Source organism: Scleropages formosus, chromosome 1, assembly GCF_900964775.1.
Source record: "Scleropages formosus chromosome 1, fSclFor1.1, whole genome shotgun sequence".
In the NCBI taxonomy this organism is placed as follows: domain Eukaryota; kingdom Metazoa; phylum Chordata; class Actinopteri; order Osteoglossiformes; family Osteoglossidae; genus Scleropages; species Scleropages formosus.
In genome coordinates, this window is record NC_041806.1 from 41,982,864 (window position 1) to 42,271,221 (window position 288,358).

A 288,358-nucleotide genomic window follows, 5' to 3' on the forward strand; every position below is an offset into this window, starting at 1 on the left:
ACATTTGTTACATCAGTAGTAAGTGTCGTGATTTTAAAAATTGAACAGCTTTTAGGCTACTGGGAGAAATTTTGAGAGAAGGAGATTTTAGACCTGGCTGAAATAAACATCCGTAAAAGAACAACAAAGGTCTACAAAATCCAGCCCAGTCTTTTCTACATATTAAGAAAAGATAGGGTGACTATCAAAAATAAATACTAAGAAAAACATATAAATCCAATAAAAGTCTTTGCATTAATGTTGGTGCAATTTTGAGCACCAATTTTCTTTTAACCTCCTGCAAAGTTACACAGTATCAGTTTGAGAGGCAGAAAATATTTCTGTAACATCTAATATGCAGGCTGTAATGAACTGAAACACTTTGCATGTAAACATTTAGCATATTCACTGTGTACTGGGTGATGTTAAAATGCTCCGCTGTAAAGAGCTTACATTTACACTTATTCGTTTAGCTGATGCATTTCTAGAAACCGACTTAGAATTTTAAGCTACCTACAATTATTTACCCATTTTAACAGCGTGGTATTTTTATACTGGAGCAATGCGGCATATGTACCCTACTTAAACTACAGCAGGAGCTAAGATTTGAAATTATAACCTCCGAGTCCAATGGCAGCAGCTCTAAAATGCACTGAAATTTGAGTTGTTTCATGAAAGCGACAGACAGACATCACCGATACGCCATTCTTTCCCAAACCATTTTCCTTTCATTTTCAAATGATGTCAGCACCTAAAAAGTACACCCACAATCATATAAATTTGTAAAGGCTGATAGACCAAACTGACTGCTAAATACACATATACCTGTAACCTGCAAAGTGTCCAGCTGAGCTATGACAAAACCGCAAGAACTCCAGTGAAATTGGACTCTGCTCATAGAAAAAGAGGTCTGTTGCACAGCCCTTCGAACGGCTACACTTGAAACTGTCCGGCTTATGCACAATGACAGCGACAGTAATATATTCCGCAGAAGGTATAACCAGCAGTCGTTATTTAATGTCTGTGGTTGTCTGTACATAATGAAAATGATAAACACCCGTCCATGACGATGTCCAGTGAATCCCTTTCGAGTCCACTGGAAGGCCCCGTAAATTGCAGGGCCTCACACTGCAGACCACAGTGTTCTACCATGTTCTTCACTGCACATGATCGCGCTAAATCCACGCTGCCAGCTGAAATGTCACGTCATTATCCTTGTTTCTCAATCATCTCAGTGACTAAGGATGTCCAGGGCTCAGCAGTAAACAGACCAGTAGATGAGGTTGAAGATGATGTAGGCCCCAGGGAAGATCATGCGAGAGTACGTGTCGATGGCGTGTGTGCTGTGGATGATGCTGAAGCCTCGGAGGCCCTTCTTCTTGGTCCCGGTGGACTCGCTGTCCAGAGACAGGTGCACTACCATGCGCTCTTGCTTCTCGGGTTCCTCAGGTACCATGGGCGCCTGCGTGTATCCTGCTAGGCTGTTGGTGTCCGCCTCACTGTATGTCCCATCCAGCATCATGGTGCGGGTGTGGGACATGCCACAGGTGCAGGGCAAAGACTGCAGGAAACAGATCGCAAACATTGTGGCCTTAGCAGCTGAACTGTTAAATTGTTCTGTTCTGTTTTTCTTTTTTCCTGTTTCTGTTAATATAATTATTATTATTACTTGTCCAAGGTGACAAAAACCTTTTTTTTTACTTCCCTACAAGGAAAAAACTTTTTGCAAGATTATCTTTACCTGTTCTCTTGCCTTCTCTCTGAGCTTCCGGTCTTTTCCATCCTTTACAGTGGTCAGGTAGTTGACTGCAGCATACTCAAGTACAGACAGGAAGACAAACACAAAGCTGACCCAGAGGTAGATGTCCACAGCTTTGATGTAGGAGACTCTGGGCATGGAGGCATTGACCCCAGTGATGATGGTGGACATGGTGAGCACCGTGGTAATGCCTAAAATAGAATTAATCAGTCAGGAAGTCCAACACTGATACTGCAAAGGTCTGAAGTTGTCCCAGACACAATGAGCAAAACAGGCCAGGTGACTTACCTAGGGACACTCTGGCAGGTACGGCTCGGCGGTCAATCCAGAAGGACACCCAGGACAACATGACCATCAGCGTGGCCGGAAAGTAGGTTTGCAGCAGGAAGAAGAAGATGTGTCGCCGCAGGGTGAAGTTGATGTACAGACGATTGTACCATCCTGAGGGGAGAAGGACACGAGTGAACAACTACAGTAATGTTGTACTAATGATGTCCATCATCTACTATATACATAGACACATTGGAGGATGCCTTTGAGAGGAAGAAACTGAAGTACACCGAGTTGGCTGGTAAGGTAAGGGAACGAGGCTGGCAGTGCGCTATCAGACCGGTGGAGATTGGTGCAAGAGGGTTTGTTGCAAAATCAACCACGTCGCTGCTGTTGGATTTTGGTTTTAGGGGTCAGTCGTTAAGAGCAGTGGTTAAAAGCTCGTCGGAGGTAGCGGAAAGATCCAGTCAGTGGTTGTGGATAAGGAGGCAGCAGAATGTTTGGGGGAAGCAGACTTGAGCGGGGGGTTACTTGTTTATGTGAAATCAGATGGTGAGTCTTGTTGTCGCCTCCATATGCTGATGTGGTGTGTTGATCGGTTTGTTGGTGGTTAACTTATGGCTGGGGCTGGAGGTTCTTTGGTGGGTGGAGTCGCCAGGATGGCACCACGGGCATGGAGGGGAGTGGGTCTGGGATGCCAGATCTCGCCGTTGAGCCTTCTGGAGGTGTTGTGGGCTCAATTCAATGAACCATCAACGAAGGAAGGTGCCCAGTTGACAACCCCAGTGAAGTGCTCGCTGTGGCTCCTGGCGAGGAGGGTGGTGCTTGCCCATGATGTGGGCTGATTTTTAAGTGGAGGGAGCTGTTTTGGGATGGGTTGAGGTGCATGTGGGGTTTTGGGAGGGATGGAGTACTGATGGCATGGTTGGTTTGTGTCCAGCTCCCTTGATTTTGGCACGAGGGGTTGAACATCTTTCCCATTGTATTATTGTACACCTTGCTGTTCTTTATTATAAATGGACAATGGTGCAGTCCATCCTCTTCTGTTGTTTGTTTGACCTTTTAACAAGGTTAAATTGTATATACTATCTCATACAATTAATTCATTACGACACTGCGTAATTATGACCCTTTTTCTCAGTGTCCATGACTGTGAAGAAAGTTAATACTGTGAGCTGAAAGATTTTAGTTTGAATTCCTGTTTAAAGAGTGTGACTCAATCTGCCTGTGTATAACAACCATGTGAAGAGTGTATATGTACAGTATGTTGTGTGTATGGGTGTGAGCATTCTTTACTGGATCCACCTGTGCTGCTGTAGAAGGCAAGTCTGGAGGTAGTGTGAAACTTCTGAATGAGGAACTGGGACAGGGATATTCTGTCATCAGTGCTCAGCGACTCATCCCCGCTCTTCCAGTACAGCATGAGGTCTTCGTCGGTGTAGGCATCTGCAGAGCATCAACACTGGTTATGAGTAGGACATGCAAATCATACTCTCTTGGCACATTTATCTGTCCGAATGACAGTCAGTACTCACAGCTTTCCAGCTCCAGGGTGCAAGTCTGAGAATCCAGGGGGAAGCGGCTAAAGTCCATGTTACAGGCAGCGGTTACAGTAACCCTGGTTGAGAAATCACAATATATGCTGCTTTTTCCCGCGGAAAAAAACTGCATGTGCCGGTCAGAGGTTCGCAGTGACAATCATAGGAAAAGTGTAAGTACACCTGGGCAACCTGGGCAATACTTGGATGGGACGAACAACAAGAGAGTGAAAGCAAAGCAACCCACAAGTGTCCTACATCTCTGGGAACTGCTGCGGAGCTGGGAAGACATGGTGGCTGATTTCCTGTAGAAATGTGTTAACCAAATACCTTATGGAAAAAAAAGTAGTTTCCAACAAATGTAGTCAAACTTCTGAGTGGTACTCGCTTAAGTGAATGTTTGAAAAACACCAGTATTTTCTAAACTGTCTACCTTACCTCTTCATCAAATGTATTCTGTTATGGTGTATTTTTACTTGCTTCATTACCACATTCAAAAACGCAAGACAATGCATCTACTTCATTCATCAGAACAAGGTAATTCACCAGAACTGTAACACAACATCATAGAAACGGTATGCTTACCTCAGACTGTAAAGCACGTGGCCGTCAGGGAACACCCGGAGCATGATGTTGTCTGTAGTGGTGTCATGAATGAAAGACCTCTTGGAGTGTACGAAGAAGACATCAGGAACCCAGATCTTCTTCACGAGGCGTCCATCAAACGTCATGCTCTTATTAGTGGAGCTGGGGAAGGACAGGCGCTCATCTTTCCAGTAGTGTCTCAGGTACAGTGTCATGGTGAAGTCCTGTGTTTCAGAGTAGAGGGGAGAAAAGGTGTTAATGTTTTTTTTGATGTTTTATACAGTATTGTTGCACACTTTAACAAATGAACGCTCAATCTGCACCTGGGCACCTCTTAAAGGTAACTCCATAAAAAGTGTAACGCAATACTCATTAGCACTTAGTGTTACAAATGGTTAACGTCAGTGATTATTTTTAAATTTATTTATATTTAAGTGGGGGACATGGTGGTGCAGCGGGTTTGACCGGGTCCTGCTCTCCTGTGGGTCTGGGGTTCGAGCCCTGCTTGGGGTGCCTTGCGATGGATTGGCGTCCTGTCCTGGGTATGTCCCCTCCCCCTCCAGCCTTACGCCCTGTGTTGCCGGGTTAGGCTCTGGTTCGCTGCGACCCCACTTGGGATAAGTGGTTTCAGTGTGTGTGTGTGTGTGTGTGTGTGGGGTATATTTAAGTGCATTTCCTTCACAGCTCCACTCACCTGTTCCTTCATCCCTCATCTATTTTCTAATGTATGTATCTCTAGCAGACTTGTGTTTTTGTTCCCATCCAATAGGTGTAAAATGCACCCAAACGGAACAGGAGGAATCACAATAATTCAGTCATTTTAAAGTTTTAATCTGAATTCTTTTCATTTTAATTTAGGTCAGTTTTAAAAATAAAATTGTCTTTTATTTTAGCTACTTCCAAAATCGTCACAGAACCTCCTTCACGGGGTTAGCCACACACACACAATGGGCATTTGGAGTCATCAGTCCATCTGAAACATACATCACTGGACTGTGGGAGGAAACTGAAGCATGCAGAGAAAACCCACGCAAACGTGCTGAGAACATGCAAACTGCACACTGACTTGAGCTGAATTTGAACCTATAGCCAAAAAGCCCAGGCGGTGTGAGGCTGCTGCTCCATAGTGCCACCTTAGGGCTTAAAGCGAATTTGAATTTAAAATGAAGTTAGAAATGGATTTATGATCCCAGTTGTGTTTGTAAGATTGGGAGCAAGGGAACACATTGAAAATTACAGAGAACTCAGTTAAAATTATTTGTAAAGATCTAAACCAGACGTAGATTCCTAGATTCTTTTTTCCATATTGGGCACATGTAACTTTCTCTCCAAATGAATTGTTTTATTAATATATACAGTCTGTTTTGAGGGGTATTTTTAAATTCTTACTTATGTTCTAAAAATGGATTTTAGAATATATATCCTCCATATGAGATTGCATGCTGGGATTAAGGGGGTATCACCATTTGTAGGATTACGCTACGAGTGTAAGGTCAAACCTGTTCTCCCAGCTGAGGTGTGGAACATATGTTCCAAGGTGTTATTTGCCCAAAGTATTTTTATGTTTGATGAACAATGGATCTTGACCTGAGAGCAACAGAGATCAGAACAATATAATCTATTTTATTTCTGTCCTTGAGCTGTCCTAGACATCACCAGCCACGTGAGTCCCCTCTCCTCTAACAACACTTGACATCACTAAAGATGAAGATCCCTCTGTCCTCATACTCACAAACTAACACAGTAATAAGCAGGATTGATTTGGAAATATACAGTAGCAAATGCATTGCCACAGAAATTGTCAGACATACCTGTGTAGACACAGAAATATGTTTATCTCAACTCTGTTGAAATGTTACAAAATGCAGTGTTAATTTCATTAAAATTAACAACATCATACACCCTCTTCACCCCAAAAAAAGCTTGTGTGACATCATTAACGTTTCAAGATTTATTTACTAAGAAACTGCAAAGTAAACCCTTAGTTTAAATAGCCACAGCCATCAATTTAGTAAATATTCCAGAAATTTCTTCACAATAGATCATCGATGGGGGCGCGGTGGGTTTGACCACAGTCCTGCTCTCCGGTGGGTCTGGGGTTCGAGTCCCACTTGGGGTGCCTTGCGACGGACTGGCGTCCCGTCCTGGGTGTGTCCTCTCCCCCTCCGGCCTTACGCCCTGTGTTACCGGGTTGGCTCCGGTTCCCCGCGACCCCATATGGGACAAGTGGTTCTGAAAATGTGTGTGTATGTGTATGTGTGTAGATCATCGAAATTATCTGTCTATACATTATGAGACATGTGGGCCAAAATTCACAAAAAGCCTTTTTTTAAAGGTGTGTTTTGTATAAGAAGGGGGTGCGGTGGCATGGTGGGTTTGGCCAGGGCCTGCTCTCTGCTCTCTGGTGGGTCTGGGGTTCAAGCCCCCCTTGGGGTGCTTTGTGATGGACTGGCGTCCTGTCCAGGGTGTGTCCCCTCCCCCTCCAGCCTTGCACCCTGTGTTGCCGGGTTAGGCTCCTGTTCACCGCGACCCCACTCGAGACAAGCGGTTCAGACTCTGTGTGTGTGTGTGTGTGTGTGTGTGTGTGTGTGTGTGTGTGTGTGTGTGTGTGTGTGTGTGTGTGTGTGTGTGTGTTTCATTGTCGTTCCATAATGTTTCACTGATGAAATTAGTAATCTATTATTATTATTACTACTTAATTTACTGGTGGTTTCCATATGTGATCATTGGACTCCAGCTTAAAGATACAAAAGAAATATGGATTAGAATATGAATTGCTTTACGAAGTGGAGCTCTTACCATGTCCACCTCAGAAATGCTGTCCAAGCTTTCCACCTGTACGTCCACACCCACAGGGACAGCAGGACCTGGGACACAGAAGAGCAGCTCAAATCAGAGCCCTGCTAAGAGCACACGAGGTGTTGCTCACCCACTCTGTGTCACATTTTCCACACTTAAACAAGTACAGTGTGTTCAGTTGACACAACCGCAGAGTGAGTTGAACCACATGTTGAGTTGAACCCCACACTGACTTCATCTCCTCGGGTCCACACTCTGCTCTAGAAACATTATGCGGTGATGTCCTTCAATATCTGGAAAAAAAAATTGCTGTGAAAAACATCACAGTCAGAGTTTTACTCATTTCGATCACGTATCTATATAGTGTGTAATCCAGAGAGGTTACTGGTGACGCTAAATGACAAATGAAGTGTATCCCAGCTAAATGGGCCATCGAGACTGGCGAGAATGTTAAACTTCTGTTGCCAGGAATATCAGTGGTGCAGCGCTGCGTTCAGAGAGTCTTGTAAAATTTCCTCTATTTGAATAATTTATCCTACAAAAACATATGATTTCTCAGATTAACATTTGTTTGTGAATTGTGTTTCAAATTCTCATTTGAAACAAAACCCTCGTTTCTCTGCATTGGCTTCCTACAGCTGCACGGATCAAATTTAAGACCCTGGTTATTGTCTGCAAATGCATCAACAGAACTACTCCCAGCTATTTACAGGTCTTGATCAACTGCTACACCCCAACCAGACCCCTTTGCTCATCTACTTCTCCTCGCTTGGTGGTCCCATGCACAAAAGGTAACGCACCGAGGTTCTCAGTTCTGGCTCCATTGTGGAGAAGCGACCTCCCCCTCTCACTCAGAACTGCTGAAACTCCGTCTACATTCAAGAAGGGTGTGAAAACTCACCTCTTCCGGACTCAGTTCACCCATGATCTCTTCAGCTCATGTATGGTGTAAATGTTCATGCATTGTGACTTTATGATCATGCTCAGATAAGCCTTTACACAGCCACTACTCCTGTATTGTATGTAAATATTTATGTACCTTATAAAAAAATAGTAATAATAAAAAAATTGTAGGAAGGTCATCAGGATTCATCTATCCTGCATTTTATGCACCTACTCGAGCGATGAACATCAGTGCATCAAGTAGACGGTAACAAACTAGGTGTACTTAAGAATCACGTATCTGCAACTATGTCTCTTTATCCTAATGTAATGCACAAATTGTATTTTCTATGAGATGTACGTCGCTTTGGAGAAAAGCGTCTGCTAAATGAATAAACGTACATGTAAATTTTCTCAGCAAAAAATCATCGCAGAGAATCCAGCATCTACTTTTACGCTTTGACAGCTGACATGAAGCTCTTCACAGAGAAGTGTGAACTATGAACGGCTTTGTTTTTGATATCAGAAGGTGACTTGGAAAAAAATGCTGTAAAATCATAAAGTTGTTTGTAAATCCAACAATAAAATGCAGAGGATAATAACTGCATCAACACCAGTAACAATCTGCAGCAAAGGCCAGCGCACATGCAGGTTCTGCACCATGCTTACACAGCAAAAAAGAGGGTAAGGATTAATGAATTATAAATGGCATATGATTAATTATACAGCAGCTGCAAAACAAAGCCATCTATGAAGTCCCCCGCCATACTCTTTCAAAAGCTATAGTCTCATTTCTTGCACAAGTATTGTCTTCTAAGCAGCCAGGCTTAAATCATGCTTATGTAATCAGGGCTGAGATTTCTGTCCTGTTCCCCTGCTACCTGGAAGAGTGAGTATTAACTTCCAGCTGTGTCTGCTCTCTCTGTCGCAGGGACCATATGCCATGGGTCGTGACCCTGACCAGGCACCCAGAGCTCCAGCCCCTCCACATGGTGCATCGCACCCATCAGGCAGGCCCACTCACCTGCCCTTTCCCTATGAGCCTGTTCTGAGTAAGAATCTCAGTTTAAACTTCCAAGGTTTTCCTTGTCTTTACATTTCTTAAAGATCACAGTTTTATGTTCTCAGATGTGAGATTATTATACTACAGTATTTAGACAATAATCCAGGCAGCCACCTGTGAAAACTGGCCATAGATCCACATCCAACGCACACATTGTCTGAAGCCGCTTGTCCCGAGTGGGGTCACAGCAAGCTGGAGCCTAACCCGGCAACACAGGGCGTAAGGCTGGAGGGGGAGGGGACATACCCAGGACGGGACGCCAATCCATCACAAGGCACCCGAAGCAGGACTCGAACCCCTACCCGCCAAAGAGCAGGCACAGGCCAAATCCACTGCACCACTGCACCACCGCACCCCCCTCACATGCCTCACCTTATTCAAAACCCAGATAGATCCTGAAATTTCAGGTATAAACAGTGTAAAAGACAGCCAGCCATTTTTTCAACAAGATATCAAGTGTAAAATAGAATTCCAGAGGATCATTAAAAGCTCTGACAAATGTTTCAGTTGAAAAGGAGTCATTATTATGCAAGGCGGCACATACAAAAAATCCCATTCCTTGACACACCTATTTAGATTCTGAGACATCTTCCATGTCACTGAAGAAACAGTGTGTAACACAGGGTCCAAAGTCAGGCGTTAGTAATGTGGGTGTACTCCGTGGGCCTCCCTAAATGTGACTGACCTTCCAGGATCTCCTGACAGTACTGTAGATGTGAAGCAGCTCCACAGTCAGCCCAGTGAGCTATTATTCATATGTCTTAGTCATCACTGAAATTCCCTTCCATGGCTGTGCCTTCAGGGGTGCGGTGGCGCAGTGGGTTGGACCACAGTCCTGCTCTCGGGTGGGTCTGGGGTTCGAGTCCTGCTGGGGGTGCCTTGCGATGGACTGGCGTCCCGTCCTGGGTGTGTCCCCTCCCCCTCCGGCCTTACGCCCTGTGTTACCGGATTGGCTCCGGTTCCCTGTGACCCTGTATGGGACAAGCGGTTCTGAAAACGTGTGTGTGCTATGCCTTCCCTCTCCCGTTAACATCGATGTCAGCTGAAGCCCAAGGAAAAACACTTCACAACTAGACTAGGACGCTTCTGCATTTTAGCCCCCCACGACAGAGCTGCCATGCTGACGTCGTGAGGACTTCCATCGCGTCGCTACGCTTTAGAATTACCAGGACAAGGGCTAGTTCAGGCGGACTTTTATAAACTGGTACGGTTTTAAAAGATCAAGTCCAAAAAGGGCGGATGGACCGCTGATGGAGCCCCGCGTGGGCGAGGATGTCACGTCCTCCCCTAGACAGCTGTCCGAGGGGGCACACGAGTCAGGAGATTGCTGCATGCCGTAATCCACGCGGTAGTAGGGAGCGGCTGCCCGCTTAATCTGCCTCCCGGGGCGATTTCGGCCACGAGGCAGCCCACGCTTTAGATGGCTTCACGAGCACCCTTGCGAGGACTGCTCAGGGCTTATGAATGCAAATAAATACCCTGCACTGAAAAATGTGAATCTCTGTTAATTGCAAGCTGCATGAGGACAGATCTTCAGGCGTGGGTAGAATGGATGTTCTGAAGTATTCCTGACTCAGGTAAAGTGTATTTCACATCTCTTAGGAGTATTTATTAGGTTGCTCCTTAAAGTTTCGGGTGTTACAGCATCCGGTGCCAGATACAGATATTATCATACACCAAACACACCCATCGTGTCATGAATTACACGGGGGAAACTGCTTCGATCATAAGACGACAAGGACAAGCTGGTGCCGAAACCCTGCAAACCTCTCAAATCCTGCAAACCTACCATTACACCAAGTGACACATTTTTACATTCAAAACGTTTAAATAAGTAAATAATTAATGACTCGGCGGCACTTTCCTTCCCAGGGATTCGAGGCAGATTAAACGTGTGGTTAGTTGACAGTGCTGCCATTAAGGCCACACATGTGCTGTACACGTTCCAACCTACAGTGATGGGGGTGCTTCTGGAAAACAAAGCAAAACAAAGGTTTCTCGTTCGTTGTTTCCAGCTGCACATTTAAATCCCTCTGGGTAAAAAAGACAAAAATCAACAACTACAGATATTATTAATAAAGTAATTGAAAAGCTGTTGCAAAGGGACTACATTTCAGACACATAAGACTAAGACTGAACTAACATGGGTTTGATCTTCCACTCACATTCTTACGGCAAGGTGGGACAGAGCATAAGACATGGGGACAGAACACCCCGAGCACTGAAACCAGCAGTATTGCCCCCCATCACCCACCCTCCACAAACACAGCCAGTGACAGACCCCAAGCACCAGTCCCCCCAAGGATGAGTCCTCAACCATCCATAGCCTGTGAATAACAGGCTTTCCTTCATTCCGCTCCATGTGGAATGGGCCGGCAGAAAAGCTCAGGGACACGAAATGTCAGCTGTTGACGTCCCCAGCAAATTCAGATCCCCCAGCCCTGTGTGTGCAGTGCAGAGTTTCAGTTCAGAATGTTGTACAATTTTACTTAGTTATTGGTTCAAGGAGGGGGGCGCGGTGGCATAGTGGGTTGGACCAGGTCCTGCTCTCCAGTGGGTCTGGGGTTCGAGTCCCGCTTGGGGTGCCTTGCGACGGACTGGCGTCCCGTCCTGGGTGCGTCCCGTCCTGGGTGCGTCCCCTCCCCCTTCGGCCTTATGCCCTGTGTTGCCGGGTAGGCTTCAGTTCCCCGCGATCCCGTATGGGACAAGCAGTTTTGAAAATGTGTGTGTGTATTTGTTCAAGGATTCTGTGCACCATGCTTAACAGGATTCTAAGAAGAGGAAACCCAGTTCACAACTGTAGTTCCTGCACTGATTTATTACAAACGGAAGTTTATTGTCTTTTTGTGATGGAGAGATACAATTCAAGGGATTTCAATACGTGTTGCTGGAATAATGTTTCTTAGAGGAACATGTAAAGGACTTAAATAGGAACAGCAGTTCAAGAAAACTAAATAAAAGTATAGAGAATATAAACTTTCTCTTCAGATACAATTCCCACGGTATTTCAGCTTCGAATTCTGATTTATTTTTGACAGATAAGTGATCTGAGGATGGCTGAGGAAGGTAAATGACAATTCTCTGAACAGTCATTATTTTTGTTAATAACAGAGAATTGTCAGTCTTCAAATCATTTCCTACACATGTGTCACATGAAGTGTCCTCCAGTAACACAAGGAGAACGAGGTAATGTCAATAAATGCACTCTAAAGGACAGCTGATGTGTTTTTATTAGGCTGAAGGTAAAGATACCATTTTAATAGGCTGACACTGGATGTTATGTAAAAAATAAGAAAATAACTGAGATCTAGGAAATGTTCATATGACTATTCGGTATGTTATACCTCTTGGGAAAGATTCTGCAACAAATCTCAGAAATGCATTCCTAATGCAAATTATCTGAAGAATGAAATGCACAATATAAAGTAGGAAATCACACTGAAATAATGAAGTAATGGCAAAAAAAAAAAATAATCCTTTTACACATGTGAAATGCAATAATCCCAGCACACAAAAAAACTGAGTTTGCTCACCTGCAAATGCTGGTCTCATGGTAAAATCATGGTCATCGACCCTGAGAAGTTGTTCTGTCTTTAGCTTCCGTGTCTTGGTACCATCTATGGACTTTGACAGCTGCCTGTTAGGAAGACGCCATCCCTTTAATGTGAGTCACAGCAAAAGGTACAAATGTCTGAAGAGAGCTGAATTATTTCAAGGATTTCTATGGAGTCAGAGACCTGCTTCATTTCAAAGGCAAACCAAACAAGTGTTAACAAAGTCTGATCCGTGGCACCATTATGGTTTTTGCAGGAACTGTAACCTCACGTTACACTACCTAGAAAGGGTCAGCCATTGCCTAAAAGAATAAACTGCTAAAAATATTTTTTATGAGCTTGATTTGTCGTTTCCACATTAAGTTTTTTATTTAACCCAAACTTCCAGATATGGATGTCTGGGTGTAATATACTAATTTGAAAATTTTTTCCAAAAAAAAAAAAAAACCTGTATAAATTATTCCATTGTTGGCATTTTCTTTACATATCTTCAGTCCTTCATTTTTGAAAAGGAAAAGTAAAATTCCAGGTAAACAGTGAAAGTCTGTTGGGAGCTTTGATTGGAACACTGCAGCGTTCCATCTTAACATAACTTTCAAGCCACATTCACGATTAAACACAGTGAACATAAAGCGTATTTTACAGTTTGCATTAGCAGAGGATATGAAACATGCAAAATGAACTGAAACATACCCAAATATAACACTATAACATTTCAGCTGTGCAGACTCTGTGAAATTTCCATGAGACCACTATACAGCGGACTACAGCTTGCATGTTGGCTAAGGACTCCTGAGGCTTCCCTGTGTGTGTGTGTGTGTGTGTGTGTGTGTGTGTGTGTGTGGAGGGGGGAATTACACACACACACACACATTTTCAGAGCCGCTTGTCCCATACAGGGTTGCAGGAAACCGGAGCCTACCCGGAAACACAGGGCGGAAGGCTAGAGGGGGAGGGGACACACCCAGGACGGGACGCCAGTCTATCACAAGGCACCTCAAGCGGGACTCGAACCCCAGACCCACTGGAGAGCAGGACCCGGTCCAACCCACTGCACCACTGCACTACTGCACCCCCGGGGGGGAATTACATGCTTCTGAAATCTGTTACACCCTCAGTTTTAATAATTTCCTCAGCAAGCTGAAGACAGGAAGGGACTTCAAGAGACTTCAAGAAACTTCAAGACTCAAGACTCAAGACTTCATTCTCTGGAAGAATGAAGAGAGGAGAGTCTGGAAGGTGCAGCTGATCTGAAGGAGGGAAATCTGATCGCCCAGAAAACCGACAACCTGATGAAACACACCAGTCTACACACTGGTCAACACATCCATCTAGAGACTGGTTCACATATTGATCTGCGCATCCATACACACACCTTTTTACAGGCTACCGAGTGCCCACATTTCAGCTCAGCTGGGACGGGCATGCAGGAGGGCATTCATCTGGACAACTGCTGGACCACTAATAAAAAGCGATGGAAGGGTGAAATGAGGATTTGTTTGTGCCGGTTTCGTGAACCGTATACCAACTACCAAAGGGCATTCACCTTACTTTGTGACCGCTAAGGGTCAAGCAGCTCACCGGAGATCCTCAAATAAACGAGAGTGACACAGGAGCCAATGGTTCCCTGGGGTCTCTTTGGAGTGCATTTCATTCCCTGCGGGGTCATGCACCATGTCCATAGTAACTAGCAGCTAATTTTTAACATTTACGTAAAGCTAAATTCTAATCTGACATCCTTTTCAAATTAGTGAAGGCAACCTAAAGGTGCGGGGTTCCCTACATCCGTTCAATGAGCGGCGATGGAGCTGATGACGTACGGAAACGCGGATCGTTTCAAACAGGACGTCCATCTCCGCCCGATGGAGAGATGCTTTAACTTCTCCCGAGCGATTTGTTTTCAGTTTTTATACACAAACCTCTGTATGAAAAGCTGGAAAAAACAACCCCCGCAAGTACAAGACGTTGATGTAGCACATTTACCACATGCTGACTTTACACGGATGCTCATTTCATTTGAGTAGTTTAAAGGCATGTACAGTATATATCACATGTATGCAACTACCCTAGTGCAGAAGAGTAATATTTTTAGTCTTTATGAAGCAGGTCATCTGAGGTTGCAGAACAAGGAAAATGCTGTACAATAATGATACATGCTGCAAAACACAGACTAAAGCCACAAACTGGAATATCTCTCTCAGACTCTTAAGTAGGATGCATAGTAAAAACAGCACAGAGAGACTGAATGATGGTGATGTGTGGAAAAAAGGGAGGGAAAGAGGAGCGATGAAGAAGTGACAAGGGAGGAATTAGAGGAGTGAAAAGCAGTGATACAGGAGGGATCGATAAGTGATACCCGAGTCCTACAGCAGTGATGAAGCAGGGTGAAAACTAGGACTGATGAATGGTACATGAATCATATAGATGAGTGATGATGAAGGAGTGACACGAATGATGGAGTCAGAGATGAATGAGTGGAAAGGGAGTGACAGAGGAGTGATGCAGCAGTGATGGAGCAACAGGGAAGTGTGATGAAGGAACGATGATGATGATGATGATGAGCAAGTACTCACGTGCCGTGCTTGTGCACCTCCACGGGTCCGGTCCACCTCCTCCTCCTGCCTAGTTTGTGCTTCCGACACTCGCCGACGAGGACGAGTAAAAACAGCAGAAACACCAGCTTTGTAAAACATGTCATTTCTGTGCGCGAAGCTTACAAACTCAAGTAAGCAGGAGTCCGCAGATGCGCCTGCCTGGGTCTGAGTCGGGGGCGCCGGATCATCTTAACATGACGTGCGGGAGAGCGGGGGGTCGCGACGCGCATCTGTGTCCGTTGACTGCGCGGTCAGCGCTCATATGTGCGACCGCGTGTGGAGATGCGCGCGCCGCCGCGCGCTCTGATTGGCTCGCGGGACGTCGGACCCGCGGGCTCGCCGACTCGTGTGACTCTCCCGGTTTGTTGGCCTTTTCTCCGGGTCGCCTGGGGGCGCGGGAGGCGGTGACGCCGATGTCGCCGCCACTTTCGGTGAAAAATGACGATGAGAACATAAGTTGTGGACTCTAGGAATCGAGAACTCACGAGGAAAGAGTGTTGTTTTAAATAATTAAACCCGATAGGTAGGGCAAGCTAGCTTTTGGACGCCCTTACTTAGGTAATAGAAACACACGTAGAGTAACGCCCCGCGTGACCGTGAGTTTGGGCGGGAAAACGGGTCTATTGTAAATTGTTGTGTTGTAGGGAAATTGGAATAAAATTGTTCAACCGCTGACGGGAAAATTCAAGGCACTATAGCCTTTGACCCCAAAGTATAGTATAGGCTAGGTGAGAGTCGAACCTGTAACCTGCTTTGGGGCCATAAAGGCAGAGTGGTGGCGCTAACCGCTACACGTTTGTTTTACAGTTTTTCTGTTCCAATAAAGCAAGTGAGGACAACCAAAGAATGTAGAGTTTGTGACATTCTGGTCACTTTAAGTTTAAAACTGATCTAGCATTAGCCTTGCCGTTACCGTCTCCGAGAGACCCCCCCCCCCATGTTAGATATGTAAATTGAATTCTTATGTTTTTCAGTGGTATAATAAAGGCACGTTATATAGCAGAACTGAGTGCCTGGAACGCAAAAGTCTCGGATATTTCCAAACGAACACCTCATACGATGTACTATAAATAATGAAAGGATTGAAAAGCATTCCGATCTGTTCACTAATCTTTTTTCTGATTATCAAGATCTTATACTCACCATGGCATAAAGATATCTGAGATGAAGAAACGGTGGGGGGGGGGGGGGGGGGGGGAGCTGGGTCACACTGAATTAATACACACGTTGTGGCACCAACTGATGCTCTGAAACACTTCTCTAAATCATTAGTACACTTTATAACTTTTCCATGCATATTCTTATTTTACTGATGTAATAATGAGTTACTGCATCGTGGCTATTTATTCAGGATGCTGTAAGCTCATGGTAGCAGCAGAGTAAGCCTATAGCAGGAGTGAAAACTTGTCTTCTCGTGACAGTTTCTCTGCAGAAAACTGACTGTACTGTAACAGAAATGTACTAATACAGCAATGTCTTCTGGAAGAAAAACCCATAAAACATTTTTATTAAAAACATTTTTATTTTTCTGCCCTTTCGATTTTGAGTTCAGATGTGACCACCCCACGGGCCTAGACAGGTGTTTTACAGCAAAACTTGGCTGTAGAGTAAGGACGTGTCAGTAAATCAATGTATAGTGCCAGTTATCCGTACAAGGTAGCGTGTCAGGTACGGAAAAAGATGGGCAGCTCAGTTATTGATTAAAGGGTAATTGTTCTATAACTTAAAACGAGAAAAGAACTGGTTTCATGTTGGCAGCCTTATACCTGCCAGAAAAACCAAAAACGTGGAATGTTATCGCCAGTTCACACAAGAGCGCTTGGCAATCGGGTGAGGAACCTTAGGGTATTAGTCCTATTAAAAGATACCATAGTAAAATTTACACATCTATGGGATATACCACATTTCTGATTTTCAAAAAAAAGAAAAAGAAAAAAAATCTACTATATCTTCACATTTGTGCAGATTTTGTGTGCGCACATGCAGATGGTGTTCCAGGGTGGTGTGTGAGCACACTGTAACTAGTTTTTAAACGTGTGTGTGTCCGTGTCTGTCTGCACGCCCACAGCTGTGGAGATGAGTTCATTCCTGTCGGAGGATCACTTACCCTCTCACACAGAGAAGCCGTGAGTGTAACAAGCAAGGTTAAACACAACAACACATACTATATAACCCTGCATCCTACTTTGTCCTGCACATTGATTCAGGGCCTCCAAGGACAGATGGCGGTACAGTGACAGCCATGGAATGACATTTACACCAGTAATATATTCTTGAATTTAATAAAATTTTAGTTTAATTTGTCTAAAACTGATATGTCCTGTTTGAACCTTCTTCTGGTGTCAGTTATCGTTAATTTCAGTGACAGCAATCGGTTCCCTTTGTCATATAGGTTTGTGCGTGAGACCATTTAAACATCAGCCATGCTGCATTTCAAACAATCAAAAACCTACAAACCATTCTTAATGATACAGTCGGTGGACACTGCTAGTAACCCACATTTATACAGTATTTGTAAAGCACTCTCCTCAGCTTTCCCTTTCATTTTAGGTTTGGAAATTTAATTAACATTCACCCTATGAATTTCCAACAACTCGTCATCTTTAAACTTGATGAAGTGAGACCATTTAATCTTTGGGTTACAAAAGTGATTTACATCCCTACAATATAAAAACACAAGACTGACTGGCAACTGGACTCCTGTTAAAGATCACCTAAGCAATAAAAGTACGGTAGATACTTACATATTACAGAGCACACAATTAAATACAGTAATTTCTTAATCATTTATAGGTTAAGAACCTTCATTGTTCACTTTTTATGCTATAAGTATACCTTTCTAAAATGTTGCACGCACACAGCTCATATGGTTTAAAGATACAGAATAAATTTTTAAAGCAGCAAAGCATGTTTCTGAGTTTGGGTACTCGTTTTTTAATATAATACTCTAGAAATACATGCAAAGAAATTAATTTAAAAAGAAAAAAGTCACACTGCAGGTTATCTCCTTATGCAGCTTTGACCTGCGTTTGAACTCTAGGCCGTCACTGCAAACTGGCGCCAACCAAGTCCTCTCTACTTACAGTGGGAACATCTTTTTATGGAGAGATGGCAGTCTACAGTTTCCAGGTCTATAAGACCAGTTGAGTCTAGAGTGTCCCCCTGTGGGCCAGAGGACTTGTCATGGTGTGTGATTTGAGGGGGTGGGTCGTCATCACAGCTCATAGTCGAACTTGTATTCGCTGGCCAGGTAGATCCGACGGAAGATCAGTGCAGCCAGGGCCAGTGTGAGCACCACGATGAGGACAGCCGAGCCTGTGTGCCCGGCCTCTGGGGGTGGTCTCGTGGCTGCAGGGAAGGTGTGGAAGGCGGCGCGCCTGGGCTGCTGGTTCTGTTGAGCACGGCGCTGCCGGGGGCTCAGAGGTCGATTGCTGGGAGCCATCAGGGTCACCTGCTCGCCAGGGGGCTGGTCTGCTTCCGCCTAGGAAAGACACATTTCCTTTGAATCAGCCACCAGTGATGGGATGTGGACTCGAAAACACCACTATGCAATGCTCTACACATCATCCTGGGTTTTTATCTGATTGGTCCAAAACCAAGGAAATTTACTTTTAAGATCTAACATAACCAGATAAATCGAATGCTGAACTTCTGCATGTCCCAAACAGTCTAATCTCTTAGTCTAATTTACATATAAATGAAAATCCTGAAGAAATTCTAGTACCGAGAGGAGATCCCTTTACTACTAATTGTGAAATATTTCTTCAAACAGATGGTCACATCACTGATACCACTTTGTGTTTGTGTTCCTGAAATTATTTTGGAACAATTACAGAAATTGCATCACAAAACTTGTATAAAAACACAAAGATAGCAGGCAGTGAAAAATCAAATTCCAATGAAACAAGTACAATCAGGTAATTTTACTATGGGCCACTGTAAAGGGACACTGCAATGTAAACTAGTCTGATACAACCCGTCACATTTGTGACCTTATAAACAAGTCACATAGCCTTAACCCTAAAATACACACACCTCATACACCTTTAGTTCACACGGCTGGCAGTAGGTTGCCCAGAGGTCTTGCGCATACCTAAACAGTTTTGACCTACAGATCCTTATACAGGTAATAGACAGGTTCTCCCTAGATGACCGCTTAAGTGGTCATTAAACCCCTTTTTCACAGTTTGACAGGAGTCTGTACCCTGAACAACAATTATTTTACATAATGCGCTACCATAAAATTAGAGATAAATTATGGAGAAAGATGCACTGCTATATTCTCAGTTCTGTCCTTTATTTTGTAGCCAAGGAAAAGATCTGTTGAGCAGATCTTATCGACAATGAGTTTTTCTTTTAACATAATAGAATACTATCTGTTGGGCAAACTGTACGAATATTGGATTAGAGCAGCCCTGGGTGTTTAGGACAAACACAGGTAAACGGGTAAATACAAACCATCTGGCAACTCATGGCAGGAATGGATCTGCTATAATCATTGCAGCAGTATGAATGACATCTAGCAGCTATTGTACTGATGAAAACTCAACAATCATGATCCATGAGTGAGCTTAGTAAAGAATGCCATTCATTCAATCTGTGATATAAATATTAAAAAAAAGTAAATATACAAAGAAAACTCATGAAATAGAACCGCTGGTTCACTATAACAGAAGTAAGATTCCCCCCCCCCCCCCCCCCCCCCTTACAGTAATTCTCTATTTTTCAATTTTTACTTTCATCTTTCCCCACTGATAAATATTTTCCCTTAAATTATGATGAAATTGAAATTATTTAGTGTTGGCATTCTGTAGGCTTGCTGCCAGTGTGGACTCTGGAAGGAGCGTAGAGCCTGAATGAAAGCAACTCTCCGTCTTGTGAGCAGTCACTGCCCCAAGCGTTTTTCAGCAGAAAGGGAAAGCCTCCTGCCCCTCACCTGCCCCGTCTGCACCTCTGATGGTTCTTCCTGATTGCTAAAGGTGGAGGCCGCCTCGTCCTGGGTGCTGGCGGGGGTCTCACTCGCTGCTGCTACTACTGCTGCTGCTGCTACTGCAGGCTGGCTCAGACTAGCTTTACTGGCTGTGCTGGACTCCGCCTGCAGGGACACGAGAGATTCCCCTTCATTGTGACTGTGTCCCATACATCCTCCATTAAAAAGCCCCCCTTTTCTTAAGTTCACTAAAACAAAGGCACTGTCAGCTCAACAAGTATTCTTCAGGAGTTTCAAGAAGAGAGAAAAAGGAGAAAAAAAAAAAATCAATCAACGTGAATAAAGGCATGAAAATGACGTACATTCAGATTTCAATCAAGAGCAGATAATCAAACCCATATCCTAGTTTCAATAAGTATGTGTTTCTGCGTTGTGCTTTCGTGCTTCCACTCAGGCACTGGCGCAGAAGCAGCATGGTTGCTATTCTTTGTGGCAAAGTACCTTGAAATTGATCTGTCGTGCCAGTTCCTTGGCCTCGCGGTCCTCCTGGCTTGGCTTGCTGTCGGAGGTGGGAGTGAGCAGGGCTGTCCGCATGGAGCACCCGCAGGTCTCACAGCAGAAGTCCTGGGACCTGGTGGAGGATGGATGTGTACAAAGGGACCTGATGAGGGGGGGGCATTTTCATAGCTAGATATACTCTAACATCTTCTTTCCTGCCTTCACCTTCCAACCAGCCCTTCCATAGTCCTTCTGCCTCCTGTAACCTCTACTGTGGCTTGGGCAAGGAGGGTTCAGACAAGGTTTACACACGAGAATATCTTCTAGCGTTCATTCCAAGTGTCCATTGGCCTAAAGGGTCTAAAATTGAAAATATATGTAGTGTTCCCCACAAATTTGATTTTTACCTCACAAACTTTGGCTGGGCTTACTTGGGTTTCATGAAGATCAGCTGCTTTATTTTTGCCACAGGAACAGCTGTGTGTCACCATGTCCAACCATCAGTAGAAAATCACTCAACTTTCAGGACATTGCGGTAATCATTTAATTAAAAAAAAAAAAAAAACTGGTTTTCTTGATCTTCCCAATTATAAAAATCCTAGACGTAAATATGCATAGTTCTTAATTTAGAAAGTAAACAGGGAAAACAACACAATATCTTCATCAGACACACTGGAATAAAAGCAGTAGCATTCAGTGCGGGATAATCTCTGTGACGAGATCCATATGGCTACAAACAAAAACGGAAATAGACACGAGGAGTGAGTGCTTTGCGGAGATGTTGCTCAGGGCCCCGCGAGGAGCGATAACTGCAACGATTAACAGGAGATCAAAAATCAGGAGATCAAAAACAAAGCGCGTGGCAGTCTTCATTAAAAAAAAGTAGGAAAAAAAGGAATCAGTGAGATAAGTGGAGTCATTTCTTGGAGGAAATGCTCTCCTCCTGTTACATCTAATCTTGAGGAGGTAATGAAATGGGCAGTCCTATCTTCATGCATTAATGGAAGAGTCAATCAAATGGCTTTAATGTAGTGTTTATGCAGTTTTTAATACGTTTAAAAATTTCACAATACTTAATTAAAATTTTATTCAAAAGCACCTGCAAACCATTTATGTGCAGATGACCCAGTCAGCTTTCAAGCGCTTATGGAGCTGCCTTGCCAACGAGACCTTACAGAAACCATGCATATTTACATTTTTTATAAAACCTTTTTTTTTTTTTTTTTTAATACATTCCAGCCCAACCCATAGCAAATGTGGATATTGAAAATCTCAAATCCTTCACACATATGCTGGGTTTCTTGAAGGCGATGTTTCAATTACCCATAACAGACAATTAAAGCAAAAGTGTTCCCACCATGCACATCGCACTCATAAAAATGCATAAATCAGTGAAGTAATTTACACTGGCATTACTTATGTTAAAAAAGAGAAAATCATCTTCAGTGCTGGTTCCTGCTTGCTTTCCCCACACATGTCTAAGCTTATCCCACCCAAAGGACCACATTCAACAGAGAATCCCCTCGAGTAAGAGTAACTGTGGAGGGCTATAATTGGATAAATCTTACTTTTTGGCAAGGGCTCTCCTCTCCTCCGGAGTGTAATCAAGGGACCCGATCGCCCCCTCCCCTTTTGTTGGCATGAATCCTATTATGGCTATTAACGCAGTTCTTACTGGAGGAAAAGAAATAAAACAAAAAATAAAACACGAGGAAAAAAGACTTTATAAAGAAAATGCATCCTGTTTTGCAGCATTAAACAAAGGGGTTGGAAAATCATGTAAGACAATAGGGTCAAGTTCAACACTTGTTATGTAACGGGGGTAATGCTTCCTTTTTCTGACCCTAAGCCTGGATTTGGGGAAGAGCTCACTGAAGCTCCTGCCAAAAAAAAAATTCTCTCCATGACAAAGACGCCATTTTCCGCCATCTGCTCATCATGTATAACTTTTGTGTCGTGAATGACTGACTTCCCAGCATGCCTGATGCTTGAAATTTCACAGCCAGCAGCATCTCCAACAGGCCATGGCTAGTGACCAAGAAAAGGAGGTACTAAAAAGATGGCTGCAGCATTTAACACTTTTCATTTCCTATCATTTATACACCCAAGACTGAAAAACTCAGACTTAAAACAACAGAGGGGGGCCATGTCTAACACAGTGATGGGTTGAATGATGTTCATGGTTCAAAGATATACTCTGGAGGACAAAGCCTTTGTCCTCATTCCAGGGGTACGTACTGCTCCAGGATGGCTGCCATGTTTCAGGGTGGTGGCCTGATATGCTCAGACAGATCTTCTTCCCAACTTCAAACCTCCCATTGGGCTGGAAAAGGAATCCAAGAGTTAAGCGTGAAAATAACTAATTCACAGTAATGTGCAGTAGGCTGGAGAATCAAGGGAAGGATGCATAGAGAGGAAGAAAGATGGAGAAAGAGGATGCAAAGGGGAGAGATGACAACAGAACTGCAGAATACTGGGTGATCAAGTCTGACAGTAAAAAGAAGCGAGCATAATACAATTAATAATTCAGCACAATATTTACTATTTGGGGCATAAGACTCTGAATAGTTTCCAGAAAAAAAAGCAAAATGAAACTGTGATCTTTTGGTCTACAGAGAATACATAAACACTTTTAACTTTTATTATGCCTGCAGCACTGAGATGGCTGTGAAAGTCAGGACTGATATAAGCACGGGAAAACATTTTTCCCCTCCGACAGACTTCACAGAACATTTCCCTTTGCTCTCAGAGAGAGTGACATTTCCACCTCATGTTTCCATGTTTAACTCCCAAAGACTACTGGCAAAGTTTGAGACATTCATCCCCAGAGTTACAGCGAGGTAAAGACCATTTATGTCACGTTCCGAATTTGCTGGGACATCACAGGAGGAGTGGGAGCGATGAGTCACGGACTCCAAATATAAGATTGCAGAAGCACATCACCGATTGAAATCTTCCAGTTTAATTCTTTTTCTTTTTGCAACATATAAAACACAAACTTGACAACCGCACATTTCTTTAGTATGAACCTAACAATGTAGCTGCTATCAGAAAACCAGCTGACATACTAAACATCAGCCTACCGTAATTCTCCATAATCCAGTAAAAAAAAAAGGGGGTTTTGACTAACAGTATTAAAATCTAAATCTAATATGATAACATTTCTGCAACACACGCTAACCATATTCGGGGTGGGGCCTGTAGTTGTTGGAAAAGAGGAATCAGAGAAAGGCTAAGAAGTGTAGAAGGGTCCAGAGATCTTACAGTGAGAAGAATAATACTGGGGGGCTTCATGGGGTACTCTGGTGGGAGAATGATCCTGCCGTGGTACACTCCTCCATCAAAGTCAGAGTCCGGAGGTCCTCGGACGGAAAAGTGCCACTCAAAGAGATTGTCCTAAAGGAGCAAAAGTTATGTTGGATTTACAGGATTCTTAGTCAAGAGATTATGTTGCTAAAACAAGCAAGTATTATGGTGGAAGAGAAAAATAAATCAAATTAACAAAACGATTAATTAGTCACAAATTAAATGCATTTTGTGTGGTGCCTTGGATGCATTCAACACAACTAAGGCTTGAGAAATGTTTTCCAAAAACCTATCTCACGTTTCAAAGTCTTTGCAACTACACTTGAGACACCCTAAAATCCTCCCCGTTCCTAAAACCCCCACCCCTTGGCATGTGCTTTCTGACCTCCAGCGGCTGGGCGTGGTAGTGCTCTGTGGGGTCACGGAGTTCTGCAGCCTCCTTCATCAGTCTCTTCACGGCTACAGGGTGGGGGAGCACACAGAAAGGAGAGTCGAACAACACCATTAGTCCTCCGGGGGGGGGGGGACCGCATTATTCTTACTTATACTGACATCTCGGAAGGCTTACACTAGGTGGCCGTGTATGAACCCTTGCTCCCTCCCACACGTGTTGCCGATGTGTCAATGCTCGTGTGAAGCAAGATGCAGTACGAGGGTAAAAAGAAGTAGATGTTCCCTGGAGCAGCAGAACCGCTGTCTTGGTTATCCCAGAACATCTCAGTCCCTCGTAAGAAGCGCAGCGTCATCCACCCGACACAAAATTCTAACACCAGTTACCTTCCTTTATTCTCGTATTTAGTGTTCCAATCATGGGTACAAACTACATTCTCCTCAAAAATTTATCTCGTCGAGTTCCAGCTGCACACCACATCAGTGAGTGACCAAGACATACATTTCAAATGTGTCATCTCAAGTAAGCCAGACTCACGGGGGTAAAGTTATTAGGGTCACTTAATTACTACAGGAGTGTTCATTTCAGGACACGTCATGCCATTTCATGTCAAGCCAAAACATCGGCTTCCCTGACCCCTTGACTGAGTGGTGTAACACATCCAGAAGGCTGGTTTTAATCAGAGAGAAACTGTAGTCGTTTCTCTCATTTAAGGTGACATAAGGCCAAGCCGAGAATCACTGTCCAGCAAATAATTAGGAGATCTGAAGTTTTAACTGCAGTTTTCATGCAAGAAAATTCATTTAGATGGTTGACAGTCCTGGACAATACTGGTATTCTGCCATCACTAGGATGTAGTGATGATTTCTAGCTTGGCAGATAGCTAAAGAGGTTCCTGAATAAACATCCAAGAGACAGCAAGTACGTTGAAGATGTTTACTGTCAGAAGCACTGACTGTAAAACTACAATACAGAAACAAAAATAAAATGTTACAATGGTCTACAACATAGACAGGCTAGCGCCGCCATTAGCCTCACCCGTTTTCTTTTTTAAGTTTACACGTAAATGTAACTTTAAGAGTGAGTATTACTTACAGAGGTTCAACAGGGAAAGAAAAGGTGAACGAGGAGTGGAAAACAACAGCTCTGCTTCTAAACTTTCTTCAGCGCACAACTACGGCAAGTCTACGTGAACAAACAGCGCAACACAATTAACTCTAAACGACTCTCTTAAAGAGACAGCACAACTGGTAATGTACACTTCATGGATCTAGAGAACACAGTTTTTTATTCATGTGGTGACACACTTATTTCTCCAAAGCAACTTGTTCAGCTACTACAAATGACCCGATGCAGCAAAGTATTTTTTTCCGCTGGAGCAATTCAACGTTAAGTGCCTTGATCAAAAAGGTATTAAAGTGGGAGTGCTGTACACTCAGCTGTTGTTATATAACAGGGTCCGGTGCGACAAAATGTAGAACAGCTTATGAAAATACATACCCTTCTTTCACCCAAGTCTTTATACTCAGTACAGCAGTATTTTTGTCTACTGTGGCTCATTTTACTCCTACACTACACAATTCAGTCTGTACAACAGCTTGTATCACGTGGTTATTTCAAGCATTTTTGGAGAGAGACATTCATTTGGACATTAAACCCAACAAATGGGTTCTGCCTCTCAGTAGCGTAAAGCTAACAATTTTCCTTTGGTTCATTACCATGTTCAAACTTGTACCATACAAAACCAACTACATATGTCCTACAGAATGCTGCTGCACAAGTTGTGTTTGATTTGCCAAAGCGCTCCCATGTATCTCCTCTACTCATTTCTCTGCATTGGCTTCCTATAGCTGCCCGAATCAAATTCAAAACCCTGGTTACTGTGTACAAATGCATCAATAGAACTGCTCCCGGCTATTTACAGGACTTGATCAACCGGTACACCCCAGCCCCAGGCCCCTTCGCTCATCTACTTCTGCTTGCTTGGTGGTCCCGCGCATGAAAGGCAAAGCTTGGAGGTTCCCGGTTCTGGGTCCGCTGTGGTGGAATGACCTTCCCGTCACTCAGAACTGCAGAAACTCTGTTTTCAAGAAGGGTCTGAAAACCCACCTTTTCCAGATCCACTTCACCCAAGATCTCTCCAGCTCATCTATGGTGTAACTGTTCACACATCGTAACTCCAGAAGCATCTCCAGATACAACCTTTATTCAGCCATTACTCTGGTATTGAACTGCTCATTTGTGTATCTTATAATATCAAAAAAAAAAAAAAAAAAAAAACATTGGTGGGAGGATATCGGGATTTGTCTATCCTGTGTCTTGTACACCTACTCGAACGATGAACCTCGGTGCAGCAAGTGGTAGGGAACAAACTAGGTTTGCTTGAGACTCATGTCTGCAGCTATGTCTCCTTCTCTTAATGTAATTCATAAATTGTACTTTTGCTGAGATGTACGTCGCTTTGGACAAAAGCGTCTGCTAAATGAATAAATGTAAATGTACGTCCTATGACACTGACAATCTCGACCAGTTACAATAATCAAGGTAATAATTAAGGAAAATCCAACATCAGAGCTGAAACAGCAGTTTAAATAATCATAACGAAAAATTTATTTAGCTGACACTTCTCCAAAACAACTTAAAATTATTCAGGCATTGACACGGGAAGGTCGTTTTTACTGGCGCAATTCCGGATAAGTACCTTAGTAGCTTGCAGAAGAGTAATACAAGAGGAGTTGGGATCAAACATTTGTTAGTAAAGTCACACAGCACTTCTAACAGTATAGTGCACAGTGCTTTACAGAGTGAAAGATATAGGCAGCAATTTGTTAACTTTTTATCATATAAACATCTGTGAGCTAAATTATCAAAATTCCTCCATCCTCGGTGTACCCTGTCTCATGCCCCATGCCCCATGCTTCCAGGACAGCCTTCAGACCTCCCCCAGCCTACACCGGACAAGCAGCTGTTGATACGAATAAAAGAAAGAAAACACACAATTAAAAGGTAAGCTACAAATATCAATACAATCGTTTTTGATGCAAATAGTATTGATAAAAGATGTTGGTATTATGATTTGCATGCATAAAAACACCTTTTATTTTGCTATTTTAATTAATATAAGGTGACATCATTCATCCAGGAACCAAATCACATTTTTCCATAAGAAATAACTAATTTGACCCCTTAAGAATGAGAATTTGTCTAGCAGGGTGATTTGATTGAAAAAATTAACCGTTATGTCAGGAACGAGTGCAATCAGGTTAGGATAAAAGTGTGTCGGCCTTTTTAGCACCAAGTCCACATAGTGGGGGGGGGGGTGAACGAAAGGATCCCGTGCACTTCGGACCACGTACCTCAAGTTTTTGGCTACATACACTTTCAGAAGTTCAACCCACCTGCCTGAGAACAAGATCTCAAATACACAAAAAAAAAAAAAAAAAAAAACACAATGAAACTGAAAATGAGTGAGGATGAGTGATTATGAAGGGGGGGGCGGGGGGGGAGAACTTGCACAACAAGCAGCTGCAGGACCTTTATAGCCTCAGACGGACACAACATACACAATCGCACCTTCCTCGTGCGCAGAGGCCAAAAAGTATGACACGAGCTCTTTCCACCACATACAAATTGTCCCAGCTGGGCTGCAGCATAAAGCCCTGGATCTGAGGTGAGAAGAGTTAGGTCCCCTCTCTGGAACCTTGGGGGGACTGCTGCTTTCCAGGCAGCACAAAGAACGCTTCACTGTGCATCTCTCTTGCTACTCTGAAACTGAAAACTTAATTTGCGTTGGGGAGGGGGGTTTGCTGCCTGCCTCACATACACTAAAAAAAAAAAAGGCAATGTTTTCTCTCATGAAAATAGCAAGAACAACACTGCAAGGAAAACCTTTCCAAATAAAGGGTTTTGTAACCAAGAGCAATCATCACTAATTTCCTGTTCTCTTTGTTTGCAGATATACTCACACACACCCAGGACGGGACGCCAGTCCATCGCAAGGCACCCCAAGCGGGACTCGAAAGCCAGACTCACCGGAGAGCACGACCCGGTCAAACCCGCCGCTCCGGCGCATCCCCCTGCAGATACCCAAGAGGGGACCCAACTCTTCTAACCTCAGTAACCCTTTGAGTAATCATAGCAATTTACAACATTTTAAAGCATTTCAAAATATTTAGAAATAAACTAATGATATTTCATACTGCAGTTTCATTTAGTGCCCTGTTTCTCAAGAACACATCTAGAGCACTAATTGAGGTATTACTGCACTAATATTAAATAATAATGGGTGGTACAGTTGTAGAGTGAGTAGTGCTGGTGCCTTATAGCTCCTGGGCGGCAGGGTAGAACTGGCACTCAGTCCGTGCGAAGCTGCGCCTGGCTTCACCTGGGTTCCCTCCAGGTGCCCTAGTTTCCTCCCACAGCCCGAAGATGATCTTTCAGATGAAGTGTGAACTATAAACCGCTCTTAATGTGGAAATGTGTGATTAAATGAAGAGTGTGTGATTGCCCCATGTTGCACTATTGTCTCGTCCAGGACGTACACTGCTTCACATCCTACGCTTCCAGGACACCCTCGAGACCAATGACACTGCACTGGACAAGTAGCTAGCAATAATGGAAATAAGTAAGTAAGTAAGTAAATAAAATACACACAAACATTATATAGTATATATAAAGTGGGAATGTTTTATTGTCACTGATTACAACATCTATATGTCCTTCATCAACCCCAGGAATTACGAGCGTTTTATCGCTCGATGAACTGCACTGCTGGCATTTTACACACAACTCCTGGGATTTGGAACCAGCAACCATCTGTTCACAACTCCAGTTCCACACGGATTGACAGTTTGTTTACACTCAAATTCTTCCCGTTTCAGCTGGCTCTCCACCACACGGTCCGCGTTCTCACCAGGTGGCCCGCTGCTTTTGGATGGAGTCTGGCAGCACCTCAGTTAAGAAGCGATCCCATGGATAAGAGCTAAATCCCACATAAACTGTCGATTTTCCCAGCAATTTGGTCAACTTTAACCTTCCTCAAAAAGGAGTGAGTTGCATAAGTTAAATAGGGAATGCACAGCCCACACTGTAACAGACACAGGCAAACCGTTATTGCTATAGTTTGTCCTTCACACACCTTGGCTTCCCTTTAAATTTAACACACTAAACAGCCACCCTCATGCCCATGGGCAGCATACACTACATGCTTGTTTAATATCCCAAAACACTAGTTACATAACCTGCTGGTATCATACTGTTCGTACCAAAACATATCAAAAGCTATGTTAGTTTACAATTTATCCACCTAGGCACATAAACGAACCTAATTTCCAAAATCACGCATTTGTTCAACAAATCGGTGTCCTGCTATAACTTCTACTGCAACATAAATAAAATATAACACTTTATTACTGTAGAGAATATTCTCACTCCAGGAGTTTTGATATGTTTCAACTTGACAGGTTTTTCTGCAACTCTGAAGTTACGCTCCACGCCAAGACAGATGGCAGGGATGCTTTACAATGGGAACCCCCCCCCCCCCCCCCCCCGCACTAATGGTCTCCTTTACATGTGTGTAACGCCCATCTCCTCTTGAAAATTAACCCTGCTGGGGGTCCACTTCAAGAAGAGGAGAGAAAGTGGCGGGATTGCTGGCTGAAATGCCTGTATCCCAATTACTCAAGTGCCCCCCGCTGACTATCTACAGAGCCCTGTGCCTTATTTCCATGGCACTCCTCTGCCCACACATTTCCTCACTCATGCGCCCCATCTGTGATGACAGTGAGTAGTAACCACAGGGAAAAGCCTTCCCTCTAGTCTCCCAGGCTGCAGAGAGTTTTGGTCAGCGACCCCCGGGGGCGGGGAGGGGGGGGGATTAGAACTCTGGACATGGAATCATCTTACATAATGTGTTTCGGAGCTTGCCGGGCAGTGTTGCCAGCTTGTCCGGCGAGAGAAGAGATGTGTTGCATAATGGACAGCGACTTTCACGCCGTACACGTGGCCTCGCTCTCGGGGGAGCGATGACGGCACCCGTGGGACTTACACAGGGGAGACCTCGATGCTTCCCAAGCTGATCCCACATTGGCGGTGACACAAAGTGTGACCACGTTGAGCAGCATAGGGTCTAGAGCAGAACGGTGTGTTCTCTCATTGCCGGCAGGTCAAATGAGGCCCACGCTGAGCCTCTGCATCAGACCGTAAGCTGACCCGACATAGCTGCCCGGCCACAATTCATCAAATTATACAGCTCCTGCGGTTGTTCCTTGGAAAACGCGAAACATGGCACAATGCCTGGGGCTGGATGATCCAGGCATCGGATCGATTGTCCGCAGGCCATCTAAACTGGAGCGTGCCCGTGTAAGGAAATTTTTTTCCAGGGAACTTAATTTCCTTCAGGGCTCTAAGTGCTTATAGGAAATCCTGCACTGAGCAAAAAGTAAGCAACACTGTGTGTTCTGGAGAATTCAGGACAACTGCGAGAACAACAAGCCTGAAGTAACAGAAAATTCATGCCGTTCTTGGTTCACTTTGAACATTTATAGTACAGTAGGTGTATAACTGGGGTCAAGTTCTTCAGAAAATCCCCAGCAAGCATCGAATTCTCTTAGTCTATTAGGGCAGTTGTGGGTGCTGCGAGATTTAAATTTTTATGTCTACCTGGAAAAAGACTGCTTATTAAAACTGTTTTAGTTGACCTTAAAATTTCTTCAGTGCAATCAAAAAAAACAATATCAAAGTGAATGTAGAAATATGAAATATGATTGAAAAAAGAAAAATGAATGAGTTTTGCAAGAAAAAGGATTTAAATTAAAAGACTCACAGATCACTACAAGCATCTTAAAATGATAAGTGGAGCAGTATGAAAGTAAAACGGCAGACGCGACGGAGGGGCTGAAAGTGACTCGTTCCACTGGGTAAACCTGCCAAGGACACATCCTGTGATAAAAGGCTCTGGGGACTTCTGCACCTGTGTGATACACAATGATGTGCTTCAGCAGGTCAGCCAGTTTGAAAACAAAAAAAAAAAAAAGGTCCGTTCATGAAATTACATGTAATTAGTGTGTTACGCACCGTACTGAGAACTAACTAAACTCTAAGATTTTCTATAATTAAGTACTTATTACACATACTTTTAATTAATAGTGACGTCTCTAAAACATGTCACTTACATTTACGTTTATTCATGTAGCAGATGCTTTTGTCCAAAGCGATGTACAGCTCAGATCACTTAAAATACATTGTGGAATATATTTTTATTTAATAAATAAATTTTCATGTTTATTATTAATTAATGTTATGAATCTTATGCTTATTAAATATATGTACCTGTGTATTATTTTAGCTATTTGAATAAAACTCCTCAACTGTGCAACCTCTTTATTCTTCAGGTTTCCAACCAACCAATGTCAACAACCGCTTGTCCTGAGCGGGGTGGCCGCGAGCCGGAGCCTATCCCGGAAACATGGGGCTCGAGGCTGGAGGGGGAGGGGACACACCCTGGACGGGACGCCAGTCCATCACAAGGCACTCCAAACAGGACTCGAACCCCAGACCCACCACACAGCGGGCACCAGCCAAACCCACTGCACCGCCACACCCCCCAGCCACAGATTTCAACCAATTAAAAACTATTCAAATGTCAAACTCCACTAAATTGAAAAGAAGAAACCGACATCCTTTTAAGAAACTATTATAAAGCGCTATACACCATTCTTTTTCACTGTAACATTAAGTGTCACTATGTCAGAGGTCATACCTTTTACATTTATTTAGCAGACACTTTTCTCCAAAGCAACTTCCAACGAACTCTCTGTAGTGTTATCAGCCCACACACTTTATTCACCATGGTGACTTACACTGCTAGATACACTACGCACACTGGGTCACTCATCCATACATCAGTGGAACACACTCTCTCTGTGTCACTCACACACTATGGGGGAGCCTGAAGAGCACATCTTTGGACTGTGGGAGGAAACCAGAGCACCCAGAGGAAACCCACACAGACCGAGAGTGAATCGAACCCACATTCTCTCGCACCACCCAGGCGCTGTGAGACAGCAGCACGACTGGCTGTGCCACCACCATGCCGCCCATGATCTACCATCTAAATATGTTCCCACTTAAAGAAACGTTTATGCTTCTCCTCTGTTCCCATTACTTATTTCTCTGTACCTAGTTTAAGGCTTTATACTCCTTTAGATCCTATTTACGTGCTACTATGTATCAATATGTTCCACTGTGTTCCTCATCATACGTAGCGTAATATATCACATCAGTGCACCGCCGTCTCTCAAAAAGCAGTCATACTTCTTGCCACGTGAATTCTTTTGAAGCAGTAAAGTATAATTAAGAACATGTTGCCTGGTGTCGCAAGGTGACAACAAGCCCAGCATCATCGCAAAAAAGGCCACTTGCTGCACTTCGACGATCGTCACTCTGCTGACTGAGCTGGTCGAGCCCACGAAGCTCCATCACGCTAAGCGTCCGCTGACTGTAAATAAAAACACTTATGCGGCCTGTAGTGACAAACCAGGAGAGACTAGTATTTGAAAAGTGCATTTTAAAAAGAGACAAGGAGCCGGAAAGCCGGGAAGGAACACGGAAGTGATGCGTCGGAACGCGGCGCGCCGCGGTGCTGAGAACCGAACAGTAAAAGACTAGGCGTCACTTGGACCCCGAAGGACTCACCGGGGCTGCGGAGGTTGTACTTGTTCTCCATGTTGCTGCAGGCTGAGGCTGTACAGTCAGATGCGCCGCGGACACTCAGCGCTACTAGACGACCAGTAGTTCTGGGATGCCGCTCGCCTTGGTTCTTCTCAGCGGATCTAGCCGTCAACCTCACTCGTCCCGCTACAAGGACCGCATGACTCGCGGCGCGCGCTCGCACCACCTGGGCAGCTGTCGCTTCGCTTTCGATGCCTTGACGTGGCACAAACTTTCCGGGTCCTCCTAGTTTCGATTCGCGGCGCCCGGTGGCCCGTGCGAGCAGAGGCGCTCCGGACACGTCACGTGAGAAACGAAAACAGGAAGTGGAGGCGCAGCGCTTTGAATCCGGAAACTTTATTCGCGCCAATAATCAGAACAAAAGACACAGAGGCTCGAGCGTGTGGGTTTAAGATGTGCGTGGAAAGGAAAAGTAAACGGGAAAAACAAAAAAAAATATCCAACCGCTGCGCGGGAAACATGCGAATGGATTTGCAGAACAAACATCTTGAGGAGCAAGATGAGACGGTTATTATTTATTTTTAAAAGAAACTGAAGCGATGTAAATCCAAAATTACGTTGAATGAATGTACTTTTTTCTAAGTTACTATTAGTGGCTATTGAATAATTGAATATAGAATAGAATAAATTATTCTATTGTCTTAATTTATATGCAGATATGATACTTGCAAAATAACTATTTACAGACACACTGTGTCGGTTTGTGAAATTTCTGAATAGAAATTAATAATCATGATGATAGTTTAGATCAACTCCACTTTTCATGTCAAATTATTTGTATAAATTATCAGAAAATTACTCTGTAAAATGAAAAACAGCTTCTCAAACCTTTGCCAGATGGGGATTTTTTTTCATATAAGCACATTTAATGGAATTGGTTGTGTTTTTATGCTGCCTACAGCTGCATGCCTGAGACCAGGTTAAATGAAAGGCCTTGAGATTGTATTTAATGTACAGGAAATATGAGGAAGGTCACATTTCTTTGCTTTTATTGCTGGCTGAGAGCACAAAGCCTGCTGTCACGGAGCGACACTGGATCAGAGAGGTTTTCTGCTTTGTTCGGTGAAATTAGCTTCTAATATTTTTCCTGGAATTGCAGATTGGAATTTTCATCGGGTCCGAAGCACGTCCTTCGCGATGGCGGTTTCCGCACAGCTGCTGACGTGTTGTGCCCTGGGTCAGGAGGGGATTGTCTTGTATGTTTGCTGCACTTGGATGCGAATGTGACACTGCCACCTAGTGAAGTGCTCTCTGCCACGAAGAGAGGACAGCACGGGACAGAGACAGGTCGTTCTGACGTCGCAATCACGTGCCGGAGATTTTATGTTGCCTCCTGAATTCTGTGGTCCATCACAAACATCCATCGTCATCAACCGCTTGTCCCGAATAGGGTCGCGGCGAGCCGGAGCCTAACCCGGCAACGCGGGGAGCAAGGCCGAAGGGGGAGGGGACACACCCAGGACGGGATGCCAGTCTGCCGCAAGGCACTCCGAGCGGGGCTCGAACCCCAGACCCGCTACGCAGCGGGCACCGGCTGAACGTGCCACGCCATGCCACGCCCCACCCGCCATCGCAAATATTCCTCTGAAAAACTAGCTGGCCATTTTACTATAATCAGGCCTTACAATCACTTTTTGTTTTGCTCTACTTACTTTTAAGATGATCTCCAAATCTTATTTAACAGTTTTTTTCCCTTTTCTACTTCAAATTTTGAGTGTTTGCTAGGTATTTGTGCCTTGCATTTCACTCTGATCGTGACCTAATCTGGAACATTGTTGCTATCCTCACCTGAGACAAGACCTGTTGTTTTGTGGAAAAAAATCATATTATCTAAGTCATTCTTTTAATTTGGTAAATAATACAACACATTATATAGATCGGTTAACATCAATATGCACTCTTACCAACAATATAGTGAATGCAAATTTACTTCACTTTACTATGAAGGTCATTTTACCACATGACTGTGGCCAATTCAAACTGGAATCACACTATGTTTGAGCAACCCCCCACGTATTGTATTGTTTTATTGTTTTACTATATATAGAGATTGCATAAAGTGTATACTTATGTTGTATAGCGTAACTTATGTTATACTCTTAACACTGCATTTTCTGGAGCTGCACTAAAGATTTTCACTCTTCTCTACATGTTATGTTGACGGTGATGTGACAATAAAGCTTGATTTGATTTGATTTGATGTTCAGATCTGGTTCAATTTTTCAGGTCCTGGGCCAGACACGTCAACAATATCCACCGAGTTCAAATCAGCATCCTCTGCATGTACTGTGTTTTATCATTTATTACACATGGATTTGTGCATTTCTTACTTCATGAGAAGTCAACAGGTTCCTACATTAGACATTGTTATGAAAACCTAAGTTTATTATTTTTGCTTTACCTTTTACACACTGTCACAGTAACAGCTAATACTAAGAGGACAGTAGGTGGCGTGGCATGGCGTGTTTGCCCGATGTGTGGCAGGTCTGGGGTTCAAGCCCTGCTTGGGATGACTTATGGCAGACTAGCATCCCCTCCATGGTGTGTCTTCCTTCGGCCTTGCGCCCTGTGCTGCCGGGTTAGGCTCCGGCTCTCTGCAACCCCTGCTTGGGACAAATGGTTGCAGAGGCTGGGCTGGTTAGATGGTGTAGTAGTTAAAACTGCTGCTTTGAGACACAAAGGTTGTAGGTTCAAGCTCTCTTGAGCAAGGGAGTTACCCTGGATTGCCCTAGTAAAACCACCTTGCTGTAAAAAATGGGTGAAGCAGTGTAAGTAGTCAGACAGTGTTAATTGTGTTAGTGAAAAGCATAAGCTGCAGTTACATATTTAGCAGACACTTTTCTCCAAAGTGACTTCCAATGAACTCTATATAGTGTTATCAGCCGACACACCTTATTCACCAAGGTGTCTTACAGTGCTAGATACACTACTTGCACTGGGTCACTCATCCATACATCAGTGGAACGCACACTCCGAGGAACCCGAACAGCATGTTTTTGGACTGTGTGAGGAAACCAGAGCACCCAGAGGAAACCCACACAGACACGGGGAGAACACGCAAACTCCACACAGACGGAGCGGAGATCGAACCCACATCCTCTCGCACTACTGTGAGGCAGCAGCGCCACTCGCTGTGCCACCTTGTATTATTTACCTTCATTTAGCAGACGTTTTTCTCCAAATCGACTTCCAGTGAACACTATGTAGTGTTGTCAGCCCACGCCTTATTCACCCAGGTGACTTACACTGCTAGATACACCACTTACAACTTATTACCTGCCCTTCAGTTTAATTCGATAATAGGTTAAAAATGAGCTTTGACGCATTGGTACCACCAGATGGCGCTGTATAACAGGAGCGAGCGGCAGCGAACGAGCGCTTCTGGACGCCCGTCGAACTCGCGCTGTTGTTCGGGCTGAAAGGCGAGCGCGTTTCTTTCTGTCCGCGGTGCCTCATCGCATCTCCTGTCATGTCATGGCACAGCTCTGCTCCTCAAGGTAAGTCTTTCGGCTTTCTCCACCCTTCTGAGGCGGAATTACTCGGGCTTTATGTGTACTTACACTCGGTGAAAATAATTTGGCTTTTCACATACCTACGTAGTTTTATTAAAATTTAATTTGCATGACTGACACCCGCCGATTATTTATTAGTCTGGATTTATTTATTCGTTTATCGGACGCTTTTCTCCCAACAAGCGACTTATAATACAGAGCTACCTGCAATTATTTTCCCATTTTAAATATATAGCTGGGTAATTTTACTGGAACGATAGGGTAAAAATTCGTTGCTAAAGGGTGGTACGCGGTAGATGAGATTAAAACCAGCAACCTTCGGATTCAAAGGAAGCATCGCTAAGCACTGCTCTATGAGTTATGGCTTTTTCTTTCTTTCAGTAGGATGAGCTGATCTTAGGAACACACATTTCATCTGTTGCGTACAGACACGGTGTCGTGAGAAAACTGCCCAGATGAGGGTCTTTTAGTTTACATTGTAACCACAACTGGGTTCATTTCATTCTCAGTTCTTTGGAGATACGGAGCACGTGGGTTTGAAAAGTTCACGATTCTGTCAAAAATATAAAATTGCATTTATTTATTTAGCAGACACAGTTTTCTCCAAAGCCACCTCCAATGAACTCTATGTAGTGTCATGAGCCCACACACCTTATTCACCGTGGTGACTTACACTGCTAGATACACTACTTACACTGGGTCACTCATCCATACACCAGTGGAACACACACACACTCTCTCTCTCTCTCTCTCTGTCACTCACACACTAGGGGTGAACCTCAACTGCATGTCTTTGGAGTGTGGGTGGAAACCAGAGCACCCAGAGGGGATCCACAGCGACAGAACATGCAAACTCCACCCAGACTGAGCAGGGCTCGAACCCATGTCCTCTCACACCACACAGGCATTGTAAGACAGCAGCGCTCCTCGCTGTGCCGCCCATGAAATATATTGATTTAAAATAAAATCAGTAAGTTCTGTACTACATTCACTTACATACTTGGGGACTCGTTTGTCACTATAAAAATCTACCCGGAATTCATCCTCTTAATGCTGTGATTAGGCTCATCTGCTAAATTACATGATACACAGTCTGTGATTGAAGCCCCCAGTAGGGATGCTTCCATACAGATACATTGTTATGTTTACATATTTGCCTGTAGTTGATGCTAAAGGAGAATGAAAAAGATATTTTTCCTGGGCTTTTTTCATTGGACATTTTGCAGTTAATTTAATAATAAATTTTAATCAATTTAATACTGCAGTGACCACGTTTAGGGAGAAATGTTGTGAAATGTGGGATAAAATCTGTACAGGAGTGAAAATTTACTGCTTGCTGCAAATATTTTCTGATATGGTAGAATTCTATTGTGCAAACCTACAAGAACACTGAGAAATACACATCTCTAACATTGTGGGCATAAATATATGTTTTCTGTCTTTCGCTGATCTCCTTGTTCTGTACTCAAAATGCATGTGATTTTTTTCGTATATTTTTGTTTGTAGACTTGGAGAACATTTAAACTCTCAGAACCTTAACTCTGATAAGTTTTGGTTATAACATTTGAAAACTCAACTTTGGTTCAATTATTGCATCCACCACTCATTGAAAATCTAAAGCTGGTTATATTTTAGTTAAAGAAAGAAAGTTACATACATTTTTCCTGGCTTTTTTTTTTCCACATTTTTCATTTGGCACCTGGCCGTTGCAGCAATTATGCACAAAAGTGATTTAAAAATGCGACTTTACACAATGTTGTTTTGTATATAGCTTGTGAAGTGTGTGAGATGCTGTGAGAAACAACACTTAAGTGCAATGAAATGTTATTATGTGAATATAAAGTGTTTTGTTTTTACTCCAGTGGCAAGTTGTGCTCTTTTATGCAGCGTGTCTATAAACCTGTCAGATTTATAGACAGTTTACCGCGGAGATCATCTTTAAAACCAAGGCACTTGAGGGTACACAAAAGAGCCTTTTATCACAGTATCTGTCATTCGTTGAAGGAATTTCTATTAAGATTTTAATCTGCTATATGCAAAAAATGCCATTGTTAGCTGCCAGAGTTTGGACTGCTGCATTTCACATTTATGTCACTTGTGTTACTGGTCTTTTCTGAAAACTTTCCAGATCTGTCTACTTCTTCAGACTACATCAGTATCTCTAGTTTTGCTGCATGTTCGACACGTGAACAGTAAATCCAGCCCTTCGACACGACAATATATTATGAAAAGAACGGCCTATTTAGAATAGCCTAAGCAGATTTATAACCATTTAACGAAAAATATTTAGAACAACAGGATAGACAGTGTTTTGTGGTATCATTTTCCATGCCATGTGTCAGTTTTCAAATACTGTTTTTGTCAGTTCTGAGGGAGAAAACACCTAGTCTGGCAGGAAATATAATTCATAATATCTTCAGTATTGAAGTGATTTATTTCTAGTGGCATACCACACTTTATGAAACAGAGATAAGAAGTTAAAGTAACTTTCCACAGGCAAACAACAGAGATTTGGCATCACACTGAATGAATTCTGAGTGATCCTTGTAGGATTAGGAGGTGTAAATTGTTTTTAGATTGAACCCCTGAATCCTGGCCTGTTTCATGTCTTACATCTTTGTGTGCCCTGAGCTCTTGTGGAAATGTTGTTGTTTATATAATCTGCCCTTAAAATCCTTTTTCAATATTAATGCAAATAAAGTGAGTTCTCTGTGCAAGCAAATTAGATTGACATTTATTGAATAGGAATATTTTTTAAAAGGTTTTTGTAATGCCTTGTGTGTTTTATTTTTGGGGAAAGTAAAATGGCACATTATAGTTCATCATCTCCATCAGAAGAATCAACCCTGAGAACATTATTACAATCTGTGGCTTTCAATAATTTCACTAATACTGTGAATCTTAGCTTTTATTCTCATTAAATAATATTTCTCATGTGTTTTTGGCTTCCCACAAAATAATTTGGACTTAATGTAATGTATTGTCAAGTATAAGTTGAGCTGAATGAATGGCAGAGTATACACACACACACATTTTCAGAACCGCTTGTCCCATACAGGGTCACGGGGAACCGGAGCCTACCCGGTAACACAGGGCGTAAGGCCGGAGGGGGAGGGGACACACCCAGGACGGGACGCCAGTCCGTCGCAAGGCACCCCAAGCGGGACTCGAACCCCAGACCCACCGGACAGCAGGACCGTGGTCCAACCCACTGCGCCACCGCACCCCGCTGCAGAGTATACATTTGATCAGAAATACAACTGTTATAAGATGCCAAGATGCCAACTGCAATATCTTGACTTCTAAAAAGTGTTCCCAGTTGAGAGTTTGAATAGGACAATTGCTGATTTATACACATAAGGCGTAAAAAAAACACTTCTGACTTGCAAAGGGTATTCAGAGCTGTCTGGGCACTTGCACCCTGATTATTTTCATCTATACAGAATTTGCGCTGTAGTGTTCTGAGCCGTGGATCGGGAAGTGTTGATTTCAACTGGAGAACAGGAGACATTGCAGGTGATGTCACCTTCTGAGCATCTCACACTGCAATGGGAACTTTTGCCTCTGAGCTATACTTCGAAGAGCAGGTCTTAAGGCAGTCCCGCCCAAAAGGTTTTTCATTTCTCAGGATACTGGCAAGATATTACATCTGTTTTTACTTCCAGCTGTCCATGTTCACATACTGAAGACGTGTGTATTCACAGAAAGGTTAAGCCTTGATAGCAACATCCAACAACCCTTGAGGGGGGTACATATCATTGAGTATTCATATTTTCTGAATTAAGTGCATGCCTTTATTTTTCTCTAAACAGACCTGCAGCCCAGGGTAAACAGAAGTGCATGTCACAACAGACAAAGAGCTTTAGATAGAGGCACTGGAGCACACTTTTTGTCTGATACTATCATTTAGCTGGTACACATTACACAGGTAGTGGCTTGTAGAACTGAATCATATAGGGAGTATGATGTTGGTCCTGGGAGATGGTTTGATGCAAATTTATGTCGCTGTTATGTTATCAGGGGGTTTGAAAGAGATTTTTTTTTGACACCCTTCTTGGATTCTGACAGGTGTTCAGCAGTTCTGAGGGAGAGAGGGAGCTCATTCCATCTGAGTGAAGCCAAAACTGAGAAGCGACGGACTTTTTGTTTTGGGGCTCTTGTAAGTGGGTGGTATGGTGGCACAGCGAGCAGCACTGCTGTCTCACAGTGCCTGGGTGGTGTGAGAGGATGTGGGTTCAATCCCCACTCAGTCTGTGTGGAGTTTGCATGTTCTCCCATGTCTGGGTGGGTTTCCTGTGGGTGCTCTGGTTTCCTCCCACAATCTAAAGACATGCTGTTCAGGTTCCCCCATAGTGTGTGAGTGACAGAGTGTGTTCCACTGATGTATGAATGAGTGACCCAGTGTAAGTCACCATGGTGAATAAGGTGTGTGGGCTGGTAACACTACATAGAGTTCATTGGAAGCTGCTTTGGAGAAAAGTGTCTGTTAAATAAATAAATGTAAGTGGAACCACCAATGGGCCAGAGATGAAGAATTGCAGAAGTCTTGCCGGAAAGTAGGAAACAATCAGGTCCTCTCGGTATTAGAGCGCTGACCTTTGTGTGTCTTGTAAACTGTAATCAAGAATCTTGAGGCACAAATAATGCTACATGTCCTAAAGTGTGTGTGAGGTGAGGATATGACCTTTCTGTGATCCCCATTCTCCTCATGGGACAAATTTAAAATCTGCCACCTTCTGGTGTGGTGATGCTCTGCAGGGTTTGCAGAATTCTGCTCATCAACCTTGGTGTCAAGTTCCCAGCCAAGGGAAGCTCCAAGGGCGTGGGTTGAGCAGACACATTCCCCGGCTCTCATCCCGCTACACTTTAAAAATGTTTTGACATCTGTCGGGGATAAATGTACTGAAATGCGTTTGTCATATCCACTGTGAAAGAAACCGCTTCCGTGTCATCACATTCATTTTCAAGAAAGACATATGATCAGAGGTCGAAGTTCAGCAACCTCAGGTAGTCTGTTTGTTTAAAGAATATAGGGCGAAAAGCAAGCTGTTCACTTACTACAGTATTTTCAACCAGTCTTAATCGTGGGTAGAAGATATCCACAACTACCCAACAGCAGCAGGAGACTTGTATGAAACTGCCAGACTGAACTCCCTGTGCTTGACTCAAGTGTTGATGCTGACATGGAGTGTGGTTTTTCTTTTGAATGGAGGGTGGCTTCCAAAAAAATATTAAACTCAACCCAAAACACTACAGGTGGCAAAGTACACTGGTTTTCTGTGGTTGTTTTTGCGATACCTGTTGTTGAGAATGCCCTGGGCAATACGTTGGTCAATATTTCCGAAATGCAGATGCAAATAGGGTCATTACAGTCACGCTCGGGCCACCACCACCGACACAAAAGCGCCGTTTTTTCTTTACGCGCTCCCTTGGTGTGAAACGCTACCCTCCTGCTATGGCCTCCTGGGTAATCAGTGTTTTCCTCCCTTTCCCCCCATATCAAGTGGCATGTGTAGACGTCCGCCTCACCAAGAGGGCACATTTGTTTTCCTCTGCTTTGCACAGAAGCCCCACATTACAGGTTCCTGTAACACGACACGCTTGGCATCTCCTTTCATAATACTCACTGTGTCCTGCAACGATGTGGGACGTTTCCTGGATTTGGGTAAGGCAGCCATTTGCATTAGTCATCTTTTAACTGGAAAGCGCTGCCCCGCAGGTGGAAGTCATCTGACAAGGCGGGCCGAAACAAAGAACATGTCCTCACCGTTCTGATATGTCCATTGCAGTGAAGAATCAGCCCTTAGATCTCAGTGACTTTGCCTACTGGGCGACACGGGGGCACAGTGCGAGAGGACGTGGGTTCGATTCCCACTCAGCCTGTGTGGAGTTTGCTTGTTCTCCCCGTGTCTGTGTGGGTTTCCTCCGGGTGCTCTGGTTTCCTCTCACAGTCCAAAGATATGCTGTTCACGTTCCCCCTAGTGTGTGAGTGACAGAGAGTGTGTTCCACTGATGTATGGATGAGTAATCCAGTGTAAGTAGTGTATCTAGCAGTGTAAGACACCTTGGTGAATAAGGTGTGTGGGCTGATAACACTACATAGAGTTCATTGGATGCTGCTTTGGAGAAAAGCATCTGTTAAATAAACATGGATAGGTGGTGTGAGTGACGTCAGCAGTGCTGTACGTAACAAGTTTTGCAGACCTTGCAGAATAAAGCCAACCTAATATCCATTTATTTGACCCTTTACATTTATTCACTGAACAGATGTTTTTCTCCAAAACCCATAGCCCGGGGTGCAGCCCAGGGTAAACAGAAGTACACATATTCACACAAAAGGCATCATTTTTGAAACATTGTTTCATGATCTGAGACAACTGTTTTTTTCCTGGCTCACATTACTTGAGTTGCTGCCTACGGAATGGAGAGTCAGATAGGAAATACGAAGACGATGGTGACAGATGGTGTGATGCAAATTTATGGAGCAGTTTGGAGATGAGGAGAGAAGTGGTTCTGAGAGATGTGTTTTTATGTTCATAAATTTGATCACAGTTATTGTTTCCAGTTGCACGGCGTAAGAACACAACGGATGCTCCGGCTATAACATAGGAGTATATTGCGTACGTGTTTTCATTCCACCTGAGCATAACTTCGACTAAATCAGCTAACTGCAGTCTTTCTCACTTCTGAGGGCACTTGAACACACTCCGGATTTCAAAGAGTACGAATGTGGAGCTCCAACGGGGAGCGTTCACATGTGTGAAATGCAGTGATTTCGTTTGATTCAGAGCTACGCAGGCCGCTGACAAGCATAATTTCTCCTGGCACAAAATCCTCTTAAAGAGATGTTTATTTTAAGAAGTAGTGTGCCCCAATTGGAGCTATATATTATCCCAGCACATCAGCACTGCTGCATCTGTTCAGCTAACATGGGTAAATCTAGCGATTAGGTGAATGCTATAACAGACTTCTTTTTCCTTTATGTGCAGGCACGTGATGTAGGCATTTACACAAGGCACACAACATGAGTTCCCTTTCGATGATGACAGCAACATCAAGGCACAACCTTGGCTGAGCCCAACGCCCACATTGAACGGGGTTGACTTAATGCCGAGGATGCGAACACAGAAACACGTGGAAAAAAAAAATGGAATGGAAGGGAATGGTATTTTTAAAGGTGCCATGAAATTGGTTTAAGTAAATGATACTTGAAGGCATTTATAAACATAAGTTTATAAGTTAAGGCCCTTGTTTCTAAAATTTCTTATACTGCAGGTGGGTAGAGGGGGGGCATGGTGGCGTGGCAGGTTTGGCCGGTGCCCCCCGAGTGGCGGGTCTGGGGTTCGAGCCCTGCTTGGGGTGCCTTGCGATGGACTGGCATCCTGCCCTGGGTGTGTCCTCTCACCCTTTGGCCCTGCACGATGTGTTCCTGAGCCTTACCCAGGGTGGTACTTTACAGAATGCAAAGTTCATTTCATTATAAAATATATAATTCTGCACGGCACCAGTTTCCCCAGATGTTGAAAAAGGTACTTGGTTTGTAGCAGAGCATTGGTTTCCACTATGTATTAACCATTTACAGCCAACACATGAAAGCCCTCTCATTTTCTAAAGAATCTGCAAACATCTACATTCCCTGAATGAAAGCCTCGAGATACTATAGTTAAGGTTTGTAAAAGCGTAAGGTCAGTATTGAGGCTGAGGGTATAACAGATTTGTATCAGATCTCAGAACAATTTCTCAGCGCCAGGGAATGTAAAATAAAGTATTGAAAACGAGACAACTTGTGCTGAATTTTTGCACAAACCCTCAGAAAATGAGTTAGATATGTTGGCGAGGGCTCCCGCTAAGTGGAGTGTGGAAAAGTTGGATGAGTTGTGCAGTTGCCATGGCGACGCAGTTTCAGTTGTGCTGGGAATTACAACCCAGCCGACTTGCTTGTTTCTGCACAAATCTGGCACTTTCTTTTTGCTCGAATATAGTATTTCTCTCCCCAGAGATCCGCGCTTGTTTAATGCTGTAAAGCATCATTTTTAATGAGATGTTAAAGGCTTAAAATCCGTGTAATTTTGTTGAGTAAAAGATAAAATCCAGCCACACAAGGGTACTGTCAAAAACCCTCACTGACTGAGTGATATACTTTGTGATTTTTACTGAAGTTTTATTTGTGCGTTTGCATCTGCTTTGTTTGACGCAGCAGCCCAGCACCTAGAAAGCGTTTCACAAGCCCTCGGTGAGATAAAAAGCGGATTAAGCCCTCGACTATTGAGGGAGCGCTGAATGGGTAAAACAGCAGCTACTACAGGGGAGAATGCTTCCGTCACACCGATAAAGCGCAGGAACATGTAAACATTCCCAAGGCGAGGAGCGCAGCCAGAGCTCCTGTCCCCTCCCACCCGGGCTCCTCGAGGTTCTCCATTGAGAAGCCGACTCAAACCCGGGACACGCTGCCCCACCTCCTGCACAAGTTCTAATCGCTTCACTACCAGCAAAGTCACTCAAGACTAACGCATCGTTTTAGTTTATTGCCGCCTTTTCTGTCCTGTTGTACTAACCTAAGATTGTAAGTTGTCTTGGAAAAACGGAATCAGGAAAATAAAGAGTACTACCGCGACAAGTACTACTAGTACTGTTTTAATAATAATAATAATAATAATAATAATAATAATAAATATATGCAAATTTTGACCAGAACATATCCCCGATGCAGTGGATTACTGGGACCGAAACATCTCTTTAAGTTTAAGTGACAAAACATGTTTCAGGTGAGCTGGTGACCGTGAACTGTCCGTAGTGAGTGAGTGAGTGAGTGTGTGTGTGTGTGTGAGATGCGTCGCGCCCTATGCTTCCATACCATGGTAGATTTCGTGAACCTGTCAAGAGAAAAATATTAAATAGTAATATTTTACTTCCACATACCATTTTTTCACCATAAACAAGCGGTTTCATTTTTTTTTTTTTACCATAAACAAGCGGTTATTGATGGCCGATGGATAAAAATGGTTGTCATTCATTGACGCGAAGTGATTATTAGAGTTCACGCACAGCTGATGATGGCGTAGAATGATTTAAAAAAAGGACCTGATCGCTTTGCAGTGTACAAGCTAAAGTGGCGCAGAAATGGCGCGAAAGCATTTCACGTAACTCACAGTTTTGACAGTGCTGGGACACCAGCTTGTGGCTTAGAACTAGTTTGTCGCAGCGCACCAGAAAGCAGCATTATTATGGTGGCGAACCCAAATCACCGGAGGGGGGGCAAATCACCCCCCCTCCCCCCAACCCGCGGTCCGCGTCCCGCGTCCCCTCCTCCCTGCTCCGCTAAAACTAACTGCGTGTCTCGAAGGAGCCCCCGGGCCGGAGCGGATAACCCGCAGTCTCGTCACCACGAGCTGCTGGCCCTTTGCTGGTGCGCGCGCGCTTCGGGCTCTCGGCTTTTCCCGCGGATTCGGGGTAACTGCTCCTAACCGAGGGCTCTACATCTACAGAGGGTCATAACAGATCATCATCTGGCGACACGGTCGACGACGCTGTTCTGCCGCTCCACCGCGCCCACACACACACACACACTCAGACAGGCGGGACCGCGCGCTCCAGCTCCTGACGTCGCGCGGCACTTTTTTCTCTCGCGACCGTAAACACGTAAACCCGAAGAAACCACACGACTGGCGAATTTGCCCAGCAGTATTCCACATCCGTAAGTACAAAGTTTAACATGATGATTCTTTACCTCGACTTTTGCGCTTTATTTATGTTGGATATTTCAGCTCTTGTTGGAGCGACTCAGTCGGACGGGTGAAATCGGTGTTTTTAACGGTGTTTCTGCCAGGGAAGAACCAGGGGATCCAAAAATAAATCATTGATACCAGGGGAGTTTGCTGGTCAGGTTTGCCATTTCGAGATAATTATAAACGCACTGATAGACTCAAATTCAAAACAACAATTCCTCCGTTTTTAGGTGTGGTGGATTTACAAACGTAAATTTACCTTGAAAACAAAACAGAAAGGTTTGGCTGACTTGGCTTGGAAAGTAAACTCAAGGTGAGAGTGAAACTAAAGCAACTTCAGCTGTACTGCTTTACCAGCTTACTAACTGTGTGGTGATGAGGGACTCTGAGGTAGGTGAGCTGGAAATACCACAGAGCCTGTGAGCCATAGAGGAACTCAGCCTCCAGGAGGACACAGTCCCCTCTGGGTTCTAGGATGAAAGCCTCAATGTCCTGAAGGCTTAAGAACTTGAAAACTGTGAAGACCTTAAGTTCTGAAGACCTGTGAGTCTGAAAACTGTGAAGACCTCAAAGTCCTGGAGACCTGACAGTCTGAAAACTCTGAAGACCTCAAAGTCCTGAAGACCTGTGAGTCTGAAAACTGTGAAGACATCAAAGTCCTGAAGACCTGTGAGTCTGAAAACTGTGAAGACCTCAAAGTCCTGAAGACCTGTGAGTCTGAAAACTGTGAAGACCTCAAAGTCCTGAAGACCTAAGAGCTTGAAAACTGTGAAGACCTCAAAGTCCTGAAGACCTGTGAGTCTGAAAACTGTGAAGACCTCAGAGTCCTGAAGACTTTAGAGCCTGAAAACTGTGAAGACCTCAAAGTCCTGAAGACCTGTGAGTCTGAAAACTGTGAAGACCTCAAAGTCCTGAAGACCTTAGAGCCTGAAAACTGTGAAGACCTCAAAGTCCAGCTCCAGGGAGACCAACTCGCAAAGTGTACCATCAAAGGGTTAGGAGTAATGTAGCCTTGGTGGACTGTGAAAGAAATTTGCAAGGACCTTTTTGTCAAAGTCAATTACAGGTTGAGTGTAGTTATTATGGTAAGAAGAAATAATGAGACACAAATCCTCTCTGTGCTTTTAACACTAAGTCCGATGAAAAACTTATACGTATATCTATGCATGAATGCTGCAGCATTAAAATACACACATAATGCAGCTGCATTCTTGTGTATTTTTTTGACAGCATGCATTCTGACATGACAACACTCCTGTTTTTAATTTATGCAGTTAATTTACTGCATGCTCACTTTTTTGTAGGGACCTAAATGATTTTTAAAAATCAAAGCATGTTTGATTAAGTTTTTCCTTCTAATTAATGTTTCTTTTTGATGTTGATTTAGAAAATTTGAAACTGGTTTTTTAGGTCACAGCATTCCCAGTGGACAGTTGCTAGGATAAAGGCATGGACAGGCAGACATGCAGCCCCGAGTCAACTCATGATTGTGAGGGTTCAAAGGTTTAAATGAGATTTTTTTTCCCTTTATGATAAGATGTGAACCGACCTAGTTTTCCTCCACACATCACAGCACTAACCTCAGGAGGCAGGGAAGCTACAGAAGGCAAAAAGAAGCTGATGTTCTCTTTTTGTTTGGCCAGCTGGATAGAGGATCTGTGGCCCAGTGGGCTCTAAAATGCCACAGGAAAGAGATATTTGCCAGGGCGACAAGGTCACAGTGTATTTGGACACTTTTGCTCTTGGGTGTCTGCAGTGTGCGTGTCATGATCACAATCACCACAGATGTATTGTACGCATAAGGGTGTATCAAAAGTGTCATCTGCATGCTCACCGTGGACATAGCTTTTGTGCTCTGGGCCGAGCTCTTGGCATACTGCAACATAGGCTCTGTGTTCTGCATGCGTGACAGACTCCTTGTTCTGAAAAATCAGCAAACTTCCCTTGGGAACAGACTGGCAGAGCAGTCAGACAAACAGCAGTATGGGCACCAGGTGTTTCATGGGCCATTATGGCCCTTAATGGAGGTCTAGTGAAAGCCCTATTAGACATGTCCTCCAGACTCCCAGGAGCCCCTAACAATCGGTAATAAGAGCTATTAATATTGATTGCTGCTTTGTTTCTCTGATGGGGTTTGTACCAAAGACTTTGTTCATTTGTATTTTCAAACAGTAGCAGTAGCAGCAGGAGCTGGTTTGTCAATTCCATCAATCTCGTACTGCTTTGAAGTGAACTTTTGTGGCTGTCTCTTTTAAAGTAGATCACTGTCAATAGGAGCTGTATTTGGAAAAAGTGACAGGTTTTTAACTTGGCCTTTAGTCATTATTCATATCTATTGAGCACGAGGGTAAATAGCCTGATGGTACCATCAGTTACCTCATGGGAGCTGTAAATCCAGTTTATCTGTACCTTGAAACAAACTCTTAGTTATAGACAACTCTCTCTATTCAGTGGGCACATCTACCATTATTATGTGTTGCGCAGAATGTTCAAGAATAAGATTTATTTATTTTTTTTTTCTTTCCAGTGCTTTTTGAAACACTGGCAGAACAAAGTCTTGGAGTCTTGTTTTCAGAGGACCAGTACAAGCTACCCTCAGCAGCCAGAGTTCATTAAATATGCCATTAAGGCTTAAGACTTGGAAACAAGACCTGCCTTAAGCAATTCCTTACTTAAAGTGAATGTGTCTGTGAGCAAAAAACATAATGTCTAACAGTCTGTGCTGTGCCAAGGCAGGAGGAATTCCTAGTGGGACCTCTCGAGAACATCAATAGCAGGAACCCCTTTTTCTGAGAAACATAAGTAGCCTTTTTGTTCACAGAGCGAAGACAATGCCTACAAAGAATTTATAGTTACTGGAATGAGCAGAACCCTGAGCTATGTGATGGAGTGGCTCACGAAACAGCTGGAAATTCAGAAATTAGGAGGCAATTTACTCTGCATTAACATTGTAGTTGCAGGACTGTTGCAGGGCAATGAAGAGAGATCATCTTCAGTGAATTTTTAACAGCTGATCTAAAAATGTTTTATGCACTTGAATATATTCTTTACTATAGATCTGGACAGTGTAGATTCACAAATGTGTTAGCAAATTATGTGATTTGTCTCATAGATTATATAGGGACTTAGTGATTGACTGAATGCTCACAAATCAGTCACCCCACATACTTGCTGAAGCAGAAAGCAGGGTGGGTCCAGCCTGAAGCCACCCAGCTATGTAATCATATGACCCAACAGCACTTGCAGATGGTGGGTTCATTCAGACTACAGGAACCAGCCTCTGCATCATGGCTGGTTGCAGTCTTACAGTGTAAGATGGCAGCTTTCTGCTTTACCTCCCCAGGTAGACTCATTAAGGCATAAGCAGAGGAAGCCATATAAAGATGATAAATGTAACCAAAATTACTTATGTTCTAAGTCTGACCACTGGTTTATCATAATCTTTATTTTGAAGTCTTTTAATTACTAATAGTAAATATGTGGAGGTGAGAATGTTTTTTTTTAAAGAATGACTAAAATGTAAATTTTTCTTGGTGTGTTTGGCCTTGGTTAGCTTGTTAAGGAATGCAATTACAGCAAGGCCTATGTGATAACCCTGAAGCTTGTGGAGAAATCATTAGAACTGGGATGAAACCGACCAACCTGCATATGTATCAAAGAGTCGTGGGTTTCACCCCCCAGAGAGAACAAGCAACAACCTCTGAATGAGATCTTGAGATTAGTGAGAGGGTCAAAGTTTTTGTTTAATCTGGTTTTGGCCATTCCTCGACAGGGAGCTGTGTGCAGAAAGGCAGATGGTTGGGTTTGAGTAATCCATGAGGGGCGACAATCTCTCACTGCGCTAAAATCTTTTCCCAGCCGTGCCAACTCTGATTGCAACATCTGCATCGTTTCTGAAAAATACAAGCATGCTCCTTCAGTGCTGGCGGCCAGCATTGGATTACCAAATTGGTCTTTTTTCCACAGAATATTTCACATTACAGCTCCTTGTATTACAGTGAAATCACTGACGTGCTAGCATGGCTGTTAAATCTTTTTTCAGTGACAGCATTTGTAGTGGCAAAGCTGCTTGTCTGAATGCATGTTTGATCCTTCTGGATACCGGGCCATCGTACAAGTGTCACAAGTACAAATATTTACATAATTTATAATCCTTGAGGGGTGTTTTACACAAGAGAACACTTTGCCAGTGTAACACTAGGTCCTTTTCCTTTTCACATTCATTCCATTTAAGGCCCCATGAGTCTCTTAAGGGACAGTGTTGTGATTGTGATGAGTGTTAATGATGAGAGAGAAAATGAAATACAGTGAATTAAGACCTAGTAGAGTCTACATAATGTTAGTTATACAGTTGTACATCTTATTTTTCCTTTAAGAATTCAGGTTAAGTATCTCTTAGACTGAGAATTTCATATGAAATCAAACTTCAGATCTCAAACTAGCTGCTTTTCAAACATTTCTAATGTAGATTTTTATGATTTTGTTTATTAACAGTTTTTCTTTTGAGTTGGGGGGGTAAAGCATCGTTGCCGCTCGAACACAGGCTGTGTGTTTCTTTCTGTTACTAAACCATGGAGATTCACATCCATGGACACACGTGCAACCTCAGGCAGTCTTCCTGTCAGCATGCCATTACTCGTTTAGTATTTGCCTCTAAATCTGCTCATCAGTTGTTAACCCTTGTTGGACAGATATCCAGACCTGTGGTAGGCAGTTTTCCTAACTGACATCACAGAGCTCAAACTACCATCAGCAAACAACTAACAGCAAAACTGGAACTGTACATGAATGACCTGTTCTAGTTTAATTTCTATCCAAAGCAACTTACTATCTCAAAACCTTATGTTCAGTAGTTGGAAACCCTTTGGTTACAAGCCTACATTCTTAACCACTGTTATCTTTATTGCTGCTTCTAGACAACTGATGCCAGAAACTGTCTAGTCGGCTTGAAAATAAATGTTAAATCACACAGGCACTGTAGAATGGAACATTACAGTCTCCGCAAACCTGAATTTTAGTACATCTTACAGCACTGAATTTACTCTCAACTGCCATAGGAAAGGCCCTTTTTGTGTTAATTTTGTGCTATTAATTCTGACTTGGTAAATCATGTGCTGGTCATTTCAGGCAGAGCAAAGAATTTAAGCACAGTGTCATATGAGTTGTGCACTTGTTTAGTTTGTCCCCTTGCATAGCAGATAACCTGTAAGTTAAGTTAATATGTTATGTTGATGTAATCTACTCACAAATGAGTTTTTTTGGGAAACATAGGGTCATGGAAAAATGTCATATGTTGCAGTGTATTAGAATGTACAACTGTATGAATCCACCACCAGGCATTATTTGTAAGGGTCATTTTTAAAAATTTTGGAGAAAATTACATTTATGCCTTAAGTCACTCGTGAGCTAGAATACAAAAGCGCACTTAAAATGCCATGTTCAAGTCTGGCAGTAGTATGTATATTTTATCAAATTTTTACAAGGCACCACATTTTTATTTGTGTGATGATACAAAACATTGCCCTAAAACAATTAAATTCTTAATTAATTTAAATAAGGCTGTTCTAAATTGGTGGTCTGATATTTTGGCCCCAAAAATTCCATTCCCTGCCCCAGCAGTACTACATAGGGGATGACGGAGACGTAAAGGTCAGGGAGATAGCGCAGAGCCTCAAAAAGACAGAACAAGGAGCAGGATGACCGCTGGGACACCCAGCATTACCACTGTGACTGTCTGGTCTCTAGACCCCCTACTTCGAGTCATAAATCCACCCCTATGCAGGCCTGGTCAGTCCTACAATGTCATCTCTGTAAGCTTGGGTATTTTACTCTTGAAAAGGCCCTCGGCTGGACAGGAACAGTGTTATTGTGCCTTTCAGTTTTTCTGAAATAACAGCTTCAGCTGGAATCCACTGAGCATGGGGGCCTATGCCATTCCTGTCTTTGAGTCCTCAGTTCTGGAAACAGCCTAACAAAAGACCAGTTGCCTAGCTGCACTGAAGAAGCCCAAGCCTGCCTGCCTTTGTGTCTGTATGTCTCTGAATAGGACACTAATGGGCATTCTGTAAAAAACCAAAAATTTCAAACAAGAAGGAATTTCCCCCACTTAATCTCATTCATAACCATCGTGCTTTGACCACAATTTGTGTATTATAGGTTAACTACAATGTCACTTATTTTAGCAGAAACTCCGAGTAGCCATGTACTGTTGGTGAACTCTTTTTCTGTGAAATGTACTAAAATATATTTTAAAAAGTCTTCCAACCTGCTTTCGTTCTTGGCTGTCCTTTCGTACTCACTATGTAAATTCTGTAATTCTTCAGTGGAAGTTTTTTTAGAATGGGGACCACTCAAGAAACCATTGTGACTAGGGGTGTGATCTACATACAAGCACGTACAAACATACCGCCAATGTAAGGACTTACAGTATATCTTACACTGTTGTTTCCCCTTTCTACAGAGTGAAGCAGACACAGGGTTTAATTATGAGCTTTATCCCACGCGTTACACTCTTCCACCTTTTTCTCTTCCCCTTTTCCTAATAGAATCCTTCTCTCCATTTCTCACTGTGCAGCAAGATTCATTCTCAGAGAAAAGCATATAAGCTGAGGATAGAAACAGAACCTGCTATCTGAAAGGTGGTCTTGACGTTTTATCTGCTTGCACATCCTAAATGTGGCCACAGCTAATTTACAGAAGCACAAATGCAGAAAAGTAAAAAAACAAGGGTAAGAGTAACAGAGGAATAGGCAATGAATAAATAGTAGCAACTATGAATGAGCACATTTGTGTGCTGGTAGCACATAAGCAACTAATACATGTAAGGAAAAATAATATTAATCCCACAATTGCTATGGGATAAATAGGTGGCATTTTCAAATTGTAGGTGGTAAAGACTTTAGCTAATGTTGTACTTGTGTTTTACTATCTCAGGATTTGATTATTACCACCTTTTTTTAAAAAAAAGATGCTTCTGGGAAGAAATAACTAGAAAGCTATATCTGCATGATAACTGGGTGGTACAATTGCAAAGAGTCATTTGTGTTTTTGGTACATTTCGAGATGAGGGGTTTTGATGTGTGTTGTGCATTCAGTTTCCTCTGCATTCAGCCCGAAGGATATGTATATTTTCCAGGAATTATAAATAAGCTTTAAATACTTAATTTGCCAGTAGTGTTCTTTTATGTCTACTTGGTGGAAATTTTACTCTCTGGATTGATAGTGGTATGATCCTGAAAGCTTGTTTTTAACAAAATAAACAGATCCATCTTGAGTCAGAGGGGAAAATTGCTATGACACTGACTGAAATATCCAGTTCTGACCCTAACCCCAACCCAAGAAACTGAATTTATTTAGTCTGAACGGCCTCCAAATGTATTTTCATACTTCTGCAGTATTCCAGCTGGTGTGTGTCTAATGAAAAGCTAAGCTCTGTTATTAGGATAGCTCTTCCTGTGGATCAGACTCCAAAGGTCGTTTAGAGCACACCTTCTACTTTCCGGCTCTGTGCCGCACAATGGTGGGTAACAGGAAATTGCTTCAGGGGATGAGTTTGGTACGACTTTCACTTCCCGTAAAAACAGTATGCTCTGAAGTTGCTCCTGCGTCCGGATGTGGAGATAAGTGCTCATGGTGATATAGTTTATCATGTGTGAGAGGAAAGCCTGGAAATGTGGAACCACTAAAATTGATTTTTATACCCATGGATTTGCTGTTCCTTTCTCTGGTTTTCCTGGTGTTGGATGCCAAAGCTCATGGTATTTTTCATGGAACTGTATTAACTGAAAGTATGTGCAGTGTCTTGGTGTGATTAACATTTAGCCTGCTTTAACCTGTGTTTAATGGATGGTGCAAGGATTAGGAAGTATCCCTGGGATCTGAGTATTTATGTCTATTTCTGTTATTATTGAAGATCAACTTTTTATGGATTATTCCTGTTAGCTGAAATCACACGCATTGCACCTTCAGCCGTCTAATGAAAAGACAGAGAAAACAGCAATGTGGGCTACAGAAGAACCTTGCCGCACCCCCCTGGCCTAGCTTGGCCTGGCAACCTTCATGCTTTTTATGGCAACCCTGCCCTTCCCATTCGCCCTCCTTTTCAACATGGAAATGTAAATTATGTCAGCAAGAAATTCCACTTGTGACAAGATGTGGTGTTTCAAGTTGTTGGGGGTTTGCTGTAGGATTTATGGAGAGCTCTTGGGAAAAGATTAGTCTCTAAACCTTATCTTGCAGAGGTTCTTTTCAACACTTTTTGACCTTTTAGAGGTGAGCATTGGTACTACTAGTGTTTATAATTTATTCTTTTCTTTAAAGCACTTTACCCACTTTTGGAATGAACTGGATCTCTTTAGTCCCAGCTGCTTTTAATGCTCCTGTACCCTTGTTAGGGGTCTAGTGTTTTCTTTACTCATCTCCTTCAGGTAATTGGCACCTGTGAAAAAAGTACAAGGAAGCATTATAGTACTGAGGTGCATTAAGTCAAATAGCATGTTTATCTTAGTAATTGCTTTGTAATTATACCACAGCCGGGATCTTTTTGGACAGGGGTTCTCGGCTTGAGAAAATACGTTTGTTAGCCATGAACATTAACTGTCAGTGTATAACATTAGGGGGGTGCGGTGGCGCAGCAGGTTTGGCCAGGTCCTGCTCTCTGGTAGGTCTGGGGTTTGAGTCCTGCTTGGGGTGCCTTGCAACGGACTGGCGTCCTGTCCTGGGTGTATGTCCCCCCTCCTCAAGCCTTGTGCCCTGTGTTGCCGGGTTGGGCTCCGGTTTGCCACGACCCTGCTTGGGACAAACAGTTTGAGCCTGTGTGTGTCTGTATAACATTAACTTCCAGGATTACTGCAGGTTTTGGAAACCGTATAATGGTGACACTGACTTGTATTTACTTCATGTTTCCGTGTCCTTAATTTATGTCAGTTGCCTAAAATGAACAGTTGCCTCCAGAGATTTTGGGGAATTTTCATTGTCACTCCACTAACTTTGTAGAAGTGAGTATAATTATGTAGTACTTTGTGTGTGAACGGTTTATAGTATCATTCCTTTCCTTTCCTATTGTCAATTAACTGGGCTTTCTTAAAACCTCAACTGACATTTGAAAAGATAAGTTGTTTCTGAAATCTGACACTGTGACAGAACATAAACCGGAGTGCAATTACGGCACCAGCAGTCACTTTAACAACTTAATTTGTAGACTCATAACTGTGAAGTGTACATGTAAGATTTCCTTTTAAAGGATTCAGTTTGTTTCAACATGTCACTTTGAATGCATCCCAGTTCCAGCCTTTCCAGCCTTGCTGACATAAGTGCAGAACTACTCTGAGACTACTTGTAGATCTAGTGTGTGAGGTTCTCGGGGGCTGGTGGTCTGAGACGGATGATGGGCAACTAAGTAGGATGTGCTGCACCACAGGCCGTGAACCTCTCAGGAAAGACAACCTTTTCCCTCTGAGTCATATGGCCTGTGGTCGTAGGGGTTAGTGAGTAAACCGCAGCAATCTGTTTCTGTGGCTCACCTTCCCTTGCCTGCGGTCATGTGAACATGTTTGGAAAAGTTTTTAGTATTTATGTGCACCACAGGGCACCATCTTTTCAGCAGATCCCTTCAGCCTCTCCTTCCTGGTATGTCTGCAGTTCATTGGCTGTTTTTGCTGGCAAATTTTGACTAATTCAGTTGCACCATCTGAAATGGTAACATTTGCTGTAATAACCAGTTTTGCTGTGATTACTAAATGTTCCCCACTGTATGTCAATAACTTGCACATTTTTTTCAGGGACTTGAGGTGTAGTATCTAAGTATCTGAATATCGTCATTTATTTTTGATTTACCTTCATGCATTCATTTATTTTTCTGTGTGCTTTGTTATGGCACGTTGTTAACACCACATGTGTTTCCTGTTCTCTCAGGGCTGTAGGATGACATGAATGTGGGAGACCTGGGACCTGCTGCTGCCTGACCAATCCCTTACTGTCTGCTCGTCCTTCACTGTAATGGACGTGAGCTAGCCAGTGCAGTGGGCCTCCACCCAGTGGTGCAACACGCCTCGACACACCCACCTCCAAAACCTCCTTTTGATTCATGAGCCAGCAGGATGCTGCGGCGGTGCACGCACTCTCAGAACGTCTCCTTATAGCGTCCCACAAGGGTCAGGCCGACAATGTGGTGCAGCTCATCAACAAGGGTGCCAAAGTAGCTGTCACAAAGGTAATTGGGGGACCTTGAGTTTTTTTTTACATTGAATAAAAAGCACATTGAATTACTGTGGACTATTGTTCCTTTTCCAGCAGGTGTCCTTGAGATAGGGCCAGGCTGGTGGATGTTTGTATTTAAAAGAAAGCTTTAGCCTTCAGCTGTACTTTTTTGTATAATAAACAGGTGGTGAGTGTGTGAGCATTTCATGTTAAAACCAGCTAAATGCCACTAAAACACAAATATTCAATGTGCTGATTTATTAATTTAAAACAAAAATACAGCCTTAATTTAGTGTTTTTTCCCCAAATATTCAGGGTAAAAGAACTGACTCAGGGGCTAACTCAGCATTGTCTTCTAAGTTCGTATGTTTCTGTTTGCATAGCTATGTATGAATTACAAAAGCCATTTATATACAGATCCTAGCTCAAAGATGCAGCTAAGCCTGGTTCTAGGAATGGTATCAACTTTATGCCTTATGTCCAGCTATTTAACCACTATGCCACCTTTGTCATATCAATAGGAGTGCAGGAGATAAAACTTAGTTTTTATATTACTAACAAACCTGTGGGCTAATCTCTGTGACAGCTTACAGTAATGGTCCAATAGTAATAGACATGTTTGATATAAACAAAAATGATTGAAAGGAAATAATTGATTTCTGGAAGGCTTCCTCGGATGATTTACTGTTAACTCATAGAAATAAAATGAGGCTTTCTACATCACATTATATTATTATGTACTGACTTATGGCAAAAAGCTTACACAATAAAGTCCCGAAGATAAATATGCACTTCAACTGCTTGTCTTTGGGTTGTCAAACTAAGAGCCTTAATAAAGATAAAACTTCAGAGCTTTAAAGCAGACCTTGAAGTCAGATCACTTACATTTTGGCATTTTTTTAACTCCAGACTTGCATGGTTTACATCTGTGACGTGAAAAATTACATGCACAGTTAAGACACTGATTATTTTTCTTGAGCATCATAAAATAAATTTCTTAACACTTTTAAAAGATAGCACTGCCTCAACTTGGAGTGTTTACCTTATACTCTGTGCAATATAACTCAAAATTACGTGGTGAAACTCTACTTCTCCATCTGCACTGTGGTCTCTGAAGAGCTATACATAACTAAAGCTTTTTCAGGTCATCCAAAAAATTCTTCTCTCTAGCTTCAAGGAAAAGATTTTGTGCTGGCCTGCTTCAAGCCAGGATATTCAGGCATATTTCATGCATTATGTTTTGGCTTCAATCTCCAATAAATACATAATCCAGGAACATGAGGATTGAGATTTGGTTTGAAAATTCCAATTGCTAAGGCTGAAACAGAAAGGAGGGAAAGGAAAAGTGAAAACAGGTACAAAGGTTATAAGGGGTCAGACAGAGACAAAAAATGAGGGGGTTGTAGATAGAGAGAAACTGGTGTAGGTAGAGTTGGTTAGAGAGAAGGTGAAAGAAATGGGGAAGGGTGGAATGGGAGAGGACAAGGGCCAGAACCTCAAGTGCTCTCTCTGGTTGCCTGGGAGACAGTAGCTTCTTGAATGAGTTCACCTGAAATGTGTCGATGGCATCTCTCCAAGCAGGGCTGCGGGAAATACAACTCCAGGTTTTGGCCCAGACCAGGCCAGGCTCTTGGTGGCATGCCCTTGAATGCCGTAGAATCCCTCATTGTGGTTCAACAATGGAATGGAGCAGAGCACAGTAATTAAAGGTTTAACACAACACACTGTCTCAGGAAGAATATCAGCCCTTAATTATGCTGTATTAAACTCACAGGTGATTAAATAGTTTTGGCTGTGGTGTGTCAGGAAACAGTATGGATTTTTTTTTTTTTTTTTACCTGAGACACTGTTTCTCAAAATATCAGGGATACATTCTATGGGCATTATAGCTTCCCAATTCTCCTTGTAGTCAGGAAACAAAGTATCAATATTTTCCAAGTAAGGGCAGAGACAAGCCTTATTATATCCTCTGGTACTGGAAATTCTGATAAATACTTTATTATGCTTCTGTAGCTAAATACCCCTGACCAACAATAGCTTTTCAGTAGTTATGTATGTGGAGGGCCCAGTGAGAGTATTCTAGCTGTTTCCGCTTTGGAGTGTGTTTTGAGCCATTCCCTTGGGCTGCGTTTCCAACACGCTTCCTCCATTAACAGTTACGTGCACTGGTGCAGGATCAGAATTGCAGTTCTACAGCAGAGCACCAATTGGGAGAATGAAAATGAGGTCGAAACACTTCAGTAACTCATGAGCAAACCTCATCTGTATGGTTCAACCGGTTTCCGTAACAAGGCCTGCTGCTTACGCAACACAAACACCAACACACCAATTTATCTAATGCAGATCACTGTTGAGAGTCTGACTATGAAGAAAGCAGATACTCCTGTGATTTGAGCTTTAGTTCCATAGTGTCAGGTTACCAGAAGAAGATGATGCGCAAACACAAGGCGATGCAAAACTCAGCCAAAGAACGCAAAAAAAATCCAAAAGACGTTGAAAAAGTTGGATGTTAAAAAGCCTGTATTGTGCTGGCTTTTGACCCACTGGATAAATATTTTGACAGTGATTTTTAACGTAAGAGCTTGCTGGATTTGTATTATCAGTCCAATGACTCATGGCCTGGGTTTTTTTCTACTTGTTTTTAACCACGGATTAAGTGTTCCTCCCCCCCCCATTAGCAGTTCATTATGCAAATTGAATCTGCAGAGACAGATTGCACCCTGCTGCTTTAATGACCCCTTGTGTCACTGTCATGCTGATGTCCTGAATGTAACAGTACGCTATATGTTTGTATGTTCTGCATCCTCAGTACGGCCGTACTGCCCTGCACCTGGCCGCCTACAAAGGCCACCTTGAGGTCGTGCGCATCCTGCTGAAGGCTGGCTGTGACCTGGACATCCAGGATGATGTAAGTTTAGATAGATGACATCTCCCAAAGGTGCTCGTTCCTCTCTCCATTTCAAGTTCTACACTGTCTGCATTCTGCTGCAGTATGGTTTTGCTTGTTAAAAGTCCACTTTTCACAGACATTTTAAACTTGAGACTGCAAATGCAATACATATCTGACTACTCTAGTAAAAGCACTTTTTCTGACACTACTAAATTTCGCTCATTTTTTTATTTGAGGAGATTTACTTCAGGAACAAAGAAAAATAGCTTGCAGGGCATGAATATAACCAGATCTTTTTGAATGTCTGCATCTCCCCATAGACACCCTTTTGTTCAGTTTTGTGGAGGACTACTGCAATCATTACGATGACCTCCAGTGGCCTGGAGTGGGATTATTACGACTGCCATCTTTACGGAGCCAGTTCTCCACAATTTACGAGTTCAGATCTCAGGTGTCCCCTCCTGACCCTCTTCACCTCCCAGGCTGTCTCTGACTGGTCACTAAGTTCCCAAACAGCCCCCGCCAGGTCGCCCGGTGTGACTGAAGAGTCACTGGCCAGAATCAGGGAGGGGGGAGTGGAGAAAAAGCAGAGGAGAGTGACTAGGAGAAGGCCTAGAAGATCAGAGGGAATGAAGGAGGTTAGAGAGCCCACACCGAGCGGCATGGTCCCCAGTGCTTAGCTGTCCTGTTCTCTCACCTGGAACGCCAACCCAACTGGCTTGCGGCTTTTTCCTGCCACTGTCTTTACCTGGTCTGCTAAATGTCTCCTTCCCAGAAAATGATTCTTTGTGTGGGCAGGAATGTTGCTTTGCGGTGGTCTTTAAGGCATCAGAGCTCATCTGTACCCTTTCACTTTCTTTGTAGCCTTGCATTGTTGAAACTCTCTAAAAAACCAAAGATGAATGTAATTTGTGCTGTGCAGCTGTGGAAAGCGAGATGGCTTTATAACAGCTGTTATTTGTCTAACATTCTTGTTTTTTGGGTCAATAATCTGTGTTTAGCAGTTGAAGCACTCCCACCGTGCTGTAATTTAAGTGAACTTGGCCATAAAAATTAGGATTGATTCTACTGTTTCACAGTGTTCTTTTCCTATGTCACATCTGACTAAGATTATGGAGGGCTGATTTTAATAAAGTATTCATCCATAATTTGAGCAAGCATATTAAATAAAATGTCATATTGGCACCTCTCAAGCTAAAGTAGAGTGTTTATCACAGTCATGTCATTATTGCCAAGTTAACTTGAATTAGAGCAGAAACTCTTGATAACGATAACTTGACTGAGCTGCGCTGTCTATGACTGTGTTGCCAGGGTGACCAGACAGCTCTACATCGGGCAGCTGTGGTGGGAAACAATGACATCATCTCAGCTCTTATCCAGGAAGGGTGTGCTCTGGACAGACAAGACAAGGTACACACCAAACACACTGACCATCTGCAAAAATGACAGAGTACATAGCATCTTAATGATTTGGTGCTTACTGTAAGTCACTTCAAACAGTGTCAGTATCGGTGTTAATTCTTATCTTTTATTGTATTGTTACTACTATTATATTTGTGTAATTATTAAATATATATATTATTAGTATATTTGTTGAGGGCAACAGATGGTGTTGACAAGGACTGAAATCAGCTGTTCCTCACATTATAATAGCAAATACAGAAAAGAGACAGCTGATGGACAACAGCTTGCAAGCTAGATATTCAGAATGGTTGTTGCACATGCTCCCATGACTCTTGTTTACTCGCAGGATGGCAATACAGCCCTGCACGAGGTTTCTTGGCATGGATTCAGTCAATCTGTCAAACTGCTTGTCAAGGCTGGAGCTAACGTGCACGCAAAAAACAAGGTGAAGCGGTTGAATGTGAATAGGGAACAATGACCCGAAGGGCTCCAAAATGTGAAAGCATCCTGGCCTCCTTTCACTGGCACAGAAGAGGACTTGGGGGGCAGGAGTGATTAGGGCAGTTTGCCACGGGTACAGGGCAATGCAGTATGGAATAGTGAAATGATGACCGTGTCTCCCTTTGCTGACCCCAGAGTTGGGTTTGGATTTTGAGCACAAATTAACTGCCCTTGGGTGGGTTTACATTTTGAATACCCTTTCATCCATTCTCCCTGTTCAGGCTGGCAACACAGCCCTCCACCTTTCGTGCCAGAACGGCCATACTCAGAGCTCCCGAATCCTCCTACTTGGAGGCTCAAGGCCCGACAGCAAGAACAATGTGAGTTGTACCTATGACTGTAGAGCCAGTTGTGCAGAGAAAACAGCTCTGCACTCTTCTCAGCAGTTTGTATTATGTGCCTTACTATGAAATGCCAGCAGCATGTAATATAGAGAACTTGGGAATTGTAAACCTGACTAAATAATTACATTTTACTAAATTGAAAAAGAGTTTAACTATGCAGCGCATTAATCCTTTATGTACTGAGCTCAGATATATTAAAATGTATTTAATAGATGGCTAGTGAGCTCTTGTTTCATAACATTTCTACTTGGTTTGGGGCTGGCTTATGGTGGAACTGAGTGTTGCACATAAAGAAAATATTTTCTCACACAGCCAAAGCATCCCAGATGAATCCCTGTTGCACCAGGACAGTGTTTTTACCACCAGTCACCACCAATCTTGGCTCATCCAGCTCTATCGAACATGAACCCTCTTTTTTTTGTTTCAGCTCGGTGATACGTGCTTGCATGTTGCAGCACGTTATAATCATGTGACTGTGATTCGGATTCTCCTAGGCACATTCTGCTCTGTGACTGAGAAGAATCAGGTCAGTGCGTGTGGTGAGCACACAGCATGCCCCCCCGTCAATGACATTTCAGGAGGTTTTTAAGATGGAATTTAAACAAATGACTACTGCTTATTTGACAGTAGTGTTAAGTGAACAATATACATTGTCTTTACATAAATCGGTAATATTACAATTAATGCATGCACAGAATTACATTTAGATTTCTTAAGGTTCTTTTTTTTTAAGGAGCTTTGCTTTTCCTTGGCATGAGTAATTTGAGGTGGCCCTGCTTTGAGTAAACTTACACATGATGGTGGTAATCATGAAAGCACATCTTTGAAATAGAATGGAGACACCTCCCTCCATGTGGCTGCTGCTCTGAACCACAAGAAGACAGCACGGCTGCTGCTAGAGGCAGGCGCAGACAGTTTGGTGCACAACGGCGTGAGTGCTGCCGGGAGCTACTTCCTACTGTAAATTACCCTCTGTGGGGAACTGTAATTCTCTCTGCTTGGGATCAATTGACAGGAGTGTAGAAGCAGTGTTATCAAAACAATCTAGGGCTGGCAGGAGTTCTACTACTGTCCTGACTTTACACCATTTATGTGAACTTCATATTATCTGAGACTAGTGTGTGGTCCTTGTCACTTTTTTTGATCTATGTCCTAATTAGAAATATAGATTAAAAAAAAAAGTGACAACTGCTGAAGTCATTTTTCTTTGAGAAATTCTGTGGACAGGTAGCATGTCACGTTTTCTGTACGGGTGTTCAGATGCAGGATTAACACAGCTTGTTTGTGCAACCGCACTGTTTCGTTTATGACCTCACCGCTGCCTAATGTATGTTACAGTAGGAAGAGAGAATTGTAGCACCACAATTTCACAGTTTTCCTCAAATACGCGTGATAGTACAATCTGAAACTTAAACTTGAGTGTGTAAGCGTGTTCAAATGTTGGCTAGTCTCTCCCTAGCTGACCCTCTGCTCTCTGCGTGTAGGCTGGCAAGACACCATTGGATTTAGCCCGGGAGCACAATAACCCTGATGTGGCCCTGCTTCTCACCAAGGCTCCTCAGGTCAGTTATTGTGAGATACTCGTTCACTCACAGCACCCTAACCCTGTAACCACTTCCACTGCATGCTAGCTGTAGTGCGGCTGAGGTGTCCTGTCATATCATTCTCAACTCTGGGCCAAGCTGGATTTTGGTTCTTTCTTCTGTGGTTGGACTGGTAGACTTTGCAAATATTGCCACTGTGTGTTGATCTCACTGTGCACATTGTGCCTACAGATTAAATCACAATTCTCTAAGTTTTCTCCTTAGCCCATGAACAAGTCAGTTGCTAAGCAGCTGGATTCTCAGTCTGTACTTGAAGAACATATTCTGGATACATTTTAGAATCAGATGAACATACAAGTCAATCCAGATCCCTTACGCCTTTGATGGTTGTCTCTCCCTGCTGACCAGGTGCAGAGCTTCACACGGGGCAGGAGTGTGAGAAAACAAAGGGACAAGCTGAAAGCAGAGAGGCGAGCACAGTCAGTTCCCAGGGATGAGATGCTGCCCAGCAAGGTAATGGACTGGTTTAGGACTGAGTAAGACAAATGGACAAACCCTCTCTTGTGGGGAACATGATTCATAAAAACAACACTGATGCAACTGGTTGCAACCAGTGGGTCTCCAATGACTTATGTCACTCGTTCAAAATACCTGAAATATTAATAAATGAATCACATCGGTCCTTTGTGTTACAAACATTTAAGATATGAATTTTCAAAGATACAAATATGTTCTTGCAGAGAAAAAATTGTTTCCAGTTCCTGCCTTCCAACAAAATGCCCTCAAAAGGTATATAAACACTTTAGAGGTGAGGCAGCACCTTCAGTCCACACACTTCTACAATGTTTACAGCTCCTGTCTGGTGTTCCTAATTTCAGCGATCAGTAACAAGCTGAGGAGAGTTGTACATGTTGATGGGATGAAAGAGTAGTCAATCTGCATTAAGCAGTGGTTTCTGTAGACAATACATCTATTTTTCATCATTTCTAGTTTTCATTTTAACATAGCTTATAGTATTTTAAATAGCTATACCCAAGATATTTCCAAAAGTTTACTTGCAAATTAAGGAACATCTGTTTTATTAGGCTTTTATTCATTTTGTAAATGTTTAAATAGAAAGTAGCCTGTAGCTGACAAACACTGGAACTGTTTATAAAATTAATCTGTCAACAGCATTGAATGGGAGGCTGTGGATATTACATTTTTGTTTTCAGCAATTTTTCACCAGGTTTTAATGTTTAGAAATGAATGAAATGTGTTACTGTGCAATGTATTGACATCATGGCAGGGGGTATATCCTGTCTTGTGCCCTTTCCAGGACAGACTGCAGAGACTGCAACACTGCACAGGACAAGCAGTTTCTAAGAATGGATGGAAGTGCTACAGAGTATTTATAATAGCTTTGTTGGAGGTCTGAGGTTTTTACAGAATCTAAACCTTTAAAAGTGGATGAACATATGTGTTATTCATCTTTTATTCATTGTGACACAGAAGAATGTGCTTTTTAAATCTATGTTTCAACCTAAGCCTTACAATAGCAGGAACATTCACTGGAGAGCAAGGACACACTTCATCTGACTATAACAAGGTCACTGAAAATGCTTGGTACGAACTAGGACCTTTCTGAGTACAACACTGGGTGCTCTTCTACCACAGCTGGCAGTGTGCAGAACCAGCTGAACAATGTACCTGCTGCAGCTAACAGTTTGACATACTCCCCTTGCAACAGGAAAGTGCATCTGCAGCTGATGATACCCACAGCAGTGATCTTGTAAGTCCCAGGAGGGGGGAGAGCAGGAACGAACCAGGTGACAGTACGGTGGAGGCTTCTGCCAAGAGGAACCGTCAAACACTGAAGGAGAAGGTGTGTGACAGAGCAGTAGGCTACTATGAACCTTTTCCGAGGATCAAGTTGCAGTCCAGCAAACCTGATATTTCAAACGTTCTATAGCTCTATAAGAGAAAAAAAGAAAAACTAAACAGCTTATGCAAAACAAGATTTACTGTCTTAATATTCACCGATGGATTTATATTTATCAATTTGCGAAATGCTTTGATCCAGATGAATGTACAGCTCAGAATAAACAGAAATGCATCCCATAACAGATGGACAACTTAGATGGCTGTGTCAAACTGTACTTCAGCAATTTTCATACCACGTTTATTCCAGGGGTGACCTATTCCAGTGATATTTAAGCAGGAAAAAGGTAAGTAAAAACCAGCAGGTGGTGACAGACTAACTTACAAAAGTTTCAAGAGCTCAAGATAGAAAGGGGTGAAAGTTAAGTTTTAAGACTTCTTGCATGCTCAAGGAGAATCAGCGATGCTGAGGGACAGAGCGGGTTTATTCCATCACATTGGGCTGAGACTGAGAACGGAAAGGCTTTAGATGCAGAACCCTTTGTGACATGGATGAGCAGATGGTCAGAGATCCCAGCATTCCTACGGGGATGTAAGTAGAAGGGTGCTTGTAATTTGAGTTTTGTAGGCTGTAACCAGAGCCTTAAACTTGATGTGTGCAAACACAGGAAGCCAATGGAAATGCAGAGAGGCAATGTGTTGTACCAGTGTCCTGTATCATTTTGTAAAAAGACTTGATGGCAGACCAGACAGGGTGGAACTGCAGTAGTCTAGGCACAGTGAATATTGGTGTTATCCCACAGCATCTGGATAGTGTCAGAGGATATGGGTTCAATCCCCACTCAGTCTGTATGGAGTTTGCAAGTTCTCCCCTTGCTCATGTGGGTTTCCTCTCGGTGCTCCCGTTTCCTCCCACAGTCCAAAGTCCTGTGTTTCAGGTGAACTGGTGGCTGAAATGGCCCACAGCGAGTGTTACATTCCTGTGGTGTACTGATGGGTAAATGATTATAGGGAGTTGAGTTCAGAGTGTCAAACACTGCAAGTTCTTGGACAAAGCTGTTTGCTAAATACATAATATTAATCATACTTGGATTTGGAGAAAAATGTCTGCAAAATAAATAAATGTATAGCAACAGAGGCTGAACCAGGAGCTATATGGAATACGGTGAGGTACTAGTGGATTTTATGGATGTGGAAAAGATTACGGCTGCAGGAGGACTTCTCATATCGGAGAAGTACTCTTAATACAAAACAGTAGTATCTTCCCTAAGATAAATAGTCCCTTTGAGATCTTCCATTACTACAAGATCAGTCTGTTTTCTCCTTCTGAGGTTTGCAGTAAAGGCAACATCTGCTCGGTGTTGTTGCAGCCTTCGCTGTCTGACCCCCTTTCACGGCGAGAGAACAAACATATTGAAACAGCACACCGGAAGAGGAGTAAAGTACCTGGCTCCTCCCCACCCCTCCCACAGCCGTTGCCTCCTCACAGCTACAAGGCCTATCAGTTGTACACACTCTACCGTGACAAGGATGGAAAGATCATGCAGGTGAGCCTTCAGCTGCAATGTTGTCATTTTCATCTGTCTTGCGTAGTTTTGTAACTAAGAACTTCACGTGTAGCTATTTTTCCCCACTTTCAAAGGCTCCACTGAATGGCTGCCGCTGTGAGCCTCTCATCAACAAACTAGAGAACCAGCTGGAAGCAACGAAAGAGGAAATGAAGTCTGAGATTCAAATAGTCCAAGAACAAATTAACTCCAAACTGGGGCAGCTTGACCGCAAGAACAAACACCAGGTATGGCTTCACCATGGATGTGCGCAGTACAACCTTTTACTTGGCATGGCGGTCCTTGATTGTTCAGACCATGCTTTCTACTAAAGGACAAACAAAAGACTGTATTTGCATTTAGAGAAAAAAGATTTTGCTGTTATATCTGCAAGTGAAGGTTCCATTTTTTATGTAAAAAGATAAAAGCGCTTGACAAGATAACCCTGGAGCGTGTGTCAGCGGAGCGGATGGAGTGCATTCAGCGCATTGAGCAGAGAGCCAACATGGATCGGCAGGAGACTGAGAAAAGACAGGTGAAGCATGCCTTGGTCACTCGCTCCCACAGAGTCTTACTGATGTCACCCAGTTGACGAATGCAAGAAATATAATAGGCCATCTGAGTCACATCTGCATTCACAGCAATGTGACATAGTGCGTGAGTTCTGGCCTTTTACTAATTGCTGTGGCCACATTCCTTGTTCACACAGCTCAGCCACCCATTTCCCCCGCTCCTTTACACAGGCGTCAGCGGTCAACGAGCTCAAGAACTGGTGCAGGTCTAAGATCCACAACATTGAGGCGCGCTTTGCTGGGGACTCCCGAAGTGCCAAGCTGCGTCAGTCCCCGTCCCTTCCGGAGAATTTTCTAGAGGCAGATTCCGAGGGCCTCGCCGTGCTATCTCCTCTCCCAGCGGGAAGTGCCAAATCGCTGGCCTCAGACGCCAGCGTTCTGCCAGGTCCACGTGAGGAAACTGGGGCCACTGCTGCCGCCCCTGAGGAGGCCCCAAGCAATCATTACTTTGTGGTTCAGGTGGACAGCTCCCCAGGTAGTTTCAGTGTGTGACGGGTGCCTGGATCACTTCACACATCCCAACAGCTGGGGTTCAGCTTCTGTACATGCAACTCTGCAGTTATGTAACCATTATATAATCAGCATCAGTTATTCTCAGCCTTTGTTTCGTTGTTGCACACAAGAAAATCAGACAAATAGGACTTCACATATTTGATTTGCATACTTGTATATTTTTTCTCATTTCATAATATGACAATACCACAGTAACCAATTGAACACATCAGTAATAATGTTCTATGTTTTGTTTTCTTCCTTGTAGATGACAGACAGAATATGGCAGAGGTTTGCAGCCCCACCCCAGTCAAGTCCCTGCCGTCTTCTCCTCAAGTAGTCCGACCAAAAGAGCGGTCGCGACCCACTGCTGACACCCGCAGGCCACATCGAGAACTGCAGGAACCGGACACGCCGGACCTCGGGCCACGGCACTCTCGGGCCAGCAGGGCCAGCAGTCTCTCTCCCGCCATAGAGCGGCGCAGCGGCGACAAGCACAACCGAGACCGGAGTCGGCACCATAAGAAGCACTCCCAGGGTAGGACCAAGGCCCGGGCAGCCGCCGTGCAGACACTGGAGGTCTTTGATCGTCCATCGGAGCCCTCCTTTGCGCAGGAGCGGGACAAAATGCATGCACTGGAGGTGACTCAGTACTTCTTTGAGGCTGTCTCTACACAAATGGAGCGATGGTATGAGAGAAAGATCCAAGAGGCTCGGTGGCAGGCGGACCAGCGCGCTCAACAGGACCGGGCAGCCCTGCTTGAACGAATCGGCTACCTAGAAGAAGAGCTGCGGCTGCTCAGGACTAAAGCACACGAGGACAGCTAGCAAAAAGCCAGTAGCCAGAATGGACTTCACATTATAGGGGGGGGGAAGAAAAACACACTTCTATTTCTTTTGTTTTTTTCCCCACTGAAGCTGAATTCACGGTAAAAGTCCCATGTGCACACAGTACAATAGTGGTCATATGGACACACGTAGTTCATAAGCTGAGCCATTACACTGCCAGCAGAAAACACCAGCTCAGCCTGTGCTTTGCATCATATCGTTGCCTGTAATGCAAACCTGCTGATGACCTGTGTGTGTGTGTTTGGTCTTTTCACCACAATCTTGCAGTTTTGCCACAAGGGTCCCAAATCCAACAGTATTTATAAGACGACCTGAAAGAATCACACCGAAAGATCGTGCCTAAACACAGTAGTCCTTCAGTTTTGTGGTGCTGTACCATCCACAGTCAGTGCTGTACACTTCACTTTTGTAAGCCTTCTCTCTCTCTCTCACACACACACAAAACTTGAATCTGGTGACCTCCTCACTGACCTTTAAGCTAGTCTGAGCTGCTGTATGTATTATATGTGCTGTAGTGAGAATAAATAAATATTTACAGTGGAGAAGGGATTCCAAAAAGCAGCTCTCTGAAAGGAGTACTGGAGATGAAACAGGTTACCTTAACCTTGCAAGCTACTAACCTGAGCCTTGGGACAACCTGTGAAGTTAAAATTCAACCACCTTCAGTTTCCCTTTGTTACTTTAAAGGAAAAACTACTTTTAATAAGACTTGTACAATTTTCTTGTTTTATAAGAATTACCTTTCTTGGTATTAAACTCCAAGATTTCTAAAACCATGTGACACTGCCACGACAAACTTAATTCAAGGAGGCAAAGCATTTACATTCTCGTGTTTTAAGTGTGCTGATTTTCATTAACTTTATGAAAGAACTGACCAAACTTTTTGTGATTGTGCCTTTTGTATGTCTTGCTGCATGCTTGTGTACACTTACACTGGAAACACCGTATGCTATCATCCATTTTTTTTAGTGTGTCAAAAAGGAAGACAGGTCATTCATGTTTAAATGTTCTTTTGTTAATAAAACTGGTTTACATGGACGCTGAAATTAAAGCGCAACTATACTCTTATTTAGAAAGCCACGTGCTTTAGTTTTCAAACCACTTCACAAATCTGAGTTCATAGTGTGGGTTTTTTTTGGTCAGATTTCAGCTGTATGAACAAGATTGTAGGTCATCTTCACATGTTTGTTTCTGAATGTATGCAGATCGTGTGAAATATAGTAAGTTAGAACTTATAAGACATACAAATATTTAACTAAAAGCTTGTTTTCAATGCACCACTTTTTATACCCCTAGCAAATGTGCACTGATACTAAGAAAAAACAAAACCTATGTAAAACACTAGAAATCACATCATTTTAGATTTTGATTTAAATGAACATTTTCCAGCATCATCAAGTAATGCATGTACAGTAAGCGTGTTGTACAGTAACTGGTCAGAATATTACATCATTCTGAGTATTAGCTACACAAAACCAAGCGTCTCCTCAAAAGTCATATTCGGCAGTTCAACATCATTCACCTTGACCAGGTTACAGATGAACTGACCGTGAAACGGTGCGAGTCCAGAGCCTCAAATCCAACGACAGGACAGTTACGCATGTTGCAGTGCTATGCGGACATGGGATCTGCGGCACACTCGCGGGCCGCGCTGTTAGCTTCCAGCCAGCGCCAGGGACTTCTGCAGCTCCTCGAGGTGCATGTTGGCCTGAGTGATCATCATGCGAATGGCATCCTGCCCAAAACAGCAAGAAATAAGCAAAAAACCAGTATTAAGGTAAGCAGAAAGTAACACTGGTGAACAGCTTATAACCTGAAGGTTGCTGATTTCAGCCCCATGCCCTGCACCTGGGGGGTGCGGCGGCACAGCGGGTTGGACCGGGTCCTGCTTTCCGGTGGGTCTGGGGTTTGAGCCCCGCTTGGGTTGCCTTGCGATGGACTGGCGTCCCGCCCTGGGTGTGTCCCCTCCCCCTCCAGCCTTGTGTCCTGTGTTGCCGAGTTAGGCTACGGTTCACGCGACCCCGAATGGGACAAGCGGTTCAGAAAGTCAGTGTGTGTGTGTGTCCCCTGCACCTGATGCAGTGTTCTTGACCGCGGTAAGATCATACCCTGGCCTGTGAGGCTAATGTGACCTAAAAAGGTGTCCAATAACAAAACAGTACACCTGCACAACAATCTCCCCCATGTGGACCCACGTGACATAACAGAAGCACGCAGAGCGATTGCGATGACAGCAAGTGAGAGACAGTAACAACATGATAGTTACACTTTTGTTTTCTGCCTTTGTTCAGTGTTTTCTCTGCGCTTCACGCGTCCCCGAAGACCACCCACGGAGCCCAGGATAAGGCGGCGTGCAGGGAAGTTACACTGAATTACCGTGGTAAACAGCCAGCTGTGTGCATCAATCAGATGTGGTAAGCAGGTTACAGCAATAATAATAATAATTATTATATTAACAACACTATTATACTGCCGAACCACTGAAGAAGAATGACTACCGCTAGGGGGTCGGCGGGGAATAAAACCAGTGTTTTAAACTAAAGGTCAGTCGCAACGGGTGGATCTGTGTCACACGCTCTGTCTGTCTTTCTCTCTCTCTGTGTGTTTTCAAGCACGATCATGGAAACGGACCGGGTTCGAGGCCTCCTTGTTCCTGCGGAACTCGTCGCGCGCCCACTCGCGCAGGTAGCGCCGGTCCGCCTCGTCCGGCACCTGGCGGATGGTTCTCAGGATGCGCCGGTACACAGCGAGCACGCGCTGCCGCTGCAGGAACTGGGCGGCGGGAAAGCGAGAGAGAGGTTAGCGCCCGCCGTTCACGTCTGAGCTGAGCTCTCTCTCTCTCTCTCTCTCTGAGACGCACACACACAGAGACACAGAGCCGGGTGCCACACAGCTCCGTTACCTGTTTGAGGCTAAGCGCTGCAGGAGGTAACCTTGAGGCTGACATGGCATCTTAAATGAACGTACTTTTAATAGAAAACTTTCACAAAGCGGACCCTCCACAACGCTCCAATCGCACACGCTCAGACGACCTTTAGAAAACTGCACGCACTACACACAGCGCCCTCTGTCGGCGCTGAGAAATTACACGCACTGTGGCCCCCATTGGACGCACAGCGCCCTCTGTCGGCGCGGAGGAAGTACACTTAGACGTAACGCGGCGCCGCCGCCGCCTGTCTGGCAACGATATACACGAACACACAAGCGCCCTCTGTTGGACCGAAGGTTGAAACAGCACCTGATATAAAAATAATGCTGTTTTCCCTAATCGACTCGCAGACTTTACCTTTATTCAGCAGGGTTTTTAACCAGAGGAACAAAGGTACTATAGCAGTAGCAAGGAGCGAGGCTTGAACCAACAAAATACCTGATTACAAGTCTACATCCTTAAGAGCTACACAACTGGCTGCCCCATTATTATTATTATTAACAAATCCAACCAACCATAAATAGTAATCATAATAAATTTGATATTTTCATCCTAACCAGGTTACATTAGTTTACCCTTTTATACACCAGGGTATTTCTTCTGGAGTAACTCAAGATAAGTAGCAAGAGTATCAGAGGTACTGTATGTTATTACAGCAATAGCAGGGAATGGGAGCTGAAGTTGCAAACTAAGAGCCAAGCTCACTACCACCTTGAACAGAAACTACTGGCAGAAAAAAAAATTTACAGGGAGCAACAGTTCCAACATTTTATTTATACCATACTTTCCAACGTTAAATTTTAAAGGTACCTGGATTGTTTTTTTCATGAAGGTGCATAGGGAGAAATAGTGGTGAACCATCTTTGATCCTTACAGACTGACAGCTGTCACTATACAAAAGGTTTACATAGATAATCGTCATCTAAAAATACTGATGTACAATTGAAGCCTAAACCTCTACAAGTATGAGCTCACATACAGCTGCTACGTGGGGCAGGAATATTCATTCTCAGTGGAGCTCCATGAAAAGTTAATCTACATTAATTTTGTGGGCACTGGCATTGTATCAAAGGGTGAGTCATAACTGTGTAAAAGGCACATTTTCAGTTAATCTGTTTAAATGGCTCAAACAAACATGCATTTTCGCCACACATCTGTGGCAGAGGTTTTATCAACAAAGAAACTATTAGTAGAAAACACACTGTCCTCCATCATCTTCATTAACTCTTCAAATATGCGTGTGCTTCACATTGTTAACTGACAAACCAGAGCACGCACACTGCAGAGAAACTCAGGGGCTCCCCACATTCACAGTGAGCTCATTGCATTTTCACATCGCACTAGGTTCAGTCATGCAGTGTCCAAAAGTTGGTAGACACCTTTTTTTCCCTGTATATATAAAAAAAAAAAAAAAAGAGGCTCTCAATGTAACACAAGTCTCTCATTTAAAGAAAGGAGAAGTGAAGATCAGGTGGCCATGAAACACTTAAAATCTAATAAAAGAGTCCAGGGGAAAAGGCACATATACACAGCATCAGTTGGGTTGTCTCGTCTCTCCGTGTCGGAGGGATAGCAGCAGTGCGGCGCGGTGCAGTCCTCTGGGCTGTGCGGCGGCCCCTTGCGGGGACCCTCGGAGCCCTACTGGTCGGATGCTGTAACAAGTTCGAACCACTGCCTCAGCGCGTCGCTCAGGGTCTCGGGGAGGGCGTTGATGTCGCGGAGGATGATGTAGAAGGGGAAGGGGAACTCCTCCATGTAGGAGCGGATCTCTGGCATCTCTCCTGGTCCTTTGAAGATGGGCACCTTGATGTCAAGGATGGAGTCCTGAGGAAGGGTAACGCACAGTTTCAAGGTTATGACTCCCCATATTTTTTTCCACATTCGGAAGGTTGGCTAACTAAAGTATATTATATAAAACATCTGCCTTTTTTCAATGAAAAATACTGGCTCCTCAGACACACCTGGCGGGCTGTTCCTAACACTTCTTCTTTGTAACTCCAGGGTCACTTTTACTACTAAATCTGCTGGTAGCATACTGGTTAGACCTACTGCCTTTGGACCCAAAGGTCACAGGTTCAAACCCCACCTCTGGCTGCAGTACCCCTGAGTAAGGTACTTACCCTCAGTTGCTCCAGTAACATTACCCAGCTGAACAAATGAGCAAATAACTAGATAGGCTAACACTAAGTTGCTTCGGAGAAAAATTTCAGCTAAAAGGATAAATGTAATGTAAATCACAATCGACAGAAGCTTAATACAAATGTTCCTTTATTTATGGATTATGGTCTGTAAAAATCTTGGATATAGCTAAAATAAAAAAATACAACTTATTTTAATATTCTCATTACCTTTCAGCATCGTTAATATATAACTAATTGGAAACTTAATAAAAACATGTTACCCCAAAAGCTCCTGTTCAGCTCTGATTACTTACCATCTCATCCCATGTATCTGTGCAACATACACATATGCACCACATTTTGTTGCAACATGCGTCTTTGAACATTTGTTCTGCTCTGCATGACGAGGAGCCAGTGTAACTGCATAGGTTAATGTCAAGAAGATCTTACAAGTTTACCTATTGCAAAAACAGTTATAAAACGTGAAGCACAACACTGGTCAAATCAGTACAACGCCCCTTAGGGCATGAGAGCTATAAGGACTGGAAAACAACTGTGATGTTACCCTGGAATTGGGGTTGTCCAGCACCACAAAGATAACGAAGATGCCGCTGCTGCGTGCAGCCTGCACAGCCGCTGTGACCCGCTCCTTCCCCTCCAGGAACAGCCCCCTGCCATCGGACATGATCAGCAGCAACTGCGCGGTCTCTGTGGATAAAAAGGGCCCGGTCAGATTTCAGGGAGCCAGAGTTGCTCCCGGGCGCCCCTCCGTCTCCCATTTCAAGCTCCTCGTCAGCAGGGCAGCTATGCTGAGAGGAAGCTGCTGAAACCTGAAGCCCCTAGCTGTGAACTGAGAGATCCAGTGTGGTGCAAAAGTGTCAAGTTCATTTCATCTGGATCAGCATTCTCAGAACCAGGCGCTGAATGGGAGGCTGTGACCAGCTGTACATTTCGCAGGGACTCCGAAGGCTCGTTTGTCGAGTTTTGGGAACATCGAGGCTTGAGGCCCCAAAGTAAAGACCCTATATAGCAGAACAGTCACTGCGCCTTCAGTTCTCTCTCTTACTGTACACGAAGGACATGGGACACAACAGGGCAGCAGGTGGCGCAGTGGTTAAAGCACTCGCCTTGGGCCTTGGAGTTTGAAACCCCACTCCCACTGTAGTACTCTTGATCAAGGTACTTACCCCAAAGCAGTTGTTAAAATTACCCAGCTGTATAAATACGTAAATCATTTTAAGCATCTCGGTATACCAATATCAAATTGTAAGTAACTTTGGACAAGGATTTCAGTTAAATAAACAGGCGATATAGTAAACTGTGACAGACGTTACAAATCCTACATCACGACTTGCAAATGATCAGTGTTCTGTCCCAGCTTTGAAACTAACAGACTGGTGGACACTGCCAAGGACCCAGAGACCAGAATGGAGATTCATCTTCGAACCCCTCCTTTCTGCTCAGACTCGCAACTCACCTGTGGTACTGAGGCCGCTGGCCTGCTGCCGTGCAGAGAAAAACATGCTGGCAGAGGCCTCCAAAAACTGCAAGGAAAGGAGAATATCATGAACAGGAATATCAGTGTAATTCAAATCTGAATCATTCGGTCAAGTAAGATCAGTAAAGTCACATGAGGTGGTCCATTAACAGGTGGAATGAGAAAATATGTCATCAGCATGTGAAACATATTGTGAAAGAAATCATGTTCTTACTTGTGCTATTCTGGTTTTCTTCTGCTGGAACTGGCAGAGCCTCAGGATTCGAGCACCCGACTGGTCACTGAACTGCTGGTGGAAGGGGTGCAGCAACTGGACTGTTTCTCCAAAGCTTTAAAAAAATTAAAAAAAAAAAATTTAAAAAAAAATTGAGGCCCGTGACCATGGTCAGCATATCTGATTTACCTGCCAGAGTCCACACAGCTGTGTTCAAAACCTCACCTGCACACAGACACCTGTCCCACCTCCAGGAGAGTGAGAGCGTTGACGATGACAGACAGAGACTCGAAGGCTAACTGCTCGACAGGGTGGGTGAGAGAGAGAGAGAGAGAGAGAGAGAGAGAGAGAGAGAGAGAGAGAGAGAGAGAGAAGTCAAACTGTGGGGTCTGTGCATTAGCTGCCAATTACACATGCACTTCAAGAGATCTCAGATAGTTCATTTAAAACAGCGCATTTCAGAGGTTATGTGCCAGAGTATATTGAATTTTCCCTGCTGTGCGAAGAAGTAAAACCTCCAAGTGGGACAGCTGGTGGCGTAATGTAACTTTGCTCCAGTAAAGAATTACCAAGCTGTATAAATGGGTAAATAAATTGTTAGAAGCTTAACGTTGTAAGTTGCTTTGGAGAAAAGTGTCTGCTACATGAATAAATGCAAGTTTCTTTAGCTGAAACATTGTTCAAATAATATCTTTCACCCCCCCCACTCCAACAGAGGGTGCTTTTCATTGTATACAAACTATGGGCAGAAACTCTATTTAGCATCAACCACCTTGTCATTCAATCCCGAAAAGCGTACCTGTTTAGAATGGTTGTCAATCATACTGGATGAGTCGTCCACAGCCAGGCATATCTGATACTCTCTCTTGCTGGGCTTCGTCCTTCTCAGCCAGATCTTATCCTTGCGGAACTGGCTGGCGATGTAGGGGATGACCTTGCGCATGTTCAGCCGCTTGCCTGTGCGGTAGTCGCCCCTGTTGGAAGACGAGAGCACGCCACCGACACGCTTAGAGCTCAGCCTCAGAGAGCCATATTCTCAATGACATGTGCCCTCGAGGGGGCGTGGCCTCGGAGAGATTCACTTACTTGAGCTTGGCCGCCTGTGTGGGCTCCAGGATGAGCCGCAGCTGCTCGCACAGCTGCTGGGACAGCGGGGAGGTCAGCAGCTGGTACTGGTGCCACATGGCAGTGGCGGTGCTCTCCTGATGCAAGGCCAGTGGGGGAGGGAAGTCATGGCTACTGGTAATCTCACAGATGACACCGTACAAGTAAAGTTTCACACTGACTGAGAAGGGACTGGAATTACAATGAAAAAATTACTACTGGACTTGTGGTCACATTTCTGCAGTGAGGTGACAACCTGGGTCATGACATTACCTCATCCTGTGTGCCAGGAGGCTGCTTCTGCCAGGCCTCCAGCTGTTGTTCTAGCTCCTTCCTCAGCTCCTCTGGGTCCCTGAATGGGGTCTGTGACACACACACACACACACACACACACACAAAATATCAAAACATCATATGACCAAAACTGCCAGCACAGACTCTTCAGTGGTCACAATTACGTTAACATTCCAAACAGAAAGCGCAGTGGAACCTCCTAGTTTCTCTGACCAATCTGTCTCCAGCTGTTGTAGGTGCAGTTGTTCTGCTAAGTTACCTTGTGGAGGTCCATCAGCAGCAGCTCAGGCACAGTGTGTATGCTGGACTCCCAGCTTCTCTCTGGATGCTCTTCATCTCCCTCTTCCTCTTCATGTTCTGACCTCTTATCCTCCTCGTCATCATTCTGCTGCCTCTGAGCCTCCAGTTCACTGCTCTCCAGTCCTGAAACACACAGTATACCCAAAATTCCCGTCTCTCCTTCTCTCTCTCAGAGGTGCCCACGCCCACACACACACACACACACACACACACACACACACACACACACACACACACACACACAGAGAGAGAGAGAAACCCCCTGCTGCTCTAGTACCTTTCTGTGAAGCCTTGGTAGTATCTAGCTTCTCTGGCTTCAGCTCTTGGGTATCGACCATCTGCAGATCTTCTTCGGGTTCCTCCGTGTCCATGGAAACATCCTCCTCTTCATCTTTCTCAGTTTGCTGCTGAGCTCCATTTGGTTTCTGCTGGTCAGCACTGGCAACATCTGTCAACGGCAGAAACACGGGTTCCAAGAACAGTTTCGGGCAGGAAGGAAGTTGACCCTGGAGGCTCTGCCACCGAGACTGCGCTGCTGAGTCTCCGCAGTGTACCATAGGTCTGGGCATCGTGGTCCTGCTCGCCCTCCTTCATGTGCTCATACAGGTCTGACTCCCGCTGGTCACGGGTGCAGTCTTGCTGCCTCTCCTCCCCGCTCTCCACCATGCGCAGCCGCTTGTTGACCCGGTCACTGTCGTCACCAGTGGACCTCTCGTTATCCGCCCGACCCGGCTTTCTCTTGAAGCTCTGAAACAGATTGGTAGGACACACACAGAGTTGTAATGCCTAGGGTGGACCAGACTGAAAGTATGAGGACATTCTGATGATCAAGACTGATGCGAACCTGCGTCTTGCTCTGGCTCTGTTTCAGAGAGGAGATCCGTGCCATCAGCTTGGACTCGTGACCCTCGGACTGACTGGCATCAGCTGCCCCTGTCCCGTGTTCCTGTGGACGGAAGTTGTAAGTTGCAGTGTGGGGTGTTACTGAGGGAATGACCAGATGTACACAAATGGGGGTTTCCTATGGGTGCCGCCGTTTCCTCCCACAGTGAATTGGTACCTCTAAACTGCCCTCAGTGTGTGTGTGTGTGTCACATTATTCCATTGTACAGATGATTGAATAAATGTTGGCATTTTAGTGCAGCGTATCTAGTCACTGTGGACAAAGTTGTCATCTTAGTATTCACTGTGCAAAAGTATTTGCAAAATCACTCACCGGAAATGTAAATGTAGATGGTGTCTGTAATCTAAGTGTAGTCAAAGTATAAGATTGCCACCCCAGTGTTGGGTACCTCCTTAGCTTGGTCCCGCTCTGATGCATCTCCAGCCAGTTCCACCGCGGTATCGCTCTGCACGTTCTCCTCTCCTGTCTGCCCATCGGTATCGTGCTCCTTCCTCTCCACTGACTCTGGCTGTTCCTCATCTTCCTTTGTTTCCTGCTCTTCCTCCTGTGGATGAAATGACCACATTCAATTCCCACATGAAGAACATGAACTTCTAACCCAGACTTGTTGAAGTCCAAGAATGGAGCTATTCATGCTTCTGGCTCATAGATATGCACAAGTGTGATAAAGACAAACAGACAAACCTTGAGTTGTTGGCCTTGGTCAGTCGGAATGGCCTTGTCTTCCTCTTTTCCTTTCTCGTTCCCCTTGTCTTTCTCATCCTCACTGGATGTCTCCTCCTCTTTCTCAGCACTCTCGCTACTCTCTGGTTCTTTGTCACCTTCTGTTTCTCCAGTCTCCTCCTCAGGTTTGTCCCCCTCCTGGCTCATCTCTTTACCCTGGTCATCCTGCTGCTCATCGGACATCCCCTCTGGCCCCTCCTCCTTACCCTCGCCCTCCGACCCTTCCTTCTCGTCCACCTCCATGGACATCTCGTCTATGTCAAATGGATTGTCTTCTGCAATGGTAAACAAATATTTCCTCAGTATGATTCCTAATTATCTATTCAGCAGAATCTTACCCAAGTGCTCATACCCTGTAATTTCATTCATCTCGTTTGCAGTCCAAGGACCAAAATGTCCATCCTTCTTTCCTTTCCATCCACCTCTCCCTCTCCTCACCTTCTCCTTCCTGCTCTTCCCCAGCCTGCTCATCACCCTCATCCAGGTTGACATCATCTGGCAAGTCCATGGCCTCAGAGTCTGGTTTCTTCTCCTGCTTGCCATGGTACGGGTCTACCTCATTCTCGTCAAACTCTCGCTGGAACACCAACACCAAACAGTCAATGTGATGTACCACAGTAAAGTGGAAGAAAGTCTCAGTTTGTATGTCTGATTGGTGCCCTTCAGCATTAATATCTGCTTACACCAGGCATGTGAAAATTCTAATAAAAACCAAAACACATTACCTCATCAGTTTGCTCATGAATCTTATCTTGCCCTTCCTCTGTGTCCTCCTCATTTTTGTTTTTGTCCTGTTTCTTCTTGTCATTTTTGTTGGCATCTCCAGCATCCAGGTTGTCATCCTTTGCTACCAGCTCTGACTCGCCCTGTAACATCAACCATCATCAACAGCAGAAGCTTTCTCCTTCACTTGGTGGAAATACAGGAATGTTGGCACTAATTTGCAGAGAATATCTTTTTTCTCCAGATGACTCATGTAAGGTAGGGTGTGCTGAAATGCTGAAGTGTGCCAATACCTCATCCATTCCTGCGCCGAATTCCTCCTCTTTGTCACTGGACTCAGGGTCGTCCTCGTCTTCATCACCCCACATCCTCTCGTCCAGCGTTTCTGTCTGGCCTTCTCCCAGGTCTCCCATTTTCTTGTCCAGCTCTTTGTCATCCTCTTTTTCAGAGTCCTCCTCATTGTCCTCGCCTGCAACGATGTGTTGACACTGATCATGTATACACACTAGATATGCATACCGGAGATGCGCAGGTTGTCTGCTTCTGCACTATGAAAGCTTTTTCCAGCTCCAAAAAAATGTACCAACCAAGTTCTCCGTCATGCATTTTGCCGTCAAAGTCCTCTGACATCTCTATGGCATTGTCTTCTTCTTTAACGTCTCTCTTGGCCTGTTCTTCGTCCTCTTTCTCTTGCCCCTCCTGGAAACTGTCCTCAATCTACAACAGACAACACAAGGAAAACATCAGATGGCTGTTGTCAGATTGTGGAAAAGTTCATGGGGTTACATGCCAACTTCCAACAGCCTGTACCTGCTCTTCGTTTTCGATCTTGTCGCTGACGTCTTTGCTGCCTTCACCCTCGCCAATGCCACCTCCTTCATAATCGTGGAACTGTGTAGCGCCCTCACCATCGCCACTGCTTGTGAAGTCTTGGGGTAAGCAGAAGCCCTAGAAGACACAATGGGGAGAGATCACTAAAATGTGCTTATTTGGAAACTGATCATTCTTTTCCTCCATAAAGCATATAAAACACATAAATGCAACACTGGTTGATCTTTTTAGGATTCCTACTACAAACTGCATTTCCTCATCTGGCCCAATCAGAGGAGAGCTGTGACGGAGTACCTTCTGGGCCAGCTCTGTGAAGATGCTGGCCAGGACGGAGAGCAGCTTGCCCGTGCTTCTGTGGGCTCCTAGGGAAATAGCCAGGTAATGGCGCACCAGTTCTGAATACACGCTCATCATGGGCAGCAGTCGAACCAGCAGCCTGCAGGCATCACTCAGCTCCTGTAACCAATACATGTACAGGAACATGCCACAAACAACCACAGAAAACAGGCTTTTGAGACACCAGCATGTTTGCAGCTTCATGGAGATGTATTTGTGGACTGGTTTGCACCGCACCAGGAGATATTGAGGAGAGCAGGCATCCCTGTGGGATCCAAGTCCTCCCAGCAGCTTCTCCATTGATGTGTTAATCTCTTGCAGTGAGAGGAAAGAGATTTCTTCACTTAAATTCTCCTCCAGAAGTTTGGTTAGGTGTCCAGTCTTTAGCAGGTCCTCTGCTGACTCCTCCGTGCCATCTAAAATAATGGCATATTTGGCACCATATTATACTTCATGCTCTAAAGGTGTAAAAAAAAAATTGTTTAAAAAATTCCCAGCGGCATTTACAGTTAATTAGGGTGTACTGAGTTTCTCGTGAAAGAACCGGAGGCATTCTGCCCCTTGATGCAAAGAAAAGGTTCACAGTTTAAGGACAGATTTCCTCACCTTTGCTGGTTTTTCTGAGGTGCTGCTCTTGTTCCTTATTGCCATTCCTACTCTTGACCAGGTTCTGCACTGCACATAACACCTTGTTGACGGCCTTCTCCAGCTGCTCAGAGAATCTGGAATAGAACGTCTCTGGGAGCTCTGGAGGAGAGGTTGTAAATAAAGAAGCAGAGATGTGAAGTTGCTGTTCAAATACAGGACTGGTTTTTGTTAATGAGTCGTCTTCCTGAGCCTCCATGTGTCACAGCCACATCTGTGTGACATTCTAGTGTCCTCTGGAAGAACACGGTAAAATCAATAACCTTGGTGAATGCTGCCAATGGACAGCAGCTGCGTCTTCCACGAGGCGAATTCCACGAGGCTAGCCTGCACCTCTCCCCGCACATGCTGTAGGCTGCGTTTCAGGGCAGGCTGACCACGGCTCCCTGCAGCTCCCTCGAGCAGGACAGGGGTGAAGAGTTCCTCCACCGCAGTCATCTGAGCCACCACAGTGCTGAGACAGTCCAGCCCCAAGGAGCACGCTGTGAAGTGGGTCCTGAGAGCCAAACAGAGTGGCTTGGTCAAAACTGAGAAATGAACCTGGCCCTCACATGTATTATTTATTTATTCCTTTGTTCGTATATATGATGCTTTTCTCCAAACTATTTATGATGGAAGGTCTGTATAATAAGCTTCTTATAATTATGTACCCATTTATGCAGCTGGGCAATTTTTATTGGAGCCATTCAAGTAAGTATTAATCACCTGTAAATGACATTGCTGTTATGTTTTTACCCAAAATTAGGTCACATATGCATATATAGGAAGAATTTGTCAATATATTCATTTATTGTTACCTATTTGGTTATCTGACCCTTATTTTCAAGATGACGTACATCATCTGTTAGAGAAGACAGAGGAGCTCTGCGCTGAGAGGAACGGTTAAAACTCAGCAGGTGTTTAAGTTGAAACAGATGTTTATTCTTGGTCATATTCACTCACCAGGTGTGCAGGGTCTCTGCAGCAGACTGCTGCATCAACTCATCCAGCTCAGCCTTCAGCGCTTTGGTCTTAGCCAACATCCCAGACACCTTCTGCATTGCCTGCACCCAGGATGGGTCTCCCCTCCTCATCTGGCATCCCAGGGGCTGGCAGTGCTTGTCCAGGGGAGACAGGTACCTCAGAGTGGGCCCCTGGGGACCATCGGCCGGGTCTGTTCCTTCAGGGCAGCAGCGGAGCACCATGGAGAGCTGTTCCAAGACCAGGGTGCATAGCGTGGCCAGGGACTGAGCCCGACATGTCCACCCCTTCAGGGACTCCTGTGGAGGCAGGGCACCTTCTCTGTCCCCAGTGGCACCCAAGTGGGACTGCACCCCCTGCAGGCATCCAATGAGCTGCCTGTATTTCAGAGTGAAAAAGCACACATGTCCAGCGATGGAGTGCTGTGTGAGGGCAAATGGAGCTCAGGGGTTCAGATTAATGAAGGGGTGGGACCAGGTGTGCTGGATGTGGTACCTGAATCGGACCCACTGTTCCGTAAGCCCAGTGAGACGGCGCCTCTGTCTGAGTAACAGCTTCAGCAAATGGGAGGAGAATCCTCTACAGCGCTCCACATTGCCCAAGCCCAGCTCCTGCAAAACACACATGGAGATATACACAGAGACTTAATCTCCTGAATCACACACAGTCACATACACTCCTTGCTGTGCCAGTCACCTTGGCCGCACTCTGGAGTGCAGTCTGCAGTGCGTTCCTCCGGGCCCATGAGCGATAGAAGTACTTCTCACAGCCCTCCCATGCCATCATCATCTCCTCGAAGAGCCTGAAAGCATTAGCACACACAGGCTCCTTAGCGCAATCCTGAACACATTTAAAACATGTCCATGGCAAAGTCACAGCACTGAGTGTAAACGCTGCACGCTGGAAAAGGACGATGAGTGTGAAATTGGAATTATCTGTCACGTTCCTCACTTTTTCTCAGTCTCCTCAGTTGTCCTGACGGTGGACAGGGCAGTGGCCACATCCAGGGGCGGTAGACACAGCGTCTCCTCTTGGCTGGCACTGCGTGCCCACGTTAAGCCTTTGCGGTATGACAGGCCTGCCAAAGAGAAAAGGAGGATTCTCTTGTGATCCCTTGATGACTTTCATATTTACAGCTGAATGGGACCAACTAGCTTCCAACAGAAGTGGAAACCCCTTTTTCAGCAGCTTCAAAGCGTACCAATCTGTGCTAGCATCTTGAAGAGATCGGAAAGCGCTCTCTGCTTCTGCTGCAGGATGTGCTTGGCCTCAGATTTCTGCTTCTCCTTCTCTGCAGATGGGTTCACAGCCAGACTCTGGAGCTCGCGCATGTTCCTGATCACTTCGGCTGGGGAGGTAGTGATGCATCACATCATATGGCAAGGGTGTGAGGTCACAAAAGGACACGGTGCCGAAGCGCGAGCTCCAAATGCTGCCATGAAGTTCACGGAAAATGTGATGAAGTCTCACCGGTGAACTGATCCAGGTCTTCCGATAGCTCAGACAGAGAGCTCTTCTTTGCGAGCTGCACGCACATCTTCCTCATCTTCTTGGTGAGGGAGGGCAGACGGCTCTGCAGCAATGAGGGATCGAGGCTGGGTGCACCTTCCTCGGACACATCAACCTGTCACATGAACACATCACTGTAACCTCACTGCACACAGCTATAGCACTAGTTACTAGTTGCTCTTGCTTTACATGAGTGTTCACAACAGGACAACACAAAAGCAAGACCCATATGTGACATACAGTATGCTGTACCTGCAGTTCTTGACTCTTCCCTGGGAGGGCTCTCTTCAGCACTTGGTGCAGCCTGTGGAGTGGAGTCTCCTCAGTGTTGGAGTCAATGCTGTCCAGGTTGGCGCTGTTGCCCTGCTCTACCAACTCCAGGGCACATGGAGTGCTAAGTGCTGCTTCAAACTTCTTCACAAACTTGAACAGGGTCCTGAGTGTGTGGGAACACACACACACAGGTCATAGTCTCTGCATGTGAGATAAGGCGCTAAATTTTCTCTATGTGATCATATACCATGATTATACTAAATTCAAAACTAACCGATGGGTTTTCTCGACAGACTGCTTTATGGACCAGAAGTTGACATCATTCCACTTGGAAATCTTGACAAAGTCCTGTAGATGACAAGATGTGTAGTTAGTTGGGAAGGGTGAAGCTTTCATTTAAAGAAATTTTTAAAAAAAAGTCAGCTAGCCATACCTTGAGCTCTTTCTCGATCGGCTGCCGCAGTTGGGTGATTTTGGCATGTATGCTCTCTGAGAACTGACTGTAGTACTTGTACAGATTCCAGAAGAGCCCACTCAGAGAAGCTGGAAAGGCAGTAATATACTGCAGTCAGATTAACATATAATAAAATGTTCATAAATACGATAATTGTTGAGTGCAGCTAAAACTGTCATGACCATCAAGTGGGACAAGTTGTACAGGTCACAGATGGGATATCACATGGGTAGGATGTGATGAGACCTCACCCTGGGCTTCCTGTGAAGAAGCCAGCAGCAGGTGGCAGTGGAAGGTGAGAAGCATTTCCAGGCGGGTATGGAACTCCCCCAGCGAGGAGCCCTCTATGAAGGCCTGCAAAGTGGAGGACACCGAGGAGATGGACAGGCTATCCACACTATCTCCTGCTGAAGGAAAGAAAGGGTGGAGAGAGAGAGAGGGGGAAAAAAAAAAAAACAAAACCTTAACATAGGGATAACCAAGGAGGGGGAAAGGAGGTCAACCACTGTTTTTTTTTTGTGCCCTACTGCCTGACAAGTTATACCTTTCCATGTTCCTATGAGACTCCATGTATCACAAAATTTTCCAACCCCCCCCAAGACTCTACTTTCTATCAACATATAATGGGTTACTAGATCAGTTAGAGGGTAAGATAACAGGCATTGTGATGGTTAGAGGTGCTGCCTCGCATTTGAAGGTATCAGTCCCACTTCTAGTTATAGTGCTCTTGAGTAAAAGTTACCCTGCTGTATACAGAGTAAATACAGGTGGTTCTTGAGTTACAACATATGCAACTCACAACCACCCAAACTTAAGATGACCGTCCCCATTAACTTGATTATCTTATTTCTGAGTCCTAACACGTGGTTGTAATGCCAAAGACGGCTTCAACTTCAGTCTGTCAGTGTTTGAGTGTCTAGCAGTGATTGCATTTTGTTTGTAAAACATCTTGCTTGTGATTCCCTTCAAATTAGCCACTATTTAAAATGGCTATCAATGAATAAAGTGGGCATCCTTTCTTCTTTAATGAATAGTGCACAGGCTTAACTACAGTTTTATAATTACCTGTACTGCATTTAATTTTATAAATACTGCGTTTATATTATTTTTCTATATTTGTGATATTTTAACATGAATAGCATGTGAAATTAGTGAATTAAAGCCCTACTGTAAAACATAACATTCATACATGTTGTTTATATACCCTTATAATACAATTTGCACACCATAAAGTTGACAAATGACAGGATACAGAACCCTATCGTAAGTGGACGACTACTCATAATTCTAAGTACTTAATCCTGCAAGCTGCTTTGGAGAAGAGCATCAGCTAAAGGAATAAATGTAAATGTAGGATGTTCAGAGACAAAGCAGAAAAGGGACCTCACCTGTGGCAGCGTCTGCTCCGTGTTCCTGGAGGTACCTCTCTGTGAGCTGGTAGATGGAGAACCAGTGCTTTGTTGACCTCTCGGTGTGGCGCTGCAGGGCGTTGTCCAGACTGCTGGACCAGCAGCTGCAGGAAAGAGTAAAATGAGCCATTTATAAATGGAGAAAACTCCTGAAGTTGAGCTCTTAGAAGAATGAACATGATTATTAAAACTTAATTAAGGGTGCAACAGAATTGCTTGTGTTTGTTGAGAAAATGAAGAGAAGACAAAAGGGAACTGCCAGAAGGCCTGGGCCTTACTTGAGCTCCAGCTTGCGCCACTCAATGATAAGCTGTGTGACGGCCTCCAGCTCCTTCCTTAGGGACACTGCTCGGCTAGCGTTGTTCTCCCAGTCCTAGGGGGCACAACAAGGGCTGGTGTAGATATGGCAGTGTGGAAGTGTGGACAAAAAGGCTACGAAGATAGCAACAGAACTGAGGAAAAGGAAGAATGGCCTAATGTGGGGGGGGGGGGGGGGGGGGGGGGGGGAGCAGAAGGTGACAGGTGCCTCGACCAGCTGAGCGAGTGGGCTGTGGGGAGGCGTGCCAGGACAGCATTAAGGACAGTGTATGAGGTGATAATGTGGGCAGACACCGGGTCCCAAAGGAGAAGCAAGCTTCACCTGGGCTTTGTTGAGCAAGATCTCCAGGCCATTTAGGAACTTGGCCAATGGACTGGACAGACTGAAGCCCATGATTCGCTCAATCACCACCATCAGCTGGAAGAAAGAACAGAGATCACTGAAACACACACTGATCAGTCATCTGATACCATTTGTTACCCAGGCCTGTATATCCCCAGCATGCCCTTTGCTGAGCCTCTTAAATCTAAAGCATTTTTCCCCATTACAGCCCGCTATCCCACCTGCATGAGGGCTGGGTGCTCCGGCCATTCCTCCAGCCGTTGTTCAACAGCAGCAGCCATCTGCTCCAGGACTGGAAGGCAGCGGCAAGCCTCCCTCATGTTGGAGTGCTGGTAGAAATCGTAGGGCCCTTCAGACTGGAGGTGCAGGTCGCTCTCCCTGCCAGTGCCCCGCACTGTGTTCTGAAGAAGGGTGCTGAGTACAAGCTGAGACCCAACCAGCTGCTGGTTCATCTCAGAGTCTGAGGGGAGAGACAAGGACTCCTTCAGTGTGCCATTATCCATAAACAAACTTGAAAGATCTATGCTGATACCATAGCATCATTTCACAACATTTACATTATCATTGTTTACCGTTTTCACAAGTAAATTTCACTTTGGGCTGTATTTATAAAATTATGAGAATTGTCATGTTAACCATGCACCCTTAAGGATGTGAGAAGCGTAGCATACCCAACAGGTAATAGAAGCGTGACATCACAGGGGCCGCTAGCTGATAGGAGGACACCAGAGGACCGATGTGATCTCTGCTTTGACTGACTGGGGGACTCTTCCGGTACCAGAGTGATGAAGCAAACCCAAGACACAACCTCTGATGGACCTGCACCAACGTGTACAAGCAAGCTGCCGAGAGGGAGGTGTTGTCACCAGGCTCTGCCTCCAGGCCCTCCACCTCCGCCATAGACTCTGCTGGCTGCTCCAGACTGGGCTGGGAAGTGATGTCGGCAAAGTCCTGCAAAACAAGGGGAGGAGAGCAAGTTGAATCCATAAGCCAGCATAGTCCAGAATGTGCAGGAGTGTGAGGATGACATCAAGAAAGTGATTTCAATCCTGAGCAGAGAAGCAGCTATTTCACACCCAAGATACTGATGTAAACTACCACTATAAAATGAGTGTAGTAAACAGTTAACCAATAATCAGGCAGCACAGAGGTCAAGTTACAAGGTCAAGGCTCAGCAAGGTTCCTGGCACAGCACCTTTAAGAAATTACTAAGTCCTTTTGAATAAAAGTGCCTTAAGCAAATTAGTATAATACATACTCTCTTCATAATAGGAATGGTCAAGCCACAGATGTTTGAACGTAGTTTATTTTAATTGTATTTTCTCCACCTATCCGTCTAAAATTTCTGTTGCGGAGCAAATGTGTTGTATGTTTATGCACCCAGTGGCTAACTGGCAGTAAAATGCACCCAGACAGAATAGGGTAGGCCTGCCTTAATTCAACTCACTTCCACTGTGTCTACAATGTGATGAACATCAGGATCAAATGCTACACATGTTTACGTGATGAATTATTCAACAATGGGTGCAGAACAGGAGTTTGTGGACATGACATTCTCATTTTTATTAAGTTTTAAATTTTAGAATAGCTCAAAGTTAATCATTTTTAAAAAGTTGTAAGGTTATTTTTTGTTATAATTCTAACCAAAAATTTTACAAAACCTAACTGGTAAACAAATTAAAGGATGTCTGCATTATTAAGCTTTTACTTAACTGATTTAGTGTTGAAGTGACTTTGTAGTTACGAACAAAATGAGCTATAGACCTTTGTGCCAGCTGTGTTTGTACAATAAGCAACCAGTTTAGTTTAATAAAACAAAAATCAACATGTCCCCCTTAATAGATGTCTGAGTGTCAGTGTCAGCAGTGCTGTAGCTGAATAGGGATGGATTCTTGAGGGCAGAGCATTAACATGAGTGGGCACCTTGTCAAACTGGGGAAAGCTGTGTCTGAAATCCCTCTCCTCCTGCTCCTCCTCGCTTAGTCCAGTCCCGTGCAGCTGGCTGCGGGTGCGATTGCGGTACAAACTAGCCTCCAGCTGCTCCTTCTCCCTAGCACGTTGTTCCTGTTCATCCCATGTGTTCACCAGAGCCTGGCAGGGAATGAAACAACACAAAGCGCTGAAATGTAGCTGAAATTAATGTGAAACATGGAGCATCCTGTACATATTAACGTTAAGCTAGCACTGGACCACGCAGAGCACTCCTAAAAGCACAGGAGATTCTGGTATTTGCCTGCTATAAAATATTCATCACGATCAAGCATTTGCATGTGAATGGATCTATATGGAAGGTATCAGATGTCAATGTCCACTGTATTAAAGCACAAACACCTCCAGGCAGCATGGAAGGGGAATGATCAGGATGACACCAAACCCAGTGCACTTACCTGACAGATATGTCTGAAGAGGCTGAGGGCATCCTGACCTAGACTTCTTGTGGAGAGGACATGGTACTGCACATATAGGAGTGCATTCATCAGCATGGTGGAAGGCTCTGGAAGCACCTGTCCTGGTTCTGACTCCGGAAGATGCTTCTTCAGATCCTGCAGGACGTCCAGGCAGGCCCGGGAGCAGAGGTAGTCAGCACGAGCCAGGTAAGAGGGCGGGCCAGACGAGGCTAGGGGGAAGGCCAGCAGGCAGGAGACTAGTCCCTGCAAGCCTGGCGGAGAGGCCAGAGAGGAGGACAGCTGTGATGCCACCAACCGCATGCCATGCTGCATCTGCAGAAATGCGGCCCGCAGGGGTCCCACTACATCTGGGTACAGAGGGTACTCCTCCAGCAGGCGGCCCAGGAAACGCCACTGTGAGGCCTGCCACACCTCCTCCTCCTTCAGTAGAGCGCGAATCCTTGGCTTTGCTTGGGGCCTGGCCACTGGGAGTGCCTCCAGCAGCTGGGAGAGCAGGCCCTGGATGGCAGCAGGCTGCCCTATGCTTCCCAGGTAGTGCTGTAGCTCTTGGTAGAGCTGGCTGTACTGGGCCTCTTTGGGGCGGCACGCCTGCTTCCTGGACAACTCGTCGATCTGCTCTTTCACCTGCTGCATCCTGATCCACAAGTACCTGTAACCATGGCAACCAGTCAACCACTGTTCATGAAGCTCACCTCAACCATCTTGGCAGCACTGGCTCTCAGGAAGGCCAGGAGTTTGATGCCTGAAGTGTGAGCAGGGCGACACACACCTGATGCGAGGATGCTGGAAGCAGTCGGTGGCACTGCTCTCCTCCAGCTCCGCGCCCGTGAGTAGCTGAGAGGACAGGCTGCGACCCCTCCATTCCTCCTCCAGCAAGGCCAGCTGAAACCCCGAAAGGTGTACGGCAGAGACAGAGCTAGCGATTACAGTTCATCCCAGAGGTGTCAGTGAGGCAGAAAGAGGAGGATGTTCTCATATTTAAAATGAAATCAAGGTTTCTTTTATTACCACTAACTATTATTTAGCTGACACCTTTGCCCAAGGCAACTTGAGTTTGGGGTTTCCTCACTAAGCTACTTAAAATGATTTACCCAGTCATACAGGAAAGCAATTCTAACTTCAATTCCAAGAAGCAGCTTGCACAAAAGTACTACAGGACAAGTGAGATTCCAACCCGAGTCTCCAGACTGTAAGGCAACAACCCTAACCATTATGCCACCTACTGGTGACTTGCGAAGTGTAATGGGGACCAATTCAAACACTGATCACTTAACATAAAAACACATCCACACCAAAACATGTGTGTGAATACTCAAGGGAGCACTTCCTGCAGTTGGACAACACCCACCTCTTCTTTGGCATAGTTGAGTTTGTAGGCCCGTTTCACTGCTGGGTCAAAGATGGTATGAGGTGTCCACACTTGGATTTGTAGCAGGCCCATGTTGACCCAGAACACGCCGGAACAAACCAGCTGTGCCGGCTCCTCACCCCAGTTCTGGACGTACTGCTCCAGGCAGATAGTCGCCGTGGTGATAAAACCTTTGGGCAGCGCACTGGCGGGCAAACCTTTGCCGAGCACAGCGAGCACTTGTTGCGCAGCCACCACAGGCTCCACCCCCTCAGTAAGGCTCTCGCAGTTCTGTGTGTAGACCTCCTGGAGGCTCAGGGGCAGCAGCTCAGTCAGGGACTGGAGCAACATGCGCAGCACAAGGCCCTGCAGCCGATAGTCAGTGGTCCTATAAGACAGGGATGTAAATCTCTCATTTAAGAAAAAGAAAAAAGTTATTACCATTCCACTGCTAAATGTTTTTGCTTTGGAGGCAAACAAAATATTAAACAGACCAAATGAAGAAAACACTATTTAAAATAAAAAATACATGGGGATATGATCCTATTTATCCTACCCTAAGTATCCTTGCTTCATAATGCTAGAAACCAATGTGTTTGAAATATGAAATTTTTACTAAAACACTTGAATTTTTAATGAAAGTTTCTCATATCACAAGTTTAGGTCATTTATTTTTTCTTGAAAGCCTTATTTCATTTACACTGTGATACTTTGCCTATATTATGCCAAGCTTGCAGTGTGACTGCAGACACATCATAATGGTTCTGACTGCGGGCGATGGGCTCACCGGAGGTCAGCCAGGGTGGACAGGGCCATGTTGTCCCAGAGTGCAGCACTGAGGTCCTGTAGCTGACCTGTTCTCTCTTGCCACTCACCCAGGGTCACATTAGAAGAGGCCAGCAGCCCGCTGCCTGTGGGGTCCCAGCTGGCCCCTACCTCCCTGCTACTCAGGATTCCCTGCACGCAGCGGGACCGTACCGCACCAGTCAACATTGCAGGGCCCTGAGGTGGATGCACACACACACTGCAGTGAACACCTCACACTCCAACACAGGTTATACAATTAATCCATTTGCTTTAACTCAGATCTGAGGCTTACATATAACACTGCTAAATTTTCCAAAAGCAGATCATCATCATCCTGTGACTGGGCCAGGTCACCTCTGGTTCACAAGCCCATTTCCTTAACCACCACATTCCTTTCATGGCCTTGATAAAAAGAAAACAACCACAGAAACAAACAGGCACACACCCTGTCTGCAGGACTCAGTAGCGATTGTGAGGCCTTCTCCTCTGGACACTGAGGACTCCACTTCAGCCAGCGCTCGGGGTCAGAGGTCACACTACAGCTCCAACAAGCACCCAGGACCTCGGACAGCATCTCACAGCTAATAAACTGCAGCTCTTCTGCAGGCTGAGAGGGTTCATTGTGACAAAATTATACATCTCTGAGAAACCTGCTTCCAGGGTCCATGACAACACAGTATACATGGTAAACCAGCACAGAAGGTCCAGGAGTTGAACTACTGACCCTTTTGCTGCTCTGAAGGAGCCAAAGTGGCACAAGCTGTTTCACATTCACTGGGGTGGACTGCAGGCAGAACTGAAGGTGCTGAGAGATGCGCTGTCTTAAGTCGGCCTCTATATCTGTTGATCTGTGACAAACAAGAAGGTTGAACCACTTGAACCTTTTCAAGATGACTGGTTAGGAACACCAAGAATTAATTTAACTAGATGAAGTTAAACATGTTCTGATATGCTAAGGCTAAAATTATTTCAGTCCTGACTGCAAAACAAATCTATCTCTATCTTCCACTTGGGCACTGGTCTCACCACAGACCCCCAGTCCTTCATACCCTTGCTGGAGTGGAAGCTGTAGTAGGTCAACAGTTAGCTTCAGCTGGTTCAGCAGGGCCAGCTCCTCCATCAAGGGCCACAGCTGTACCCTGCGAGAAAGCCTTTGCTGGGCCCTCCGGCTGAGCATGGCACTGGCCCCAGGCTCACCGTCCTCACTTGGCCCGGCAGGAGGGGCTACCAGTAGGCCAGACGAGGACAGGTGACTGCGCTGCTGCTCTACACAGGACCCCAGCCTCTCGAAAACACCTGGAACAACAACGGAAGACCATCACAGGGAGAAATTGACTAAATAGCAGTGATCCGTAAACGTGTCCTTGGAGACCCCCAGCCACTCCATCTATCTTTCCCATTCCAAAAAAGTACACCTCACTCGGCTGATCATTCAGGTTCCAAACTGATACATTACAGTAAATTTGAATTATTTAGCTGACGCTTTTCTCCAAAGGGACTTACAACAATAATTTTCTTTACTAAGCAATTTGCAATAATATATGCATTTATACAGAAAGGTAATTAATTCTGTAGCAATTCAGATTATGAACCTGTAGGTACAATTCAAGCCTTGGTCCTATTGCAAAGCACTGGCTCTAAACTCTGTGCTACCGGCTGGAGGAGCTGGATGACCCCAAGTGATTTGGACGTGACTTTTCTCATGAACCATTATTCACATTTATGTTGGATTCTCCTCTAGATTCATTACTTACCAGAAATGTGTGGCTCCAGTTGATGATTGGCCTGTAGGACCAGGCTCCAGGCTTCTAGCAGTCCTTTCTTGGTGTCTACCCCGAAGGCTGCAACTTCAAGCCGAAGGATTTCCCGTCTCATTAGGGCTTCAGTGCGATCCATCCGTAGGCTGCCCACATCCAGCACTTTGTTCAGAGCGTTCAGCTGACTCATGCATTCAGCCACAGTCTCCAGCTGCCACAGGCAGAGAGGAGAGATGCCCGCTAGACTTCCACAAACACCAGCTTAAACAACAGTGATAGAAATGCAGGATTCATGTAGAAGAGGATCTTTTCGTCACCTTGTACGGTAGTGGCTTTCCCAGCATCTTCTGGATCCTCTTCAAAGCAGGAGCTATGAAACCTGAGCTGGACAGACAGTTCTGGATGCTGGTAGATACTGCCTCCAGCTCCTGTTGACAGCTGTCACCAGTGAAGAAACAAATTCAAATTCTCCCCAAGGACTGAGTTCATAGGACTATGTAACCTACATGAACTTAAGGGTGAAAACATGGTATTACATTTGTTTATTTAACAAACACTAGATCTTCAGCTCAGTCAGTCAAACAGTTGACGTGAGAAACAGGAACAATGCTCAGGTGATGCAATACTCACTCGTGGCTGCTGTCTCCCAGCAGCAGCTGGGGTATCCTGTAGATGAGGTGCTTCTGGACCCAATGCCAATGCAGGGAGAGGAGAGACACACCTCTGGCATCAGCAGCCAGTGAGCTGCATATGTTCCAGAACCGGTCACGCCATCGCAGCAGCTGCAGCACCTGGGGTCACAGATGGAGGCTCTCAGTCCTGGCTTAGTCAAACCTTGGGGGAGAAATCTGGTCTTTAAATCAGATGCTTCCTTGCTAACCTCGAACATGAGGTGGTCCGAGACATAGGGTTGTCCTGTCTCCACGGCCTGCAGCACAAAGGAGTCCCACAGCTCAAAGAAGGGACGCAGGTGGGCCACGACTGGGTGGGGCAGGCGACCAAAGTCCACAGTCCCTTTCACAAGAAAAATAAATGTAAATGAATTCTATATTTGTCTATTTAGCTGATGTTTTTCTCCAAAGCGACTTACAATGTTAAGGTATTTACACTTATTTACCCATTTATACAGCTGGGTAATTTTTCCTGGAGCAATTTAGGGTAAGTACCTTTCTCAAGGGTACTACAGCTCAAAGTGGGAATCAAACCTGCAACCTTTCGGTCCCAAAGGCAGCAGTTCTAAACACGATACTACCAGATGTCCCCCCGGCAGGAAAATTCCTGCAATAGAATTCCCCATCTTATCGACACCACAACCAGTTAGCATGGTGAAAATGGTTACTAACTCTCATACTGGACACGTGTAACATCCAATTAAGTCTGAAAATAAGAAATGCAATAAAAGCAGTGTGGTGTTGTGTACCTTTGGAAAAAGCCGTAGCCAGTCGCAGGGCACTGTTGTGAGGGGAAGTCTTCATAGCAGCAGAACCAACAGCAGCTTGTTCCTCTCTGTCCATCAGCAGTATTATCCTGCAATATGAGGATTGTAAATGTATTTATTCAAGGCTGGATTCTTCTCTGAATGCATCCCCACTCACTCTCAACTAGAGGACCTCATCTTGGTACGTACCGGTTGGCTACGGCATTCAATGCATCCATGAACTCCATGTATCGCTCTTCGTCCTCAAAATTACAAGTGTTGGCTAAAATGTCCAGGTACTGTTTGTTCCAGCGCATATCCACCAGGATCCTGTAATCATCTGTCAGAGGGACATATGGCCAAGATCAGCTAAGAACCCAGGGCATGTTTTCAGCGCTGAAGACAGAAGCCCCAGCAGCTTCAGTAACCTGTTCCAAAGGTTGTGATGTTACATGTGAGGGTGGGGCTACCTGTGCTGTGGGGCTGCAGGAGTTCCGTAAGGTTCTTGCCCTTGACTGCCAGCTTGCTACAGAACACTGCCTTTAAGGCTCGAGTTCCAGCTTCCAGATGGACAAGAGCCTCCTCTAAAAAAAAAAAAATAAAATAAAAAGAACAGCATAAGTTCAGGAGTGCCTAGTGCTTTTTCAACAACACCACCAAGCAGCTCTCTGTAGGGACAGGCTGGCACCATGTATCAAAGGGTTAGTCCACAAAGGAGATTCGTAGAAAGTATAGGCTTGTAACATAGCCTTTTTGCGCTGTGAGTGGAACCCACCCAGAACCTGTTCATAGGTCCTGGCCAGGTGGGAGAGCCAGCTGGTTCTGAGGACCCAGTCACTGTGGGATGCCTTCTCTGTCACCAGCCGTACCGCTGTGGGCAGCAGGCAGAGCATGGAGCTCGCTCCTTCCACCTCCCTGATGCCGGCAAACAGCTGACCTTCCAGTGAAGGTCCGCCTTGCAGGACCATCTGGAGGTCACTCAGGATCAGCGGCTGACTCCTGCATAAACAAACAGGTACCCACACACAAAGAGGCTGGTCAACAACACTGCTCAACACATTGTCAGTGACAGTGCTTTCTTGATCAATACCCAAAATAAAGGCACAAGCAGTAGAAGCCTGTCCTAAGACCGTTTCAGAGCTCCATCCTCCTTCTTTTCCTTGGTTTATTCAACTGATGGAAAGCCTTGGAGCTTCAGACTTACCTTTTGCCTTGTAGGCTGAGGGTGTTGAGGCAAAATGACAGCACCTGTCCATCCCTCAGGACAGTGGAGAAGCAGGAATCTTCTGCAGAGAGCAGAGCAGAGGGGAGGGAATGTGGCCAGACCCCCGCACACAGCAGGCCACTCCCCCAGTCTTCTGCATTTAGTGTGGAGAGATGCTTGTCGATGATCTCAAGGGCTTGCTGAAGGAAAAGATTTCAGATGAAGTTTGAAGATGTAGCTCAGAGATTCTAACAATATATAATTTTTTCACAACTACAGACAATGGTACTACAATCAATATGCTCACAAGCAGTGTGCCATTGGCACTGCTGATACAGCACCTTCTGACTAGCAACTGTGCGCTGGCACAGAGAGTAGACTTCGGCACAGGCGTGGTGGACAGCGCTGGAAAGTTCCACACCTCTCTGCAGCTGACTGGACAGCAGGGTGGCAACATGGAGCACAGACAGGACTGAAGAGGCTGGGGAATCTGTGCAGAGTAAAGACCTCATTTTAAAGAGACCAGTTAAAGGCAGATTCCCCCCTCCCCCCCCCCAAATCTTCTTGTATTGTGGTCTCCTGTGTGAGAGATCTCACTCCTCCTCTGCTCACCCCAGATGGTATCCTTGACGTCCGTGTGAATGGCAATCAGCAGATCGCACACACAGTCTCCGGTCACACCAGCTGCATGCAGCACCGTCTTTAGGTCCAGTGAGTCCCAGCATGTGCCCTCTTGCTCCCCAGAGATGTAGATCTCCACTCCCCTGTTCCGCATGGCTCTGGAGATCTCTCCACGAGAAGGATCCATGCTCAGAAACAGCCTGGACGGGGGAGTCAAGGGAGAAGAGAACAGATTGGGGAAAAGCACATTTGCACTAAGAGAAAAGTTGGGTTACAGTCTAGAGAGGCCACAGGGCAAACCTGAAGTTGGGATGTGGAGTGATGCTGGGGGTTGTGCCATCAATGACCCCTCGCTCACTGATGGTCAGGGTCCCTCCAGGCTCTAAGAGAGCATTCAGACGGTCTAACACAGAGGGACTTCACAAAGGAACAAAGCAGAACACAAGATCACACACGAACACGGACAATGCAAAACCAGGTGGTGTACAGGGCATGCTTAAACAAGTAACAAAAACTAAACTTCTAATTCTGCATTTCAAATTAAATGGCAAAAAAATTGCAAAATCCATTTCCAAGTGTTCCCCACACACAGACAAACACCTGCAGAAGTTGACATTGTCCATGAGCAGCCAGTCACCAGCCTGTAGGGCCTGGACTAGCATCCCGTCCAGCCATTCGAATCCACCCTGGCTCCGGCCGTCCTGCACCTGGGCAAGCCTTTCCCTGAGGAGTGTGAACTCCAGCAGTAGCTTGGACATGTCTGCGAGAAACCACAGAGCACATCACTAATGGACTTGAGCATATACAAAATGCATAACAGGTTCTTGCCTTTTGATACACTCATCGCCTTAAAGACTCATACTACGTCTTTAGACTGTACCTGCAAAAACTCTGAGCTTGGTGTTAAGTTTCTGCAGGAGCGAAATGATGACCTCCAGTTTGTTGACTGCCTCAAAGGTGACTCCTCCATCTGGGCCCACCAACTTTTCCTCTTTCAACCACCTGCGGAACACGCTCCAATTCCTCAGCAGGAACTCTGTGTCCTGAACCGCCCCATCCAAAGTCATGAGGCCACGCCGCGTCACCATGGCCACCACATAGTCCACGCTCTCCAGAACCCGCTGCCACGGTTGCATGATATCCACCTGGGAGGAAGAAGCAGCATAAATTACTGAACTGTGTACAACATCAGGTACCAATAACTTACTCTGAAAGAAAGGGTTTTTGAAAATGAAAACAGGTAGAGTGGCTCCAAGACAGAGAAGAAGCAACATAAGAGTGCATGAACATGAACCTCTCAACATAGTAAGAGAAGGAAGATCTCAATGACTTAGATGATCTGACCTGTTCAAAACCTCCAAGCAGCTCAGTGGTATCCATGGAGCTGTTCATGGCCATCACTCTGAGGCGGTGCCCAGACAGCAAGGCCAGCAAACGAACCAGGCTGGTCTTCCCACTGGCTGTGGGGCCCACCAGTATTGCCATCCAGCCCATCTCCACACACTTCATCAGGGACTCCAGGGGCCTGAGAGCCTGGTGCATCATGAAGAGTGGGGGGTCCAGAGAAACAAGGGGCCCGCCACTGCGGGACAGGACTGAGTATCCAACCTGAGAAAATCAAGGATGGAGAAAGTTCTAGAACCACATTCAGTAGTAGATTTTCTGTGGCTTCCAGTAGTGATGACAATAAACCAAACGCAGTACTCCAATTAGCCACAGCGTTGTGATCTCCAGTCATGGAGAGTGGCAGAGAATACTGATTTTATCCTGCCTCACCTATTAACTGCTTAATTAAAGTAATTAGTTGGAAACTAATGGGAACTAACCTCCCCTGGTGTTCCCTCTATTCACCAGTTTGTAACTGAAAATTGTGGTAACACAGAAGTTCTAGGAAACCAGTCAGACTAATTTGCAAACCTTGATGCATCATTTATCCTTTGACGCATCCTAACCCATAGTCATTCTTCATTTGTAGAATCACTTGCATCTCATATCACACACACTATATGGCTCCTGATTCAAGCTACAGTGATAACAACAACTTTCCTCTCCCTCAGAACTGCTGAATCTATTCCGAAAATGTCTCTTTTGGGTCAATTCTCTCCCAGTTATATGAAAGCTACAAAACTACACGGCCTGACCAAAAAAAAAAAAAAGGTCACACACACTAATATTTTGTTGGACTGCCTTTTGCTTTGATTACAGCACGCATTCGCCATGGCATCGTTTCCATAAGCTTATGCAATGTCACAACATTTATTTCCATCCAGAGTTGCATTAATTTCTCGTCAAGATCTTGTATTGATGATGGGAGAGTCAGACCGATGCGTAAAGTCTTCTCCAGCACATCCCAAAGATTCTCAATGGGATTTAGGTCTGGACTCTGTGGTGGCCAATCCACGTGTGAAAATGATGTCTCATGCTCCCTGACCACTCTTTCAGAATTTGAGCCTGATGAATCCTGGCATTGTCATCTTGGAATATGCCCGTGCCATAAGGGAAGGAAAAATCCATTGATGGAAAAACCTGGTCATTCAGTATATTCAGGTAGTCAGCTGACCTCATTTTTTGGGCACATAACAGTGCTGAGCCTAGACCTGACCAACTAAAGCAACCCCAGATCATAACACTGCCCCCAAGGGCTTGTACGGTAGGCACTAGGCATGATGGGTGCATCACTTCATCCGTCTCTCTTCTTACTCTGATGCGCCAATCACTCTGGAACAGGGTAAATCTGGACTCATCAGACCACATGACCTTTTTCCATTGCTCCAGAGTTAAATCTTTATGCTCCCTAGCAAATTGAAGCCTTTTTTTCCGATTAGCCTCACTGATAAGTAGTTTTCTTAAGGCTACCCAACTGTTTAGTCCCAATCCCTTGAGTTCTCTTCGCATTGTGCACGTGCAAATGCTCTTACTTTCACTATTAAACATAGCCGTTAGTTCTACTGTTGTTCTTTTATGATTTGATTTCACCAAACATTTAAGTGATCTCCGATCACGATCATTCAAGATTTTTTTCTGACCACATTTCTTCCTCGAAGATGAAGGTTCACCACTATCCTTCCAGGTTTTAATAATGCGTTGGACAGTTCTTAACCCAATTTTAGTAGTTTCAGCAATCTCCTTAGTTGTTTTCTTTGCTTGATACAGGCCAATACTTTGACCCTTCTGAAACAGAGTAACATCTTTTCCATGACCACAGGATATGTCTTCCGACATGGCTGTTTAAGAAATGAGAAGCTACTCACTACAGCAGTTAGGGTTAAATAACTTGTTGCCATCTGAAACATATTATTCAATAATATTCAATTATTCACTGGTAGGCTCTTACCTATTTGCTTAGTTAAATCCAGGTGGTGACATTTTTTTGGCCAGGCAGTGTATTTACCACCATCTGACATGACTATGTTTGTGTTTCAATGTCACTTATACAGGCAGCTGCTCTAATAATGTGAACCAGCAAAATTATGGAATCAGAGAAACAACTTATGCTTTACTAATTGCTTGTCCATCTAAAGTTGTCTATTAAAGAATTGTCCATTGCTTTAGAAAAAAGCAAAATGAATAAAAGAGAAAGGTGATGCACTCCTGACCGACCTGAAGATTAAGAGGTGTGATGTGGAACTGCCGAGAGCCAGTATAAGGTTCAAAGTCTTCACCAAAAACCTTTCTGAACACAGAGAGCACCTGGAAAAAAAATGAAAATGGATAGGAAATTTATGCAGATCAAGAGCAAAGAAAAACAATATATAACTTCACTTTTGAAGACACGCTGAAATGTAAGAGCGACACAAGACCACTACCTGTGCCTTGTCGCCCTCTGTCCGCATTCGATCAGCATACACAAGACCCACATGCTGGCCAGGGTTGTAGAAGCCTGGGGACTGGTCAGCTTGCATCAGCTGACACCAGCGGAACATGTCACGCAGATTGAACTCCCAGGGGCCTCCTTTCTGGCCCCACCGCCGCTCAATAGCTACTTCTTGAACAAGCTGGAAATGGGAAATAGTCATGCGCTGCTTAACAACATTTTGCTTAATGACTGACCGCATATATGACGGTGGTCCCATGAGATTATAATGGAGCTGAAAAATGCTTATTGATTAGCAATGTTGTAGCTGTGATAACTTCGTAGCACAGCGTGTTAACGTGTTCGTGGCGGGTCTGATGTAAACAAACCTATTGCGCTGCTAGTAGTATAAAAGGTTATTTTAGTGTACTCTTTCTACTTATAAAAAAAAGTTTACTGTAAAACAGTATGCTGTGTTAAGCTGGCAGCAGTGTCATAAATGTCGTGTTTACCACGTCTCTTGACTGCATCGAGGCTATACCATCTGGGTTTGTAGAAATACACTCCATGATGTTCGCACAACAACAAAATCACCCGACGACGCATTTCTCAGGACGTATCCTCGTCGTTAAGCGACACATGTCTGTACAACCAGAGAAGGTTGAGTTATGAATTTTCAAAGAAAAGGACCTTTTCCCAGTTTGTTTGTTTTTGATTAGATTTTCTTCACTTGTCTACTTTCTAAAACTTATTCTTCGGTGGAATGAAAGCAACTTGTGTTTATGAACCCAGGGGACAGATGGCAGTAAAGGCCACCTAAACAGAACAGCAGTGGGAGACAGGCTCAATTCAGCTCTTTTTCACAGAACGTTCCTGAGCTCCAGTGGTCAGTAACAAGATGATGAATGCTACACATGCTTATGACATGAATCAGTAAAGAGTTTGGGTTTGGAGAGAAGCTATTTTTATTTTAAATCTTTTTGAATTAGTTTTCAATTAATGTAAGAAAAAGATAATTAAAATGTTCTGATAAAAAGTATTACCCTGCATTTGTAAGAAGCTAACTATTAAATAAACCAGGGAACATCTATATTTTACTTTTATTGATTTTGACTTAGAGGGTGTAGGTGACTTCAGACATACAAACAAAATGAATTAGACTTGTGATGCCCATTGTGTTGCTAGGATGAGGAAACAGAGTGCAACTAATTTCACCTTCAGACAGATCATGATGAAAACAGGTTCAGAATTCTCACACACACACACACACACACACACACACACACACACACACACACACAGTCTGAGACCTTTTGTCCCGAGTGGGGTCGTGGCAAACCGGAGCCTAACCTGGCAACACAGGGCGCAAGGCTGGAAGGGGAGGAGACACACCCGGGATGGGACGCTAGTCCGTTGTAAGACACCCCAAGTAGAACTCGAACCCCAGACCCACCAAAGAGCAGGATCCAGCCAAGCCCACCGCACCACTGCGGCCCCCTAGGCTCACAATTCAGTAATGCATGCCAGGAATCCAAAGACTATTATTGTATAATGCAAAAGAAGTGTCTGGAAATTTCCCTAGATGCATATATGACCTTATTTGCTTCCTCCAATGGGCTGCTCTCAGTATGTCAGGACGCATCATCCACTGGAGATGCTGACAAACATGTCCTTGCTTAACACAGCATCGCTGATTGGGTGTGAAATTACTACCCACCACTACAAGGCTAGGTTCTCCCAATGCACTTTTGAACTGGCTGACGGAGAGCTCTACATACCTGGTTGTTGAATTGCACCATTTTAGAGATGATGTGGTCGTCTATGGACGGAAAGATGGAGCTGCCGATGAACTCCATGTCTTCGCTGGAGAGCTGGTCTACGTACACCTGCACACACAAGCGCAGAGTACTCAAACCAATGCAAGTGAACAAATGCGACCACAACTCAAATATGACCGTGAAACAGGAAAGACTCACCTGAGTGAATCTGTTGAGGAAGGACTTTGGGAGTCCCTTGCGACCCCCGCCCTGGGTGAAGGGATTCTGGCACCCAAAGATCTTGGTCTTCTCATGCTGTACTTGGAAAGTCATGCCCAGCTCGGGTATGTAGATCTCGGCACGATGGTCAAAGCATGCATTCAGCCCTTCCAGAACTGACTGTGAGGCCAGATTCAGCTGGGAGAACACAAAAAAAAAAAAAAAAAACACAACAAATTCATTTAATCAAACCTTTAAACACAGAGTGAGGGACCAAATTTAGTTACACAATTACATTTTAAAATTTATTTAGATTTATATCAATGAGTGGCAGAGCACCTCATCCAGGACAATCCAGTGACCAGCTTTCAATCCAGCCAGGAGGGGTCCATCCCTCCACGCAAACTCTCCTCCTTTTCCACCCTCTACTGGCAGGTCTGTCCCAAACAGGTCAGTCACATCCTGCTCATAAAGAAAGGGGAACACTTTAAAGAAAAAGCCTTGAGTATGGAAAGTCAATACAGGATGATTGTATTTGCTGCTCACAACATTCTAGAATAAAACAATTCAGTCGACAGTCTGACCACAGTCCATGACAACGCAGTCTTACAGTTTGTTCTGAGAGGTTGATCCTGACAAGATGGTGACCCGATGCTTTGGCCAATGCTGCCACCAGGCTAGTTTTGCCAACACCAGGTGATCCCTCCAAGAGCACCGGTCGCTGGAGCTTCAGTGCCCGTAGAAGTCGCTGTGCATTCATGGCTGTGGTGCCAGCTGCCAGGGCATAGTCGGCCAGATTCCGAGACTCGCTCTCTGGCCCTGACAGAGTAGACTTGCATGCTGAATTCAACCTTTTGGCTGCACAGTTCTTGAGGAATTCAAATACACTTTCACGTAGCTCAAGCAGACACATGTAGGGGTTGGAAAATTATTAAAACAAGACAATGTGACAGTGCTCTTACAAAGTCTGCATTGCAAAGGATTTGCTTTCTGGAAGGTGTTGTCCCACCTGTTGAGATGTAGAATGGGTTGATGCCAAAGTAGTCTTCCCCCCAGCATGGCTCCCTGGGCAGGCTTATGTCGTACATTAGAAGAGAGTTGGCCACATCCTCGTTCTCTTCTAGGCATGTCACACCTTGCAGAGCTTTCCGGAGGAACCCAAGACAAGCCCTGCGAGCCACCAGGGCATTTTCTGCTGCAGCCGCAGTTGTGCCTGGGGAGAGAAGATTGGCTCAGGGCTGAAACAATAGCAAGCCAGCACAGGACCCAGAATCCAGCTGTTCTGCTCTGTTTCAGCTGTGACATCTCTTGGTCTCAGGTTGGGGATTACACCCTCTTATTAGACACGTGTCTTATTTAATGTATGCTAAGTATTTCTTTTGCTCATTAAAATGAATAGCAAGTATCCTCATGGGACTTCATGAGATCAAGAGAACTATGCAGCCCAGGTTCTGAGAAAAATCTAAAAATTCTTTAAAATGTACCATGAATACTCCTCATTCAGAATTTTTTTAAAAGAAATATTATTGTTTTCCATGGTGTTTAGAAAAACCAGTTCTGGACCACTTGCTCACCTGAACCAATGCCATCAATGTATATGAGACAGGCTGCATGCACGAACACTGTGACCGTGTCTAGCCGGCAATCCCATTTGTTTCGCTCCTCTACCATGAGCGTGGGCAACCCAGAGTGCCGGTTACACACTGTGTTCATAAAGTGCACCCAGGACAGGATGTCCCGCACGCTCAAGATACACCGACGTCCAAACTCTTGGCTGGTCAACCAGTCGATGAAGTCCAGCATAAGCTCCGCAATGTCTTTTCCTGCACCCAGATTTAAAGGGGAAAAAAATGATCATCCTAACCATACTTACCAAGTTGCTTGTAATCTTCACAAACAAAAATATAATTATGAATAACCGAAAAGTTCACATAAAAACATGGTATGTAGCTGATTATAGAGACAACTCAAATATGAATGTGGTATACAACGGTTAAGACCTTTGTGGTCCTGGGGACCCAGGGAGAGTCCAGGCTGTAGATTGTGCTGGATGATATGGATCAGGTCACTCCTGCTGTTACTCTGAGGGCACCAGATCTCAGTGAACCGATTCCTCAAGGCCGGTGAGAGCTGGGGGGACATAGCATGCGTTATGGAAACAGAGCACACACCTCAAGAATCAGATCCTGATAAGTACTTTGGAGGAATGACCTACAGGCTCTCAGAACTTGCTCAAGTTCAGTCCAAGATAAAGTGTTGACCACAGCTCTGTCTCAGCTTACCTCCTTTTTCCCAAAATCCCCACCAGGGTTCATAGTGGCTAGGAGGCGGAAATCAGGCTTTGCTGTGATAAGCTCCACATCATCATTGTCACCGCTGCCCTTCTCAGCCAGCACCAGAGTTTTCTCGGTCTCCAGGACACTTAGGGTACAAACAGTTAGGTCACAGCTCATGGACATGTGTGTGTATTTACATTAATTCATTTAGCAGATGCTTTTCTCCAAAGCGAAGACATGTATGTCGCTTTGGAGAAAAGTATATGCTAAATGAATAAATGTAAATGTATTTACAGATGTGATAACACTGAAAAGTGAGAGTACACCTGAACAAACTGGGCAATACTTTTATGGGGTGATTTGGCCAGACGGGTGAAAGCAAAGCAACCCTCAAATGTCTTACATCCTTGGGAACTGCTGCAGAACAGCTGGGAGGACATGTCAATTGAGTTCCTGTTCAAACATTCACTGAATGCCTCTGGGAAAAACAAAACTGGTTTCCAGCAAGTGGCCTCAAACTACTGACTGGTACTATAGGTGCCAGTGCTGACACAAGTGCGTGTATGTGTCTACCTGTTGAGTCTCTCCAGTACAGAATCATCAGCTAGCGAGATCTCATCCATCAGGAAGACACCCCCCTCCTTCATGGCCAGGACCAGAAGACCGTCATGCCACTCGAAGAGTCTGCCATCTTCGGCATCCATCTGCAGAAGAGAAACCGTGCTTCAGAGTCAGACACAGGCGCACAAGTTGCAGTAAGCGTGGATAAAAAAACATTTTAAAAAAATCACAGCGACACATGGTACCTCCTCCATCCCAGTGTGTCTGACTGGACGTAGCCCTCCTAGGAAGTCAGACGTCTCCATGTGGAGATGACAGTTCAGGGAGAAGAACTTCTGTCCTGCCAGGGCGGCAAATAGCTGGCAAATTGTGGTTTTTCCACAGCTGCAAAAAATAACACCCAAAGATAAGCCCTGTTGCATTCAACACTGATAATATGACGAACGATGATGAATGATGAGGTAAAGTCTGGGGAATATCTGTGTTGAGAGCTTACCCAGTGTCTCCCACCAGAAGGACAGACTCCCCAAAATGCAAGGCCCGTCCTACCAGTACCGCTAGCCTCCTCATGCCATCCGTCCAAACCACGTGTCGGAATTCCTCCGGCACATCTGCCATGTTTGCCACAAAGGGACCTGCAGTCACACAGCCCCGGTGACGTGAGCACACGCAAACTGGAGCAGACAAGCCAATTCACAATTCCCCACATACACCTGAAATCAACATTCTTGACATTCTCTGCCACAGAGTGAAAAGTCAGAGATCCTCACACAACCTCATGATGCATGCAGTTAACACTCAATACCCATGTTGTGTAAGCCTGACCTAATGAGCAGCCAGCAAAATCATGTTCCACATGAGCAGCTCGTGTGGAGCTGAACTCTCTGTGAGGTGAAAAGATACAGCCTCATCTTAAAGCGCTCCTGTGTTTCAGTGAAGGAATTAAATTCAAAACAACATTTCCTTTCATCAATTATTTTGCCTCTCGTTATTTTACTTATGCATATTACCACTGAAATGAATATCTACATTTATTCATTTAGTACTGGAGGAGTACTCCAGGTAAGGGGAGAGAATTTGCCCCAGGTGGAAGAGTTTAAGTATCTTGGGGTCTTATTCACGAGTGAGGGGAAAAGGGAGCGCGAGATCTGCTGCAGATTGGGAGCAGCAGCAGCAGTAATGCGGTCGCTGTACTGGACTGTAGTGTTGAAGGGGGAGCTGAGCCATAAGGGGAAGCTCTCATCTACTGGTCGATCTACGTCCCCACCCTCACCTATGGTCATGAACTCTGGGTAATGACCGAAAGAATAAGTTCTCTCCGCAGGGTGTTGGGACTCACTCTCTGGGAGGAACTCAGAGTACAGCCGCTACTCCTCCACATTGAGGGGAGCCAGTTGAGGTGTTTCGGGCATCTGATAAGGATGCCCCCTAGGCGCCTCCCTTTGGAGGTATACCAGGCATGGCCAACTGGGCCGAGGTCCCGAGGTCGGCCCAGGACCCGCTGGAGGGATTATATCTCACAGTTGGCCTGGGAATGGCTGGGGATCCCCGAGGCTGAGCTGAAGGAAGTTGCGGGGGGACAGGGGCAGCTGGGCCTCTCTGCTCTCCCTACTATCACTGTGACCCTACTAGGACAAGTGGGATAGAAAATGGATGGATGGATGGATGGATGGATGGATGGAGTACTGGAGGACACTTTTCTCCAATGTGACGTACAATTCAAGGTAAATAAAAGCGATTTCAACAACGGTTTTAAAGCTTTAGATGCAGACAATTGCCTAAGCACACTTTGTCTGACACTCTTATTCTGCTGGAGCAGATGCCTATAGAAGTGAGACCTAAATAGCAAAAAGACAGATAGTAACAGTACATGGAGTTTGGAAAACATGCCACTGTTTTGGGAGACTGGGACAGAAATAGGCCTGGAAAATAACTGTTGGCCCTTTGATTTTACAGCTCTTGTGAGTGATAATACCAAGGAGAAAAGAAAAAAAAACCTCAGGAAATGACTATGTTCGGTGGATAGCGTCCCTCAGTCCATGGCACAGAGCTTTACAGGTGAGCAAAAATTACATCTTTCAGTTTCACTCACTGAACTGCAAGGCGACCCTGCGCTCTGAGAAAAGTTCGACAGGGTCAACCTTCCTCTTAAAGTGCTTCTCCAAGATCCTCTGAATGGTTTCCGCCTCGTCCGTCTTCCTCACCCGGCCTGTCAGCAGCATGTACCCTGGATAAGAAAAAAGCAAATTCTAAGTCTTCCCTTTGTCTCCAAACCAGGAAGATAAACTAAAGTGAGAAGGTAAACAAGTTCCAGCAGCACTGTGAGGAAACAAAACTACAGGACAAATCCCAAAAGACCCTAGTACAGTTTGGCCTTACCGTCATCTGCTAAATGCTGCAGCCAGTCACGGGAGGTATTGGTCTCCTCCTCCAGCCGATATCGTTCAGCCCAGCGAAACAGATCCCTCAGAGTGATAAATCCGTGCTTTCCGGCAAACACTGTGGATCCCCTACGCAGGGACTGGAGGAAGACAGACAATCACCAGTGTGGCTGCAGTCGATAAGTACTCAGAAGAATTATAGTGCAGCATGATGTGATGGAGATGGGAATGAATTTTACCTGCAGATCCTGCATGACTTTGACAAGTTTGGTGCAATAAGAAGGGGGGAGGTTGCACCTCTTGTGAAGGATCGTCTCCAGCTCTGCAGGGGGCAACTCATCAAAGTGCAGCTCCACAAAACGATTCCTGAAGGCCCTCGATAACACCTGCATATGAGAGACGAAACCTTCTGAACTCATCTGAAATGCATTTGGCTACTTGACCGACCATAAAATCTGATCAAGAGAAAGGGATACCTTTCTGCCACCGTAGAGGCCAGGAGGATTCTGAGTGGCAAACAGCATGAACCTTGGATGAGCTTTCACTACTTCCTGGGTCTCGGCGATGAAGAGTTCTCGGTTGTCGTCCAGGAGACGGTTTAGGGCCTCCAGAACGTCCGTGGGTGCCAGATTCAACTCATCCAGGATGATCCAGTAGCCTTTCCTCATGGCGTCGATGAGCACCCCTGTGGATAGGACTCTGTTACATTCAAACCGTTTCCAGACAACACAAAAAGTATGGTGTGACGGTCATCTTCTTGTGGTTACCTTCTTTGAAGACCAGCTTTCCTCTGCTGTCAGAGGAGTAGCAGCCAATGTACTCCTGGATGTCAGTATGCTCGTGATTATTGATCCTCACACACTGGTTCCCTGTGGCCGCTGCCAGCCATTTGATTAGGCTGGTCTTTCCCACTGAAGTCTCTCCTTGGATGAGGACTGGGTGGGTTCTAAACCACAGGGAGACAATAACAAAACAAATTACGATCAAAGTTTTCTACAAGACTGAAAGGCACTGAAAATTTAATATACCTATTTTTGCCCTTTATTTCTGTTTCATGTTTTATTCTGAAGTACTCTCTTTGTAGGAACCAATATATTCAGATTTACAGCTATTACCTTTTGGATTAAAGAAGTTATACTCCTGGTCGATTTTCAGCTCTTAGTGGACAGTGCATTAAACATGTACAGCGCCTGCTGTTTTAAATACCCGCAGCTAAACCAGAAGCATCACTAAAGCACTTGCATACTGGGCAAACCTATCATAAGTGGTTTGGCAAAAAGCACCACATAAATAAAAATAATCCCACACACACATTGTCTGAAACCGCTTGTCCCAAGTGGGGTCGCGGTGAACTGGAGCCTAACCCGGCAACACAGGGTGCAAGGCTGGAGGGGGAGGGGACACACCCTGGACGGGATGCCAGTCCGTTGCTAGGCACCCCAAGTGGGACTCTAACCCCACACCTGCCAGAGGGCAGGCCCTGGCCAAACCCGCTGCGCGGCCTGTCCTACTACCCGCGCCCCGCTAATAAGAATAATATTGTTTACAAATATGTTTCCTACCCAGCCGACACCACTCTGGCCAGGTCCCGCAGGTTGAGCTTCACTGATGCAGTAAGGATGTAACTTTGATCTACTGCCAGCTCCATGTCCCCCTGGGTCACCCAGTATCCCTCCACCTCCACACACTGCCTGTCGGCGGGCACTGGAATTGGCTGCAATTGAACAGACAAACCTCGCATTCATCAGTTTGTATTTTAAAGACTCTAGAAAAATGCTCTCAGTCAGACAGCATCACTGCTGAATACCTGTTTGAGACATTTGATGTTTCCACCAAGGATGTGCTGACACACCAGTTTCTGTACCACTGGGTGAGAGCTTCTATCCAACTGGGTGAGGAAACTCAAGCAAAAGCCCTAAAAAGTGGAAAAACAAACATTATCTAATTCATTCACACAGATCCCTATCTCGTATAATACTAACCTGTGAGGAGGTCTTTTGATGGCCTCCTCTAGCACCTACCTCATACAGTGAGCGTTGAGCGCTGTGACAGGGGTTGGAGGCGGCATACTTCAATGCCCTGCACAGCGTCCTTAGGCTGTAGTGTGGTCGGTGACCTGTTCCGTCCTCCAGCCGTGAGAGTGCCTCACGTCGCACCGCCAGGTAGAAGCTGGATGATGGGAGAGCAGGCTATAGGAGTCAGCATTGGAAAGCATAAAGACATCCGAAGATGAGCAGAAACACCCTCACCTTATGATCCCAGAAACAACACTCTTGTTGAGGCTCAAGCCTTTCAAATAGTCTGAGACAAGTGTCCTCAAATCCCTTTCGTTTTCCAGCTCTTCCACATAGAGTTCAGTGAACCTGTAGACCACAACATACCATGTATTTAAGGACACTGAAGAAAGTTCTACATGAACATTAATAATGGGCTCTGCTTGGACTCTGCATTAACCAATCAGTGTTCCGCAAGTGAAGAGCATCTCTCTGTGTTCTCCTAAGTCTGGCCTCACCTGTTTCTGATGCCCGGGGGCAGATTGCGTTTCCCCACGTCTGTGGCTGGATTCATGCAGGCAAACAGGCGGAAGTCCGGGTGACGAACAAGGGCTTCTGTGCACAAAAACAAGAACAAAGAGTCAACAAAATGCAAAAAAAAAAAAAAAAACACACCACCACTCAAAAGCGTGAGTAGATCTCAGCAACCTGGCCATTACTAAGAAATCCACAAGTACTTTGCATCTCTGGAAACTGCTGCACTAAAGCAGGGAAGAGGTGTCAGCTAACTGTCTGATCAAACTTGTTCATCAAAGGCCTTGAGGAGAAAAAACTAGTTTCCAGCAAGTGTACTTTTCACTGGTACTGGTTATACATATTTAATGCACATGCTAAACAATACTGTCAATACACTGGAGGTCTGATGCTCCCAGTTTGCCCAGTATGACAGCACACCTGTGTCACCCCTGTCCAGAAGAACAAGTGATCCCCCGGTCCCTTCCAGCAGGCCGCTCAGGCACTCCAGGGTTTCAGCAGCCGCCAGGTTGATCTCATCCAGCAGGATCCACTCACCCTTCTTCACTGCCTGGGCCAAAGTTCCCTGTTCAAGACACAAACAACCAAACCACATTCATGCTCACTGAAATGTGCATTATTTTTGTTTTCAATATCTGACAAATTAATATAACATGCCAGAAATGATCAGCTTGGGTTATGGCTGAAAATAGCACTGGGATTTCAAGAACTATAGCTTGACATTCATGAAAAGATAAGCATGAAGAAAATCATTGCTACCAAGAGTTCTTACCTCTACAAAAGCAAAGACCAGTGCTGACTCACAGGCTCTGATCTGCTGTTGGGTTTGGCTCAGTCTCAGGGCCAGAGCTTCCCACTGCTCCTTCAACAAGGTTACTGGACGGACACATTAACGGGTGCTTAGAGGACCAACCATTGCCCCCACCACCATCAGAAACAATAATCCCTTAAACTGCATGAGTACCATTGGGCTTTTCGTGCAGCTCCTTGGTGAGGGCTGACTTGCAGACGTGGTCCATAAGCTTCAGTAGGTCCTGCCAACGCTTGTTCCTGAAGCAAGTCTGCACATGCCCCAAGAAGGTGAGGTTCTGCTTGCGGGAATACGTCTGGGAAAAGAGGTCCTCGAAGGCCTCACGCAGCGGCAGCAAGATCAGCTTATGATCCACTGGTTTGTAGCTGCAGGATGATAAACAGAGATTGTTAGCATTGTCGTTTTCTGCGTCTTAGCAGACAGTGAGCAAACGAGCATCACCATTTCATCTGAGGTCTGGTACCCATCGAAGTAAATATCACAATTTTCTTCTAACTCTTTAATAATACCCTTGAAGATGGAGAAAAAGTGTCTCTGAATTAACTTGACCGTAGTAAAGTGGGTAGCTGCATATAGTATCAGGAAAAAGATTGAGTGCACTGGTCAGACACTAGTTTTTCAAAAAGTCATTTGCTTAACAAGCTGGACAAAGCTCTTCTCTCCAGTTGCTCACATCCAACTATTGCCCAAGTTGCTGAGATTTACTTTTCACTGGTACTGCATCCCAGTGATGTCCAGAAGCAGAACCCAGACCCAGCCCATCTTTTCTCCTGTACCTTACTGACTTACCCTCCAAGGAGATCAGCCGTGTCACTCTGTTGGTTCATGTTGACTACCCTCAGTTTGTGTTCTGTGTGAAGAGCAGAAGATGGTCAGGTTTTGATCCATGATAAAGCCTTGAGTCAGGCTTCTGTAGATGATGGTTGCGGGGCTCACCTGTGAGGGACGCCAGGTGCTGCACAGTGGACGTCTTACCCGTACCTGTCTCCCCCACCAGAAGGACAGGCTCGCCCTTGTTCACGCACACTGCCAATTCCTCAAGGAGAACAGAGGAGGGCCGCGTGGCAGCAAAAGTCTGCTTCTCTCTGGACAGACACGTCATCATTAAGTCACACACAGTTCAACATGTCTTTCCTGCAGTCCTTTCGCTCAGCACTGTATACTAGAAGAAATGGGGCTCAAGATTGTCCCCAATTCCAATATTTCATTTATTCATTCATTACCTGCTGTTTGTCTAGTGCAAAGTTACAGTAATCCCTGTGTTTAGCAGACAAATATAACTAAAAATGTTTGGGCTGAATTTTAAATTAACAATAAATGAAAGAATGAATCAAACTTTGTAATTTATTAATTAATAATCCCAGAGGGAAATTCACTTTGGTTGCAGCACCATACAATGTACAATGAGGGCAGCATAGTGCTATGCTAGGAAATACTGGCACCTCACAGCTCCTGGGCTTTGGGTTTGAATCAAGCTCAATTTGAGCAGAGTTTGTATGTTCTCCATGTGTGCATGTACGTTCTGCTCCACAGTCCAAACACAGATGTTTCAGGTGAATAAGTGACACTGAATTTCACTTAGAATGTACATGCATGTGTGTATTATAGCCCTGTGATGGATAGAAACCTGGTCCACGGTGTACTCTGCCTCATACCCTGTATTTCTGGAATAGACTCTGGACCAGTGAAAGCCTGCAGTAGGCAAGTAGTTTTGACAGTGAATGGATGGATTCTAAATGACATTTTCGTCCAAAGGAGTGTTGACATGGGTTGCTCCAAAAGCCTCTTCAATCTTTCACCTCAGGGAAAATTGCACAAACTGTTCAGACACTCCCAGGAGAAATGACAGTCGACGTAACCGTTTCTGCGCTGAAGGGTTCGCAGTTTGTTGCCGTACAGTGATTTGGTCAATACGATGTTTACTTAACACCCAGCAGGGGGTCGCTACTGATGCTGTAAAGCAGGGATAATAGCTTACATGCGGAGTCGGACCGCTTCACCCTGTCTCCGTGGCACAGCAGCTCGCCCAACTATGACTTCCAGCTCCATGACGCTAATCCCTGGCTGGTACGAGCGGCAGAAATGATGGGCCTGGAAGATAGATTCCACTGAACTGCCAATTTCATTCTGTCACATCACCACTACACACAACATGGAAAAAAAAAAAAACAATTAATGCCTTGGTTTAAACATATGGAGGTCAGATGTTGCAAATCTGTCCCACCTAAATTAAACCTCATCTGATCCACAGGGACTACGGAACTCTGAGCACTACCTTTTCTTTGGAGATATTGAGCTTGCTTCCAATAACCTCGGCCATCCGCAGCCTGCTCTCTGGACTGGGCAGCATGGCAGTGAAGCAGTCAAGGGCCTGGAGAAGAGCACAGTTAGTCTACAGTGTCTGAAATCAAACATGAACCCCATTTTTTGCAGTTATTATAAGTATATATCAATGTATCATGGCACTGGGCCAAATCACCAGTTAAAAACAAAAGAAGCAGCATCCTTTGCGTTTATCACTGGAGCTCAGTGATTTCAAGCTGATTGTGACTCAGCCATTCACTGGGTCTCTAGTTCGATCGAAATGGGGGTACGCTGGTGAAGAGAGGCCTACCTCAAGAAAGACCCTCTGTGCTGTGTCTGAAGAGGTGCCATCAAAGTTGTGTGCAATCCTTTCACACCACTTCAGCAGATCCCTGTCAGGAGTGAGGACAACGAATGTTTGGCAGATACACTAAAAATTATCATTTTTAATAAACTATCTATCTAACATGGTTCTCTGTGGATGAACATTGGATCCTAGAGTTACAAAAGCTGGGTTAAAAAAAAATAATTTGTTTTTTTTTTAAATATGAACACTTTTTAGTTTATTTTTAAATGTACTTTCCTCACATAACTATTTTCAAAAATGTGCTGCAGAGAAAAATCGCCCACGTTCTCACAGAGACACTAGTTGGCAGTATATGGCAAACACACACAATAGGAATGTAGGAACAAACTTCTTTGCAATATGAAACAACTCATGTCTGGTGATTGAGCGCAAACGATCAATAACAAAATAAGCATTGCACACGTTTCTGTACAACTATCTGCACTGAACAAGAGTTTGTGGAAACAATGTATTTTTTAATTTTCGTCAAATTAGTTCTAATTGTAATGTGGCTTAAACTCATTCAAAAATTAAGTTTTACAATATTTTTAATTTTAGCTGCAGGCCTATCTAAGACTTATAGAACCTTTGCAGCAAATAAATCAAGCTATGTGTCTATTGTTACACTTTTTATTGTGTAGATAATAAAGCAAACAGATGGTAACAAATGTTGTACATGTTTATGTGATGAATGGGTCAGGACTGGATAGGAGGTTGCAGAGATTAAAGTTACTGAAAATGAAAGATGTGTGAAATGGATTGAATTTTAATGCTGCTTCAGGCTAATACAAAACAGAAGATAAATTTTGTCCTGTTCAAGGTGTGCCCTGCCTTGTGCACAGTGACTCCAAATAAAATGAGTTACAAATTGAGATAGACTTTCAGTTCGACCTGTATTTGAAAATGTGTGATTCGGCACATCCATCAAGGTAAAACAGAGAGCTGAGATTATACATACAAAAATTACAGTAGTGAATCTATTGAAGCATGAAGCAGAAGCATGATGGACACTGTAGTTAAGGAAGAAACTGGCAAATATTAAAGTTTCAAATATGATGTTGCCACCTATTTTAATGTACATGTCATTCCAGGACAAGACCCATGTAAGGTGTGGGGGCCCAGCAACGTACACAGGACAAGCTTCCTGTGGATTGACGGGTGAGCTCATTATCTAATATGCCATGTCCCTGCTTGACACCTAGCACACACGAGGGTGGGGCTGTCTCCAGAGGACAATCGAATCAATTGCCCATCGACTGGCTCAGAGTCTAGCGGAAACCTAATTAATCAGCTAGGGGTCAGTTGGTTGTCCATCAGGGCATTGCACATGATGGACATCTGCTTGTCCAGATGAGTCCTGCTTGTGTCTTTTTGTGAAACCTGACCAGGGCGTGACTACACTGAAGTCATTAAACAACCCATGGTAATATTAATATAAATGCTGTCATCAATTCATTGAAAAAACTGGGATAAGCATCAAGAATCAGTACTAAAGAACTAGATTAGAAACTTCTATTTGTCTGTTATGTCTTTTTAAGATCTATATTTGTTTTAGATTATTTTGTAAAGACTTAATTTTCTCTTAGAACAGTTCCTTACTGGGTCAATTGCCAACTCATTACACCTTGTGTATTATCAACAAATGCACTGAAATGTTTTATTTATGAAGTCATAATTTGTCAATAATTTAAGTAAAAAACAGTGTTTATTTTGAAACACAACTTTTTCTAAAACAAATTTGGGTTTTAAATAAGTTTATATATTACATTTTCTGTACCAGCCCACCATCTAAAACAGTTGGGCGATGAATAAAATTTAAAAAAAAAAAAAAAAAAAAAATCATTAAGAACAGGGCACACAAGCTCCTACCTGAGGGACAGGCCTCTGACCTCCAGACCTGCCACCCTGTCGTCCACACTCTGTGGGCTGTCATGCTGAGAGGTTCCGGTTGATTCAGTGCCCTGATGCTTGTCCCCTGTCAGCTGACAGTAGATGTCCAACAGACGTTCCACAACCATGTTCAGAACCGGGTATCGTTCCAGCAGCACCTTCACAGAAAGAACACTGGGATGTTCAAAGGCCGAAGAAGAGAAAACGCAGGTTGAGCACTCCTCAAAGGCATCTGCCTGCCTTATGGGCTTCATTATGTCACCTGCTTCAGTTCCTCTCTTGTCATGTTTCCCATTAGCAGTTTGGTCCAGTACTTGTCCAAAAGTGCAGCGTGAGTGTTCTGTGGGCGGTACCACCCTCCACCACTGGAAAACATCCTAGGACCAGAGAGAGGAAATTCAAATGCGAATAACTTGTAGATCTACCTTTAACACAAGTTAATGAACTTTCATAAAATAATACACCGTTTCAAATGGGCATCAGAGACTTCAAGATTCACTATTTCAAACCTTCTTGTGGCAAAGAACTGAAATCCTGGTGCCACTTCGATGCAGTCATCCCGCCCTGGGATCATCATCTTACGGTTCTCCATGAGGGGTAGCAGCACAGAGATCTGGAAGATAGTTACCGCTCAGTTTATGACTCTGCACATTATTGCAGTCAGATGTGTATCAGTGTGAGTGATATAGTTACAGCCAAAGATGTAGGAGAGCAACATCCCCTGCAGCAGTTCTATTAGCAAGCAAAGGCATTTCACAGCAGCATGAGAACTTCGCAGCATCATTCAAACCGGGTGATGGCACCCACCACATCCAAGGGCGCATGGTCGATGTCCTCCAGGAGGATCCAGTGCCCCTTGGACACAGCCTGTGTCAGAGTGCCAGGCTGCCACACAAACTTCCCAGGAATGTCAGTGCACCGATACATTCCCAGCAGCATCTGTAGTGATAAATACAGGGTGTAACAAGTAGCGTAGTGCTTAGAGCTGCCTAGGTTCAATTCATTGCTCTTACTGTACTACCCTTGATCAAGATATTTACTGTGCTTTCACTCGGTCACTCACTCACTTTTGCTAACCACTAGCTCTGGTCATGGGGGTCAGGAGCATACCACAGAATCACCAGGCTAAGACTGGTGCAGCACACACTGGATAGGATGTCAGTTCCATCGCAGGGTAACCCCACACACACCAACACGAGCACACACTAAGGGCAATTTGGTGTCGCCAATTCACCTAAACTGCGTGTTTGGACTGTGGGAGGAAACCACGACACCCGAAGGAAACTTACGCAGATATGGGGAAACAATAAAAACTCAACACAGATGGTCCAGGAGCTGTTATTAAGGTGTATATACAGGTAAATCACTGTAAAGAACTTAGTGTCAGTCTCGGAAGAAAAGCATCAGCTAAATAAATGTCACAGAGATGTAGAGCACAGTTCCATATCTGAACGCCTTTTAAAAAATAAAAAAAATAAAAAATCAAACATACAGAGGCATACTATTGGTAGCAGCTGTTCAAATGTAAATATATTTATAATAACATAACATCTAAAAACAAAACTGTTCATTAAAAACACTTCAATAGAAAATTGACTTATTAGGCTGTTAAGTTTCCTGAATGCATACAAATTCCAAGCAGAATAACTTGAAAAAGAAAAAAAAAAAAAGTCACTGTAAAAGCACAAACATGGTCCATACCTTGCTGTCAGTCTGATCTCCCAGTTGCACCTTTAAAATTTCTGGAGACTTGACATGTCCCGTAACTGCAGCGAGGTACTCCACGAGAGCCGTTTTACCGCATCCAATGGGGCCCTCCAGCAGAACGGCCTTCTGAGACGCCACAGCCAGGGCAAGCCTACGCAGGTTCTTGGCAGTCGAATCCACGAGCACCAGCGGCTTTGTGTAACCCTACGAGTGCGGAGAGTGAGACTCAATGAACGAATTAACACAAAACATTCCCAATTAAGTATGTTTTTTTTCATTCACGGTCCAGGACTCTCTCGTAAAAATTCCAGCACAGGTTGGATCGAAAAAATATTCGCCTGAGGGGTAAAAGTCTTACAGGCTCTTGCAGCTTGTGCGTCTTCCTAGGCAAAACCACGCCACAGACAGCAACAACGTTCTGGGACAGGTCGTGCGAAACCACCCGGCCCCTCGTGAACTTGTTCACTTTCTCCTTGCGCCAAGTCACAGAGGCCTGATTAGCCAACACCAGGGCTTTCTCCACCTCTAGCTGCTGCACTTCTTCCAGTGACCTAAGTGCCAACAACGCATCACACACTGTGAACACCTGTAGGGGCGGTTTCATTCAAATGCAACTCAAAAAAGAGCGCCATTACAAAGGGATCCTGAACGTACTTTATTTTGAGATGCAGGATCTCTTCACTCGACAGGACTTTCCTCAGAAAGATTGTTTTCTGATTATCGGTCATGTGCGACACCAAGGCCAGGCAATGAGCTGTGTACCTGAAAGGCATCGATCCAGGATTATGGCGATTGTTCAAGACGGAGGGACTAATGAGCACAAACATTTACAAAATGTGTTGCTCTGGTACTGTTCACTAAGATTCTTACCCTGAACTGACAAAGTAAAATTATCCAGGTGTAAGTAAGGAGCTTGACAATATTTAAAAGGGCTAATCGGGTGGAAAGAAGCGCTAAAACTTTAAGGCAAAGGAGGAAGAGGAGCACAAACCATCGAACCACAACATCGCTGGTGAGCAGCTGGGAGACGCAGGCACTCCAGTCCCACAGCTCTCTGTATTTTGCACAGTCGCTCTGCAGGAAGCGCAGTGTGGCGCCCATCAGGTCACGAAGCTTCATGCGCCTGGGGCCATACTGGACAGAAGACGACTCGGTACTGGTGAAAAAGAGCCTCTGAAAGACCGGAGGGGTGTCCTGAAAGTACCTAGAAGCAAATCTGCAAGGACAGCATAAGAAATCAGCGCGAGTCTCACCCGACGGATGCCAAGCCATAATCACCGATCAAGAGGGCATCGCCGAAACAGGCGCGGAGGCTCTTCGTGTCGAACGAAAGCCGTCAACGGCGGCGCACTCACAGCTGCGCATCTGGGCTGATGCTCAGGAGCTTGCTGAGAGCCACACACAGTCGCTCGTGTTGGTCGTGGTTTATCCTGCCGTCCACTTTAATTCTCTCCGCGTTCCTCTCCAGCAGGTCCAGGACAAGGGGCCGAAAATGGCGGGCGATCAGCAGCGTGTAGTCCTTCTCCAGCAGGAGCTTAGCCAGGCATGTCAGGATGGCCTGTCGGTCCTGCTGATTCCATATCTACACACACACACACACACACACACACACACACACACAAAAAAGACAGAGACAGCTTTGGAGCGCAAAGTAACTTAGGCCCTGTCCTTCCATATTTTATTTAAATAAGTTATTTACATAATTTTTTCATGAATTACAGTGGAGATAAGGCTGGTTAGTGGAAACAAATACTAAAAAAAAAATCCAGCATGAACGTTTGGTTTGGTTCATCACCGTCCAGGACCAGAACTGGGACCTGCGTCCACTGCACTGCCACTGGAACACGCGCGTAGAGACAGTTGGAGACATTATGGAGGGACTCGGAAGCCGAGGACACATGAAACTTGCCGGGACCCCTACCTACCTGCTTCGCCAAGTACTTCCCCAGCTCGCTGCGGCTCTTCTCCGTGTGCTTCGAGACGATGCTCAGCGCTGACACGTTCAGCTCCAAATGCTCCATTGTTTCATCAATTCATGTGCTTTTTTTCCTTTCTTCTTCTCTTTTTTTTTTTTTTCTTTTTAAATAAAATATCGTCGCTCTCGCGGCAATGCTCAGCGTGTAATCCGCCTCAGCGGCTCATGCTCTCGCGGCGCAAGCTGTCTTTCCGGGAGCCCAACACGAACACGCTCCCCGTCCGTACCACAACCCCGGAGTCCACATGTGGGAACGGCGAAAACACTTCCGGGTCAGTGCTAAAAACACCCCCCCCACCGCGCGCTTCAGTCCACACGTATACGGGCAAAACACGTCCGGGTCAGTGTCACACACTCAGTTTGTGGGTAGCGTTAAAGAAAGAGTTGCACTTCGCTCAGGCCGTCCCGCGCAGCATCATCCCAGGGATCTGTAGAGCCCAGAGTACATCGGACTGGTTGTGCTCTGGATGCTAAACCATCCAATAGCGTTTTCACTTAGTTTCAGGTCGTTATCCATCTTCAGCTTTTTGAAAAGAGTTAAAATAGCTGTTTTACTCGCATTTGTGTATTTCTAAGTACGAATATTATTGTAGCCCAGGGAATCATGGAACACTGTAGGTAACACCAACGGCCTTCTTCTTGCTGTGGAGAACACATCCAGTACTGTACTGTAAAAAACATACAAAAGTGACCATCACCAAACTGACCTATTTTAGAAAGCCGAATCTTATATATTAATAATAGGGCTTCTTTTAAGTTATTGCTTTCTTTTTTGTTTATATTCTTTATGTACTGTCCCTTTAAGCAGTGTCTGAATTTATAACCGCACTTTTTCTGCAAAAAACACATTACCCCCTTGTTACGTATAAGTAGCCAGATATGGCATAAAATAAATAAATATCGACGTATTGCTAAAAGCACTACAGCGTTTTAAACCTGCCTGGAGTATCTTATCTTTCGCAGGCTACAACACGGGAAAAGTGTCGTCACTTCCAGTTGGTAACCGGTACCTTCAGCGCCTTTGGCCGGAGAGACCGCGGGAAAATGTCGTAATTTCCTGTGGCGTAGTGAGGGTGTCCCGGTTGGCGCGCCCGTGTCCAGCTAGCTGTGTGAGAGTGATGAGTATGCGAGGACGGCGAGCTCGCCTCCTTCCAACGGTAAACACCAGTTATATTTATTGTTTTATACTTCAGGCGCAAAACGAAGGCCGCGGAGTGCGGCGCAGGAGCGTGAAGCGACGCTACAGGACTGACCATCGCATCGCCGAGGGATGCTTTGTGTGTGTAAAGTAGTGTAGAGTAGATTAATACAACACATAGTAACTAGTATGTTGTCAGCTTTGAGTTTGATTTGAACACTCACTGTCCTCTTGTTTTTATTTGTAATCTGGAAGAGATACATTTATCAACGATTTTTTTAAGCATCAATAATGCTTCAGACATCACCTGCGAGTCTTGCACAGGGGACTCTTCACATGGCTCACTGAGAAACATTTAACTCTTGTATTGTTATTTTCATTCTTTAAAGTTTTTTTTTTTTAAATTAATGTCACATCATTCCTTTACTAGTTTATCCATCCTCATGCTTTCAATGTATCGGAGCATTTCTGCAAGAAGTCTGGCTTCCTGATCAACTTCCTTATGAAATGAGCAATTATTGTTTTACTATATGTCAATTTTAGAAGCGATGTAGGCTTCACACCCTTTCTATTTGTTTGTCTATGTGAACCGAGCGTGTGTCTCCCTGACCAGAGCTTCTTGATGTTCAGTTCGTTTTCAGGTAACTTCTGCAGCAGCAGTTGTGAACAACATGGAGATGAGTTTCTCAGACGAGATGTATAGGGGCCTCGGAGGAAGTCACTGTGGTGAGTCCCCTTGTCTGTAAATTAGACGAACTGTGTTCGGATTTCCCTTCTGATGTCAACGCCGCATACTCTTCGTGTTGTTCCGAGACATCTTTTAATGATCCGATGTTGAGGGGGGGAAAAAAAAAACATGGTTAAAAAAAAAAAAATCCAGAGTGGTATTTAAAAGACCAGACGGTACAGGTTGTCCTCAACTTACGATGTATACGACTTCCAACGGCCATTCCAAAAACATTATTATATTATTTTCCAGTTCCAGTGTTTGGTCGTAGCGTTTCATAACGACCGCTCCGTCTTCCGTACTGTAGTATTGACTGGCTGCGCTGCTGCAAGAAATATTTCTTTTTGACTCAGTCGATATGTCTGTTAGTGATTTGTGTTTTATTTACAGAAGTACTTTGTCATTCCATTTGCTTTTCTACAATGGCTAGAAAGAAAAACCTAAATAAAACAGATTTACCTCTGAATGTGAAAATAATAAGGCAGGATGAAAATGTCATTTTATTACTTTATATTATACTTTATATCAGAGTTCTGTGCGCAGATAATTCATGTTAATTGTTTATGCATCTTTGTGATTTCTTACACACTTTAAGGGTGTTTACGACTTGTGATTAAATCAACTTATGACAAGTTCATCAGAATGAAACCCCGTTGTAAGTCAGGGTCATGAGTTGCATAGAGCTAATGCTACAACTGCATAATGCCCTCAGAAGTTATACTGAATTAAACTTTAAATGGTTTTTTTAAGAAGCATAAACAAAAAAAATTAATCTAGAGATGTCATATTTCAGACTCTCCTGTTGTTCATGATGAGAACTCAGTGGATATTTACTCCGGATTAGACTCTAGTCCTGGAAATGGTGAACATACAGGTAAAGTTTTTTTGTTTGTTTGTTTCTTTTTTTTTTTTAAATATTTAAAAAAACACATGTGGACTTCAAGATGCCAGTAGTTAAAGAACTAGACTTTGATTGATCACTGGTTCAAAGCACATGACAGAAATCCTTCATCACAGCTTGCTTGATCATAGAGATGGAAAATGCGTTATATTCAAATTTGTTATATTGTCACTACATGATTGCGAGGCATTACATTGAAATTCAGAATGAAATTCTCTGGGCCCTTGAAAATTGCCTGTGATTTAGGACTATATTCAATTTATTCACAGACAAAGTGAATACCCACATCTCTCCTGGGAAGCTAAAGGATTCAATGGATTTATATGAAGAAATCATCAAAGAAGAGCAACAGGAAAGAGAAGCTTCGTACAATGAGGTTTGAGGCCCTTAAACACTATTTTTCATTACCCTGTTTTCACTTAATCTTGAATGTCGACAGCATTTTTTTTTTACTTAGCCTTTTAACCAAAGTGACTTAATTCAAACGGTGTGTATTGCTGCCTTTTCAACTTATTAACCACTGTGCCACCAACTAGCACACAAATTTGCTATGCCGATTGCTTACCGTTTTTTTATTTTTTTTATTTTTAAATCATAGCTCAAGACCAAGTTGGATGCAGCAGAAAATAAGGTTAAGGAATTGTTGTGTAAGCTACAGCAAGTACAAGAAAAGGTTAGTCCTTATGTTCTTGTTCTAGAGTTTTGTGCCTCTTAAGGCCAACTTGTTTATGACCACTCATCTGATTTGTATCCTGACCTGCACAGCCACTGAACTTAAGTTAATGGCGCTAATGTAAATGAATGGTTTTGAATACCCTCCTGGCAGTGCGCAGCAATTTAACAGTGCATTACTGGGCTTTCCCCATTGTGCACTGAATTTCTGAGTGGATAAACATGATTTGTATCTTCTTGTGGGTCTGTCAAACTCTGGAAATAGACACCCTCATCTGAGCAGATGTTGTTCTCCCAAAGTGTACAAATTTGATACTGGCACATAAGCAGACTTAGAGGAGGTGTCAATGCATGTGTCACTTTCCAGGCATAAACTCTTTCCTTGTCTATTATGTTGTTTTAATTTTGCCCTCATTTGTTTTAAGAACACCACCTTGCACACGGAGAATATACGTCTCAAGAAAAACATATGTGCACTTATTAAAACGGCCAAAATGGAAATACTGCGTAAGGACGAGGAGATCAGCAGGCTGAATCAAAGGCAAGTTCCTGTTTTCAATCTTCACACTGAGTTCAATTAAAAGACATTTTGAAGGACATTTCTTTAAATTCAACTGCAGATAAGATTTGCAGTATTGATTTGATTATTAATTATTTTCAATTACCCATTCACAGGTTTGGTTGTGGCCCTCCTCGAACACAGCACTATGCTCAGAGACGTCAGAGTACCAGACTGGATCCTTCAGGGACCTGCGCTTCATCGGCAGTGGTACAAATGCAGGAACCAAAAGTTACCTTTCCCTCAAAGGAGCTACATGAACACCACTCCGAGGACAGAAATAGTTTTGTTCAGCACCCTAGCCTTTCATGTATAGACAGCTCACCTGTAACTGCTACACCACTTCATAAAGGCAGGTGCATTAGAACTCACCCTGAAACAAGAATGTTGCTCCCTGTTTCCAGGGAGGAACCAGCACAGTCTGGCAAAGTATGCACAGGAAGCACTGACAGACAGCAGAATAGTACTGTAATGCAAGAAGAGGTTTCCCAAAACGTCAAAGATGGGAAACAGCAGGCTACGACTAGAAAAGACCAACTTAATCATATTGAATTTGGTGGAAACGAGCAAAAACAAAAGGATCAAGAGGAACTGAACAGAGACCATAAGGAGCTGGCTAAGGATTGTACTGAACCTAACAGAAGTAATCGCCAGCATCCTGCAAGTAACTTACCTGGAAAGCTAGAGAGGAGTAACAGTCCATCTCATCAGAAAAAATGGAGCCCAACGTCAGATGCTTTGCATCGCACAAGTTGTGGTTCTCATTCGACAAATGAACGGCACAAGGACTCAAGAGAAAAAAGACAGAGAAGCAGCAGTCAGGAGAGACGGTATGGCAAAGATCGGCACATGGGCGACAGAAGTGTTCCAGGACCAAAGTGCAAGGATGGGAAGCGGTCTAGCTCTAACCATGGTAGTTGCGAGAGTGGGGCACGACACTCATCCAGCCACAGGGGGCAAAGAAGTCCTACGTGGGACCTGCAAAAGAAGGAGAGGTGGCGCAGGGAGGAGGAAAACAGGAGTAGATTGGAAAGAAGCAGTAAGGCAGAGAAGCGTGATGAATATGAGAGAAGAAAATGGAAGGAGAGTAGCAAGAGTGGAAAGGACAGGCATGGAAAGACTGACGGCGATAAAAAGGTCAGAGAGTCAGCGAGTCGGGGCAGTTTGAGGGATGAAAAGCGAAACACTCCTTGCAATGAGCACAGCACCGGGACTGAGAGCTTCAGCAGCTCCAGGAAAGATTCAGCAGAAGGCTTAACGTCACTCAATGAGAAGGACCATGGGAAGAGGAGCGGGACTCTGGAGGCGGATGTTGTTGAACATGAAACTGACAAAGAAAAAGTTTCTGAAGTAAACTGCCAGAATAAAAAGCTGAGTTTCATGGAAACGCTGAATCTCACTCTTTCTCCAGTTAAAAAGCCAAGGTTATGCTCTGAAGGCAAGGAGGCAGAGGACAGAACCCCTAGAGACCTCCAAGAGGGTCAAGAAGAATATGATCAGTATGACTTTGGGGAGGATTACTGTGTCATAGATGAGGTTAACAGCAGTCATGAGTTTTTGCAAGAGGAACACAAAATCAATAAAATATCAGCAGTATCTCACCCGGTGAACCACGTGTCAGGAAACGCTAAGGAGCCAAAACAGCAGTGTGATGTCAAAAAGTGTGGAAAAGAAGGTGAACAGGACAGAGTCAGCTCAAATGGGACAAGCATAGCAGAAAAACCCATGTCTGAGTCAGTAATACTAAACCACAGTGAAGACACAGTTGTCCAAAGCAGAGAATGCAAACAGTCCAATGTGTTGGAAAGTCAAGGCTCCAAACCAGCTGCCGCGGCGCAAACGGCACACCAGACAGATTGTTCTTCAGTTGCTGAGATAAGGGATGCTGATAGTGCTCTAAAAATCATACCCTCCATCGTAATGGTAGAAAATGGAGCCAGAGAGCACCTTCTGAATTCTGTAGTTCAGGTGAACGAAGTTAGAAATGGTAACGATGTGAGTGGGTTGGAAAGTGACACTGGTCTTTCTGTGTGCGAGACCCCGCATGCTGAATCTTCTCTGACTGTGACCGAAGATGATGCGGGATGTGTGGGGGTTTCTGTTGATAATACTAGTGATAACTGTGGTAAACAGAATAATCCACTTCCTGTCCAGTCTGAAGAGTCCCATGGTGTGTGTGCTTCTGTTGCTGTGGAAAGAAGCACCGATCACAGGGTCTCGAGGAAAGAGACTTGTGATACTTCTGCAGATGACGTGTCCAGCACTGTCAACATAGAGATGCTGTCGGAGTGCTGCGATAAGCCCATAAATACTTCTGAGGCCGCAGAAACCGTTGTAATTTCGACTACAGAGTCTGAAAGTAATGCTGAAAAGACGGACCTGTGCGACAGCCAGCTGAAGGAAAGCCCTATGGAGGTTCCCGAATCAGCTAGTAGTTCCGTCCTTTCGCCTAAGAACTGCTCCGAACCAGATTCCACCAAAGATGAGGAGCGAAACCCTGTTCCTTCAAGTTCTGTACTGCTGTACCAGGATGAAGACTCCATGATGCTTACTCTGAAGAACATCCGTCTCATCCCAAACGCCATTAGTCCTCTCACCAGCCCTGTCCGCCCTGTGAAAAGTCAGCCCCTCTCTTCAGGCAAGGCTCCACATGTCAAAAGTCTTAGTAAAGGTGTGTATAAGAAATTAAGTTTGTTGTTTCAGCTTCTTAATATGTTCTGGTGCCACTGTGGGAGAATGAGCTCCCTCTCTCCCTCAGAGCTGCTTTTCAAAACTTTTCAGCAGTCAAATAGGATCTCAGAACAAATCTTTTAGACCTTCTTCTCCTGATCGCTCCATCACATCATCTCATAATCTTCTTTGTGTTTCCTGTCAATTCTATAGGCAGCTGTTTCAGTAATGCGTATCGCCAAAACTGAGGTGCAGATAATCATGTGTTTATCTAAAGCTCTTTGCGATTAAATGCACTTTTGCTTATTCTGACTGGCGCATCACTTCAGAAAAAAGCAGCTGCTAAATGCATAAATGTAATTAGTAGAATCATAACATTCTTACATTGTGATTCATATTGTCTTTAAATCAGCTATTTTAAATAATATTTCCTTTGTACAGATTTTTCCAATGTGGCTGTAAGGATGGATGTAAATAAGGAGAATGAGAAGCCCGACTGCAGCGCCACACAAAGGCCACAGAAGGACCAGGCTCCCTCTGTTGCTTTGTCATCCTCCAGCTCATCGGAGGATGAAAATGAACTGGAGGAGGGAGAGATTGTGAGCGACAGTGAAGATGACAGCAACCCGGCTCCTCTTAGTCCTCCACAAAATAGGGGTAGTTTGTCAATGGCCGGAAAACATCAGTCCCGTCCAAGGTCCCCAGCTAAGAGACAAGTCCAGAAGATGCCAGTGGTTTCTCAGGGAAACTCTGGAACAGGAACTAAAAGTGCAGGCACACCTACTAAGAGCCCCCTCTCAAAAAAAAGACGTTTTAAAACCATTATGCCCCTTCTGCCCAAAGCCAGTCCTTCCACAGTCCATGAAGCCATGGAAATGTTCAAGGTGATTCGCAGTCTGATGAGGAAAAAGTACATGAAACTCCACAAAACCTTTCCAAAAAAGTCTTTCTACAATATAATTGACATGTCTCTGTTTTCCTTTACGGACTTTGTGAATAATGCCAACTTCAGTAAATTGTGCGGCAGGGAGAACAATCCAAAACCGAAGCTGAATAATATCATTTCGGTATGGATGAAGAAGATTTCCAATAATGGCATTGTCAAGCGCATCTTTGAACAGCAGGCACCTAGTTTGAAAAAGAAACTGTGGACTTTTGTAGAAGGTCAGTTTGACTTCTTGTTCAAGGAAATCAAGATGGCCTTCACAAATCTGTGCAAACCTGCGGAGGCGAGACCCTCATCCAAAACTGAAAGCAAATTTGGGCGATCAAGGGAGAAGAAAGAGGTGAGCCCAGCTAAGTCTTCAGTAACTTTGGTCCCAGAGCCTAATAAGAAAGCAGAACAGGCACCTTCCAAAGCTCAAGGGAAGACTGTGGTACCCAGTGTTGTCCCTTACAGGACAGGTTTGGGTAGCAGGGGTAAAAATCTAAGAATTGCTATGGAACAGAATGACAAGGTACCAGAAGACAAAAAGCAAGACTTACCTCTGGCCTGTTCCCAATCTGGTGTCACACCAACAAAAAGTGACAGTATTACAGAAAAGTCTTGTCTTCGACCGTTCCATAACACTTCTCTCCCAGATAAATCTGATTTTGAAATCCTCACTGAGCAGCAGGCATCCAGCTTGACCTTTAACTTGGTCACAGACTCCCAGATGGGGGAGATCTTCAAGTGTCTGTTGCAAGGGTCAGATCTGCTGGAAAACAGTGTGTCTATGGGAGATGTTGCCAACTGGCCTGTCAGTACACCTCGAAAAGACGTTCAGTTTGGGGAGAGCTATGTGGGCGTGACATCTCCAAATAAGATCATGACGACACCTTCAAAGCTTGTTACGGCATGGTCAGCTATCTCACCGTGCAAGTTTACCTCTCCAAACTCAAAAATCAGGATACCTCTGAGCCCAGCAGTGTTTGATGAAAGCTGCATGTTGGAGGTTCCCTCAAGCCTATCTGTCGGTAGAAATACATCGTCATCTGCTACAGTTTCACAAAGGTCCTACTCCATTTTGGCAGAGGATCTGGCAGTCTCCCTCACAATCCCTTCGCCGCTGAAGTCGGACAACCACCTCAGCTTCTTGAACCCGGTGGGTGAAGAATACATCTCAGCCCCAGAAAGCATAATCAGTGCCCACTTCAGTGAGGATGCCCTGCTGGATGGAGAAGACGCTACAGAGCAGGACATCCATTTGGCTCTGGACTCTGATAATTCCAGCAGTGAGTCTACCGGTGGAGACTCCAGGGAGGCGGATGCTGTGCCTCAAACATTTCAGTTCAAACCACATGTACCCATGCAGGCAGTGGTGATGGAGAAGTCAAATGACCACTTCATCGTCAGAATTAGACACACATCCCCCAGCGCTGCTTCTAGTCCCACTTCCACGGATGGAACTCGAGGACCATCAACACCGAAGGCAGCCCAAGATGTGGTGTCTAATGATGATAATCGTAAGGAGTCCCAGACTCAAACTGTATGCAGTTCCATTGATGTGGAACGGTTTGACCAAGACAACCTTTGTGATACCAGTGGTGAACATTTATCCCAGGTGGCTGAGAAGGACCCAAAAGGCAACTCCATGGAAGAACTGATGGTGTCACAAGACAAAACCACTCCCAAAACTAACCAAAGCACCCTCACAGAATTCAAGGCCAAGGATGGTAGTGTCAAAAAAAAAAGGAAGAAACGCCACCCTGAGCAGACAACAAAGAAAGCAAGAACTGAAGTGCTACACGAGCAAACTAAGAAAAAATCAAAGAAAAAAATTGAAACGATATTTTCACCAAAGGAGATGTATAACTCTGTATCTTCTCCTGAGTCAGCCAACAGTCTGTCTGCTGAGAATGTTGTTAGAAGAAAAGGAGAGGTGGTGGTGACATGGACCAGGTGAGTTGTGTACACATTTTGATCATGGATTTAGTTGAACGTCCATCATAAAATCTCACACACTTTAATCACCGCATGTTTTGTAATCAGTTATTTTTTTTTTTTCCTGAAGGGAGGAGGACAGACACATTCTTATTGAACTGAAGACAAGCGGTGCCTCTCCAGAGACCTTTTCAAATCTGTCTGCAAAGTTAAAAAAGTCACCGTCGCAGGTAGCTTCTTGAATACATCGTGTCTGAGCATGTGAAAGTAATGTTTTCATTTCTCTATGACATATATAAGCGGAGCGTGATTTAGTATGAAGATGAATGGTGTCCTTTCTCTCTACAGATTGCTGACAGGTTCTCGCAGCTGATGAAGTTATTCAAGAAGAAGGAAAGAATGAATTGCTGAGATGACAAGAGCAGGTCCCATGTCACAGAAGGGCTGAAGAGCCTGGGATGTTGCAGTATTGCAGATGTAGCCCACTGAAAATACAGCAGAGGTTTTATGGAGCAGTTGGGGAACAGAACTGTAGGACAGATGACCAGCAGAGTCAGCCTGGATATCAGTTGAGCCGACTGTTGGCACAGTAAGAAGCGAAGGTAAAATGCACTTATACCCTTTGTGGGAGTTTGGCAGTAGGTGGAATTTCTTCATCTCACGAAGACCGTTGACCCTTCTCCAGGATGCAGGTTTGAATTTCCAGTGGATGAAAATATATGTAAATACCAGAATTCCAGGTTTTTAGGACATTTTGGAGGTTTTCATCTAAGTGCATTTAAAAAGTGTTAATGTAAGTTATCACTTTGAAGTCCAACAACCACATCTACGCTGGTTTCCTGGCCTGAGTATTTGAGTCTCTCAATTTTTGTAAAACAAAACTACTAATATAAGAAAATTTGTGTTCAGAGTTCACTTATAACAGTTAGAGGTACTGACCTTGTATGGGACTGATATTAATGTTTAAAAAATGGTTTTTGGATTACCCTGTTCAGTTGCAGGTGATGATTCCAGTCTACCTCATTATGTTTGGAAAAAATTACAGGCAATTACACTTTGCCTCTAAAATTACTAATCTCTAAGCCATGACACATTACAGTATAGGAACATTAAAAAGGTAAACATGGTAAACAACTGTTTTCAAGTGATATGAGTACATTGTGATTTTGTTGATGACCCTAGTTGTTTGTATTATACGAGAGGCCATAACAAGTACTTCAGAAGAGCAGCTTGCCAGCAGAGATGCATCTTTGACATGAAACATGCAGAAGTTTGCTTGGAGTGCATTAAAAACATTAAGTGCACATACCGGGATCTTCTTGTGGACATCTGACACAAAGCTACTGTGAGAGCAACCATATTGTTGCAGTTACATTCAGTTTGGTTAAAATTTTCATTCATTTCACAATACTTGATTTGCACAATGCAAATGTGTCCAATGTGTACATTTGTACAGAATTCAAGGATTATATTTTTATGGATGAGTTTGTTTTTCTAAATTTTTGGTAATGGAGAAGATTGGTGGAGGCACATGCTGTGGTTTTAAAATAATGTAATGTGAAAACTTTTTATTAAAGTTAATTTATTTACTCTTGTCCGTGATCATTTCTGGGAGGGGGGATGAATTATATTTCTGAATATTAAAATTAGTATACAGATTTAAGTTGCGCTGAGAGCAGAACAAATGCACAGCTCTTAATCACATAGCTCTACAACAAGGACATTCAGGTCATTAATACAAGTTCTCGAAACGACAACGTTACACGTACATTTAATTAATTTACCGGGCTTGGTGGCACAGCGTGTAGCTCTGGAGCCTCGTTTCTCCCGGGCTCTGGGTTCTGATGGTACGTGTTCTCCCTGTGATCGTGTACATTTCCACTGGGTGCTGTTTTTCTCCCGCAGTCCAGATATGTATTTCAGGTAAATTGTTCACTAATTGCCTGCAGTGTGTGAATGTTAGACTGAGTGCATTAAATCGCTCTGCTGTATAAATAGCTCAATGTACATAGGAAGTTCAGCATACCTAGCATTGTAAGTGGCCTGGACTGAAGGTTTGACCCCGGTACACAGTTCCTCCCGAACAGACGAAAGGTTGCGGACTCTGGACGCCAACGTACACATAGGGGTGGGTTAAAAATCCTCAGATGGCTGCTCTTCGCAGGGATCCTCTTCAGCTGGCAGGCAGACAGACAAACATCTCGCCTAAAATAGCATATCGCCCACTTGACTATGAAATCGGACATGACTCATTGATCATTCTGTCTGGCTCTACAGTTTAGTCAGATCTCTTTGTTATGCTTTATAAAACCTATCATTTGCGTCCTATATTATTACAAAATCGGAGAGAAAAAAAACGGAAGTCGTTTTACCAACATCTTTCGAGTAAATGCAATACCACGGTGGTTTAAACGGTTTTGACAGCCGATAAAGGAGTTTTCACACGTGTCATATTGACGAGTGCTAGAAGGGCCCGAGGCCGGGAGGCACTGTGGGTAACTCGTCGGGTGCGCTGCACTCAACAGTTGTGTTATAAAATCAGCCCCGGGACATTGTCCGCTTGGTTTTAGGTCGATCTCGCCTAAGCGCTGGGTGCAGAGTGTCGCTGATGCATTTGCAGCAACGATGCTCAGAGAGGAGGTGTCTCTTCCTAACTCGGTGGGTAAAATATGCCAACGTTATCCTCATGTCTGAAAAGAAAGCTTTCAAAAAGTTGGGCTATGTTTAATTTTTTGCAGGAAACTTCTTAATGATAGATGTTTCCTGTTCCAGAGTTGTTATACTTTGACAGTTCAGGATTATGGTGGAGAATCTTAACAGACGTAGGCTACTCCACCTTGCTTCCCATGTGAGATGTTGAATTTAAATTTATCGAGAACTGTGTCTTGAGCTCTGCTTTTCTTCTGTTTGCTTGTCACGAATCCCCGACTTTACAGTGTTGAAAATATGCGGTGCTGAAGATGGGAGACTGGAACCTGTTGGGCAGCATCTTGGAAGAAGTGCACATTCACTCCACCATCGTGGGGAAGATCTGGCTGACCATCCTCTTTATATTCCGGATGCTCGTCCTCGGCGTGGCGGCGGAGGATGTCTGGGACGACGAGCAGAGCGAGTTTGTCTGCAACACGGAGCAGCCTGGCTGCAGGAACGTGTGCTACGATAAGGCATTCCCCATATCCCTCATACGTTACTGGGTGCTGCAGATCATCTTCGTGTCCTCGCCGTCTCTGGTGTACATGGGCCACGCGCTGTACCGCCTGCGCGCGCTGGAAAAGGAGCGGCACCGGAAGAAAGCGCAGCTGAAGGCAGAGCTGGAGGACAAGGAGCCCGTTTTGGAGGAGCACAAACGAATCGAGAGGGAGCTGAGAAAGTTGGAGGAGCAGAAGAAAGTGAGCAAAGCCCCTCTGCGGGGGTCGCTGCTCCGCACGTACGTTTTCCATATCTTAACGAGGTCTGTTGTAGAGGTCGGATTTATAGTGGGCCAGTATGTCCTGTATGGAATCGGGCTGGATCCCCTGTATAAATGCAAAAGGATGCCATGTCCAAATAGCGTGGACTGTTTTGTTTCCAGGCCGACGGAAAAAACGATATTCATGGTCTTCATGCTGGTGATCGCCGGGGTTTCGCTCTTTCTCAATCTCCTTGAAATATCGCATTTAGGACTCAAGAAGATCAAGGAGAGTTTGTACGGCAGCAGCGGCGCAGACGATGACAGCATCTGCAAATCCAAGAAAAACTCCATGGTGCACCAAGTGTGTATTCTTACTAACTCATCGCCGCAGAAAACGATACAGCTCACGCATGCGGCCTGCACAGGTGTGCCAGACGGACAAATGGAGCCTCTTCCTGTGTACATGCCTTCAGCGGGTCCCGCGGCTGTCGACGAGGCGCTGAGACGCGACAGCGCTGTGGGCGGCCGGGACCGTGCGAGCGGCTCTGATCAGCGCCCCAGACACCAGCGGCAGTCAGTTCAAGGTGAGCGCCGTGATACCCCGGAGAACCGGGAACGTTCGTGCAGCAGCGATGACTCTAACGGGGGGAACGGGCCCAAGGGCGCCGGATATCCGGGTCACTGTGGAGCCCAGCCTAAAGGGCCTACTCAGAGCAGCCACATGGAGATACCCGCAGCCGTGCGCAACGCCCTCCGCAAGCAGAGTCGAGTCAGCTGCTACAAGGACTTCGGAGAGGACCGCAGCGACTCCCCAGACAGCGGACACTACCCTTCGACCAGAAAGGCCAGCTTCATGTCCCGCGGGCTCTCCGAAAGCAAGTTAGCCAGTCCACCTGGAAGTCCGGCTTCTGAAAGCGGTTCCGACTCGGACTCAAAGCGCATGACGCAGGGAGAGAGCCCGCCAATGACCCCACCCCCGGCGACCGGGAGAAGAATGTCTATGGCAAGTAGAGACAGTAGGGATGGTCTTGTGTAAGATGGTCTTATCAGAAAGTATACATTTAGATGTACTGATTTAGGCCAAATCTAAGGTGTTCTTGTGTGGGACAGACCACACAAGGAAGTGAAAAATTCTGATTTTTTTCACTTATTGCGGAAAACGTATCATATGAAAGCCTGAATGATCTATTCAGATTATAAAGATTTATAAATGTTTCTGGGTATTTAAAGCTATTCACGATGGATGAACCTTGATGAACACTTCATAGCTGTGTTTTTAACCTTAGAATTACGGTAATATATTATCCCTTGCACTCTCTTTCAGAGTATGATCCTTGAGCTATCCTCGATTATGAAAAAATGAAGCCAGCAGCTGGCAAATGTGGGAAGAGGAGCAGGATTACAAGCCGGGACAAATGGAGCAGGATCCTTCTGCATACCTTACGCTACGCTGCATTTCCATTTTCCATATTACAAACACGTATAGTGCTAATGACTCATGGGTTTTTGCTCTAGGTTTTATTTGGAGACAGCATTTGCAGTTACTACTCTTTCGGAAGTTATAATCTTTTTTTTTTTTTTTCTTTTTTTTGCTTTTTGCTGTATGTTTCGGGTTCTGCGCTCAAAGACCTCCAGCAGGTCAGAATGCAGCTCAGAGTGAGGGGAGCAACTGGGTGTCTATAAAGTGAGACGAGTTACTGCTAACAGAAAAATACGGGACATATGGGATTTACCGGAAATATACCGCGTACCTATTTTGTACAGTATTACCTGAAAAGGCATGCTTTCTGCGCAATCTCGTATCAATATTTAGCAACACGCGGTCACAACAGACAGAAGAGCTCCTCGGTTCAGCAGAATATTCTCAAATGGTTAAGGATAAAGAACAATAAATATTGTAAAATCTTTCAGAACAGACTAGATTTCAGTTTTCTGAACCTCTGTCGTTCCTTTCCAACCTGGTGGAGAAGCGCGATGCTTTTTCCGCGAAAGGCAGACGATCGTGCGGACGGTCATACGAGGCCAGAGGCGTCACTGCCACAGCTTGCTGGAGCAAGACACGTGCAAAGAATATTAGTGCTTTAAGATAGTTCTGAAATTGGCAGTGTCAGCGTGGTTTTACTACACTTCACTGCACCTGGTTTTACTATGATTTAAAAGACCTGGTCAATCAGAGACAGTTATCTGTAAATCTGTACAGGGAGCCACACAACCAAAACTTTCCTGCGCTCCCTGATTCCGCAGCCGTAACGGAAATGTAGATGAGAGGTGTAAGAGACGAGGCAGGAGGCAAGAGGTGCAGTTGCCCGTTGGTGAGGACCAGGGATCAGGTAGGATGAGGTTTCGTGCGGGTTGGGGGGGGGCTGGGAGAGTCGGGTCGGTCGGGACGCGGGCGTCATCTCTGGGATTGGGTTCGTCTCTGTCTCGTTCTCCTCCTCGGTGTCTTCTCTCTACTGCTGGCACCAGGGGAGAAATAGGGAGTGTGATCAGCCCCATCTGTGGCTGCTCTGCCCCCGTCGCCGCCCCCTACACGAGGATTTTCAGCAGGTGCGACCACAGAGCAGGTAAACAAAACCATGAAGTTGTCGTTTCCAGGTTACTCACTCGACTAGGTCCTCGTTTCACTCGGTCGCCTCTTTCGGCTGGTGGGACGACGCAACGCAGGAGACTCATCAGCATCCCCCTACAGTTTGAGTTTCAGGAGGATAAACACAATCCACAGCAACCCAGAAATGGTAGAGCACTGGAATGCTTTTTTAAATGAAGGAACCGCAGGTGAAAAACAAATTGTTGAGAATACACGATCGTTTTGTCTTCCAAACAGCTGGCACTGGGGGGAAATTTGACCTTTATGTGGAAATATCGTTTTTTGTGAAATACATTATCTTGCTGCACGTGACCAGTGCAGCTTGTTTTACTAATTGCCCTTTCATTACGCATTTACTGATGTACTGAGATTTCATGAAAAAATTCATATTTGAAGTAAATGTCAACTCTCTTACTTTGTGTTAAGTTGGAAGTAGGCGATCACCCACGCAACACCCATATGTAATACCACATCGGGTGCATTTTTGGAATTTTGTGCTTGTGAGAAATAAAGGAGGGGTTATAGTTTCACTCCGTAAATCGAGCCAAAAATTACACATTCGAAGCAAAAACAGGAGAAGAAAAAGCACCTAATTCAACAGAAACGGAATCAGGGTTTTATACATGATATGTTCTTTATTTCATTAACAGAAATGGTGTCTAGACAAAAAAATTTCATTCATATAACACTAGCATTTGAAATGAATGGAAATGGGTTCGCACAATACTGTATTTACAACTGGCGTAAGTAAATTTAATTAGGGTTTTTTAGCAAAATAAAAACAATGGTAAAAAGTCTAGGTAGGAGACTAGGCAAAAAAAAAAAAAAAAAAACCCAACTATTTCAAACTGACAATATTAACACAAAACAGTCATCTAAAAAAAAAAAAAAAAAAAAAAACAAGGGGAAAAAAAAAACTGACTACAAGCTTAAGAACTGTTACAGTAAAAATGATGCACCAAAACCTACCAAATACAATAACTCCATAGAATCTGTGTAAAAAGCATATAGAAAAAACACCTGATGCAGTTTTGTTGATACAGTCATTGACCAGTTATGAGAGGTATGAAGATTTCACAGGTAGATAAGTGTGAGAAAGTCTATACTGTTGACACGGCGATGGGGCCTTTAGCCCTTGCATACACTCACTTCACTTCAATGTGAATTATGGCCTCTGTAAAGTGTAAGGCAAAAAACCGGGGGTGCGCTTGTATCCACCGATGTCGGCAGCACCCCCACCTTGGGAGCAGTAAGTCGCGGAGAAAAGACGCATAGTAAATGGCGGGCATTTTTCAGTTTTAAATGTACGTCAAGACACTAACCTATATCGATCCAATTAAATCTAACCACTCCTATTTACATGACAAAAATTAACCGACTGCACGAAACACTCAACAGCTTTTGCTTTGTAAACATACATTGTTTTTTCGTCCTCTTTTTAAAATGATCTCAGTATGTGCATTCAATCAGGTCACCGACAATTATAAAGTGAAGCAAATGACACGAAAAACACTCTTCCGAGAAAAGAGCAACCGTTGGAAAGCCAGTGTTACTTTTCAGAAGAGAAGCAGCCAAAAAATTTAAACAATAAATAATAATTAAAAAAAAAAAAAAAAAAAAGAAAAAAACATAGCAAAGTTGAGAGAATTCTTTGTATTGAGCCAATTGGCATTGCAGCTTTCAAAATAAAAAATTAAAATTAAAAAAAAAGAAAAAAAAAAAAAAAACATATCACACGTGACGTGAAATATCTCTGTCAATCAACCCACGTATACAGCACAGCCAGTCAACAGGTCAGGATTAACTGCACTTATCTCGAGAACACGTGGCTCATCGCCACGGCGAAGACACCGAACCCGACGCGGTTCACTCATTTCAAATTAGGTAGCTTAGAACGAGGTCAACTGCACGTATTGCGCTCGTCTAGTTTGCACTGGTGACAAGTGGTCTGAATAACTACAGGGATACGAGTACTATCGGTAGGTTAGAACTCAACAACCCCGAACGACAAATAAAAAAATAGATACCTGTTCAACATAAAAAGTAATCAGTTTAACATCTGTTATTTGGAAACAGTAACTGATCAAAAAAAAGAAAATCTTGAACACGTTGCTGGCACCCTGAGGCAATATCAAAGAAAACCAGGAAAAAAAAAAAAAACTTTGCGTTATGACCGTTGAATGAGTGAATTTATCACTGAAATGACAGTGCACAAAAGCTTATTGGACTTCAGCATGATGTAAGGTTCAGTGGAAGGGGCAACAGGGAGGTTGCCAAGGAAACGTGGAACGGAAGCAGGCATTGGATATACATTTCAAAGCAGTCCGCAGCCATTGGCTGGCGGTCTCCGCCGGACTGTGCTCATTGGTTGGCAGTCCCGTGAAAAGTAACAAGCTCCGCCCTTAATCTTTGCGCTTTGTCTTACACCGACCACCTAAAACACGGATTTAGGTGCACTTTTGGTGCAGTAACACAACAGAAAGGAATTAAAGAGGTCACCAAAAAGCTATACCCTCATAGTAGCGCTAGAAGTAGAAATAAATGAAAAAGCCTACGTCTACAGGTAAAGCCTCGAAGCGGGACAAAAACAACAAACTGCATTCTAAATATGACAGCCGACTTTAAGTCGGACCTACATATCTAATGTCATTTTTAGAGTGTGTGCTTTTCTAGAGGAAGAATCTTAATTTTTTCCACATACAAAAAAAATGTAAACTTTTAGGGGCACCTGCATGTGTGTGCATGGTCTTTCTATGACCCCTTATCATTTATTCATCAGAATCCCTTTTTAATTTTTACCAAATCACTGCTTTTTAAATAGCAATTTCTAGTAAATCTTGACAAGGCCATAACGTATGAACAAAAGAGTAGGCAAATAAGAACAATCACAGCTTCCCTGACACACTCACACACAGACAAGAAAAAGTAAGCCAAACCTAGAAATTGCTATTATTGTAGCTGATATACAGTATACATTTTTTTGTTTTACCAGGGTATCTGTACTTCTGGACAACATTAGTCAATGAATACTATTTTTTCTCCCCGTACAGGTACGGTTGCAACAACTTTCTATAATCCAGAACTGCATTTCAGTCCGGCCAAAGTCTTGCTTAAAATTTGTACGATTTTGTGTAATTTTGGGAATTCTAAGAAATATACATTAAATATTTTATCTGCGGATGACAGAGATAGGTAACATGAAAGACGAGAAATTATACAAGCAACATGCATTCTCGTTATAGAAATATGTTTTTAACAAAATGTACAGTTAGGGCAAATATCTCACTATTTGACTACTCCACATGATTGTTCCAATCTTTTTTAAACAACATGTACCTCATCACATGGCTATCCAACTGAATAGTTAATTAGCTTATTCTAACCCTCAAAACAATTACGAACACAAGTACGGAACATCTCCACAGACCGCAATAGCTGTACTCCTGTCCTGGAACCGAAATGACCCCTTGCTTAATTTTAGACGAAAAATAGAAGATAAAAAAAGAAAGAAACATTACGTTGATATTTTAGAGGTGCACTTTTGAGTGCCAATTTAAGTGCTTTCTTTTCAGAATTTTTAAAAATTTTTTTCTTTTTCTTTTTTTTTTTTTTTTCCTTAAGGTTTCCAAATCTAGAACATACCCTCCATGAAGTGCTTACTGGCGTTGTGAGCGCCTAGTGCGAGGAACAAAGTGCCTGAACTCAGAGCGAAATCTATGGAGATATAGATACATATATACTGTATATATGACATATGTACATGTATATACTGTATATCTATACCCCGACATCACACCCAAATCAAGAGCCGCATCCTCCGTAAACGGCGTCAGACTGGGTCCCGAGGCTCCCGGTGGCGGCGCTCATCCTTGACGAAACCAGGACATCTTTCCAAAGTCCAAGCGGCAAGACTCTCCCCCATACAGACATCCTCTCGAAATACTGATGAGAACGACAGACTTCCAGACACGTATTCCGGACTACGCGGTCGCCACCTCAAGCTCCGACTTACGTTACATGAGGTTTCGCACGAATCTGGACCGAATGCACCCTGAACCGATGCTCGTAACACACTTCGTAAGATCCAATTCGAACCGCCAGTAACACGCGAGGGCCACCGCGAGTCCGCGTGCGTCCGTGCGTGAGCCGCCTTCCTGAGTTTAACGATAGCCAACTTTTACTCTTGACAGGAAACAGCTAAATAATATTTTCCAACAGCAAAATTACGCCCGATGCAAACCAAAGCAAGCCAAAGTAAACCTTCACCTGTACAATTTCACTGCGACGGGAGTCACCAAGTCCCACATTATATACACTACACTTTCCAACAAACGAGCACTCTTAATATTCACCATGAAACACTACCATTCACTATGGTATTGCTGATGTGTGGGAACCTAGCTATGTGACCAAATACCGAGTTTGTTTCTTTCCTTTTCTCCATTTCGGCGCTGCAGAAGGCAAAAGAGGAATGTTTACATACAAACGTCTGTACAATGTTAAGGGCTCCAGTATCGAAATGCTAAAAATGAGCTATACAGAAGACATTTTTGCATATGAACTCCTACAGTCTTGCTGCTGTATAAATCTGTAAATGTACAGAAGCTGTATTCTTATTTCCACGAACAATATTGAACATTCAGAAAATTTCCTGAGATTTCATTGCTGTGACAAGCGCCACTGAAAATGAGAGAGAACGAGTGTGAGAGAGAGAGAGAGAGAGAGAGAGAGAGAGAGAGAGAGAGAGAGAGAGAGAGAGAGAGAGAGAGCGAGAGCTGCTGTTAGGTCCATAGAGGTTTTTCGATTTGAGATCTGTGGTCTGTCCATCCCTGGTGCAAACGGCCTGCTGTCACAGGTCAGGTCAGCGCTCGCACCGCGGTGGACTCTGCTCTGGGCGAGGTGAGGCGAGGGGTAGCACCATTACGACAGTCCAGTGAGAAGACCTCACAAAGTCATGGTTTGGAGAAAATACCTGGAGAAGAGTATTGCTGTTGTTAAGACAATTGTAGTGTTGACCTTCAAAAATACGACCGATAAACAAAAGTACAAAACAACTTTTTTTTTTTTCTTTTTTTTTTTTTTTTTTAAAAAAAAAAAAATGAACACTGGCAGAGCTTGACCAAAAACAACTCCTAGGCAGAAGTCTGTCATATAATTAAGTCTGAAAGTTAAAAAAAAAAAAAAAAAAAAAACAAATGAATGTCCACGGTTACTAGGAATACTCCTTCCTGGGCTGTTCGTCAGTGGTACACTTATCAGTCATTTCCTGGCAGAAGTCCACCGTGACCGTCTGGCTGCCCTGTTCAAACTTCAGCCCGGACTCCATGAATACGCCCGGGTCCCGGCCCTCGGCAGCCGGCGCCGCGCCTCCCGGGGCGTCGGCCCCGTTGCCCGCCAGCCACCGGGCGGAGCCAGGCTCGCCGTCAGAGGGGCGGGGGGAGTTGAGGAAACGGGGCTCTGGGGTGGGCGAATCGGAGGTCGAGGTGAGGTCGATGCTGGCGGAGGGGGCGGGCACGGGTGCGGTCTCGGCGGGCCGCAGCACCGGGCAGTAGCGATGCAGCGACTGCACCTGTTCCGGGCTCAGCTGTACCTCCCGGCACACCTCCTGGGACAGGCAGGAGAAGTTCTCCCACAGCTCGCCCATGCAGGCCTCTAACTTGCTCCTCTCCGTCAAAAGCTTCTCTTTCTCACACACCTGGGGGGGGGGGGGGGGGGGGGGGGCACATCATTATTATAGCGAGGTGGCACAGTTAGTTACAGCTGCTCCCTTGCAATCTGAAAGACCTGGGTTTGAACCCCACCTCCTGCTTTACTACCTAGTATTACGGCACTCTGGATTGCTCGCGTGCGCTCCCTCAGAGCTGCTGAATCCCTGTTTGGACACTGTGCTGCAGAAATTGCAATTAACTTCATAAAGGACCCTATACAAGTCGGTAGCCTTAAGCACCGTGTCACGTCCTGCCCACAGTGCTGCAGAATGAAGTCCAGGCTGCCCACGTGTTCATGTCTGCGCAAAGTACTTAGGGCTATTTAGGGCCAAGGTGCAGGGCTGCTGCCGGTGACCTTTCAGACAGTTTCCACTGCCCGCGCCTCGCAACCCGGGGGCGCTCTCAGATAAAGGACTGCGAGATCATAATCAGGGATTCTGAGTGACATCAAACGCACGCACGTCTGCGCTGCGGTTGCATGCTATGCAGTGATGATTTGCATCAAAGGCCCCGGGGAACAGGGGGAGCCACGCCTCCCGGTGGAAACAGCGTGGGGTCCCACGCAGAGCCGTTGCCATGGCTGGAAACAGAGGGGGCCACACCATGTATATGTGGTTTCATATGGGCCTGATCCCTGTGCACACCTTCGCCGTGGTTACACAGTGGTTAAAGCCTTGGCTTCCGGGGCACGACTCCAGCACTTCGCTGTACTGGATGATCCATAAGCTCTGATGATTGAGACTCTCACCTCATGACCCTTGGTACAACACTTACACAACCTAAGGAGATAATTCACTCACCATTTTCTCTTTTCTCTAAAGGCGAATACATTGTTTTGTCAATATTGAGTTACCATCACAAAGGAGGGTGCAGTGGCGTAGTGGGTTGGACTGGGTCCTGCTCCCCGGTGGGTCTGGGGTTCGAATCCCGCTTGGGGTGCCTTGTGATGGACTGGCGTCCCGTCCTGGGTGTGTCCCCTCCCCCTCTACCCTTACGCCCTGTTATTGCCGGGTAGGCTCCGGCCCCCCGCGACCCCCGTATGGGACAAGTGGTTCAGATGATGTGTGTGTCTGAGTTACCATTGCACCATCTCCTCTTTGCCCAACTTTCCATGCTCATGCAGCCTTATGAATGTGTGTGAGACAGAGAAAATGAGAGTCTGTGTGAACGGGAGGGACAGTGCGTGCTGGAAAGTGTGACAGAGAGACCAAATGATGACACTCGAGGGAATGTGTGCATGCATGGCTCCGTGAGGGGGGTATGTCTTTGTACAGTTTTATTATTTTATTGTTAACAGCATTTTAACTGTCCAGGGTGGCTGACAATGTGAACTTTGTACACTAAGCTACCGGCTATTCTTTATCCATTTACAGGGCTGGGTAATGTTACTGAAGCAATTCAGGGTAAATAACCTGATCAAGGGTGCTACAGGGGGACTGCAATGTTCCTGTGAGTTTGTGCGCGAGTGTGTGACGTACCAGCTTGCGTATCTCGCACTCCAGGTTGAGGATGCAGTCCAGCTTGCGTTTGCGGCAGCGCTGCGCGGCGATGCGGTTCTTGCTCCGGCGCCGCACGTCGTGGATGAACTCGAGCTGCTCCGAGGTCAGCTTGTGCATCTTCACCATCATTTGGAAGTCGTTACGTGGAAGATTTGTGATTTGATCGACAGGGAAGGGAAGTTTCACCTGTTCGGAAAGACGCACTTTGAGAAACGGCCTCTTTCGGACACCTCCGATCGCACGCTCCCGTCCCGATCGCCCATCTGCTCCATAAACGTGCAGGAGAAAAAGAGACAGCTGGTAGCGTAGGAGTTGGAGCTGCTGCCTTAGGGCTCAAAGGTTGCGGGTTCAAATCCCCCCTCCAGCTGTAGTAGCTTTGAGCAACATACTTACCCTAAACTACTCCAGTAAAATTAGCCAGTTGTATAAATAGTTGTAAGTAGCTTTATGTTATAAGCTGATTTGGTGAAAACCGGCGTCAGCTAAATCAATGAACGTAAATAAGAATCAGGTTACGGAGACTTTTTAACCCACGCACAAGCTGAAATACTAGATTTGGAAAATGATACATTGACTAAAAGTGAGAAAGCTGAAAAAATCTTTAAAAACATACATTTGAGACACAAGCACATGTGGATCTACAAGAAACACCACCAGAGCAGAAGAAAACAAGCTCTGTGCGAGAAGTACCACTGAGGGCCACAAGGTGGCGCCCCTGCACAGCTCACCAGAGGCCCTGAATGTGCTGCAAGGTGAGCTGATGACTCACACTTTGAGAAGGGCTTTGCTCTCCAGCTACCAGACCTCTGTGCGCACAGAGCAGCAGCGTGGGCTTAAGGTGACAGAGCAGATCCGAAAGAAGAGCTCAGCGTCTCCCCACCTCCCCTCAGCGCTTGGGAACCGATGGACGCGAGAGGCCGAGGGGCGATTCTTAATTCCCGTCACAGGACCACCCGTGGCGCGCGACTCGGCGTGAACCTGCTGGGGAGTTCGCCGTGCGTTCGCGCGTGTGCGCATGCATGCGTGTGTGTGCACGTACAAAAAAGCGGTTTAATATCACAGCCCAAGGAGAGGTGCAAGAAACAAGAATAAACAACTGACTAGAAGATCATAAGATTAATTATGAGTAAATAAACAAAAGGGGCCTTAAAAGAGCAATTAAAAGCGTTCTAATTGTTGCATGCGCACAAACAGGCCAAATGTGAAAAATGCGCGGTGATTTTCTTATCTCCATCTCGCACTTTCCACTTGTCCCTCCAGGTGGTTACTCACACACACACACACACACACACACACACACACACCCTGGTGATTCCCGCATTCATCAGGGGACCAGACCTTTGTCGGCTGGGCTGACACGGAAGAGGAACAACAAAGAGCAGAGGAAGGCAGCCCAGAGACCACACGGCTGAGTCCCGCGGCCGTCTCCGCGTAGCAGGAACAAAGAGGAGCAGCGGTGGGAGGAGATGGGGATGTTCTCCCTCCCCCAGCCATGCGTTCCTCCTGCTGATCTGGGACCGAGTTGGCCCCCCGCCGGAGGAGCCGTCATCGCCTCGGTGAGAAACCCAGCAGAAGGCCGTCCTTTCGGCGCTAACACCCAGAGAGCCCCATTAGCCGGCGCAGCGGAACAGGGAGGATCCGTTGCCATCCTCAGCACGCAGCGCTGATCTGGAGAAGGATGTTTAACGGTGTGAAGAAGTGCCACAGCACATATCTCACACAGGACACGCACCACGCCCCAAATGATCCGGAATAATCAGAGGTGAAAACGTAGCGAGGGGGACGAAGGGGAACTGGGTTTGGAGGTTGCGCTGGCCTGCTGCGGATGCCATGCGGTCGTTGGAGGTCAGGTTCGCTGAGGTTCCTTCGCTTTGCCGGGCAGACGGCTGCCCCGGAGTCACGGCTCCATCCTTCAATCGGCACTACGCTGCGACCCCTCGGGATTTACGGCTACGGCCAGCGGGATAAAGCGTCCCGAAGGAGCGGTAGACATTGGGTGAGGAGTGAGACGGGAGCCCAGAACCCGGCGTGCTTCGATACCGTGTGACCGGCTGTGGCGAGAGGCATCGGAGCAGCAGTCTGAAGCCAGGGTACACGCTCACATCACCCCCTCCTCAGAGAGTCCGTGGCTCTTGTATGACCCAAGCGCATGCAAATGCGCACATTGAACCCGCAGCCAGCCATGTACTCGGTGTCTGGCCTGAGGTAGCGAGGATCGCTACAGCGACCAGCTCTCCAGAGCGTGAAGGTGTCAGGAGAGATAAGGCGGGTCGCACCCTGTCTGCTGTGACCTCGCCAGTTTCCCTTTCCGGAGAAGAGTCTATATTTAGCACCTCCGCCAGGAGACCCCGTGCTGCAGGGGGTCACGGTGACAAAGAGCGGTAAACTCACACTTTCTTCTGGATTCCTGCATTTGGCTGCCCCTCCCTTGCTCGTGCCCTTTATTTAGATCCAGAAAGAAAAGTGGGGCTCGTCAGGAGCTTCCGTCTAAGCGGTGTCTACCACCTGACCAAGGGTTTGAGAAGCTGGGGCAGCTGGGTAATTGGGACAGATAGAGTACACACCTGCGTGGACCCCTGGGGCAACCGTCTACGCACTCAAAACCGCAGAGGGGGGGTCTTCATCACGGCCAACCCATCCGCAGTTCCCCAAACTGAAGCCCACCACACACACTGTTGGCATCTGCAAGATGCATCATGGGACGGCCGACCCGTTTTAACAATGTACTTGCCCTCAAGGGACTTCTTTACACTACAGCAGTGACCACGACCACTACTTCAATTGCGATTTTTTTTTATTTATCTCACGCCTTTCTGCGAGGTGATTTACAATGCTACATTTGTGCACTTCGATGTATTTAGTCTTCACCCATTCATATATCAGATTGTTCTTATCGTGCCAATTCAGGCAAGTCCCTTAATCAAGGGTACAAGAGCAGGAGCAGGGATTTGCACCCGGGTCTTTCGACCGCAAAGCAACAGCTCTAACCACTACGCCGCCTACCATCTGCTGAACTAGTTCATCGTCTCCTGCCCTAACAACTATTGCGCTTAGTACTTGAACTACTACCGCTGCTATGACAACCGTGGCACGGTGCTAAATAAAGCTCTCCCGGAGTGGAAGCCGCGTCCTCCTCCACAGCGGGCACCGGTGTCCGTGCTTATGCGGTGCGGTGCGGTGCGGTCCTGCCGCGCGCGCAGCAGAAACGGCTGAGGCTCCTGCGAGGAATGACGGCGTGGGCACGGTTGCTCCGCCACGCCGGATCCCAACGCCCTTAGCTCCACGGTGAACCCTGCTTCATAAATTCACTCTAATTCGCAGCGTAGATGAAACAGAGCACAAAGCACATTTAACCGCAAGGCAAAGAGCCTCATGTGCTATGACATAACATTGATAGCGTTCCCAAGCACAGAGGTAGCTTCTCCACAGCGCGCACACACACAGGATGTGTATTTCATAAAAATATTGGGGGTTGTGATTGAAAGTGCCCATCTCTGACCAGGGTGACAATGTTGGAAGTGTCCTCCACTTCTGGACCATAAAGTTCACCTTGGATCCAGGATGTGAGCATTGAGGGGGCCCCACAGGTTCCATGCTGGCCAACTGATCAGACAAACATGTTTACATTTAGCAGATGCTTTTCTCCAAAGTGACTTCCAATGAACTCTATGTAGCATCATCAGTCCACATACCTTATTCACCAGGGTAACTTACACTGCTAGATACACTACTTACACTGGGTCACTCATCCATACATCAGTGGAACACACACACTCTCTGTCACACACACACTATGGGGGAACCTAAACAGCATGTCTTAGACTGTGGGAGGAAACCAGAGCACCTGGGGGAAACCCATGCAGACACGGGGAGACCGTGCAAACTCCACACAGACTGAGGAGGGATCAAACCCACGTCCTCTTGCACCACACAGGCGCTGTGAGACAGCAGTGCTACTTTCTGTGCCACCATGCCGCCCCAAATTAAAGCAGCCTGCACCATTACGAAGCTGAAGCAAGGTGCTGGTTTGGGCGTGGGAGCGTCAAGCGGTGCTCGGGCGATGCCTGCGATGAAGAGGAGCCCTCGCTCATTATCTTTCCTAGAAAGAGGCCCTTCCGCTATAATCCCGTCTCTATTGCAGCAAGAATGAGAAGCCGAGCAAGTGCGGTTTTACTTGCCATTCATCAATAGAGCTCCTGCCAATACCATCGAGACCACAAACCGTTCATAGCGAGAACGAGCGGCGCGTAGCGTAGGACACCAGCAGGGAAACGCAACTGGCGCTGGTGGCTGCGCGCTTCCTGCGTGAGCGGCGCGCTCACGAAGAGGTTAACGTTTCGTACGCACCGAGGAACGGCCCGCTGCAAAAAAACTGCTGCGTAAGGCAACCAGGGCAGGAGCAGATGTGTGTGGCGGTTCTTCAGATGGGCCTCACACCAGATATAGCTGGTGTAACACGACCACACAGTGGTCCTCTTCCCCCTTTTCTCAGCTGCTGGATCGCGAGATGGGGCTCGCTTTCGTAGCGGTCTCGGCCAAGGCCTGCAGACGGTTGTGGCTTTGAAATGTGGGATAACCACGATCGCCTAACCCTCGGAAGCGCACGTTTCGACTGGAAACCGAGCGCAGGGTTCAAAGCCCATTTTACACTGCATCACAACGCAAACTGCGTTCGCTCTCGGTTGTGGAACGGCGAATATAAAGGGATGCGCTCAAACAAGCGTACCCTACTTAACCAACGTACAACACACAGGAAGGGCACAGTTAAACGGGTAGCGGTGGTGCTTCACGATTCCTGGGCTCTGGGTTCAGGTGGGAGTAACTTATGACGTACTCTCGATACTGCATTTTCTGGAGCTGCGCTAAAGATTTTCACTCTTCTCTACATGTTATGTTGACGATGATGTGACAATAAAGCTTGATTTGATTCGATTTGAGTTTGAATCTGGCTCATTCCGTGTGGACTCCGTGTGCATGGTCTGTAGCTGGTAGCGTAGTGGTTAGAGCTACTGCCGTTGGCCCCAAAGGTCGCAGGTTTGATCTCCACCTCTGGTTGTAGTACCCTTGAACAAGATCCTTACCCTAAATTGCTCCAGTAAAAGTTACCCAGGTGTGTAAATGGTTATAAGCATGTAATAATTGTGACCTTAAAATTGTGAGTCACTTTGGAGAAAAGCATGAGCTAAATGAATAAATGTCTTTCAACTGTTGACTCTAAGTGGCCTTGAGTGTGCGTTGCTCTGCAGAATAGACGAGTTGCACAGTTTAGCATAGTACAGCTAGTGCTGTCAACCCCCTTGCCGATAACATGAGCGAACAATAAATGTATGTTGGCTAACTGAATAAATCAACGTACACGGCTGCAGTACTCAAAGCGTAAACGCGCAGGAGCTTGCGGACCCGGCCTGACTCCGCGAACCCCGAACGGCTCCCACCAGTGCCGTTTCAGCCTACAGCTTTACAACTTCCTTCCACACCAGAATTCATTGTTTCCACTTCTGCGCTGCTGCTATTTTTACCAGGAGGCTTTATGAGCTCAGCTTGACGCTCTCTCTGCGAGCACAGAGGCCCTATAAACACTACTCCCCAGCACTGTTTATTTGCACAAGTCACTGGCGGGAGAGGGCAGTGGTGGATGGGATGGGATGGGGTGGGATGGGGTGGGGTGGGGCTTGCGAACCTGGGGCCCTGGGAATGGCAGGACGGAACCAAACGGACTTCGGACCCGGTTTCCATGCCTTGCGAGAAGTCAGGATGATAGACCGGGACTCTGGGAGGAACAGTAAGACAACGTTGTTCATAGTATGTCTCATCGCAGCTGCCGCTGGGTGTAAAATAAACGGAGGGGCACGCTTGGGCCGGGTCAGCACGAGATATAGCCGTCGACTCGGCCGAAAGGAGCAGTTCCGGCGCTCGCGTTAACGCGACGCGCACGTGAAAGATAAAGGGAATGGTGGAACAACTAGGTTTCCAGGGCTGCCGATCAAATCCACATCATTCACAGCCAGTGATCTCAGCAGTCATTCGAAAGGCCCATAAATCAGGAGGCGAGGCAGATGCGACAGAGGCAGTAATTACACATTATATCGTGGCGCTGTTTATCCGGCTGCTCTGATCGCGTGGAACGACGAGACGCCGCTGCGAAAGGCTCCGTTCCGACACGCCGTTCGTACCAGCTACTGGGGGCCGCCTGTTCCGAGAACACGATCGCCATGGCAACACACCGGTCTCCCTCACTCTCGCTTCGTTCTCCCAGGCCTACCCACCACCTCACCCCCCCCCCCCACCAGAAACAGACCGCTTTACCTCCCTTGCAAATTAATGCCCTTAATTGGAAGCTGGGAATTATTCTCTCCCTCTTGTTAAAAAGCTAATTCCATCAGAGCAGTGGCATGATATGGAAATTGAGAGCTGCACCTGGGCCTCAATGAAATATGTACAGGGAACACATAAGAAACGGACTCCAGCAGAGTGCTTAAGGCCTGCGTCCGGCCAGTCCAGAGCATCTCTATCCTTCTCTCTCCACTCATCGCAGTGAAGTAAACAAAGGATTTGAGTGACGGGGAGCAGAGCAGGTGGGTACCAGAGAAGCTGCTGGATCGCACATCCCAGCCGAGTGAGCGCGCTGCACCGTTTTTACCACGATCACCGGGAAGGCTGCACAGGGTCACTGGTAATACCGGAAGCCAGTGTGACGCGCTGCATCATGTTAAACATCCGTTTATCAAACATATTACTCGCACATGCCTGCGCACATACCCCGGTGAAATGAAATTTTCAGCTTATGTGCATGGGAAACGGGCCCCGTTTTGCGCAAGTCGCCGCGGTGGCGGCCGCCGGCGGATCCTCTGGGAAGCCGGCAGTGAGTGAGAAGCTTAGCCTTGTGTTGCCCTCCCATTAGGAGAGACAGGCAGTCCTCCGGGGCAAGGCGGTGTACTGGCACAAGGACCTCAACAACACGCACCCTTCACTCTGCTGCAGTGTCTGCACGCTGAGCGTACAGCCAACACGAGCACAAGCGTAGCTCATTAATTTCATTAAAGGCAGATAATGTTACAGTGGTACTTGCATGCTGTCGACATGTTGTAAATTGTTATGCTAGTATGGTATTTTAAATTCTATTCTAACCGGTGGCCGCAATGAAGACCCCCAGGTTAAAGCATTTTATAGGAGCTCACCTCTGCCCCCTGGTCTTGGACATGGCAGGACTCGCTGTCTCCTTCCGACAGAGACCCAGACTCGTCGCTGGAGTTTGTGCCGTATGGCTGCTCGCACTTGATCTTGGGCCTCACCCGGCCGAGCACGGCGTCCGCCCCCATGGCACCCGGCTCTTGCTGATCCGTCGCCAGGCAGCGCGTCGCACCCGAGCAGGGTGAAGAGGACAACTCAAACTGGGGAAGGCTGCAAGGGGAGCCACCGCTCCCATCTTCGGCATAGGAGTACGAGGAGCAGGAGCTAGAGGTGCGGGTACGGGTCTCTGAAGGTGGGGAGCGGGGGCACACCTTGATTGGCACGGGGCAGCTTGTGTTGGGGCGCGAGCGGCAGTGCGACGCAGCATCCGGGGCCCCAGCACTGGGGGAGTACGTCTGGGGGGTGGGAAGGGACTGGCTGGCGCCAGCACACAGGCTCTTTGGCTGGTGCTCGGGCAGCTCCTTCTCCATGGAGTTACCCCTGGGGTAGGAGTGAGCAGGGGCTCCCAAGCGATCGCATGCCCCGGAGGAAAAAATTACGCTCCGTCGGTCCAGCTCCTCCGGCCTGCAAACCCCATCGCAGGGGGTTGACTTCCAGGAGAGGCTGGCTGAGAAGCCATCGACTTCCTGGGGGGAGGCTGCCGTGGGCAGCCCTAGCTCTGCGCCAAAGTGCCCGTAGTCCTTCTTGTGGTCACCCTGAGTGCTTCCTTTGTCAAGGGGGCAGCCAAGGCTGCTGCCATACTCGGGGACACCGAGCTGCCCTGCCAAGCCAGCGCCCTTCCTGATGGAGGACTGCAGGCAGGGCAGTGATCTGAGGGCGTCGTCCCCGTCCAGCTCCATCTCAGCCACGCCATCCCGGCCAGAGGCATCTTGGTCTTCCTCCTCCTCTGTGCACGGCTCGTCTTTGATGTGGACCACTGCCGGTCGAGGCGCTCCCAGGACAGCACTGCAGCTGCCGCTGCCGCCACCACCGCTCTCCTTGAATGTGCTTGGAAAACCTGAGGTACTGCTGTGTGAGGAGTTGTTGTTATTGTGCTTGTTGTAGCTCTGATACTTCCTGTACTTGGGAAAGCGAGGCATGTCCGAGGCGACCTGCTTGTCAAAGCCCAGCCGGCCGTCAGAGTAGTCGCCGGGCATAGGCATGGCGAGCCTCTCCTCGTCCAGCCGCCGGGTGGAGTTAAGGCTCGCGCTGTGTGGCCTGGTCACCACCCTGTTGGCCTCAAACTGAACCATCTCTTCTGGAGTGGCCTCTCCTTCAGAGTGGTCACCGTCCTGCGGTGGGGGCGGCGCTCCCTTGTGACGGAGCAGCAGGCCGTCCTCCTCGCTGCGCAGTTGCGCCTCCAGGAAGCGGAAGCACGAGTCCTCAAGGTTGTGCATGCGCAGGAATTCGGCACAACGGATGACCTCCTGGATGTTTTCTCTGCTGAGCAGCAGCTTAGCCGTGTAGGCAAACTGCAACAATGGGGCGAATCCCCTGGCAGTGACCTGCAAAAAAAAAACGGGGAAATTGACAGCATTACCATCAGCACTGCTTTTGTTTGCGACTCTTGGGCTGTGCTTAGACAATCTGACAGCTCTAATGGCCATGGACAAACACTGTAAAGTACCAGTTAATCTTTCATTGGGTCAGCACTGGATGTCCCGCACAGCGGCACATGAGGCCAGCGGTGTTTTCTGGTGCCGGGCTTGTATCCAGCCCTCTCCCAGGCACGATAAACACCCCAATGTGCTGCGTAGCTGCCCGAGTTGGACGCTCTCTAAATAGTGCACCTCGCTGTCGAGGATGTTCTGGGTCACCTGAAGCCACCTGTCTAAGGTGAGGTGCTTCTCCAGTCCACCGGTTAACAGGACCCCAGACGATCCTCACCGCGGAACCGTGACAATAGAGGGAAGCCTTCCGTTTACAGGATAATGCTGGATAACTGTGTAAACTCTTGAGGCTGCAACCATAACCAGCTGTCTAAAGGCGTCATGTTTGGCTGCAGAGATGAGTACGAAAAAGGCTTGTCAATGTCCCGCCCTGGAGACCCATGCTCAAGGCCCGTGCGGACGAGCCGCTCCTCGGCTCTGCTCCACTGCAATTAGTACGACTGGTTTTCCCGCAGGAGCCTTGCCGGTAAAAGGAAGTAAGAGAGGTGACGGAATGAAGAGCGTCAAGAAAAGTGCAACGTGCACCTGAGACGCCAACCCTTTATTAGCGTGTCAGAGATAAGGCGGGGAGGCGGCGTTCCTTTGACGAAAAGAGCGCCGTGCATGACTCGGTGAGGTAGCCTTTGCTTTTTAGACTTATAGAACACGAGTAATGATGTCTTTCTAATGAGCTGGGACAGTGCGGCGCTGCCTGCTGCGTGTATCTTGCGCTGGAAGCAACAGCACACAGGGGATTTTGCTCATTGTGATACTGTCTTCTTCAAGGCCTCCACACCAGGCTACCTGCTAGTAGAAAAGGATTTTTCCTTCCGCCAAAAGAAGGGGGAAAAAAAAAAAAAACGCACAATTTTCTGTAGAGTTTTTACGTAGAAATAATAACTGGCAAGTGCGTACATCCAGATGCAACCAAAAAGGCCAGACCTGACCTGTTTTTTAGAAAATGAACCAAATAAATAGGGCATGTGAGGACAGCGGGATATATTAAGCACTCATAGTTAGTAAACATGCGTGTTGTATTTACAATTGAAAATTTGCTGATCGACTTTCTACTCTTCATCGCATGGATAAGGATCCTACTGAGTTTTTTCAATCCAATTTCAACAGTGTGCCATAAAGCAGCGTTTTATCGAGTAGAAACGAGCAATTCACTGCGGAATAAAAGAGTGCAAGAGAAAAGTGCTACCTTCTCTCTACACTGTGTGGACTGAGAAACCGTAAGGCTTAGTGTCTTGCTTGCACCCAACACTTGCGTAGATGGTAGACACACAAACATGCAGGATCAAGTCGCCTTTCTCCAGCTCACAAGCAAGGAAGCATTCGGAGCGAGAGCACCTGGTACGACGACATTCCGCTCGCTGCCTCCAGATGTCGAGATCCCCCCCTGCGGTACGGAGGCAACACGGTCCCCAGGTGAGCAGCGGACCCTCTTTTCACCCCTCCCCCAGACCTGCTCGCTCAAGTGCTGCTCTGAAGATATCGCGCCAGTGCCAGGACCTTGTTGCTGTGGAGAAGCATCTCATTCTTTGTGTGGGGGATGGGAGGTGTGTGTGTGTGTGTGTGCGCGTGCAGGGGAGGCTCTGAGAGAGCACTGCGCAGCTTATAAGCTCTTCTGTCACTTCCCAATCCCTCTGCTTACTTGGCTGCTGCGGACGGGTGGCCATTGTCCTCGGCACCGCGCAGCGCATCGGGGATGCGGACCCGATTCTGACCGAACGAGACTCCGCCGAGAGCCACAGGCAGCGAGGCGAACCACGCTCCGCGGTGTAGCTGGAACGAAGCTCCATGGCCAACAAACAGAGAAGGTGGCGTAGGGGGTGTGGGGTGGGGGGAAAAGTGCTGAGCGCACGCTGGATCTATTTTCAGCTTGCATCAGCAGCCGCCGCCTGCAGGGGCACGTCTCCATGTGTACCCTGCACCATATGTGATTACTCTACTGTTACAACTGGGAGCCCTAATGAAGGCTGGAAGCAGGGAAATGGAGGCGAAACACACAGAGAAACACACACACCCACGCGCACGCGCGCACACACACAAAAATCCATACCAGAGCAGTGTATCAAATGAAAGGAGCACAGCGGGAAAAAGAAAAAAAGAAAAAAAGAAAAAAAGAGAAGCGAGGTAGAATATCAAGCTTCAATTCAAGTCATTAGCCGATGGGCTGCAGCACATGAGAGGATTCTGCTGTTAATGGCACTTACTATATGAAGTGAGGACAAAGAGACAAATTAATCAAAGTGACAGATCTGGGCCATTTTATGCTAATGCGCAGCTTCTGGACTTAGGCTGGCGCTGTTCCGTATCTGGAGCGCCGATACTGTTACGGCGCAGGAAACTGTACGAATAACACATTGCAGATCCTGACAATTCGCACCGCGCTGCCGGGAATCCTGCCAAGTCCCCGGGCAACCGTGCGCTCCAATGCTATCTCCCCCCCCCCCCGTCCGCAAAGACCCTCTGCTCTTACAGTGGCCTCTTGCCTCCTTGTGGCAGGAACGGCTAATTAATTCAAATATGCTGCAGGAAATTCCTGCATGTCATGCATTTCAATGAGGGCGGCAGCGTGTGTGACAATGCCGTTTTTTTTTTTTTTTTTTTTTTTGTTCCCCCGCGCATGAAAGATACGGTGCCGCTGCGCTGCGGTGCTGACTAACATGCACTCTCAAATTCGGGGAGTGACACGCCACTGATGCAACGTTCAGCACTTTTGAGGACATTTTAACTGAGCAGAGGCAGCTGGCACTCAGCACACATTTACATTTATTTAAACTGACGCTTTTCTCCAAGGCGACGGCCGATGTTGAGCTGCTTGCACTGATTTACCCATTTACACAAGTGGACAATTTTTACTGGAGCAATTTAAGCTACCGGTGAATTTAAGCACTTTGCTCGAGGGTACTGCAGCAGGAGGTTGGATCTGAACCTGGCTCCTCCGAGAGTGACTCCAGCCACCTGCCGCCCACAAAGCGGTGACGCGGCCAAACTTGCACGTAAATTACAGCCGTTTTGAATTCTGTTTCACCATGTCGCATAGCACTAAAAAGCATACGCACAAAAGTATAGCAGCCAATTTTTACAAAAAATTTTAGTAGCCAACCTCAACAACACCCTCGCATGGCTTGACGTTTATTTCTATTTTACTTCCCATAACCACATGCCAAGCAGTAAAAAAGTCCGGTACTGCCGAGCTGAGATAGAGATGATGGTATTCCATGTTGATTCACTCTTTCTTCCCTACAGTGCCTTGTTTGAGATCCCACCCCTTTCTGCTGGGGAGGGTTTAGAGCAGGTGCCTTTACAGTGCTGGTCAGGTGATGCACACTATGGGATCACACTGGATTTGTGGGATACGTGTACTAGAAAGAGCTGCTCTTAACGCAAAGGTCCGTAAGAGGACTGTCAAAGCTTGAGGAATTGATTCACCTCCTGCTGCTGGCAGATGAGAGCCGAGGAGCTGTAAGGGTATCTTTACGATGAACTGCTTCCGTACCACCACCGGGTGCAATAAGAGCGTGTGACCGGCTGCGACCATTTGCCTAACAAGCTGTAAACGTGTAACAGTCTGATACTTTTGTCTGGCATTGGTGCCGTGTCCAAGTACTGCCTCCAACACGTGCAGGCGGCTGCCCAATGTCTGCAACCTCATCTCCCCTGCAACCTGAGGCCCTGCGACCAATCTGACCTCCCAGGGAAAACACGTGGACTGTGGAGGAAACGTGTGCAGTTATGAACAATGAGATCCTGCGAAACCCTTCGCTTTCCCACGGTTTTCTCTTCTGCAAATTTTGTGACCGAGGGGGCGACGTGACAAATGGAAGACAGCTCATCAGTTTCGTGTCACAAAGGATGTGAGGTAAGGCCTTCCGCGCCTCTGAAGTTACTTTCGACAAGCAGAGGTGGTCCGAGGTCCGCCTGCCGGCCAGTAGCTCTGCATCAAAAGCATGGCTCCTCCTGCTTCGCAAAGAGAACCAGGGACCAGCAGTGAACAGGAAAGCTCTTCTGGTTCCTCCACAGCAGTTACTGCGTACGTAGGGTGAGCCAGGGAAACGTGCTTGCCTGGACAGAGCCGTCGCCCGGTGAGTACAAACGCATGCCCGTGACCCGTCGCCGAGGAGGAGAGTGGCACAAGTAGGTCACCGGCATCCCTCCGGCATGCAGCCGCGCTCTGAGTCAGTGAGATGGAGTGCTTGCACGCGGTTTCATCATCATGGTGAGAGCAGCTCGCAGCATCCCTCTGTCAGCGACGCAGCAAAGGCTCCTCGCTCGGAGCAGGAGGCGCCGTTTCAACTGGCACCCGTCAGAAATCTCAGTAATAAAACATGCTTCCTTGTTGAGCAGGAACACAACAGCTCCACGGCACCCTTTGAATCATTGGACCCCATGCGCCTTCAAAAAGAGCTGCGCTGCAATTCCGTGTGGGTGTATTTTAAACGTAAAGGAATTGTTCTCCCACTTGCTCTTTGGAGCAGAAATGCATTTTTTAAGGAATGTGAGAAACTAGAAAACAAGCACCGCTTTGCTCGTTTTTACACGATGCGATCAGCAAAGCCGTCGCGGATAACCTGCTCCCTCACAGAACCGGCAGGCACGATGTCATCACCCCGATTCTAAAGGCTTGAGAGCGTCCGGGTCGCCTGATTGGATGGCACTTCAAGGAAAGGGCACGGTCCGATTCACGAGCTGGAAAAAACACTGAAATGACCCGTTCGGTCCAACTTCTCATTCCAGCCCAACTGTTCCTCAAGGGTCCGGAGAGAAGAGGCAGCGCAAAAAGACAAGTGTGACCCCCGCATTGTTTAGTAACAATGGCGTTCCCGCTTTTTAGGAGCAACCGTAAACCAACAGAGCGGGCATCACAGCGAGCCTCACGGTACAACAGCCAGCAACATAGCAACACAGCGCCGGCGCAAGCCCCATCCTGGCTTATTTACAACCACTAAAAAGCAAAAAGTGACAAGGCACCTAACCACTTGAGTGATGACATCATTAAATTATGTCCCTCTCTGCTGGGAGACAACACCTCACGGCACCCAGTGAGTAATTTCAGCTCCACACCGGCAGACAGAAAGCACTACCCCCTCCCCGCTGCAAACCTCCGGCTCAGTACCAGAGATATCCGCTCTTGGCCTGTATTGATACGCTCGTTATTCTTTCACAAGTCCACCTGCTTCCTTCTGCCAGCTTTTTAACTACTCTGTACTCATACTCGTTGCTCTACTAAATAAAAAAAAAAATAACCCCTCCACTCACACCTGAAATATTTCAGTATTTGTAAATAACTGATGAGGAAAACGGAACCAAACTGATTCTTCTGCGTACGGCTAGCCTATCCCTTGGGTAACCGTCTGTGTGCGAGAAGAACGATCGTCGAATGCGTCATTTTGCTAAGGGAGCAAATGCAAGCGTCTTCAAAGGAGGCTTTTTACGCAGATTAGGAAGAGTGGTGTCCTTCGAAGAAGAAAACGTCTACAGCAACAGTTCTTGCAACGATGTTCCTGTTACGCTCCACCGCGCTCCAGTTTTGTAGCTTTCTTCGGGACACCATAAACATCAAACGCCTTCAGAAAAAGTACCTGCGATCACATCGGGACACAAAGACAGGCAGGCGCGCGTACGCGGTAAGCGCGGCAGGAAATCGAGAGCTTTTCGAGTGGGTGATGACTGGGATGGCGTCAATCACGGAGGCAAACGCTACTTAGCGCTGTTGCGCGAGAGGTGCTAATTGGCGACTGCGAGCGTGCCAGGTTTCACTGGTGAGTTTCGCAACTCTCCGCTTTCCGCTCCGTGAACGAAACACAATTACGTTCCCCCCACTGGAAGCACGAAAATCACGGCCCGCCGTGAACCATGGCGCTTACGGTAGGAGGAAAACATTACACGGGTAGGCCATGAGACACTTAATGCTTACATTAGCGACAAACGGCAACTTTTGCATAAACTGTGACGTGAAGAACTCCAGCATAAGTCTGGAGAAATTATAAAATTATTTTTCTTACATTTGACGTCACAGACTTGTAGTAAGCGAATCAATATACTGCTTGTACCGTTTACTAAAACTGGATAATTAGAGCATACTGCTAGTCTGCATTACTGCAATAACAGGCACTTTGCTAATTTCTGACATAAAGCATACTTTGCAAATTTTATGTTTAATTTTTTTTAAACCTGCAAGGGGTCCAGAATCAAAAGCATGCTCTCCTGAGCTCCGAACAGCTTCTTGAGTTAGTCTTTTGCCGTCTGTTACGTGCAGTCACTTGGGCCATAACATGATTGCTGCGTTCCTATTAATCATTATTTATGCTACTTTGTGTAGAAAAAACAATTGTTTACGCTGGAAAAACGGTTCTGGGACAGAGCACTAAAAATACAGCAATCATCACTTACACCCAAAATAGTGCAAACCCTACCATAAAGATCATCTTGCAAAGAAATTTAAATGGAAGTGAAACGTAAATCCCAAGGGAAACTGCATGAGACTTCAGCAGGTACTGTATATACAACAATGAAATAAACAAACATCACACAAACAAGTGTAAATGTGTGCAAATAAATACATAAGTATTAAGTACTGACAGCTCAGTCCCACTCGGAAAATAAGAAGTCGGTACCACCGTGACAAGAGGACTTTTTATAGAGCAAAACGGCTGTTGGCAAAAATGACCTGAGGTAGAGCTCCTGGGAACAGTAAAATGGAACCAGTCAACTAGAGCGCATGAAAATAATGCAAGAATATACAGTTTCAGACTGTTTCCCTTTGAGGAAAAGCGAAGGTTGGAATTTGCTGTTATGTACACTGGGCATCACGCTATTTCCAAACCGCACTCGTGAAAATCTATTAAATAAACCGTGTTCCTGTATTTACTCATCATGTTACATCGATATTGTGTAATTAAAAGAAGCGTTATACTAGAACCGACTGTTTTTTGCTACTCATTCCACTTCTGTAGGTACTGTGGAATTTATTACGTATGAGGAGAAGGGCAGTACGAAAGAGTTATGCTTTAACAATCGTGTGTTTGCCCTGTCTGTTGATGAAATTCACTTTTATTTACTCTGAGCTGTATGACACTTCGGAGAAAAGCATCTGCCACATGGACAAATGCTCATGAAAACATTTATCTGCTAATGCTTTTGGCCAAAGCCACCTACACAAAGCTACTTAGAATGATTTACTAATTTATACAGCAGGGTATTCCTACTGCATCCACTCAGGATAAGTACCCTGATCAGCGTACTATTGCAGGAGCTGAGATTTGAACCCTAGACCTCCTGGTTGCAAAATGACAGCTCTAATTACAACACTACCTGCTGTCCTAGCAAACATTTAAATAATGTATTCAATCCATGGGTGTCTATGCCTCTCGTGAGCAGCCCCCTCATCTGTGACCAAGTTTGCCGAAATGTGGCCATGGGCTTCTCCATATGTCTTCCCACCCACCTCCTCCGGCTGTGTCTACATCTTTATGCTCACGCTCTTTGCAGCGCTTGTAACTTCTATTGCTCTCCGCATATGTAAGTCTTACATGACAAGTGGAAACATTTCCTGCAGCTCATTTTGCTTGTCATTTGATACGGACTGTTTGTTCAGCAGACTTCAGCGCTAAGATTATTCTTCAAGAACATTAAAGATTCAAGGGTACAGAAGCTGGGATGCATTTATTCCAAAAATGCTGATTATAATTATTCCAGTAATACTACTGATTAACCCCATCCTTCAAAAATTACTCCTTGAACCCATTTCTATGCCTACGCATGTGTTTTAGTGAAAAGTGGGTCCATCGCACCCAGGTGTGTCACGTATTGGCATCTGAAGAGGCATGGGTGACCTACCTCCTCGGGCAAGCTGACCACCAGCTCATTGTCGGCCTGGCCCACCAGCACTTGCAGGAAGTACTCGCTGCAGGCGGCCAGCACAGCACGGTGCGCGCGGAACTCCTTCCCCTCCACCAGCACCGTTACGTCGCACAGGAGGTCCTGCTTGCGCTGGTCGTTCAGGCACAGGAGCACGTTGGCGCAGTGGACCGTCGACTCATACACGTACATGGGGGCCTCCGGCTTCTCATCCACGGACATTCCGCTCACGCCCTGCGGACAAGAAGAGGGACACGGGTTACTTCAAGCTGGAGGCATCCCAACATCTCTGTCACGAGACCGCGGCCTACCAAACAACGAGTCAACACGCGGGCCACGGCCCTCTCTTATTTTCCCTCCTTTTTGTCTTCACTGAGTAAACAACACACACCCTTCCTTCAGCTGTAACGTGGAGGAGTATGCAGGATCCCTAGCAAACCGAACCAGTGGAGCAAAAAACACAGCTGTCCGGCTCCCGAATCTCATTGCAAAGAGCTCCGAGAGTCAAAATGCTGAGCGCAGAGAAAAGACAAAGAAAGTGAAACGCCGTGACATCTGCGAGATGAGAGCTCATCATGGTGAAGGCGACAGTATCGCATTTTTCCGTGTGCGTGTTTGGAAGATGGATGCACACCTTTGTCTCTCTCACCCAGGCTCTGACACCCTCACACCCTTGTGTAATTTATGCAAGTGCTAAATATATCAATCTGACATATGGTTCTAATGAATTTTATCTCAGTACTTGCTTCTCAGATCACGCCAGCACGATCAAAAGGGCAAGATCTCCCCGTAAATGACAAGCGCAATTAAATCCGGATCACTTGGCGATCAGAGTGCGAGCCATGCGAATACGTGAAAATTAAATATAAAAATGTCATGAATAACTATGGAGCAATTGAGTCACCTGCAGTTATCCTCACATTTTTGAAACCACCTATTTCTGTGTTAACAGCTTTCCTGGTCAGATAGATACATATGAAAGGGAGGTGATGCAAGGAACTTGACTTAGGGTGAAAATGTAGAGATATGCATTGCTTAATGACGGGGATACGTTCTGAGAAATGTGTCGTTGGGTGATTTCGTTGTTGCGCGAACATCGTAGAGTGCGCTTATACAAATCCAGATGGTATAGCCTCCATGCAGTCAAGAGACACGGTAAACACGAGATTTATGACACTGCTGCCTGCGTAACACAGCATAGTGTTTTACAGTAAACTTTTTTTTATAAGTAGAAAGAGTACACTCTAAAATAATTAGAAAAAAAGAGTAAATAAATAAACCAGTAACACAGGTGTTTATTATCATTATAAAGTATTATGTACCGAACATAACTACGTGCTATGCTTTTATACAAACGACTGGCAGCACCGCCACGAATACGCGAGTAACACGTTGCGCTACGACGTCGGTAGCCAATAAGAATTTTTCAGCTCCATTATGATCTTATGGGACCACCGTCGTATATGCGGTCAATCGTTAAGCGAAATGTCGTTAAGCGGCGCATGACCGCACGCTTTCCAAGCTTAGGAAAAGAACTGCAGTTGGACCTTTGAACAAGTGCTAACTTTACCAAATACCCAGACGTATAAATGGAAAGTCTAAAAATAACAAACTGTAAATTGCTATGGATGAAGGCTTCTGCCAATTAAGGAAACTGCATAATGAAACATAATGTAATTGATAATAGACCCAGCGGGGGTCAACGTACAGCTCCCAGCAGCGGCAGCCAGTACCCAGGCTTGGGGCAAACAGTGACAGCAAGGTGGTGAAGCAGGTGCAACAAACCCCATGGCCATAGAAATCCTTATCCATAACGGAGCAGCCCAAAGCAGGAGAACACCAGCCCGCCCTCACAACGCATGTGCGATACCCACATGGCTACATAAAAGGTGTCTGTAGTGAAAAATGCTTGAATGTGAAAACAGAAACTGGAAGGAGCGGCAACTGCAATATAGCGTGGAGCACAACGCAAGCGTCAACTCAAGCTCATCTGACAAAGCACACAGAGCACCAGTCAAAAATGTGAGTACACCTGGGCAACCTGGGCAATACCTGAACAGGAGGAACTGGACAGGAGTGCGAAAGCAATGCAGCACACATGCGCTCTGCTTCTTCGGGAGCGGCTGCAAAAGAGCTGGGAAGAGACGTGGGCTGAATTCCTGCAGGAAACTGTTAACCAAAAGCCTTGTGGGGGGGAAAAAAAAAAAAAAACTAGCTTCCAGAAAGTGGACTCACTGTCATAGAATAAGACTCCTGAAAAGTAGTGTCTTGTCACACATTAATCGTATGCAGAGATCGAGTCTGTTGGTCAGAGATGATTGCAGCTGGAAGCGGTAATTGCCTTTCCACTCCCATCGGGACGCGGAGCCTCACCGAGCCGGAGCTGCTCATTACCGTGCCGATGGCTGCGGCTCTCACCTGAAAAGGCCATTTGTTTCAAACCGCAAAAAGAACCCGGTCAGCTGTCTGCGCTGCTATAACTCATCTTCCCCGAGCTTTTCGCAAGAGTGATAAACCAGCGAGAGGCACCACTTCCAAAAATCTCTTGAAGAAAATATTGAGAAATTGCTTCCAGCAGAATAATATTTTCCTTTTCAAGCCATGCGGAAATACCTAGTACACCCACTTGAATGTACGCACTGTACAACCAGCGAACCGACCTTGTCTCCTCAAATTTTACATACTTGTTTTGTATGAAATTGTCCTAAGGCATGTTTGGAACATCTGGCCTCTGTTATTGTGCAGGCATTTTTTTTTCCCCCTAAACATTTTGGTTTGGAACATTATGGTTTCTTCTCACACTGGCTGTCTCAGACAGTAGCTCAAGAACTGTTTAGTTTTTTTTCTTTTTTTTTTTTTGACTAAACATTTTTTTTTTTCTTCCAGCCCAGACGGCTAATGACCCGTCTTCCAAGAATAATGTTTCCAGATGTGGTTGCAAGGTTCATGGCAGGCCACTCCTGCTTTGGAAGGGCTATTTTTTCTACGGAGCAACAACAAGGCAGGTTCTGAAATTATGCAAAAGAAGGAAGTGCCTCAGCCATGCGGAGGGGTGCGGGGCTGTTGCATTCACAAGTTTGTGAACGTTGCCAGTCGGCACCTGACTAGCATTCACAGAAACACATCTCGCCGAGTGACTAATCACGCAAGCAGTGCTGCCAAGACCAAGCGGGGTTGTAACTGACTCTCCCACCTGAACCGTAAGCGTGCTGCAGATGTGGTTTTGAGGCACCCGTCTACAATTCGCCACCTCCGTGACCCTCACGACAGCCGAGCTCAATACGGGCCATCGCGCGAACGGATCCGAGTCGGCCTTGCGGCAAACGGCCCCCCGCGGCCTACGGCACGATCATTCTTCCGCACGAGATGCCCACCCGCAGCCAGTCACAGAACAGTCACGGTGCCACGTGCCGGCGCTGTCACAGCTCCGCAGTGCCGTGGTCGTATGGCCGGGGGCCGTTCCTTGATGCGGCCCCGCTCCTCTTGCTCATTTGTGGCCTTCTAATGAGCTCCTGCTTCCCGTTGCTTGCTCACCGCTCTGTCAGTCACAGAGTAGCAGTCTGGGACGGGGCATGGCATCCTGCGCTCATCCTGCGTTATACACGAGGAGTTACGCAGAGACCGGGCATGGCTCCCTCGACCGCCTCAGCGTGCTCAGACAATGAGCTCTTTAATAATGCAAGACTCCCAACTGACTAGCTGGGAGGTACAGCTTGTACTCGCTGATTTACGAGCCCTAAGAGTCGGCTACCTGCAACATGATGAATCAGTGGAAAGGCTCGTTCGTCGTACCCTAACGCCCCCTGAAGACATAGCAGCACCCTTAGTGTAGAAATGAAGGCAGTCCCTACCCTTCTCATTCCCCTTTAATCAGAGCCCTAGAAAAATATTCAATTCTGAGTGATGACAGCATTCGCATTCAGGTGCGTTATAGCGGGACTCGCGCTGCGAAGGCTGCAAAATGCAACAAAAAGCCGGACGTTTTACAGGAAAACTGTAAGTTAACCGTCTCTCATAAGGGAACCAAAGCAGGACTCCTCCTGGGACACGCCAACACCTTTCTGCTGATTTCCAGCCTAGGTTGCGGATCACGCCCATACCCACCATCCACCCAAGCCTGGAGAACAGAGCTCAGGAAAAAAACATGTCAGCTATGTCACACGACACGTGGAGGGTCCTACCCTCTGTTTGTAACAATGGCAGCGTGAGGTCTGAGTAACGCAGTTCTTAAAAGCACATTCCGATGCACAGCAGTCCTTTCGTTTAATGACGGGGCTAATAGGGAAATATATACACACACACACATTTTCTGAACCGCTTGTCCCATACAGGGTCGCGGGGAACCGGAGCCTACCCCGGCAACACGGGGCGCAAGGCCGGAGGGGGAGAGGACACACCCAGGACGGGACGCCAGTCCATCGCAAGGCACCCCAAGCGGGACTCGAACCTCAGACCCACTGGAGAGCAGGACCCGGTCCAACCCACCGCGCCACCGCGCCCCCCCCCGGGAAATATATGTATTGAATTACCGTGATTGCCGGACTATAAGCCGCTACTTTTATCACACGCTTTGAACCCTGCGGCTTAAACAACGATGCGGTTAATCTATATATTTTTACGGGCTAACGGCCTATAGCGGGCGCTCTAGCAGGAAGCGCAAGAGCGTGACAGACAGACAGGCAGGAGAAATAATGCGCCGAGGAAGTCGCTAGTTTGATTGACACACATTAATTGTGTTTTGAACAGTCATTTTGAGCGTCATTCTGAGGCTGTTCAATTCCGACACTGAAGACGACGAATTCAGTGGTTTTAGTGAGGAAGATGAAGAGAGCGATCAATGACTTTTTTAAAAGGCTAACGATCAACAGCTGGTAGGCTTGTTATTTTTTTAACCGGCATGTTACTATAATGTAATTTCACTGCTGCGTTACTGCCGTGTTAAGGCACTGTTCGGAAAAAAGCCGGTATGGTTATCTCATTTTACTGCTGTGTTTAGTAATTAAACATTTAAAAAAATCTTTCTATGTACCATCTTTCTGTGTACCATAAAGATATCGTGGTTCAGTGTGAACCTGCGGCTGATAGGCAGGCGCGGCTTATAGTCAGGTGCGGCTTATGTGTGTAATTTTTCTTAAATTTTATGAAATTTGGGTGGTGAGGCTTATAGTCAGGTGCGCTCTATAGCGCGGAAAGTACGGTAATTCACTTGTTATTACCTTAACTGGTAACAGCACTGTTCTGGTCATAAAGACATATTTGGTACTTTTAAATGCTAAAATAATGTTTGGTATACGCTGTCACAAAGCATAAAGACACAATAAGATTTCAGGGGAAAAGCTGCACCTTTCCAGTATAGAGTGGGAAACTGGTCTTCTTTATATCCTCCTACTGGTGAAATAACCAGCCAATGTCTACATCTAACCCGGCAACACAGGGCGCAAGGCTGAAGGGGGAGGGGACACAACCAAGACGGGACGCCAGTCTGCCGCAAGGCACCACGAGCAGGGCTCGAACCCCAGCGGGCGCTGGTTAAACCTGCTGTGCCACCTCACCCCTCAACATCTACAACCGCTCATCCCGAGTGAGGTCGCGGCGAGCCGGAGCCTAACCCGGCAACACAGGGCGCAAGGCTGAAGTCCTCCTGCTGAGCGTTTTGAAAATGCCAGTACACAGCACACATTCCACAGCACATTTTCTTCATCTGCTCTGAAAGAAAATCTGACTCAAAAGTACATTCCATTCAGATTTCGCTGGGCATTAATCACAGGTTTCTATGACTAATCTCCCCGAGCCATGGGCTTCCCAGGAAACTGCACTCAAATGCCACATGGAGCTGTTTATTGGGCTTTAATCAGAAAAGTTCAGAGTACGTTCACTATCGGAGGGGTTTCGTCTGTCGCGGCACTACAAGCCTCTGGCGGCAAATCTTCCTTTAAAAACATTAATGAACAAATGAATCAGGTGCCGTTTTGCTGACTTTGGCTGGTGTAGTCACTAATATTAGTCCCCAAGTAGCATCTAAATATTCAGGGTTCGTCCAAAATGCAGACTTGATTATTTTCGTGAATTCTTTACCTGTCCTGGAAGAGTATTCATGACCACCGTTATTCGGGATTCAGCAGATGGAGCAGTGGCTAGAGCCGCTGCCTTTCAACAGAAGAAACCAGGTTTGAAACCCGGCTCCTGTTGTAGCACAGTGGATTGAGGTACTTACCCTGAATTGATGTAGTACAAATTACCCAGCTGTATAAATGAGTAAATAAATTATAATAAATAATAATAAAAAAAAAACTTGCAAGTTGCTTTGGAGAAAAGAATCATGTAAATTAAAAATAATAATAAGAGCAGGACTAAAATAAAGAAAAGCTTTTTTCATTTTGAACTTGGTGCTTTGAAGTAGAAAAGGGGGCGCTATGAAATCACTCACAATTCCAGAATCTATAATAAAAAAAGGGGGCGCTATGAAATCACTCACAATTCCAGAATCTATAATAAAAAAAGGGGGCGCTATGAAATCACTCACAATTCCACAATCTATAATAAAAAAAGGGGGCGCTATGAAATCACTCACAATTCCACAATCTATAATAAAGCTATATCGGATTGGGGCGCCCCAATCCGATATAGCTTTATTATAGATTCTGGAATTGTGAGCGACTAGTTCTGGCGGGTCTGGGGTTCGAGTCCCGCTTGGGGTGCCTTGCTATGGACTGGCGTCCCGTCCTGGGTGTGTCCCCTCCCCCTCCGAGAGCCAACCCCCAACCGGACAGGCGGTTTCGGATGATGTGTGTGTGTGTGCTTTGAATTAGTTATTATATAGAAAAGTATTTTTTCTCTGAAACATTAATGTATGGAAGCTCTTTGTTGGACATAAAGGAGAGGCTGGAGGCCTTCAGAAAATAGGCTTGAAGGACACTGCTTGCCTGTAGAATGGAAGGGAGCCCATTGTTGCTGTTTGCCATTATAGCAGCGGGGCACTTTCTTGCGAGAGCAACCGCGGAAGCAGCGTGCTGGGAGCGTGCATGATGGAAATGGAAATATAGAGCGCGTGGAGCACGGCGAGGGCCCTTCCGCGACGAGCAACAAACCCCGTTTGAACGAGAAACCCCGTTTGAACGAGAAACCCTGTTCTCGCGTGATTTACGGAACCCGAAAGCACGACGAGGAAACGTTCACCGATTTACCGCGGTTACATCTCCTGCTTGCCTTGAAAGCACCAGGATCGCCAGTCAGCAACTTTTTGCCTCGTCATTCCGATGAGGCGCGCAGAATATCGGAGTCGCCCCAAGCTTTGCAGCGCGGAATTAAAGCAGAGCACGCGCTTCTCTGCCTCCCGCCCAAATCTCTTTAAGGTACAGTTGCTGCTACAAATTCACCGGAACGTGCATTTCCGCAAAATGAGACGAATAAGGAGTTAGCTCTTGGAAACACGTAGGATCCTTGTTGTGGCGTTTTTCATCCAATTCCTTAACTGCTCATAATCTGAGAAAATCGCTCATGGAGGTGAAACGAGCAAACAAAGATGGATCTTGTTTTATTTCAAGGCTCGGCTCTTTGTCCTGTATTCTAGCGATTTTGAAATGTGAACTCTGAAGAGATGCCATGAGTCAAAAGTGTGTCAAAACACAGACAGGAACTCATGATTCTTTGGAGATAATTAAGAAAAAAAATCATTTTGTGAAAAGCAGCCATTTACCATAGCGCTAAAAATCTCAAAAAAAAAAATAGCGAACACATTTAATTCCACGCATGTTAACGTAATGAGTGGATATTATTGGCTCCGGCTTGCGGATGCTGAAGAAAATGCATTAAATTCCTTTAAGAAAAGCCCGACTGAGAAACCCGAACCCATTTCAAAAGAGTTTTTTCTTCTAAAATCACCGTCTGAATACGATCAGACGCTTTTTGGTCGACTGTACTCCGGAACGAGGCATTCTGATGCGTCTCCATCTGAAGAACACAGCTGGACAAAGGATCCCTTTGCACCTCACTACACGGTGTTTCTCCTGTGAGATAAGCGGGCCATGAGCCACAGGAAGGTGTCCCTCGGTGTCCCTGCCACCCGTTTCGAACGGAGCCGGCGAACGGGTGGCGCACGGCGCCTGGCGGCACTCTGGGCAATCTGGAGGGCCACTCCTAACAGATGTCTTCAATTACTGTGAGGATGAGCTTGACTGTCCTTGTAGTGTGGGAATTAAGTACTGACAACAAATGTGCTTAGTGTGGTATAAAAGTGCAGAAATTAATCGCAGCCTGGGGGCAAAAACAAAAAATGAATGAGGGAACTATGGGAAAACGTGATTGGCGGATAATGTGCTCCTATTTTTTTCAAATTCATTGTCTTCTTGGAGAATTGTGCGCATTCCTCTGTCCTGGTCTGAAAATCCCACATGTGTGCATGTACACGTACACACACACACACACACACACACACACACACAGGGTTGAAACGCAAACCCTCAACCAGATACACTTCGACAAGCTTTCCCAGTTTCGTCCTGTCCTGCCAGAGAGCACATATCGATCAATCAGATCACCCCGAGACATCCTCCTGGCGTCTCTTTGAGGGGTGGTGCAGGGGGTCCAGTGTCTCGCTCCTCCCCCAGTGCCACAACCAGTCTCTTCATCACCCTCAGTTTACCAGGGTAAGTGCAGGTTTACCTTTGAGCCTGAGTAAAACCACCAGCTTTCCACTACTGAGGACTGAGAGTCTCTCAGTGCCACAACCTCAGTGATGGACTAAACGGTAGATCAATCCTCCATTTATGCATAAACAGAAGAACAAATGCCTGTCTACACATCTGCTGCTGCCAGAACAAATTTAAAAGGAATTGACTAAAGTCCTGCTGTTCAAAAGGTCAGGAAAGCTGAACAATGTCATGAAAGTCAATTTATTTGTGTGTACATCATATGTACATGTGAGTGTTTCATTTTTCAGGTTGGGGGTTTTACTGTACATCTGTTACATTAAGCGGTCATATCTTCAAGTTACACCTAAAATCTGTTTTTCAGTACTGTGTTATGCAAACAGTTTTGAGAAGGGACACAGCTCTCCTGAATGAAGTGCAGGTGGTATTTCACCATGAAGGAAGTTCAGCGCAACGTTATTTTTTTTTACACTGGACACTTACGCAGGCTGTACGACATAAGGCAAAAATTCAGCGTATTCTGAGAAGAAGAGCTGGGGGAGCAGAACGGATTGGGTTTTTAAGACTGGCTTATGACAGAGCCGATCCAGCGCACGCACTGATTTCGTGACGTTCGGTGACAACTGACATCATCATGAGCGAGTAGCTGTTGGCTCAGACTCGCAGCGATCCGCGGTCAGGAGCGGGAGAGGAACAGATCGCTCCGTTTACCACAACTCCAAATAATTGATTACAGAGCGAAGGAGAAGTAGAGGCTTGAAGGAAATATTTGCCAACACTCGCAAGTATTATTCCACAAGTCTGTCATCCACATGTGTGGTGGCGCGGTGGGTTGGACCGGGTCCTACTCTCTGGTGGGTCTGGGGTTCGAGTCCTGCTTGGGGTGCCTTACGATGGACTGGCGTCCCGTCCTGGGTGTGTCCCCTCCCCCTCCAGCCTTACGCCCTGTGTTACTGGGTAGGCTCCGGTTCCCAGCGACCCTGTATGGGACAAGTGGTTCAGAAAGTGTGTGATGCTGTACTGGTACTTGTTGCATGAACCACACACTTTCCTCCATTGTGCTGAGCAGCCTTATAAAAAGGAACTAACCGTCTGAGCAGCAGGTGGTGTGGTAACTAAGGACAAGGACTAGTATGGAGGTGGTGGTCAGTTTCGGTCCCTCACGGTACCCTTCAGCAAGTTACTATAAGCACTGCAGAGTAATACCCAGCTGTATACAATTTACACTGATAATAGTGTCAGCTAAGCGACATACTAATCAATTCCATTCTATCGTCAATAACTGCTTATCCACTGTGAGGCAGGGAACACCCTGGATTTGAATGCCAGTCCATCACAGAGTGGTCACACATACTTGTTTACTCCCTCTCTCCGACACACGCACGCACGTTATGGGGAATTCAGTCACCAATTTACTTCAAACACGAGTGTTTGGACTGTGCAAGGAAACCAGAGCACACACGGGAAGAACATGTAAACTCCACACCAGATCGGAGCTGGATTGCAACCTGCAGCCCATGAGCTGCGAGGCACCAGCCCTACATGCAACTCCGTCGTGGCACCCCAGCAAAACAATAATAATACTTATATTTTATAGGAAGAACTTGGTGAAAAAAAAAAACAAATCAGAGGGTCTGCGCAGATTTGTACACATCTGTATTCAACAACAGGACCTAAAGATCAATGCTGTACCGAGCCTCAGTCCCAAAGCTGATTTTAATTTCATCATGTCTGTCCAGGGATGCTGCTAATTAACCACTAATAAAGATGGGAGTTGAGAAGACATCAAATCCCCCCGCTTCTCAAACAGGGCAGACGAAAGGGTCACAGTTGGGTCCATCTAGTGGGGTCCCTGAGGCTGCGGATTCGGCGCTGACATCACCGACCCCGTTCGCCAGGGGTGGAGATAAGTTAGACAGACAGGCTTTCATGGGGTCAGTGGGAAGCCTGTACTCATCTGAGCTCACGCAAGAGGAGCATCAGAGAAGGCTTTGTGAGAAGTGCCAGAGGCTCTTCAGAGCGGCACTTCACACCGACTATGTGACCTAATCGCTCCCTCCCAGCATTCCCTGGCCGAGTCAGCACAAGGCCCGGGAGGAGAATCGCTTCGCGCTCTCGAGTCAGAGCAATCGGATAAAATATACATAAATACGATAGACCTGTAATTATACTTGCACGGTTATGGCTCGGAGACACATTTATTACACGAGGCCAGCGCCGAGGCGATGTACAATTTTCTCCGGCGACTGCTATTGACTTTGCGACACGATCCGCACCGGATGGGTCTCGGCACACCGATGTTCAGAGAAGCCAAATCTTAAGGCCCCAGTAAGAGACACGCTGCAGACATGGCTGGATTCATTAAGCGAACCTAAATGTACCAGTGGACTCAATGACCCTCAACCCGAAGGAAAATCGATGAGATGGCCCGCCCGTGGTTTGATCCTCGGCGGGGGAGAAACGGCACAACATCGATATTCTACCCACTCGGTCAGAGACATTTAAATAGTTACAGCAGGGATCCAGGCTAGTTTCGGTGCGTGTAACGCGTCCTCCGTTGGAAACGAGGACGAAAGAGCAAACACCACCGGGGTGGCCAGATCGAAGGACAATGACATCGGCGCCGGTAATGTCCCTCGACTCCAGAAGCCAAGAGCCAGAGGTGCTCGGTGTCCTGTTTGCGCCTCGCGTCGGCGAGCGTATACCTTCAACCCCCAACTCTAATCGCAGTGGCTGAGAACAGGATGGAAAAGCTTGAAGTACTAACGGCGGAGATGAAAGAACCATTTCTTGTCCATTTCTATCTAAAAGAATTCACAGCTGCAACCGTGGCAACTACGGTGACCCAGGAGGCAAATCGGTACTGAACACGCTGAACGTGTACCGAAGGCATCAGACATACCTTTACAGAACAATAAGCCATAAACGCGAGCCCGTACGAACATATGTGCGTAGAAGAACCTTTGACGTTGAATGAGGATGCAGTCATCCACTACGACAGTTGGATCTTAGGATGAGAAAGGATCCCCCGAACCGTCCGCATGGCCACCACTGGAATTCACCTCTCCGGGCCAATAAATGGGGTAAAATCTGGTTACGATGTAAATAAAGCAGGAAAGGAAACAGTTAACCACACCGCGCCCTGGTTGATACTGGTTTCGACAGCAGGAGCAGCATCAGCCTGAGCAGAGCTGTTTTTAAGAGAGCGTAAACTAGAGAGGGTTTGTTCGATAACTCTTCGGTCAGAGCCGAGCGAACGCGAGAATCAGCAGAAACGGGCAGCGCCGCTCGGACGCCTTCTGCACAGGTTTCTGAGGGCTGGAGGCCGGAGAAATAAAAAGACGCGACTAAGGACCTACCCCCAAGTACAGCAAAGCGGCACCAGAGGTCCGCGGCGGACGCGGCACGTCGAGAGGAAATTCAACAAAACGAAGAATTTAAACGGCTACGGCTCGCGCGCTTCTCAAAGTTAGGTTTCTGAGAAATTTGCACAGTTATTTCTGGTAATTTGTGTAGTAGGAAGGGGGGGGGGGGGGGGAGTAAGGCTTCAAAGAATTTCTCAATAGTGCAGTGGCACCACCTTACATGCAGAGAATGCCTCAGCTCTGCAAAAACGTTCACCGCACGACTCTGCGTAACTACGAGGGGTAGAAGAAAAAAAAAAAGAAAAAGAAAAAAGAACAACATAGAAACTACAGTACGTATCTCGAAACCACTTCCTTTAAGAAAATCCGGGCGACGCAGCTCGTAGCCGGAACGTCTAAACAGTAGAAACAAGGATGAGATGATTACCTCCAAACGACACGGGCTTCGCAGAGCATGTCAGGCACCAGAGTGTCCCGTTCCCGAGTCTATCGCCACGACGAGGGCAGCGGCATTCTGGGGCTGCGGGCGGTACCGACCCTCGGGAGCGAACCGAACGACGCGAAACAAACTTAGGCTTCGGCGCGTTTCGGAGCGCGCGGCGGACAGACGACTCCGCACGCCGACCGATTAAATGTGGCTCGCATGAATCAGCCCACACTGTAAGTTAGAAACAATTATGAGTCATAACGGCATTTGATATGGTTACAAACAATGTGACGCGCGCGCTTTTCCATTTCATTGAGGGCAACCCAAAAATTGCGGACTTGAAACTCCGCAGTTCATTCACTAATCTGCTCGACGCCGCGAGCGGCGACGCGGGCCCCGCCGCCGGCCTGCTGCGGGGCTACGGCTTCGAGCGATCTTCCGCTTTTAGGATGTAAGCGAACTGTCCGATTTATTTATAGCTCTCTGAAGAGCGACTCGGTGTGCGCTCACAAACGGCTCGTTCGCGAGAGGCGGAGGACGCGGCTCGTCGCCGACTTTCCGTTTGCGTCCCCGTGCAGCCTTCCCGCCCCCCGACGAAACGAAGGCCGGGGGCACGTGGTTTTTTTTTTTCCCCCCGTGTCGGGTTCGCGGCGCGACGCTAGTCCCTGCGCTGCGTGGCGGTCAATCCCTCCCTGCGCATCGCTTCATCTCCCCGAGGAGAAGCTGGGGAAACGTGGAGCCTTCTTCTTCTTCTGCGGTTCTGCTCCACGTTGAAGCCGCCGTGGGGGACCCGTCTCCGCGCTCATCTCTCGCCATCAGCGGCGCTTCAATAGGTGCGAGGCGGCAAAAAGATGATGCATGGGCGCTGCAGAATGCGGCCAAAGCGTTCTTGAGAAACGACGAAGGCGATGCAAACATCTGATTAGAGCTGCACTGATTGCTAAGTGTTTTCGTGCATTTAGCGCCGTCGCGAACGATCCCCGTGCGGCGGGCGTACCTTAACCTTCCCTTCGGGGAGTCGCACCCTTCGCCGGGATCTAGCTGACACGAGGCTCGCAGGTGGCGGCGGCGGCGGCAGCAGCAGCAGGAGGACTCGCGCAACCCGACTGCGGGAACAGCTCATTATTTCCGCAGAAGCGTGACGGCGAGCTGTCCACGCTGCCGGGCGGCGACTCACTGCGGCACGGATCTCGGCGATTCATTAAACGCGGACCGGCGGAGAAGAAGGACCGGCTGCCGCCTGCTCAGCCGGGGGCCCGGAGGTCCGCCCGAAGCTCTCGCGTAACGTGGGGCCCCGCGTACGGAGAGTCGCACGGGATGCTAATTTACGGCATCAACATAAAAACAGAAACGGTACAAAAATGCAGCCACAAATGTCAAATCAGCAGCAAATGGAAAATGTTATCGCAGGAAAAGAGGCGACACCGAGAGCCGCCTACACGAAAAGCCTCCCACGGGTGCGCGCCCTGCGGAAAAGGCCGAGCGTGCGCAGGCACACACACACACACACGTGTGTCGGCGTGAAGGTGCTGATGCGGTCATGTACGTAGGGTCTCGGTAGATGAAAGCAGCTGAAGGCGGATGATACGGACACCCTGCGAGAGCGCGCGGCCAATTCTAAGGATCGGCAAACTGCTGTAGCGTTCCGATACGAGGCTACAATCCCTCTTCCAGCCAAGAACCTCTTCAGTGATGTCTAATTATAATGCATCAAACAAAAGGAGACGTTTCACAAGCTATTCCACGCGAAGAAGGTGAAAGCTCCACCATACCCTTTTTCTTCCGCTGAAAACCCAGATCATCCGCCCCCCCCCCTTCATATTTCAGATGTATCGCAAATGTCATTTTACACCCCATTAACCAAACTCCCTTCTCATGGAAAGATTCTTGCAGATACAAAAAAAAAGCCATTTCATGTTTTCCCAGCAGGGAAAACACTCATTCAAGTCTGAGAGCTATGATGGACTTTTGAAATTTTCTCATTCTTATTACTTTCGTAGCTGCCGAACGGCACTTCTCTCACGCTGCGAACAAAGAAGGTACTTTTAAACGGTAACGGATCTGAAGCAAGCGCGCCTTTTTCTTGACGCAAACTTTGAAGTTGGCAGTATACGTGAAACAATTGAAAGCACAAAAATAAGCAAATGATTTTTTTTTTTTTTTTTTAAAATACAGTCACAACACACACACATTTTCGGAACCGCTTGTCCCATACGGGGTCGCGGGGAACCGGAGCCTAACCCGGCAACTCAGGGCGTAAGGCCGGAGAGGGAGGGGACACACCCAGGACGGGACGCCAGTCCGTCACAAGGCACCCCAAGCGGGACTCGAACCCCAGACCCACCGGAGAGCAGGACTCGGTCCAACCCGCTGCGCCACCCCGCCCCCTACAGTCACAACAGTTTGTCTTTTATTAAGCGCCAAAACTCTTCCCTTCGCTTTCTGGGCAGAAAAAGCCTCCATCATCCAGGAGAGCGGAGCAGGTGATGTTGCTACACACGCTGCGTAAGCCTCCAGTGTGGAGGAAGGAGGTGAACCTTGGTTTTGCTGGGACTCGCTCTGTACCTCCTTGCGTTCAGCCCTGTCGGAAGCCGCGTGTGGGAGGTGACCTGTCATTAAAACATTATCTCTTGGGTAAACAGTTTGAGCAAACAGGGCTTAGGGCTACAAACAATGGATTCGCAAAGAGCTGGTTTTCGACATGAACGCAAAATGAAGACACAGCTACTACATAATTTATGTACTTTGGTTTTGTCCTAAGCGCCTCGGGGAGCTTATAACTTTACATTTGAACCTTTTTTAGTGCTAGGACCCCTCTCGAGGGTACAATAGCAGGCCCCTGCTCTCATTTTCTGAGTGTTTCAGATTTTTTTGTGACCTCACAGTAATGTTGGCAAATTTTGAAACCTGAAACATGCCTTTTGGACACCCCCGCGAAGAAACTCCAAAGGGCAAGAAGAGGGCCCCGACGAGGAAGAGGAGGAAATGGGATTCGAGGCATGAGCGCCTGTGTCAGGTTGTGCGTATACGTGCAATCCATTGAGTATTTTTAAGCTGAATTTTGCATCTTCCCACACCGGTTTGACAACAGGACGCCATCAGATGAATCATATTTGCTTCATTTAAAAAAAGAACAAACCACATTTTGAGGCTCTCCACTGACCATACAATAGAATGGTTCGAAACAGTGGAGAAGGGGAAAAAAAAAAAGAATCTGCAGAACAATGTTGTTGGCTTTTTCTTCATGTTGTTCCTTACGCAAATCCATAAGGCAAAAAATTGCATGTTTAATTCTCTGAGTCCGACATCCTGAGTTCACGATCATGATAGCAAGTTAACTCGGTTAACAGTTACTCCCATTACGCTGTCTGACTAATCTGCCTATTAATGTTATTGCCATAATCTGACACTTTCATTCAAAGCAGTTTACAGAATTTTACCTGTTTATACAAGGTAGAGTATTTCTACTGGAGTAATCCAGGGCAAGTACTTGGCTTAAGGGTACTATGGCATCAGTGGGGAGCTGGGCTTCAACTGGCAACCTTCTCATTCCAGGTCCATGTCTTCAACACTCTACATTGTCTGCTCTCTCTCTATACCAGACTGAGAACCTACTGATCACGTTTGACTTCTTGTTAATACATTACATGAAACTTGTGCATTTCATGAGTGAAAGAAGCACTGAATCAGGGTCTCCAATAACAGAAATCAGACTTAGACCAACTTTAAGAGCAAGGACAGGGAAGCACCACCACTGAACTGGTAAAACATTTTAATTAATTTCTCCTAAAACACTATTTATGAGTTAAACAGAACAAGCGCAGAGGACAAGATTGCAAAGTAAAACAATCTCTTCCTCTTTACAGTGCTAAAAAAAAAAGGTGCCCCATTTAAAGGTTACAGTCTAAGTATATTAGGATGTGTCATACACTGCGGTTTGCAGCAGAAGCCGTCATGAGTCAAAAGAAGAAAAGAAAATCATATCTGTTAATCAGGCCCTTTTACAAAGAGCTGTAGAGACAATGGAAATATTATGAGGGAGGAGTTCAGGCTATAGATCAGTCAATGGACATTGGTATAAATTGAAATGCTTTTGACTGAATTACGGGAAAAAAAAAAAAAAAAACACCACAAATGCCACACTTGGCCTCGGTAAAGAGTTCGCGAAAAGACTCAAGAATGAAACTTAGAACTAATGCAAAGGTACATTTTTTCCAGATATTGTATGATGCAGGCCCTCTATGAATAATGCGCTCCATCAAATTAACTGAAAGGTCGACAAGAAACACCAGCAGGAAATGACATAGCGATCTTACTCAGCCACCATCAGGGGAGCGCAAACCCGAAGCTCACCGAGAATCTGAGATCAGAAATTCAGCGCCTCAAATTGCCCACAGCTAGCGACCCGCCTCGTGACCCGCTGCTTATCTCTCACTGTGCTCAGCTGCGGTTGTGCTTTCCCTTCACTGAAACTGTGCGTGCGCAATATTCACCTCCAGCACATCCCACCACATGCAATATACAGACATCCAGGTGAACATGTCACCCTTAAGCGGTGTCAGTAGAATGACACGTGACTGTACACACACACACACACATCATCTGAAACCGCTCGTCCCATATGGGGTCGCGGGGAGCCGGAGCCTAACCCAGCAACACAGGGCATAAGGGACACAGCCAAGATGGGACGCCAGTCCATCACAAGGCACCCCAAGCAGGACTTGAACCCCTTACCCACCGGAGAGCGGGACCCGGTCCAACCCACCGCACCACCACACCACCGCGCCCCCTCTCATGTGACTCTAGCTCAGTCTACACAATAAACACATTTCTAACGAAAAATGCTTTACTTTCAAAAAACGTGACAAGATCCACATGGGACAATATTGGTAGCGGAGCATCCTAGAATGACAGTACCTGAATAGGCGAGCAACATATACCTACAATTGAGAGAAATTAAAGCAGTCATTCATTCCATATCTCACTACAATCATGTGAAAGTGTCTAATTACAGCCTGAAATTCTCAATGACTCAGTAAGTCGCTGAATACAAATCAGACCAAACACCCATTTATTACTGTAATTATATATCATAACCATGCTGCTCTCATTTCTCATGCTAGAAGCAGTTTTCAGCCTCACAAATGCAAATCACCGATGAGTGGAAAAATATTTCCAAACCACAAATGGTAATTCGGCGCCCTTTTCAGCATCATCTCAAACACCACGTGAGGAAGCTGTTCAAAATATTATCTTTTTTTTTTTTTTTTTTTTTTAAAATGCAGAGTATTTTTCTCTTACCTCACACTTCCTGTCTGAGAGTTGACTAAGTGGCATTTGTTTCTCCTGATTTGAAAGGGGAGGACAAACGCAACACAAATTCAAATGACTCGTGCGATTGCCCACACATGTAGGCCAACAAGTGGGCGCTCGTTGCACGCAATTCGGCAGGATCGGCCGAAAAGAGACGTCAAACAGGCGGGCAAATCTCCCCTTTATCTAGGTGACATTTAAGCACGGTCACATCACAATACCAGCACCCCCCACCCCGCTGGCTTCTCACTTTAAAAGATGTCAGAGGACCGATAACACGTTACCAAGCAATTTAGCAAGACTTTCTCACTCTTTGACGTGGTGCTGTATAAATGTACATTTAGCCGATGCTCTTCTCCAAAGCAACTTACAGTGTTAAAGCTACAATTATTTACCCACTTATACAGCTGGGTAAATTTATTTATTTTTCCACTGGAGCAATTTAGGGTAAGGACCTTGCCCCAGGGTACTACAGCCGGAGGTGGGAATCGAACCTACGAGCTTTGGATCCAAAGGCAACAGCGCAAACCTCTACGTCACCCGTTGTCCCCACGCGGCAAATCGCACCGCGAATCGTTCCGCAGTACGACTTGCACAACACATTCCTGCTAACCGTTGTGCTTTTGCTCGCCACTGATTTACATCTGCGCTAATTGCTCTTAACAGTCCCGCAATTTGCTTCGATTGGCAGCATCCAAATAAAGTCAAGCCGATTAAACGATAAATGATTTTAAAGAGCAGCGACGGCAGCCCGGTACCTGAGCGCCGCTCCTCTCTGCGGGCCAGGTGACATCAATCTGTCAGCTGCTCTACATTCCCCCGCGCTCCTCCGGCTCCACGTCGAGCCGAACGCGCGAGCACAGCTGCGGGATTTGTTCGCCTCCCCGTGAATGGCAGCGCTGGGCAGGCAGGAGCGAGATTACAGTGTTCCGCACAGTCGTTCGCCTTTTTTCCCTTTGTAGCTGTCGCTGCGCAGTAAAACGAAGAGTCTGTTGCCCGCATACACTTTAGGCTTATTAATGCTGTCACTTCCTACTTGGAGGACCGGGAGGCTGCAGCATAAGGAAAACTAAACTGTACATCATCTGTCGTTTGAAAATTTGGCAACCAGGATTATTACACGCTCAGGTATGCTGGGATTTTCTTACACGCATCTGGCTGATGCCAACAGCATAAAAACAAGTGACGACACACACGGGCACACGCGCTCCAGTCCTGGAGCCGCTAAACTGCCAGGCCTCTTGGCTGCGGCGTCACCCATCCGTGGGAAGCCGAAAGAGGCGGACGCAGGAGAGCCAGCACAACGGCAAATGTATTCGCGCGGAGCAAACGGGAACTGGAGGATGCACACCGGCAGCAGTAATCGCAGCACCGGCACGACCCCCGAGGGGTGTCGAGAGATCGACCGCAAGCTTAAGAGCCGGACGTCCCCGCACCCCTGGCTGCGCTGCGGAGAAACCAGACCGGACTGAGCGCAGCCGAAATTCCTCCTTTTTTCCACTACCTTATTCTGACTGAGGTCAAGCTCTAGCAAACCACAAATTACTCCCCCAAAGCATCGTGCCTGCCGAATAATTCACGTTTGTTTGTGTACGGTTTAGGCAACGCAAGAAGCCCCTTGCGTAAGGCAATATTTTTAGCAGCCTAATCCTTTCATGGATTTATTATGGCGTAGACTTTGCGAAAGAAAAAAAAAAAAAAGATAACATCAATTTGTGTCTGGGGTTTTTACCTAATCTTTTATTATTTAGGCCAAAAATATCCAAGCGTAACATAAACATGCTGAACTAGACCTTGTTCTAGCTACAGTTCCATACCATACAGCAATAATCAGTTACCAAATGTTGGTCAGTAGTTCCTGTCTCCATTTTTAACATATTATTGACAAACTTAGAACTACGTTGTAGGACACGACTGTAAACATAAAAGCAGTTTTGTTTACAAAGAATGACTTTATGCAAATATAATCCCTTTCGGCACCTACATGCATGTTAACTGGGGCAGGGGGTAGCAAAGTGATTAGGGCTGTCATATCGCAATTGGAGGGCCTGGGTTTAAATGTCAACCCTGCTGTAATACCCATGATCAAGGTACCCACCCTGAATTGATACAGTAAAAAAATAAAAAAGATCCTGATGTAAAAATGTATTACTGTAATAATTATAGCTTTTCACACAAAAATTAATGTCTAACTTACCTAAATAATAGTTGATAATTGTTTGTTGAGAAGGGGGCTCGGTGGCACAGTGGGTTGGATCGGGTCCTGCTCTCCGGTGGGTCTGGGGTTCGAGTCCCGCTTTGGGGTGCCTTGTGATGGACTGGCGTCCCGTCCTGGGTGCGTCCCCTCCCCCTCCGGCCTTACGCCCCGTGTTGCCGAGTTAGGCTCTGGCTCCCCGGGACCCCGAATGGGCCAAGCAGTTCAGACAGTGTGTGTTTGTTGAGAACACTATTTTGGCGCATTGTGATTTATCTGACGGCATCATTCGATATACATGGCTGGTGACTGACTGTAACTATCACTTTGAGTCATACTGAAGAAAAACCATTTCCTAATTGATGTTAGTTTTAGAAAATAAAAAGAAACAGTTCATGAAACACCCCTTTTCCTAGCCACTACAATTCTGAAAGCAGACGGGTGTAATAATGCCCTGCTGGTTCATCTACTCTGACACCGAGTTGTTCAACCATCAACAATCATCTGCAGAACAACAATGACAAAAATCTATTTATCTTTAAAGGGATTATATCGGTTTACCCAAAGCATCATTCAAACACCCCACTGATCGAGTGTGTATTTCCTCTCTCTGCCATGCGATGTGTGCACAGACATCTCAACAGAGACTGAAATTTTGTGGGTGTTAGAATAGTGGTGCTATAGAAAAAAAGTCTTACTTTGCCCTGAAATTCATTTCTGTGAATACATCTCCTCAAAGCTTAATCTTTTCCCGGTTCTACAGATTCCTCCCAAATCCAGTATCGCTGCTTTTCCTAGAAAACTCCAGCCGCTGCTCAATTTCTGACATATCGCCTACGGAGGGAATAACAATGACTGTACTCATTCGCGCGGATCCACGCCGGCGTACATTGTAACAGCACGCTGTTATGCGCTGACCGCAATAAAGCAATCTTCTGGAGGAATTCAGAAGGACAGGAAAGCCCCAAGTTAACTGGAAAATTGTTTCCTGGCCTGAGGAAAAGAAGGTCTGAAGATGAGGAAAAACCTTGCCCCATCAGTGTGCTGAATCATGAGTGCTGGTAAGCCAAAGGGGGCATGTCTGATCTTGCCCGAATCTGGGCCACAGCCTAAATTTCCCACCATCCGACACTAGCGTGCAAACACGAGAGCGAGAACCCACCGAAACGACACGTAGCACCGCCGGTCCCGTTGTAGCGTGGCACGCTCTCTTGGAGAACATCCTGGTGCCACGCAACGTGCTTGGATGTCAACGTGGTTCCACCCGTAGGCCCTCGGCTCAGTCTCGTTAGGGGGTTCAAAGAAGAACAAAAGAGAGCACGTGGCCTGTTGCAGCTCCATCAGAGCAGGAAGCCATGGCATACTACTTCCATGCTCAAAACCAACCCAGCATCCCACTAGCGTGGGCCTACTGGAGACAATCAAGGGACAATGAAGAAAAGCCCCATGTGTGGCAGAGAATCAGAAGGGACTGCGATATGTATGTGAGGTGGTGGTGCTAGCCCATGTATGGAGCTGTGTGTCCCTCCCACGGTGGCAGCGTGGCATGCAGGGCTACGGCGAAGGCCTCTTGACAGAATGTGCTCGGGTGACTGAAGGTTTCGCTGCTGATGCCAGGACTCGAGGACACGAGGCCACGCGGTCGGTTTGTGTCAGCAGACAACGCGAAACCCATTTCCGCGCCCTCAGCTGTCGCTCTTCAGTTTTTTTTGTTGTTTTTATTATTTTCTCTTCTCCTCCTGCATCCCGAGCAACGATTAGAGCCCAGTGACACAGTACTTGACTTGCAGCACACAGTAGTAATTAGTCGTGATGTGCAAATTACATTACCCCGGAGTGCCGTCATATTAATCTCATTAATTACATATCTGCGGGTGAGTTAATGATGAGCTGGGTGCACAGCGGGCAGGATTCAGTCCGGTCTGCCAGAGTGACCCGGTGACACACGGTCCAACCGCACGTTTGAAGTCCTCTCCGCTTGTATTCTCATCTACGGCGAGTTGCCGGTCAGCAGTTTTCTCACCTGCACTCACAATTTTTAGATTCTGGAGCTTTATCCACATGACTCAGAGGCTCAGCAAAGTTCTTTCGTGTCACGTCACAATTTAAAATTGACCTGATCTAAAGATAAATATTTTCAACCTGAAGCCACCCTGCAGAAACCGAGTTATGCGTCAACTTAGAACGCATACTATATTTAAATATTTTTCTATTTTTAGGGTTCTCTTGGGTCCGTGAACCTCGATGAACCTCGGTGCAGCAAGCGGTAGGGAACAAACTAGGTTTGCTTGAGACTTTCATGTCTGCGGCTATGTCTCCTTATCTCAATGCAATGCATAAACTGTACTTTTGCCGAGATGTACGTCGCTTTGGACAAAAGCGTCTGCTAAATGAATAAATGTAAATGCAAATGTCCGTGTATCGTCAGGGCCGCATTATAGGAGTGCATTACGATGTACCTCCTTTCAGACGCATGGTGCAACCAACACCGATTCCACAATCTGTTAGCTATGGAACACCGATCACGGACAGCTTTGGAGACGGCAGCGACGCGCCATCGGTACCCTCGGTCTCGTCACGAGGGACTTAGTTCTGCTCCAAAGGAAAAAAGAAAGTAAACAGGACAAACCAGTAAGCTCCGTGCGCAGCAACTGGAGGTCTGCTGTGCTAAATAAACCTTTAAACCCAGCCCTATAACATCTGCCCTTGATGTTTGTGAGCGGTGAGTCATAGCCAAGTCACCGCAGCGTTTCATCGTGACTCATTTCATGCAAAACCCAAGGTCAACTAAGGAAACAGACGAATATGTGAAACAGAAAGGGGTAATGTCTCACCTGGGCGTTTTTCTGCTACCCCAAAAAACATCGAGAGGAACACCAACGATCCGGCATGGTCCTCATGACCCTCAGTTTCACACGAGGCCTGAGGACTTTTACACGTTAGGAGTTGTGGGCGGTGCGAGGCCACCCTCCGCTACTGCCGTGCCATCTCTCAGAGCGGCCTCTGCAGCCTCCTATACCCCCCTTCCTGGCCCGCTGTAGGAAACGGCGGTCTGCTGAGACACCCATTGGCCCTTGGCTGGCAGTCAGACTGCCCCCACGCCCCAGGACCGCAGACCCGTGCCTGGAACTTGCTCCCTCCCGAAAATTAGAGGCCGCACGTTACGTGGAGGGAAATCCAGAGGCTAGCGGACTAGCGAGCGTAGGTTAACAAGGGAAGCACTGCTTGCGCCACATGGCCTGAGGGTGCCGCCGTCGCAGAAAAGGTAGAAACATGTGCGAGCGTGCATGCGCACGCACGCACACACACACATGCACACACACAAAGTTCTCAAAGGCTCCTTGCCCCCCCCCGCACCGTGGTGTGTGAAGCACTTCCCCATCTGAGTCACAACTCGACAGACGGAGCCAGGGATGAGTCAGAAAAGATTCCACAATGCCAGTGTTACATCCCCAGCCAGGACACATGGGTTACTTGCAGCACTACCCTTTGTTTCACAGTTCACTGGGGTGCACTACGCCTTTACACATGCCGTGCCCAAACTTAATACACTCATACTGAGCTCACTTCATTAGTCATGCACTGTCAGTGTTCAGCACTTCTTTCCATTTACTTATACAGCACATTTTTTCCCCAACAGTTCATCCTAGAAGGATCGTTTTGTGTTTTCACACTTTCTGATACGCCTTACTGTATAACCTTTATCTGCATATACAAATCAGTGCATTACCTTGGTTTTTCGAACATGCGTTACTTTGTCATCAGGGAAAAAAGTGTATATTTCATAAATATTCTAAATTAATAAAATCCTTAAATGTTTGATTTTTTTTTTTTAAATATATGAATATGTGATAAACAGAACAATAGGATCAATTTGGTTAATGTGATAATTACCAGGCCAAGTTCTTGAAATTTAATTCTTCTGTTTAGCATTCTGTTCCATCATGAAATTAATTGGGTTTGGAGATGAAAGACCGTTTTCGACTTAAGTGCTGGGGTTAGGGGCACATGAGGGTTTCACCAGCCTTTACACATTGGTACAGTACATCAAAGACTCTGCAATTAGCATCCGAAACCCCTGCCGACCGAAACGGATCCGTGGCCCACGAGGAAGGTGAAATCGTGCATCCTCACAAATGATCCAGTCTCCAGACAGCAGTGCCAGCTAGGTGTGTGCATCACCGACAAAAGACTGTGTACGTACTACCCATAATGTGAAATTCAAAGCTCTGTCCCGGGCCTCTTTTTTAAAACTGCTGATGAAAGAACATGCAGACCAAGAACATAATGCCTTATTTCTAAATGCATTCACAACATTCTTTTTATGATGACTTCACAGGTTTCGTCGTGTCCATATCCAGGGTTTGGCCTCTTGTGCTCATACTCTACACAGCACAGTTGGAGAAGGAGAAGGAGAACGAAAAGGGACAGCTGGTAGCACAGTGGTTAGAGCTGCTGCCTTTGGATCCAAAAGTTGCAGGTTTGATCTCCTCCTCTAGCTGTAGTACCCTTGAGCAAAGTACTTACCCTAAATGCTCCAGCAAAATTACCCAGCTGTTTAAACAGGTAAATAATTATAACCTCAACACTGTAAGTGGCTTTGGAGAAAAGTATCAGATAAATGTAAAAACTCAAAGACTATACTGTTGCTGAACACATCCTGAGCCCAGTTACCAGTGTGTCACGATGAAAAGACAAACCAACTGGGACAGTTAATTGGGTCAACTTGAATGGAAATTCTAAAACTTCAAATATGACCTTCAATGTGGGAAATGATGTTTGGAAAAGAAATAAAACTTGCCCTACCCAACCTAAAGACAGTATGCCAAGCTGAAGGAACAGTCATGGTCCTTCTGACACCTCAGCCAGCTGTGTGATCAGGACAGAAGCCAGTACAGTGAAGTGTTACAGAGAGCTGAGTTGCACAAATGTGGTCTTTGACTAAGCGAGGGAACACGTGTTGATTATCTTACTTCTGGCAAGGAAATGTATTCTACTGAAACGGTCTAAGAGGGGTCCCCTTAACAATCGTGCGGTTGATCCAAGTGTCCAAAGGTTGCAAGTTCACAAGAAGAAGTATTATTTTTACACCAGAACAAGGCAGATAGCCTACACTGCCTGTATAAAACACGCACGTTTTGCAGACCGGTTCGGTCGGACAAAAGCATCTACTAAAAATATAGAAAGGAGGAGCGCTTAAGAATTGTAGCTCACCGATAAGTGCTGGCACGTCTGGCTGCGTGGGACTAAAACCCTCCGGCCTAAGCGCAACTACAGAACAGTCTGACCATCTGATCTGTTTGGCCATGTCATTCACTGATGGCAGGGATATCGCAGAAAAAAAGCGAGGAACAAAAACAGCACACAAGGGGTTTTTGTCACGGCGATGAGGGAATCTGTCAGCTGTGTGTGCAACTGCCAATTGTTCTGTATTTTTTTTTTTTCTTTTTTTAACAACCGTTTGAGAAGGCATATGTTCTCACATACTCCGGTATCTCATGACGCAAGAGACATTCCTGAAAGAGTCCAAACTAAACACGCCGCACACACTTTCGTGGATCTATTGATTCTGTTTTCATAGTCAGGGGTTGAAATAATTTATTCCTCTGCAGGTGATTTACGTTTGCCTGCCGGCCACAAGACCGTCATTTCATTCGCTCTGTTTTTTTTCCCCCCACTCTGGATCTCACATTTCTCAAATAAATATCAACACGTTTAATCCTGACCTAGAGCACACTAAAAAGGTAGTCCGGCATGTATAATTACATTTAAAAAGAAATACAAGAGGCGAGCCTATCTCCAGTTCGCAGTGCGCTCATCAGACCTCAGCAAATCGAAGCTTGCGGAGAGCCTTTCATCCATAATTGTTCCCTGAACCAGTAAATTCCAGTGCAAAACAGCAGAGCACACAAACACTTAAGCCTTTCGAGAATCAATAAAACTGCATATAATAAGTGCATGACACTCTGTCAAAGTCCAGACAGAGAAAAACAAGCGGTCGGGAGAGCTTTCCCGTGATGGTGTAAATCTTGCGTCTCTCCCCCTTGCCTGGCGCTGTTCCTCGGTCTCGCGGGATGAGGTCACCGTTCGCTGGCGGTGCCCACAATGGACAGTGACGGCCAGCGGAGCGGTGTCCATCGCCAGCTCTCGCTCTCCGGCGGGAGGGCTGTTGGCTCAGCACGGAGATGAGGTCGGTGGACCGCGAGCCTACTGCCAGCCTATGCCACATACCGACGTCATCGCGGCTCGGGTGCGCTCCACCCACGACGGCGATACGTCACATGGTGACCTGTGGCCCCCGCTCTCAGAGAAACACCGCATTCAGGTTGTCCCGCTCCAGGCCGCGTCTAGCATGCTTTTCCTGATACAGGATACTGCTCTGACACGAGTCACGTCTCACTAGTGGGTTCCTTTCAACACAACACCGTGGGGCTGACTGACACATTCACTTTCGGTCATCTTCACAACCTTCTGAGGCCTGGCTGTTAGGTCCAGGCTTGTGCCTTGATGGGATTTAGAAGAGAGGAGCTCCTCTTTGGGAGGACGACCGGGCACATCCCACCAGCTTGTGACAGAACAGTTTTGAAACCGCATCTGCACCAGTAAGGCTGTTGGTTCACATCCCCGCAAGGGCAGAAATACCACCGAGACCACTGAGCAAATCAATCAACCTGAACAGCTTCAGGGGAAACCAACCGAGCTGCAAAAACGACCGGGATCCGCGGCCTCCTTCGGATAAAGGGTAAATACATAAAACAAAGCGAAGAAATAAAAATCATTCGGGAACCAAGGACTTTGCGAAACATAAATTCAACGGTTTTACAAAATGCAGGATGCAAAAAATGGCAGCATTCCCTGCCATACAAAGACATATTAAAGGCGTGATGGGTTTCCATTGTCACCGACACTCAGCACAACACGAACACGTAAAAAGCATTTAAGATGTTGTAGCACCATTTTGTGAACAAATTAGTCACATGCAGAAGAACCAACATCATCTGCCAAACGCCTTTATATGTGGAAAATCTGAATCACGCAGTAACATTTATTAGTTTGAAAAAAAAAAAAAAAAAAAATGAATGGAAATGTGGGTTGTGAGAGAGTCTCAGTGTTTCCATGAAGGAAAGTGTACAGGACTCACCGTGGTATTGCTGTGGCAGCTTTGTGAAGAAGAGTCACGACTCTATCTGGAAAGTGGTCTTCGTTGATTCATGGACGCGAGTCAGGTGTTCATTTGCAAAGGGAATGAAACGTGTGGCGAGCTGGGACATCAGGGCAAAATGTCACCAGAAGGAGGTGCAGCGCCTCACCAACATTTCTTTATTCGGCTGACGCTCTTCTCCAAAGCAACTTACAGTGTTAAGATACTTACAATTATTTACCCATTTATACAGTAGAGTAATGTGACCGAAGCAATTTAGGGTAAGTACCGTGGTCAAAGGAAGTACAGCTGGAGGTGGGACTCAAACTTGCGACCTTTGGGTCTGAAGGCACCAGATCTAAGCTTAACCCTACCAGCTGCCCCTCCTCCGATGCCGTTGAGTGATACCAGAAGCAATGCCAAGGATGGCATTCGCTTCTCAGAGGGGGCGCAGCGTCCGGGCTGCTTTGATGAAGCAGGACGAGGGCGCTTTCAGAAAACTGCAACACGTTGCATCATGCATGGCAAAGACTGCTTCTTGGGGGGGGGGGCTCTGAGGCAAGAGGCAAAATCGTGAGGCAATAAGATGAAGTTCTTTGTGGAAGGAGAAGCCAAAAAAAAAAAAAAAGCACAATTCCCTTGCGGGAACAGAGCTGCTGCGCCGGCAGGCCGTACGTGACCTGGAAGCAGCCGGAGCTGTCATTTCCCAACCGCTTGAGGAAGGATTAAAAAAAAAAAAAAGAATTGTGTCAATCGACCTTGAGTGCCTGAAGGTGTCCTGATGCTGCACGTTTCTGCAAAAAAGCAGGCGTGACAGCATGCAGGAGTAAATCAAGTCAAACCATAATGATGATGATGACGATGACGATAATGACACCCTTCTGGAAGAGTCCCTTGTCTTGGTCCCCTCATCGCTGTCCTCACCACCTCCTGCCCCAGGCACTTTCCACGCTGACATTGCCTGCCACCTGTAGCTGGCTGCTCCTTCTACAGTTTCACGCGAAGCCAGGCGTCTGCGGAGACATCCAATCTGCAGAGCTAAAAATACGCCCTGCGCATCCTGCTCACGTGACAGCATGAGCAGTGACCTCAGTGACAGCCCCCCCCCTCCGGCACAGTTCTTGTGACCGGACAAAAGAGTAACTGCACTAGCTGTGTAACAATATACATTCTGCAACATGCATACAATTATATAAATAAAGGTGGAGAACGTATTGTAACGACAAGCGTTACTGGTATTTAGAGGGGAAGATGTTTTGCGTAAACAGTTGCATTATGGGAAATAATGTTAAATGTGTGTGTAACCACGGGGGGCACTTCGGGAGAAAATAATGGGGTGGCTGTGTCTGCCACTGTGTTGGGAGAGAGCCTAGGAGTGCTAAGCAGACTGGGAAGCCTAGCTGTAAGTGTAGGTCCTGGAAGAAAAGGGGGTCCTTAGATCAAAAGCATTATTTTGTTGGTGTTCTAATAAACAGCTCATAATGAATATTACCCTCCATGTCCTTCTTTGCCTAATCCAAACCCCCTGATGTTGCGCGCCACAGTATTGTAGCATGCATTCACACTGTATTCTTTAAAATATCTCTGATGTATTTAGAGCTTCTGACATAGGAGACACTTTAAAATCCGCCGTTTGGAAACCATATCAGGCTTCCCGCAAAATGTGGCTCAGGACAGGACAAAAGGCTTTCCTCAATGAGCTGGGGCAGACAGAAAAATATTGATCGACGTGAATGAACATTTCGCTATGGACGTACTGTTGCAATTAATACTGTAACAATAAAGGGTGAGGGTGCAAAGCAGTGGCTGGAGACAGGGCAGGGCTGTGGGTGGAGACAGGGCAGTGGGAAAGGGATGGTAGACCAGCAGGGTCACAGGTCATAGGGAAAGCCCATCAGCCTGATCCTCATTCAATTTTTGCAGCTGATCCTTGTGAGAAGAACAATAAATGTAGCCTGATAATCCTTCCATCTGATGTCAATATAACGGCAGAGCCCTTACCTTGCAATCGAACGACCTGCTCCTGCTGTCCGAGCCTCAGATAAGGTACTAACCCCGAACCGATGCAGTAAAAACTACCCCAGCTCTATATGTACGTGAATTGTTGGACCCCCAGAGGTTTTTTCCCTCTTTTTCCTTTTGACTGGGAGCTTTACTGTTCCTTCCCTTCATAACCAGTTGGCTTACTTACAGCTGTAATAATTAAATAGTAATTTAATGTATATCCAACCTTTTGTTTGTATTATGCCTCAGATCCTTTGTTCAGGGCTCTGTGTCACTGTGTGAGAAGAGCGCTCTATAAAAATGAACTGAATTAAATACTTAAGCAGCTTAGTTTATAAACCCAACACTGCAATGGCGTTAACTTACATAGTTAATATATTTTAATAAATATTTAATAATAATAATAATAATAATAATAATAATAATATTTATTTTTTCCTTCCTATATTTTCATCGACTGCTTGGCCAGTGCATGTTCACCATGGTCCAGACCCTTTCTTGGAAGCTTAGAGTGGGAGGCAGCATACACACTGGATGGGATGCAAATCTATCACAGATTTATCACACATGTACACACTCACACTCTGTGTGTATCTCTCTCACACTCACACACACACACACACACACACACACACACAAGACATTTAAAGTCACCAGTTCATCTGAAACGCACGTCTTAGGATTGCAGGAAGAAAATGCAGCACCTGGAGGGAACTAATACAATGAGATGGAGAGAAAAGAAAAAAAACATGCAAACTCCACACTGAACTGGCATTAAACCTACATCTGAACCCACAGCCCAGGAGCCGTGCGGCACCAGCACTACCTGCTGTGCCACCACGCTATTCTGTCTACTAACAGTAATAACAACACTAGAGCAGATGATGAAAGTCTCCAACTAGAGAGCAACCGAACGCAAACACATAAGACCGACCCGTCAGCGCTCCTTCTGCTACACACCTCCCCGTGCGTCTGGGCATTGAAAAGGACCTCTGACAGTGACCTCCTGGCTGCCTCCCAGTCAGTCCTTCTTCCAGGAAACCTACACCTTTCTAGGAGCACAAGACCGCCAAATGCGTGCTGCCTTGTTCTGTCAGGTCAAGCTCCTGTCAAGCCCCCTCCAGGTTTTCTTCCCATTTCCGTGGAAACCACTACATACAACTAACAAATAGCTATGATTTCATTTTCTGACGGAATGGGGGGGGGGGATTTCTTTACACAAAGGTAAAGACAACAATTAAAACTTGTGGCGCGTTAAGGAAAGGCGCTTTCTGCCGCTTCGTCAAAAGCCACGCGGACGAGGCAGGAACGCTTGCGAACGGAGGGTGTTCCTCGGGCGAGCTGTGCGACAGCTGACAGACGTGTCGTAGCAGAACCGAGGAGAACCTCGGTTCAGCGGGTCAGCGGAGAACCAGTCTTGCTTGATTTTATCTCTCGCCATTTTAACGCTCGGGACACCATTTCAGGCGGGGGAGAAAAGCACCACGGCGGATCGCTTTCCACGCGGGTGTAGAGGAAGGGGTCTGGGGGCAGTTAAACTGGAAGAAGGTGCTCGCTGGCGGGGACGCGGCCCCCCAGCCCGTGAGGAGGGGTCTCTCCCGCATCGTGGAAACAGATGTCGAACAGGAACTCTATGTGTAACGGCTCCTGCGCTGCGTGTTTCCTGGAGGCCGTCCTTGCTCACGACGTGCGGTCAACCAGTAAAGTGCTGCCTCACCTCACTGACCCAGTTTTTCATAAATACATACCGTATATATATATATATATATAAAAAATATACATACTGTAAATTTTTCTCATTCCATCTGTCCTCCTCCTCCTCCAGTCAAGATCTTGCCAGCTCGTGTACGGTGTAAATGTTCATCCGCCGTAACTTCATGAGCGTCACCAGATAAAGCCTTTAATCAGCCACTACTCTGGTATTGTATATGCTTGCTTGTGTATCTTATAATATTTAAAAAGAAAAAAAAAAAAACATCGGTGGGAGGATATCGGGATTTGTCTATCCTGTGTCTTATGCACCTACTCAAACGATGAACCTCGGTGCAGCAAGCGGTAGGGAACAAACTAGGTTTGCTTGAGACTTTCATGTCTGCAGCCGTGTCCCCTTCTCTTATTGTAATGCATAAATCGTACTTTCGCTGAGATGTACGTCGCTTCGGACAAAAGCGTCTGCTAAATAAATAAATGTAGTGTAATGTATATACACAAAAGAAAGAGCAATAAAAGGGTTAATCAACATTTGCTTGCTACTAAACAAACTAGCTTCTAACATGAGTTTTTGGCCACAGTCTTTGTAGAGTGCAGTCGTAGGCCTCGTTATTATGTTATACGTTATTATTATCACTTATTCATTCGCCGATTCTTTTCTTGTAATTATAGTTTTATTTACATTTACTCACTTAGCAGATGCTTTTCTCCAAAGTGACTTCCAATGAAGTCTATATAGTGTTACAAGCCCACACACCTTATTCACCACGGTGACTTACACTGCTAGATACACTACTTACGCTGGGTCACTCATCCATACATCAGCGGAACACACTCTCTCTGTCACTCGCACACTATTTACTAAGCTGTTTCTAATGATTTACCTTTTCATACAGCACAGTAATTTTACAGCACTGATTCAGAGTCATCGCCATGATCAAGCGGCATGGTGGCACTGCAGGTAGGGCCGCTGTCTGATATGAATCTGGCTCAGTCTGTGTGGCGCTCGAATGCTCTGCCGCTGTCTGTATGGTTTCCCTCCGGGTGCTCTGGTTTCCCCTCCTCAGTCCAAAGACATGCATCTCAAATGAAATCATCACTCTAAATTGCCCATGGCGTGTGTCATTATGTTGCGACGGACTGCTATCCAATCCAGGGTGTACCCTCCCTCAGCATTGCACGATGGGCTCTGTCTGGACTGCCACAGCCCTATCTTGGATAAGCGGTTACCCATAGTGACTCAGTGCCATGAATATGAGTGCTGGGTACACGTAGCACGCGTATTCAAACCCAGGTCCACTGATTGCTGTGAGGTCTCTAGCCACTACGCCACCTGCTACGCCAGCGAATCCCGAAAATAACATTACACCCTGCCGTGAAAAATTCAGAACAATTGCCCAAAGCAGGAGGTATCAACGGCCAAACACACGCGTGGCCAAATCAGAGTCCATTATGCGCCGAGAAACATGAATCTACTTGGGCGGTTTCGCAGCTCAGCGGTGATGACTGAAAAGGCACAGCCAACTTAACACCAAACGCAAAGACCAACTGCTCACAGCCACGTAGCGTTCTATAGATAACTGCGATGTGTGAGCCACACGATCTTAACGCAGCCTGTTCCCTCCGCATAATTACGACAAATTCGTTCCAAACGGCACCGAGGGTCTGATGTCACCGGACATGGGGAGGAGAGAAGAAGCCCAGATGCCATGAGGAACATTTCTATAAATTACACAACAGGTAGAAAATACGACTGCAGGCAAAAATGGATCGTATACTCCGTTGCGTATTACCTATTGTTATTATTTATTCATGCAAGTGATGCTCGTCTCCAAAGTGCCTACCAGTGTCGGTAAGTAACCCTAAGTCCCCTACAATTATCTACCCATTTCACAGTTGGGTAAATTTTACTGGTGCAATTTAGGATAAATCCATTGCTCAGGGGTACTACAGCAGGAGTTGGGATTTGAACCTGGGTCTTTCGCATGGGCAGCAGTGGCTCTAACCGCTCTTCTGGCCCACACGTAAAAATAAGGGCTACGGTTAAGTATTTGCATTCAGACTGAGTCTTCCCAGATATGGATGCAGGGTGAGGTAATTTCATGCTCCACCAAAGTGTACATTTCCCAGAGTACCAGTGCGGAGGGCAGTGATGCAAGCTCCATGAGCCAATCAGACACGCCCTTTCCTCAGCGCCAGCGCAGTGTGTGTTTTGATGATTTGGTGTTTTGGTTTGCTTTGACTGCAATGACACACACACGCCACCCCTGTCAGGTGCTGCTGCGAGAGAGTCGCCCGACACAGCCTTCTCCGAGACCACCAGCCAAAGCTGAGGTATGAACGCGAAGCCGTACGTTAATCCAGCTGAAAGGCGTAAAGAAATCTGGGGGGGAAGAAAACGAGGCACTAATACGTGCCTTCGCAAACACTCACACTGTGCTGCGAGATCACTGCCAGGATGTTTTTATCCTCCGCGGGGCCGTCGCCCTTTCTTCTGTAAAGCCGTGATGAGATGTTGCCGTTGACAGGTGTGCTGAATTCCAGTCCTGTCGGGGATTACTGGGCTGGGCGGCAGTGGGAGGGGCGGAGCCTAACAGATCACTACTCATCATCATTACTCCCCATCCCATGCGCAGGAAGAATCCGGCATCACAGGCATCATGCACAATTCGAGTAAAAAAAAAAAAAAAAAAAAGTGTGACACAACAGTACTGTGCAGAGCCCAGGATGCTAAGAAATAGTGTTTTACTGGATGGCAAAGCAGACAGTTTAACGACTGCAAGGCATTGCATGCTGCTGTACATATTTGCTAAACTACTTTTAAAATTTGCTACCTCTCTTTTTGTTATTAAAAAACATACTCGGGAATTTAAACGAACATCTCAAACTTTGAAGGAATTATGAAAAACAGGCAGGATGTACAGAATGTCTCAGAACACACACACACACACACACACACACACATATATATGTATTTATCACCGCTGACATGAGGGAAACAAAGAACATAAGACACAGGAGCAATAACTAACATACCCAAAAAGCAGACTATCCTGTTTTTTTTTTTTCTTCTTTCTTTCATGAAAGCATTGGGGGTGTGTTGTTGTGGTGGGTGTGGGCGTACGCAATTCAGAACATAAACAAAAACAGTAGGCAACTTGCTGGAGGAAATGAGCCTACCATGGTTATTTTTCCATTTTTAAACCCCACCCACTCGTCTTTTCTCTTTCACCGGGCAGCTTTTACATGGTCACATCAGTGTTTCAACATCCTTCCCTAACATGTGTTTCTCTTGACCTCAATGGTGGAACTGGAGGGCAAGTGTTGGGGCTCAGGGTAGGATGGGCGCGAAAAAACCTTAATCTGCGTCAGAGAGCTGGGGGCTGGAAGGGATGGAGAGAAAAGGAGTGAAGTAACAGTCGCTGCACCGAGTCGCTGACTCAGTCTGGGACGGGTTCAGTGGGTTCAGCCAGTAAATAAGTGCCGGCTCAGAGCGCATTCCAAGGCTCCAGCTCACAGTCCCGGTCCTAAGAGCCTCCACTCAGCACTGTGCTCTGCTCCTCAGCAGGACTCCTGACATTTCCGCAGCTGCTCCTCACTGGAGCAATGACCCTGCTGGCGGCACTGCTAAGAAACCCGGCCAGAACGCGGTGACGGAACTGAATCCCGGCTATGCGAGAAGCGGGCCTTAGGACCAGCCAGTCCCGTACAACACATGGTCCGTTTACTACCCACACAAAGACAAAGAATGCGGCATTATGGGAACGTTCCCTCCGGCACTGCACTGGTCACCTTGTCTCCAAAAAGTCTCCTCAGAAGACACAGTCAACAACTCAGAAAAAAAAAACAGCTGACCATCAATGAAAGAGCCAGATTTACAGACTGCCGGTCCAACAAAAATCAGGCCCTGGTGCCATCTGCCCAGGCTCCGGCTAATCACCCTGGGCAGATGGACGAGCAGATCTTCTGAAAAGCATGTTTTGGGTACTACAAAACTCCCACGGATCGGCCTGGTGATGCTTCAGTAGTGTTCAGTTATTGTCTTCTCTCGTGATTTTCCTTCTCCTTACAGTCAAATGTGACATCGGAGTGGAAGGAAAAAATAGGACATGGCTTCCACCTGTAAAGAACCCATCAAGACTGCCCGGTAAGAACATCGTGATCCAGGTCATTTGAAGCACAGCCTATCATTAGGAGAACGGGTCTTCTTGGGGCTTCTCCGAGGTCAGCGCTCATGACTATTATGTCCACGCAGTGACCCTGACCACCTGCCGATTAGAATCCTTTCAGCAGACGAAGCGCCGATATCCGCAAATGTCCTCTACATGAGGACTTCCTCATTTCACTTGGCTTTCTGCAGAGTCATTGGGGGAACAGGCAGGTCTGCTTCGCACTCCACTTTGCAAAGTCCTACCATAAGATCCAGTGGTTGCAGAACAGGTTGGCGGGACGGCCTGATTTACTGTGGCGTGCAAAGACGTGGGCTCCTTATGCAAAGGAGGAGGATGGAGTCTTTTACACCGCTCAGTGGAAAAGTGGTGTCAAGCTGTGAATGACATTTTCCAGTGGCTTGTTTGACAATTATGCCCACACAATGCAAAAAAACATCTGCCCCAATGGGAAAATATGGTCAAATGCAAAGGCCATTTCAAAAAGAAAGAAAGAAAGAAAGAAAGAAAGAAAGAAAGAAAGAAAGAAAGAAATTCTGCTTTTACAAGGTGCCCGCTACTCCATTCATCAGTGCAATATCAAGGGCAATTAGGGTTCCTTGGTCAACACAAAAAAACTCCTGGTTGAAACCCTAAAGAGTTTGGAGAAAAGACTCACAAAGTCCATCGTTTGCACTTATATATTCAAATGAAAACCTTTCTCTAAAAATCAAAGGTCACAAGAGGGTAAATGCTGCTTGAGGACAACTGCTAGAGGTCGGAGGTGCTGAGAACATAGTCCTTGAAATGAGTACCATACACAGGGGATTTTCTGAAATTGTGGATACTCTCCATTGCACATAATTATAACCATGGAGATCTGACCCAAAACGTAAGGCTGCAACTCAAAACTGAACAAATACAGCTAACGAACCAATCAGCAAAAACATAATGTGAGAGTAGAAAAAAAACTGTTCTGCACACATGAGCAAAAGCTACCAGTGCAAAACGGAATTTAAATAAGAAATACAACACGGACACCTACGGATCTTTTAAGTTTGTCTCTCTAGAGCAAAGTGTCATTGCAGTGTTCATATAAAAGGACATACTCAGTTTGATCCCTGCATGCACTCGTGTTTCAGTATGTATTTTCAAGTTAAACATAAACAACATGTGGCAGAAGTCTCCAGAAAACTATTTTTCAATAGAATCGTTTCAGTTTCCAACCTCAGCAACACAACGAATTTGTGCATGCAATAGGAATCTTTGGCTTAAAAAATAGAAAACAACATATTTCAGAAGGCACAGGCAATAAAAAAATATTGCTTATAAAAGAAACATGTACATGAAACTCACTCCAGTCACAGGCATTTTCTACACTGTCTGACGCCTGTCTTTGAGCGAAAGACCAGAAAAATTAAACCACGCTATTTTTCCTAGTCACATATGAAATGATATTTATTTACTCTTAGTAAGATTCGCTTGATGTGGCAGACATACATTTTCCATAGGGACTTAGAACCAGCTCACATCCCAAAAGACACACATTGACGTTAAAGCTGGACTGTAGAACAATGATCTTAAGAAAGCATAGGATGGAGTGAGATAGCAATATATATATAGTACATACAGTATATAATATTAAGGATTGTATATAGACAATCCCTTTGTGTGACTCTGGATTATATGGTGCCCATTACAGCCTTGTTAGCCCTTTTCTGTAAGTCCCCTATGCAGTTACCAAATTCCACAGGTACTGTCATTTTAAATACACTCAGAAACCAATTTGTATTCATGCAACACGACATTGAAAATAAGGGTGGGAAGAACACGTAAATCAACAGAGCAAGAATTAAGCTGCTGCTATGACAGCCCTTGTCTAATGCATACATTCAGCTTTTTTCTACGCCCAGTTGACATCAAAACATATCCAGTCAGCTTCAGTAAAATGCAATTCAGGATTACAATATGTTTTAGGGCACGGATGACCCAGGGTAATCAGAAAGAAAACATTAGTTAAGCAAAGAGCGGATAAAAGGAGAAAAACGTAAATAAATTTTAGGAAAAAAAAGAGAAAATGTACAGGTTTGTCAAGAGACATGACCTGATCTGGGTCCAGCAATACGACTATTGAGGAGTCAGACACCCACGTGATGCAGAAGGCTTGCCGGGAGTAGAAGAGTATGTTTATATCACCTGGTAACGAAGGAACATGATACAATAAACGCCATTCCTGCATTCCTATCAACTGACACTAAAACACCCAAGTCCAGAGGGGGAACATGACAAGACCACCTTGGATGACGGGTAAGAGAAATTAAGTCGTGCTCATCAATCTTTATTCCCCTCCTCCAGAACACATCCATCCAGTGATGACCGCTCTCCCAGGTTCACTGCAAAACTTATTTTTGTATCACACCCTTTGCTCAGCATACAGCATACACACACTCCAGCTTATTATCTTCATTCATGGGGCACAGCAGCTTCACTTTCCAGCGTCTTCTACTGAATTCCATTAGAACCCGAGATTAAGTCACTTTCAGCAATGGAAACCAAAAAAAAAAAACTGCTTGCGAGACTTTAAAAACATGGCATAACTTCCCTCTAACTATTTTTGGCACTTGATATACACATGCAATTTGGGAAAATCTCAAACTTCTCATTTAGACTTTCATTTCATTCCAAACCATCAACAAGATAAGTTTTAAATGTATGTTTTTAGAAGAATCACGTTACCTCCCTGCCAGGCACTGCCATAAAAAGAGGAGGTCTGGGTGGCTAAAAAACAAGTAAAGGCTCAGTCAAAAAAAAAAAAAAAGTGTATGTGCGGTCTTTATATGAACGGTCTGCTTGGGGTGCCGGATCCTGAATGGAAATCGGCAATGATCCATTGCAGTAACTACTTTTTGCTCACGCTGCACCACCGGTGTTCTTTAATAAAATTTGCTAAGTCTAAACCTGTAGGGAAAGGGTTATGAAAACAAACAGAACTGAATGTCTTTGACATAACGGCAGACAGGAAGCTGCTAGTGAAGGCTGATATTATTCTGCCGATGATGGTATCTGCACAATGAAAAGGCGCCCAGTGTGAGCTGTGCGTGTGGAACACTGGGACGCATTCAGCAAATGCCTGGATTTCGATCAGTGAAGCACTATGATACTTGGGAAAAACAAGAAACCTTTCACTGGGGGATGTAAGAGGTGGACATACTGCTGTGCTGCTGGAGCAACTGTCATTCATGGTGTTTGCGCCCGAAAGTTTAGGCCACTTCTCCTGGTCTGCATTCAGCCATTATCACAACTCCTACAGCACTAGCACTGGAGAGCAGTGCACGACTTTGGTGTAAATGCCGGCTTGTACAGTGAACCACCCCCAAAATCAGCTGATCAAAAATACTCACTCGAAATGTTAGACCTTAAAGAAGAAGAATGAAGAAGAACATCATGTATTTTGAAACGTTCCCTACTTGTGCCTTCGTTGGAATGATGATACGGACTCTTTGCCAGCGCAATAAAATATCTGCAGAGCTTAACAGAAGACCAACTGCATGCCTTTTTTTGGCTTTTCTGACGAAAACGGCAGGCCTAATCCGTAACAGAAACTCAAACGTATACTGACAAACAGTGTTGTAGACATAGTATGGCTTTCATCGTTGCCAGGAGGTTGTCTCATCAACTCAAAGGTGCTGAGGCTGCCAGCGAAACACTGCCAATTGTAGGAGCGCTCTTTCTGGGCTTGTGAACACTCTCAATTTGTACACGCAAGCTGACAGAAGATTACACAACTGTTTCACAATTTGCTTTGTAAAGCAAACTATGCATTTAAAACCTCTTGGAGTGAGATATTTTTGAACAATGTTAGACCAGCAGGATGATCACAAAGGATCTGAACACATGAACTGAAGATCAACCAACATGATGACACTTTTCTTATCTAGTTACTACTCTTCTCATGACACTAAGGCAAGAGTCCAAATTTCCAGTTATGGCAGGCCACAGTGCAAGCAGGGTCCTTAGTTCATCTTAAATAAAACAACCGCAGTACTAAGAGAGAACACCCAAGGAGACCACTGCAGGGATAAGACCTCTAGGTCCATACTGCTTGCATGCTTCCTTGCCCTTGACTGTCAAGTAGACACCCAGTAGGTTTTACTTTGTGCACAAACCTTTGGAGTTTGTGTCCTCCTCTCATTTGCTTCCTGACTTTTCCCTCCAATACTTCTCGCCCTTTGTTAATTGTTCTTATTACTAATGCTATGTGTCTAAAGTTTTTTTTTTTCCCCCCACCTGATATTGCTGATGTATATGTTACGTAAGGATGCTATTAGAAAATACACCGAATTGAAAAGTCGGAGCAATAATAGGTTCAGCTAAATTTTCAAGAGCTTGTGTTGCATGAACGAAGACCTGAAGACACGCAGCCCCCCAGGACCAAAGATGGGGGTGCTTACCCAAACCACAGAACTCCTCATCTACCACAGAAGCTTACTTGTCATTACACAGCTCAGAAGAAGCACAGCCCACTTGTTCTGGACATTCGGGGGAAAATACATATTAATAAGGGCCTATCTCAACTCAACTTGTCCTTGTATGTTTTACTTTTACTACGGAGATTTGCCAGACAAGCTCTTCAGCCTCGTCCACAAGCCGAGCATGATAATGGATAATGTTGATGGGCTTAAGGACCCAGCTGCTTCCTGCACCCCCGTCCCCCCTTGGGCCTGTAATGAGTTAAAATAAACCCAAACACATGTCTCACCCCAAAGCATTCACTAGACATTACCTTATATAAGTGTGAACTGAGTGCATTCTTGTGTCTGCTAGTCTGAGAGCAGATTAGGAACCTGCTCCTGCCCCTGCCCCCCCAACGTACACACTCGCTCACACATGCACACCGCCCAAGCCGGGCCGCCCAGTCAAGGCTCTCCGTGTCTCCGTGAACACGATCGCACATGACTCAACAGATCCCTTCCTGCCTGGAGTGCGCTGAGCTGGGAGCCTTCCCGTGGGGGAGGGAGACGACTGTGCGGAGAGGGCTCCTGGAGCGGTGCCCTCACACTGATGCACATTACCCGCCTGTCAAGCCTCGCCCAGCTGGCTAAAAATAAAAGGGCACGGGGGCCGTGACGGTTGGATGAATGGAGTCTGTGCTCCCACCGATAGCCTGCTGTACCGCAGACTGGACCCCACAAGTGAAAATAGAAGGTTTTAATGCTGGGCACAGCCTAGAGGGCCTGCACTTGAAAAAGACAACAAACGCCCCCTTCTGCTCTCCGAGAGCATCTGGGAGAACTGGGAGAAGGCTGAGATATTCACGAACACCCCGAAACCTTCATAACGATAGGGGGAAAAAAAAAAAAGAACCACGAACATCAATTAAAGTGGCAGAAGAGGGAAGCATCCCAACCCAACAAACATAAAAGCAACAAAAGCCATTAGCCTGTCCCCGGGTGCTCGAGAAAGCACACTAAAGCCATCCCAGTCTGCGGCCTCCAAGTGCTCCATTGTGTGCAGCAGACAGCAGCTTTTGGCTCCAGTTCCAATACTGTAATGCAGTGAGCAATGCCTTGGCATGCAGGACACTTTTTAAAATATTTTGTAGCTCTTTACCATATGTTCCGCTCCTCAGAGGTCCACACGGGTGTTCCAGTCTGCCATCTGGCTTCTATCTAGGCCCTCGGGCTTAGCGGGAGCCTTCAGCGAGAGCAGCGAAGCCCTCGCTCGCTCACTTGGCGCAACAGGTCACTCTTCTGTCACAGAGTGACGGCAAACCGACCGCTTTTCTCTACCACAAACTTTTCCTACGAACAGGCCCGAGCTCCTGATGACAGAGGAACGCTTCATCATCAAGCATTTCCAGAGACCTGGACTATAATTACAGAGGAATGTGGTGTGCAGCTGATGAAGAATTTGCAGGAAGGTAGTGGTGGAAGGGGTGGGGGCTGTCATCGTCTTTGGTGTCTAAGCACACGAAGATGGACCCACTTTGGGCTGCCTCGCTGGATCTCCCCCGACCCAGCCAAAAACCTGGTAAATTACACTCTGGTGTTGAATATACCCGGCTCTCTTCACGACCCATTGGACTCCAATGACCTCTAATGCTTCTCAGGGAACACCACGGTGACGTGAGGCCAGAAAAATCTGATGCCAATGGCGAAACAGCAGAGTGACGTAAGGGCTTCGAAATCAAAACAAGATGCAGCAATCCACAACCTAGCAGCGGCTGTTTAAAAAAGAAAAAAGAAAAAAAAAATCAGCAAACTGTACAACAGGACAAGACAACTACCACCTTTAACCGCTCATTTAAACTAAGAAGAAGAAACAGAGGAAGTGCTATTGGACCACACACACACACAACTAAAACGAACGGACCTACGATTTAAGGAAAAATTTAACTTTCCCAATAACAATGAACTTCACCGACTGCTTGAAACATGTCCAGAACCAACTGTAAATGCACGACGAATATCGTGTCCTTTCCTAAAATGCCCAGACATGAGCTTCCTGTACTAGAGCCTGGTCTCTGGTGCTGACCAGCCAGCTACGAAAAACACCGATCGTTTTATTCCCTATTACTTGAAGCAACGGTCTGTGAAGAGCACACCTCCTGTACACAAAACGATGGCCCCAGTCTCCTCCAGAGTTATGGATTCTTTTTTGCATTTGCATTAAATCTACATGCATGCACTTTAGTGTCTGAGCAGAATTTACCCTTTTTCATGCAATCTGCTGCACATCAATCGTTGTCAACTGAAGGACAGATAAAAGGTAGGGATAGGCTGGGATAAGCCTGGAAAGAAGACTCTTTTCCGAAGAATTAGCCAAAAGCTTAGAGCTGTCGATTTGACTTCCGAAACACTTTGAGAAGGTGCTCAAAACGGCTTTTACTCAAAACACACGAGCCATATCCCTGCTCATACAGAAACGAATTAGCATTTCGAACAACGGGCCTGAAATGGAGCAATCTCCTTCTAGGATCTTACACCTTACTCTTTCATCAGTTCTTAAGCTACAGTTCACCTTACAGGTTCCATACCAAACTCCACATTCCAACACATATTTCATGTTACAGAACTGCAGAGAGACATGAATCAAATGTGTGTGTTTTCTTCTTGGATGGACGGTGAGCGCTCCCGGGAATCAACGGGCACAACCTCTGCATTGCATTAATGAACTTTCCGTCATTCCAGATGTTTTGTTGACACTAAGAGCTTGGAGCTATGAGCGCTCACACTGAGCCTCGTCACGGGGAGCACAATGGTGCCTTTCACCAGGCTCCCGGGACAAGGCAGCCCCCCCTCCCCGCGTGGTGCACACGGACCCCCCAACCTCCAGCAAAGGTGACGGTCTCCGTCACTTTCACTTGGCTGCGTACGCCCTTCAAGGAAACGCTCCCCTGCCAAAATGGAGTCGTGCCAAGTAGGGAAGACAACCCCGCCGACTAAAAAGCAGCAACTAGCCTTCTACAGATGTTAGAACGCTGTCCTGTCTGGTCAAAGACCTCCACCACATCTGTATTAGCATAAGAAACACAGTCAGCCAGTGTAGACAAGAGTAAATACGGTGGCTGCTGCCCTACGTCTCTCAGATTGAGGGCACCACGTTTCCACGTCTCATACCACGTGGACTCGTTCCTCCAAGGTGAAAGCTCACTGAGGCTGCCCGCATGTCCAAGCACATGTATTCATCCCCTGCGCCACAAATCTTAACCGTGCCGCCGAGAAAGTGCTCCCCTTCCTGAATTTAAGAGGCTCCCAGTTTTGAGGGGAATACCAGTCGTACTTTTAGTGTCAAGTTCGCAGTCTGCAAGTATGAGGACAATCCAGCGGACTTGAGACACATTTCAACCCATCAAATTACCAAGACTTGTCACAAGTTTTTTTTCACCACAATATTGTTTTTGTTGCTATAACTACAAATAAAAAAAATAAGTCAAGATATTTTTTTTCAGTTATCCATAGCAACTGTACATGCTCCCTTTTCCTTTAACGGCTCTTTTGTTATGATTTTACCTTATAAACATTGACTTTGTAAACAGTATCTTTTAAGAAAAAACAAAGCTTAATTGCTACTAATTTCTATGCTGTGCAACACATTTTTATATAGCAACATTATTCAGGCACCTGCAGAGGAAGTCACAAAAGGAAACATTATTTCCTTTGTCAGTTTGTTAAAAGCAGCAACTGTTAAAAAAATAAATAAATAAATAAAATTGTGTATCTGTAATAGATTCCTGAATAATGGATGAATTACGCTGAACCCTGTAGCTACTACAGAAATGAGAAATTGAAAAAAAAAAAACTCTATAGAAAGCCATCAATATGAAATTTTTTAATTTTACAAAAGAATTTATGTTGCCTCATTCGTCCTGCATCCACCTGCTATGACAAACAGAAATAACCCTTTTTTGCCTTTTTGGTTAAAAAAAAAGAGAGAAATTCATGATTTGTGCAGACTGTCCACTGTTTAATCATAGTTGGAACTATATGTGTTGTTTTTTTGCCTGTATCCCTTCTACAGGGCATTGCGATGCCCGGAACATCCTCGAACCCTGCTGCTTCGGTCCCGACGCACCAGAACCGCAGGCAGCGCCATCACAAACGCTGACCTGATTTCAACAGCTGTCCTTGGCTGGTTAATGATGTACGGCATGGACCGCTGCCTTCGAGAGCGGAGGTGCCAAAGCATCCCAAAGTGGGTCAAAAGTAATTCATGGACCAACTGGGCAAAACCACTGGGGTTATTTATAGGCAGCAGCATACTTTCAAAAAAAAAAAAAAAAAAAACACACATGGGCACATGCCATGGGCACTGCAGAATGCCACTCGGCATGACAGACACACACACTCGTAAGAGTCTTCCGCCTCGGTCCATTCTTCTCCCTCAGTTTATTCCTCCAGACACAGCAGAAAGGAAGTACCTGGTTTTTAACCACACATACGCCAAGAACATTGTTGAGTACACGTTCCCACCCGCTACCTATGAAATGATAAAGACTCATAACGTGTCAAGTGTAAGTGTGGCCTCCCCCCAGCAAATATTTCAGACACACACACACACACGCCGCGGTGTCAGCGAAATACACAGGTCTTCGGAGGGTGGCGAACACACTCTCCCGGCCGGAGCGAGGCCGACGCGACGGTACTTACGAAGCAGGTCCAGCGGGATGTCGGTACTCTGTCCATCCAGCGGCAGCGGTGTGTACGCGGTACGCGCAGATTGCGCAGCTCGCGCAGCTCGCCTGCTGCTGGCAGGAGGAGGAGGAGGAGGAGGAGGAGGAGGAGGAGAGGGGCAGCGTGGGGCGCCGCGACAGGAAGGACCCGACCGGCGCATCATGATCATCTCCGCCCCCAGGGTACGCGCCCACTTTCACTTCACTTTCACCCCCTTCTGACTCCCTTACACTTGGATCTCCTCCAATAAGTTGTGATATTTTCACTCAGGTGAAATTAATCCACTTGCTTCACATTTTTTTCCCCCCAAGTAACTAAGTAACTGCAATCTCAGTAACATGCCGTGCGTCAACAGATCAACCATGTGGGCAAAACGGAGTTTTACAACACCGCGATGCTTACTACGGTACGGCGGGTGTTTACACACAAGTTGTCTCGCTTCTCACACACTGTCTGTGCCTGCGTGAGTTTTTAGGCTCGGTCTGACTTTTAAACTCGCTGCTGACTCAAGAAGTGTTAGATTTGCGCTTTACAGTCAAACTTTGGTTCTGGCAGCAATCATCAAAATCGCGGACAGACATCGATCGCACAAAGATATAATCATCATACCGCGCGTCTCTTAATTTATTGTTAATACTCGCAGCATCCTGTATGTTTTCTGGGACTGTCGTGAACATCGCAGAACCCTTCTGTGGGAGCAGAAAAAAACAGAAGTAGTGCACTCGTCATCGCCGTTTCCACCTGATCATGTAAAAAAAATAAAATAAAAAATACCGAGAGCTCTTTAACGGAGGGCTGAGACGCGACTCTTGGAAAAAAAAAAAAAAAAGCGCGATAAATCAGTCTAAACAAATCATACCTCGCTCTTATCGTGTCACATGTTTGTTTTCTCCAGAGAGCACCGACTTTAAAGCATCAGATGTCACATTTGCTTCTGTTGACTGTGCAGCGCTGTGCCGCGATAAGAACAGCTTAAATCAACAGAGGGGGAAAAAAAAAAAATGTTGTATGAAATTTCACGTTGGCTGGTGGTGTGGATCGTGCTGCCATTCTTTCTCATTCCTTCTCATCATTCCTTCTCATGGTTATGCGGCCGCAGTCCGGTCGTTTGACAGAGAGCAACGCGAGGCCGCCGCGAGCTTGAAGGTCAAGGCGGGGGGTCGCTTGCGCTGCGCACGCGTTCGCTGCTCTTTTATCAATAGTACCGGCGCAAAAACGCAGCGAAATTATCTGTGACCTTTAGAGGCTTTATGCACAGTCAGAGAGCGCGCTTCCTGTCTCATGACGGCGGGAGAATTGCACACATACGTGACAAAACGAGTGTGAACACTTTCAAGAGTGACCCTTGGCTAATTGCTGAGCAACAGCATCTTCTAAATCACAAATCCCCTCCCACACGACGAGCGCGAGAGATGAACAAGTTGAAGTGGATATAAGACGATGAAGAAGAGAAGGTCCAGCGGAACGCAGCGAATGAACGTGCGAAACGCGAATCCTGCGGTCACACAGACACTTCTGCTCTAAGGAATCAAAGAAGCACCAACATGGTAACAGGTATAAACCCGTGGAATTTTCACAATTATCTACGTCGTAATTAGAATCACAGGCTACGTGTTTAAGCACCCTGTGGAAAAAGAAAAAGGGAAAAAAAAAAAAAAAAACCACACATGATGTCATAAACATCCACAATCTGACTTCCATGGAGATGGATGCAGAGGGAACTTTAATTTTCCAAAAAAAAAATCTTAATCTCTCACAAATAACTGCATTGCAAACTTGATCTTGAAAAAAAAAAAAGACCAAATCATATCTCCTGTCGAAAACACGTAAAACATTTAAAAACATGCAGTGATGACATATTTTGGAACTTTTCTCCCCCTTTTCAAATAAGATGCCTAAAATAGATTAAAACAAAAAATATTTATTTACGGCCAACTTCCAACTGAAAGACACTATTTTCACGTAATTTCCTTTCACTCGACTGGAACCCATCGCGACCCGGTGCGCAGGTAACGCGGCAACACCGAGTTCTGGAGGACAGTTTGGGTTCTGAGTCACAAACAGAACCGGGACGGTTTCACCTTGAACACAGAATCACGCCTAAGAAATTAAATGCTAATTTCAGAAGTCGGTGGAAGTTTCCCTTCGAACCTCCACCTACATTCCCAGCGGAAAATGTACTTTAGACATAAATGCGCGTTTTATCGACATCGCAATCAATGTCAGATTACAATCGAGCCACTTAAAAAAAAATGTGTCAGAAAAGAACGTGAAAAAATGTGGTGTGGAAAACAGACATGAAATTTCTTCCACAGTAAAACGACACACACACACACACACACAATTTTTTCTTCCACTGTACGGAGAAAGACGCGTTATATTTATACACCAATAAGTAAGCGGTGTAAATCTGGAGCAGTTTCACCAGGCAGGTGAGATGCTGATGCTGTGCCTTCGCTCATGCGACACACACACACACACACACACACACACACACCTTTCGCAACACGTGTTTATTTTTCGCCGCTCCGCTCGGCTACATTCACACACGCGCACACCTGTTTAGGTGGCACGCGCGTACTTCCCCCGTGACGGCCACCGCGGAGCTGTTCGCGCGCAGTGACACACACGTCTTGTGAAAAAACAGAGACCCAACATTCCTATGATCAGAGGGTTAGAGGTGTTGCCCCCGACAAAGTTAACCCGTGATGTGCCAGGCGTCACACACACACACACACACACACACAGAGTGAAACCACTTGTCCCAGGCGCAGGTAGCCGCGAACCAGAGCCTAACTCGGCAACACGGGGTGCAAGGCTGGAGGGAGAGGGGACGCACCCAGGACGGGACACACCCAGGACGGGACGCCAGTCCATCGCAAGGCACCCCAAGCGGGACTCGAACCCCAGACCCGCCAGAACTAGTCGCTCACAATTCCAGAATCTATAATAAAGCCATATTGGATTGGGGCTTTATTATACATTCTGGAATTGTGAGTGACTTCATAGCTAATACCTTGAATTTAATATTTAAAACCCCTGCATTTTCCCTTTCACATCAGCTTCTTTGCTCATGTCAGCTGTAAAGAGAGACTTACCTATTAAACTGATATTTATTAAAAACTTCTTTTAAAAAAAATAAAAACAGAGGCCCTGGTGTGGAAAAAATAAGAAAAATCGTTTCTGGAGTTCTAACAATTCAAACGCTCTTTTTTTTTTCTTTTTCAGAATAAACACATACTGTTTCATTGAGACACACATATATATCTACACTGATAAACCTGGGGTAGATATACACACACACACACACACACACACACACACACACACAGAACCACAAGCTCTGTACGCTTTGTGCTGAAGAAATACAAACACAGGGCTTTTGAAAAGCTGCCACAAGCGAATCCTGTTGATTTCGACGTCTGGTAACGGGCCAGCGGCTTACGGTACATCATGGCACAGAGGGCAGGAAGTGGGTACAGCCCCCCCCCACCCCCCACCAGAGCAGCCCCCCCTCACACACACACACACACACACACACACACACACACACACACACACACTCCCACCCTCCATCATACCTCTGCCCTCCCACTAACCACCTGTATGACACTCACAGGATACAGTAACCCCCCCAGCACACACACACACGCACACACACACACACACACACACACACACACACCGGTGCACCAAGACACAAAAACACAGCTTCAGCTGCACATCTTCTGCATTCTCGCTTCACTGGCTCAGCAATGACTAATCGACCCTTTCCAACTTAAAAAAAAAAATAACTCCATATTTACATTTATTTATTTAGCAGATGCTTTTCTCCAAAGCGACTTCCGATGAACTCTGTGTAGTGTTTTATTGATTTCCAAATTACGCTATTGTATCATTTTTAGTCATTCACAATGAACTTTTTTTATAGATTAAATAATAAAGAACAACTGGTAAATTGTATGCAAATATAAACTGGGTCATTGAATAATTTTACACAAAAATATAAACCCTCGAAGAATGTTAATGTAAATTAAATGTAAAATACAGCAAAAGTGTTTAGGTTTATTTTAAACACTGGCATTGTGTGTTTTTATGTGCGAACAAGACTCTACATTCTTAAACATATCCTGATGGTTTTTGCAAGTAGGAACCAGGTGTGCTGAATAATAATAACTCATAAAACACTAATTAACAAGGACCCCAATAATATTTCTGTTCAAGTCATTTACTGCTTATCTGAGTAATTCAAAATATGTGTTTAATATTTATGAATTTAATCTTGAATATATATATATTCTAATAATTCGATGTATATTTTTGGGTTTTTTTTCCCCCAAATAAAATGTTAAACATAAAAAAAAAAAAAATGGCTCATGAGACAAAACAGATTTTCAAGCCATATGTAAACATCCTTCACCAGCACAGCGGGACCGTTTTGGTTTCAACGAGCATTTCTAAGCCATATAAATAAATAAGTCTTCAAGGGTTTCTGACCTCCTGCCAAAGCCACAGCTACCCCAGAAGTGACCACGCCTGCTGAGGCGGCCACCATACCGGCCCCCCTCTTGGGTCATCCTCTCCCCGCTGTACTGTACTCCATTGTACCGTACATGCCGGATGACTGCAATGGCAGCCTCCTTAGTCATAAAAGATGATGACGAGGGTTTCTTTTTCCCTGATCACCAATCACGCAGAGTGCGCCTGAAGGTTTTTGACTCTAATCACCCCCCTGCTGTAGCACCCTTGTTCAAGGGACTTACCCTGAATTAACAGGGCAAGAATACCATGCTGTATTAATGAGTAAGTCATCATCAGGTTGATTATCTAACACTGTAAGTCACCTTAGACAAAGTAGTCAGGTGAAATGCACACACACATTTTCAGAACCGCTTGTCCCATACGGGGTCACGGGGAACCGGAGCCTACCCGGCAACACAGGGCGTAAGGCCGGAGGGGGAGGGGACACACCCAGGACGGGACACACCCAGGACGGGACGCCAGTCCGTCGCAAGGTACCCCAAGCGGGACTCGAACCCCAGACCCACCGGAAAGCAGGACTGTGGTCCAACCCACTGCGCCACTGCACCCCCTCAGGTGAAATAGAAAAGTATATATATTACACTCATGTGCGCACACACACACACACACACACACACACGCACGCACACACAAAGACACTCAGAAGGAGCAGTTTGAATCCATCTGAATGTACCGTGACTCTCATTCAGTGTGGTGGAGGGGCTGTCAGCTCCAGCAGATCAGAGCCCTTGGGGATTTATAGGGGGTTTCAGGTGTAAATCAGCCGCTAATCAAAATGTCTTCTGAAACCCGTAGGACGGTAGCGCTTCGCAACTGGGACGCCAGATCCTGCTGCTCACGGCTCAACGTGTAATTTTAATATGACTGCATCAAGTCTGGACTTTAATCAAGGGAAATAAGCTCAAGTTCTGTTCCTCTTTTTCATATTTGTTCAGAAACTATGACACATTTAAATACCAAATTTCACTAAATCTATTTTCAGGAGAGTTTTTTTTTTTCTTTCATTTAATTTATATCCACTGACTATTTTTTTTGCTTTTATTTTTAAATGGTAGAAATGACAATATGCTACAAACAAACTCACACACCAAAAACAGACAGGACCTAAAAGCACCTTGGTACCAAACTGGGAGCGCTCCGACATTTCGAGGGGTTACATTTCCTGCAAGACACGCCAAGTGACCGTTTCCATCACCCAGTTACCTTCTACAGTCCTCCAAAAGACAGTCATTAATTTAATAATAACAAAAACATAAAAATATAACACAATATATAATATCCACTCAGAATGTTTTGTTTCCGGAAAAAAAAAAATGACCTAGAAAGGGGGAAAAGGGACCGGGTCCTTGGCAGGAACCCGTGGTTCTGCACTCTGCCCGGGAGTCCGTTCACAGGGGCTTTTCACCAGCGCCGCTGTAAATTATGGCCGATGACTACAAAAGCACTTCGGTAATTCAATAAGCGAGTGAAAGCACGGGGCAAACGGATCCGACTTCTTTTTTCTTGGACAGGTTGTTTTTGGCAGGGATGACAGGAACCTGATGATGAAATCAGTTCCCAAGCCGCAGGACTTCCCAGGAACCGCATTCTTTCCTGCAGGACATTTAATAACACTTCTCAGACACACCGAGTGAGACACCGTGGAGACCCCCCGCTGCGCTACCGTGGAACGTTCGTCTCGGAGAAACCTCCGACACGTGAGCGAATTTTACTTTATTAGTAATACGAACTATTTCACTCACGTTCCCCGCCCACAGTGACATTTGTACCCTAAGCCACGTAAGGTTATTTCATTTTTACCGTAGCAATTCGGGGTAAGCACCTTCAAGAGCACTACATCAGGAAAGGTGATCTGAATGCGGGTTCATCAGTTTCACGGAAGCCCTTCTAACCACTACGCCACCTGCCGCCCCTTGCGGAAATTACACCGCGTACGTTTGTGCGGGTCCGCTAGTCTGTTTTGTACTTTTTACCACGTTATATGCACTTTTTCTTCTTCTGCGACGGAATTTATACGAGGGCGCAGCCTTCGCCAATCGACAGACAGACAACAGGCAATGAAGAGAACAAACAAATCAGAGCAAACAAAACAAGAAGAAAACAATCATATTTTCCAGCACTGTCTCGATTATCTTGAGAAGCCCATTTGCTGTACAGGTTATATTTAGAGCAAGGACAATATTGACACGTCGCACTTTATGTGAGTCATTCGTGCCGACAGAAGCCAATGACACCCGTGTCCTCCCGCGCAGATTTCCTCTGCTCCTTTGCGGCAGGGTGGGGGGGGGGGAGGCTTGACACCGGCCTGAACCCTCTACCGACCGGCGCTCTGCCTTCCCACAGAAACCCTGGCTCCCGCGTGGGTTCGAGTCCTGCGGCCCGACAAGGCGGACCAGCCTCGGTTCAGCTGGGGATGAAAATACCCGCTCTTTGAGAATTCTGCTAAATGTTCTCAGGTTCCACAATATATGTGGGACAGCCGGTGACATCGTGGTTAGAGATGCTGCCTTTAGACCCAAAGGTCACACGTTCAATTCCTCCCTCCTGCTGTAGTACCCTTTAGCGGGGTACTTAACTGAAATTGCACCAGTAAAATTACCAGCTATATACACACACACGCATTTTCTGAACTGCATGTCCCATATGGGGTCGCGGGGAGCCAGAGCCTAACCCGGCAACACAGGGCGTAGGGCTGGAGGGGGGAGGGGAGACACCCAGGATGGGATGCCAGTCCATCGCAAGGCACCTCAAGTGGGATCTGAACCCCAGACCCACCAGAGAGCAGAACCCGGTCCAACCCGCTGCAACCCCCCCCCGATATATAAATGTTAAATATTAACATTGCAAGTTGCTTTGGAGAAAAGCATCAGCTAAATGAATGAATGAACAATTGTATCTCAGCGCAGAGTGTGGGCTGCGTGTGTGGACATGAGGTCAATCCCCACTTGGTCTGTGTGGAATCTGCACGTTCTCCCCATGTTTGTGTGGGTTTCCTCCCAAATATGTGGTTTAATTGAATCGGTCACTGTAAATTGCCTGTTGTGTGCGTGCGTGTGTGAGTGTGTGTGTGTGCGCGTGTGCCTGACAGACACTGCTCTGAGACTGAGTGCTGCTATCATGCGTGTACCCTGTCTCGTACCCTTTCTCGCACCCTGTTTCCAAGACAGGACCACTGTGACCATCAATGGAACAAAACGGCAATTGACAGTAAATGAGTCACACTGAACAACCAGTGGAACTAGAGACATGTTAGATGTCCTTAAAAAACAGCTAATTATGCAGTTCAACATAACTGAAAATAGGATATAAGCATGATAAAATGAGCAGGTAGCAAGCATAATGTGAAAGAATGTGTGGTTCTCCATCGCAAACACAAAACGCAGCTGGCCAGTAAGTGGCAGACTGGGCAGCCTGGGGAAAGAGCGGGCGAACACACACGAGCAGATGAACGAGTGAGAGTGAAGGAGTGAGCGCATGGGGGGGGGGCATGGGGGGGTCACCGGTGGCTTCTCCGACTCCGGATCACGCGTGACTCAGCAGCCGTAGTGGGGAAACTGCTGACAGGCGGAGTGGCACTGTGTTTAAACTGCACTTTACACTCCTACTCCTACTCCTAGTACTACAACTACTCCTACGCAGGAGTGCGTGCGCACGCACACTCCCACACGCTCACGCACAAATGCAAGAGGCAAACTCCTCCAGACAGTTCCTGTTTACGCTGACGCGGGTTCAAAACAAACAGGTACCACGGTAAAGCACGCTGGGGGGATGCTACTGACTGCAGCAGTTCAGCTGATCCCACGGCGCAGAACAGGGCATCGATCTATATACCTATTAAATCACAACCCAAACTCAATTTCTGATCAAGATGTTGAATGCATGTTGAGTGTTTTCACATATTTGGCAAGGACATGTACTTTATTGCTATGCACCAAGGGGGGCGCGGCAGTGCGGCGGGTTTGGCCGGGTCCTGCTCTCCGGTGGATCTGGGGTTCGAGTCCCGCTTGGGGTGCCTTGCGATGGACTGGCGTCCCGCCCTGGGTGCGTCCCCTCCCCCTCCTGCCTTGCGCCCTGTGTTGCCGGGTTAGGCTACGGCTCGTCGCGACCCCACATGGGGCAAGCGGTTTCAGCCAGAGCAGAAGCTGCCTCCACAAATATGTGATTCATTTAAGGGGCTTTACTTTGTTCCACTAGAAAAGTTAACATTCTGCTTGCAGGATTATTGCAATGAATTCTGGAAGATTTGGCCACTTTTTGGACCTCAGACAGTGCTGCATGATGACGCTGAACAAATACCGTTACCTTTTCTGCTTATACTGTATTTACTTGTATCTGCATTTGCTTTCTTCAGTATATTGATTTTTCTTTTTTTATTAACCAAGCTTTGTTCTGTTGATAGATAGATAGATAGATAGATAGATAGATAGATAGATAGATAGATAGATAGATCTGTCCCTTCAAGACTTTTGACCTTACGGGCAGAATGTCATTATTTTCAAGCATAATATTTCTTGACCAGATTCATTCCCAGAATAATTGAGCCTCAGTTTCACTCTTTACAAGAAATAATCTTCAGAAGTGTGACGTGTCATTTTGGGAATTCCAGGGAAGCAATTCATACACAATCACAGAACAGATGCGTCTAAACAGCTAAAGTGTTTAAATTAAAACTGTTCACAATTAAAGTGCCACAACGAGCGAGTCACCAACACGAACGCAGTTTTTCCACGTGGAACGCAGGTGCGACGCTCCGTTCGTTAGGTTTCGCGAAAAATTGACAGCCATACGCAGGCGGTAAGTCATCCGCGCAATCGCATTGTCACGGTCGCGGCAAACCGAACGGCGACATGCGTTTGAGGTGGGAGGTACGGGGGTGACGCAGGAGATGGACCGGCAGGAGCTGGCGGGGCTGCGTCTCGCTCTCTTTTCTAGGCCTAGGGCAGAGGAGGAGAAAAGCCGTTTCGCGCCGCGATTCGGCTAGAGCGCTTCCACCAAATTCTGCACAGCCCTAAATCCATGAAGTAACTGAAGAAGAGCTTTAAAAAAAGCTCACAGAGCAACCATGAGTGCCCATCGATGGACTGAACACGAACAAACTACATTTCTTTGTGTCATTTGTAAATAAATATACACTGATACAAATATATACAATATTCCTGTTTTTGCCTTTCAAGAGCCTGTACAACAGCTGGGAACAGCTGGTAGCGTAGTGGTTAGAGCTGCTGCCTTTGGACCCTAAGGACAAAGGTTTGAGCCTCATCTCCAGCTATAGTACCCTTGAGCAAGGTACTTACCCTAAATTGCTCCATGAAAATTACCCAGCTGTATAAATGGGTAAATAATTGTAACTTTAACATTGTAAGTTGCTTTGGAGAAAAGTGTCAGCATAATCTAAATAAATAAGGCATGTATTTGCCACTCTTTTATACAATATAAAAAGATCAGGCCAACAAGCCTTTGAAAGTATGGCAAAAATAAAAAAAAATTACATTTTAAAATGTGCAAAGCAAGAGTCTAGTCAGAGCTGTCAAGGTGTGCTAAAAAGATCAGGAAAACAAGCGGAGCAGCCGCTCATATCTACATGCCTGGTGTGGAAGCTTCCGGCTGATATGCTTAGTGAGTTATTAAAACTGTAAGACAGGGAGCATATGGAGATGCACCATGGAGATGCACCACGGAGAAACGTGGAGACGGCTTCTGTTCTATAGGATTGCAGGACACTTCACAGATATAACACTCTTAACTGTCTTACCAAAGCTAGAGAGCTAAGAACAGATGAAAGATGCATAACAATAATTACATGAAAGCGATCGGAGCTACACGAAGAGAATACCTCGGGCACCATCCACCAACAAAGCTTATGATGTATCGAAATGCGTAAAACACAATATGTGGGGTGTCGGGCTGGATGCGAAACTTAATGTGCATTTTCTTCCGGCAATTTCTGCACGTATTCCTACGCTGTAAAAGCACAACTTTCAAAAACTGCTCCTTATGCTCAATATATCATGGAATCTAAACTCTGCTGTCTGGAAACATTTTTTTTTTTTTTCCCACAGTTATTAAACTTTGGGGGTGCGGTGGCATGGCGGGTTTGACCGGGTCCTGCTCTCTGGTGGGTCTGGGGTTCAAGTCCCGCTTGGGGTGCCTTGCGATGGACTGGAGTCCCGTCCTGGGTGTGTCCCCTCCCCCTCCAGCCCTTCGCCCCGTGAGGCCGGGTTAGGCTCCGGCTCCCTGGGACCCCATATGGGACAAGCGGTTTCAGATGATGTGATGATGTTATTAAACTTTGCACCGCATAATTACTCGGAGGTCAGTAAAAGTAGAAGTGTACTTCTGTGCTTGAGACAGACAGAATCCCAGGCAGGACGTGACCCTCCCAGCCACTCTGAGCCGCTCACAGGGTATTTCACCGCTGTGGAAAAGTCACAATAATGCTTTGAGAGAGATCGATGTCCGGAACGTGTCATAGGATCTCATTCCGAGCCGCACGGCTCCTTGCCCTCCTACGGCGGGGACAGGTCGTGATGAGCAGAGCTCCCCGAGGTGACGGCACTGGGAAGGATGCTGCGGCCTATTGGATTCGGTCGAATCTCCTGAATCGCAAACGATCGATGGCGTTCGCACCGAACTCCATCGGTGGCTTTGAGCCATTCCTTGTGAGCTGCGGTTTTGGGTCTGACCGGAGAGCATCTGCTCCGCATAACTTCCCACCGCTGGTCATGAGGACACCGGCAGGGACCGCGAGCATCGCTCGTCGCCCTCACTACTCAATGATTCCCATTATAACTCCATCGATCCCACTGCTGCTCCATTCATCTCTAAATCAAAAGTGCTAACAATACCACACACACACACACACACACACACACACACACACACACACACACACACGCATGTGAGCAGAGTGCTGAAAGGCACCTCTTTGAGCGGGAAATAAAACCGTGTCGATATTCTGTCTCCACGAAAGTTTCTTTAAGACCACACGAGCAGATGCGGTTTCAGCAGCGCTCCGGGCCGTGTCGCCGTACTTCGGTGCGGGTTTTGGGAAACCCACACGTACGGCTGAACCGTACTTGCCGAAAAGGTCCGCTGACCTTTCAGAAGGTGAGGCGTTTCCGCGAGCACCACGTGGCGCTCGGGTTGTGGGTGGATTTGCAAATGAGACGAGCGCGGGCTCTTCGAGCGCCTTCCGACCTTCTTGCAGGTAAGTGTGTGTGTGAAAAGAGAGCGGCGCCGCGCCAACGCTCTCGTGCGGAGCTCTGCAAGCACTCGCAGAAGCAAACAGAGACGGATCACAAAATTCTTCAGCAGACGGTGAGATCCTTCCTAAGAGACGTCTATCCGTGAAGTGTGACAGACAACATTTAGGTTTTGCTTCCTGTCGGAGCCGCACACCCTCCACGGGGTCCGAACCAGCCCAAGTCGAGCGTTACAGGTGTGTCACGCACCGTCATAAGAAACGTGTTTCTGTGGATAAACCGAACCACCTGTTAATCCAGGTTCGTGGGAAGATCAGCGTCTGAATGTTTATACTCGGAAATAACATCCCTTATTTTGCTGACGCCGTAGCGGTCAAATAAATTTAAAAAGTACGTAAAGGTGACACACAATGCTAGGTGAACCATGTTAAGGTGACCTTTACAAGGACAATAACTATCTGATTTATAGAACGGCGTATTTTTATAGTGCCGACTCAGGGTAAGTGTCTCGGCTGAGGGTGCTGCAGCAGAAGAGGGATTCGATCCAGCAACCTGCAGGCAACATCCCTACTCACTACACCGCCTGCTGCCAATAAAGAATCGGGACAACGTCAGTTATCACCAGAATCGGGGGCTCTTTCCGATAACGTTACGAGATCAACTGACAGGTAACTGAGACGTTCTCCAGCCCATGATTTTTAAAGGAAAATTTTTTGAAAATTGAGCATAATTAGCTGACTGCTGGGGGGGGGGGAGTAGTGGCGCAGTGGGTTGAACCGAGACCTGCTTTCCGGTGGGTCTGGGGTTCGAGTCCCGCTTGGGGTGCCTTAGGGTAGACTGGCGTCCCATCCTGGGTGTGTCCCCGCCCCCTTTGGCCTTACGCCCTGAGTTGCCGGGTTAGGCTCCGGCTCCCCGTGACCCTGTATGGGACAAGCGGTTCGGAAAATGTGTGTGTGTGTGTGTGTGTGTGTGTGTGTGCGTGTGCATTTGACTGCTAAGATCCAAGAAAATCTGCAACGGTAACGTCCCACCCAGAGTGTATCCTATTCAACGTCGCACCCGGCGCTTCTGGGATAGGCTCTGGACCACTGCGACTTGAACAAGCAGTTAAGGAAAGTGAGCGAATGGGTGACACATGGAAAAGGACAAAGAAATGTTACCAAACTGCAAAGTGACAACTCGATGTTTTGGATCCGAGTGAATCTCGACAGCTAAAAATACCGTTCACATGCTGAAGTGAAACATGACGAAGAACGAAATACCTCTGTGGAGGATGTTATAATCAGAGAAGCACGTGACTACGTATATTAAGGCCGTGGAGGACAATAGTGTCATACCTGCAGTGAGAAACCACGCACACGTCCCCTGTGCGACACTGCCGACGAAGGCGTTACTACGGCGAACGTCCACGCGCAGCGGTCGCCGCCGGACCCCCGAGTTCCGCGCTCCGTCAATCAGACCGAGATCGGCGAATTCTCATCGTTTCCGAAGCACATCACTGCCCCCCTAAAGATAGCTGGAGCTGACACGCTTCTCACGCGTGTCTCTAATGACGGCTACAGTCACCCCCACCATGCGTGACGACTACTGTCACTACTACTCTTACACACATTTCACGCCATAGAATTAATACACGGAAAAGGATTTCATTCTGAGGGCTGCGCTCCAGTTCCACTTGCAGCAGACAAAGGAAAGTCCCACTGAGCCCCATTCGAGGGCCTCGAGCCAAACTGCCGCATCACCGCATTATTAATGCGACCATGTGCGAACCCCTTGTAGAGATGTTACACGTCATGTGCGCATCGGCATGTACACCGCAAATACACCCTATTATACATTACATACAGTATGATACAGATCTTCAGGGGTCAAACGGACTGACTTGATTTTTTTTTTTTTTTGGAGGGGGATCAAAAAATATTCTCAGTAGTGCTCAGTGGAGTTTTACACCATGAGAGGGAAGCTTCTTACCCCCTTGTTACAAGTGTTGCAACTGATTCATTTACATTTAAACGTGCACATTTGGGGAAGGTCGTTTAGCAGAGCCGCGTGCCACTCAAAAACCCTTTCTTTTCTCATCCCTCGTGTTTTGTCCGCGCCTGCATTATTAGCCGCTCGAACCCGAGGTGTGTGTGTGTGTGTGTGTGTACGGGTCCGAGCGTAGTGCATCGTTAGCAGAAGGGTGAGTGGGTGTGTGTGTGTTTGCACGCGCGCTCTCGAGCAGTTCAGCTGACACGCGACGCCGTATCTGCTCGCGGGACAAAAGCAGCGGAGTCATCATCGTCATCACAGCGTGCGCTCGTGTGTGTGTCTGTAAAAAAAAAAAATGCGTTACGTCCAAACATATTGTTTGTGATGCCGGCTGAAGTGCACGCGGGAGTGTGAGCGCTGCGCTACTTTAATGCCGTAGCGCGCCGTAAAGAGGCTGAGGACAAAGGCGCCGCGCATCTCGGCCGTTTTGGCGGGGAAAATCGGTGTGTCAAATATTATTTATCTCTCGCGGCGCAGCGACGGGACAGTAGAGTCGTCGACGGAGCACATCGTCCCCGCCGCGTTGGTGACGGCGAAACGCGGACACATTGACATTCCAGCACAAAGACGGACCTGGGGGGTGGGGTGGGGTGGGGTGAGGTGAGGATGTGTTACACACGGCGGCACAGAACATGCTGATGCTGTGTGTGTGTGTGTGTGTGTGTGTGTGTGTGTGCGCGCGCGCGCTGCAGTGCAGTGGGAGGCTTTCACATCTGATGATCCGAGGGATAAACATGATGAAAACAGACAGTCACCCCTGACCAGTTTACAGTGACTTTTCTCATTATTCATCTTAACGTGTAAAAAATGGTGTGCGCGGAGACACACACTGCGCGGTACTCTGCTCTACTGTACTTTACTGTACTGTACTGTCCCGGGTGTATCCGACTGCGCCGTAAGAGCGGCGCGTTCCGAAATGACACAATTCCTGTACAATGGATCATGAGTGACACATTTAATTTTTAAAGCGAAATCAAGGCAACTCTTTCTGCACATATTTCCCGTTCTGTTCATTACTAACAGCAAGTTAACACAGAAAACAATAAGAATAGCGCTGAAACACGCAATATAATTTTTCGACTATAATTAAAGCTCCAAACGGTTCTTCATCATCATCATCATGTACTCGAGGAGAGTTGAGATCAGGTCTTTTTTAGTAATGGGGGTGTTTGATTGGGGGGGGGGGGGGTGGACCCCGAAAGTGACAGCTCCCCTTTTCTCCCTTCCCATCCACCCACATCCACCCACACTTTCCGGGCTCGCGCGGCATCCCGGCCGCTCGCGAAAACACCACGCGCTGTCACCCACGGGGCAGAAACAACAGGATGTTGTGGCATCCTGACACGGCGGCGTTACTGCCACGCATCCACGCTCGGAACACACACACACACACACACACACCTCAGCGTGGTTGCAACGTGTGCGCGCGAAGAAAATGAACACATGATGCGTTGCCCCCCCCTCCTCCCCGCACCGATGCATTAGCATTATAAAAGCCTTCCCACCCCAAAGCCAAGTTCTGGATTGCATTAGGCGTCACGTACTACAAGTGCGCTACAAAATAAACACCAGAGAATTAAAGAAATATCAAATACACGTTAATTAAGCACTCGGTCGTATTTATATGCAGATATCCTCGCCCCTTACCTTTAAACTTGCTCCTCTTCCTCGCGGTCCAGCCCTTTTGTCCCTTCTCCGAATTACACTGTTTTCACATGGTGACTTCTTCGCGCTTCCCCACACCCCCCACGGCTGCACAAAGATCCTGTTGGTGTGTGTGTGTGTGTGTGTGTGTTTTTTTTAATCTAGCCTCTTCACTTATCTTGCTGTGTAAAAATGCAGTTTCGTGGTTTATACTGCGGGTACGCGCTACTCGCTCGGCCAATGTCACTGTGCGCGCGCGCGCGTGCCTGTGCGCGTATGTGTGCCTCCGCTCTGTTTTCCACACTCGAACGGAACGCCCACTCCCTCAATCGCTACATTGTTGACATTGGAGGGCTGACGTCATCGCGTCCCTCATTCACAAACGTGACGCACGCGCGCGGCGGGTTTTGCGCCGGCGCCGCGGGCCGTCGCGCGCCTCGCTCAAGGAAACGTCCGCAACCGCGTTTTGTGAATCGCTGGGCCGGGAGCGCGCTGCGCGCGCACACAGACCACAGCTACTCAGCAAAGGTCTCACGCGGCGAGATCCGCAACCGCTCCGCGCCATGACTAATGAAACAGTCGCTCGGGCTATTGGGAAAGGGTCTGCAAAGGATTGTGGGAATTGTAGTTTGAGATCTGTTGTTTCATTATTATGCACTAGATTAATTTGAATTTCACATTAATTTGTATTAGGGACGTTCATACCAGTCACTAAGGATATAGAATACTGTGTATTGCCATGTTTTGTGAATTAAAGTATGTTACGAACAGATATAATGTACTACAAACCACAGCCACTATACACTTGTGTTCATCAGTAACCATTAATGCCAGTTTATTGCCAAAGTTCACAACTTATGAAAACCCCCCCTTTCACGCTGTCAACAGTAAATCCCGAGGACAGAAAATGAGTGGAAATATGTGAATTAAAATGACTCACAATACTCTTTCAAAAGAGGAATTTATCCTGCAAAAATGACAATGCAGAAAGGAAGCCTAGGGGAGCTTGCATGTCATTATGGATTTCTAAACTGCCACAGCTCGGTCTTGTCTCTTACAGATATCGAGCACAATCCACAGGTTTAGTGTCACTTTAAAAATTCTGAGACAAATAGCTGGACTACATTCTTTGCACCTTGATACGAAGGGCCTAGGATGCAGCCCATGAGCCCGGCAACCCGTGTCAGTTTGGAAACAGTCGGATAATTTCCAAAACCCACAAATCTGCAAAATACCCTGAGATGCTGCATGATGAGGACTTTCGAGTTCGAGTAGACGCAGGTTAGTAAACTGTGTGACAGCTGCTTTTCAAAGTACGCTTTCTATAAGACAGTGAAACGAACATTTAGTTCTAGCAAGAGGGCCTGGCTGCAGCGCCTCAGCTCAGCTCAACTAAAAGAAATTAAATTTAAAAATATTTCAAAACTACTAAACTGGAGACACGCTCAGAGGCGATGCCGACATCCGTAATGAGGCAGCCGATAAAAGTTATTTATGCACTGGAGGAAGCATGGACTGGGATATTGTTTTGGCAGCACTGGGGCAACATCTGTCCAGTGCGGCGGTGTGAGACGCACAGTCGGGGACTTTGGGGATGGCGAGGGTCCGCAATGTCACCCTGAGGACGAATGTGAGTTTTATGTCAGGAACAGTAGCCGGAGATGTGATGCAAAGAGCATGGGAAGAAAAGTTCCCTCGGACAGCACGGAGAGGAGAACGATCCTCCAGGGCCGAATACGCCTTCCGGAGCCCCATTCCCAGGACAGCAGCAAATGACCTTGCAACAAATGTCCAATCTCTGTGTGACACAAGGCAGAATTTTTATGAGCAAAATCCGAGTCCTTTTCCTTGATCACAAGAGTTGGAAGTAACTCCTAAAAAAAAAAACACAAATGCTGCAATTCATAATCTGCTTTCTTTTGCAAAAAAAAAAAATTCAAAGTATAGTAATTACAATTATTACTGAATACACAGAATTATATGTGCTCTCAGGTGTAACTCTGATTCTATTGTCATTTTTCTGGGGACAAATATTTTCCGTGGCTCTCAGTCCTATTTCAGCGATTTTGCATGAAAGGTGAGGGAGTGCAGTGGTGCAGCGGGTTGGACCGAGTCCTGCTCTCTGGTGGGTCTGGTGTTCGAGTCCCACTTCGACTGCCTTGTGACGAACTGGCATCCCGTCCTGGGTGTGTCCCCTCCAGCCGTGCATCCTGTGTTGCCGGGTTAGGCTCCGGTTTGCTGCGACCCCACTTGGGACAAGTGGTTTCAGTCGATGTGTGTGTGCGCGTGTGTGCGCGCACGTGCATAAAAAGTGATAGATAAATATGTGTGCAAAGTTTGAGCAAAATGGAAATCCTTACATTCTTCTCCGCAATAAACTTAAACATAATTATTCATTTAGCGGGGGGCGCGGTGGTGCAGTGGGTTGGACCGGGTCCTGCTCTCCGGTGGGTCTGGGGTTTGAATCCCGCTTGGGGTGCCTTGTGATGGACTGGCGTCCCGTCCTGGGTGCGTCCCCTCCCCCTCCAGCCTTGCGCCCCGTGTTGCCGGGTTAGGCTCCGGTTCCCCGCGACCCCGTATGGGACAAGTGGTTCAGAAAGTGTGTGTGTGTGTGTGTGTATTCATTTAACTGGCACGATTCACCAAAAAGGCTTAGAAAGTGAGGTTTGTACACTAAGCTACTTTTAATGATTTATCCATTTATACAGCAGAGTAGTTTTTCTTGCATTGACTCAGCCTGTGCACCTTGGCCAAGGGTACCGCTGCAGGAGTGGGATTCAACCCTGAGGGTGTTCTTTGGGTTCAAAGTGATGGCTCTAACCGCAACGCCACCTGGTGTTCTCTGAAAGGGCTCCAGCGTATTGCTTGCAATCGCTGGCATTACAGAGCAGCAAACGCACGGACTGCGGGTAAACAACGCAAACTCCTCTTCGATACAGAGAACACAGGCGCGTAAACGCGCCGTACACAATGGCATCTGGATGCAGCGCTATAATAATGTATTAGATGAGCGCGCTCGTGAAATCCCGCTTTTCGCAAAGCCGGTGAGTCATATCGAGAGCATTTTACGTAAAACCAAAACAAGCAAGGTATTAAATGAAAGCAGAAGCTGGTCAAGAAGTAACTTTGAGAGAGAGTGACTCATTTCGCCTTGAAGCTGTGGGCTTTGCGGTCGCGGCGATGGGGACCACTGTGCCAGAACGCATCCCAGACCGCGGCAGGCCGAACGAGCCCGGGCCGAGACACGCACGTAAGCGCGCTCCGGTCGAGTCGCAGCCAGCTTGGGAAGAGAAGCCAGAAAAAACCTCCGATTGCGTCAATGGCAGCACCTCCAAGAGCGCCCCCGGGGGGCAATCCCAACCGCCATTCATAACACGTCTGGTGCAGACGAAGGCGTTCGTCTCGGGTTTCTACCCGGCGCACGGCAACAGCGGGGACGCGCAGGTCCGAACACCTCGCTGGCGCTTCACCTGGCTGACTTACCATGCCGAATACCTTCACGCAGGCTCACCTGTAGCGTGGCCTTACGTCCTGACTTGACCTCTCACCTTGTGCTTCTTCATTCACACCAAGTGTGTGTGTTTACTGCAAGGGTGGTCATGCATCTGCGTTTAGCAATTTATCACTGTTTTGGTGCATATCATACGTTTGCAAGCATGACCGTGTCCGTACTGCATATTTTTAGCTGTGTGGAGTGAGTGTGTATAATTAAATTACATGGATGTGCATGAGTATATTGTATATTTACCTGCATGGGTATGTTCGCTGTATATTTTTACCTCTGTAGGTGTGTTTATATTTACTTACGTGGGGGTGTGTAAGTATTTTATATATTCTCCTGCGTGGGAGTATTCACTGTATGTTTTACCAGTGTAGGAGTGTTTATATGTACTTACATGGGTCTGTAAGCATATTGTATATTTACCTGCGTGGGTGTGTTCATTGTATATTTTTCCCTCTGTAGGTGTGTTTATAATTACTTACGTGGGTGTTTTATATATTCCCCTGCGTGGGTGTATTCACTGTATATTTTACCAGTGTAGGGGTGTTTATATTTACTTACCTGGGTGTGTGTATTTTATATATTTACCTGTATGGGTGTATTCACTGCATATTTCACCAGTGTAGGTGTATGTATATATTAGTACTCTGGTGTGTGCATGCTGTACATTTCCTGCGTATGCATGTGTGCATATTGTATATTCACCTGCATGGGCGTGCATGCACGTATTTTTTATTTACCTCAGCAGGTGTGAGAGTGTATGCATGTGTATTTATCTGTATGGATGTGTGTGCATACGGTCTATTTACTTGAGTGGGTGTGTGTATGTTGTATAGGAACCTGTGTAGTTGCGTGAGTGTGTATTTACATATGTGGGTGTATGTATATTGCACAGTATATTTATGTGTTTGGGTTTGTTTGTGTGTGTATTTACTTATGTGGGGGTGTGTACGCTCACACAGTTGCCACAACAGTTAGGGAGGTGGGCACAACCCTCACTCAACCACATGATGAACAGCTGAATGCCATCAGTGAAGTGTGTATTGCTCGTTCACACCCACGCTACCCGGTGTGTGTGTGGCTGGAGCTCCGGGGAGGGAACAAAAGGAGCGCGTTGTCGTTATGGATCCACGCAGAGAATCATAAGTGGAATATTAGCATTCCATTTTCACACTGCAGCAGAAGAGATGTAGAAGGCAAAGGGCTGTGATTTGTGATGATTTGGGGGGGGGGGGGGGTGATGAGTGTGCAACGCTGCTGAAACTGTGATTGAAAAGCGAATGGTGTCGAGATGAGTCATCGATTATGAGGCACATCCGGCAGCGCTCGCGTGGCCCTCTCTCCACAGCAGTCCCTCCTTCGCCCCACGACGGACCCCCCGCGGCTCGGGTGGCGTTGACGGGGCAGATTTTAGGCCTGCTGATTATCTTCACCATACTGCGTGTGGGTGGGCAGGCGGGTGGAGCTCGCAGCTGTGGAGGGAGGTGTAGGTTCACCTAGGGAGGGTGGTTTGCATCAAGAGTGATGGAAAGATGACTGCACAGCTGACGAGCTGCGGTTTGTCGGTCCCGCCCCCACCGCCCCGCAGTCGACTTACTGTGGGTTTCCAGCCATCTCGGTGTCAAGCGGTGCGGCGTCTTTCGCGTCACACCGAGGACACACCCGCGCTCTGCTTCCTGCCACCCGTGCAGGTCACGGTGACTTTCACGATGGAAGGACAGCTCAGGCGCAGGGGTCCTGAAACGTGACCTTCGGGGCCCCGCCGTGCGATGCGGATGCGTAGACAGCCGCTGCGGTTTGTGACAGGAATTTCGTTATTCGCACTTGTCAGTCCTGGAAATCTGCACAGGTGACACCAATCTGTCAAAACACGCGTGGGTCGGCGAAGCGGCGCAGCACTAAGATGCGTGCGGGAGTCACTTTAAAGCCCAGCCTACAGCACCCGTTCGGCTTTCATCGTAACACAATACATACAGATAGGACGATTGCTTCAGACTGATACGATATATATTTTTATAAAGCCATCATAAAATATCTGTTGCCCTCCATTGTCAAGATTTTTCATTTTGGGAAGCTGCAGAAACCTGCTCTGTGGGGTTTCAACAAGATCCCGTTTCTGTGAAATCTTTTTTTTTTTTTTTATATGGCAGGAAATCTACAGGATGTTTCCCACATTTTATTATGATGGAAATACATGGGTTGGAAAAAATAAGAGACACAATTACATATTAATATATCAAAGACTAAAAAAAAAGAAGTGGGGTTTCTCTTTGCCTTCTGAACAGCAGCAGTCCTTCTTGGAATGCTGAACTGCGTTTAAGGGGATACTGCACCCCTGTGCGATAAAAGCTGTTCGTTCTTTGAGCGACAGAGTAGGTGGGAATCTACATCGCGCTGTGTGATCCAGAACTTCCCGTAAAGGTTCGATGATGTTTAGATCTCCATTGTGATCCTGGATTAGGGGTTCATCATGAGGGAGCAGTGTTTGCACCGTAGGGCCTCGTGTTCCTTGGAGATCACATGACCATGCGGCGTTTTCAGCAGACCTATCGACCCCCACGAGACGCCTCCTTGTTCCATTACAGATCCTCCACCAAGTTTAACACTTGATGGCACGGTGGCACAACGAGTAGTGTTGCTGTCTCACAGCGACTGGGTTGCATGAGAGAGCATGGTTTCGGTCCCCACTGAGCCTGTGTGGAGTTTGCATGTTCTCTGTGTGGGTTTCCACTGGGTGCTCTGGTTTCCTGCCACTGTCCTGATGTTCGTGTGAGTTGGTAACTCAAAAAAAAAAAATCACCCCTGGCACGTGAATGACAGAAAGTGTGTTTCAGTGGATGAATGACTCATTGTAAGTAGTGTATCTAGCAGTGTAAGTCACCTTGGGTGAATAAGGTGTGGGTTGGTAACACTACATACCGTGTCCATTGGAAGTTGCTCTTGGAGAAAAGCATCTGGTAAATGACTAAATGTAACACTCTGGAACTCCATCAGTTGCCTCATGTTGCTTTTGAAACTCATATATCAAAGTGCCAATTGTCACGTATAGCTGAAACACACAGCTCACTGATATTAACATTTATCTGATGCTTTTATTTAAAGTGTCTTATAATTACTTTAGTTACAAAATTACAGTTATTTGCCTATTTACACAGCAGGACAATTCAGGTACCTCACTGAAGGGTACTACAGCCGGAGGCAGGAATCAAACCTACGACCTTCGGATCCAAAGGCAACGACTCAAACCCTACTGCCGCCACCAGGTGTCCCCCCTTCATATGGCTCATGTTTACAGCTGTGTTTCTCATTGTGATTCAATTACTAGAAAAGTAAACCCCCTTTTCATGTGGTGTTTCTATAATTTTGTCCACTCCTGCAAGCGTTGAAATTTACAGTAAATACATTTTTACATCTAGAAAGATGTGAACGATACCGAAAGAGGGGCCAGTTCTGCCTCTCATTGTTCAGAGGTGCTCATACTTTTCAAAAAAAAAAAAAAAAATATTTTCCTATACAGGGAAATAATTGTACTACAGTACTGTAACAAAATTGCATTATTATTACACTGCATTATTACAATATTTTGTGGGATAAAAAAAAATGCCCGAGGTTCATCCGTGCGGTTTATATGGTGCTTCATTTGTCGTCATACGTAGGAGGGGAAAGCAGCCGACTCTCGGTTACGCAGCAGTAATTTGAGATGATGCGGTGTGGGTGAGAGAGCACCACGCGTCTCCCATGGAGGACACTGGCACCTGAGCTGACGCATGACAACAGGCCGTTTGCCTTTTGAGAAAACACTTTAAATGGCTCAGCAGCGTGTGCGGTTAAACCTCAGGGGAGCAGCAGAGGCGAACACCTCACTTTTTCCGTCTCCACGGTGTCAAAAGTCAAGTTTTGAACCGACGGCCACTTGTTTATCTTCAGTTTCCCATGTGACGGCAAACAGAAAACAGAAACTTAAGTGCAAATTCGGAGGAACAGAAATAGCACTGAAGAACAAAATACGTCAGGCAGGCAGACACTAAGAAGATGATGAAAAAATTAATAGATCACAATGCTGCCCCTGGCTCCGTCGTTGCTTTGGGCGTCCTTCAGCTGCACCGTCCCTCTCGTGCACAGGCCTGGGATTTAAAAAGAAGTTAAAAATGTACTTTTCAGGTGTTGAGAAAAACATATTTGGGAATTAACTGAAAATGCACGACACTCAAAGAGGATGCCAGTCAAATACTTAAAGTGCATTATCTTAGGCTGCAATGCAAATGAATAGAGCAAAAGCAAATGATGTAACAGCCTGAAAAATAATAGTAAATGGAAGCAGACGCTTGAAATACCATTTCTTTGTATGCGCACAAGAGATTCTCCCAGGGAGAGTCCGATCTGAACAAAACCTTTTTAAATTATAGCCCACGGTCATTTTCCAAGAGAGTCGGAGATTCGTGCAGATTAATGGGGTGCGTATCTGGCACACGGGTGTCATTTATAGACCAACACACAAATATTATGACCCAAATTATGTCCATTATTAAAAAGGGAAACAGCTCTCCTGTTCCCAGCCTATTTATGTCTGAGTTTCCATGGAGACCATCAGACGGGTATCTCACTGTGATGTGCATGATCTCGTTCCAACACTTTTCCTCTGAAATCACTTCAGTGTGAAAACTTTCACAAATAAGAATAGAGTATACCATCATTAATAAAAGCACTGAAAAAGCTCAAAATCATTAGCGGTGCAGCCCCGAGAGCAATCGAAATTAATTTTGAAGCGTGCACTCGGTGTTATGACTTTACCGCACACTTTACAAACATTTTTTTTCTCAAGCTCACTGCTGCTCTGTTATTGCCTGATTATTATTACAGTTAAAAGCATGCAGTCAAAATGTAGAACAAGAACATATAGTATCTGTGTTACAGAAGTCAGGATAATATTCTGAGATGCACTAATATGAGACAGCGACTTGCACATTTGTCAGAAAATGACTGCATTATATTCATTATAATTATTATATCAGATCACTTTGTCACGTCACCATAACCACAAGTGTACAGGTGGCCTTTTTGATGCTGAGCGAGTGGTTGTTTTCCCGGCACCAGTGTGTCAGAGTGCTCACCTCTTCTCTGTAGGCCGTCTCCTCACTGTCGGTGATCAGACCTACCACCGCGTCATCCGCAAATTTGACGATGACATTGGAGCTGTGTATCGCCACGCAGCCGTAGGTGTGTAAGGAGTACAGGAGAGTGCTGAGAACACAGCCCTGTAGGGCTCCAGTGTTGAGGGTCAATGGGGGGGGAGATGCTGTTGCCAATTCTGACGCCCATTATATTAATATTATACATGTTATGATGTACATAGATCCAGCATCACTGATGTAACCTTTTGTTAATGGATGATTTGTATCAGACAGCGTCATCAAGGTGCTCCAGAGAGAACTGATCAGACCCCGGCCGAGCTACCAGGCAGCTCTACCTCGAACCCATAGCTCTCACCGCTCCTGATCCACAGCCATCGAGATGCCCTTTCCAGAGTCTCAGTAACAACTTTCATAGCCTTTCCAGCAGAGCCTGTGCAGCCTGCTTTGATGGGCACACACACCTTGCCCTCCTGCCTTTAGAGTAGCACTGCTCCATCAGATCTGTGTACTTCACCATCTTTCTTTCTTTTAGCGTTGACCATCTATTCCTCCCAAGAAACTGTCAACTCCAGCAAAATGATTTGCTTAGAGGTTTCTGACACTAGCGCAACACCTGGTGTTTGACATCTCCATGATGGTAGCTGAAAACCAAAGTCAACCAGTGAAGGTTGCGCTCCAGTGCTGCTCTGTCTGAACATAATGAGCACCATGGAGAATTTTGCCCAGCTATACATGTTGGTCTAGGTGGCACATTAGTAAACTGTCTGGATCAAGAACTTAAAACATTGGGGCTCTGCTCTGCATTCTCTGCCAAGGCAAACTTAAGTTTGAGCACCTGCTCCCAAGTAGTCCATACTTCCTGCTGCAGTATCTCAAACCATCCTCACATCCATTCTTCTTCCTTTGCTGTGTGCACCCCCACCTGTATCCACCTGCAGCTCTCCTTCCCCTGGACGTTGTAATATCGCTGTGATGGAACACTGTCTGGAGCAGCCCTTTTATATAGCTCTGCACCCACCACCATCCTGTGCTCAAGCTGGGACTCTGTTCGTCCCACTGCAGCCAGCACACTCCCCTTACTTCCTGTCCTTACCTCGACAGCTGCTCCAGGACCCCTAGGATCACTCAAGGCACTGTATCACACCACTTCCTTTGCCCACGTTACCCTAAACGTCAGCTGGTAACTGTGCCCATAGAAGGTAATGCTGCTCAAGCTTGGAGGTACACCAAGCTACCAGTGAAGGTAACACTTTACCCTGCTCTCAAATGACACAGATGCCAACCTTCGGCTTTTTACTGTAATTACAATATAATATTAATAACCAAACCAAGGTGACTTACACTGTTTGACTAAAGCAGATGCACTTACAAGGTGATAAAAACAAGTAATTTGATTGCAGCTCAGAACCATATGCTGCACAGTTGTACGTTCTAGGACACAAACCACAGCAAGAAATCAGTGTGACACTGGCACTGGGTGACTGTTACAGGGATGCAGGGGCAGCTGGTAGTGCAGTGTTAGAGCTGCTGCCTTTGGACCCAGAAATCACAGGTTTCAATCTCACCTCCATCTTTAATGCCCTTTAGCAAGGTACTTATCCTAAATTGCTCCAGTAAGTTACCCAGCTGTATAAATGGATGAACAGGTATAAACAACATTACAAGTCGCTTCGGAAAAAAGCATCAGCTAAACGAATAAATAATGTAAACATGGTTACTGAGTGACCTTTTCAGTGTATGTTGCTACTAGGTGACATTATTGTTAGCGTGACAGTGTAATATTGCCTCTTGATGACGTTGTTACTGGGTGGCAGTACTAGTCTGGCATAGTTACTGGGTGTACAGCGTGTAACAGTAAAGGTTTTTCATGTCAATCTGTTTCTGGGGAAGAGTCATTTGAATTGCTAAGTAACAATGTACATTAAATATTATGGATACTGTCAAAATCCCAGGTAGTGCAAACTCCGAGTAATGTGAAGAAGGATAGAAAACACCTCTTTTGTTTCCATAGCGCTTCACCAATGCGAGTCAATGAGGTCCAATACGGGCTGTCCTTGGGCGCCACCTATCGGACAAATGGGAAAACTGCACCTCATAGGCGAAATCACAGTACCAGCCCCGTAGCTGCTAGACATTATCTGAACCGCTTGTCCCATACGGGGTCGCGGAGAGCCGGAGCCTAACCCAGCAGCACAGGGCGTAAGGCTGGAGGGGGAGGGGACACACCCAGGAAAGGACAGGACACCAGTCCATCGCAAGGGATGCCAAGCGGGACTTGAACCCCAGACCCACCGGAGAGCAGGCCCCAGTTCAACCCACTACACTACTGCACCCCCCGCCCCAACTGCTAGACTTCAAATTCAAATGTTGCATTCCTTAGCTCTACGTGCACAGTTAACTTGGGTGCTAGGGATATATTAATATTTATATTAATATCAGGACACAATAACTACACTTTAATTGCAGTTAGGAAGTAACCCAGTTCATAAATGTTGTATCACTTTGAAAGTTCCCCTTAAACAAACGGCACTCACCTTGAGAGGGCGTTCGGTTTCCAAGTCAGACCCAACTTTCTTTGCTTCAAGTGAACAGTTACATTCCACCAGCAGCTAAAAGTATCTTGTAAGAACAAGAGGACAGAACACGTTTATATGTTTATTTCATGATGGTTTCTTCGCAGATTTACCCCATTCCCATATTTTAAGAAATCAGACTTCATATATATATATACAGTACATAGTAAACAGATTCATAATATGAACTCAAAACATAAAAAAAGTGGGGGGGGGAAAAAAAAAAAAAAAAAAAAAAAAAAAAACACTCACTGCATATCATAAGTGAGCAGCCTACTTTAAATAGGAAGTATATTACACATACTTAAGATAACTTACTATAATTCATGTACATTGACATTTCTATTTCAGGGAAATCACTTGATTGTGCAAAAAAAGGGGCATCTCCGCTCAGCACTCCAGACGAGACTTTCCTTGCACAGACGTGAATGTAAGATACAGTCGTCTTCTTGTAGGTCAGTTGTAGAGAAGCATACAATTCCTGGCATCAGTGACCACACTTTCATAACTGAAATATAAAATGTGAATTTTGCAGCATATTTCCAAAATAAATGCATCAAGCCAGCACATTCCGGTTTTTCCTCTTGTGTAGAAAAGTCCCCAGTTCGTACAAGTCACATTTTTTCTCCAGAAAGTTACTTGAAGCGCAATTGATCAAGTTTTCAATACAGCAAAAACCAAGTCAATTACATTAATACACAAGCAATTATGTTCTAAGGCAACGTGTGAACTAAAAATTAAAAATAGAGAAGGAAGCCTTTCTGTCTTTCCATTCACACTTTGAATTGCCCATACCAAACCTACAATCCCAACTAACTGTGCCTTAAGATAGTTAAATATTTCATAAGAAAGACAACAGCAAAATGAAACTATGAATACTGAAATCACATTACATGTTTAACACAAGAAGAACAGGGCTGCCAGTTTCCTTTCTTTAGCAGGTTCAGCAAAGGACCAACAGGAGATACACTCACATGACTTTGTTCATTTGGAAGAAAACTGAATTAAAACAAAATGTTGCATTTATGGAGTGAACCCCCATGTATGAACATGTTCCTAACCTTTGTCTACTATTCTTTCTGATGACACACATATATCTAAGTACACAGCATATTTATAATACACCTTCCATAAAAAAAACCCTTTTCCAAAAATAAGGTTGAAATACTTTCAGAGGGTCCACAGGCGGTTCCAAGTCATTTGGTAGATCATGCTCATATCAGACAGTCGTGGAAAAAGTAAACTTTAACGTATTCCACAGAATCAAATTAGGAGAAGAGGCACGGTCATTATAGTAGCGTTGCATGTCTCTTGAAGGACACACAGCATACATCCTTCGAAAATGTGCAATACATTTTACCCATCTTGATTTCCACCTAATCAAGACATGGCCGACTCCATTCGGTTGTATTGAACAAGGGCTGAAAATGCAGGTTCGCTGACCAAGGAGTCTGTGACCTATTTGTGACTGGCTTAAAACCCAGTCCAGAAATCCTCATCACTTTTTTTTACAAACCAAAGACCAATTCTAGAAGACATGGAATTATGGCACCGATTTTAACCTGTACCCTAGGTTACAACACCAAACTTTCTAAGTACACCACTCCATTCTGTATAGGTGAAGCAGGCCAAACAGAAGAGGTGGAAAAAGGTCTCGGACAACTTTTCATAGGCATAGTCCCAAATCTGCATGAATTTATTACCCTCCCAGAAAGCCCTGCGCTCAGTCTATGAGCAAAACAATTTGCACAATGCTGCATGCTGGTACACAGTGCATCACAGGTCTCTATAGGGTGCAAGGAATACCAGCATCCATAGTAACCTACTGACTGAGGAATACGATCACATGAGACGGAGACAGGGTGGAGGCTGTAGGACTACTGCAAGATTGTTGGGAAGAGAGACTTGTGAGGAAATTAAGAGTTAGATGATGCAGGGCAGGGAGTGGGGCAGTACTTGTGTCTCTGTGGCATGAACCAAAGGGTGACCCAGGGGAACAGGCCCGGGGGGAAGGCTGCCTTCCCTTAGCATGCCCATCATGAGGTACCCTGCCTCTTCTGCTGCTGAGCCCGAATGAGCTCCAGCTGCTTCTTGCACTTCTGGTAATAAGTGGATAAACTCTTGTTTTCCTCCACGAGCTTCTTGTGCTCCTGGACCAGGCGAGAGGTGTTCTGTTGATCTTTTTCATCTTGGTCGAGTTCAGCAATGAGCTCCTCCCTAAAATAAATAAATACTGGTCATAACTCACATGGTTAGCATTACAGGTGATGCAGTAGGGTGAAACATTGCTGAATTCCTGTGAAAAGCAACAGTCTATTGTGAAAGGAAATAAAAAGGAAAATGTCCCTACTGTAAAAGCAAGTAGCATGTATAGTGACAAAAAGATAATAAAATAGTTTGTGTAAATAAGACAGAGCAAGACTTCTGGGAAAAATTTGTTCTAAAAAAGACTGACATTATATGAAGGGGGTAGCTGATCCTTGGAATCCCTTCCAAAATTCAAGAAATGTTTTGAAACCCATCTCAATTTTTTTTTCCCTATATATTTCAAACAATGTTTTCACTCTGTGATACAAACCTAGAAAGGAGGCATTCAACTGGCTGGGAATATTTACATTACATTTATTGATTTAGCTGACACTTTCCTCTAAAGCAACTTACAATGTTAATGATACTTTCACCTCATTTTTAAATTGTCCAAGTCTGCATTACTGATGGGGATACTTATAGTTTAGGATGTACCAAAAAAAGTGAAGCAGTAAATTATGGTTCACTGAAGGTGGTTCATGCACATTTCAATTAATTAAATGTACTATTATTTTATTACAGGAGTTATGCAACCCAGTGCTACAGCTTCAACATGGAAAACCAATATTAACAGCACTGGATTTAAGTAATATATACAGTTGTACTCCATGATACACCCATTCGATTATGACAATTTGAGCTTACAAGGAGTCAAATTTAATACCCATAACTTGCGATGCTTTTCTTTGCATTTACAAGGACCGATTTGGGTTCTGCATGCTCCCTAACAGCAAAGTGGGGAGAGGTCTCTTCTGCAATTATAGATCGACTTGTGTCAGTCCCCGGTTTACAAATGTCCGACTTGCATACATCCCGTACTTATGAACTACCCCCCGTAAAGCCTGCCACATTAAAAGTTTGAGTTACATACAATGATTTGTAATAACAAACAAGCGCTACTTTGCGACACGCATCACAACATTGCGCGTCTACAGTGGTTCGTCAGCTTGCGGGCGGTGCGCGTGAGCATAAGGTAGGATAAATACCTCCTACTTTTCAGTCAGACCACATTGCTGTTAAGTGTCTTGTGTGTTATTGTATTTGGCTTTATTTTTTGTTTTTACCCTCCTAACCATGGCACTAAAGTGTAAATGTGATGCAAATGATTGTGATTCAAAGAAAAATGATGACTGAAACTAAAGTGGAAATAATAAAGCGAAAGGTGAAATGCCAATGAACACTGGAGAAGCAAACATTAAAGGTTGTTTTATGCGCACGCACACACACACTCTCGCTCTATTATAAATACTGCAGTTGTCACTACCACGCCCGCACGGCAACCAGCAGCTTCAACCAGAGCTCTCGGCTATAAAAGACACTTTCTCCCAGTTGTGGAATCTCACTTGAGACAACTGCCCCCTCTACGTTCTCAAGCCTACCTTGCTTTGCTCTTCCAAGTCCTGTCCCTCATCGTTTCCCACTCTTGTTCCACATCTCTTTGTCCGCCCGCCTTTTCCCCTGACCATGACGTTGGATTCTCACCTCTCTTCAGCTCGCTGATCGACCAACCATTCGCCCGTCCCTGACCACGAGAACATGTCTAGTCCTTTGATTCTGAATAAACGATCCTGCACTTGGGTCCAGCCTCCTCCGTGTTCTCTGTTCTTCATGACAGTAGTAACATTATCTCTTTCTATGTCTCTCTCTATTGTAAATACAATATGATGATAAATGTAACTACAGTATTATTATTACTGTATTGTTACATTAAAGATGTTTTAGTGTATCCGGAAGTTTCATTAATTTTTTATGCATAGAAAGGTACACAATATACTATACACTAAGACAAACATTTGACAAACTGATGTTAGGTACCCACCATACCTAACTGTTCCAACTTACGTCAAAATCTGACTTAAAGACAGATTTATGAATGGAACTCGTTTGTAATCCAGGGACTACCTGTAGATGTTACAATCCGACTTTTGTAAATGCATTTGTCTCCATTTAATTTGCCTTTAATCCAGACCACAATAACACAAACACAGACTGTCTTAGTGCAAGATGCTGCAAAGGAACAAATTTAGCTTTTCCCCTTAGAGCACTGCCACGTATGTAGGTATGTTTTATTTCTGAGCGTTTCATTTTATAGTAGGTAATAGCTATGGAATACCTGAATGGGCACAGCCGTGCAAAATTGCTATATTAATGAATAACTTTTACATTGCTTATAAAAACCAATATTAACTACTGAAGTAACTGCATCATTTTAAAGGCACTTGGGGGGTATTTTACCATAAACAGGTGTCAATTTTAGGCTCAGGAACCAATTAAAAAAAAGTCAGCACTGAAAATACTCATTCAGTCAAGAATTCCCCTTATAAAGGACTTCTTTTCAGAATGCATTACCTTTGTAAAGAGGGGGAAGACTAAATTAGCAAGATATACTGCTACCAAGCAATGGTGGTCACTATCTGTGACAAAACCATAAAAGCAAGTCCTGACACCACTGTCATGCCAACACCTGTATAAGGTCAGAAAAATAAATGTACAAAAAAAAAACAAACAACAAAAAAAAAAAAAAAAACACACAGGACCAAAGGAAAGCCAAGAGGTCCCAGAACTGTGAGCAAAGAAAAGCTGAAAAGCTCATGTGAAAGAGCACATTCAGTGTAAGTTGTGTCCAGACTATGTACTCAAGTCACTTTCTATAAATACAAGATGAGCTTTTGAGTAAAACGTCGACAGTCATTCCAGCATACTCTGCTCTTACTTAGGAGAAATGTTTGTCTTGGATTTGTTGTCTATATTGAGTAATTGTGTCTGGATGTTCTTTCTTCATGGATGTGCTTCATTCCTACTTTAAATATAGACTTTAAATTTGACAGTATTGTCCTTGACATGGCAGTCCCCCCTGCAAAAAATCATGTCCACTTTTGTGGTGGTAAAGGCACTCATGATTCCAACATTGTTGGCCAGGAAGACTGTGCCCTACAAAGGAGTGTTTTCCTTTGAAAACCACAGAATACAATTCAAAACTTTAAGCTTATTGAATAACAAACCTTTCTAAGACCAATTTCCCAGTGGGTCCATCCACCCTGTCAGCAAATCTCCATCAAACTGAACAATTTGCTTATTTAATCTGATTCATCAGTAAAAAAAGTGTGGGATTAACAATGAACTCATGTCTCTGCTCCTCCCAGCACACTACAGTTATAAACCGATCATCCAGAAAAGCACTGTATACAGCTCCTGGTTTGGCACAAGTTGTGTTCAACTTGCCAAAGTGTTTCCATGTACCTCTTTTCCTTGTCTCTTTCAGCTGGCTTCCTATGGCTACCTCTATAAAGTAGATGATTCAGGCCTGCAAGATTGTCAAAGTGTCTGCACCTCGATACCTACAAGATCTGATCAGCTTCTAGACCCAATCTTAAACGCTATACCCTTCCATCTCTGGCTTTTTGGTGGTCTAGCTGACAAGGGGTCTAAACCTGAAAATCTAAGTTCTTGGTTTTGTTCTGGTGTGGTTGAATGAGCTCCCCGTCTCCTGTAGAACCATTGAGCCCCTCCCAAAATTCAAGCAATGTCTTGAAACCCATTTCAAATATTGCATGTAAATTTCAAAACGTGCAACACAAGGCAACAAACAAAATACAGTGATAAGATTGTGACTCATATGCAAATTTGTTTGTAACCTTTTCATAATCCATAAAGAAACAAGCACAGATTTTTGGTCACCGAATATCACGAAGAAAAGACCATGCAAAAAAGGCCCCCCTTGCCTACTCACTTCCTCTGGATCAGCAACGCGATTTCAGTCTGCACCTTCAGATATTCCTGGGCCATTTTGCAGTGCTGCTCGAACACAGCCATGGACTCTTTGGAGTTGGGACAAGGAGCAAGGGGCTGAAAATAACAAATGCATTTCACCATTAATTAATTCTGCAGCTTAAGGCTTGTCAGAACCATAATGCAGAAGTATTTATACTATCAATTAGAGTGGTCTCAACATAAAAATACTTGCCAAAATGTCTGTCTCTCATATCAGTATAAATATACCCTTAATGGTGGGTACTGACATTCCTTGATCAGAAATAGTTTTCTCCATTTACAAAATGCAGAAATCCAAGCTTAATTAGATTATGTCCAATGTCAGGGTATCTGAAAATGACCTGGAGAATCCACAATTCAGCAAGACTTCTGGGATGTGATAAAAACATTCTTCTTTTTTAGTCTACACATATGCAGAACAAGTTTAAGTTTTAGTCCTTTACATTTACTGATACCCAAAATGTGAAATACCTTGACAATCCATGTATTTACGTACTACCTATTGCTCCTCTGGTAAAACAGAGTTATTTCCAAATGAAAGAAGACAGTCCAGAAATAGACTGTTGTGTGTCCGTTACATAGAAAAGAAGGTACAGATTCCTTCTTCTTATTTTCAAACAAAACAGCACCAAGCACAATGCTGATGTCAGCAGTATGTGAGCTCTACTCCCGCTGAAAAGTGCTTGACAGATAGCTGTGTTGGCAGTATGGTGCTCTGCCCTACCTGCAGCTGGTGGTCCAGCGTCAGATAGGCCATGGGGATGGAGTTCTCTGATCCATTCGTGTCTGGAAACAGGGAGCAAGCAAACCGAACAGGCTGACTGCAAGCGGTTATCAATAGACAAGCAAAATCCGTAAACCAAAATAAACTTGAGCGTGTAGTGGGGGTGAGACAAGGACAGTGCTTACGTAGCGTCTGCACCCTTGTGGTCACGTGTTCCATGTTAGCACCCTTAGTAGTTTAATGCTGATTACATTACAAAAATAAAAGAGTTGAAGAGATTAATCTTAAGGCATAGGAGCTGACTCATAGAAACGGATGGTCTCAAGCAATCCTGCCTTCCCCCAGCAAAATGGAGGTATGGTACTTGATCTCAGTTATTAATCAGACAGCCATGTTCAAAAAACAAACAGTGCTTTTCCACAACTGCACAGTAATAGCAAATTCCCAGTCCAAATAATTCCTGTCTCTCTCTACCTGTGGGGTCATCAGGGGAGAAGGTGTAACCTCTGCCGGACTTGTCTGATGTGATCATCCTTACGCTGGGACTGGATGACCTGCTGCTATTCCGGCTCCCCTGTAAGAGGTCAATTGAGGGCACGATCAGTTAAAATCATGTCCACCGAACCATAATCATACTTCAGAGTACGTAGAACTGGCAGAGAAGTATACAGGAAAACAAAGTGGATTAGCCCAAAGAGGAAGAACACAATTTCAAAGTAATTATCCACCACAAAAGACAAAGAGCTTTTTTGCTATGAATCAGCGAAAAAAAAAAAAAAACCCACACACACACACACACACACACACACAAAAGAGCTATGTCCTCATCCTGAATCTATTCTCACTCATTGACTTAACTCTAATATGACTGGCTGAGCAATCAGATGATCAGTTAGCCTCATTTAAGAAAATTAATTCAAGCACATGATGAACAAGAAGCAAACGATACATAGTGTCAGAAACAGATGCTGCATTTAAATTTATTAGTTTAGTGGATGCTTTTCTCCAAAGGAACTTAGAACATCAAGTTACTTACAATTAACTACAATTATGTAATTGTAAATTACAAAACTATGTAATTAAGTAGTGATGGAGTGGGGGCAGCTGATAGCGTAGTGGCTAGTGCTACTGCCTTTAGACCCAAAGGTCGCAGGCTTGAGCCTCATCTCTGGCTGTACTACCCTTGAACAAGGTACTTATCCTAAATTGCTCCAGTAAAATTAGCCAAGGTGATTTTTAGGTGAGTAAATATCTTATCATAAGATGCTTTGGAGAAAAACATGAACCAAATGAATAAATGTAAGTGTGAATATATATATATATATATATACACACACACAAGTACTTGAACGATGAACCTCGGTGCAGCAAGTGGTAGGTAACAAACTAGGTTTACCTGAGTCACATGTCTGCAGCTATGTCTCTTTCTCTTAATGTAATGCATAAATTGTACTTTTGCAGAGTTGTACATCGCTTTGGACAAAAGCATCTGCTAAATGAATAAATGTAGATGTACTATTATTTACCCATTTATACACCTGGGTAATTTTTTTTTTTTAATATTTTTAAACTAGCACTTCTGGCATAGATGCACACTACCTCTATTTGTGCCAGATTCAAACTGTCAAACTGAGCTACTGTATGCTAAGGTCCTAACAGCCTGAACTCAGAATGAACCGTGCCGCAAGCCACTTTTGAGTTCGAGAGCCATGGTGTTGCTGGTGGACCGCCGACACGCCCTGAGACATTGGCATGAGGAAAGCCCTCAGGAATGTCAGTCATTTCAAGGTTGTCCTTGGGGTAGGGAGGGGAGTAGTTCTGCACTCTGAGTTAATGTACCACATCTTCTTACTGTTGCCACATTTCAACTTTTTTCCTAAGAAAATATTTCAAGTTTTTGGTAACCCTTTGGCTGCTTTTCACTACACAGTGTGTTTCGCAAAGTTACAACAGAAGAGAAGCTACTCAATACAAGCGACAGGATTTTTCTAAAGGTTTTACATTGTGATGCCAAGAAGAAACGGTCAACTTCTTCCATGGAAAAAACCTAAATAAATACAGAAACAGCAGTTTCTAGAAGTTGCAAATCACATAGAAAAGAGAATAAAAGGGTTTCCTCCTTGCCTCCATTGAAGAAATCACTATATAGCCACATGGCAGCATCTGCGTTGTGCACTTGCTGTTGCTATGCTATGTGGGCTGTGCTGTCTGCTAGAGGCAAAGCTGAGAAAAAACAACAAAGAGGTGGAAACTTTGGAAAGGGTTGTGCTGCTTACCTGGCTAGATTCTGTGCCGATCCCTGGAAGATCCTGCACCGACCTCCGTCTCTGGGAGTCGGAGGTGGCTGTGAACAAGACAGAGAACAGCACAGGAACACACGTTGAGATACACGTTTGAGCAGATGCTGCTTCCACGTCTCAGGGAAGGGCATAGAAAGAGGAGAGGGGTGGGTGTCTAGGGAGAGGTGGCAGCCAGACAGCTGCACAAATTTAACTCTGCACTGGCTGATCTGCCAATGTGGCCCAAAATCTTTTGACTGACCCCACCCCTCATCACACATGCACACAGATACAAGCAAACCGACACCGAAGTCCTACACCACACAAATTAACAAAACCACCTCTCCCTGGACTACGCCTGTCACATGTGTTTGCTCAGATCTGTTTGCATGTGTCCTGGGCTGGTCTGGGCCCGACTATTTCAGGGATCTTACATCTGTGGGGCTTTCAGGCCCAGCTCACGCAGCCTACCTCCTGCTGTCATCCCTGTGCCAAAGTAAATCCGAGGTTAGCTTTGACCTGACCGGCATTTTCATAACAAAAGGAGAAATCCAATCTGTTTGTAAAACTCATAAACACCTCTGGCAACACCCAGATTTCTTGAGAACACTGAACTCAGAAAGTCACGTCGTAATGCCTAAACACAACTCTGAGCTCCACTACAGCTGCTGGTCACAGTTAAGAAATGACAGCAGTGAGGAGCCTTCACTGAAACGTTCATGTTGCTGCCCTCTCCTCTGCACAGTAACTGCTGCTCCTCTCAAAAGAATAGCACACATTACTCATATGACTGCTCTGATCAGCCGACACTTATCTTACACAACTCATAAATTATACCTATTACACAGCTGGGTGTTTTACTGGAATAACAGATTAAGAGAAGAAAAGCAGCAGGGCCCCTGATGCCACTTGGCAACCTTTAAAATATAAATCTATTCATCGCCGTTACAATATGAGGCTGTAGTGTGAATGCAAATAATTTGCAACAGTATGGTAATTAATAAAAATGCAAAGTACAAGGTGCAATCTTTCCAACTGAAATCAGCATCTTAAATATCCATCATTTATGCACATAAAAGTAAACAGATCAAATAATCTTACCTCTTCATTTAAGAAAATTTAGAAACACCTAAAAGTGATGTATTCAGTGTAACATGTGATGTAAAATGACAGTACAATCTGAAAACTGTAGAGTTCTATTTACACAAGACTTTGTGAAACACATCAGTACAAACACTAAGCTATAAATCTATAGCCGCAAAAAAGGTAACTGAACCATGTGAAATAAAAGCTTGCAAAACACCGCCATCTATTGGGGTAAAATAGACACACACACACACACACACACACACACACACACACACACACACACACACACACACAGACTTAAATCGCCTATCCCAAGTGGGGTCGCGGCAAGCCGGAGCCTAACCCGGCAACACAGGGCACAAGGCTGGAGGGGGAGGGGGACATACCCAGGACGGGACACCAGTCCGTCGCAAGGCACCCCAAACGGGACTTGAATCCCAGACCCACCAGAGAGCAGGCACAGACCAAAAAAGCTGCGCCACTGCACCCCCTCAGTGGGGTAAAATAACTATAAGAAAACATAAAACACCACCATAACACATTACATAACTCTTGGTGTCACTTGAATTCAGGTCTCCTGTCTAAAATAGGAAGTAAAGAACAACTTCAAATTCGCATTCATTTCATGGCAAAAGCAAACCAAATTTCATCTGAAACTAAATGAAAATTCACTGAATATGAAATAATTGATTAACACACAAATCTGATTTAATACGTACATGTTAACAGATTCACCCAGCCACCATAGTACAACGGATTAGTTTGTGCATGTTTTAAAACCTTCATGTCGTCTCCAGTTCCCCCAATCTCAAATCAATACTTACCTGATTAAGAAAACGAGGTGCAAAAAAACAGTTTGTGCAGAAGGACAACAAGATTGTGAATTAAAGAAATATTGGTGGTGGTTTTAAAATGTCTTCTACATGAAATATGAAGGCAACCCACAATTAAGTCACTAGGAATGATGGACTTTCACCACATTTAACTGCAAAGCCATGCCAGAGGACCAACAATCTATTAAAACAAACACAGAAGGAAAAAAAGAGTGATGTGCATGTTACTCCAGGTTCTGCATCGAATGACGGAAACAATTTAAAAACAAGAATGTTCAAAATTACATCATTGAGGACTGATACAAGTAGGTAAATGTTTCAAAATGAACACTCAATCTTGGTTTTATTGCCAATCGCAAGACCTCAAAGTGATAGTGGTTGCTCAGTCACATGACAAGATGGAAGTGACAGCTAGGATCTGGAGCAACAGGCAGTGGAGTGCAGCAGCGCAGCCTGCTGACAATAGCCAGCTGGACAAAAGCCTCAAGGCACCACAGAGCCCAGCCCGTCAGCACTGGTACCTGTGACGACGATCTCGGGAACGTCCAGAATGGTGCCAAAGGAAGCAGTTTTACGGTGGCCTCTTTTATACGAGGGGGGTGCTGCGAAAACACACACACATACATACATACAGCGGCATACAGACATGCACACTATGAGGAGATCCCAAGCTGGTTAGACAGTGAACGGTCAGTGGATACAGACATGCGGGGAGATGGGCATGCACAGGCTTACACCATAACCTAGGCAGGAAAATCGCATGTTAAAGCAAAGGTGATACAGCGGAACATGGGACTAGGAAGTCTGACAACACGGAAACAGAATGTTTACGTCAAGCAGACATGTCATATGTAAGATATAATGAAACGAGCAAAGAGTGATATGGAACTGCTTTGATGAATCCTGGACAATATCGTACATTTCAGTGTTACGACAACAGGAGGTATTCAGTCAAGCAAAATCGTGTGAAGGTGTTTCAGCCCATTGGAATGAAGTACCTATGTGATTTTGTCAGATTGTGACAAGTGTAAGTTTTAATTTAAAGATTTCACCTGAGAGAATAAACCAATGAAAGACACCATGGACAAAAAACACTAAGAAAACAGGCAATCAATTAAAATACTGGTACAGATGAGAAACAAATGGATGTTAAGAAATGAAAAGGTCATTGTTATTTGTATTCTGAGAGGAGATTCTCGTCTTCAATTATTATATAATTTATTCCAACCAGATTTAAACCAGCATGAAAATGGCAACAACTACTGTGTTAACTCGAATATAACTTGCCCTTGTCTATATCTCACACCCCTCATTTTACCGTATGAAAAACATTAAAAAGTTCTGCATACACTTTGCACATGGAAAAAGTTTAAAACTGCAATTGTAAGTCAATGTTGTTACGGCAGAGTCACATATTTTGGAATTCGGTTAAAGAGAATCAGCACTTCAAAAATTGTCAGTTTACCTTTGTTACTGAGTCACAGAATCTTTTGTTAATACCACACCAATCACATGTGTACCGGTCTACTACTGTTGTCCAATTCTCGCTCTGCTTTCAGATCACTTCTCATATAATAATTACAGAAGCACTGTTGCTAAAGATTCAAATATAGCATATGATGAAGGTGAGTGGTTGATCAAATAAATAATGTTGATAAAGTTTAAATGCATTAATTTCATAAATGTGAGCAATTGGGGCAGGACGATGGCACAGCGGGTAGCACTGCCGTCTCACAGTGCCTGGGTGGTGTGAGAGGACATGGGTTCAGTCCCTGCTCAGTCTGTGTGAAGTTTGCATGTTCTGCCCTGTGTCTGTGTGTGTTTCCTCTGGGTGCTCCAGTTTCCTCCCACAGTTCAAAGACATGCTGTTCAGGTTCCCCCACAGCGCATGAGCGATAGAGTGTGTGTGTGTGTGTGTGTTCCCCTGATGTATGGATGAGTGACCCACTGTAAGTAGTGTATCTAGCAGTGTAAGTCACCACGGTGAATAAGGTGTGTGAGCTGATAACACTACATAGAGTTCACTGAAAGTCGCTTTGGAGAAAAGCATCTGCTAAATAAAGAAATGTAAGGTAAATTATGAATATTGATGATTCAATTATAAACGTCAACTTAATTTTTTCCAGAAAAAAAATGTAGTTTCTGAAAATTCCCACGTCTCACACCCTGATTTTTAAACTTGAATTTTGGGGGGGGTAAGTGTGAGTTATATTCGAGTAAATATGGTACATATTTCTGCTACTGGTTATTCTCATTCTTAGAAACAATTATGGAAGTTCTGCCCGAAGCTCACTGTTGCTGTTAACCATCTGCTGCCTACCAGGTCCAACATGTTTCTTGTTGAAATTTAGAATTATCCAGTGCATCCAAAATAAAAAATAAAAAAAAAGTGAGAACAACCCGTGGCATGTTAATACTTATAATTTGAGCTCCTTCATGAGTTTATAAGACTTTGACTAAGACACTGAGAATAACACACTGCTAGCTGACACACTAAAACCAACATAAGTGCTTTGCTTGGTAGCAGATCTGCTATTATAAAGAATATCACTGAGAATAATACACCCTGCATAACAAGTGGCAGCTGATAGCAAAGTCCTTAGAGCTAGTGGCTTTGGACCCGAAGGATACTGGTTCAAATCTTATCTGCTGCTGTAGTACCCTTGAGCAAGGTACTTATCCAAAAATTGCTCCATTAAAAAATAGCCAGCTGTATAAATGGGTGAATAATTGCAAGTATCTTAACACAGTTAGTTGCTTTGGAGTAACGTGTCAGCTAAATGAATTTATGTAAGTGGCATGTAATAGACAATCATATTTAATGTTACAGAATACAGAAACAGATATTTAGCACTGAACTTGGGTGATACCCCATTTAAAATGTTTAAGTCAAACCTTTCAAAATACCATGATTACTGTATTTATGGAAAGCATTTAATCCCTAAAAGACTTTCTGGCAACTTCAGCTTGCAGCATTGATTAAAAAAAGGGGGAAAAAAAAAAAAAAAACTGAAAATTATGTAAAATCTTGACACATATTTATTTGTATCCATCCATCAGTAACTGAACGCAGCCAGCAGACAGCTTGAAGCACATTCTATTCCTATTCTATTTGATTTATGAAAAGAAAAAAAGAAAAAAAAGGAGGATGACTGGTATATATACTTGGACCAAAAAGCAGCCAGTGCTGTGATGCGTAAAGAACATTTATATTTAGTCTGTAGCATCATCTCGGAATGATGAAAGCAGATGAAACATGTCTGAACACAGAGGTGTATCAACAGCTGATAGCGGGGCTAGCGCCCAATTCACTCAGAGCAAGCACAATGCATCGATATCACAGTATTACTGCTATACTGAATTAGTTTCTACTGAGTCCTCCCTCACCATACTTCCTTCCCCCCCACCCCACCCCACCCACTCACAAGACATCCTGAGCAGAGTACTAATGAACATGTGTATAATTCTCACACCTCTGTCATTGTACTGCAGGTGGTGTCACTCTACCTGTAGGTCCGAATGGCACACGGTGATCCAGCTCTGACAGGTCTGTGCTCATCCTCTTACTGTCAGAAGATGCTGGACACTGGGGCCTCCCTGATAGGCTCTCCACGCTGCCCACTCTTGAAAGAGGGTGGTTGGTCCACATACCTTCTCCCTGCATACAGCAGCCACTATTGTCTTATGTTCTTATGACCCATGACATCCGCATGAAAGTTACACTTTGTGAAACACCAACAAAGAAAGCGGAACCAATATCAGGTAAAAGAATTCACAAGATATTTTTGTCATGAACATAAATCCATTCATTGTCAATCACCTCCTGTTCAATGCTGGGTTACAGTGGTGTAGAACCTATCCTGGAATCAAGGGTGGTAGTAGGATACACCCTGTATGGGCTGCTTGTCCATGACAGGGAAAAAAACATACCTGACAATTCACTTACACATACTACCAATGTGTGTGTGTGTGTGTGTGTGTGTGTATATAAAAACCACATCACAAGCAATAACAGCGTTGACTAATGCCAACATATAGCTTTCTGAATGAATAAAAACATTCATTCTGTCTATCAAACATTGAACATGCTCTTCAATTTATGGGTGTGGTGCAGGGAATTGTGACAAATGTCATAGTAACCTTTGGTTTAAATGGAGGTGGAAACTTTGGCTCCATAATCTTGATTGTGTCGTTGCTCCTTTGGGAGTCTGTGTGCTCCATGTTGGCATCGCTCCTGCCGCTGGTGCTTGTGCAGGTACCCTCTACAAAGGAACCTGCACAGGGAAAGCAGCATTATTTGCACAGTTTCTCATATACTTTCTATTGTCAGTTTTAACTAAGCCTTAGAAATACCTCAAATACATGCCTAGCTCTGAAAGCAAGACCATACCTTTTTTTATATATAGAATAAATCTTATACAGATTTCCAGGTATTTGGATTAAAACGCAATCATACAAAGTGAGCAAAAAAAATTGATGTTCTAAGATCATGCAGAACGTAAAGAGCGTAGGTGCAGAACACTGTACTGGAATTGTGGGACAGAGACTTTGGTAAGTGCTTCCAGACAGAATTCTGAAATGGGGTCTACCTGTGCTGGTGGCCGAGTTGCTCTGCCCTTCATCTGAGTACTGGTAAGGGTACTGCAAGGGTTCCTCAGATCCTGGAAAGTACTGCAAGAAATAGGAGAATCTTCATGATAACATCCATCAACAGGCTGCCATCATCTTCCACCTGGGGGCATTACCTGCATGAGGTGGGACATAATCTTCACTATCTCTTCCATGGAGGGCCGCTGGGATGGGTCCTTGGACCAGCAGCGTGTCATCAAACTCTCAATTGGTTTTGGGAGGTTCTTGATCAAGGGTGGCCGGGTGCCTGGGAAGGAGAGAGAGGAGGAGGAGGAGGAGAAAAAAAAAAAAAAAGACACCAAATTGTTTGTGTTTTTTGGCATAGCAGAATTAATAACAGTTACAGGTCTCAAAGAGTTTTCATATTGCATCTATTTAAATAAATTTTATCTGAAGCAATATTGGTTAACTCAAGTTGTTCAAGACTAAAGGAGAAGGAGACAACCAGGAACCTTCTCATTACAAGAGTATTAAATCTGTGCTGATAAATTTCAAATTTTCCATAAATCTATTAATAAAAACAGTAAAGTATATGTTGGACAGCACTCAGTTATGATGGTTATTACAGTATGAAATTTTTAACACGTATATTTTGTTTCAGTTGTCAGAGGATCGATCACCAATAGATACAGAGCCGTAGTATTTTTTTTTCTGTAATAGATTCTCACAACAATTTCTTTAATAATGAAACAAAATATGACTTATAAGGGAGAATATTTGTGGATTATATTCTTCTGAAGTACAAACCGCTTGAGGTAAGAGTCATTATTGAATCAGCCACATCTGTGCTAAAAATAATGGGAAATGATTTGCATCATTAAGTGGTGATAATGCAGCATAACTAGCAATGCAAATTTTCCTTCTTGCCTCATGTGTATTCTCCCAAAAGGCTAGGGCGTGATGCAACCACTATAATCTTTTGGCAGGTAAGGGCTGCCTTTTAATTGTTCTTCATGGGCTGTCTCTGAGCTAATTAAATTTCAGAACACAGTGTCAGAAGGGGGAGCGGAACTCAGTGGGTCTTGGGGTGTTTAGGGTAGGGCGGGGTCATGCTGTGCAGAACTCACCATTGTGGACAGCCCACATGATGCGGAAGGCAGGGCCCCCAATCTCATCGAATGGCTTCTTCCGTGTTATCACCTCCCAGAGGATGATCCCCCAGCTGAACACATCGCACTTCTCGCTGTAATTGCTGCCTGGAAACGCATACAGGACAAATTTCACAGGTTCATTCTAAAAGTTCCACCTCAGTGAAGCTCATGGATGAAAACAAATCTCTAAGGCACATTTAGGCAAAAAGGGAAAGCGCTTTGTAAAAGCAACAGAACCTATCCGCACCTTGTGACTTTGCACGGAACACATTGCCATTTTTAATGACAGCTCCCAGTGTCGTTAATCACTGTACTTATTATACCACAATTAAAGCGTCCATTGCCAGCAAATTTCAAAGTTATTACGCCTAAGCCTTTTGATAATACAAATATTTAACAGTGGTGCAAATGAGCTTAAAGAAGTTCATTCTAAGGGCAACTATGACTGGTTTAATTGCATAGGAGCCTTGTTATTCCCCTCTCAGATTGCAGAACTAACTGTTACCTTACGCATCATCATGACCCCAGCAACATGAGAATGATTTTAAACATTAAAACGCTGATGATTATTAAGCAACACAAAGGGAAATTGTGAAATTACTCCGCTGCTAGCAGAGGAATTGTTCTGCTTTTGTGACTATAATTGCAATTTTGAGATGAAAACTTTTTTGCACAAGAAACCATCTCTTCAATAATGTTTATTAAATTTTTTTAATAACACTGAACATTACATGATTAGAAAGAAAAGAGCAAGAGGGAATAAAAATTACCACGATAGGAGGTGGCATCATGCAAATATTTATAGCAAATGAAAGCAGCTTGGAGTGAAAGGTTTAGAATTACTGATGGACATAAAAAGACAGTGCCATCAAAGATACTAAGCTGATAAAACACTGTGCTGGGAGAACCGGGCTTTATACACTCAGTCAGACACAGTTCCCATGTTTGCCCGGTGGTTGAGGTGGGCCCGAAACACCATACTGCCAATACGTGCCTTCAAAAACCTCAGGTGCCATCCATGCAGCGCTCCCTTTATTGTTGGTCATGTGTGTCTGAATGTCACAGGCTGTTCCAAAGTCGCATATCTTCAGGACCGTCCCACCTGCCACAAGCAGAAGGCTGAGACAGAGAGAGAGCAAGCGAGACAGAGCCCTTTAATCATAGAAAGTCACTTTGTCAGAAAACCATTCTGGGGTGCAGTATGTATAAAACCAAACTGAAACCTATTAGCCTAAATTAGCATGGGTTTATTACAAGTATTTTTCCTCAGCAATGAGAAAAATAATCACACAGACAAAAGGGAACTCATACTTCAGCATGTTCCTGTGTTTACATACACATTAATTTTTTTTTAGGTTTCTTCCTCTTCAAAAACAGCAATACAATGCAAAAAACCATTTTTGTCCACTTATTTACATGCATTTTCACGCTAGAAGACCCCAGTTGATGGATATCCAACAATGGGCTACCCCAATCAGTTGCCCATTTCTTCAGTAGCAGGCCAGAGGCTTTCTGCTGTCAACAGCCACTAAATAAAGTCAGTGGCTTTAATGGCTATAGGTGCAACAATTCACACCTGGGCTATGTAACAGCAATGTCTGTATAGAGGTGTCCCAAAAAAACTTGCACATTGCTGCGCAAAACATTAACAAAAGGTGTAGACAAAACTTAATTTATCAAATGGAAGTGTCCTAATGACATTAAAACAAGGGAATGAAATAAAAAAAAAAAAAATTACTGAAATCACATAGAAATAACATTCAAAAGATATAGTAGCAGGAGTTCTAATGTCATGCCTATCAAATGGTCGTTTTATCGATGATTCACGTTAAAATACACAGACACGTAAAACTTAGATGTGACATATTCACTGGTACACAAGGAAAATCTGTAAGAACCAAAGGGGCTGGAGGTAGGGGGAGGAGAACATACTTGGGAGGTTTGAGATCCCTGTGAATGAGAGCCTTTGGTTTCATGCCATGGAGATAGGCGACTCCTTGGGAACACTGTAAACACCAGCTCATGGCATGGGAGGCCGTGTAGTAGGGGAGCGGCTCAGCACCATGCAATACTGTGGACAGAGAACACGGTCACTAGCACGCACAGAAACATGGTTGCTGGCACAGTCAAACTCCAGGGAGACACATGCAGGTGTGCTTGCTAGCACAGTTAAATCTGAAAACAGATGCATGCACACAAATGGTTGTCGGTTTGGTGAAACCTCAAAATAGGTGAATGTGCACACGGTCACTGAAGAAGTCAAATTTCAGTGCAGACATATGTATATGTGGATGCCAGTGCAATTAAACCCCCAAAATAAGTGAACACACATACACTCAGTGTCTTGGTCAACCCCCAAATCAGAAACGCTCACACATACATGATAGCTGGCATATTCAAACCCTGAAACAGTAACGTATGCACACTGAAATCTTCAAACACGACATGGTCACGAGTGCTGTACATTAGCAAAACGGGGGCAGACACAGTGCTGCTATCAAACCCAAAAACAGACACAAGGACAGTCACTTGATGTGGGTAAGCTCTGAACCAGGGACACACGTGCTGTTGCTAGTGTGGTCTCACTCTAAACCATGCATGTGGGTGTGCTAATGCAGTCCATTTCAAAGACTTAAATATGGTCTGCCTTGCTTCTAGACCTGTAAAGTCTAAAACAATTCCTGTTGTGAAGACTCACCATTGTATAAAGATCCACCTTCAGCATATTCCATCACTAGGCAAACCTAAAGGCAGGAAAGTATAATATACTTAAAAACATAAAAAGAAACCCCACCTGAAACAAGAACGCTAGCATGTGAAGAAAAAAGTAAATGGGTTTTTTTCCCCCCATTACTTTTCGAAAAAACAAGCTACACACACAACCAAAACTTCACTATCAAGAAGGTTTAACAAAAATGTATGTCACATAAGAACAGTGCATAAAAAAGAAAATATGAACCACACTTACTGGGTTATTGCAGGAGCCATACAGCTTAACAATGTTTGGATGATTTACACGGGAAAGTTGGCGAAGCTGAGGGGAAGGCAACATAAGACAATATTTATACTGAAATTGATCTGGCCCTGATTTGACCGATTACCCTGCTAAGCAAATAATTAAACAATTAATTGGAATTGATTTTTTAAAAATCTTTTTCAGGTAATGTTAATGGCCAGCTTTCAAAAGTTTCTCCATTCCGATTATTAGACAGAAGCACGCAATATCCATCTTCTCCCCTGGCCTCTGCTGCTGCAAGTTCGCTCCCAGGTGGCAATTAATAGCAAAGCTAGCTGATAGTGCGAGGTCCTCAGCTTAATAAAAGCCTGTGATTACCATAATGTGAAGAGGTACTTTAATGAGGACACACCGGGAGTAAATGTAAACTCATTACCATTAGAACAGAACTGCTACAATTTTAATTTCAACCTGAGACCATAGCACACAGACAAGGGATGGGAGTTCTCTCTTTTTTTTTTTTTTAATCTGTTTAGACTAACTTTCTAATGGGTGGAGTTCTGTGTAACAAAAACTTCAGATGCAGAATACCTCAACCATGAATGCTTTTCTTTCAGATTCACTCTCTATGGTCTTGATTGCCACATCTTTGCCTTTCCATTTGGCCTTGCAGACAACGCCGAAAGCACCCCTGCCCACCACCTGGACACAGAGAAAAACGGTAAAACCGTGTTAAACTGTCTTGCTGTAGTAAAGATATACAGGTCACTCTGGAAAAAGTATTAAACAAAATATAAAACATTTTGTTCCAAAAATCCCAAACTTTAAATATTTCAGACAAATGTATGACCAACAGTAACTTAAAATCTGTGATTTATTTCTTCTAAAAGAAAGGTACCACCCCTAACACTGTCAAAACTGACCTGAACTGACTGCAAATCCTTCAAATGAGAAATGTTCTAACAGCCAGGAGGATTTACAGATGGATGAATATAAATTTACACTTATTGATTTAGCTGATGCTTTTCATCAAAGCAACTTATGATAAGCTGCTTACAACTATTTACCAATTTATAGAGCTGGGTGATTTTACTGGAGTAAAATACCTTACTCAAGGATATTACAGCTGGAGGTGAAATTCAAATCTGCAACCTTTGAGTCCAAAGGTACAAGCTCTACCTAGTATGCTACCAGCTATCTTACCAGCTTAATATATCTACCAAATAATTCCTGTATATAACAGCTTGCTGCTGAGTTAAGGAAATAAGCAGGCAAAGTTCTCAGAGTCATTAATCTTTGGGTTTCTTTCAGAAATGATCCTTAGCATTATTTTGGAGCAGTGACAAAACAAGACCATTAAAACATTTCTGGGTATTGACAGACGTGGAGCATACGTGAAGTCAGATTCCCCCCCCCCAAATGCACTGGGAAGACCTTTAGGACTGTTTTGTATCACAATTTACTCTAGAATATGGTAAACCCAGTTACAGCGCAAAGCGATCCTAAACGCCCGCAGTCCGTAAATCCACGACGAAGGAAAGAACTGCTAAAAGGATTCCTCACGAATGACGACTGGTGACCGACGTGCATCTGTGATGATGATGTTCTCCATGGAAATGCAAGAAGTTCGCAGGATAACACCTATACACTTCTGTAAGCAGCTACTTCAGAATGTATACGAGCAAATCTTGGTACAAAATAAACAAGCTATGCTTTGATAATAGTGTGTCTGTATTAAAGCTCTTTGCTGTTGAATGGCTGTTGTGTTTACCTGATTTAACTGGGGGGGGGGGGGGGGGGGGGGGGTGTGTCTCCCAAATAAATGCAAAAATAATGTACACACATCACCAGAGTGCATGCCTGAGACATTTACAGGAAATTTCAGAACCTGCAGTCTTGAAATTGCTTCAAAACGTATTAAAAAAAGGTGACAGTACAAAGAACACCTTTCCTGTCACTCAGGTTGTTCAGGTGATGAGACTGACAGACGAAGGAATGAGGATGATGTGAGCAACGCCGGCCTGGCCCACTTTGTTTGCACACAACTCAACCGTTTCTCTCAAAAACAAAACAGCGGCTTGACTTCGGTCCATAACAAAACTGCTTTTAGCTGATGTGTTTTACTTATTAACCCAGCAACATGCCAACAGAGAAATCCCCGAACGCCGCAGCAGGCGCGCGCATACACACACACACACACCCAAAAATGTGAAACGTGCATGGTCAGGTGCTGTAGCAATTCGGTTAATAATACTCTGCACGAGTATTTACAAAGGACAAAGCTCGGTAAATAACCTCCCCGCGTTGTCAAAACACTTTAATCCCAAGAATCACACACGACACGGGGCTGCCAGGGGGCCACGGCTCAGTTTATTCTAATGGTTTTCCGTATGAGCAGGTCAGCAGTGTTGCTGTTGTTGTGAACAGAGTTAGTTAAACGTGAGGATAGAGAGAGTGTTAACCCTATTTTTACAGCTAACCAGTCGCTTACCTCCTCAACCCCGATGTCCGCGTAGTCTATGTCCTCGAAAGGGTATCCAGGAGGCGTCTCGAGCATTTCGGCGGACGACAGAGACATCGCTACTCATCAAAACCACTCTTTTACGATCAATACAAGCCACACGCATTCGACAGATACGGTTTAAACCATAAAACGCAGTAAACACCCCAACTAGAGAAAAAAAAAATCCAAAAAAAGGCAAACTAGCAGGAGTACACGAAGAAATTGAATTTAGCTAGCTAAAGCTAGCTCTGCGTGTCTGTGCGTAACAGCGACACGAATTTACCGAGCGAAAATGTCACGAATCGCGAGCTCGACTCGAGCCACGGCAAAAAGCACGAAAACCAATGAAACGCAAGCGCACGCGCTGATGGATCAATTGTTACGCGAGAAAGTGGCAGCGCGCGGACAAGGGGTTCGCTCAACGCGCCGCTTTAGGCCGCGCACGCCGGCCTGCTCGCTAAAGCCGCAGTCTGAGCTCGAGCCAGAGCGAGAGCCTCGCCTCGCCTAGCTTAGCCTTAGGCGCGAGGCGGCAGCAGCTCGTGGCCGCGGTTCGCGCTCCCCGCGACGACGGCGGCGGCGGCAGCGCGAAACGACGCGTCGGCTGAGCGGCGCGAGACTGAGGCCATCTGACAGAGAAAAGAAGCTTCAGGAGACCTCCATTACTGCCACTGAAAACTCTCTGCGCCCGTCTCTGAGAGAGAGTGTGTGTGTTTTCTCCCTTAGTCAGTGGCGGCTGAAGCTCCAGGAAGTGCGTGTTCCTCCCAGCTCTGCCCCCGGAGCAGCTCCTGTGCTTCGACAGCTTCCAGAAACACGTCCATGGAGGCGCTGTAGTGACCGACAATTTTAAGCTTGTCACATCGATCACCTAAAACATCGATGTTATATTCTTTTCCAGCGCTAAAATTAACACTTTCTACTGTGTCTTTTCCCAAACATTTCAAAACTATTTAAAGCATCTGAAAAGTACACCTTGACAGCAATACACACACAGCAATATTAATTTTTAAGTTCACATTTTCACCCTTTTGTTTAGCTGATACCTTATGCAAGCAGCTTACAATGTAGGATAATCAACTTTACAAAGATTTACCCGCTTATGCAACAGGATATTCTAACTGGAGTGATTCAGGGTAAATGCCTTGGTCAAGGGTACCGCAGCAGAAGTGGGATTTGAACCCAGAACCTTCAGGATGTAAAATGAGGTACAGCTGGCAAGTGACCTCCTGTTGAGATGTTCCTCAGACACATTCCAAGAAGAGGCTGTGTGCCCAAGACCCCTGAAAGCATGCAAAATCATGGGCTCGTTTTCTCTGTAACTGTACAACAGACACCTCTACACAAGGTGACTTGATCTCCTGTTTTTGTTTGTAGGCCACTCTGCGCCGTTAGACTTCCGCTGCAGGGTGCACCAAAACACGCAGACTTTATTTCCAAAACAGAGAGGTATGTCATATCTCCACGCCGTGACCTGTGCACGGTGACACGCTGCTCTAAATTTAATCGCAGGACTTCGGAGACGGGTGAGCCCGAGCTCCATTAATCACCTGCATGGATGTCTCATTTTTAAACAACCCAGTCCTGCCATTCACCTGGGGGCTGTCTCCCTCAGGAGACATCCTTCTTTAGGTGCTCTTTAAAGGAATACTTCATGGTATCAGGAGGACAGAACTGTATCTCGCACTTTTCATACGGTTCTTAGAGAATAGTATCAATCGCATAATTTTTCATTTAGAAGAAGAAAAAAAAACATTCACAGTTGCTCCATGTGGTTGAGATGCAGCAAAGGATGTTTTTCATGTCTTTCAAGGGTTTCTGAGTAGCTTTTTAAGCCCTGCCCTCAATCACGTGGTGTAATTTAAAAGCATAGAATGCCTTCTATAAGGTGTATTACACATTGTGATGCATATGGCTTTGGAGCATATGTAGTTTTGGAGATAAACACACATCCTCTACAGTAGACATAAATGAATGGTAGTGTCTTTGGAGGATATGGGACATTGCACGGGGCAGTTCGAGATATCAGCCTGAAACACCGATGGTTAAAGCTTCTACTTTACAATCTGAAAGGTTTGAATCCCACTGCTGCTGTAGGGCCCTTAATCAAGGTATTTATCCTTACTTGCACATTAAATATGTCCTGCAACATAGAATGGTAAGTCACTGTAAACCGACTTGGACAAAGGTGTCAGGTAAAAATATAATGGTAATGGTAATGATCATGTTGCAGAAAGAAGTCTGTGTACCTGTAGTAATTGAAAATAAATGTGGATTCAAACCCGTTTACAGTGAACACTGACAAGAGTGTTTAATAATTTTGTTATGCAGGCTTAAAGACGGCATGGTGAACTTTGATATCTTTTTAAAGTGAAAAGTTCCCGGAGTGAATGGCTTAGATGTCGGTTTCTGGGTGAGCAGCACTGCTCATTTTCTTAATCCTATCACTTAAATTAACCTCCTTGTTGGATTAGCACTGCATTTGATTAGAAATGAGTGCTACTACATGTAGTGAACTACTGATGCTCATTTGAACTTCGCTTGCTTCCGTGCATATTACCTCCAGTGAGGTCTTACTGTTACAGAATAAAGTCATTTGTTTCTTTGTAAATTTAAGGACTTCACTTATCCTACTCTTAGCCATGTAATGTTTTGATCTGGCTTTGATGCCAGATTGCATCTTCTGAGAATGGTTGTACTATCCTTGTTTTTCAGACTGTCAGGTGCTCTTTTGAAAGAGGGTTTACCTTCATATCTGTACTGTACTTTCGCCATATCTGAAAGCAGAGTTCCCATTAAACTTGATACCTTATGCCCTTGTCACTAAAAAGAGAAACCAGAACTTCTGGATCAAGACTGTAAGAGCACCATTTGATGATCATGTCAGATACAGGGCAGGTGTTGCTGTACTGGAATACGAAATAATTTCCTCCAGGACACAGCTAGTGGCCTTAAAAAAAAGACAGGAATGGTACAATAAGTACGTTAAAGTATCATCCCTCAACTGAGGTGCTGTGTATTAGTTGGCTAACAACTGTCAAAAACCATGCTGTATATGCTTAAGTGGGATTGCATTAGTCTAATAAGAGTTCCATCATGACCTCGAACGAGGGATGATTTGTTCTGATACGGTTTTCAAGCATTCACAGCCCCGCAGACACCAGCACGCGCTGCCAGAAAAAGTCACTTGGCTACTTGGTGTTTGAGGCTGAAATTTAACAGAGCATGAGAAAAATAATACGGGCCCATTTCACCTTTCGGTGATGCATCTGCAGCTGGCACGCTGCGGAGCAGCGGGTGTAGAATTTATGGCCCGAATACTGTAACTCAAGATCCTGCATGGTATATTTCTGTGTCACTGCGAAAACAACTCACCAGCTGAACAGAAAAACAGATTTAAAGTTGCTTTCTTTCAGAGTGACTTCACTAAATAACCAGATGTGAGTACGAGTAACAATAACCAGGAAACTAAATGAACAATAAAGGTATGAACATGGCATAGTTACTGAAAAAAGTGTTTTCAGGCCACATTCCTGGATTCTGCCAACTTGCTATACCATTGCCTGAAATAACAGAATGGGGTGATGTGTGGGGCAGCTGGTAGCGTTGTGGTTAAAGTTGCTACTTTCAAACCTGAAAGTCGCAGATTTGAATCCCATCTCCAGTTGTAGTACCCATGAGCAAGGTACTTATGCTTAATTGCTCCAGTCAAACTACCCAGCTGTATACATGGGCAAATAGTTATAAGTCACTTTGGAGAAAAGCGCCAGCTAAACAAATGTATGATGTTGTCAGAGCTTAGTATTATTCATATCCATTAATTTTTCTGCCCCATTTAATCATCATCATCATGGCTTGGCTTCGTGAATGAAGATTTAGGAAGGGGGCTGCCCACGTCTGCTGCAAGCTTGCTGGTGGCTGACGAGGCCAATGTGGGACAGGCAGGTCTGGCCGTAGCGGCAGCAAAGGAAAGTCTGTTCTGGGTTTGGTGCTGCAATGTCACATTTCTTCCTCCATCTCCTTTTGTCCTCAAGACCTGCCCTGTGTGTGTTCTCGAAGGAGGAGACAGCCTGGTGAATGGTGTGTCTCTAGGCCTTGCGGTTCGAGGCTAGAGCAGACCGCTGGTGGTGGTCAATGTAGCAGGCACCAAGGGATTTCTTCAGAGAGTCCCTGTACCTCTTTTTTGGTGCCCCTCTGTTGCGGTGGCCAGTGGTGAGTTTGCCACACAGCACAATCTTGGGCAGGCGATGATCCTCCATCCTGCAGATGTGCCTTGTCCAGCGCAGCTGCGTCTTCATCACCATGGCCTCTATGCTAGTGACCTCCGCCTGTTCGAGGACTTCAGTGTTGGTGATGAAGTCATTCCAGTAGATCCAGACATTCCAGTGCCCCATTTAATACACATTGCATATCAGTTTTTCAGTGGCACTGGTGCATTTCTGAGCAAGTTTGACAAATTATGAAGTACACACACACACACACACACACACACACACACACACACACACACACATCCTCTGAACCGCTTGTCCCATATGGGGTTGTGGAGAGCCGGAGCCTAACCCGGCCACACAGGACGTAAGACTGGAGGGGGAGGGGACACACCCAGGACAGGACGCCAGTCTGTCAATTATGAGGTAGCAGATAAGAAAATCCAAGCAATAAATTCCCATCTATGACTCTTCATGAGGAACGTGGCTCAATGCATATGAAGACATTATCTGCAATTTAGAAAGATTTATTATTCCTCTTTATGTATTACTTTTTTTGCACATGCACTTTTTTCCTGCTTGCACAGAACTACTTTTAATGACTTGATTATACTACTACCAATATAAGTTCTATAGCTCTTGGTACTTCTAACTACTACAGCAGTAACATTACCACTCTCACAAAAATGGGAACTTAAATTACATTGCCTAAAACAATAACTAACCAGTGTAATGTTCAATTCCCTGTTTAAATTTATACACACAGCTTTGTGATTGCTCTCCTTTATAAAACGCCATCACAGGTTTTTCTAATGAGATTAAAATTACTCCTTGTAATAAAACAGATTGTGCGTGAGCACGATCTAAATCCCTCTGCAATTATTATTTTAATCACTGGGCTGATTGTCTCATTATGATTTCTCTCCCAGTCCATTTGCAGTGACTATCTAACACCCTGTGCTGTGGGGCCCCGCAAATGTTTTTGCTTTGTTGACAGACTGCCATCAGCCAGCCTTTGCAAACAGTTTGTTTTCTTGATCATCCTTCTGTATTTTTTTATGCATTCGGAGGTGATTCCAGTAAACAAATGTCAAACAAAGAAGCAGGAATGCGTCTCTGATCCCAAAGCGCAGCGCAGTTATTACAGCTTGAACAATAGTTCAGTTTATTGACACATTCCATCATAGTAAAATCTTACAACCCAGTTATACTGTCTGGAACTGACATTTTGAATGGCATTTTGAAAACAACAGGGCTCATTTATGTAGAAGAACTGTTTCCTGGGGGATTTTATGGATTTTGATCAGTTTAATTCTTGCATAAGATACAATTCTCCTGTTTCAATTCATGGCTCGCATTAAAATACAAATCTTGCCTACTTTCATTGTTTAAGTATTAAACATCAAATACATGTACAGATGTTTAAGAGGATGCTTAATATTAAGATTTAACATGTTCGCCATTAAACTTGACGATTTCACTCAAATGTATCAAAAAGCAGCATCTTGCCCAACTGGATTATGTAGTGAATGATTTTTACCACATGGGGATGCCAATGTACTTCCAAGAACTGCCATTCTGATTGGTTGTTATTTGGCCCCATGCGCCTAATAGCCCAAAATAAAGCTATAAATTAAAAAAAAAAAAAAAAACCAAGAGATCAGCCTGAAAGATTTGTACATACAGGACTTTGCAGCAATTAGAAACCTTTCCTTAATTTGCTTGTGTCAGCATCAGCAGTCTCCAAAATTGGAAATAATCCTTTACTTCTAATCATTTTTATGACTGATTACCATGCGGTTTTGTGGCTGACGAACATTCGTCTTTCGATAGTGGCTTTTTAGAGACCTATAGCGCTTCAGCTTGGCATTATGAATATACGTATATGTCCTATATAAGACAGACATTGTTTGATTAGAACAGGAAGGAACAAATACCCCAAGGAAATGTTCAAAGGGATTATTTTATATAAGTGGAGCAAATCCCAGGACTCTTAACAGGACAAATAAACAGCACAGGCACTTGGGACTACTGTGCAGTCATTTTGGTAAATTATTGTAACTTTATCTAAATGCTCCATTCATTTATGTTAAATTCACTTGACAGACAAAATAAATCAAGTGAAAAATAACCTGGCAGGCTCATTAGTAAGAGTGTATGGCCCTCTGCTTCCAGGCTTCCGTTCGCCGACAGCAGGGGGAGCGGTTGCTGGAAAGGCGTGTTACGGGCCTGGCTGGAAAAAGAACGGCCAGAGTTATGAGAAGTTTTTTTCAGTTCGTGTTTATGACGAACATGAAAAAGTATTTACTGGCCGCGTGGCAGGTGCCGGCGCTACTCCTCTACGCGGCAGATTCAGTCCACACCAATCGCTCCTCTGCTGGGCAGCAGAGACGCGGTGAGGACCATGCTGAGAGTGACCTTTCCGGGTCCTGGGTGTGGAGGAGGGGCTGTGCCACGGTGAATCCGGAGCGCCGGCACGGCACAGCCCCCCCCCGCAGCGCTGGCACTTCAGACAGCTCGCACAGATCCCTCTGATAAGGCCCGCTGCCACTTTCCACCCATAGTTGCTCAGTTTGAGATTAGGAAGGATAACTGTTACAGGGAGAGGGTGACCTTTTTATTTTACGGCGTGACGAAGGCACAGCCTTTGGCTGGCGCTTTAATCTCACCGAAAGAAGGGGCATTTTAAACACCTGCCTAATTGTTTATGGGCAGATGATGCGTCTCACATGACAGCTGTGTGTTGGGTAGCTCCTGAAGGCCAACCTGGGCCCTCGAGTAACTGCTCAGCGTTTCCCAGCGAGTCCCAGGCTCCTCACACGAGAGTCACTTTCACACTTTCGGTGCCACAAATGCCAGCGCTTAACAGAAGTAGAAATAACACAGCTATAACTTAACAAATTGAGCATCACCAAAAGAGATTAAAGAGATAACTGTATGGCTGCTCAGAGCACACTGAAAAATATATGTCATCTCAGAACAATTAAAGATGAGCGAGTGCTGTTGTTTTGTTTCGAAAGAAGACCGCTTCTGGGACTCTTGTTGTTTCACCCTGCTTGACTCTCTAGCTGCCTTGGATAAGAATTGATGGATAGCTATGAAGGGAAATAAATGTAAACATTTTTTGAGCTTTACAAGAGCAAGGCCTGCCGGCTGGAACAACGGTTAACGCTGTGCCGACATGCCGTGCCTTTGAGCCTCGTCTAAGAAACACACAACACCGGATTCCTGGCTCTTTAGCTTTTATCAGGAACATTCCGGAAGCTGGTCTGCTCAATATCCGCTCGTACAGCTTTGTTGGTCTTCGTGAAGCCGTTGCTTATTTTCCCCTGCATTTCCTGCACTTATTTTCCAGCGCCTGTATCTCGTTTCAAAGGGAATCAATCACATTTAAAGTGATTTACGTCACATGGACAGAGTCCAGCAGGACAGATTAGCTTGGTGAAACCCTCTCTTGGGAAGCGTAGCGGTAAACACCCATTTCATTTCAAGCCAAGGGGTCAAAATATTTGTCTCTGGGGTTACAAAGGCTATGTATACCATCTTTGAAACAAATCATTCACTCTCTGCTGTGGCATGTGGGTTAACGCACCGTGTTCAGTTCACGTGTTGCAAATGTGTGGGCCACTGGAACTTAGCAGCCTAAAAGCATTATTTTACAAGAGGAATTTAGCACGGTTGTGGCACAAAAGAGGTTCAAGGGATTATGTTTGTCGAGTCACGTCAGGGTGACTGACATAAAGTATAAGTTATCGAGCAAAAACAGCAAAATAACTCCCAAGATTTGAGCGGCTTCAGTGTACTGAACAAAATCTGATGAAACTTGAAATTGGGCGATTGGAGAGCGATAAAACGTCCACCTCGCGCCCACGGTTGGGGTGTATGCCCGTCGTGCGCGAAACGACGCAGGGTTAAGCAGCGCAGCGCTGAAATGTAACATTACCGTGTCACCTTGAGCTTGTTCCGCAGATTCCTGCGGCTACTGAGCACTCGTTTTCTCTCGAGTCACGAAGAGGGCCTCTTCTTCCGCAGGCGTTTTCCTGGGGAACGCCGCCGTGTTTCTCGCACGGGAGATGTTTTCCTGACGCGCGCGCATGTGCGCGGGAAGCCTGGCGCCGGGGGTTTAAAAGCCGTGCGCCTGGCCGGCGACATCCATCTCCTTCAGCAGACCTGTCACTGCAAAGAATGGCAAAGAGCTACAGGTGTCCACTTCTCAGGAGATATCAGACTGGGATCAAGCGCATGTTGTTATTTGTGACGACTGAGCTCAGTGTCAGCTGGATTTTCTTCTAAAGAAGATAAAAAAAGAGCTTGGCAAGTAGCAAAAGTCTTAGCGCACTTTTCTGCCAAGTTGGTTATACCTAGAGAAATGCGTACAGGCCAGGGAACTAATTTCCTTTCAGTGTCACTGGGTCAGGCATACAGGCTGCCGGGGATTTGCAGGGATTATGACTGCCCTCTGGCCCCTCGGCTCCCAGCCGAACCGCCACATTTAACGGCACCATCCCGGCAAAGCTGCGGCTTTTCCTCGCCGCGTGCACGGAATTTGTCTGGGGGGCTGGAGCGGCAAGGTGGGCGGAATGGCTGTGGTGGGGAGGGCTCCGTAAGGGGACAGGTCTAGCATGCTTCAGGAGAGAGGGGTTTCACAGGATTAGGGCAAAACGGGGCGGCGTGGCAGGAGTGAGAAAGCGGTCCTTCTTGGCTCGTTAACCAGCCACTTTTCACCTTTAGCGACCCTGCAAGAAAACACTCGTTGCGACTGCCGTGGTCTGCTGGCTCATGGAGGCTCATGGTTCCTTGTATGTCCCTGATTTTCTGAATGGGTTTGCATGTAATATAATAATATTTTAAAATGGTTATCAGTTAGGCTCCAGAGATGTTTCTTTGTTGGCTTTTGTGTGTATGGTTATCAGCGTATGAAGCTTATGCTAACAAGTGCAGCATGGTGGCACAGCAGGTAGCACTAGTGTTTCGCATACCCTGGGCAGTGCATTTAGAGATGAGTTCAAATCCAGCTTAGTCTGGCTGACGTTTACATGTTCCCTCTAGGTTTCTGTGGGTTTCCTTCTGTAGTCCAAAGACTTGTTTTGGGGAATCTATTGTGCCCTTAGTGTGTGAGTGTGTTACACTGCTTTCCTGTAAAAATGGGTGTCTGATTGTAAGGCATTTGTTGTATCTAACACTTAAAATACCCTTTGATGAAAGTGTCAGGTTAAATACTAGTTAACAGTCTCTCTGTGTTGCTTTAGAGGAATGCATCTGATAAATGAAAACTCAAACATGATAACAATCCTCAGCATAAATCTACAGAAACGATTCTGTGTGTTATAATGGGTGCTCTGGTTTCCTCCCACAGTCCAAAGACATGCTGTTCCAGTTCCCCCATAGTGCGTGAGTGACAGAGAGAGTGTGTTCCACTGATGTATGGATGAGTGACCCAGTGTAAGTAGTGTATCTAGCAGTGTAAGTCACCTTGGTGAATAAGGTGTGTGGGCTGATGACGCTACATAGTATCCATTGTAAGTTGCTTTGGAGAAAAGCGTCTGCTAAATAAATAAATGTAAATGTAATGTAAATGTAATATACGTACCAACAGCATATGACAAACACTGCTAAGGTCCTGTCACTATTAAAGGCATTAAAAAAATGAGCACTGTGACAAGCAAAGAAGACAGTACTGACCTGCATGGACTACTTTTTCATACCAGTTGTCTTTTTTCCTTCAAAAAATAAAAATCAAGGCCCTATTATTTTCCTCACAGGATCCTTTATTGTGGTTTTCTTCTGCTGATGTGGCATGGTAATCATCCTCTATGTTCAGGTATTAGAATCTCCTGTACCTCGCTTTGGCAGTATTTAATTAGGCGATAACAGTGGGTAAGAGCTATTTTAATGAGACTTGAGCAGGCTCTATGCTTGTCTCTGTTGCTGTGGCTATATTGCTCTTTTAGCTCGGTGCGCCTGATGAACTGTGACAGCTCAGGTCGGAGCAGCCAGTCAAAGAAAATGCCTGTAATGAGAAGTCTGCGAGCTTGACAGACAAACACCATCATATCTCAACTAAAGTTATTCTCGCTCTTCCTTGGCCATAATACGTACTGCACCGGGCCCACAGAGCCAGAAGCTGTCACGTGGTGAGTCATTTACTTCTGCAAAACAGAAAAATGGGGCGCCATGTTTAAGTGCAGAGAGGAGCAAATGCCCACATTTGTTGTTGGAGGTAAAAGCAAGCAAAATGTTGGGATGGCATTCCTGACATATTTTACAAGGATCCACATGTGCTGCAGTCTTGTAGGCATACGCACAAGTGCCAATTTCTTTAGAAATCACTAAACTGTAATTTGGTCTAATGAAATGATACCTTCTAGAGTATGTGATTAAACATGATAGGCTCATAGAAGAGAGATGCAATTCTGACTGATCATTATACAAGTGTTTCGTGTTAACAATAACGGTCTTTGCCTCATTTGCTTAGTGGCTTCCACTAAAGTTGAGTAGAACAACAGGGAACAGTATGGCAGAAGAATTAAGCGCCATTATACTTTAAATTGGCTGAACATTTGTTGAGCTTTCAGGTGAGACAAGTATGAGTGGACATTAGCATGTCGATCAGTGCACCTACCCTTTGAGGAGCAAGGATGTGTTTTGCAATTCAGCTTTAAAGGCTGTGCGATGGCATTTTCTGGTTCTGAGTCGTCAGCAAGACTATATACAAGAAGCCAAAAGGCCCTGGTTTGACTGACACGGCTTGGACCTAAATGAAATTTGATCAAGTTATAACTTTTTCAAAATGATGTGAAAACCAGCCAAGAAAACATCTCTGTATGAGTAGGCCTGACAAAATTTGTGTCCTGGAATCGTTACCCTTTTCCTTCTTTCACGGTGATTGTTCAAGATGGTGATGACAAATGTCTTCTCACATAATATCACCTATAATACAAGAGGTTACTAGTCAAAAGTGTCACAACACCTGAGAAGCCTGGGCAATAGCTTTATGAGAGGAACTGGATAGCAAACAACCCACCAGCATCCACATCTCTAGGAATTCCTGCAGAAGAGCTGGGAAAACATGATGAATGCCTCATGAAAACAGACTAGTTTTCAGTAAGTGGACCTACACTTCTGACCAATACAGCATATATTACTAATAATGAATAATAATTAAGACATGCAAATAAAAATGAGTACAGTACATCTGCCTAGTAGCGTGTAGTTGAAACAGTATGTTAAGTTCCATACTCATTTTTCTAAGTGTATATTCACTTTAACGTAAGTATATACAGTGGAACCTCGGAACTCGAACGCTTCTGAACTCGAGAAATTTGGACTCAAACAAGTTGTTCGAGAAAAAAATGTGTCAGAACTCGAACAAAATTTCGGGACTCGAACCGATGAACCTTTCAGGCTAAAACCTGTTGAACACATGATGCGCCTGTTTTCCTGTAAAACAAAGGGTGCGTATGACATGTATGACTCAGTATGAGTCAGTCTTGCCTGAAAACTTGCGGAGTGAACATCTCGCTGAATTGTGCTGTGAATTTCCACGTGTTTTTGTGGTTTTTTTATATCTTATATTAAATAAGCCATCATGGGTCCTAAGAAGGTTACTAGTGAAAGCAGTCAGTGAAAAAGGAAAATAGTGAGAGCCACGATAGAGGTTAAAAAGGGATGAATACCTGGGACAGCTGGTAGCATAGTGGTTACAGTGAGTGCCTTTGGACCCACAGGTTTGAGCCTCACCTCCAGCTGTAGTACCCTCAAGCAAGGTATTTACCTTGAATTGCTCCAGTAAAATTACCTAGCTGTACAAATGGATAAATGATTGTAACCTTAACATTGTAAGTTGCTTTGGAAAAAAGCATCAGATAAATGTGAAAAGGAAATAATTAAGAAACATGATAGAGGTGTTCATGTGGTTGATCTGCCTACACAGTATGGAATGCCTAAATCTATGATTTGCACTATACTGAAAAATAAAGAGCCTGTCAAAGCAGCTGATCTTGCTAAAAGAGTGAAATCTATTACAAAGCAAAGACCATCGGTAACTGATAAGGTGGGAAAACTCCTGTTAATTTGGATAAATGAAAAACAGTTAGCGGGTGATAGTATATCAGAGGCAATAATATGTGAAAAAGCAAAGATGTTAAAGTGCAGTTAAATTTTCATTTGTATTTCATTTTATTTTATTTTATTTCATGTATTTATGGGTTTTACACTTTTTATGGTTTTAGCATCAGGTATGTATGTATATAGGTTTAAATAGGCAATCATTTGGCGGTCTGGAACGGATTAATCCAATTTACACTATTTTTTAAGGGAGAAATTGATTCAGAACTCGAACACCCTTCTGGAACGAATGAAGTTCGAGTTCTGAGGTTCCACTGTATAATGTATATATGCGCTGCTTGGTATGTATGCTTCTAAATTTACTTTTACACACCACACAACTCACAGTTTATAGTATTTATTTCTGCTTTTTGTTGTTTATGCACCATGGTGAGAACACATCTGGGACTTCGGTGCCCAAATGTCAAGAGAGGTTTGCAAAGAAACAAATGTACAGTGACATGGAAAATTAATAAAGGAAATTGAGCTTCATTTATAGACACCAACATCGGCGGGCACTTCAGCAGAGCTGTCAAGGAAAGGTCACGACCTGAACACCAGCATGCAAAATATCAGCCAAGTTCAGGATTGCTTCTTCTCCGACTTCCCCAAGTTGCATTATTCTCCATAAGGCCGGCACACACCTTTTCTCCCTCACGCAGAAGCAATACGTCAGCTGTTTTTAGGAAGAGTTGTCAGGCCTAGCGCTCATGGATTTCTGCGAGGAAGTCAATACGCTCCGGATAGAATTACATCCCCCTGTCAAAATGTGGAAAACGCTTCTGCGTCATCGGCGAGAAGCAAATCAACTGAATGCAGTTGCCAGCGGAGTGCCTGAAACATAGAGGGTAACGAAATTACCCTGTACAATGGGACAAAGGTGGCCTTTCACCTCAGCTGGATGTGGAACAGCATGATGCTTATGGTTCCTAGGAGATGATACTTCTTGGTTTTTATCAACCTTTCGCCCATTTTTGTTCTCAATGAAATTTTCATTGTTAAAGTGAAAGTATTTGACCTTTAACTCATATATAGATACATATTTACGTGTGATTGCCCTGCGATGGACTGGCATCCCGTTGAGGGTGTACCCTGCTTTGCGCCCCATTCTTCGGGGATGGGCCTGGATAGGACAAGCAGTTTATGAAAATGGGAAAACTTATATCTGAAACTTCAAAGCATATATGCTACTGTGGACAACTTAGTGTACATTCGCAAACTGGTAAAAATTTTTCTTCTCAGTTTATAATCCGAAAGCACTTTTTTCAAATGGTGTTAAATGTAATGGCGGCAAAAATATACAGAAATGTCTCAAAGGGAGAGGTTTAGGGAGATTAATAAAGCTTCCCTTTGTTTTTATTCATTTATCATTAGAAATTCAATTAGCTTGAATTTTTCATTATGTACAGGTTCAATCACATTAGTGAACCTGGTTGGAAACTAATTGATTTACAGAGTGCTGCTTGCTCACTGCTGATACACCAGTAGATCCCCTTGATTGTCTTGAGAATAAGGACAAAGTAATTTGCTCAAAAAGTTGTTTTCGTATTAGATTAGAGCAATGAATCTAATTTGAAACAAGAGGAGCTGGTTCCCCAGAGTCCTGCGTATTCTCCCATTGACACATACAGCACACAGACATTAGTGCCGCACTTCGCTGCTACAATATGGCTCTCTGTCAGCAATCGCTGACACCAGGCTGCTCAAATAAGATAAATGTCAATTATCCCAGATGGATTTTCACACACCCCCTTATTCACCTCCTTAAAACAAAACATTGAGGTATTCTTGCCTTAGGCGGTCAAGGCCTGAAAAAAACATCATTTGTTTTAAATTATAGCTCACGAGTAATGAATTGAGACTGAGTGGTGTGAATATCGGCTTATTTCATGGTGACAACACGGTTATGCTGCTTTGCCGCAGAGAAGCGTACTTCTGAACCAGTCACCGGGTTCTAAGATGTTCTTTGTAAATATCGCTCTTTATCCTTGTGTAAGAGGGAAGTCCACACTGTAAGCAAGAATCAGAGGAATCAGATCCCAGAGGTATCAAGGAACCTTATAAACAACTTTCTGTAAATGAAAGAAGGGATCTGCAGTGATCTGTTCAGGGTGAGTCTACTGTATCATCGCATCTCGTTTGTGCAGCAGAAGCTTAAAATCAATCTGATAATGGAGCTCCTCATAGCTGTCAGCTAGGGACCCCACATTGCTAAATCTTCCCTGATACCTAGTATGGTCTTAGATCACCTTTGGCCTCCCTGTGAATGAATAAGCTCCGCAGTGAGACAATGCGGACTACTCGGATGCATGTGCTATGCCATGCGGCTTAGCAGCCCTGATGCCGTTCTAACGTAGAGGGGAGCCCAACATGGAGAACTGTCTGTCAGTTTGCATCTGGCAGCTTTCGAGCTCAAGAGAGAACCCGTGTCCCAGGTAATCAAGCGCCAGTCACTCACAATTTGTGCATTTGGGATAAAAAACACGCCGGGGGCCCCCAGTACGGCTGCTCACCAAGCCTGGTTATTTTCTCGGGGGTCTGCCATGGTGACGTGTGATGGGCTCGTCGCAGCCTCTCGCTTCGATCTTTGTGTTTTTAATAGCTTCCTGTCATCCAGCTAAAGACGCCATGCAGGCCGGCTCCCCACCCTTGACTGAGCGCAGGAAACATCCCGTCTAATTATTCCAGGAGTGCAGGTTTGGAAATAGAGACTATGTAAATCAGCATTTTGCAATTTCCTGAATGCCACATAAGTGTAAAGTGACAAGCAGTTGCCAACCCAAAAACTCGCTCTGCTGCTGGTCCCAACATCTCTTTCAATGTGTCACTTCTCCGGAAAGTACAAGCAGGGATTCCATAGGGCCTACAATATGCTTTTTGGGTATAATATCACTCTACATGATCATCTAGACTCCTGTAATGAATATTTTTGATGATAAATAATATATTCCTAATATGAAATAAATTTGCATAAATCACATATAATTTAGTAGAGAAAACTTTTTTTAATAACAAGCATCAAAACAATGATTACCAAATGTACCACAGTGGTCCCTCTGGCGGGAGAACAGTGACTTTGATATCTCAGTAGATCTAAGCTATTAATGCTGTTACAAATGTAAAAATATGTTCCCTACGGTATTTTTAGACTAATTTGCAGAATGGCAATCATCACCACAGCATCTGCTGCCCTCCTGTGTAACAGACAATATTATAGTGGTTCAGAGCATGGACTTGCTGGTTGCTGGTTCAAGTTTCAAGAGCATCCCTTCTGCAGTACCTATTTGTAAGGTATTTAATCTGAATTGCTCTAGTAAAAATGGGTAAAACTATACATCCAACTAGACGAAGTATCAGCAATCAATTAATTTTTCCCACCACTAAAACACATTAACTGCACATCACTTTCATGTTTTGAATAGTTCAGTGACCTTATTTTATACCTTATTTTATATCTTGTTATTACATGTGGAAAGGCATTAATTCAAAATCCTTTTTCAGAAACAACATCCGTTAGACCATGACTTGACATGAATCCTCCTTTGTGTCTCAGGGTGTCTCCAGAAATAATGTCTCACTGGAATTTTTTTCACGTGAACTTGACTATGCATTGATTAAAACACCAAGAACAGTTTAGATGCTGTGGGCTAGAAAACTATAAAGCGGTTAGATATTTGTCAAATCCAACCCCATGCATATGATGATGCAATGACAGCAATTAATGAACAAAAACTCATTATTGATTGTTATTTCATATTTAGCTGGTGCCTTTGCCCAAGGCGAATTACAATGATGTACCACTAGATGCACCACTACGATCAGCTGGTCATCCGCACAATAAACCAAGGTAACCTACACACTCACTCAGGTGCACGCATCAGGGGCAATTTAGAGTCACCTGAAACACACATCTTTGGACTGTGGGAGAAAACCTGAGCACCTGGAGGAAACCCATTTAAACAGAAAACCAACATTAAAAATCTACAAGGAGGGAGCCAGACTCAAACCCACGTCTGAACCCAGTGCTGCTGCTGTGCTCAGGAACTCTATGGAACCCTAAGGCTATGTCCCATTTTGTAAGTATGAACTGTGTCCACATTTTGTCACTAACTCACTCCGGTTTAGCTGGTAATTCCTCATTTTTGTGGCACAGGGTCTCGCACAATAAAATTGGCTGAGCAAATTCAACACTGGGAGAGTTCGCTGTGTCCCACAGGGGTCATACGAGATCAAACGCACTCCCACAGAGTTGATTTAATGTCCCCAATTTTCCCTTGCCACTCTGAGCGGCGAGACGGGGATACGCTGACTCTCACCGCAAAGCCCGTAATCAAATTACCCTCCTCAATCAAACACATTCCCCCGATCGGCATGATGGGCATGTTTACACTATTAGACACAGTTATTACCAGTCTGAGACAACCTTGCCTTGTCATTAAAGCGCAGGCTTGAACTTCAGGTCCAGTGAGAATGAAAGCAAGAGAGCGAGTGAGAGAAAGTTTCATCGTGGCCTATTTGTGTGAAAAGACCAGCTTCAGGAGACTGAAACCGTTTAGAAAGGGAAGAAACTCTAACAGGGGGGATTAGATCAAATGTTCTCGGGAACGTCGAGGTTTAAATCTTTCAAAAGTTAATCCTCCCTTTGTTTCCTCTCCGGGCTGCCGGAGGAAGAGACAAGAAGGAGTCGCCGTCACTTGTGTTTGTCACATCTCCGGTTTCGCAGGGCCGAGACGCGTCTCATTATCTGGCCGCAGAGGGGAGACGGCGGTGACGGCGAGGACCGTGGAGTCGCCGGGCCCGAGCGCCACTTTGAAAGGCATGGCGAGCAAAACAGCGCCACATTCATCAAGGGGAACCGTGTTGAGGGTGGGTGGGGCGGGAAGCCCCGTGTCCACTGAAATACCCACAATCCAGTGCATTTTTAATGAGAGGGCCGCTGCCGGATGCCGCATGGGTCCACGTACCCCCCCCCCACTCCCTTTTTTTAAGCTGTGCTTCAGAAATAGCCGCCGGAGAACTGACGCCGTCCGCTCCTTTCATTCGCCCTCCTGTGAACGATGTAGTTCAGAGAGCAACCATTACTTCCTCTGCCCCCCCGCCCCCCACATGCCATGGATATCGTGTCCGTAGAGGATGGAGGAAGAAGAAGAAAAAAGCACAGCGGAAGGTGAGGATCTGTAGAGTTTGTCTCATTAAACATGAGACGGTGTGCGAGCGCTTTCCGAGTGTCAGCCTCTTCAGCGGGTTATTTCAGCGGCTGCAGGAGGGAGTAAATATCCCCAAACAATTTCCCAGAGGTGAAAAGCTCACTATATTAGTTCAGCTATTAAGTCTAGCCCTGGACTTTTCAGTTTTTCTTCATTATTATTTATTAATTTAAAGCCTTCCATCCTCAGCACACTAATTTGTGGATCTTTCCTTGACAAATATTTGCATTGAGGGGAAATCAAAACACACTTGAACGTATCCTAAAATGCTTAATCTACTTAATTGCTCTAATACTGCACTCTAATAGTTCGCTCCACCAATACTTCATTACGCTAATTTGCAAATCATAGGCTCACGTTTTAATTTGAGGGTTGGGGTTAAGGCCTGCATGCCAATAAAGCAATGTACTGATGAACACGTGGAGAGTACGGTGGCGGCCTGCAGGCCTGTCTGGTGGGGTGATGGGCCTTCAAATATTGAGAGGGAAACATGCAAACTGGCTACGTCCGAATACAGCGTTGAGGCAAATGACTTCCAGCTCTTACCTGACAGCGGTGATAGCTGTCATACAGAAAGCCGGATGTAATTAAGGAACACAGGCTGAGCTGCGCTGCCATCCTGGAGTATCATTGTCATGTCTGTCATCCGCTGCTACACCCGGTTGGCTTCTACGAAGAGCGAGCCCACGAAGCAATCAGGCGCTTTCTAACTCTTATTAAGCATTAATTACAGTTTGGTTTCCAAGGATACACTTTTCAGGATGGGAACCTTCCAGTTGTTGATAGGATTGATTCCAGCTTAATTATTAACAATTATTAACCGTGGGTGTGCAACATCAGCATTCAGGCTCTAAATGCAATGTAACGTGTGTGAAGCATCAGCACAGGGCCCTGTGGGATACTTTTTGAAGACAAAACATAAATAACGAAAATAAAATGACACGTATGGCAGCATGGATTCAAAGCTAAATTAGTATCATGGCATTTCTTAGATGGGATATCATCCGTTACAATAATTTGACAATTTGAGATGGTTTTGTTACATGTGTGATACACTGAAGCTCATCTGTAACCAATCTGTACCCTGGAATGCAGTTGTGAGGTGAAAAGGAGGAAGGTGTTGGATGGCGAGGGAGAAATTAGCAGTGTTGTAGGTAGCAGCGTTTTATATTTGTTTAAAATATCACAAACCAGCACCTTAGTTTCACAAATTACGTAGAAAATTGCTGATACAGTGAAGTGCCGGCGCCTGCCTATGGCAGCCGGCAGGAAAAGTAGCATGAAATATTGGATTACTGCCACTTTTTAAGGTTGCTTTTTCATTCCATTTCTTTTGCACACTGTTTTGTTTGATACTTTGCATTGGAAAGTTGAAATGGATTTGGAGCTCGATGCGATTTAAATTTGCTTTCCGAATATTAATTATTAATGGCTGGACTGGCTTCTCAGTCAGCGGAATGGCCTTATCTGCTTTTTTTTGTGATCTGCTGGCCCTGGCTGCGTCCATCCCTGTATGCACGGACATTGTTAGGCGCTCCATCTGCTTATGCAAATGCGCTGAATGTCAACGTCCTCTCACGCTTTCGGTAGGAAATTTGCAGGCCAACCTGACCTGAAAATTAAACAGAAACACAAGAAGACTAAGATGCATGACTTATTCTTTTCAGAATGTAGACAGCTTCAAAAATGTGCAAAATTACGGTAGACGAAAGCAATTCACACCTTGTGGTATGCGGTGTGGTATATAGTATACAAAATCATGTACAAAATGTTTGTACACAGTGTGCAAACTGAACTGTGGCCAAAACCTTTGTTATACTGGATCCATACAAGATATTTTAGTCTTTGCTGTACAAGCAATCCAGAATTCTTTATGATGTCGTGCTCCCATTGTAGAAATTGTATAAATCATCCCCAAAGGAATACACTACAAATTCATAGTTATTAAATATCAAGGTTTGCTCAGCACTCTGCAGGCATATCGATCCGTAAAACCTGGGTTTTCCATTGCCATGCAGAGGTTTTCTGTTAACAGTCAGCGCAAGGTAATAAGGTGAACATAATGAAGCAAAGCCACTGGAATGTGCGACTGAGAAAAAAACTCAAGATGATGCCACTGACAACAATTTACGGGGGAAATGTCAGCAAAATACAATAATGGACTCAAAATGGTTAACAGTAAAAAGTGGAGTTGTGAAAAAAACACCAACAAACAGGGAAAAGTTGTATATACATTAAACGACATGTGAACATTTCATTACGTGTCTTTGAAAACTGCGCTGTTGTTCAAACGCCCTGCTGTTTCTCACACTATTCCCTGATTCGAAATTAAATCCTGTTTCGAAGACTTCGGAAAAAACCTTTGCCATCTGTGCTTTCTGTTCTGCATAAATAAACCTTGAAGTTCCTTTTTCAAAAACTATGCGAGTCTTAACCTTTTGCACCTGTACACGGAGCTATTATCCTCACGCTTGACCTTGTTTCATTACACTCCATTCAAAGGACACATAAAAAATATTTTGAAAGGAGTAGATGTTGAAACAGCAGCGTTTCTCAAATATAAATAGGAACCATTTGCTCTGTGTTGTTTAGTTACGAATAAATTGCTCGTGTACTATCTTCAGGTCGTGACCTGCTACCTACGGCGTATGTTTGTGTGTCACCATACAAGACAACGTGGGATATGAGTAATGAGCATGCGCTGTCACCCACGTCCCTGTGGCCGTCGCAGGCCCAGCGGAGCGCCATCAGCTTGTGTAACAGAGAGATGCTCCTTTGTGGTGTGACAGATGCCCTTTAATTGCCCCGATGTGCTCTCCATCTCCATTAGTTCTCCCATTTACCGTCTCCCCAAGAAGCACAGCCAATGTCACTGTCCCACAAATAAAACAGGCCGGTTCTCGCTCTGAATCAATGTTCCCTTCATCACTGAACCTCTGTCACCTTGAGGTACGTTAACGACCTGTATTTTTCTTGCTCTTATTTTGTCTGCCGGTCATCACTAACTCCCTTTAATGGGAAGAAGGAGCAATAAAAATGAAGGAATGTAGCAGGGGATTGTCTCGCTGTGTTTCTTGTGAAAGATTGAACACTCGGGTCTGTGTGTTATTTGAGGGTCAGCCAAAAGAATGCTGATCCGGTCTTGTAAAGAGCGACGTGAGGTACCATTTTGAGGATTCTTGCAGTTTAACGCCTGCCGATACAGTCCATTCTGGGAGAAGTCTTTGACATAGCCATCTGTTTGAGAGATGGTTGTAGTAGAGTTCTTTAGTGGGAAGGACTGCCGATTTGCTGCTGACTGTCGCAGTCTCTCCGTAAATGGACACTTTTAAAGGAGGGAAAGGGGACAGGAGTAGCTATGCTGGGAAGCAATGTTGTATGTTTGCACGTTGGGGGCCACCGCTTCCGATAGGCATGAATGCTGGAAACAGAGAAGTAAATAACACCATTTTCTTCCTAGGTGATCAAGGCACTATCTCTGAAGCATAGCATGAGGCCAGGCGAAGTGATTGCCAAAGTTTTCCAAAGGAAATCTACTTAGGTGACTTAGACATCACAAAAACCACTTTGGCCTTGGTGAGCTTCTATTCAGCAAACACTAAGATACTGTGGAGACATGGCGAAATGGATCACACCCAGCTTCAGGAACAATCACGTGTGAGTCCACCTGGGCATCCTGGGCAGTACCTGTATGTGAGAACTGGACAGGAGAATGAAGTCAAACAATCCACATGTCTTATATATCTGGGGAACTACTCTAGAAAAGCTGGAAACACAAGTTAGCTCATTTCATGAGCAAATTTGTTCACCAGAAGGTCTTGTCTCACCATTTTCCATCAAGTGTGCTCAAACATTTCACTGGTACTATATTAAATTTATTCATTTAAAACTCCAAGTTTTGTTCTGAATTCCAAAGAACACTTAAAGAAGAAATTTACTGGAATATTACATATATATTTGATATTGAATATTGAGTGTGTGTCTTAAAACATTTTTCCTTCATTTGCTGTTTCCCATTCCTCCCATGCACTCCATTTGCTGAAAGAAGGGAGAAATTATATTGATTAATTAAAAGGAGAAGGATACTCAGCTTTCCTTTGGCATTATAACCTGACAAATTCAGCACGCAACACATTTCTACAATTTTTTTTCCCACTTCCAGTGATTATCATCACAAAATGACAACAAATGTAAATTCACCCCCTCTGATTTGATTTGTTGACATGTACTTAGAGAGCACCTGTGCAGTGTATTTTATAAAACAATTTATTTGGGTGATGATTTATTGTATTATTAATGAATAGCAAAGCTTCTGTGTGTTTAAAATGGATGAGGCAAAAAACTGTATTCTTAGCATATTTTCAAAGCTTTCCAGCAATGTGATCTGATGCATAAACAGAGCATAAATAAATAATGTCCATTTGGTTATTCCATTGGTTATACTGCCCAATTGTCTTCACAACCTTTGCTTTTAATAAAACTGACCTGTAAAATGCAACATACATCGTATCTGTTTCAATACGACTAAATAAAAGGTTGCCTTTGAACAAAGATTCAGTTCAAGTTAAGTACAAAAATTCATACATTTCACAGTGACGGAATGCAGCTGAAACGGCATTACAGAAATTAACTGCCAAAGGAAAAAAACTGAAGAAAAAGTACTTAGTAATGCTTAGTGCGCTATGGAGAAAGTTACTAACAGCAATTTTTATTAGCTGAAAGCTATTACCTCTCATAATTTATATCCATATTGCTGGCAAAAAATAGATTTAGTCAACCACTCAAGTGTGTTAAATGCAGACTTTTAAAGCCCTCCATTTACCTGGATTAGTGGTTTAAAATGTGCACCCCAACCCTTTTAACTACTTTTAAGACGTCAAGTACACTGTTGAAATCAATAAAAATTTGTACCGTGCTTTCCGCTTGTATTGTGCTCTGAATTTGTGTCATGTTATGTTACAAAAAAAGAAAAATCCCGAAATTGCATTAAACATCAGCAGCGCAGCTGTGGCCGCAAAGATAGAAACAAACATCAACTTCTTTTCTGCCATGTAGACCTCCTTTCAAAGTAATTATATGCTTGTTCTTCATAGGAAAAAGAGGGGCTGGTGAAGTGTTCTGCTTCCAGACGAGAATGGAAGAGCACGGAGGCTCGGTGCACGTCGGGCCGCCGAAGCAGATGTCGCTATTCTGACTCGCAGGAAGAAAGGAGCTACCTCGGTGAGGATACAGCACGGGCGAGAGATCCTGTAGAAACGATTGCGCTTCCTCTGTCCCGCTTGCACGTAATGAATTGAAGTAATTGTAGATTTCTTGGGCGACGCTGTTTTTTCTCGTTCTTCTCATTCAACGGAGCCCCCTGATCCAGCTCTACGTGGGACCACGTGTACGATGTAAAGTGCGCTCACCCGAGAACCCAATTAAAATGCAAACCGAAAAGCACTCCATAAACACGGGATAGGCCTGTTCCGTCGCACTGCCGCGGTGCGTCGAAGAGGGTGACCGCACTCTTATCATTACAACCGCGAGACACCTTTACAAAGTATCCCACTGCCATTTTCTCTAATGATGTGTGCTTGTGGAAATGATGGAAAAATACCTGGGTTATCATGTGTCAGGTCTATGGCTGAACATCGTTACAGATAAGCCTCTGAAAATGAACTTTATTTCTATTGGGTATTTTTTTTTTCACAAATTAAAGAATGAAGAAAAGTTATATGGGAACAAGAAGGAATAAATTAAAGCAGCACAGTTGCTCCCCTCTGGGTAGTTAATAAAGCATTTGCCTGAGCGCATTCACAACGGAGTTGGGGTCCAGAGGATGCCCGTGGCTTCTGAAACTAACTCCAGATGAGCAGTGTTTCTTTCTTACTCTTTCCCCACTCTGTGTTGACTCTGTCTGCTGTGCCAGGGCTCTGGGTCACGGAGATGACATCTCGCGAGGTCACCTTTGTTGGTTCATGCTCATGAACAAAGAAGAGTGCCTCCTGGGCGAAAGATGTCAGCAGGTTTCATTAGACTTAATAGAATTTGCAGAAGATGAGCTTAGCGTTGGAGGAGAAATGTGGCGATAGATTCCTTTGCACGACTCTTTCACAGAGGTAGTATGTGAGGTTTGAAGAGTTGCTGGGATGTCATGTGTATGAAGGGGAAGCGAATTTTTGGGCTTTTAGAATTGTGAGAAACGTTGAGTTCTGCACATCCGGGACATTATTACACTTGAGCTGTGTGTGTGTGTGTGTGTGTGTGTGTGTGTGTGTGTGTGTGTGTGTATTAACTCCTCAGTCTGTTAATGCTCTCCACTTTTGCTTGGAGGGGTGGCACAGTGATGCAATGGGTGGCACTCGTGCCTTGTGGCTCCTGGACTATAGGTTCACATGGGGCTTATATCAGGCTTAGTCTGTGGGAAGTTAGAAGATTCTTTCTGGGTTCATTTTGTTTTCTCACTGTCCAGAGGTATTTTTTTCAGGTGAACTGGGGTCGCTCAATTTCCCCTGGTGTGTGAATGTTGTGAGTGACCATTTGTTTGATTGTCCTGTAATGGACTGTTGTCCTGGTGACGGTGTATCTTGGATCACACTGCAACTGGTATGGGCTCCAAACCCCTTTATTGGACAAGCAGTTGGGAATAATGAATGAGATTGTGCTTGTTCATTATGATTGATAGCCATAAATGTTAATCCAGAGTTATGTCAACTGACAGAAACGTATATGATCAAGTTATGGTGAACAGGTTTCATACACAAAGATCAGTGCAATTCTTAAAGATTGGATTCTGATGCTGCACATCAAGAATATGACCTGTAAATATGAAATGTACACCGATCAGCCACAGCATTAACACTCCTGACAGGTGAAGTGAATAACATTGATTGTCTTGTTACAATGGCACCTGTCAAGGGGTGGGATATATTAGGCAGCAAATGAACAGTCAGTTCTTGAATTTGATGTGGTGGTAAGCAGGAAAAATGGGCAAGCGTGAGGATCTGAGCGACTTAGACAAGGGCCAAATTGTAATTGCTAGACGACTGGGTCAGCGCATCTCCAAAACGGCAGGTCTTGTGGGGTGTTCCTGGTATGCAGTGGTCAGTACCTACCATAAGTGGTCCAAGGAAGGACAACCGGTGAACTGGCGACAGGGTCATGGGCTCCTAAAGCTCACTGATGTGCGTGGGGAACGAAGGCTAGTCCGTGTGATCCGATCCCACAGAAGAGCTACTTTAGCACAAATTGCTGATAACCTTAATGCTGGCCATCATAGAAAGGTGTCAAAACACACAGTGCATCACAGCTTCCTGTGTATAGGGCTGCGTAGCCACAGACCAGTCAGAGTGCCCATGCTGACCTCTGTCCACCACCAAAAGTGCCTACAATGGGCACGTGAGCACCAGAACTGGACCATGGAGCAATGGAAGAATGTGGCCTAGTCTGATGAATCACGTTCCTTTTAGATCATGTGGACAACTGGGTGCATGTGCCTCGCTTACCTGGAGAGGAGATGGGCAGCAGGATGCACTATGGGAAGAACGCAAGCTGGCGGAGGCAGTGCGATGCTCTGGGCAGTGTTTGGCTGGGAAACCTTGGGTCCTGTCATTCATGTGGATGTTACTTTGACACGTACCACCTACCTAAAGATTGTTGCAGATCATACAGCCCTTCATGGCAACGATTTTCCCAGATGGTAGTGGTCCCGCCACACTGTAAAAATTGTTCAGGAATGGTTTGTAGAACATGACAAAGAGTTCAAGATGTTGACTTGGTCTTCAGATTCCCAAGATCTCAGTCCAATTGAGCATCTATGGGATGTGCTGGAAAAACAAGTTCGATCCATGGAGGCCCCACCTCGCAATGTTACAGGACTTAAAGGATCTGCTACTAAAGTCTTGGTGCCGGATGCCAGAGAACACCTTCAGAGGTCTTGTGCAGTCCATGCCTTGACACGTCAGAGCTGTTTTGGCGGCGCGAGAGGGATCTACACAACATTAGGCAGATGCTTTAAATTTTGTGGCTGATCGGTGTATATGAAAACTGCTCAGTTCAGTAGCTATTATGGCATTGCAATTTTCAGCTGTTACGCCTCCTTATCCTAAGCTGTTGATTATGAACTTCATTTTCATACTGTCACCTTATCAATACACTTCAGATATTATTTTTAATGTCTTTGATGCAGCATTAACCATCAGGCTTATCGCAGAAGAGTCACTGACGTAAAAATAGACTTTTTGTTTCAACTGAAAGCCATAATTTTGGGTAAAGTATGCCCACGAGGCTCCTCACATCCTTATCACAGCTGTATTTTTCTTGCCCAATTAAACTTCACATTACATTTTACTGGTGTGCTACATATTTTCAGATTCCTAGTCACTCTCTTTAAAGAATTAATGTCATCCATTTGCAAGAAAATATCTATCCATCGGAATTTTTGAATGTTTTAATTTGAATCTGAAATAAGGGTTATTGGCCAAGCCTCCAGTGTGCTGCTTCTGACCCAAAAGGGAAAGAGAGGCATTTTGCTTGGGGTGCAGTTGGACAGACTCTTGGATAAAAAAATGCAAGCTCCCTGGAAAGGAGACTGCGTTAAGCAGAAGGACAGTTTTTGTAGATATTTTCATTAGGTATTTCTCATTATTAAAACTACATACCTGAGTCGTAAAACTTCTTCGCCTTCCGTCACTAAAGTAAGGAAAGACATTTTGTGTCCAGTGATCATTAGGAAAATCACCATAACGACACACCTCATCTCAGTTCTCGTGCTGAAGCTTTGATATTACTGTGAACTGACCATTATCTGCCCACAAGTGTAACATCAATAATCCGAGCTGTTCTCACAGTCCTGGATTGGTCACCAGGCTGAGAAATGAAACCAAATGTCAATGGATTCATGTTCATACTTACCCATGTTAGTGATGTGAAACAAATATCAGTTTAAGTTAATTGCCTGCCCTCCAGATACCCCATCATACCCACAATGCATAGTTTATTTGCAGCAGGCTGTCATTGTTGCGATCCAAGTACACGATTGATATGATAGATAGTTCCAATGGTAAATATAAAAATCTTCAAGAAAAGATCTAAATCATACACGTCTTTATACCTATTTGGGCAGTGTTTCACTCCTGAAAAGTTCTTCCATTGCCCTGCTTGGCACAATTACACATGTTGATCATCTGTGTGGGCACTTACAATTTTGGTTGTTATGGATGGGACCAATTGCGATACATTACTTTATCTGTGACCTTTTCAGGATGTTACTTCTGTTCAAATTGTGAGTGTGGAATGCAAGAAAATGTGAGCTACACCTCAGTTTCTTGCACTAAAGAATGAGGCGATACATAATTGTACTTGCTGTTCCTGTTTGTGATACTGCTACGTACATTATTTTTATGCACTTATCATATCTTAGTCTGTGAGTCACTTTGACAAAAACATCTGATGAATAAATGTAAATGTGTTCTTGATACTGAGCTGCAGCCTAATCCAATTGTAGAAATGATGTTCTACAACCAAGTGAGCACCATATGAACACAAATAGATGTCAATGTAATATTGCTTTATTTATATTGTAATTACAGTGTCACTCAAAAATGTAGGACAATAAGGCCTTAAGCAGTGAAGTACTGAAAATTACAGATACCTTGGGGGGCTGTTTGGTAGCAATCATATTCTTCTTCTTCTTCTTCTTCTTCTTCTTCTTCTTCTTCTTCTTATTATTATTATTATTATTATTACTATTATGGGGGTGCGGTGGTGCAGTGGGTTTGGACGGGTCCTGCTCTCCGGTGGGCCTGGGGTTCGAGTCCCGCTTGAGGTGCCTTGCAACAGACTGGCATCCCGTCCTGGGTGTGTCCCCTCTCCCTCCAGGCTTACGCCCTGTGTTGCTGGGTTAGGCTCTGGTTTGCTGCGACCCTGCTTGGGATAATGGTTTCAGACAATGTGTGCGTGTATTATTATTGTTGTTGTTGTTATTTTGGCTAAGTTATGCTTTTGAATGGGCAGCCTTCAGGTTTCTGTGCTGTGTTGTTACATTTATTCATTTACATTTACATTCTTACCCAGTACTCTACCTGTAGTTCCTGTATGCTGACTACTGTAAGAATAATGATGACAAAATATTATGACAAAACCTTACTTCCTTCAGAAGACAGTAACAAAACTCCACAAACTGTTTAACTGCTTCAAAAGGAAATGAGGCAAATAGTAAACAACTCGAAAATGCAGCGATTTGGTGAAAACAAGGGCGAATATGAATTTTAATAGTCTGTGCTACAGCAAGGGAGTCTTACATATCCTGTGTGAGGATTGACAGTTTCTGAATATGATAAATTGTCTGAAGGAAAAAAAATAGATTATTTTCATACCCCATATGAGCTTAGAGGGGAATGGCCTTTTCGTGCAGGAGGGAACGACTTTTCATGCTGAAAACAACATCTAAAGTGAGCTAGAGAAAGAAATGATTCCCTACAACTGTAGTCCCTTCTTTCTCACCTGTTGCCTACCTGCTGAAGCAAATGCAGTCTAATGAATAGTTTGGACATTAATCACAAAAGCTTTCAAATGAATTCCTAGCATGGCTGGCGGTACCACTGTTTGTGCTCACTTTGGCTGCATTCGTTGTTGGAAAATACATTTCTGCATTTGCGGTATTTACAAATTATTAGTTATACCTCGTGGTGTGGATTGACTCCAATTGAAGCACTTATTCCTTTTTTGTTTGCTCTCCATTTAGAAATAATACTGCATTCTTCTGAAATGCTGAGAGTTTGTTTGGACACTGTAACATGTATTAACTGCCTTTTAGAAGTAAATGGAGACACCGTGTAGATAAAGAGGGTAATTGGGAATCGTGTTTTGGTGCACAGCTTTCGGTAAGAGCCGTTTAATTAAATATTGAGTACTCTCAGATGGATGTCTGTGTTGGTGACCCAAACTGCAAGCAGTGCTAATTAAAATTTTTAGGTCTACCTTGGGAACGAGTTTTTTTCTCTGTCTCCGACAAAAAAATCTTGAGCCACCAGTGAAGCCGTGTAAACTATTGATTCCCGTTGCTGTATATAAAGTGGCAGCGGGTGTCCTCCGCTATCAAAGGGAAAGTGTCACTCATCAGTTTTCTGCACAAATCAAAGAAACATATTTCTGTCTGATAGGAAGGTTTCAAAGTCCACACTTATTTTTGATGGTCACTAGAGTGACCTTCAAACACTTACCAGTGAAGTGTTTTACCCTTTAGTTCAACAGCACTGCTTCAATGTCTTTCTGCATCTACACATCCACACCATGCCTGTTGCAAACAAAATAACAATTCGTACTATGTTTTATTAATGCAGTGAATAAACTCAAAATTGTTTAATTGGAAGGTATCCAATGTATTCAAAATTTAACATGCAGAAGGGGTGGATTTATCACGTATGATGAAAGATTACCGGAAAATGAATGTAAATTCTAACCCCAAACTCAGAAAGATACATGAAGTAATCTAAATTTATTGTTGTCAAATTACAGCCAGTGTGCAATTTGCTGCCAGTTAAATAATGTATGTGGAATGTGGAGGAATTCAAAATTGATTTAATTTACCCCGGAATTTAAAATGACCAGATTAAGATGACACTGAGATTAATTGGGTATGTTTTGATCAGCAGTTCCTCCTTGGGTTCAGGTTTATAGTAAGTGGTCAAACGGTTAAATGTGCGACTACCTGCCATATCAGGTGGAGTCAGAGATTAATGAGGAGTCGTAGATTAATGGCACATTTGTATTGGGTTTTAATCAGATTCTTTATTAAAATACGCCCATACAGTTCAGTGTGGGCCTTGCACAGATGACTTACTTCATCATTGTCTAACCTTTAAGTCAAATCTATACGCCAAAAAAAAAACGATGTTAAATTCAATGCCAGCCTTGCAGTTTTTTTTTTGGAAGAGTAGCTTATTAATTCGAAAGGTGATAGCAGTGAGGTGGTTACTGTCAGGGGCAGAGCCTTGGGCACACCAAGACGAGAAGCTTACTGGCCTGTGGGAGAAATGTCACTCCAGAGCGTCACCTTCAAATAAAAGAGGTGCTTTTCCCGATGAATTATCTCATTAACAGCTGGAGGTCTTTGGCTCCTGAGACTGGCTCAGGCACCTTGGTATGTCAATTGAGCCGCAAGGTGATCCATAAAATGTGTCAGAATGAAAGCATATGTAAAGAAAGTGCGAGCGAAAAAAATGTAACAGAACTGGAAAGTAGGTGATTTTTTTTTTTTTGTCAAAGCTCGACATGTTGAGAATTGGATTCCTTTGCAGAGATGATCCATGTTATGTAAACTCCACTGATTAGTGTAGTATTAGCTTAAAGAAAAAATGAACCTTACCTTTCAAAGTCAAAGCAACAGGAAGGAGGATATCTGATATTTCAGTGTAACTGAAAAGCCAAGTATTTTTAGTACATTTTCTTTACCCTTTGGATGATGTTTGTTTCAAGGTCTTAAAAAATGTGATTTGCGACTTGAGTGGCTACTCCCCACCTCGAGGTGCTTCATTCTGGACGACTGAGCCAGACATGCACATAACCAATGTCAGACCCGTGATGCTGAAATTGTGCACTATCTAGCGAACGATAGTGTTAAAGGACACAGTCTTGTAACCGGTACACTGCTGTAGTGTAAATGACAAAGGGCAAAAAAAAAGCAGCTGTAAACACAAGCAAAACTGTTGCTGTGCATAAAAATGACACTTAAGAAAGAGTATATTGGGAATAAGAAGAATAATGACGTGAGGCTACGAAACAATACTAAAATTTTATGGGAAAGGAAACAACATCCTGGGGATTCTTGGGACTGAATGCTTGAATGCTCTTGGTGGGAAACGTGCCTGACACTTGGGCTGCGTGCTGCTTTCAGGCCAGCTCCAGGACCGTAAACAAGATCGGCCATCAATAACAATAGATCTGCTCTCTCTGCTGAGCTTTTATGAGTCTTTTGCAGTGCCTTAATCACAGCTGTAATTGAGTGTAACTACAGTGTAATTACAGTGTTCATGGGCTTTCATTGTGTCGCATTTATTTGCCAATTTCGCTGCTCAGCTGACACTTCGTGACTTGCGGCTTGGCCCATTTAGACAGCTGCATATTTTGTCGAAGCCGTTCAGGTTTCGTGTTTTATCCAAGGGTACAATAGCAGGAACCCTCCAGGCATTTTAACCAGAAAACTTCAAGTTGTCATTCAGAGTTCTTATCCCTTCTATGACCTACATCATAGGCTACAGCTGTGACCTTAAATTGCCCTTGCATGGCAGGAATTCCATTCCTATACTGGGAGTATTAATGGATCCTCTGCAGAAAGACAACACTCATCTTCAAGTGTCACCATCTTGTGTGTTCCCTGCAAATCTTTGATTCCAAATACTAAATAATTTCAATGTTTCAATCATTGCCTGCATTCATTTAGCTGAATAACTGATTAACTTGGAAAGGGGTGACGATAGTAGAGTAGCACGAAGATGGCTTACCCTGCGATATAGAATAATGACTATAATAATGTTCCGTAGTAATAATAATAATAATTCATTGTATTGACTTAGATATCTGCATCTCCCAGATTTCCAATAAGCCGATGTGATGATTAGACACGGAAGAGAATGCTTAAAAAGAGATAAACGGAAGCAAACATGATATCTGATTGCCCAGTAATAAAGTTAATTTTTTATAATGACCACTTCTTTTCCATGCAACATGTATTCCTTTCTTCCGAGCAGCTGCCACAGGAAAAGTTCTCACCACAGGCCTCAGCAGCTGCTTGCCGTCACAAAACATCCAGCCATCTGCTGTGAAGGACCTGTTAAGCAATTATATCCCTCAAGTGCATGTTGATTGTCAATCGGAAGCAAATGGCGCTTGGAGTGAAACCTTAAATGTAGATGCTAGGCCTGGAAGGCACTGCATGGAAGCGAGAACATACATTTTTTGAACTTCTTCTCATCTTTTTGAATTTAAAGACACATGTGCTGTTTTTCCCTTTTCTGGCAAATTATCGGCCTAAAGTGGGTTTTTTTGTTTAAAGTAGCCTGAAGAGTGTTTTATTTGCAGTTTATGTGTTAACAATTTAACATATCCGTTAATAATTCATTACATTCAGGTTTTGTGTCCTATAAAGACCTTTTCTGTCGAACTGATGTGGGTAACACTTAAAATCACTCGTATACAGCCCTTGCACTGTCCACTCATTTCAGGCTCACTTTATCTGTCGGTAGTTTATATGCCTTTATTTTACTCATGTATCCTTCTGATAACTGTGTAACGACCCACATTACTGGTTTAGGTGGGAAACCTGTTCAATGTAAATAGTTGCATTGTGGGTAACTTGTAAATAGCATGTGTAACCAGTAAGGGCAATTCTGGGGTAATGATGGGGTGACTATGTCTGCGAGCGGGTGGGGAAGAGAGCCTGGGGGTGCTAAGCAGGCTGGGAAGGCTGATTGTAGGTGCAGGTCCTGAAGGAAACGGGTCCTTGGACCGAGAGCATTATTTCCCTGGTATGGGTGTTCAAATAACTCGTAAGTGATGAACACTTCCTCTGCGTCCCTCTTGGCCCTATCTGAACCCAGGGTGCTGTTCACTATAGTTGTTTTCAGGGTGCAAAGATCCTTGATCTTTATCATGTCAAGGCAGAATCCGAAATAAAGCTCCAACCCCAAGTTATCGCTGCAGACTGCGTTGTAGGTCGCAACATGTGTGGCCATCCCCCCCGTGGCAAGGGAGACGGTGGGTTTCGCAGAAAGTCGCGGCCCAGCGCTCTCCTGTGCGCTGTTTCCTCGGCTCTCTTTTTTCCAGGCCAGAGTAAACAATGGTGCAGGTGCAGAAACAAACACACTTGATTTGTGTCAGATCTCTGGCCAGCGGGGGCGGGATGCCCAGAGTCACGGGGGTCTGAGCGAGGATCAATAAGCAAACAAATGGGCCCGTGTTACAGTATTCATCCAGCCGGCTCCCTCGGCTGTGCCTTTCTGCAGTTCATCAGGAAAATGCCGATTCGTTTACTGCTGCGTGGTCAACGAGACTTCGGCTGTTCTTTTAAAGGGAATATCACACTCCGTGGTTTTCCGCTATTGTTCCACCGTCATTTTCGATGGAGTTTTCTAACGGCCAACCGTTTCGGTTGTTTTCCCCGACGGGAGCTGAACTGGAAGTGTGCATCTTGCCAGTATATGGGTGGGCAGAGAGTTCACATGACTGGAACAAATACGTTAATTGCCAATTAAAAGACATTTTCCTTCCATACAAGTGTGAATGATACCCTGCCAAAGAGATATAACGTACACCACTGATGTCTAATTTTCCATTCTTAAGCACAAAAGTGTAATAATTCTGTAATCCTTTCTTGCAGTTCATTACTTAAAATGAGAACCACAGAGCACTCAAATGAGGCACCTGTAAGTGTGGAACAAGTTAAAAATGCTTTTGACGCGGAAAGCATGATTAGTTCTGCAGATAATAACAACTTAAATAAAACACACATTCATAAAAATGTCCAATTCATCTGTGACATGTCAGACACTTCATTTTGACGCAAAGCATCTGTGTATTATCATAAATACGGCAGGGGAGTCATTTATATCCTCTGGCCCTTAAGAAATGAAACTTGAGTCTTCTCATCTGCATCTTTCAAAAAAGTTTTCCACATCCTGTACCTCTAAGAAAAATATAGACAAAATTCAAGAACATTACACTGTTTTTTATTGTATGTGCCTTTTGTAGAAAAATGAATTCAAATTTAAAATGTACTGTCAAACATTTCTGTAAAGCTGAACCATAGATATCACATTAGATGCATTGCACATCTTATGAAATGATCAGTAAGTACTACATTCTGTTATAGCCCATGCAAGAAACATTGTGAGATGAGTCTTGCTTACAGAAAATGTAAATATAATGTGTCAGTAATGCAGTAGCACTAATTAAGATTTTAGATCAGTTTCATGGGCCAGGAGGCAGAAGTATGAAAATGTATTTTTCATTATTTATCCTTGCATGCTTCATGGTGAAATGTCAACTTCAAGGCAGAGGACGATGAAACCTCCGATTTCAATGTATCTGGCATTTACTTTTACATACCCTGAGAATCCATGTGATGCTAACACAATGACTGACAAAACCATATTTTTTTTTTTTCAGAACCGCTTGTCCCATACGGGGTCGCGGGGAACCGGAGCCTACCCGGCAACACAGGGCGCAAGGCCAGAGGGGGAGGGGACACACCCAGGACGGGACGCCAGCCTGTCGCAAGGCACCCCAAGCGGGACTTGAACCCCAGACCCACCGGAGAGCAGGACCCGGTCCAACCCACTGCACCACCGCGCACCCCCTTCTGACAAAACCATCTGTAAGTCAAATCATATTTAGATTTATCATTCCATATTAAGCGGTGAGCGGGGGTGCGGTGGCGCAGTGGGTTGGACCAGGTCCTGCTCTTCAGTGGGTCTGCGGTTCGAGTCCTGCTTGGGGTGCCTTGCGACAGACTGGCGTCCCGTCCTGGGTGTGTCCCCTCCCCCTCCGGCCTTACGCCCTGTGTTACTGGGTAGGCTCCGGTTCCCTGTGACCCCGTATGGGACAAGCGGTTCTGAAAATGTGTGTGTGTGTATTAAGCGGTGAGGGGGCGCGGTGGTGCAGTGGATTGGACTGGGTCCTGCTCTCCAGTGGGTCTGGGGTTTGAGTCCCGCTTGGGGTGCCTTGCAGCAGACTGGCGTCCCGTCCTGGGTGCGTCCCCTCCCCCTCTGGCCTTACGCCCTGTGTTGCCGGGTTAGGCTCCGGTTCCCCTCGACCCCGTATGGGACAAGCGGTTTAGAAAATGTGCGTGTGTGTGTGTGTGTGTGTGTGTGTGTGTGTGTGTGTATTAAGCGGTAGCATAGTGGAGCAGCAGGTAGTGCGGGTGCCTCACAACTTCTGGGCTGTGCAACTGGATATGGGCTATAAATTATTGGATATAATTTAATCCCCATTTAGTCTGTGTGCAGTTTATATGTTGTACTTGTGTTTATGTGCTTTTCGTCCAGGTGCACAGGTGTATGTGAGTGTTTGATTGCCCTGCAATGGCCTGGTGTCCCTCCATATTGTACCCTGCCTAGTCTATCACCCTGTACTTCAGGGACAAGTTCTGGACCAATGTGACCTTCATTGGACAATAGGCTATGGAAAGTAAATGAGTAAGAGATTATTAAGACATAGTATTAAACTTTAGGACTCTAGGGACAGCAGGCATTGTAATGGCTAGAGCCACTGCTCTGAGCTGAAAGGACCCGGGTTCAAATTCCCCTCCTGTGGTAATACCCTTGAGCAAGGTATTTACCCTGAATTGCTCCAGTAAAAGTTGCCCAGCTGTATACATGGGTAAACCATTGTAAGTTGCTTTGGGTGAAAATGAGCAGCTCCTTGAATAAATGTAAATGTACCATGTGATTATCAGTATGAGAAGAAAACCTAGTAGGAGGTGAATTTATACAAAGGAGCATCATCTTGTAATGACGTTCCTAGTTGGAGCCTCGGTGCAGACGCCCAAGTTAGGTACAGAGCTGCATCATACATAATATAGGAGATATCAGGGTAAAAATATTACTGTCTTACACTAGGTTAAAGTACTTTTTAGACATGAAGGATCAACAAAAACGATATATTTTTAGAACAATTTACCATTTGGGTTGCGATGAAAATAAACGCTGTGCTAAGACCGGTTGAAAATACAAGGCTAGTTTAATGTCCGTCTAATTATGCTGCTGTTATACCGAGCTGCTAATGACACTGAGCACTTTGGAAAGTTGTCTAATATGGCAACTGAATAAAAGTTCAGCTCATCCTGCTTGCAGAGGTGGATATGGCGAACACTTGAGAAAACGCACACGCCTTGTCGGGGCCTGCAGGAGGAGGAGCTGCTCCGTCGGGAAGCAGCAGCGCGGGAGCGCAATGGCGACCGCCTTCTTGTCAGTCACTGTTCGGTGTCGCACCGCGGTACTGTGGGTGCTGCGGTGCCCTCAACCCCTACAGAGCTTTTCACACGGTGACCGTTTCCTCGCGGCGACCACGCCTGCATTATTCACCGAGTCCGAGCCGCGCTGCGTTTTAATGTGTTCGGCTCTGCCCCTAAAGCGCTATCCTCCCGTTCGCCTTTTTTCCCCTTTCCCACTGACAAGACTTTATTTGTTTCGCTTCTGAGGGCTCCCCTGAATTAAAAAGCACACCTCAGAGCCCCTTGCCCACCTTCACCTCCGTGCCCCCGCTCTGCTCTCCCGCCCAGCGGCCCTCCGGCGCCCGGAGCCGGGCTCCGGCATTAGATCTTGCAGTTCACCCAAATGTCAGCGCAGCTAAATGTGCGAGAGGGCTGCATTGGCTCTGACAGTGAGCAGAAATTCCTGCCGTAATTGCTAGGAAGCGCACAAAGAAGGGGAGCAGGGTGGTGGCAGCGCGGGCTGCTGTGCGTAGCCCGGCATGAGTGCCAGCTGCGGTTGGTTTGATGTTCCTCTCTCGGCGGCGGGGGCTGCGTGACCTCTCGCTGCTGGAGATGACAGCCCGGCTTCCGGCAGCGTCTCTGCCGCGCTTCTATCGGGCACCTGCGTGTGGGTATGGACAGGCTTCTTTCTCGCTAAAATGGATATTTATGGCGTACAGAAATACGTTTCCAACTTGAAATAATTTCCAGAGAGAGGTGATTGTTGAGGAGCCTTTCACAGCACAATGGATGCCTCACATGGAGAATGCCTACAGAATGCGTGGCGATATCATACACGAAAGCTCAAATTTAAAGATAGGTACTGATATCTTTTCTCAGCCAGTTAAAATACAGGGCTACAGGTGGCACGAATTTATAACAAACGCAGCGGGGACTGTTTGTTATATGTTTCGAAAGCCATGGTCTCAAAGTAAAGCAAAGATAAAATGATGATGCAGGTACACACACACACACAGGCATCATCTGAAACCGCTTGTCCCATACGGGATCGCGGGGAGCCGGAACCTAACCCGGCAACACGGGACATAAGGCTGGAGGGGAAGGGGACACACTCAAGACGGGACACACCCAGGATGGGACGCCGGTCCGTTGCAAGGCACCCCCAGCGGGACCCGAATCCCAGACTCACCGGAGAGCAGGACCCGGCCAAACCCACTGCGCCACCGTGCCCCCCATGATGCAAGTATCCCAGAACAAAACAGCGGGTCAGGACATCCAGGACAGACAGATGCCAAGAGGGCTGCAGGACTGCTTTAGAAGAAGCAGGAGAGTAATTAAAATGACCGGCAGCGGGGGGGACAGTGACAGTGATGACAATGCTGGCAATGCTTTGGCTTTGTTGAGAGCTACATCAAGCTCTTGGTTTGCTCTGATGAGAAAACGCTGTGGGAATATTGCTAAAGCACCACAGTACGACTGTAAATTAATGATGGGTCGAAGGCTGACCCCAGCAAGAAGCGCACATTCTTGGGAGGGATTAGTAAAAATCCTGCGGTGCCAGCGTGATTGCTTCAGATGACTAGTGGAAACATCTTAAAATGAATTTTGATGACATGGAGATGCCTGGCCTCCTATCATGTGAGAGGAAACCTAAAAATATCTGTTATCTCCTTAATCCTCGTCACCAGCTCAATGCTTTAGGAAGCTGTGCTGATTGAGATCATCCATCCATCCATCCATCCATCCATCCATCCATTATAAGATTGCTTTGCATCTTAATGTTTCCATCTCAGTGTTAGATCTCTACTTATTACTGCAGCAATTATAATAAGATATTTTACAGAAGGGTAAAGGATAAAAACTTGACTACTAGACTATTCTGATACTGGAACGTCTCCCCTCAACAGGGTAAAAACATTTATGAGGACAAAGTGTGAAACTATAAATTACCTTTACCCTTCTGACCTTACAATTTTCTTTTACCCTGTAACCCTGTAATAAATTAATTATCTGTCTTTCATATCTTTGCACAGCCACAGGTTTGCTCACAGGAACATGTTAAAAAAAAAAAAAAAAAAACACTAAGCTTGAGAGCTTGGAAAAAAAGGTGCCAAATCCATTTACATTTTGTATTTATTTATGTAGCGGATGCTTTTCCTTTCCTAAATCCATAAAAAGATGTTTTATTGCAGGATAAGCAGTCATGCACACAAGAAGTTGTGCCAACACGCCTTCCTAAATGCACAAGGAGTGTGTTTAATCTCTTTTCCTCAACGTTCAAGG

At 45.1% G+C, this 288,358-nt stretch overlaps 9 protein-coding genes across 17 annotated transcripts; 3 read left to right on the top strand and 6 right to left on the bottom strand.

The window, feature by feature from the left end:
* Positions 1–1,234: 1,234 nt before the first annotated feature.
* LOC108929224 (gamma-aminobutyric acid receptor subunit rho-2-like) lies at positions 1,235–15,127 on the bottom strand. Of its 2 annotated transcripts, XM_018743591.2 has the most exons (9): positions 15,003–15,127; positions 12,409–12,512; positions 6,931–6,998; positions 4,132–4,355; positions 3,544–3,626; positions 3,314–3,454; positions 2,027–2,179; positions 1,721–1,929; positions 1,235–1,540 (listed from the first exon to the last, which is right to left on the bottom strand). In XM_018743591.2, the coding sequence occupies exons 1-9, from the start codon at positions 15,125–15,127 to the stop codon at positions 1,235–1,237; spliced, it is 1,413 nt and encodes a 470-aa protein (XP_018599107.1). The 2 variants fall into 2 exon arrangements, with proteins under 2 accessions (XP_018599107.1, XP_018599108.1); XM_018743592.2 differs by lacking the exons at positions 12,409–12,512; positions 15,003–15,127 and adding an exon at positions 9,561–9,587.
* Positions 15,128–16,556: 1,429 nt separating this feature from the next.
* Positions 16,557–33,193, bottom strand: ube2j1 (ubiquitin-conjugating enzyme E2, J1). Its single transcript, XM_018743934.2, has 8 exons — positions 32,843–33,193; positions 24,143–24,216; positions 23,716–23,847; positions 22,690–22,774; positions 22,020–22,125; positions 20,455–20,584; positions 19,960–20,118; positions 16,557–18,504 (listed from the first exon to the last, which is right to left on the bottom strand). The coding sequence occupies exons 1-8, from the start codon at positions 32,871–32,873 to the stop codon at positions 18,238–18,240; spliced, it is 984 nt and encodes a 327-aa protein (XP_018599450.1). The 5' UTR covers positions 32,874–33,193; the 3' UTR covers positions 16,557–18,237.
* A 3,108-nt stretch (positions 33,194–36,301) lies between these two features.
* ankrd6b (ankyrin repeat domain 6b) lies at positions 36,302–68,411 on the top strand. 5 transcript variants are annotated; one of them, XM_018743882.2, is made up of 17 exons: positions 36,302–36,375; positions 56,028–56,325; positions 59,122–59,220; positions 59,523–59,840; positions 60,514–60,612; positions 60,953–61,051; positions 61,329–61,427; positions 61,879–61,977; positions 62,284–62,382; positions 62,936–63,013; positions 63,404–63,508; positions 64,725–64,859; positions 66,226–66,402; positions 66,498–66,650; positions 66,824–66,937; positions 67,146–67,449; positions 67,735–68,411. In XM_018743882.2, the coding sequence occupies exons 2-17, from the start codon at positions 56,200–56,202 to the stop codon at positions 68,292–68,294; spliced, it is 2,664 nt and encodes an 887-aa protein (XP_018599398.1). In that variant the 5' UTR covers positions 36,302–36,375; positions 56,028–56,199; the 3' UTR covers positions 68,295–68,411. The 5 variants fall into 5 exon arrangements, with proteins under 5 accessions (XP_018599398.1, XP_018599399.1, XP_018599397.1 ...); XM_018743883.2 differs by lacking the exon at positions 36,302–36,375 and adding an exon at positions 45,080–45,155; XM_018743881.2 differs by lacking the exon at positions 36,302–36,375 and adding an exon at positions 45,726–46,084.
* A 1,506-nt stretch (positions 68,412–69,917) lies between these two features.
* Positions 69,918–71,375, bottom strand: lyrm2 (LYR motif containing 2). The gene is made up of 3 exons (XM_018743886.2): positions 71,218–71,375; positions 70,947–71,087; positions 69,918–70,050 (listed from the first exon to the last, which is right to left on the bottom strand). Exons 1-3 carry the CDS (start codon positions 71,260–71,262, stop codon positions 69,970–69,972), a joined length of 267 nt encoding a protein of 88 aa, XP_018599402.1. The 5' UTR covers positions 71,263–71,375; the 3' UTR covers positions 69,918–69,969.
* A 627-nt stretch (positions 71,376–72,002) lies between these two features.
* On the bottom strand, positions 72,003–119,282 carry mdn1 (midasin AAA ATPase 1). Of its 2 annotated transcripts, none has more exons than XM_018743690.2 (102): positions 118,263–119,282; positions 117,693–117,919; positions 117,329–117,553; positions 116,992–117,099; positions 116,696–116,888; positions 116,332–116,541; positions 115,438–115,569; positions 115,140–115,243; positions 114,893–115,007; positions 114,610–114,788; positions 112,705–112,786; positions 112,366–112,461; positions 112,069–112,181; positions 111,027–111,175; positions 110,880–110,940; positions 110,244–110,455; positions 110,052–110,155; positions 109,700–109,844; positions 109,264–109,360; positions 109,001–109,114; positions 108,773–108,920; positions 108,559–108,666; positions 108,314–108,465; positions 107,519–107,697; positions 107,228–107,436; positions 106,991–107,137; positions 106,750–106,891; positions 106,463–106,597; positions 104,867–105,005; positions 104,616–104,754; positions 104,383–104,513; positions 103,816–103,954; positions 103,534–103,663; positions 103,108–103,356; positions 102,543–102,746; positions 102,144–102,352; positions 101,873–101,995; positions 101,534–101,731; positions 101,336–101,443; positions 99,571–99,759; positions 99,365–99,454; positions 97,109–97,372; positions 96,645–96,909; positions 96,365–96,524; positions 96,065–96,181; positions 95,756–95,964; positions 95,485–95,633; positions 95,144–95,343; positions 94,715–94,938; positions 94,410–94,523; positions 94,150–94,279; positions 93,943–94,049; positions 93,403–93,536; positions 93,153–93,313; positions 92,840–92,960; positions 92,520–92,733; positions 91,815–92,061; positions 91,490–91,613; positions 91,211–91,372; positions 90,746–90,960; positions 89,959–90,346; positions 89,380–89,492; positions 88,590–89,259; positions 88,126–88,293; positions 86,874–87,153; positions 86,424–86,662; positions 86,182–86,277; positions 85,820–85,914; positions 85,521–85,645; positions 84,384–84,536; positions 84,112–84,221; positions 83,953–84,026; positions 83,658–83,841; positions 83,367–83,520; positions 83,098–83,244; positions 82,848–82,974; positions 82,593–82,698; positions 82,392–82,507; positions 81,879–82,274; positions 81,200–81,432; positions 80,898–81,038; positions 80,529–80,707; positions 80,250–80,411; positions 79,935–80,072; positions 79,712–79,841; positions 79,418–79,593; positions 79,127–79,267; positions 78,840–78,978; positions 78,363–78,676; positions 78,067–78,222; positions 77,619–77,720; positions 77,329–77,521; positions 77,052–77,222; positions 76,734–76,897; positions 76,454–76,543; positions 76,163–76,278; positions 75,876–76,050; positions 75,302–75,375; positions 75,077–75,191; positions 74,842–74,908; positions 73,930–74,072; positions 72,003–73,068 (listed from the first exon to the last, which is right to left on the bottom strand). In XM_018743690.2, the coding sequence occupies exons 1-102, from the start codon at positions 118,356–118,358 to the stop codon at positions 72,883–72,885; spliced, it is 16,593 nt and encodes a 5,530-aa protein (XP_018599206.2). In that variant the 5' UTR covers positions 118,359–119,282; the 3' UTR covers positions 72,003–72,882. The 2 variants fall into 2 exon arrangements, with proteins under 2 accessions (XP_018599206.2, XP_018599205.2); XM_018743689.2 differs by having other exon boundaries at positions 84,384–84,539.
* Positions 119,283–119,332: 50 nt separating this feature from the next.
* Positions 119,333–129,365, top strand: casp8ap2 (caspase 8 associated protein 2). The gene is made up of 10 exons (XM_018743546.2): positions 119,333–119,469; positions 120,081–120,176; positions 120,971–121,051; positions 121,348–121,454; positions 121,677–121,751; positions 122,176–122,291; positions 122,426–124,980; positions 125,421–127,860; positions 127,973–128,072; positions 128,191–129,365. The coding sequence occupies exons 2-10, from the start codon at positions 120,122–120,124 to the stop codon at positions 128,251–128,253; spliced, it is 5,592 nt and encodes a 1,863-aa protein (XP_018599062.2). The 5' UTR covers positions 119,333–119,469; positions 120,081–120,121; the 3' UTR covers positions 128,254–129,365.
* Positions 129,366–130,802: 1,437 nt separating this feature from the next.
* On the top strand, positions 130,803–132,596 carry gja10b (gap junction protein alpha 10 b). The gene is made up of 2 exons (XM_018743586.2): positions 130,803–132,236; positions 132,558–132,596. The coding sequence occupies exons 1-2, from the start codon at positions 130,803–130,805 to the stop codon at positions 132,594–132,596; spliced, it is 1,473 nt and encodes a 490-aa protein (XP_018599102.1).
* A 6,433-nt stretch (positions 132,597–139,029) lies between these two features.
* On the bottom strand, positions 139,030–201,900 carry bach2b (BTB and CNC homology 1, basic leucine zipper transcription factor 2b). The gene is made up of 5 exons (XM_029253267.1): positions 201,815–201,900; positions 157,695–157,949; positions 148,206–149,702; positions 141,007–141,213; positions 139,030–139,515 (listed from the first exon to the last, which is right to left on the bottom strand). The coding sequence occupies exons 1-5, from the start codon at positions 201,848–201,850 to the stop codon at positions 139,033–139,035; spliced, it is 2,478 nt and encodes an 825-aa protein (XP_029109100.1). The 5' UTR covers positions 201,851–201,900; the 3' UTR covers positions 139,030–139,032.
* A 26,779-nt stretch (positions 201,901–228,679) lies between these two features.
* map3k7 (mitogen-activated protein kinase kinase kinase 7) lies at positions 228,680–251,471 on the bottom strand. 3 transcript variants are annotated; one of them, XM_018743794.2, is made up of 17 exons: positions 250,635–251,470; positions 248,735–248,845; positions 248,156–248,221; positions 247,886–247,931; positions 247,120–247,258; positions 246,182–246,306; positions 245,164–245,292; positions 244,213–244,343; positions 244,057–244,138; positions 243,608–243,741; positions 242,975–243,125; positions 239,989–240,069; positions 237,543–237,610; positions 235,741–235,840; positions 235,267–235,328; positions 234,502–234,617; positions 228,680–230,681 (listed from the first exon to the last, which is right to left on the bottom strand). In XM_018743794.2, the coding sequence occupies exons 1-17, from the start codon at positions 250,719–250,721 to the stop codon at positions 230,501–230,503; spliced, it is 1,809 nt and encodes a 602-aa protein (XP_018599310.1). In that variant the 5' UTR covers positions 250,722–251,470; the 3' UTR covers positions 228,680–230,500. The 3 variants fall into 3 exon arrangements, with proteins under 3 accessions (XP_018599310.1, XP_018599311.1, XP_018599312.1); XM_018743796.2 differs by lacking the exon at positions 228,680–230,681 and adding an exon at positions 232,108–232,293 and having other exon boundaries at positions 250,635–251,471; XM_018743795.2 differs by lacking the exon at positions 239,989–240,069 and having other exon boundaries at positions 250,635–251,469.
* Between the last annotated feature and the right edge of the window lie 36,887 nt (positions 251,472–288,358).

What these genes read in the sequence shown, in the direction of transcription:
- LOC108929224 (XM_018743591.2), bottom strand. Translation starts at nt 15,127, where the DNA reads ATGACATGTTTTACAAAGCTGGTGTTTCTGCTGTTTTTACTCGTCCTC. An exon ending in CACGTGCTTTACAGTCTGAG is followed by an intron (nt 3,627 to 4,131) that starts GTAAGCATACCG and finishes TTTCTCAACCAG; the next exon opens with GGTTACTGTAACCGCTGCCT. An exon ending in CACCCTGGAGCTGGAAAGCT is followed by an intron (nt 3,455 to 3,543) that starts GTGAGTACTGAC and finishes GATGCTCTGCAG; the next exon opens with ATGCCTACACCGACGAAGAC.
- ube2j1 (XM_018743934.2), bottom strand. Translation starts at nt 32,873, where the DNA reads ATGGAGAACAAGTACAACCTCCGCAGCCCCG. An exon ending in ATGGCAGCCATCCTGGAGCA is followed by an intron (nt 22,126 to 22,689) that starts GTACGTACCCCT and finishes CTTTTCCTCCAG; the next exon opens with TAAGAACTGCGTTAATAGCC. An exon ending in AGGAGAGCCCTTGCCAAAAA is followed by an intron (nt 20,585 to 22,019) that starts GTAAGATTTATC and finishes ATCCTCCACCAG; the next exon opens with GTCCCAGGACTTCTGCTGTG.
- ankrd6b (XM_018743882.2), top strand. Translation starts at nt 56,200, where the DNA reads ATGAGCCAGCAGGATGCTGCGGCGGTGCACGCACTCTCAGAACGTCTC. An exon ending in CTGTGACTGAGAAGAATCAG is followed by an intron (nt 61,978 to 62,283) that starts GTCAGTGCGTGT and finishes TCTTTGAAATAG; the next exon opens with AATGGAGACACCTCCCTCCA. An exon ending in ATGAGATGCTGCCCAGCAAG is followed by an intron (nt 63,509 to 64,724) that starts GTAATGGACTGG and finishes CCCTTGCAACAG; the next exon opens with GAAAGTGCATCTGCAGCTGA.
- lyrm2 (XM_018743886.2), bottom strand. Translation starts at nt 71,262, where the DNA reads ATGTCAGCCTCAAGGTTACCTCCTGCAGCGCTTAGCCTCAAACAG. An exon ending in CAGCGCTTAGCCTCAAACAG is followed by an intron (nt 71,088 to 71,217) that starts GTAACGGAGCTG and finishes CCCGCCGCCCAG; the next exon opens with TTCCTGCAGCGGCAGCGCGT. An exon ending in ACAAGGAGGCCTCGAACCCG is followed by an intron (nt 70,051 to 70,946) that starts GTCCGTTTCCAT and finishes TGTTTTGGGCAG; the next exon opens with GATGCCATTCGCATGATGAT.
- mdn1 (XM_018743689.2), bottom strand. Translation starts at nt 118,358, where the DNA reads ATGGAGCATTTGGAGCTGAACGTGTCAGCGCTGAGCATCGTCTCGAAG. An exon ending in ACCATGCGCCCTTGGATGTG is followed by an intron (nt 115,244 to 115,437) that starts GTGGGTGCCATC and finishes ACTATCTTCCAG; the next exon opens with ATCTCTGTGCTGCTACCCCT. An exon ending in TACTGAGTCCTGCAGACAGG is followed by an intron (nt 90,961 to 91,210) that starts GTGTGTGCCTGT and finishes CATCCACCTCAG; the next exon opens with GGCCCTGCAATGTTGACTGG.
- casp8ap2 (XM_018743546.2), top strand. Translation starts at nt 120,122, where the DNA reads ATGGAGATGAGTTTCTCAGACGAGATGTATAGGGGCCTCGGAGGAAGT. An exon ending in TGGAAATGGTGAACATACAG is followed by an intron (nt 121,052 to 121,347) that starts GTAAAGTTTTTT and finishes ATTTATTCACAG; the next exon opens with ACAAAGTGAATACCCACATC. An exon ending in TGTCAAAAGTCTTAGTAAAG is followed by an intron (nt 124,981 to 125,420) that starts GTGTGTATAAGA and finishes TCCTTTGTACAG; the next exon opens with ATTTTTCCAATGTGGCTGTA.
- gja10b (XM_018743586.2), top strand. Translation starts at nt 130,803, where the DNA reads ATGGGAGACTGGAACCTGTTGGGCAGCATCTTGGAAGAAGTGCACATT. An exon ending in CCGGGAGAAGAATGTCTATG is followed by an intron (nt 132,237 to 132,557) that starts GCAAGTAGAGAC and finishes ACTCTCTTTCAG; the next exon opens with AGTATGATCCTTGAGCTATC.
- bach2b (XM_029253267.1), bottom strand. Translation starts at nt 201,850, where the DNA reads ATGGACAGAGTACCGACATCCCGCTGGACCTGCTTC. An exon ending in CATCCCGCTGGACCTGCTTC is followed by an intron (nt 157,950 to 201,814) that starts GTAAGTACCGTC and finishes TCTTGTCCGCAG; the next exon opens with GGCGTGAGCGGAATGTCCGT. An exon ending in TGGTCAGCTTGCCCGAGGAG is followed by an intron (nt 149,703 to 157,694) that starts GTAGGTCACCCA and finishes TTTTTTTTGCAG; the next exon opens with GTCACTGCCAGGGGATTCGC.
- map3k7 (XM_018743794.2), bottom strand. Translation starts at nt 250,721, where the DNA reads ATGTCTCTGTCGTCCGCCGAAATGCTCGAGACGCCTCCTGGATACCCT. An exon ending in CGGACATCGGGGTTGAGGAG is followed by an intron (nt 248,846 to 250,634) that starts GTAAGCGACTGG and finishes CTCTGTGTCCAG; the next exon opens with GTGGTGGGCAGGGGTGCTTT. An exon ending in TTATGTCCCACCTCATGCAG is followed by an intron (nt 244,139 to 244,212) that starts GTAATGCCCCCA and finishes TATTTCTTGCAG; the next exon opens with TACTTTCCAGGATCTGAGGA.